Source organism: Chanodichthys erythropterus, chromosome 6 (assembly GCF_024489055.1).
Source record: "Chanodichthys erythropterus isolate Z2021 chromosome 6, ASM2448905v1, whole genome shotgun sequence".
Classification (NCBI taxonomy): Eukaryota; Metazoa; Chordata; class Actinopteri; order Cypriniformes; family Xenocyprididae; genus Chanodichthys; species Chanodichthys erythropterus.
The window spans coordinates 21,657,501-21,863,101 of record NC_090226.1 but is presented as its reverse complement, the minus strand read 5'-3'; the positions used below and the strand labels follow the sequence as shown (position 1 = coordinate 21,863,101).

Sequence of the window (205,601 nt, the reverse complement as noted above, 5' to 3'; positions counted from 1 at the left end):
TATACGTTTGTTTTTTTTGTTGTTGTTTTTTAAAGGGGCCTATTATGCCCCTTTTCACAAGATGTAATATAAGTCTGGTGTCCCCAGAATGTGTCTGGGAAGTTTCAGCTCAAAATACCCCACAGATCAGATTTAATATGAGTGAGCAAAAACAACATTTTTGTGTGTGTCTCTTTAAATGCAAATGAGCTGCTGCTCCTGGCCACTTTCCAAAAGAGAGTGGAGCTTTAACAGCTTGTGCTTTGGTTGCTCAACAACAACAAAGCTGGAGAATCTCACGCAGCCAAAATGTTTCTGAATGGTTAGTGGATAAATTTATGTAGTTGCTGTGGAGTTGATTCAACTCGTTGACTAGCATGTTCCATCATGTTAATCTTTTGTGCAAATCCAGCATTGAATTGACCCTCGTTTGTGAAGCAGTCCGGCATGATGGCATCTTTGTTGCGTATTCTCGGGGACAGGGTTTATGTAAATTTTGGGGTTTGTGATGTCACCAACCCGGGAAGAAGATTATTGTAGTCCCTACCAGCCATTTGTAGTCCTTACAGAGATTTTTGTAAAAGAAAATATCTCGCTTTGCATTGAACTCTGAGTATCGTAAATTTGCAGATGTTGTTTATGCTCTAACAGCAACATTGCACACAGTAACTAAAGTTTAAAAAAAAATTAAATCATAATCAATGTATATTTATTTACACCAAGTGCAAATAGTCTGCCTTGTTGGCAAAGGCTGTTTACACTAACTCCACCCACCAATACCACCAATGGTAGTAAATGTCTAGCAAACACATGTTAAATTTAGGTTCTTCCATAAAGAACCTTTAACATGCATGGAACTTTCCCACTTCATGAAAGGTTCTTTAAGTGAAAAGAGGTTCTTTAGATTATATATATATATATATATATATATATATATATATATATATATATATATATATATATATATATATATATATATACATTATTTTAATTAATTTTAATTAATGAATGATTTTTTAAAGGGAACCCCGGGTATGAAGACTTAAATGGCGTAATATACGTAAATTATGTAAACTCATGAAAGATTTACATTATTTAAAAAATCCATGACATATTTGGACAATGGGGGGCAGCATTTTGTTTAGGTGCACAGTGCATTTTACGTCAATGACGTCAAATAGTTGCACTCTGTGAGTTACTCTTATATAAGAGTAAGACGTTTTTTAAATAACGTAAATCTTTCATGGGTTTTTACATATTTTAGTAAGAGACATCATTTACGATATATTAAGCCATACAAGTCTAAATACCCGGGGTTCCCTTTAAGAACTGTTAACTGAAAAGTTCTTTTGGGGAAAACCCAAATGCCAATATTCAATGGCATTGCTGCAAAAACATTTTTATTTGAACTTCAGTATCACTGTAAAATCATCAACTGGTGACAGAAATAAATTACCAGAATCTAAAGGTTGGATGGTCAGTCACTTTTAGAAGTCTTACCCTTCTGTTTTCTGTCAGAGAATCGTGACAATGCAATAAGGCGGTCAGCTTTTAAATGTCATGGTGCCGTTTCAACATTCCTGAGACGTCCGCGGTTCCACATGAGCGTGAAATGTAACAGGGTATGAAGGAGGGTGCTTTGTACACTCTTCAAGCCAGGTGACTAAAGCAAGGAGAATAACAAATCTTCAAAGCTTATGAGAAGAAAGTGGATTTTCCACAAATTCCAGAGTGTGTAAATTACCCGAACTGTTTTTGGGGATGACAGATGTAGATGATGGTTTTTAAATAACTTGACAGGGAAATACCCTTTTTATCACTTAGAATGCAGTGAGTTTGTTTGCATCACTGGTCGGCCTATCAAAATGACAAATGTCAAGGTCAATTTATCATTCATAATGTACAGTATGAATGATTCAAAAACAGTAAGGGATTTCACTATTATATACCTCTGCAAGAAGAAAACACATTGCTTGTGCTGAGTCGCCTATGCCACATAAACGTTGCTCGCAGCCTATTCATTATCCTCTCAGATTACAGTGAATGTTTCTTTCTCTCTTTCGCTCTCTGTTTGAAAACTCTCATTCACTGTGCATCTGTCAGATTCTTCCATCCTTTATAAACAACCTGTCAGATGGTTAAACCACCTCAGGTATTTAAGAGCCTTGAGAATTTCGCAAGCAATCATGAATATGCTATAACCTACAAGCTGAGTTATTCAGTATCAGCATATGGTTTGCTTCTGAAAATGCCCTGAAATATATTCAGAGAACTAAAAATACATGAATGCCATTACACAATATCAAAACAAATGGGATTATTGGAAACAAAGACAGATATTTAACAAATACGGACAATTTGTGGTTGTCAAATGCAGTGCTTGGTAGTAACTGATTATATGTAATCTGGATTACATAATCAGATTCCAAAAAAATTATGTACTTGTAATAATTTGATTCTTTTACATAGTAGTATAATAGTAATCAGACTACAGTTACTTTTTAATTGATTACATATTACTCTTACAGTGGCAGAAAATTATTCATATTTTATTGATTCTCCCTAATACTTTTTTTTTAAATCTTTTTTAACAAGTTTGTTTTAGCATGTAATCTTTAAGGTAATCTTTTAGGTTAACTTATTTGGCTTGCTGCCCACTTATGAGGGGCTTGATAAAGCAGATCCAGTGAGGGAGATTCAGTCGCTCTGCTTTAACTGTGTGATAAAATTTCTGACATGTCAGAAATTCATCCAACCATCCGATTGCCAATTGGAAAATTAACAACATGCAAAATGTCACACATTTCAATTCACATTTCAAACACTTTATTTAAAGCTGCAGTCCGTAACTTTGTTTGGGTAAAAATGATTCAAAATCAATTTTTGAGCAAGTACATAACCAGCCAGTGTTCAAAACTATCTCCTTACCTTAGTCTGATTTACCACGGTAAGCTTGTAATAATGTTTCCTAATCCGGATGGTACCGGTGGGTTTCCACGGGAAAATCAAGTATGCGGCAGATCATAGACTTTTCTCACAGCAGTTGCAATAAATAAACTTATCATTGTGGTGGTGGATTGTAATCCAGAAAGGTCCAAATGACAATCATCAGTGACAACTGGGGATTCACCCGTAGTCAAAAGCAAAAGATTTCAGACTGTGGAGTGGCTACAAAAATTGAAAGGTAACGCTAATACACATGAAATACAGTCACACAATGCTGATGTTGTTAACCTTAACAATTTGAGAACAAAGTATAACAAAACCATGCCGATGCACAACCCGCGTAAAAATGATAATTCCGCAAATAACTGCAATTGCTAAACAACTGCTTCTAAAAAATGTGTTTTTGCATAACTGTATACACAAACTATCAAATGATTTGCCATATACACGTCAAAAAACACAGAAGTAAAAAAAATATGTAAAACACGTTCTTCTGTCATTTGCATGTTCAGTGTGCAGTGGTGTACAGGAGTTTGTCACACATACATGTATGTGCACAAATAAACTGTACATATAGTATGTATGCACAATTGTTGAACTTTACAGTTATTGAACTGAACTGAATCAACACTGAACTGAGCTGTATAGCCTAATGACACTATTGGCTTGTTAGAGCTGCTTTACAGCAGAATTTGAAGATGTTGATATTGTGAAGCTGCTTTGAAAGCGTCTGTATTGTATAAAGCACTATATAAATAAAGGTGACTTGACATGCATATTCTATATATATACACAGCGAAATCTCCAGAGTTAAATCAACTCTGCTCAGAGTACATATGGTCCCTCTCTAAATAGCGTTAAAATAACACTAAAGCAGAGTTAAAGTTAATGAGATAATTAAGCAATTAATTAAGTAATGATTGCGCATTAGTGATGAACACCTGCTGTTAACAAGCAGAATCACTGAGGAAATAAGAAAAAACACAAGAACGACAAGTGTCTTAAGTCACAGCCTTATTAATTACTTAATTATCTCATTAACTTTAACTCTGTTTCAGTGTTACTTTAACACTATTTAGAGAGGGACCATATGTACTCTGAGCAGAGTTGATTTTGCTGTGTAATTACGAAATCAACAGAAATGCAATGGTGAAAAATGAGTTTTAATTTCTAAGTGATCAAATTACATATATTTACACTATAAACAGAAATCCATGAGGGTAAAAATAATTCCTTTCTTTCTCAAAACACTGAGTTTTTATTTCAAAGTGATCAATTGATATGTGTTTTCAGACATGATCATTGGGTGTAGGTAATTCGGAAATGATTGTGGCATTTAAATGGAAATGTTTCCCACTTGATACTGCAATATTCCACAAAAAAAAAAAAAAAAGACGAATTGTCAATTTCATGAAGACTTTAATGGATTCTTTCACATCATTCAAGAAGAAAAAGTGTGATGCAAAAAAGTTATACTGTGGCTTTGTTTAGATCTCCCTTCATTAGTGTCAGCCTATTGTCTTAAATGTGAGTTTCTCAATATTAACTCCTTGTTTATTCAACATCAGCAATGGTGCAGTTATAGGAATAACAGAAACGTCTGATTATGTGCTGGTTCTAATCACTATTGTACTGGGGTATGTATATTTTTTGCTGATATTTATTAACAACACCACTTTTGCTAGTGATGCTGCTTAAACATGCCACATATTACAATCCCCAGAGTTGTTTACTATAGTCATGTCCAATTTTATAGTAATCCATCTCGAATGTGTCTTTTCATGATCAGAACTCTAATATCTCCTTATGTTGAGGTAATTTCAGAAAAGTCCCTTTGTTTGTGTTGATGCAGTAGCTCATTTATAAGTTCACCGTGCTTGCTCCCTTCGGCCGTTTATTAAAAAGCAACAGTGAGGAACAATATTTCTCGTCCTTTGGGCATTCGCTTCATTTAGTCACCAAAACCTTTTACCCTTAAAACATAAAGCTCCCCCCTCTCACTCTTTTGTTTCCTTCAAATCACCTAAAAATCAGACTTCTGTTCTCAGGGAAACTGGACCAGGGCCAGATGTGCTTGAGGCAGATCTCGGTAATGCAAACTTGTTGCCAAGTCTTTCCTTCCTAATTCTCTGCCTCATTACATGGGAGACTAACAAGACAAAAAAAACACAAGACCAAAAAGGTCTAGACACCTGGACACACGTGACTGCTGTGAGACCCTGCGAAGATAAAGGGTGAACCCAAAATAATGAGCCACGTGGGAAACAAAGTTAGCACAAGACCAGCCTCTGAAATATCAATGCAGTTGTTGCAAAAAGTGAAAATCATTTTTTTATTCAAAGCATTTGTCTTCTTCATTAATACTGGTTTAGCCTTTAGACTCGCTCTTTTCAGGGTAAATCTGAGAAATCTAATCAAAATTTTACAGTGGGATATAATTTTCTTTGCCTCTATTTTAATCTCTCTCTACTTTCATCTTCCTTTTGATATTACTCTATGGCACACTTATTTTTCATTTCTATGATTCATTCTGTTTATCTTTGCAGGAAAGACTTCAGTTCAGAAACAATATTCAAATATATGCAGTCTATCATTTGGTTATGATAACAGGTACAGTATTTCTGTAATTTAATTCAGAATGGCTCATGCAGGAATGCACCATTCCAGCTACTACAAGAATAGAAAAACGTGTCACATGACCCATAAAATATTAATCGTCAGAAATGTTTATCCAAATGTCAATGTGGTCTTCGTGAAATATCATGAAATTGGAACTTCAATCAGCAAGTAGGCTACACTTAAAACATTCCCAGTCAAAAGACATATTCCTCTCACTTTCTGTGCTTTGACATGCATTAAAAAAGATAAATCTGATCAGCAACAAAACCACATTCACTGTCTTCACTGGCCTCTGTAAATGTCAGAGTAAGGATTCAGTCTGTAGAATTCCCGTCACAGTCAGGCCACGCAGTATGAAATTGAACCAAATTGAAGAAGAACAGGTGGATTTGTTACTTTTGTGTGAGCCTTAGAGAATTCTGGATTAACCCCTTTATTATATATTCGCACACCACTGCTTTGCCTATCCAGCTGAATGGCATAGTAAACTTACCATGCGCTGAAATTCCTCCAGTGTACACACTGTGGGAGAACACTACACTCAAGTATTTTAAATATATTTTATTCTATTAATTTATTTGAATATATTCATTAAATATATATAATAAATATATAATTTATTCTTGTGATGGCAAAGCTGAATTTTCAGTCACATGTCCCTTTAGAAATCATTGTTATATGCTGATTTGGCACTCAAGAAACATTTCTCATTATTAGCAATGTTGACAAAAAAGGTTGTGGTGCTTAATATTTTAGTGGTAACTTTTTTTATTAGTATTTTAGGATTTTTTGGATTTGTTGTATATATTCACTGACAGCAAGGAGAGATTGTTGAGGTATGCATTGTATGCATTGAATACCTGAATAAAAGAGACCAGGTTTTTATTTGCTATTTGATGGTATCTGTGAGTTTACGGCTCTTCAAAAGCTTTTAGTTTTAACAACAAGAGTCTCAGATGCATCATGAGACCATTAGCCAAGCCTCATGGGTAATTTTTTCCTCACCGGCTATGCATAATCCACTTTATGTATACCCTTACAAATGCCAAAAAAAGATCAGTCTAATGGGACAGTATGTTGGTGCTCCTCTGGTGCTGACTTTATTTCGTACTCTTAAAGGAAAAAAATCTTGCATGCATCCTAATGAATATTCTCCATAACCGATAAACACTAATGAGTACCTCCACTTATTGGTAAATAAAAGCAAAAGAGGGCCAGTGGCAGGGTCTCTCTTACTAAACACCCTTCATAAGCACCCTTTATCCTCTGCCGTTATTCCATCCAAGTCAGTGCACACACATTAGGAACAGTGAATAGTGGACACACACAACATAAACACACCCCGAGCAGTCGGCAGCCATTTTGATGGAGCACCCAAGGAGCGATTGGGTACTCAAGGCTTGCTCAAGGGCACCTCAGTCATTTCTTGCCAGTATAGAGGGAATGCATGTGACGTCACTGTTGGCTGTTGTGACTGCGGTTATGCCTACCGAGTGGCAAAAAGACTGAGTGGCAGCATTGGTTTTCAGAGTGAATGCCGCGAAAACACACAAAACACATCCAAAATGGGAAAGAGCTTCGTGATTGCCTGTACAAATAGATTTGACAAGAAATCTGAGGTATATTTTTACAGACTGCCAAAAGCTACAGAAAAGAGAAGCAGATAGATCGCTGCAATTCACAGAAATAACTGGACTCTAGGCAGAGAAACATGGATTTGCAGTTATTTTGTGTCAATCAGGCACATCTAAATGTCAGGAAACACGATTCCTGGCTGCATGTCAATATCAATGGATTAGGTTTCTTTTGAAAAGTTGTAAGGGACACTGTCGAGTCCAACCTTTAGTGTAATTGTTTATTTGACATGTTTTCGCAGTTTCCCCTATGAAATCCATTCATGCAACAGGCTCTTTTGCCACTCAGAACGCGTTCTAGCGGGAAAACGATGTCAATGCATACCCTCTATTGAGAATCAAACCCGCAACTTTTGGGTTCCCAGTCTGACACTCTAACCATTAGGCAACAATTAAATCTTTTAAATCTGCTTTGAATCAAATGGTTCAATGTTATGATTCATTTTGGAGCTGGTTGGTTTGGTTCAAGACTTTAAAGGGGCTCTATGCAGGAATGACACCCAGTGTTCAAAATAGGTACTGCAGTCCAAATTCAAAATATTGTTAGGCCCGCCCCCTCGTTCAAAAACACGGTTGCCCGCTACAATAGAGAGCGCAATTCACAGTGAAAGCTTTGGAGACTTACACACTGTAACTTGATGAGTTGATTTATCTGTTTTAATATGCTGTTGTTCATAGAAATTTTTTGATGGATTCAGAGGCTTTTAGGTCAAGTAGAATCTGCGATTCTCTGACCCAGTTTGTTTGTTGGTTTCCATAGTTGCAATATGCAGTGTTTTCCACCAACTGGCAACCTGTGATGTCGAAATACTATTGGATAAACTGGCAGCACATGGTTTCACACAGACCAAAACAAAGACAGACGTTCATGGAATGCAAATTTTCAAAGTAGAATATCTGGCTGTAGCATTGTTTTTCTGAGAAACAAGTAAATATCTGCAAACATATCGTATTTTTTATGCTATTTTATGAGTATTTTTATGCTTTATTAAAGTGAAAATCTTACATAGAGCCCCTTTAAACTTATTTGAAGAAAAAACAGACTGTCCTCGAAAACAAAACACAAAAAAACCTACCCTATTAGGTCGTTTTTCAAGCACCTTATTACAACCTATATTTACATTTTAAAGTCATGCGCCCTCTAGCTGGCGTAAAAATAATGTGTTACGTCTGTCGTCATGAAATGACGTAGGCGACTGTCGTTACCAATCAAAATGCGTGTTTATTTAAATGCAATGGGTATCATTCATGAAACACGAGCAGAACGAATTTTTGTGTAAATCGTGTGTAAAGTGGTTCTGGCGTAAATTTTCGGATTCATTAAAATGTTAAATTTAAATGTATTTTCCAAATGTTAGTTGGTACGAAAGAAATCTACACCTGCTCCCAGTCACGTGTAAAAAGTGCATTTAACATCCGAACATTTTGCTCATTAATAAGGCTGCATTTTAATTCACCTTAATAAGGTACATATTTACACAGCATTTTGAAAAAATAGTAATTACATACGTTTTTTCTTTTTACTTTTATTGTGAGAGCCAGTAATAGCATCTGCAAACGGAGCACTTTAATCAAATAATTAATTGATTTCAATAGGGCTGGGTAAACTAATGGCCCCTTAATTGTTATGGAAATTGTTTCCTATAAAATGACCAAAATCCTTCGTTTGGTGTCATAATATGATGCCCATATATAGTTGTCAGTCGGATTTAACGGGCGGGATTTATGGTAATTGAGAATGAGCGTGCACGCGCGTCCCATTTACGACTGATTGGAATTCATTAACACACACACACACATTTCACTATCACTTCTAACGTTTACGAAGTATTTGTGAATCAGGAGAAGTTTTCGGGAAGGTCTCTTTACGCGCAAATCACTCACATATTTACTCGTAAATTTACGAATGTTTCATGAATGAGACCCACTGTGTGGACTTTTTACACAATTTGTCCTATTTCCATTTACCAAAACAATTTTTTTATTAACGACTACACCGACCTATGTATACGTATTTCATGAATTAAAATTAAAGTGTCCTGTTGTCAATAGGGACACAACTCCTATGGGTCGTATTTCAGGGAAGTGACAAACGACCTATATAGGCGTATTGGTTGGAGAACATGTTGCGAAAAACAGTTGGGAGCATTGCAGAATGGGTAAAGTGGACAGTGCAATGAAAGAACTATTAGTCCCACATTGCTAATTGTATTTGATATATCAACATTCGAGGGTATAATTTTTTTTTTTTTTATCAAGACTGAAAAATGAAAGAATCAATGATGAACTGTATTTATTTACTGCATGAGGACCCAGCCTCTAGCAATTGACATTTTAAAGTAAGCTAACCACAAGGACATCGGATCCATTACCTTTTGGAGTTCTTTGCTCATTTGTTTCCGAGAAAACATGGATATATGGATTCAGAGACTACATGACATTTAATGTTTCAAAGAAAGAGCACAAGACAGAATTCTTCTAAACACATGGCAGTAAATCCGCTAAATCTCTTGACATTAAATAAGCAAAGTTGTAAATAAGTACACAAGCTGGCATTGAAATGAGAGCTCTGCTTGAAAGGGAAACAGCTCTCAGTGGTAAACATAAGCGCTGACTGTTTTCGCCTCACATAGTCTTCAGCCTTCATATGCTGCTGTGACAAATTTCCCAGCAGCCCAGATGGGTCATCTCATTGCAACATTAGCAGTTTAACAGAGACTATTTAAATTATTCACATCCTTCTTGAGAACATGTTGGAATTCGAGGGCTATATTTGCATAGGACATTCAAAAAACATTTGATTTGGTCAGCATGCGGAAACCAGTGGAGACCAAAGAGAATTTAAGTAGGCTATATTCTGCAGCGCTGATGACAAAAAATCCAAATGACAGCTGCATGGAGCGCCACGGCAATCAACACAGATTTGACTGCTATAATGTTTGAGCGATATTGTAATCAAGACTTGTTCCCTTGCATACTGCTCTTTTAATTTCGTATAAGTTCAATAATCACTGGCTGTGATTATTAATGTATAAAGCCAGGATGTTCCAACTGTTTTTGCCTATAAAGTGACTGTCAGTGGGGTCAAAAACAGACCTTTTTCGAAATATCTTCTTTTGTGTTCCACAGAATAAGGTTTTACTTGTTTAGAATGGCTTGCAGGTTATAGTAAATAATATCACAATTTTCATTTTTGGGTGAAATATCCATTTAATAGACTAAATAGCATTGCACTGTTAAGGCACCTTTAAAAGAAATTTGCCTCAGATCACCTTTCAAGACCGACCGTCTGGCGCCAACAACCATGTCACTTAAATCACTTTTTCTTCAATATTCTTGCACAGTTTAAATTTCAGCAGATCACCTTTACCATGTCTACACACCTAACACGAGTTGCAGCCATGTGATATGCTGATTAGATATTAGCATTAACAAGCAATACATTTATGTAATTTCTACCACAGAATGCGGTTAGTTTATCTCATTCGCTTTGGTACATTTCTCGAATCATCCTTAATATTTTCAAACCAGTAAGTTAATTTATCTAAAACAATTTGTACAAACAGCACCACACAATGTACAGTGCGTAATTGAGTATACCCCCTTTGAAAAGTACCATTTTAAACAATATCTCAATGAACAAAAACAATTTCCAAAATGTTGACAAGACTAAGTTTATTATATAACATCTGTTTAACTTTTAACATGAAAGTAAGGTTAATAATATAAATTAGATTACACATTTTTCAGTTTTACTCAAATAAGTGTGATGCAAAAATGAGTACACCCCACAACAAAAACTACTGCATCTTGTACTTTGTATGGCCTCCATGACAGCACCAACTCTTCTAGGCATGGAATAAAGAAGTTGGCGACATTTTGCAACATCTATCTTTTTCCATTCTTCAAGACTGACCTCTTTTAGAGACTGGATGCTGAATAGAGAGTAATGCTCAACTTGTCTCTTCAGAATTCCCCATAGGTGTTCGATTGGGTTCAGATCAGGAAACATACTTGGCCATTGAATAACTTTCACCATGTTCTTCTTCAGAAATCCAACAGTGGCCTTAGATGTGTTTAGGATCTTTGTCATGTTGGAAAAGTACACAACGTACTGTGTACGTATTGTGTCACGGGAAATAGTCACCCCAGTTTGGCTTTCTACTTCTGTAGATAACTTCAGTGAATTTGCATGCCAATTTACTTCAACCCTTCTCATCAGAAGACGCTCCTGTCAAGGTGTTAACATCTGTGGACAACCTGGATGTCTCTGTGAGATGGCTCTGTGATCTTTTTTCAATTTTTGTACCACTTTTGCTACAGTATTCTGACTGATAAGTAATGCTTTGCTGATCTTCACCTTTCTGGTGTAAAGAAATTATTTTCTTTCTCAGTTCTTGTGACATTCTCTTCCATGTGGTGCCATTGCTGACAGCATGAAATGGGAAGGGGTTTTAACACCCTTTTATAGGCAACTGTCTGCTGGACACCTGTGTAATGAATAATTAGACTCACCTGTGGTTGAATTTCCTTGTTAAATTAGACATCTGTAGTCTAAAATTTAGCTTTGCTCCAGAGAATTTCAGTGGGGTGTACTCACTTTTGCATCACCCTAATTTGAGTAAAACTGAAAATTTTGTTCTCCAAGTTATGTTATCAACCTTACTTTCATGTTATAAGCTAAACAGATGTTATATAAAACTTAGTCTTGTCAACATTTTGGAAATTCCCCCATGTCATCCAACGTATTCATGTCTTTCTTCAGTCGAAAAGAAATCAAGGTTTTTTGAGCAAAACATTCTAGGATTTTTCTCCATATAGTGGACTTCAGTGGGCTACAACAGGTGGAAGGTCCAAATCGCAGTTTCAAAGGGCTCTACATGATCCCAGACGAAAAATAAGGGTCTTGCTTTACATTCCCCTTCATTAGTGAAATTCAAGATTCGTGCAATTCATCTATTTAGGACACACTAACAAAAAAGTCTAATAGAAACGTATAGAAAATATACTTGACACATTATGGCGACTGGTTCAACCATTTTGCATTTTGAGGAACATGACATTAGCAATTGATAATGTAGGAAACAGTAGACAACTGTACATAATCAACTGCATGAATGCACCAAAGCATTTGCAACTCCTTCAAAAGAACGAGAAATTGCTTTTATGATGAGCACAAGTGACTAGATTATGTGGAGGTTGAACAAGTATTTTTGAGAATTTCAGTTGTGATCTGAGAAATGTACCAAATCGACTGAGGAAAAACTGCAAAGCAATATATCACTTGATATATTTTGGACATTTTGAGTGGGTCGTGACAGGGTAAAAAAGTGTGTTTTAAGAGTTTATTTTGTAAAAGTCCAGAGGTCCAAAAAACCCCCCACATAGTTAAAGAAACACCCACATACAGCTATGGGACTAGCCGTTTCACGTCTCGCTCTCAAAGTACACCTTTCCCTTTCAGCAAGTGAAACAAAATAAGCTCTTAAGAAGCTGTTCCTCTATGAGCCCTGTCTCGAACAGCTTGCTTACAATGCTTCCCACAGCTGAGGGAAGCTAGAGAATGACTCTGTCAAAGTGAGGGAATGAGTTTCCATACGGTGATTGGAGTGTGTATGTGTGTGTGGGTATGGAACTGTTTCTCCCTCTTGTGAGCAGGAACAGCTGAAGTAGAACAATCTTCAAAGAGGAAGTGCTGAGAGGTAGTTGTAAATGTTATCAGAGCTGCTTCCTCTCTCTCTCCATCTTAAGACGATGATACTCAGATGGGTCTTATCTGCATCACATGGCCTAAATGAGTGAACTAGATTGAAATCAAGCATCTCTGCATTCAACACAGTATGCCAGTGGAATGTTGATGACTCTTTTTTGTTGATTTATTTCTTTTATTTGAGATATTAAAGGCTAGAATATTTCCTCTTTAAAATTCTGTGGATGTTTCCAGAATGTTAAATCCTGTGAGACGTCTGTGAGGGTCACAGCGAGGGCAGCTTTACTCTCCTGTAACAAGGAATGAAAATAAGCCGCTGTGCAGTGGAAAGGTGTTTATAAAGTTTTAGATTGCACTGCAAAGCAGAAAGGAGGCACACGTGCAGGGAGTGAGATCGAAAGCGTCATTTGAACAAGTATATGGTGTGAGGCTGTATGAACATGGCTAATCTGATCTTTCTGGCCAGCTTCAAATTACAAGACAATAACTTTGCTGACAGCTGCTAGATGTACAGCAGGGCACACTGTGCAGATTAACAGAGAATGATCCATGTTTGGTAACAGGTGGGATGACAACAAAGATCACATGTTTTCTGATGATTAAATCTATGGGAAATTGAATTGGCATTTCCATCACTTAATACTGATAAAATTAACAGGATACTAAACTTGCTTTGTTTTGTTCAGCCCTGTTATACTGACATTTTCCCTTTAAAAATAAGAGAAATGTTAACATTATTATATATGTGTGAGATATACATTTTACAAAGCACACCAAAACTGAGCGATACTGCGGTTATTCATCAAATAAGTATATAATTCTCAAATTTACAGTGATGGGGTTGAATTAAAGTAGCACTTAACAGTTAGTAACAACAATTTATTTATATATATATATATATATATATATATATATATATATATATATATATATATATATATATATATACAGCTATGGAAAAAATTAAGAGACCAGTTCAAGTTCAGAAATCAATGTTAAGTGGTCTCTTAATTTTTTCCATAGCTATATATATATATATATATAGCTATATATATAGCTATATATATATATATATAGCTATATATATATATATATATATATATATATATATATATATATATATATATATATATATATATATATATATATATATATATATATATATATATATATATATATATTTATATAGATTATAAACAAACATATATAAACTTAATTTGTCTTTGCTCAACCCTGTTATGCTCTGACATGTTCTCCTTTAATAATAAGAGAAACGTTATTTTGGATATTATATCAAAGCCGAGTGACACTGCAGTTATCAATCAAATTTTAAAAAATATATTTTTTTTCTTCCAAACTTACCACGATGGGGTTGAACTAAAATAGCACTTAAAGGTTAGTAACTAAATAAAAAAAGGAATGAATAAATAAACTATACTGTAGCAATTTATTATCAGAATATTTGAAGAGATCTCCTATATGTCTTTTATTAATATTACATAAAAAAGAGAGAAGAAAAAAATTCCTCCAAGTAGATTATTAAAAATTTATTTATTTATTTATTTATTTTTATAGATCTGTACCTTAAATGATTATTGGAATGGACAGTATTTAGAAGCCTAACAAAGAGGTCATACAGGTGAATGATTTTTTTTTTTACTGATCTTTTTTTAATGAAGTGTACAGGTCAAAATCTTTTATAACATATACAGCAAAAACTTCAAGTTCAGACACTTTTTATAGGCCTACAATAATACAAAAAAAGTAAATGTCATCACGTAAACATACTACAAATATACCTACAGTCCATGAGCTTGTGTTTAGATTGATGTGAAAAAAATCTTGCCCTTAGGACATAAAAATAGGGCAGGAAAGAACAGTTGGCATTTTTCAGTCCATTGCAAAGGGTTACATTTTTTTTAATGTATTTTTCTCTCCCGTTGTTCTTGAACTGACCCGATTATTCTGATGGAGGACCCCTGCAGCTGAAAGCTCTTCTAGTTGGGTTTGGTCAGGAGCTGAGTGGAGAACTCATACAGATCTTTATTGATCTTCTTCAGGGTCCTCACCTCCTCCTCTAGTTCAGACACTCGTACCTTAGTGTTCTCCCCATCACCAAAAACACTCTGACAACACCACAGAGAGAGAGAGAGAGAGACAGAGAGGGGAAAAAAAGAAAAAGAAAAAGTTATCATGACATCTTTTTGACAGACACAGAGTTCCAAAACTTTTTGACCAATGACTTTTCATTTCTTATACATGCCCTTTCCAGTCATTCACGATTACAGGAGAAGAATTTTTATAGATTATTTTTTAGTGACTGTTAGGGTGGACATTCATTTGTATGTGATGCACCAATCTTCAGAATAAATAGATTTAAACAAACATATTTTTGTACAAATAACACTCTCAACAGACAAATTGCTGTTTGAGGGACTGAGGATGCCACTTAAACACTTCAAAATGCTGAGCGTGAACACTCATTGTGCAAAACTTTGTCACATGTGTAGTGTGTTTGGCATCGTAATCATGATCCTCCATACTTGGCTACATTGTTGGATTCCCATACTTGGATTCCCAATTTTTGGTCCATTTCAAGTGCCAACTTTGTAGATCCTTCCAACAACTGCTGCAGACACGCGTCCCCAATACCATTATGTCTCCCCTGCTGTGCTTAATGGTGCCACGCATTAATTTGGTATTAAAACACTTCAATCGTTTCCTACTAACATACCTGAAAATTTTGTTAAATTTTAACTTGTCAGGCAGCAGAACATGACTAACTTTCCGCACTCCAGTCCTTATGTTCTTTGGCACATTTTTTTTTTTTTGCAGTAGATAAAACCTAATAAATGATTTCTTTTCTGGTACAAAACGTCTCAATCCAGCCTCTTAGTTCAAGATGAATTTGGAGGTTGGAGGTCTCAACTACTCAAGCTGTTTTGAGGTGGCCCCACATTCAGGTGATTTTCATCCTCCTGACTAGTCTTCCTTGACCAGCTACAGGCCTTTACATTCTGCAAGGTAGTGGTCTGGTGGTGCTTCGAAATAATTCTGTGGACATTGTGACCATTCACATCTAGCACATGATCAATATCCAAAACCGATTTACCAAATTTAGTAATTTTAACAATATCCTTGGTTGCATAGGACAGCTTCTTCCATCTGGCTATTTTCACAAAATAACATCTCACAATTTGGTATGTTTCATTGCGTCATGACAAATCATACAACACGTACATTAGTTTTACACTCCAGGCACAATATACATAAAAAATATTTTTAAAAAAGTTAGAAGCAGCAAATTTTTCCAAGTCGGACATCACTTTTGGCCACTACTGTATATAATCTAATCTAATTAAATATAAGTAAGCAATAAGGTACGAGAGGTTGTGCTGTAACGTGAATAAGTCACAGCTGAAGGGCGTTGTTAGGCACGGCACGAAGCGGAGTGCCTACAACCCCTTCAGTCGTGACTTATTTACGATACAGCACTAGCTTTGGGTACCTTATTGCTTTTATAAAATGGTTACCACACAATACAAATATTAAAGCCAAAAATATGTATAAATGCAACTTTCATGAAGTAGAATTTCACTAAAGCTTTCCTTCAACCGGAAAAATAATCCCTGACCGTGAACAGCAACAGAAGTTAAATTATTACACCATTAGATGGTGGCAAAGACTGTCTTTATAAGTGTGTCAGTCAAGTAGCGAACACTTTTGCATTGAAAAGATCAAATTGTTGTGAACACGGAACAAGACGCAACTGACAAATGCTTTGACTAGCGCTGTCAGTCATGGAAAAAACCCTTAACTGTTAAAAGGACAAGATATTGCATCAGCCATTAAAACATTTAGCCATTTATTATGAACATAGGACTGACCTGAAGGAAAACGCTAAATCTGAATGCAGGTAATAAACTCACTTACCCAATCTCTTTCTCACAATACTCGTCTACATAATACAGTAAGCTTCAATGAACAATATCAATTGAGAACTAACAGATTACGTTGCTAAGAGTGGTTGTTAAGGGTGTTATGTAGTGATACACAGAACCATTAGGTGAATTGGTCATAGCAGTGTGACCAATCAGAATCAAGAACAGGAACTATAAAATAATAATATAATATAATATAATATAATATAATATAATATAATATAATATAATATAATATAATATAATATAATATAATATAATATAATATAATATAATATTAGTTCTTCAACTGTGAGTGTAACTATAAACTTATTGGTGTTTGTTTTTAATATCTAGGTGAAGAGTCTAATTATTTTCTGTGATTATCGACAAAATGTCACAGATGTCAATTGTGCTTAACTTGAATCAAACCCAGAACATTCTTTTAATCTAAAAGAGCTAAATTGCAAGCATATACAAGCCAGAAGATGAACTGTGTAAATGAGGAGGTGAGGTTTTTTCCATGAAAAAAACCCTGCACCTGGATTTAGGAATTCAAGTTCCATCATAGATTTTCGCTGAGGTAATCAAATCCCGTTTTAGAACATCCCTAATCTAGTGGAGAAAATATTGACATTCTCTTTGTGCTCGATTCCCCCGTGCAGGCAAACGCCGAGTGACAGCGATGCACATTTCCCCAGATTAAGTGGGTGGGGGGAGAGCTGAAGGGTTGGGGGTTAAAAAAAAAAAAAAAAAAAACTCTTGCTCTCCAGTTATATATTTATTTACATACATCTCCTGAATAAACACAGCGGGCTCTGAGCTTGCCGGCAGGATCCAACTCCCTTTAGAGTGAGTGAAACTAATCCACTTAATGGTCCTGCCAAAGCTGGACTCAGTTTAAAAGCGTCAGGAGATCCATGAGGAAGAAGGAACAACCTCTATGGTGACCTGAACGTGTTCATAGACGGATAATGGCAACAAACCCCAAAACACCCCTCAGTCCCTCCAGATGGACGGGACTGCGGGGACCATCTGGACTCACTGTACTTTGACATTTTAAAGAGCCTAAAATAATGTATTTGGACAGAGTTATGAGGTACACAGCCTGTGCTTTGCTTGCAGCTCCCTGTAACTAATTCTCTAAACAACTGATGTTCAATTGGCTGAAAGTATGCCGACACCCTCTTTTAATTAAGGGGGCGCATAAAACCAAGTATACAGCAATTCAGTCTCGCATTTTCAGTAGAATGAGGTACCAAAGACCCCACCTCTACTCTAAAGGCTTCCTTTTTATGAGTGATGAGTTCAATAAAAATAAACTCTTAGGCTTTATGTGTTAATCAGTTCAGCTTCAAGCCCAGTCTAATCGTGTTTTCCTCTGCTGGCTCTCAAATTCCTCTTGACTACACTTTCAACATCCCATGGAAAAAGTCCGAACTCTCGGATAAGAACGGCCCAGTGGAGCTGCTCTATCAGCAGTATAAATCAGTGGAGACTCTGACAGAGGTGTGCAAGTGGCTCATTTCCTGTAGAAGGAAGTGAGTGAGATGCTCTATATAAAAGATTATATTATTGAATCGATCAAGTCTGTAAATCACAGCATGCTGTGGTCAAATATTTTGTATAATTGACTGTTTGATGCAGACAACCCATTCCTAAATCTCTGCAGTTCCTTTGCACATAATTAATTTCAAGTCATTATTCATTCATTCATTCATTCATTTTATATTACATTACATTATATTATTAGGGGTGTAACGATACACTCGTGACGATTCGATACAAATCACAATACGATATGATACTATTGCGATATTTTAAGCCAAAATAAAGAAGAGTTTTTTTTATTATTATTATCTTATTATTATCAGGATCCACAAATATTCCCATTGCATTATTATACATTATATTTAACATTTTATATAGTAGCTTAATGTAGTAAGGAAACTCCATAAACTTAGATTTTTTTTTTCCCTCACGCAGTAGCTACTCGCGTTTTCAATGCAGGAATTTGTTGGATCTTTAGATCTTCCAGCTTGTCAAACACAAGCTGCACACGCACAGACTCTCCCGGTTCTCATGTCCCTCCTCTCCTGCTATTAATGCACTATTCATATAAGAATAAACCATCTAAAATGTTTTGAATAATCATACCGTTTCATTCCGGCAGCATTTATGTGCTTTGGATGATTTTGGATGATCAATCACAGTTCTAATCGCAGAAAAGCGTGACAAAATGACGATTCCCAAACTGTAAATGACTAGTTCATCAAAAAATTGTATTCTTACTCACTCTCATGTGGTTTTCACACATCACACAAGCGCTTGAATGTCCGTGTTTACTTAAAGGGTTAGTTCACCCAAAAATGAAAATTTGATGTTTATCTGCTTACCCCCAGTGCATCCAAGATGTAGGTGACTTTTTTTCTTCAGTCGAACGCAAATTATGATTTTTAACTGCAACCGCTGCCCTCTGTCAGTCAAATAATAGCAGTAGATGGGAACTTCAACTATAACAGTAAATAAAACTTGCTTAGACAAATCAAAATTAAAACCTGCGGCTCGTGACGACACATTAATGTCCTAAGACACGAAATGATCGGTTTGTGCGAGAAACCGAGTGAGGTCAAAAAACGCGTTCTGAAGACGGAAGTGATGTCTCGCCCATATACTTCAATGAGCGCGAGACATCACTTCCGTTGTCAGAGCGCGATCAGACCTCACTAGCCGGAAGCTGAACGGAGTTGGACATAGTGGTGTATTAGAGGTAAAAAATTATATAAATACTGTTGGGTTTCTCGCACAAACCGATCGTTTCGTGTCTTAGGACATTAATGTGTCGTCACGAGCCACAGGGTTTCATTTGGATTTGTCTATGGAAGTTTTTTCGACTCTTATTGTTCAAGTTCCCAATCACTGCTATTATTTGACTGACAGACGGCAGCGGTTGCAGTTAAAAATCATAATTTGCGTTCGACAGAAGAAAAAAAGTCATCTACATCTTGGATGCCCTGGGGGTAAGCAGATAAACATCAAATTTTCATTTTTGGGTGAACTATCCCTTTAAGTTTATGCGCATTGTAAATCTGTTCATAATATAAAGCTATCATCTCTCTTCAGAAGACTTGGATTTTGATTAGACCACTCAATTATTTTTACAATGATATTATGACATTTTTTGGATCTTTTAAGTTTTAGAGAAATAGACTTTAAATAGAGGGACTGAAATCTCTTAGGTTTCATACAGTATCTCACAGTTGTGAGTACACATCTCATGTTTTTGTAAATATTTTACTATATCTTTATATGTGACAACACTGAAGAAACTAATAGCTAATATACAAGCTGATTTTCATGTAATGGGGGTGGGTGAATTATACCTTACAAATACAGTAAGCTGACTCTTGGATAAAACTCTATATCGCGAATCATATCATTTACATCAACGATACATACTGCATTTTATATTGCGATATTTCAATATGATGATGTATCGTTACACCCCTATATATTATATTATTATTATAAAATGATTAGATCCTGTCCTTGATTCTGATAGCTGTGTTTTATTCACTATAAAACACAGCTATGACCGCTTCACCCAACGGTTCTGTGTATCACTACACAACACCTTTAGCAACCACTCTTTGCAACATAAACTGTAAGTTCTCAATTGACCCTTCGCCGGCAGTTTGACTGACAAGCGATCTAACCAATCATAACGCCGAATCTGTCATTTTGTATGACAAAGCAGTCAGGAGTTAGAAGATTAACCTCGGTGGACTTAAAAAATGGTGTGTATTGGCGTCTTTTCGCATTTGAAACAACATTCTTATGTTCATTCATGTTTATTTGATGCTACAAATTAACTAGAGGAAGATGATCAGTTCACGAGCCGCTTAAGTTGAGGCACTAAAGAAATCTGTCACAACACATTAAAGAGCCACAAAACGGTTTTTATTGTTTGAATTTCTTAAAAAAATTACACAATTTGAAAGCTGGTACTTTGTTTAATATCATAAGTAACCTGCTCTGTCTTGTCTGTCGATGTGTTGTCAGTGTCCTCTTTGCTCTGCGATGTATTTTTCACTCTGTGTGGCGTGACAGCGCCATGGCTTGTCGGACAAAGCAACAGTCACTAAAGGGGGTGGGATCTTTGCGAAGGGTCAATTGATATTGTTCATTGAAGCTTACTATATTATGTATAAGAGTATTGTAAGAAAGAGATTGTGTGAGCGAGTTTATTACCTGCATTCAGATTTAACATTTTCATTCAGGATAGTCCTATGTTCATAATAAAAAATCTGTTTAAAGGTGCCATCGAACGTTTTTTTTACAAGATGTAATATCAGTCTAAGGTGTCCCCTGAATGTGTCTGTGAAGTATCAGCTCAAAATACCCCATAGATTTTTTTTAAATATTTTTTTTAACTGCCTATTTTGGGGCATAATTAGAAATGCGCCGATTCTGCTGCCCCTTTAATTGCTCGCGCTCTCCGCCCGTGTGTAATGCCTTTCATAATGTTGGGAACATGGGCTGGCATATGCAAATATTGGGGGCGTACACCCCGACTGTTACGTAACAGTCGGTGTTATGTTGAGATTCGCCTGTTCTTCTGAGGTCTTTTAAACAAATGAGATTTACATAAGAAGGAAGAAGCAATGGAGTTTGAGACTCAATGTATGTCATTTCCATGTACTGAACTCTTGTTATTTAACTATGCCAAGATAAATTCAATTTTCAATTCGATGGCACCTTTAAATGTCCTTTTAACAGTTTAGGGGTTTTCCCGTGACTGACAGTGCTAGTCAAACATTTGTCAGTTGCGTCTTGTTCCGTGTTCACAACAATTCAGTCTTTTCAATGTAAAAGTCTTCGCTATTGACTGACACACTCATAACGACAGTCTTTGGCGCCATCTAATGGCGTAGTAATGTAACTTCTGTTGCTGTTCACGGTCAGGGACTATTTTTTTTCTGGTGGAAGGAAGGATTTTATTGAAAGTTTACTTCATAAAAGTTGCATTGATACATATTATACCATTATATAAAAGCAATAAGGTACGAGAGGCTGTGCTGTATCGTGAATAAGTCATGGCTGAAGCGGAGTATATTATATTATATTATTATTTTTAGGACCGTCAAAAATAACACGTTAATTTCTGCAATTAATATGTTCTGTTTAACACATTAAAAATATTAAAACAACTAATGCAGCAACTGTTTTTTTCCCTTTCTGACTGGCATTACAGTATGATCTGGGTTCTGCTCACCAGCTCGTTACCCCAGCATGTGACCTCAGATTGAACCCATACAGTACATATGAGCCAAGTTTGGTATTTCATTCTGTTCAAGAGTTAAAGTGGTTGCCTTAAAAAAAAAAAAACTTCTATTAAATTAAATTGGTGCTAAATTAAATTAACAAATATAAACTGCTGAACATTCAATTTAAGCAATGTTTTATCAAAATTTGTCAAAAAAAATAGGAAGTTCTGTTAATTACCCAGGTGGGCAAAGTTATTAGGCATCTTAAAATGGCAATTATGGGTTGATTACTCTGCCTGGCCAAGCACTAGTCAACATTACTTGTGACGATTGCTCCGTCTCTGCTCTCTTCATGCTGATCATTAGAAGAATCAAAGCCAACAGGCTACAAACCGTCTCCTCCCTTGAAAGCCTTGGTAAAATTCAGCTCACAGTAATGACTGAATTCCGAAAGCAGCAGTGAGCTTCCTTGCTTACCTTGTCTGTGACGGCACACATCAGAGAGTAGAGCTCATCTGCTTTCTCCAAATATGTCCCCTCTGGCTCCTGAAAGTGTGAAAAGACAAAGCAAAACACTTTAAACATCAACACAATAGTATGTTAAGCTACAAAATGATTGAGTGTGCCAATAAGGTATTTGTGTGTAGGCATTTCCCATGATGCAAGTGTCCTGAAGAGTGTGAGGGGGTCAGTTACAAACAAGGTCTAATCATGGCTGTCTCCTGCAGACTGATCACTACTGACAGTGACTAAGTGGCCGGGGGTTTGTGAAGGGGATGACGTTGTTCCAAGGGTCCAACGAGATTATTAAGGCTGACAATGAAAATCCCAGCAAGGTCAATCTCTTTTTAACAGCTCTTCCCAGATTCTGCCATCTTACTCTGCTGATTTACGGACCATCAGTGCCCGTCTGCGGAAATTTACTATTCCTGCCTCGATGGATACAGTGAGTCTGCTGATTTCACAGGAAGATGAGTAAAGCTGGTGGTGGTGCCCAGGACAGTATTTTGATTCTGCTCACGATTCCCACATACGCTCACAAATTTGAAATATTGTACTCGTAACACTGTTATGGTACATAATTTCCTAATGTGGAGGCTAAGTTAACTTTTTTTATTATTATTGTTTACAATACTGTGCATAAGTACGGAGTCAGTAAGATTTTTTTTAAAGGACATTAATACTTTTATTCAGCAATGATGCATTAAATTGATCAAAACAGAGTAAAGTAAAAATATTACAAAAGATTTCTTTTTCAAATAAATGCTGTTGAAAAATGCAAAAAAATGACATGGTTTTCACAAAAATATTAAGCAGCATGGCTATTTTCAACGTTCATACTGGGTCATTCTGTGTCAACTCAACTAGAGAGGTTCTCGGCTCAAATGTTTGATTTTGTTAATATTTTTTCTGTAGAAAGACAAACATAAATAGTGATGAAAGCCAAAATATTAAATATCACAGATGTATATTTACTGAGCAATCCACTATTATGTAGAGGGGGTCAACATGGCAATTTTCACCTGAGATTTGGAGCCAAATAAGAGGAGTGTAAAAATGACTTTAGAAAAATGGCAGTATCATTTTATTTTTACACAGAGATTGGTAGGTCTATTAGTAAAATCTGTTGACTTTAGCTATCTTTGTTTCATTATATGCCAACAGTGACAGTTCAAAAATGGCAAACAGCTTCTTTTTTTTTTTTGTCTCAATTTTGCATGCCTGTAACTCAAAAAGTATTAAAGATATCTTAATATGCTTTTAGATTCTGGTTCTTAACAAACTTTCTATTTGGTATCTTCATTTTAAAGGCTGTCGATGGTTCAGTCCCAGAGATATGGACATGTTAATGTGGCTCCATGAGTAAATTAGTAAATTGTACACATTCTCAGTGGTCAAAATTCAAATGTGGGTCACTTTGTATACAGCTGATACTTTTTTCTTTTAAAGTGGAATATCTAAAAAACAAATAATGTTAAATCTAGAAATGTATCTCATATTTTTCCATCATCTCAATTGCATAGAACATACCTGTCTGAGTGCCATAAATATTATTTTTCTGAAGTTGTGATGCCTGTAACTCTAAAAGTATTAAAGATATCTTAATATCCTTCTAGATTCTCATTCTTACTTTAAACAAATGTATCTTTAAAACTTCTTGAGTTACAGGCATGCAAACTTGAGGCAAAAAAAAAAAAAAAAAAAAAAACACAAGTAGTGCTTTTTATCATTTTCGAACTGTCACTGTTGGAATATAATGAAACAAAAATGGCTAAAGTCAACAGATTTTACTAATAGACCTACCAATCTCTGTGTAAAAATAAAATAACAATGCTGCCAAAAAAAAGTCATTTTTACACTCCTGTAAATTGGCTCCAAATTTCAGGTGAGATTTAGAGCCAAGGTGAGACAAAATAGTGAATATACATCTATGACATTTAATATTTTGGCTTTCATTACTGTTAATGTTTGTCTTTCTACGGAAAAAATATGAACAAAATCAAAAATTTGAGCAAGGGAAGTTTCTGAAATTTGGTTGATTTGACATGGAATGACCCTACTGTATTTTTCATACTGTATTTTTGATCAAATAAATGTATGAGCATAAGAGACTTTCAAAGACATAAAAAATCTTACACTTTTGAACATTAGTGTAGGAAAAAGCAAAAAGTATCTCTATCACATTAAAATTGTCTTGCCATGCCTTCAACATTTATTTTTGCTATTTAATATGAATTAAAATGCAAATTGAAGAGTGAACTAAACCATTTCAATATTTATTGTGTGGAAATTACTTGGTCGCAAAATTGTAACAATTTCAACCACCAAAAAAAAAAAAAAAAAAAAATTCCCCTAATAAAGTTTTATCAAAAGTAGTTCAGTCCATGGTTAAAACAGTGTCAGTAAAGGTTAATCAAAAGAAATCAAGAAATTTAGATCAAGTTTAATATCACTGCATCATTTTCAACAAAGCTGTAATTTTATTAAACCATGTAAAAGTGTGAAAAATATTATTTATTTGTGTGTATGAGGATAAACTATTTTATTGCAAATATGTTTAAAATGTAATTTCCATTATCACCCTTTCCACCACAGAATGCTACTGAACACAAAACATAATTTGAGATGAGGTGGAAATGTCACCGTGGTGGTACATAGTTAGTGGACAAATTAAATGAACAATATGACAAGTGTTTTTCCTAAACGTCCAGTGGCCAAAAGTGTCCATTAAAGAAACACCAAATCACATAAAAGGAAGTGAATTACAACTGAGTTCAAGAGAAAATAAAAGCCTAAAAATTTGCTATGAAAGCCAAGCAGTCATCCTCTGCAGATCCTCCAACAGCCTTTAGTCCACCACCATGAGCTACCTAATTCAGGTCCAAATAATAGCTTACCAATATTTATGCAAAGTTAAGGGCCATAACCCATCTATTCTTAAACTTCATTCCATTAGCACATAGCGGAGCAGACCTGAGCTGCTCCAGGATGGCAACAGATCTGATGAAACCATACTGCTGACCTCCATCTGAATTTGGTCAGCAAGGATGTTAATAGACACACGGTTCAACTCAGAGTTTCGCAGTGTGCCCCACCAAGCGGGGTCGTTGCTTCACCTTCCAAGGGAATAACAGAAACAATTCCGAAAGAGAAATTAATTTTCTCAGAGCAGCTTTAATTTACACGCCGTGTGGCACGCCAGTCATGCCGAATGTGTGATGTTGGGAGCAGCCTCTGGGTCGCAGTTGGAATGTGTTATTTTGGTTCGTGGTAAAAGTATTAATGCACTTATCAAAACATTTGTTTTAGGATCCCTCTCGCTGTGCAGAGGTGAAAGAAGCATGTTTTCCAGATAGGATATGCTCTCCCAGAGGCTGGAAGATTAGCCGTTCCGTAAACAAGCGAAGGGGGAGGGGGAGGAAGAGGGAAAACAGCAGATATGCAGAAAGAAGGAAAGATAAATGCAAGGTTGGCCCCACAGAGCAGGTGGTGGGCAAATTTAAGATTTTGTATAAGCATTTCATTTATATGTCTATAATTGATTTTGACATGGGAGGAATTACAGTCACGCGCTAACAGCTGTAAACATTCATCATGTTTGAACACTGCTGGTAGTGAGGAGACAGATCCATATGGTAGTAAGGAGATCCATATGTGCAACTTGCATTAAACACCTTTGACCCAATCATAGTAACCACATGCAGCTGTTACACCTTATAGTATATGAGTATCTTTCAAACTAAAACATCTGAACCAATGAAAAAGAACATCCACCTATTTACCCATTTGAGGATGGTATATAGTAGGTCTTGATTACACCGAATTTACATGAAAGATTCAATGTTTTTGTTGACATTTAGTAGATGTATTTAGCTAAAGTGGATCTTCTAAAGAGTGGCTCATTGGGCTAACTTTGAACCCTCTCAAAAAGAAATAAATATTGTAAGGGGACTTGGTTAGATTTATTAGTTGTTGATTGGATGGAGTCAGATCTGAATGCAAGCTTGCAGTTGATTTTATGTATGAAAGGAGAAGGGTTTAAGCGGATTAAATGATTGGAAAAGTCTGGCATAACTATGGCAAGTTTCACCAGAATTTTGAGTTTTTGACAAATTTTAATTTCATGCTAAATTTAAGATAGACGTCTCTGATCTTGACCAAAAATTGATGCACCTCTCCATGGAAATAACATCACAACATTTATTTCCATCAAGAGGTGCATCATTTTTTTTGGTCAAGATCATATATTGGCAACGTAAGAGGTAAAAACTCTCTAAAGTCTACTCCAGCACATCGCAAAGATTTTCAGAGGTTCCAATTCATGCTCCCTCCCAAACATTCATTCACAATTGGAGTCTGATGAATCTTGACATTGTCATCCTGGAATAAGGCCATGATACACCTTACTACATGGTTGTTTAAGAAATGAAGAGCTACACACTCCATCAATTAGGGTTAAAAGAACTGTTCCCAAACATATAACATAAAAACATAATTTACCAATTTAAAAATCAAAGTTTTTTTTTTTTATATACACTAGATGTAGATTTATAGAAGTAGAGCTTTGTGAAATAAGAATGGTTTTTGTTAGCACATCTTTAAGACTTTCATATGTAAATGACCTCTGGTCTTGGCTAAATTTTTGCATTTGACCTTCTGCATTTATCAGGTTAGGCCAAGTTGCTGCATACTGAATAGGAATTTATAAGTAAATGTAAAATCATTGCTCTAAATGAGCTATTCTGGCATTTCATAAATAGTCTCAGAGGGCCTAATCTTATTTTCTATTATATATCCCCATTAAACTGGAACCAATATTTCAGATGTTACCTGTGTGTTGGCTCCCAGCCTCAGACACATGCCTCCGGTGCCCGTGCTGTCACCTTGCTCGGAGGGGTTCAGGTGGCGACTGAACCGTGGCAGTGGGATGGCTGGACGACTGTCAGAAAGGAACATGTTGGCAGGTGCTGGTATGATAGCAGCATTGGTCACAGGACCTGTTGGGGAGACAAGGTGGAAAAATCTCAGTTCTTTCTGAAAATATGTAGCAGTTTAGTAAAGGTTTGTGAATACTGAAATCCTCAAATAAAAACGGTCCATTTTAACAAAAGCACTTTCTCAGTCAGCCCTGAAAACAATGACTATGCAATATTATGTTGTGAAAGAGCTTAACAAATCTCTTTGCAAATACTCTGCATCTCTTACATGTGTTCACACAATCAGAGGTTCTAACAGAAGGCTAAATTGATGATTGATGGCATAAAATATGTACAAACATTCAATGTAATATTATTTTTAATATTGCATATATTTTACAATAATGTTATAATGTTACACAAGATTTCTATTCCAAATAAACATTGTTTTTGCTGACTTATTCAAATCCTCAAAAAATATATCATGGTTTCCATCAAAAAAATTAAACAGCACAACTGTTTTCAATTATAATAAGAATAATAATAGGAAATGTTTCTTGAGCACCAAATCACCTCAGAATTAAGTTCTAAAGGAATAGAAAAAAAAAGTACATTTTTAAATTGTAATTATATTTCACAATATACTGTTTTTACTGTATTTTTGATCAAAGGTGAGCATAAGAGACTTCTTTCCAAAACACAAAAAAAAAAAAATCTTACCAACCCCAAATTCATTATATATATATATAAAATATACGAAATTTCATAAACAGTACAATAAATCAATGTCCAAAACAAAGCTCATTAAAAAAATTGCAACACCTTTAAAAAAAAAGGTAGCTTGATTCAGATTAATAATGGCTCTTGGAACAAAACAGTGAAATAATGTCTTATAATGCCTACCAGATGGAAGTAGTTCAAACATATGATGGCGTATTTGCCAAACAGCGTGATCTATACATAGATATCTTTTGATGCTGGCAATTCAACTATAATTATCTTATATATATAAACCTTTTGAATTTGGGATTCGTAAGAATGTTTTGGAAAGTATGTGTGTGTTTGTTGGGCGACTAGTCAACTATCCGTCTAAATCCAAAAAAATCTCAAAGTTATGAACTTTATGATTTTTCCACTTCAGTTCTCTCCCCTACTGAGTGGAAATGGATTGGAAACTGAGGAGATAAAACCAGCAGATAATCTTTTACAACTACAGCACTCTAAAGCACTACAGAGCTCTTCACCTCCAGCTTACAGTGTTAGACATTTTTATTTGCCCATTACTGTCAGTGTAGAACATGCTAGCAACAAATCACTAAAACTGACCATAACACACTGGCAGGAGAAAGTTTGTTTGTTTTTATTGAGCTGAGACTGTCTACACACTCTCAGGAATAAAACAATGCTCCTGCAGTTCACTTGAGATTAATTAACAAAAACCAGGTCCAACTGAGCTTCCGGCATCTGCTGTCTACAGTCCTCTTTAAAAGCGCTAGACACAAATCATGTGCACAAGTGAGAACTGTGGCAGACTCAACTGAACTACATTGGCTTGTGTACTAAACATCACTTGATTGAAGGATTCAAACAAAAGCTTGGGTAAACCAGATGATCATGTTCTCCAGCATGATTTGAGAATGATATACATAACATTTGGTGCTTCAATGGAAGTAAGAACATCTGAACAAGTAAAGAACAAATGAATTCACATTGCAAATGTCACATATTTAAATACAATAAATATAATTTAAATATATATATTATACACTACTGTTTAAAAGATTGGAGTTATATAAATACACTGGATATAAATCAATTTATTCAGCATGCACACAAACTAAATTGATAAAAAATGACAGTAAAGATAATTCAAATTTTATAAATATGAAAAATGTGAAATTTCTCTAAGCTGTTTTCAACATTGACAATGATAAGAAATATTTAGCACCAAATCAGCATATCAAAATGATTTTCTGAGGGATCATGTGACACTGAAGACTGGAGTAATGATGCTGAAAATCAGCTTGAATAAATTACATTTTGAAAATTTATATACGTAAGCAATAATGTAAGAGATGCTGAGTTGTATCATGAATAAGTCACAGCTGAAGGGCGCTGTTAGACACGACGCGAAGCGGAGTGCCTGCAACCCCTTCAGCCGTAACTTATTCATGATACAGTACTAGCCTCGAGTACCTTATTGCTTTAATAAAACAGTTACCACACAATACAAATATTAAAGCCAAAAATATGTATCAATGCAACTTTCATGAAGTAAACTCACTGAAAGCCTTCCTTCCGCCGGAAAAAATAGTCCCTGACCATGAACAGCAACAGAAGTTACATTAGTACGCCATTAGATGGCGGCAAAGGCTGTCTTTATGAGTGTGTCAGTCAGTAGCGAAGACTTTTCCATTGAAAAGACTGAATTGTTGTGAACACAGAACAAGACGCAACTGACAAATACTTTGACTAGCACCGTCAGTCACGGGAAAACCCCTTAACTGTTAAAAGGACAAGATAATACATCCGACATTTATTATGAACATAGGACTGACATGAAGGAAAATGCTAAATCAGAATGCACTCGCTCACTCAATCTCTTTCTCACAATACTCTTCTACATAATACAGTAAGCTTCAATGAACAATATAAATTGAGAACAGTTTACGTTCCTAAGAGTGGTTGCTAAGGGTGTTGTGTAGTGTGTAGAACAGTTAGGTGAAGCGGTCATAGCCGTGTTTGACCAATCAGAATCAAAGACAGGAACTAACCATTTTATAAATAAAAATAAGTTATTTTAAATCATAATAATATCTCACAATACAATTTTTTTAACTGTGTTTTTGGTCAAGTAAATACATCCTTGGTTAGCATAAGAAAACATATCTTACCAACCCCAATTTGTCTGAATGGCATATATTTTATTATATAGTATTACATATTATGCAGTAATATATATAATGTAAAACATATAACATGTAATAACATTAATTTTGAGTAAAATGAGTTGTTGAACTGAACAATTATATATAATATGAAATAAATAAAATATAAAAAATCAAAAATATAGAAGCAATAAAAAGCATTTTACAGCAAAACCTCTAAACATATTTCCAGAATTTGCAGGTCTGCATTACATTGTGTATCCCAGATTTCCTATAGGGCCTTTTGGAGCCAATATAGGGAAAATAGGATGTGTACAAACATGCTTTATTTAAATGCTGTATTTAAATTGCCAACAGATTTTGGACCAATTTATCAGTCTAAAATTAAGAATCAAAAAACGGATCATGCAACATGTAACATCAGACATGCATCAACAACAGCTCAAACATTTTCATAACAGCCCAGAAAATGCCAGTGATTTTCCACCAAAAACAGATGAAACCCTAGCAAACATAATTAAGGTGAGTATCCACACTTCAAAGACGCTGTGTAGTAACTGTTTTCAACAGCACAATTTTGTCTTGTCACCCTGATATTCCCTAAAGATTAATCATTGCATAATTTCACAGAAAGAGACAGAGTGAGGAGATCTATCACACAGAAGAGTCAGTTGGCAGATTAGATTAGACTCATAAACTGAGTTGGCGTTTTATAGAAAAATTAAAAAATGAGCTCCATCACTCACACGGTCTGAGACATTCCAGACGCTGATGACATCAAAAGTTAAAACTGGCCACATGGGAAGTATCTTGCTAGACTGGAATTGTTTGTTAAGGGGTTTTCATTTCCCCTGGCAAAAGTTGCAGGACTTCATTAGATAAAAATAAGATAATAAAATGATAATAATTAAAGAAATAAAATGCATGAGTGTGTGCCCATGTGGTCTAATTAAAAACTGGGCTCTGCATGCTGTAAGCATGAAAACCGATATGGAGATCAACTTTGGGCTGCGTTTATTTGCCTTCATTTTTGTTTTGAAGCTATTAAAAAGTCACTTGTCTCCACTATTTCCACTCAAGCCTTTCAATTTAGAATTGTTGATTTATTGAGGCCAGTCAAATTAACACAAAGGTTTTTCACAATCGGCACCCTCTGCTTTCACCCTCTGCTTTCTGCAAAAAAAGACGATGATAAATAGGTTTTTTGCAGAGCAATGGCTCAGTGAACCGTGTGTACATTAATCCCCGTTTCTGAACGATGCCAAAACAATTATGATAAAACAGGTAAGCAGTGATGCAGCGGCAGACGCCCGGAGGACGCGCTGGTCTCTCGGCAGTGCGGATTTGGCGGGAGAAACAAGCTGCTCCTCTCCAAATGCAATTAAATTATATGGTTCTTTTCATCAATTCAACCTGGACCAGAATTGTTCAGAGAGAATGCAGAGCCCACATTTTATACAAGCTCTCTTCTAGGCCTACATTACTAACATCTTACTTGTGTAACTAATGTGTCCACTAACTAGGCCCAGATGAAATCTACAGTCTTCTTTCACATTTTCTGCCCTTTTTTGGGGTATTATGTGTAGAATGGATTTACTTAAGCTAGAATGTGTTAAACAGAGTACATGCTACACTGAAATTGTATATTTTACTATATAGAAGTTGTATAAAAATTACAAATTATATATATACACCTTTTGACATCCAGAAAGTTAGTTGAAAACATGGTTAAAATAGACAAACATGGTTAAAAACATGACAACGGTGGTTCAACCTTAATATTATGACGAGATAATAAGTGACGAGAATAGGTTTTGTGCAGAAAAACTAAACAAAAATAATGACTTTATTCAACAATTTGAACCGTTGTAATACGTAGTGAACTGAGTGAAGGCTTCCTTGTTTACGTCCAAATGCCAACTCAGTTTTGGCCGAAGCTGAACACGTGAGCAGCATGACGCATACATGTGATGCTGACACAGGATAAATAATGCCAATAATGAGCCGGCATTCGGACGTAAACAGGGAAGCCTGCATTGAGTTCACTACGTTTAAATTGTTGAATAAAGTCGTTATTTTTGTTTTGTTTTTGAAGTAAAATATCCAAAAGCCACTAGGCCAGTGTTATATATTTAGTTCACTTGAGTACTTACAATATCCCAAATGTTTCCAACTATTTCAAATCGTGAGAAAATTGCATTTTTAACCAAGGCTCCAGGACGTGTGAGGAGTCAATGGAACAACTGTTTGGTTACATTTACAGATAGAAAACTAATTGTTGTTATATAGCTCAACACGTTTAGTCTTATTGTTTAAATCTAATTTTCTTGATTTTTTGCGAGTACCATGCTTTACCATGGCTCAGAGAAAAACACTATTTTGTCAAGAAGTTAACATAGCATAATCAGATGCAGCTTTATACAGAATTTTCTCCATGAAACAATACGTTTTAAAATTAATTGCATGCCATTTATCAACACAAGCCATCGAGCATTTAATGATATTCTAAAATCGATCTAGCTTACTGCAGTGTGTAACAGTGTCTCACAGCAGCCACCGAGTGAACGCATAACATTTTCAACACTCAAATGTATCCAATATGATAAACAGAGCGGTGTTACCTCATACTCATGACCGGAAAAACCGAGGCGGCACCAGCGACTGTGGCATAATAAAAGTTCAGCTGCTCGCTGCGTGTGTTGCGCAATCGCTCCAGTGGCCTCGTTCAGCTCCCACAACACTTGGTCCTGCTCTGCTTCATACTATAGTACTGTTAATAATAATCGCATCCATGAACATGATTTCTTCCCGAGTCCTATCCCGATTATTTCCAATCGGCTGCGAGGTGAAGACCACATATCCACTGTAGTCACGTTGACTATTTTAACCATGTTTTCAACTGCCTTTCTGGAATATCTGAAAAAAATATCTTAATTTGTGTTCTGAAGATGAACGAAAGTTCCACTAGTGTGGAACGTCATGAGAGCAGGTAATTAATGACAGAAATTTCATTTTTGGGTGAACTAACCCTTTAAACTGAATGAAAATCTGTGGGTGCAGATTCCATGTCAGTCTGCTAAGTACATAACAAATGAATGCAATGAATTTCACTAGCTGACAGAAATTCCACAGAAGGTGCACAAAATATGCTGTGAAAAAATGAGTTTGATGTAATAACAGCAGTCATCTCAAATTTAATAATGACAAACATTTAAAATCAAGTAAATTCCCTTTGAAAGACCACTGTGAGAATGTCTGCCATATTTTGAATGCTCTGCAATACAGTGAAGCTCCATGATTATTTGGTTTTTCAGACTTTCAGGAACATACAACAATGTTTTGTTCAGTTGGGATTTGGGAAATGATTGATTCCCTTCAAATTTTAATTATTAATTTGTTTGAGACTTTTATTTATATTTAGTCCGCTTCCTATTTTGCATCTCTTGTGTGTTTGAGTAATCAGAAGAGGGAAATATGATGACCTCCAAAATGCTTTTCTGAGTGACTGTACAACAAATGCAAAAATAAATAAATAAATAAATAAATAAAAATCACTGAATGCTATGACAAATGTAACACATGCAAACACATATTTCATCACACATACACAATCAAAGAAAGATGACAGTATGTGTGTGTTTGGCACATTAGTGCATTGAACAGGAAGGAATACAATCAAATGTGTGTGAGAGATGATCTAAAGGTGAAATGAACGATTTTCAGCTAGAGATTTTGCTGGCAGGTTCAATTAACACTGGATTAATATTTTAAAATAACAATACTAGAGATGAAAAAGATTGTTTGGTGCATCCCACATCTTGTGTCACGCTGAATTATGTTCAATATCACTCTGCTGGATCAAGGCTAAAAGATAACATACACGCAGAAGACATTTCAAACCAAGCAGTGTCCTACACACAGGGTGAGCCTGGCTGATACTTCATTATTTTGTGGTAGAGTATGCGGGAGGCATAACATGAATGTTAATGAAGGTTTTAAGACCTCCTGTGGTAAAATTACGGATGCCTGCGGGTGGATTTACAGCACTTAAACATGGAAACGGTGAGGGAACTCCCAATCATATTTTCCCTTGCCAAAACTCAAATCAACATCAGAATCTATAATAGAATCTAAATATTTGACCGCCGCATATACAATGTGTGGCTGCTGCCATAATTATTAGGCAAGTCGATATTCTGATCATATTTTTTTTTCCAAGCACATTTTACCAATTCCAAACCACATCTAGAGAGATGTCAAAGCAATCACAGCTAAACTGTACTGAGGATGAGTAAATTCTGTCATCATTTGCTCACCCTCATGTTGTTCCAAACCTATGGGTCTGTATACACCTTAATTTGTTTTTAACGATCGGAGAGATACTCAATTTGTTAAAACTTCCATTTACACTTGGCCACACAAATGTGTCTCCACAAAACTAATATAAATCTGATCTCCAATTCCAGCAAATTCAACAGAGATCATGTCAACAAAAGCAACAGATAAGAGCTACATTTTAATTATCATCTAATTTCAAGATCAAAGACTGCAATAGGAAAGAGAGCAGCATCAGCACTGTTAATGAAGATGTTTGCGTGTTAAGCTTCAGGACGCTGACCTTTCAGGTTTTTTTTTTTTTTTTTTGCATCAGTTTGCACGTCAGCTTGATCAAAAGATACTCAGCTACTCATCTGCGGCGGGCTATATCTGTGGCGATGCATCTTGCAAGAGCGCTGTAATATATGGCTACCAGGAGCCGGTACACGCTCTCACTTGTTTATTTATTTTTTACCATTTTGGGAGGAGTAAAATTTACATGTGAATTCAATTAAGTGCTTTGAAGTGGTTTGAGTGATCAGATTTAAATCGGTCTCGAAAGTGCATTGGAGGGCTTTTACACCTGGTATTTTCATGATCTGACAGCTATCTGATCAGAGAAAATGCATCAAGTGACCAGGTGTAAATAGGCCCAATATGACAATTTTTTGAAGAATGTGCAGTACTAGTTGCACTTTTCCGAACAATGAATATGGCGTTTTAAAAAAGGCCTAGGTTTATGGTAATTGATTTTTCTTATTTTAATTGATTATAGTCATTTTTTTCCCCAGAGTGTTCTAAATTAAGTTTATTTACTTTTTAGTTTTAGTTTTATTTATTTGGTATCTTAGAAATACCAATGTTTAATCACTAACAGAAATGTACTGGTATCTAGTGGCTTTTTTTACATTTTAAAATGTAATGTTTATCCAAAACTAAAATTAAAGATTTTAGTTAATAAAGTGTTCTCATTCAATATTCCGCTAATAATAAAAATGCACAAAACACTCCATAAAAGTATCTTATGTGATTAAGATATTTTTAATAATTTGTCCACAAACCACTCAAACTCAGTGACTGATCCAGTTCATTGCTCAATGGAGAAAAAGATTATCAGTGAATATGGTATAAATATATAAATGTAGTATAATGGTATAAATCGTATGGTATAATATAATATGATAACAAAGTCATATGGTATAAATATATGACTCTGTTATTATAATGTATACCAAATTAACTGATAACCTTGCTTCTCCATTTACTGGATCAACCATTGAGTTTGAGTGTTTTGTGGACGAATCCTTCAGAATTTTCAGCTTTACTTTAACAACAACAAGGCAGCAGCACAATGAGAAGCGACCGTAGCAGGGGTCTGAACACGCGAACAGCCTCAGTCCCATTTATGAAGCATTTTGTGAATTATACACACCACTGAAGACATGATGGCAATATCTGTTGATGGCCTTGTAATAATGCATTGCATTATGTTACTAGCCATTCAGCCATGCAGTCTGTTCAGTCTCATCTGCTCGAATACAGCATGAAATGCCTTTTAAGAAAAACACCTGGAAGCAGGTTGGCTGAAGAAAGCGTGGCGAGGCAACTTTGTAAGTAATGCCTCGGTAATGTCTCGGTGAAAGTACCAGACTGGAAGTGACATTTCAAAGAATCTTTCGAAGGTTGTCATTAGCAAAATAAGAGAGAAATATATCACTGCTACAAAAGCATGAATGTTTTTATAACATTTTAAACCCCATCAAATGACGACCAGTGAAAAGTACACAACCTCACAAAAATGCTTACGGACGCTAGATCTGAAGAATCAAGATAAATGTGCCAATTTCTTTTTTCTTTTTCTTTTTTGTTTTGACAAGGGAGTTGAATAATGCATCCAAATCAGGAGGAATCTCAAGCAAAACAAGAATAATTTTTTGTTTGTTTGAGTGTGCTAGAAAGAGAAAAGAGAGGGATGAGAGAAAGAAAAAAAGAAAAATAAGCACATCTACGTAATATACTTCGATCGGTCTAGCACAAAGGTTGTTTTTGTTGTGCTAATAAATGCAATCTGCTAAGCCAAAGATAGTATTTGAAGACCAAATAGCTAATGAATAATCATGAATTCAGAGAGAAAGTAGCCGTTTCAAATAAGTATAAATGCACACAACACAAATTTAGTCAGTTTTTAAATATTTTTTATAGATTATATAATTATTATATAATATAATTTTTATAGATAAATATTTATATCTACTTTAGAATTCACAAAGACATAATGCAAAAAAATCCAAGATGGTGGACAAATACTGATTATAAATATCATCTAATACCAAAACAAAAAAGATATATGGTACATTAGCATCTTTCACACATAGTTTTTAATGGTAAATCAAGTGTGAACAGGACCTTTTATCTCATAACAGTTTTCCAGTTGTAACAGTAGTTACAACAGAAATTGTAACATTACCAGTAAATTACTGTTACCTATCTGTCAGTCACTTGGATCTGGTGTCAATGACTGACACTAGGGGTCATAATTGGGAGCACAAATCACATCTGGGTCTTTGAGAAAAGGCCAATAAAAATTGCAAGATGAATTTGCATATGCTACTCCCCCGAACATACTGGTATAAAAGGAGCCAGTGTGCATCCACTCATTCAGATTTGTTCTTTGGAGCTGAGTGAAGTATCTTCTATACGAGCTCATTCTATTTGCCTCGTTTAAGAAGGATTGCTGGTTTTACAGTGCAGTCTCTCTCCACACCTCACATGGATAAGTGCAGAAAGAGCTTCCCCATAGCAAGCACAGACAGAAAGAATGTTTCAAGCATCTTTTTAAAGACACCATTCCGCTTGTGCGTTTTAGGTATGGTCATATTCTCTCGTCCTCGGACGGCCACAATCTTTGTCTCATATGTTTGGGTCATTCCAATGCTGAGACAGCATTCGTGGGTGGATCATGTTCTCACTGTGAGAACATGACCATGGCAAATTTGTCATCGCAACTCTCTTCTCTAGTAAAAGGAGTTTCTTTAGCTGCTCCTCATCCTGGTCCATCTGTAATGGACAAGGCTGTGGCTGCTAGTCCTCAGGGCGATCTTCCAACCATCATCAGCAGTGGTTATATCACTCAGGTTGATGCATATGAGATCGCTACAGCATTGGCTAAATACTCGAGTCCCAAGATAGGCACAACACAGCGGTATACATTGCATGGCCATCAAGCCGATTTGTCATCACTTATTCGGCCCTTGGACAAACCTTGCACTTCTACAGGCAGGGGTTCCCCTAGAACAAGTGTCCAGGCATGCTGTCACAACAGACGCATCCAAGACTGGCTGGGGTGCTGTGTGCAATAGGCACACTGTGTCGGGCTCCTGGACAGGACCTTGACTGCAGTAGCACATCAACTGTCTTGAGTTGTTGGCAATATTGCTAGCCCTGTGGAGGTTTCGACCATTGATCCTTCCCCGGACTGGTGAACCCTGAATGTATCTTAGTCCAATCCCATTTCTACACCTTACCCCTTCCCTTTTCCCCTACCCCATTGTTTTGTGCATTCACGTGAAGGGCTAGGGGTGTCTCGATTCTCTTTTGGCTGGAGTGGTAGGGGTAAGGGGAAGGGCCAGATTGCCCTTCAAACGAAGATTTTTCAGGACCACACTTCGAACAAAGTGGTATGAGAAATTTCCCTGCATACACCGACTACCGTGCTGCTAGAATGCATGTAGTGATCATGGTAGTGATATTTCCACTCAGGATCAATCACTTGTGTTACCTGGCTGCCAGTTTCTCCGTAGCTTGCTGTTGATATAAGCACTTCATTGCTGTTCATACTGGTTAAATATTACAGGGCACTAATAAAAGCAACTAGGTATGATGACATGTGTAATGGTGTAGTAGTGGTGTCCCATTTCTCAGGGGAATATTTTTACCCCCACACCTTTCCACTCAGTTTCAAGGGGGAAGGGGTAGGCGAAGGGGTATAAAATAGAATTGGTATTGGGTCTTACTCTTCAGCACCCTGCAGCATGGAATTCAACGTCAGGCCCAGTACTTGTGATGCATGCCCCTTCGGGTCAGCCCACATACTAGAGCTAAGTATTCCATATGTAGTGATTCACTGACCGTAATCCCATATGAGGTACCCTCCATGATACGATTTCCCTGACGGAAAACCAGTCTCTTGCACTTGGCAGAGCTCTGTCTCTGCTGCCACTGTGCTTGTAGAAGTTCCTCCCTCTTCAAGCAGGACCTACCACAGAGACTTCTTTCCATGTGTGGTACTTTCTGGTGGGTAAGTCCATGTGATGTATTCTCCACATGTTAGTGGGGTAGTGTCAGACATCGACAGTAGATGGAGGGAAAGAGACGTGATATGCCTCCTGCCACAACACTGAACTGCCCGCTTAAATGGCCAGAACACTGTCTCAAACATGAATGAGTGGATGCACGCCGGCTCCTTTTATACCTCTATGTCCGGGGAGTGGCATATGCAAATTTCATTCGCCAATTTTAAATGGGCCTTTTCTCAAAGTATAAGCTGTGATTGGGGATCCCAAGTATGGCCCCTACTGTCAGTCATCGACACCTCATCTTGTTCCCTCCATCAGTGAATGGAGGTTACAATGGTGCCTGAGACGTTATGATGCTATGTGTAAACAAAGCATTAAATTATTGGTATGAGCATGTACAAGGTCAGAATGTGCTCAAAACCCTGCCTTCTTTTCCATTCATCAGCACTGTGGCTCTGCAGTTCCTATTGTGTGCTATAGTAATTGCAGTACTATATTAACTATTAAAAGCAAAAACACGTTCTGTGTGATCATCACCTTACGCCTGTCAAATTGGACAGATTGTGAAACTAAAGGTCTTCTTATCCAGGGGGATGAAGAAAACAGCATAGATTTTAAAGGTAATTTCTGATGATTGGCATCAAAGAGATCACCGGTATTTTGGTATTTGTGCGTGAATAGTATCCTATTGTTGCAAAGACGGAATGGCATTGCTTGTGTGAACAGCACATTTGTTTATTTACCAGAAAAGTCAATCTGCTTAAAATTTCATTAAATAAATTGGAAGAAATTATATGTTCACAGTAGTTAATGCACTATGAACATTGAAGCGTACCGTCAAACCAAAATGTATTCAGACACCTTGAACATTTCATTTATTAATACAGTTTGTTCATTACAGTTTAAAAAAATGGTAATAAAATATGACAAGATGTCAGAGTTAAACTATGTCAGAAAAAAAATTATCTTAATTATGTCAGATAGCACTTAAGCAAAACATGGTCAGGTCAAAGTGTCTGAATAATTTTTGGGTCCAAATTTTTATCAATTTTACTGCTAGTCCACACATTTTTGGGTATAATATTTTACAGTTTACTCAAAGCTTACAGTTTACACAGTTTATTAAAAGGTTTGTGTTAACATTAGTAAAAGCACTATGAACAAACATGAACAAACAATTAACAACTAGATTTTTCTTTTATCAAATATTAAAGGCACACTATGTAGGTTTTCGCACGCAGAAAGCTATGTAGGTTTTTGAGCGCGGAATCTTGACGTCTTCACCTCACAGCCGGTGGAACAGAATCAGGATGGGACTCGGGAAGAAATCATGTTTATGGATGAGATTAATAATGTTACTGTAGTATGAAGCAGTATTGTGGAAATGCAATGAGGCCGCTGGAGTGATTGCTAATGAGAAACGAGCGTGCCACACGGCTCTAGAGCAGTGGAACTTTTATTATGCCACAGTCACCACTTCTGCTTCTTCAGGTCAAGAGTAAAGGGTAAAGCAGTGCTGTTTTATCATATTGGATACAATTGAGTGTGTTGAAAATAATGTTATAACGTCACTCTAAGCGTTTGCTCGGTGGCTGCTATGAGACACTTATTGCAGTAAGTTAGATTGATTTTAGAATATCATATTAATTAATGCTGGATGGCTTGTGTTGATAAATGACATGCAATTAATTTTAAAACATTGTATGACGAAGAAAATGCTGTATTACTGTTACTAAAAATAAAGCTGCATCTGATTATGCTATGTTAGCGACTTGACAAAATAGTGTTTTTTTCTGAGGCATGGTGAAAACATACAGTAGGAAAATCAAGTAAATGAGATTTAAACAATGACTAAATGTGTTTCCACAAAATAAAACCGGAAATCGAGGGTAACGCAGGTATGATGTCATTGATAGACAACGCACATACACACTCCATGTCCTGGTTAAAATTGTTTATTTCTCTGGATTTATACAGTCTTGGAAACATCTAGGATAATGTACTTACACATTACATTACACCTAACCCAAAATATATAACACTGCTCTAGTGTTTTTTGGATATTTTAGTCCAAAAATCTTATATATTGTGGCTTTAACAAGGATTAATACATGTTGTAAAAAATATACTGTTCATTATTTCATGTTAGATAATGCATCAACTAATGTTAACAACTTACCTTACTACAAAATGTTACCATAAAATCTAACTTAAAATAGTCTATTTTACCCAATATGTGTGTACTATGCATCAGTATCATGTTATCAGCTTAGCACTATGTTAACTCTGCTGAATTAATTTATGTGTTTTGTCTGAGGAGCATAATTTGTTCCAAATCAGTCAATTAATTTCTTTGTCAGTTAGAATGCTACTTTAGAAGGCAGCTCACTAAGTTTTGGAGCAATAAACACTCCCAAATTAAACTTCACTGAGTCATGAAATGTAGTTTATGTGCTGCGTACTTAGGCGAAAGTATTATTCTTTGTTTTGGGCAATCTGGGCTGGCTAATTATCTCCCTCTCAATCATGGCAATTGATTCACGGGATACTGGCTCCACTCCTAGAATTACACTAATGGTGCAGGCTACTCCGACACAAGGTCATAAATCCTATGTGCCGGCTTCCCGGGTCACATAACACGGCGGTTGGGAGTGACAGGGAGAAGCGCAAGGAGGTGGGTAACATGCACGCTCTGCCAGCTCACTGCAGAGTCTCCTGGCACGATAACACCCCAGAGGGACTGAAGGGGAATGGATGTAAAATTTGTGGCCGTAATTCTGCCAAATGTCCAAAAGGTCTTCCTTCCAAAGGCTTTGAGCTTTTTCTTTACTCTTACTTTGGACCCAACCTGATTTAATTGGTACTTTTCAAACTGCATTACTATAGTAGCCCTTTCACGCGACTTCTGTTCAAACTTTTCCAATGGAAAATCTATGTAAAAAATTTCATAAATTGTCAGATGTTCATGTTAGATGTAGGCAAATAGAACCAAAGAAATAGCAAAAAGCCTAGTGATGAACCGTATGAATTTTTACAAAAATATACTGCAGGGCTCGACAATAAGGACTGCCTGATGGTCCGGGGTCAGTGTGAATAACGCTTGCGACAGTTTACGGAATTGTCACAGTTTTTGCATGTGTTTTAAGATTAAGCCTTGCCAATTTAAATATTCAAGCGCAAAAATATGCAAGAGAACTCAATTTGGAGAGAACTCAATTGAGTTCTCTTTCACGTTGTCTTGCGCTTGAACGGACAGATTCACACAATGACTGGTGAGTATCCTAGTAAACATAGTCGATTATCAAGTAATTTTTTTTTCGTCATGACGCATCACCCAGCTAGAGGTCTTCACGGGTCCAAAAATTCATACCCGAACCCGAAGAGACCCATAAATGTGCTACACGGAACCGACCCGGCCTGACTATTATTTTGAAAGTTGGACCCGAACCCGTGCAGAACCGAGAAATGCCATAAATGTACTACCCGGACCCGTCTAAGCTGGACCGAACCCGACCGGACCCGTCTGGACCCGATCGGCACATAGGTCTATTCCACAGCAAATTGCTATTAATAAGTCAATAAACAAGTGCCGAAAATAAAACGTGTTGTCTTACCTAATATTAGTAGGCTATAGCTTTCTCCCTTGTACCTGACTGTGATGCACTTGCCAAGAAAGTTCATCCGTTATTCCTCTCTTGCCAGTTGAAATGCTTAATCCACTCATTATTCCAGCTTTAAAAGTTCACTTGCTGTCACGATGACAAATGCAGATGACAATTGCATTATTTCGTTGTATCTAGAGACTCGAGTCAACTCACATAATAAAATAACTTTGACTGTTTGCCCTTTTGAACTATAATAACGATTGCTTGTTCAGTGACATGGCCGATGACGTTAGCATTACTTATTTGCAGTCATTTCTGTGCTTTCTGAGCCGAGTCTGACCAAAACTTTAGATATAACAAGACGACATAATTTTATTATAAAAACGGGAGAAAGAAAGTGCGCTCGCATGAGACATGCGTGTTAGCTGGAGCAACCTGAAACATAGCTTTGAGCGTCACAGATTCGACATTCGTGTGATAGTTCATATTTTGTTAATGATTTGAAACAGGCTATGTTATTTAAATGCGAATGTGCAAGGCTACAAGCAGTTCTTGAGATTTGAAGTTTGTTTGCATTACTGTTGCACACGATAGGAATAGTAAAACTTGATCACCGTTCGCTTGCATTAACTCCGCCCGGGAACCGAAGTAATAGATTAGGACCCGACCCGGACCCGGCTGACCATTTAAAATATAGTCCCGAACCTGTACGGGTCCCGGGTCGGGTCCCGGGTCCTCGGGTCTTCTTTGTAGACCTCTACACCCAGCATACCCGGTTAACAAAGTCACCACTAGCCACTGATACTTATACATGTCAGGAAACATGAACACAATTTGAGACCATGTCTAATAAAATCTGAAAAGTACATCCCATCTGATAATCTAGTGCCAGTCGGCCAAAGAACAGGAGAAGGGATGGGAATGGAGCTGTTCTGACATCTCCAGTTGGTTTTTAGCTGTCTGAGTGTTCTCTAAACCGTCTTTTCTTTTGGAGTGCTCTTGTCTTTTGGGTCAGATGGGATTAAGAGATTAGATGAGTAGTAGTTAATTGCCAGTGCTGTGTAATTAACACAGGGTCAAAAAACCTGACCTCTTCTGCATGACACGACGACTTTTGAACTAATCAATCGATGCCTGGGAAATAACTCACTAAAACTTAGATTTCGTGTGACATTTCATGTAGACGAAACACTAAATTCACATGGTTTTTAAATTCACATGGTGTTTGTATGTAACTTTCCAGCTTTACAGTTGAGCAAACTAATCAAATGCATTCTCCAAAACTGTCCTCTCTCTCAGAAGACTGCAGTGATTCATAGCATTTTAATCCAGTTTAAACCTACTGTTTTCTTGTCATTTTATTATAGTAAAACTAATTACTTGGACTACTGTTTAAAAATTTGGGGTTGAAGATTTATGTTTTTGAAAGAAGTCTCTTATGTTCACCAAGGAGGCATTTATTTGATCAGAACAGAAATATTGTGGAAATATTACTGCAATTTAAAATAACTGTTTTCTATTTTAATTTATTGTAAATTTATACTGCCAACCTAAATTTGCCATCAGCAGCCATTAGTCCAATCTTCAATCACATGATACTTCAGAAATCATTCTAATATGCTGATTTGCTGCTCAAGTAACATTTCTCCTTAATATTTTTGTGAAAACCATACATTTTTTTCCCCAGGATTCTTTAAGAAATAAAAAGCAGCATTTTTTTTAACAGCAGATAGTGAGTACCCAAGTTGTTCAATGCATAAGAGCACTAAATACTTCAAATTAAGTAATAAGCAAATAGTTTCATGGTTTATACGATTGCCATGTCAAGTTGTTTGACAGATTGCTAGTGCTCTTTAATGAGGTTGAGAGCAATTTATCAGCAAGACACTACATTTTGCTGTAATATTCTCATCTGTAAGTGATAGAAAATCAAAGTAATGTGAGTGTTTCCATAATGCAAAACAGCACAACTTCTTGAAGCCTTCAAATACTTCAAGAAATCAAAACTCCTTGAAGCCAGTAACCTGACAAAAGCTTGGCAAATACAGTAATCATTTGACTTGACATGGTAGCTTGTAAACACAACATTGTTTCATGGAAGACTGAAAAAAACCCTGTGCACTCTTACTCCCAGGAATTACATAAAATCAGCCAATCATGGTCTAGCCAGAGTGTATTCAGCAATCTTTATCAGACAGTCAGTTAATAGACTTTGGGTGCCAAACCAAAACTACCTGTCTCACAATCTAACAACCAGGGCCAATTGAATCTGATGAAGCAATTTTCACAATAGAACGTTCCCCATAACTTATTACAGGGAAAAGCCCCATGGAGCAACCTGAGATAAGTGCCATGCTCAAGAGCACAACAGTGAGCCTCCTTGCAGGTATCGAACCAGCAGCTTTCAATTACCTCCTGCACCTTAACCACTACAACACCCGCCATTCACAAAAGTAAGGTTAAGAATAAAGTCTAAATAAAAAATAAAACATTCCTGCATGTTACAAACTGTATCTTGTCCATTTTGCTCTGGAAAGGATAAAGGATAAAGGAAACTGAACAACTATGCCCTTTAGCCCTATGAACATGAAATGTCTGTAAATGACACTTCAGTTCTAGCAGTTTTGGCTAAGGCGTTTGTTTGGGTCGCTCTCTTTTCATTCTGTTATTTGACAGGCCGCCTGCTGGCTTTAATGAAGACAGATAAAAGGAGGAGTGGGGTATCAGCTGCGTCTGGGGATGAGGCGTGAAACTGGGTTTAATTGCCTCCATGATCAAGAGCCTTGAGGAGAGATTCGTTGCCCCTCGTCCAGCTACTGCGAGTACACAGCACCCACTTTGAGACACATCTCCTTGCGACATGCTTGCACCCTGTCTTGGACGCTAACAGACCCAGGAGATTGGATTTCTGTCACAAACTCAAATAAAGAGTCATTAAATGTAAGACTAAAATACATTAAATTTATGGTCAAAAGCAACAGAATCAGTGTTTCAAATTCCTATGAATTACTAGAAATAAACCAATAAATGGTCTGACCTACATTTTTTACTGATATTAACACGTCTCATTTTTTACTCTGTACTTATTCACTGAATTGTGGCATCTTTTAAATCTATAATACAACTATTTCTTGTAATTGATAACGGTTCTTAAATGTTAAGTTTGCCTATTAATCATGCCATCTAATAGTATGTATTAAATTTGTACACAGTAGAGGCAGACGATACTCGGTTTGTCGAATATTTGTTACTTATATTAACATTTTTCAGCACAATCTGTTATCAGTATTTACACTTACATTTTAGGTTGGTTCTTAAATATTAGGTTACCAATAAATTGTACTAAAACAGGTGGGTCAAAAGTAACAACAATACAAGCTGGATTTTTTGTGTTACTCTTTATTAAATATCCTGTACTATGACCTTGTTATTATGTAATTGGAAATATATTTTGTCCTTCATCTGTGCAAAAAATGTACATTTTTATTATGTATGTCATAATAACAGCTGCGATTTATACACAACGCGTCCACGACCGTTAATGTCCGCTTCGCGACATAACTGATTTGAACCGATTAATTTTAATGAATCATGAAAACAACTGATCTGTGCAACACTGAACCCACGAGACTAGACGTCACTGTCTGAATCGGTGTACAAGTATAACAAATCATTTACTCAGAACAACTCTGAAATGAGAACGGAACGTAAGTGTGCTTACCCCAAGAGTGGTTAGTAAGATTTAGCCTTAATTATCCACAGTATTTTCAGGTTATTTCTATGACAATGGCCCAGTTTCACAGACAGGGCTTAGACCAAGCCAGGATTAGGCCTTAGTTCAATTAAGATATTTAAGTAGCTTTTATAAATGTACACTAGAGAGAAAAAAAAAAAAAACATTACTGGTGTTCATATTGAGACAAAACAATGGCACTGGCATATTTTAAGATATGTTAGTGCAAGTTGTTTTCAGTTAAAACAGCTCAAACATGCATTTTAGTCTAGGACTAGCTTAAGCCTTGTCTGTGAAACCAGGGGAATGTGTAGTAAATTAGGCCTACCTATAAAATAGGTTAGTTTAGACTGGAGTGAGGTGAGGTGAAACCAGAACAAAGCTAGGTGCATTCAATTGTATATGGTAGAATATAAGATTATTAGTTAAGTTAACTTTTTAATGCAACTTTTTAATACTGATTAATACTTATTAGAATTATATATAGCAAAATAATTTTCAGGTCTAACAAAGAAGCATCTTTGGTAGACCATTTTCTCTTACAAAGCTATGAAATCATATTTTTTTCTTACTGACTTTATTGTCAGTATTGGGCTCGCAGATCATGTGGGTAGGGTACTTTTTACTGTTCGTGTGGATGACCATGTCTGACACCCACCAGCGAAGACCATTTTTGACCCAGGAAAAACCCTGATTTTATATATATATATTAGGGGTGTAACGGTACACAAAACTCACTGTTCGGTACGTACCTCGGTTTTGAAGTCACGGTTCGGTACAGTTTTCGGTACAGCAGGTGGAAAGAAAACTAAACATAAAATTGCTTTTTATTATTATTAAACAGAGATTTACTGAACAAATTGTGTTTTTGTCTATATTAAATATAATATATTAAATTAAATTAAAACTAAATGTTTCTTAAGGATAAAAAAAAGGATCTCTGCTAATGCTATAAACTATGTAGGGAGCCCTAACTTGAAAGAAGCCCAAACTATTAGCCTAAATTCAATTGCTTTTTATTTTTAGATAAAATAATCAACACTCAAATAACAAATTGTATGCAAACCTGTAAGCTGCACCTTAGGCAGTTTTTGCATTAACTTCTAAATGTTTTTACTCCAATTCGTTGTTGAAATAATCATTTCTACACAGTGGCTGTTATTTTAACATCAGATTTATTTAAACATACATTAAATAGCCTAATCAGGATATCACTAAAAGATTAAGTAAAATAATGAATATATTGGCTAATACAGTGCATATATTAAGCGAAAGAGTTCATTTCTCTAGTGAACTAACAAGCTGTGAACACTGAATGGCTTTTCTGAGGTAAATGCATCATGACATATTGTTGAATACGGAAGCTTTCATTGATGTCTTTCCACCGTTGAAACACTGAATGAGCGATTACATGTGATATGACCGTTTCAGTAAGTTGTACTGAATCTTGAAACATACCTTCAGATGTTCTTTCATGTTTATTCTGTAACTAGTATTAAGGAGGAAGAGATGAACACATTCACTTGCGCTCCGCGCTCGCGCTGCCGGTTGAACTGAGGCGCCTGTACAGTGATCTGTCACCCCACATCAAAGCACGTCAAAATGGCATTTTCTGTTTAAACTTCATGATTTCGTGGACAGAATTTGAAGGATGACACTTTGTTTCTTATCGAAAGTAACAAAACGCAGAGCTTATTGCGGTTATTGGTGGTGAATATTGGTTGCAATGTAATGCTTCGGTACACAAGTGCACCGTACCGAAAGCCCTGTAACGAAACGGTTCGGTACAAATACGTGTACCGTTACACCCCTAATATATATATATATATATATATATATATATAAATAACGTTCTTAATCTGGTTTAACAGTTCACTTTATCCCAGCGGGACATGCTAGACTGGATTACTACTAGATTGGACAACTACTCAATTAACAGGCCATCATGGCCCAAGGATTTGGGTAGATTTATAACAAAATGTACAAAACCCTTGAACCACCATGAGGTCGTCCATTTCTCAGAAAAAGCATTTTTAACAACACAGAATTCTCAGAATTGGAGAGTCAGTCTGACACATAGAGCATTGGTTATTAGCTAAAACCTTTAAACCTCTCAGAGCTGTTTAATTACAGCAGGTATTTGATCAAAGGCCCTCAAAGTCAACGGGGTAATTTAGCCTGCATCAATCTGAGAATATATGAACAAAATCTGCTGCAACCCCACAGCCTCACTCACTCACTCTCTATTTTTCTCTGAGTTGAGAATACAGATAATGAACTAGAGGCTAAAGGTTATCACAATAATTTGGTGTTAATTTGTTCAATTCAAGAGAACTCAATGGCCTTTAAAATGCTCTAGCTTGCTCAAAGGGATCTGACATATGTGGTCTTTTAGCCCTCATTGAACACCAGGGCCACAATGGCTAGAATGAAAACTAATTCATCAGCTTGATTTTTCTCATTGCAATAACGCTTGTCCTTCGCCACTACATTTGACAAATTACCTTAGAGTTTTCCAGTAGTATCAAGGGAAGAAAATCATAGAGCATGAAGCAATTGTGTCCAAAAACAGCTCAATAACAAAAGTGGAAATTAGAGATGCATTGCTCGACTGGCCATAAATTGGAACCAATTTTTTAGTTTTTTTGGGGAAATCTTTTTCTGGGTCTGCACACAAACTGCAACATGTCATTTGTGTTGAAATATTACAAAGTCTGTAAACAGGTGCTAGCACAGGCCAGAGATGGGACACAGTGAAGACGGATGCAAAGAAGAGAACACAGATGCCAACGGAGCAAATACTGCGCCAGCAAGCTAAATTTTTGCGATACTCAAAATATAGGAAGAATAGTGTAAATATTAAATTGGGGGTTATAAATGCATCTCTGAAGGAAACTGACTGTCTTCAGAAAAGTTTTGATGGCATTTTCTTTTCATCTTAGCTCTGTATAAAGTAGTGTTTATAAGCACAGCGCTGCTTTGTGTACAGCGGTATCCAAAGAAACCGCTGGTGCTCTATGAGCACCACCTACTGTCAGAGAGTGAATTTGCATTTTCATTCAGTCCGTCTGCTGTTTGTTTTGTGCAGGTGTCTTATATAAAATAATTTTATAAATTTAAAGTCAGACCATTCTTTTTTTATTTTAAATCTTAAAATTATACTATCTAATTCAAGTCAAAAATAACTACTACATGCTACATGTGTGTAGCATCTTTGTTGGCTCCTGATTCAAATGTAGTGGTTGCCTCTAATGTCAAATGGCAACAGATATTTTTTGTTTAAGGCCAGTTTGCCTGTTGTAGAGCAAATAAACAACAAATACATTTGTTTAAACAAAAAAAAAAAAAAAAAAAAACTGTTATCAGAATCGGGGGATTTGCTTGTAAAAACAAATGGAATTGGAATCAGCCATAAAAAATCATGACAGGTGCATCACTACTGGAAATAACACAACGTGTTGAGGACTGGTGGACATGCAAAGCAATCTGGCAATGTAAGTTTCTCGGGAGTCAGCCCGAATGAAATTAATGGAAAAATTCTTTCATCCTCCTGCCCGTAACCCAGGACGACCAAAGCTCATCTGTATGTTGAAAGAGTGAAGCAAGCTAATTAGTGATTTCACCTCACGGGAGAAAAATGAGAGAGAATTCAGTAGTCCATCAGAACTGCCAAGGTCTTCACACTGACTCATTCAAAGGCTGAAGGATATTTGGAGTACTGAAGGGTTGTTATTGATACAGTACCAGGAATACAGATTCACACATTTATTCAATTATTAAAGTAAAAAGTAATAAAACAACTGTACTTTTTTTAGCATGTACATTAAATTATAGCATCTGTTTAGCCAGTGCCCAAGTTATGGGGTCTTAAAATATTGAATATAACATGAGCGTGAACAAGTGAAATTATGCAATTATTTGTCCATATTTGTTAATTTATACAAAAATATATTAATAAGGCAATTCACACATACAATGAATACATCTGTTCTATGATGAATATATTGTCATAAATTATGTTTTGGAGGCATAAAGTCAAAATTCAAAAAATCATTGTGTCATGGTGTCTAACTGTCCAGATATCAATGAAAAAAAAAAAAAAAACTTCACAGTAAGACCAGGAATATGCCTTAAAAATTTTTTTAAAGGGATAGTTCACCCGAAAATTCTTTCATTATTTACTCACCCTAAAATTGTTCCAAATCTGTATGAGTTTCTTTCTTCTGCTGAACACAAAAGAATGTTGGTAACCAAACAGTTGATGGGCCCCATTGATTTCCATAGTATGGGGGGAAAAAATACTCAATGGGGCCCATCGACTGTTTTGTTACCCACATTCTTCAAAATATCTTCTTTTGTGTTCAGCAGAAGAAATAAATTAATACAGGTTTGTAACAACTTGAGGATGAGTAAATGATTACAAAATTGTAATTATTGGGTGAACTATCCCTGCAACAGACTCAAATTGAAAAATCATGTTGAATTTAAAATTGCCTAAATGTCCTGCAATTCTTCCATTTTTGTTTCCATAATTGACAGAAAGAAGAGAGAGAAAAATCTAACCCAGGGAACCCAAACAGGAAAATGAGGTTATTTTATGTTCCGTGCAGGGTGAACTACTGTCAAACCAGAGCGGAGCTGACAGAACGTATTCACGGATCAGAACCACAACAGAGCACGCTGTGTCACTATCACTGCAGAATCTCATCATTCCTGCGCTACTGCCAGCCAGTCACGGCCAAAGCACGAGAGATCAGACACCTAAACTGAAGAAGATGCAGGTGTCTAATGGCACGTCAGCTTGGAGTGAGCTAGAAGCAGACTGGTCAAGCTGCCAGGGAGAACGGAAGAGTCAGCAAGCCTGGCTGAACACTGAAGGATGCTGGGATGGTTGAAGGGTGATTGTACATAGCAGCAGATATTACCTGTAGACAAGGAAATCAAGCTGAGAGAAAGAGAGAGAAAGAGAGCTTGTTGCTTACCCTTGTGGTTGATGGACCATATGCACTGCTTGCTCTGAACGTCCCACATCCTGACAGTCTCGTCATTGGAGCCAGACACGAGGAGTGTGCCATCCATGGACACAGACAGACATGTCACCAGATTTCTATCCAGGAGGAAAAAGACTGTTATAGTGAAGACTAGGTGCAGATTCATACAGGTTTTATGTGCTCTACAAATCTGCCTAGAAGCAGGTTCCAATCCAACACAGGCATACACACACAAAATGTACATATAAAACCATTCAATCAAAAGTTTAGTGTCCGTAAGATTTTTTTGAACAGAGACCCTTATGTTCACCGAGGCTGCATTTATTTGATCAAAAACAGATTAAAAACTGTAATATTGTAAAATACTTAAACAGCTTATTCCTCCGGTTTTCAGTGTCACATGATCCTTCAGAAATCATTTTAATATGCTGATTTGGTACTCAATTGTCATCAATTAATATTGGTACTCAACTATTAATAATGGTTATTATTATCAATGTTGAAAACTGAAACTGTTAAAATCTCTGTGGAAACGGTGACATTTTTTTTTTTTTTCAGGAAACTTCAGCAAGTTCAAACAAACAGCATTTATTTGAAATAGAAAACATTATAAATGTCTTTACTGTCACTTTCGATCAATTTAATGCATCCTTGCTGACTAAAAGTATTAATTACTGTTTTTAAACCCCCCCCGCCCCCCCCAAAAATGGTTTTCAACATTGCTAATAAAAAGAAATGTTTCTTGAGCACCAAATTAACATATTAGAATGATTTCTTTAGGATCATGTGATAATTATACAAAACTTATGAACAGTAGTCTATATATCTTCTTATTAAAAAATAAATAAACCCACAAAATATAAATATATAAAAAATAAATTAACATGTGTTTGTTAAAGATACAAAGTACAATGCCAAATGACACCCTTTCTGCCACCAGCAGCTGCCAATTCTGCAATTCTTGCTGTGCGTAACCTGAAAACCGCACAGCAAATGGAGGCTGTGATTATACCTCCTGCCTGCACCATCTTACAGGCAGAGCTTCACACAAAGGACAGAAAGAAGGAATTTAATCCAAAATGAGACGGCTCCAGAGTAGAAGCCAGAAACTTTCACCTTTCTTCCTTTCACTGACTGAACTTTGTGCTACAGCACAAAAAAACAAGACTTTTCCTGAAATAATGACTGAGGACAGACACATGGGCACACCAAAGGACAGAAAACCTCACCCGTGTCCTTTGAACACCTGATTGCCGTCACTGTCCGACTGGAAGGTTTTATCCCGGCTTAAACTCTGCCAAGCAGGACAGAAAGAGAGAAAAAGAGGGGAAGAAATAACATTAATGTTCAATGTGGAGAAAACAATCCATGTGCTAACATGGGTCAATAATAACGACAGCCTGCTGGCTTGGGGTCAGTGATAGAGTTACAGGTCTCGCTTCATTTTAAACTCGTTGATCATGTACATGTTTTCATGCCAACTGGGGTAGCTGAATAGAAAAAAACCTTAATGTTGAGCACTTGCTAAGAATTTATTCCACCAGAGTCAATTAGCTTACATTTCTGGTACATACACAATCACGCTCCATCCTGCAGCCTCCATTAGATAACAGCCCCGACTGTCTCCTGAATGATCTGATCGATTAACTTAATGGCATTAATTAAGGAAGAGGCTGTAGGAGAAGTATGGTGGCCTGGACTAGACCATTGCTGACTCAAATCATTACATCACCTCTTTAAAGACTGGCAATAAGGAGCATCAATAATACATGACAGGAAGAGTTAAAGCCAAGAGGAGATCTCTGGCCGTTCTAGAAGGAAACGCATGTCTTTCATATTCAGTTTTGCACATTAATACAGACAGACATCGCACTGGAACAGAAATAAAATCCATGTGATTAGGAGGAGGAAATAGTTTTGAGAGACTTTGTTATAATTCAAATAATAGAGCTGTTCAATTTGTAGTTCTGAAACCCAGAAGAGAATTGGCAATTTCAAGCCATGAATTCCCTCTGGAATATCTAATGGGTTTTTAGAATAGCAGTTTTTGATTTATGATTAAAAGGAGGTCTGTGGTTAAAATTACTTGAAGAGACTTACACAATGTGTTCAACAAAGTCAATTAAAAAAACACTATACCTTAAACGTTGTACTAAAATATATTTGAGACCACTGTATGCAATGAAACATAAAAAATTAAAAAAAAAAACTACAATGGGGTTAGGGTTTAGGGTTATTTGTTATCAGGAGAATAATATAATGCTTGGTATTTTAATGTGTCATGGTACAACAAGAATATCTATGACAAGAGCTCTTTTCAGTCACTGCATTTTTTCCTCCTGACTATTTTTTTCCCCCCCTTTGTATTCTGCAATAACAGTATTAAAAAAAGACAACATATACTGCACATTTGTGTTCTGCACTCCTGATTTAATTTACGATACATCCCATGAATAAATCACTGGAATGCACAAAGAATCTCTCGTTTTTCTCCCCAAATCCTCACGTCTCTTTCCAGGTTGTGTTTACTGGAATGTTTCTAAAGCAGGTAAATAAAATATTTATTGGCTGTCAAAATGACGGAAATCACTTTGAAATACTCAGTGGACTCAGTGTTCCAGTTGATGAACATTTTTGATTAAGGCAACTTATGTTACATAATACAGACATATCTTACTACAGTGATGTTTAATACATCTGTTAACTTGCTGCATAAAGAATAAAGCTTTTGGTGTTATTCATGGTCTGTTGTAGTAATTTGTTAATGCTTTTGCACGTTTAAATTTCCTTTTAAAAGTAAAAATGTCTTTGTTTAAGGGCGAGTAAAATAATGTCACCTCATTGTACCCAGTTTTTTAAAATGCTTATTATTGCATTCATAAAGCAAAGCATTCGCTGATTGTTCACAGTTTAAAAGAAGTTATTCCCATAATTTGTTTAAAGCGTCACTGGCTATAGGAAAAAAGTTGTTAATTAGTAGGTGAATAATTATTATTATTGACTATATGTAATGTGTAACAACAAAATAAAGTGTTATATGTACGGAAAAAAATAATATAGCTATAATGGACATGAAATAATAAAATGTTCCCATGCCTAATTAATTCATAGTTTTAGTTCAATCGTAGCCATGTTATACTGATTAACTACATTTATGATTTAACTAAAACATAATATCCAGTTCCTTTTATATACACTGCTCGGGCAAAAAAAAGTCACTGTTAGGCAAATACTTAAGAGTCTATGGATGGATCATTATTAGTGATTATTATTTTTCTAGTATGTCATATGTTAGGCAACGGTTCATTTAACCCTAAAAGATGGAGTGTGTAGCTTTTCATTTCTTAAACATGTATTGTAAATTGCAAGAATTGTTGGGAGGGAGCATGAAGAATCATTTTCACACATGAATTGGCACTGACCTTAACCTCAGTGTAAGTTTTTAGGATGTGCTGGAGGAGACTTTACAGAGTGCTCAAGCTCAAGATCTTGACCAAAAAATTATGCACCTCTTGATGGAAATAAATGTTGTGATGTTATTTCCATCAAGAGGTGCATCAATTTTTGCTCAAGATCTTGTATTGACAATGCAAGAGGTGAGCAATCTGTAAAGTCTACACCAGCACATCCCAAAAACCTTCAATGAAATTAAAGTGTGGACACAGAAGTGCCAGTTTCATGTGTGAAAATTCTTCATGCTCTCTTCTTTCACAATTTTAACCCTGGTGAATCTTAACATTGTCATCCTGGAATATGGCCATGATGTGTCTTCATATATGTTTTTAAAAAAAAAAAAAAATGAAAAGCTACACACACCATCTTTAAGGATTATAAGAACCGTTGCCAAACATATAACATGCTAGAAACATAATAATCACTGTAATAATGATCCATTCATATATATATATATATTATATATATTATATATTATATATATATATATATTATATATATTATATATTATATATATATATTTTATTTATTTATTTATTTTGGCCGGGCAGTGTATATGACACTTCTGCTTCAAATTAATTTTATTCAAATTTTTTAATTTGGTGTTCCACAAAAGAAAGAAAGCCATTTGAGTTTGCAACAACATAGGGGTGAGTAAATGATGATAGGATTTTCATTTTGAAATGTTCCTTTAATCTAACGTTGAAGTGGAAAATACATTCTAAAAGCAAGTATAGCCACTACAATCAAGCGTTTTTATACAGCAGGGCTGTTCAGAGCATGAGTTTAAGTTAAACAGATGTTTTTCTGATGCAGCAAGCCTTGACAGGATTAGATTTTAAAAACCTTGAGCAGTAACACTTTCTCTCTCTTTATTTTTCTCTTCGCATCTCTTTATTTTCCCTCTGTGTCTTTCGTCTTCAAGCAGGTAGGGAATTCTACGCTTTCTTGTCAGAAAGCCTTTTTCCATCTAAATATGACAAATTCAAATCTTGTTCAACACTAAAAGACAATCTGAGGAACAAGGGGAAAGAAAACTGAGCTGAGTAAGCACTTTTAACCCTTATAGTGGGGTGAAGAGGTCAATAAAACTGCTGGACTGAGAAGAGAAGGTTAACAGAACTGTATAAGGTCACAACTGCATAATAAATAATCATTTTTGACATGAAATCTAATACACCATAAAACCATAAGGCACATCTTCTAGCACTTTTTGTTTTCCACAAATTTTACTTTGTTAAAGGAAACCATCTAACCCAATCAGAACGAGAAGATTGAGGCTGGTATTTTGGAATGAAGTCAGACTTCCAAGACTCCTAAAACTTTTTATATCCCACCAATTAATCGCACTGTGAAATCAACTTTAAGACAGTAGACCAAAATTATTAAGAATGTAAAAACCAGCGTTAGAAGTCAAAGAGATGAGTCTATCAATAAATAGCCTTTGAAAATCTTGAAAGGTTTTAGAGACATGAAAAAATAAATAAATCAGGAAACCCTGTAGACTTCTAAGGCTGGCTGGGACTCCAGATGCGAGGAACAAAATGAAAAACCGAGAGGCTGAAAAAGCATGTCATTACCAGCTCATTAATGTCTTGATTAAAGTTAAAGAATGATGACGAATGTATCAGATTGGGAATGAATCGCACACAGATTCACCTCAGTTTAAAGATGTTTAGAAACACATGCAGAAACGCATGCTTTCTTTCACACATACATTGGCTTAAGACATGCATATAGAGCAAAAAAAAAAAAACTTAAATACTGCCTCAAGAAGAAACATGTTTATTCATAAACATTCTGCTTCAAGCATTTCCTTTTAGATTTGTGGCTTTTCAATCTGAGCTCAGGAATACTTTATCATATGGCGAGTGCTATAAAATAAATCTTTTCATTAGAGCTGACTAGGAAAGGATGGGATCACATTGCCAAGTGTTGGTTCCTCCAAATGTTTTTTTTCTTCCTTCTACTCTTATCATCTAAGAGAGTTTTTCAACTATTGATTTTCACAAGGTAAAAATCAAAGGATGAACAAAATATTATATTGGTACCATACTGGTTCTTGGCTAGTATTATTTATTTATTTATTTTTATTTGTCAGTATCGGCCAATATGGGATATTAATTGTGCATGCTCATTTCTGTTAAATGTAGTTTACAGCATTCTAAAAAAAATATAAATTTCTCATTTAGTACATTATACTGTTGTGATACCTAAATTCATCATTTAATGAGCATTTAATTCAGCATTTAATTAAATTTTTTTCAAATTTTTCATTTTTTTAGACAAAATAATAGGGCTGCAACGATTAATCACGATTAATCGTTTGCAAAATAAAAGTCTGCGTTTACGTAATATATATGTGTGTGTTCTGTGTATAATAATTATGTATATATAAATACACACACATATAGGTATAAAGTTTAGAAATATATGCATGTATTATAAATATATATATTTATATATATTTTATATTACATATAAACATAAATATTTTATATATAAATATAACATTTTTCTTAAATATATACATGAATGTGTGTGTATTTATATATACATAATTATTATACACAGAACACACACATATATATTACGTAAACGCAGACTTTTATTTTGCAAACGATTAATCGTGATTAATCGTTGCAGCCCTACAAAATAATTTAAATGTGAGCTATTTATCAGCTATTGGCCATAAAAAAGAAAATAATGGCTTACTGATATTGGCCAATACTGGAATTTTAATATTGATAGATCCTCAAAAACAATTAATGAGAAGCCACAGTGTATATATGATGTATATGTGTATATATATAGAGCTGCAGCAAAGGAGAGGAGACTTTATTAGTAAATTTTAAAAATACATTTCTGTATGTTTCTTCACACAAAACTATCATATGACTTCATAAGATTTATAATATAGTGCATATGTACAACTTTTATGGTGCTTTTTGTCACTTTTGATGGTTGACAGCCCCTGGTCACCATTTACTTACATTACATGGAAAACAGCTGCATGAACATTCTGCTAAACTCCATTTATGTTCCACAGAAGAAAGTCATACAGGTTGGAACAACATGATGGTGAGAAAATGACAATTTTTCGAACTATCCCTTTCAAAAACAGTAATTTCTACAAACCACAAAATTCTCAATACCAATGTTCTCTGTAAGCATGTTTTTCTGCTGGTTGAACTCATCCAGGTCCTCATATCCTCTCAAAGCCAAAAGCACCTGCTGGGAATAACCTACTTCCAACAATCCAACAAAAACTACATGGGCTTTAAGTGAAACTGACAATGGCCATGACACCTGCATACGTTTCATCTGAAATTCCCTTTAAAATGAGTCCTCTGGTGTAAAGGTGAAGTGAGGTGAGAATGTGAGGAAATACATTCGTTTCACATCCATTTTTACCTTCCAGCACCAAGTGCTTTCTCTAAGATGCCCTGACCTGGACCGAAACGGACAGCTCAACAGAAAAATAAATAACACTTAAAAATCACTCACTTTAGTTCCCAGCAATGCTGAGGAGACATTTGAAGGATCAGGACAGAGGATCACAAATATCAGCATATAAATGTTTCACACCAGAAATCAAATTGACTAAGTTTACTCTGAGGACTATGTAAAAGAAAAGAAAAGGAGATTTGATGGAAAATGACTCAACACTATTTATATCTAATCGCTGCCAAGCAGGAGTCCAGTTAAAATAACTGTAATCTTCTCCATCTAATGCAGTGAAGATAAGACAGGGTGCATTATTGCTTATGAAACCACAACAGGCTGCTCGTCCATGTGCTATGGGCCAATTAAATGTCTCATAAACAACTTCACAACGGTGTCAAAAACTCTATTACAAAGGTCTTGTTGGACATGAATTCAGAATAAATGCCAAAGATCAAGAAATGCTGGCGTTCAAAGTGCTTACCGTGCTGCAGAGAGACACCTGAAAAATATTGCCGTCACTGCCTCCACAGAAAAGGAAATACTCGCAGGGGTCAAAGGTCACTGACATGATGCCAACGTCAAAGAGGACGGATAGGAGCATCTCCCCAGAGGAAATTTCCCAAACCTATGACATGAGGAGAGAGAAAGACATGAAGTCAATAAAAATAAGGATGTCCAAGATTAAAACTACAGTCTTTTTTGAAACACGAGGCAATTTCGAAGAATTTTTTTAATGTTCCTTTTATCCTTTTAGACTTCTTAAAATACACCTTGATTACGTTAGTGTATAAATCATAGTCTATATATATATATATTTTTTTTTTTTTTTTTTTTTACATTTTATGCTAAAAAGACATTTTATAAATAACAATTTTTAAAATCCTAAATATTGCTTTTTATATGAAGCTTACTATAAAAATGTCACAATTTATGATATGATACTGGTCATTCTTTTCCATTGTGAGGCTTTCAAGCTTCAGAAAGGGTACAAAAGAACCATAAAAGTTTCATATGAAAAGAGGCCTTTATTCAACTCTATCAAGTCACACAACATGAGATGAGGGATATTTCCCTGAAAGCCAATGCTAGGGATACACTTTGCGAACCGTACAGCTCTATCAGTGAGCAACAAACCAACAATCGTGACTGCTTTTCACTGTATCTGGTAACTTCAATCATGTAAACGTCAACACTGTTTTGCTAAAGTTCTACCCACATGTTAACTTGTTAACAACATGTTAACACCACATTGGCCCTGGTTTTACACAACTGGAAAACTGTATACAGGGTTGTAGCATGCCCCCACATTGAGTACTCAAATCACATATCTGTTATGCTAATTAAAGCATAGAGACCATTTTGAAATTTGCCAAACCGGTTCAAAAACAGATCACAGTATGGCCAGAGTATGCTACCTCAATGCCCCAGGACTGCTTTCAGGACACAGAATGAAACATTCAAAAAGGGACTAACCAACAACAGTCACACAAACCTGCAAAGATACACTGGAACAGTCATTGCCTACATTAAGAAGTGCACTAATGATGTGACAGTCACCAAGACCATCAACCGCACGTGCCAACCAGAAGCCATGGCTGACAGCAGAGGTCTGGTGGGATGCTGAGGACCTGAGATTTATTTTGTATTTTTGTATTGAGACCAGGAGATAAAGCATCCCTCAAGAGACAATCTGCCCCATGGCACCAACAAGGCGAAACAGTTGTATGCAAAAAAAAAATGTAAAAAAAATTAATTAATCATTCAGACCATTACTGACTACAAGCCCCTGCCACAGGCCTGTGATGATGAAACATCCCTCCTAAATGCACTCAACCAATTCTATGCACGGTTTGAAATGCAGAATTACATAGTTGCACAGAAAAGACCATCACTTCCTAATGAACAGGTGATCTATTTGTCTTCATTTAATGTAAGGAATACCCTATCTAGGATTAACCCATGCAAAGCTGGGAGTCCTGACAACATACCTGGACATGTACTAAGAGACTGTGCCGAACAGCTGACAGATGTTCTTACAGACATCTTCAACACCTCACTGAGCCAGGCTGTCATCCTCACATGTCTCATCACCACCACCAGTACCACAGAAGTCATCCATGACTACTTTCCCATAACACTGAACCGGATCATGAAGTACTTTGAGAGGTTAGTCATGCATCAAATCAAGTCCAGTCTCCCTAACAAACTCTACCTGCTCCAGGTTACTTACTGTCCAAACCATTCTATGGACAATGTAATATCCTCCTCACTCCACAACAGCTCATCAATAACCTGAACTTGGTGGGCATCCACCCCTCAGCATCACTAAATCCCTGGAGGTGCACACCTTGACCACCTCTGTTGACAACCTAGAACACACACTACATCATTCTCCAAGCAGTGCCTCCACTTGCTCCATAGGCTGAAAGGAGCAAGTCGCCCTCCATCCATCCTCACCACACTCTAAAGGGGAAACCCTTGAGAGACTGTTGACCAGCTGGTATGAAGACTGCAGCGCCACAGTACTCTACAGTGGACAGTGCATATTATAGTGCAAAGATCTTTGGTATACCAATACTCTCTCTCAGTGTATATGCACTGGACACTTTAAAAACCTCAATGCCATCCAGACTCACCTGGAAAACACATATGTTTACATGAACATACATCACATTTGTTTGAAGCACTTATGTCACATCTGCTTGTATTTTTTATAATGTGTTTTTTGTAATGTCTCGATCATATTTTTAAGTTTACTAAGTATGAATGCTAATGTCCCTATGTCCTTTTGCACGGTTTCTGTTTGCACTCAATTTTTCTTTTGTAGAGTCTGCACTACGTGTTGTTAGAAAATAAATGTATATGCTTGTATGTTTAGTTAGATTACCTCTTTTTTATACAGGTTGTGTGTATTTATACATGTAACAGTGTTCCTGTGAGGCACGACATTTAAGAATGTAATTAAAATCTTGATCTTTGTGAGAGTTCATGAGAGAAATTGTGATATCTGATTTGTGAACGAAATATTTTTTTGCATCAGATCTTCCAATGTGATTCAGATGGATAAAAAAAACTTAAATCATTAATTTTTTATTTTTGCATTGATCATTCTAGAAACGAATCATGAGAGAGGCAGACAGAGAAAAGAATAAAGAGACACAGATAAGAGTGAATACAAGACAAAGACTTAACCATCACTCTGTGAATGTCAGGATTGTGCTTCCCTCAGGATGATATAATCCACAAAAGATCTCCATCTCTCCAACATCTACACCTTTCTGTTCCAACTTCCAGCATAAATGGCAACACTTTTGCCAAAAAGTCTGATGGTCTCTTATTGGTTCAGGGGTAATGCAGTGTTATCGTCTCAGAGAAAGTGCTGAAGTGGACATTAGACAGCTCAGAACTGGAAAGCTCAAGTTCTCTGCAGTGAGTTTGCTGAGCCAACAACACAAACTTTTAGTTCAAGTGAAAGGTCTATTCTTGCAGAGCTAGAGAACAACCATTATTCACTAATTTACAGCTACTTTTTAAAGGATCTTCAATCAATGGAAATATAAAATGTAAGTGGAAGTTTTCTACTTAGTGAGCAAAAACATACTGTGTGTAAGCTTGTGCAATAAGAATTTAACAGAGGAGCTCTGACACCCTTTCCTGCACTAGTCCAGCTTGATTGATGTCCCATCATAAAGAAGACAAACTGACCGTAAAATAATTTTGGCTGAAAAGGACCAATGCCCATGACCCTGTCATAAAATGTCAAGAGCGAAAGGAAACTGCCCATTATCGGATAGTCACTTTTACTGACTGAGAAAAGAGATGTGGAACAGTATAAGTATAAATCTATAATTACAATAATTTTAATAATTCTAAAAAAAAAAAAAACTTTTTAAATGTAATATTACAGTTAAAATAATTGTATTATATTAATTATAATTTAATAAATATGATTAAAATTATAGATGTATACTTATTTATAATTATAGAATGTAAAAATAGCTATTTAAATTTAATTTAAATGAATGCTAAGTTTACACAATTAACTGACAATTAAATTAAAAAGATTATATATATTAACATAATAATTCAAATTTTGAAAACTGAATGAGCCCTTATGAGAAACCATAGGCATAAAAGATTACTTCTAAACTTGTAGAGCAAAGGTCATGTAATGTTCAACTAAATTAACTGCCCATAATAAATCAGGTTGTCCAATGTTCTGGTCAAAGGTCATGCGGTGGGCAGTTCCTGCCTGAACTCTGTTCTAGTTTGTCAAACCATGCAGACGTCAGACATTTTTAACCACATCATTAAACACCCAAAAGTGATCGGTCTGCAGTTTGACACAGAGACACCTCTCCATCCCTCTTGTGCTAACAAGCCCAGCTCTTTGTGCGACATGACCTCCCAAAATCCCCTCACGGCAATGACAGACAGAATAATTCATCTAAGATGACTGACAGGCTGTAATCCACTGTAGCTCAAGCTATTGAGCTCAGATGACTAATGAACAACAGTGGGACGGATTAAACATCAAAATGATCAACATGACTGATGGCAATCTGATAGCGACCACTTTGTCTAAAGGGGACAGAACACAAATGGGAGGGAGTGACTGGAACCAACAAATATCATGATTAGAGTTCAGAAATAAAAAAAACTTAAGAAGCAGCATTATGGTACACTCCTGGGCAAAAAAAGGGGCCAAGCCCAAAATGTCTAAACAGTAAGCTTTTTATTGTCTTAAGCAGGGGTTCTCAACAGGCGGCCCACGGGCCGCATCTGGCCCCTCAGCATTAAATTTGTGGCCCGCATCATGCTACATATAAATGTGTTTTTATTATAATTTGCGTCCAAAATTAGCGTGAAAATTACTTTGTTTTTTTAGACGTACACTAGGGTAGGCGTACAGTGCTCGTGACACTGTAATCATCAGCAGAGAACGCGTATAGTGTACACGCGCAGCAAAGTTTTTCTAACCGCAAAGAACAATATAAACTGAAGGCACATAGTTTTTGCACTAATTTAGTTTGTCCACATGGTGTCAGCACTGAAACGGGCTGTTGTTTCAGTCTGAAAAGAAACGGATAAAGCCGAGTTCAGACTGCACGATTTTCAAAGTAGTCGGGTCACTGTTCTTTTCACACTGCATGACTATGTTGGCCAGCATTCAGTCGCTGCTGTGTTCATACTGCACGATGGATCGGCGACAGAAGGTTTCACACTGCATGACTTTACAAAAGGAAGAATCGCCGACAACTCTGTCTGGCACACAAACTACGTTTCACAACCAAACACACGCGAGATGTGACAAGGAAACAACGCAAATCACGCGTGCAAGACCGGAGTTATTATTATTATTATTATTAAAAACGGTACCCCGCAAGAAGCCTGCAATACGAATTGCCTGTGCGCTGATTTGCAGCGAAAACAAGAAAAATAAAAGAAGAATATGGAGGAGGAAATGGTTGGGGAGACTGTAGATTGTGTGTCCTGCAACGAGAGTTAGAGGAAAATACATAACTTTTCAATGTGCTGCTGTTGCGGATGGTCAAGCAAATGTTTGTGCTTTGTTTCGGTTTGATATAATTGTAATGTTTATCTGAAACAAAGCCATGCTTGCTGATATTGTGATCTATAACTCCCCGCTGCTCTGTATCTTTCTCTCTCATTGGCTGTCGGTCATCGCCGATGTAGTTTTCAGTCAGAACACTTTTCACACTGCAGGATTTTGAATCGCCGACAGGTCCAGATATTTAGCATGCCAAATATCTCACGGGTGTCGGCGACTCGTCGGCGATTCTCTCATATCGCGTCTTTGCTCATTCTCACTGCGTGATTGTCACTCGCGTGAACGAACACCGATTTGCCTTTGATTTCGGGCATTTGTCGGCGATTTCTCAAAACCTGTCGGCGAGCCAAAATCGGGGCTAAAATCGTGCAGTCTGAACTCGGCTTAAGACAGAACAAGAGTAACAACAAACACAATAGCCGACCGTGTTGAAGAGCGCTCATTTGAGGGGATTAAAAGATAACAGCAACTCTAATTTTAAACAAGTACAAAGACATTTTATTGTAACTATTTGAGCAAAAAAAAGACTAGACAAGCATGAATCTCTCTAGTGCGCATGTGTCGAGCACTTGTGTTCGTGAACGCCATCAAAGGCTCGAGACTGTGTGCGCGCAAGTAAAAAACAAAGTAACCTTATTTTTCCATGATGAAATGCAGTTGACATTCCTCAAACTTTGCAGTGTGTAAGTTGCCGAGCATCATGAAAAACAAACCTTTTATTCTTAATGTCAATGTATTATAAACAGAAAGCAAGCAGCGCTCCCATTACAGATCTGTCATCACATCATTGAGCTCACGGAGAATATCTTATTTATCATGTTTACAACTTTGGTTATAGTTAGATAATTCATGAGATTGTAATTGAACATAAAAAAAGTTTTTGGATTCTTACCAAATTAAAAGGTAGGTAATAATAATACAAATAATAAAACGTTTATTCACGGAGTATAAATAGGTGCTATAAAAAAAGTGCAATGTTTTCGTCTTACGGACAAACTCTTATCAGCCAGTGAACAACAGCCAGACCTTAAATTTCTTGTGAAAACAATGCAGACATTTCAAATGAATAAGGATTTCTTTTCATCAGTTCTTGTTTTTCTTTATGCATTTGTACATTAAGAATACAGTAAGACAAGCTATTAATCATTTTTTTTAAATGCCACTTATCATGTTAAGTGACACTTTAAAAAGGACACCATACTATTAAGACTTAGCTAGATAATAAACTGCACTTTTAGTAAATAAACAGTAAAACTACAAATATTGTCTTAAGTAGGCCTAAATAAAAGTCTTACGATCCAAGTTATAATTTGTGGCCCTTCGCGTTTCATTTGGTTAAAATGCGGCCCTCTTGGCCTCTGAACTTGAGTACCCCTGTCTTAAAGGATTAGTTCACTTTAAAATTGAAAGCTTTACTCACCCTTAAGCCATTCTAGGTCTATATGCCTTTCTTCTTTCTGATGAACACAATCAGAGTTTTATTAATAAATATCCTGACACATCCAAGCTTTATATTGGCAATGAATGGGACCAATAGAGTATGTAGAGCAGGGTTCCTTAAAAGGCAGCCCATAGGCCGGAGAGAAAAAATTTTTGGCCCGTGCTGAAAGAGTGTTGTCAAGGTAACGTCAGCATAAGAACATCGCTGGTGCGTGGAGCAAAACGACCATTCTCAGATCATTCCTATGAAAGTTGAGCTTCACGCTCGCGCATGAACGTGAAGCTCAACTTGCATAAGACAGAAATGAAAATGTTTGCTCTGCTTTACTCTCCATGCCAGTGGATATGCATCGCTCTGACAATGAAAACACGGCGAGTATGAAGAAAAGAAAAGTGGACACGGAAAACAAACGATTCAAATGTGAATGGACTGAACAATTCCATTTTATTTTCCTGACCACCACAAAACAAAGCCAGTGTGTTTGTTATGCATGCAGATGGAGGTGGTAAGGCCATTTCAATGCATTGCACAGCAGTTTTAACTGCAGTTATCCAGAACATTCTGAGAAACCAAAGGTAACAATTGGTAGCAGCTTACAAGCAATCAGTTGCTCTCATAGCAGACATGGAGACACAGTTTTCTTATTCATTTGGGTAAGAAAAATGTCCATATTGAACTGAATTGTTTGAACTTGAATGCAGACATTTGGAAGGGAGTGGTGAACTGCAAGATGCATTACACTTTCTTCATAAGTTGGCAGATATTTTACTTTATAACTATATATGGATATTTTTCCTTACACAAACGCATCGCTTCACTTCAGAAGGCCTTTATTATATGTATTCGTCCTCATGGTTGGTTTGCAGTGATCGACCTGAAGGACGTGTACTTTCATATCTCGATTCTACCTTGACACAGGCTGGCTCAGTTGCATGCTCAGTTGTGCGAACACAGGGACCTGGCACTTCAGCACCTCAGCCCTCTGGGGCTTCGGGTCAACTGAGAAAAGAACAAACTCTCCCGTGCAGAGGATTTTTTTCCCTTTGAGGAAGGATCTGCTTTCTCAGAGACAAGGCACCCTTTGGTACCTGCCTCCAGACCTCTGGAACCTCTGGAACACGTGGGTGTGGCCTCTGCAGGACGAGGAGGTCTTAGGAGATGTACTTCCACTGGTGGTAGACACCATCACTTCAGCGAGAGTGCCCTCTTCAATGTGCGCCTTTGCTTTGAAGTGGAACCTGTTCGTTGAGTGGTGTTCTTCTCTCCAAGAAGACCCCTGGAGATGCCGGATCAGAGTCATGCTTTCTTTTCTGCAGGAAGGGTCAGAACTAAGGCTGTCTCCCTCCACCCTAAAAGTGTATGTTGCCGCTATTGCCGCACATCACAATGCAGTAGACGGTAAGTCGCTGGGGAAGCATGACTTGATTATCTGGTACCTTAGGGGTGTGAGAAGATTAAATCCTCCTCGCCCTCATCTCGTACCCTCTTGGGATCTCTCTTTGGTCCTCATGGCCTCACAGGCAGAACCATTCAAACATTAACACCTTAGACAAGCTCTTTAACTGCTATTGTGGACAGCAGAAGGGGAAGGCTCAAAACAAAGGCTCTCCCACTGGATAGTGGATGCAATTATTTTGACTTACCAAGCTCAAGGGCAGCCGTGCCCTCTGGGAGTGAGGGCTCACTCTACGAGGAGTGTAGCATCCTCCTGGACGTTGGCTCACGTTGCTTCCTTAGAAGACATCTGTGGAGCTGCAGGCTGGGCGACACCTAACATGTTTGTGAGATTTTACAATCTCCGTGTAGAGCCTGTGTCTTCCAGGCCCAGCACTTGTGAGTATGCCCAAAGTCAACCCCTGTGTTAGGCTAGTTGCAGATGTGTTGTATTCTTCTACGGTAAGGCTTCCCTCACTGCAAACCTGTGTCTTCCCCTGGCAGAGCTGCTCTGCCAACTCTGCCTGGTATAGATTCACCCTAACTAAGCTACCACCGAGACCTTTCCATATGTAGTACTGCCCTAACTGCACAGTCCATGTGTGTAATTTTCACATGATACATGCAGGATGTGGTTTCCGTAACATCCCTTTCGGGAGTACACTTTCCCAGTGTTATCCAGAATGTCTCATTGTATGGAGCAGCAGTGCTAGACACTTCTCTGTCTAAGCCCTTTCCTTCATCTGCCTCAGCAGGTGCAGAGGGATTTGGTGGCTTATGCAGGGCACTGGAAGGCGCTGAATTCGTAACTATGGTGTGCTCACTTCATTTTTCCTTGTGTGACTGATGTATGCGTTTTGCGCATGAGCCGCACACACCTCAAAACTAATCACTCTAATGATGATCTTGCTTAATCGACCATCTGTAAGTTTTATCGATTAAATTATTATATTTAAATGATCGTCAATTAATCGTTAGCACCCCCAGTCTTAACCACAAATTATTGGTCAGAAAATTAGCAAAATATTTGAAAAACGGCTTGCTTCCCTCAATTGAAAAGTTGTTATCTAAAGAGGAATGATCAGATGTTATTTTTCTACAAGACAATGCCCAAATTGCAAAAACAACTAAGAAGTGGTTTGAGAACAAGTCCATCAGGCTGATGGTTTGGCCTGGTCAGAATACAGATTTGAGTCCTATAGTAAATATTTGAAGAGTTTATTTGCAAAAACAGATAACTCCATTTTTATGAATTCTCACAAATCATGTTTTTTTTATTGTGCATTCCAAGTAATAACAATCAAACTGCAGTTGGGCTGTTTTGATTAAGTAATGATAACTCTAAAAAATACATGTAAATTAAAAAATTAAAATTCATTGAAAGTATGTTTTATATATATATTAAAAGTTTGTTTTTTAGCAAAAGCAGATAACTCCAACAGTCGTTTTTTGGCAAAAGCAGATAACTCCACATTTCATGTTTCATAGTTAAACAAAACCCAAGTAATTGCATTTAAAACACTCTCAAACACACATGTGCACACAAACGCACACACACACCCACCCACCCACGCGCACACACACACACACACACACACACAAACAGATCGGCACACACACACACACACACACACACACACACGCTCTCTCTCTCTCTCTCTCTCAATCAAACACACACACACAGATCGGCACACAAGTACACACACACGCACTCATCCACACACGCACGTGCGCGCGCGCGCACACACACACACACACACAAGCAAAAGGACAACCAATTTTTCAGCATGTAAGTCGTGTATGGTGTACAAGGACTTACAGGAGTCGAAATCATAAATCCTCGATCACTTTTAGTGAGCTTTGATAAAACTTCCCTCAGCTAGCGCGTCTTTTTGAAGTGACTAGAAGCCTTGTCACCTGACCTGAATACTGCGTGCTGATTCGCTAAAACGGACTTATCGGTTTCTGTCTGTACACAAACAAGGGCGCTTGTCGGCTTCTGCTGTAAAACGTGAACTTGCATGCCTGAAAGTGGGCAAAACCGGCTCTTCTGACAAAATGGATTTAGGGTACAGAACGTGCTATATATGGAGAATAATGCACAGCACTTAGTTCATTTTTTTTTAAAAAATGGCGTTTATCGGTTTTTGCAAATGAACTCTTCAAGTCAAACGAACTGGGAGACATTTCTCAACTACTTATAAATGCTTGAAGCCATCAACATTGAGTGGAACAACACTGACTCTTCTTCCTTTAAAAAGCTGTCTGCAAGTTTACACACACAGCATAAACATTTTAAGAAAACAAAGGGGAATGCTCTTCCAAGTTACTTAATCAATAGTATTTGTGCAATTCTTGCTAATTTCCTGACCATTGATTTGTGGTTAAAATGGTTAAGACAAATAAAAGACCATAAATATGTAGCATTTTCTGGCTTGGCCAAATTATTATTTTATTTATTTATGTATTTTTTTTTGTGTATATATTTTGTCATTGATAAGTGACATCTGTGCATCTCCACTCTTGAAAAGCACCACTTTCCACTGAATTGGGTTCAATTAAAAAGTGCCCATACTTGAAGGTACTCCCATAAAGAAACAAAAAGCCCACTTACTAGTTGAAACATTAAAAGAAATTTCCTTTAAATTCTGTCATGACTGCATTTTCAGTGCTATTTCCTAAACTTTTCATATAGTTTATTCATTTCACATACCTTTAGGTAGCATTTATTTCTATATAAAATGCAATATACTGCACTGACTCACTCAATCCACTATCCATTATAATGAAGATGAAGTCCATTCAAGGCCAGCAGATCTGTAGCTTGAAGAGCTGACTGAAATCAGTTTCTGACCTCATATAAACCTATATAAAATTCATAAACGGCGAAGGAAGCCAAGGCAGGATTCAGACATTTGACTTGAAAGCAAAACGATTTTGACATTGAACCTGATCAACAAACTTCACCCCATCTCTTTCTTACAGCAGACCGAAATGTAGGCTAGTGATTTCTGGTTGTTGTACAAACAAGAACTGCAGAAAGAGACACAGAAATTATAGTTGTTATAGCTTTGAAAAATCCACTAGTTAATTTTCTAATAGCACCATTTTCTAATTTTGTTTTCAATTTAAATTTAAGTAAAAATACTTTTAATTTTACCTTTGTCTTGAAAAAGAGCATTCGGCCAACTACTTTCAGTTTTTATTTTATAAATAATTATTTTATATTAACCATAAAAACATTTGATGGACATATAGGCATATGTATATAGTGTAAGCAGTTTCATACAGCATCTAAGCAATGACAATAATGAAAGCCAAGTTGGTGCAAGACCACTTCAAGTGCAAATGAAACTATCCCAAAATCAAATGAAGGACTACTGGATTTGAACACTTTCCAGGGAGATTTTGGCTGCATTTCAATCTAATTTAAAAGGGATCTTCAGAGCTCTTTGGTTCAGTTAACAGAAAGGTTTTCATGTCATCCAGTTAAGTGCTGGATGGGGAAGCATACAGACAGGATTATGTGCAGATATGATAAAGTTAAAGTTTGGAGTCCTCTCAGCACCCTGCAGACTTGTGTTGTATTTGCAATGTTCATCAACTCTCAGAGGCCTGGTGTGGACTCACCCAGATCATCTCACACACTCATACACTGATTCAACACTGAACTGATTTCAGCTGAATGGACAGACTCCTTGGTCAGACTCCTTGTGCATACAGAAATCTTGCTAGATTATTACAATTGAAGGCAAAAGTAATGTTTGGAAATGTAAACTGACACTTCCTACTGACACACTACAGCAAAATATATAACTGGCTTAATTTTTTATGTGTGTGTGTGTGTGTGTGTGTGTGTGTGTGTGTGTGTGTGTGTGTGTGTGTGTGTGTGTGTGTGTGTGTGTGTGTGTGTGTGTGTGTGTGTGTGTGTGTGTGTGTGTGTGTGTGTGTGTGTGTGTGTGTGTGTGTGTGTGTGTGTGTGTGTGTGTGTGTGAAAACACTAACATGCCTAAGACTTTTGCACAGTACTGTATATTATATATATAATGTTATGGTAACAATTTAAGGCTTAAATTGTTGCCATAATCTATTGTCATCTCTTTAAATTAGTGCTAGGGATTAAGTCTTCTTAAAAACAATAAAATATGCAATATTGGTTGATATGATTTTTAAAAACTCCAAATGTTTGGAATATTCTTTGCATCAAAACTAAAATTAGAGGAAAACATCTTAATAATCAGATAAAAAGGATCTGTTTTTTATATATTAATATATATTATTTAATTTTGGACCTTGAACCTGTGACCACATAGCAGATGAATTCTTTCAAGTTGTTGGGTAAGTGCTGACAGTTCACAATTAGACTAATGAACTACATTACTTGGCAGAAGAAATGTTTATTGTGATTTATTATTTAGATGTTGGGGGTATTACACTCATTTCTGGATGTGCACACATCCAGCTGTCTAAAATAAGACAGCGGCTGGCGAATATGCATCAATGTCAAAATACCGTCGAATGAACCCCCTGCTGTCTGCCACAAGTGATTGGAGGCATGTGGCAGCAGAGCCGTCTGTGAGTCAATAAGGATAAGCCTTAAACCATCATTCAAACAGCCGAGAGCAGAATGTGTCACAGCCTCGGCCCAATTAAACAGTGTGAGCCACATGCCCACGGACACCACAAACAAATTTTTAAAATCGCTGACTCCATAGGTATGGGGGTTGATTGATTTTGATATAGATAGGTCCTGAGACCCTGACAGGAGCCACAGCGTTCAAATGGCTTTCAACAGCGTGAGACGAGGCTGATTATACGGGAGCCATGAGCATCTTTTGTCAGGACATTCATTCCTACAACCATCTCGAGGCGTTCGTGGAAAGTTCCACATTCTGCAGCCATGATGGCGTGGCAGTCACGGTCCAGAGAAAGAGAGGGGTGAGTCACCCTGAAGTAAACTCCACTTTATTACCACAGCCACCCACACCTCGTTCTCCCATATCTCCTCACTAGAGCTCTGCAATGACAGCAACCGGTCCTGCAAAAGCCCCATGGGGGATTGTAGGTAATGAGAGAGTGCACTCAGTGTAACACTGAACCCCGGTGTACCACGGTGCCACGGGCACACCTCCAGCTTAAACAAAGACTAAGCAGCCAGTCGTTCATGACAGATCCTCAAAGCATGTAGTCTGTAGATCAGTCATGCCTGTGGGTTCTTTATAATGGGCTTGATTATTGGCGTAATCCTGTCAAAGCAATGTCAATGACAACCAAAATCGTACCGGAATATCATTAGATGTGAAAAATAGACCAGCTTTGAGAGCTGAAGTGTTACTCAGGCTTAAAGCATGAAAGATCAAATAACTCCTCCACTTCTTCACAGTTTATCAATATAAAGGACTGGAAATTATTCATCGCTGAGGTTCAATGATCACACAGGAAACACTCAAAGCGAGTCCACAGGGCGATCTCTGGCTGACCTTGGAGGGATGCTGTTGTTGCTACATCCTTTGATATTTTGAGGCTTGAGGTATGGAGTTTCTCATCTTTGAGTTTTATCTAAAAGTGCAGTTTATATTCTGGATTTAATCACTTTCTGTGAGGGTTCCATAATCCATGTATGATTATTTTATAAGTTAGAGCGATTAATTGGTTGATTGAGTACATACTGTGCATATTAAATAAAATAAATATTTAAATATCTACATTTATTTTATATTATATTTACTGCCCTCCAAAAATTCAACGCCCTAGAAAAGTGGGGTTTTGGACAATATTGACATGAATCCTTTTTAATTTGTGATAATTTTGCACTGATAAGGGACAACACAAACTACGTTTTTATTACATAAACAGTTTATACATAGAAAAAATTACATTTTTTGATTAATCATCCACCATTAGCAGCTATCTGACCTAAACTGGGTTCTAATATAGGTTCATTGCACTCTAAACTTAATTGGCAATCAATTGGTGACACTATTAAGGTGTGCTGACCCAAAAATCTTTTACAAACCTGGGCCAAGTTTAAACCATTAACCAGGCATCACAGCTGGCAAAGGGGCAGGTCTGACTTTGACTTGTATACATTGCCATTATTATGTAATCAAAATCAATTTCTTTCAAGATTCTTTGGTGAATAGTAAGTTCAAAGGAACAGCATTTTTTTTTTTTAAATATAATCTTTTGTAACATTATAAATGTCTTTACTGTCACTTTTGATCAATTTAATGCATCCTTGCTGAATAAAAGTATTAATTTCTTTCATTTCTTAAAAAAAAAAATACAAATAAAAATTCTTACTGACACCAAACTTGTGAACGGTAGTGTATAATGTTACAAAAGCTTTGTATTTCAGATAAATGCTGTTCTTTTGAACTTTCTATTCATCAAGGAACCCTGAAAAAATGTACACAACTGTTTTCAACATTGTTTCTTGAGTAGCAAATCGGCATATTAGAATGATTTCTGAAGGATGTGACACTGAAGACTGGAGTAATGATGCTGAAAATTCAGCTTTGCATCACAGGAATAAATTACTTTGTAAAATACAGTGCCCTCCACAATTATTGACACCCTTAGTAATTATGAGCAAAAGCAGCTGTGAAAATAAATCTGCATTGTTCATCCTTTTGATCTTTCATTAAAAAAATTCACAAAATTATAACCTTTCATTTAAGGAAAATAATTGAAAGTGGGGGGAAACTTACATTATGAAATGTTTTTCTCCAAAACACGTTGGCGACAATTATTGGCACCCTTTTATTCAAAACTTTTTGCAACCTCCTTTTGCCAAGATAACAGCTCTGAGTCTTCAACTATAATGCCTGATGAGTTTGGACAACACCTGACAAGAGATCAGAGACCATTCCTTCATGCAGAATCTCTCCAGATCCTTCAGATTCCAGCTCCATGCTGGTGCTGCTTCTCTTCAGTTCACTCCACTCATTTTCTTTAGGGTTCAGGTCAGAGTACTGAGATGGCCATGGCAGAAGCTTCATTTTGTGCTCAGTGACACATTTTTGTGTTGGTATTGATGTTTCTTTTGGATCATTGTCCTGATGGAAGATCCAACCACAGCCCATTATTGGATTTCTAGCAGAAGTGGTCAGGTTTTGATTGTTTATCTGTTGGTATTTGATAGAATCCATGATACCATGTATCTGAACAAGATGTCCAGGACCTCCAGAAGAAAAATAGGCCCACAACATTAAAGATCCAGCAGTATATTTAACCGTGGGCATGGGGTACTTTTTATCCATGTGTGCACCAAACCCATCTGGTGGGTTTGCTGACAAAAAGCTCTTTTTTTAGTTTCATCTGACCATAGAAGCCGGTCCCGTTTGAAGTTCCAGTGTTGTCTGACAACTGAATATGCTGGAGATTGTATCTGGATGAGAGCAGAGGATTTTTCTTGAAACCCTCCCGAACACCTTGTGGGTATGTAGTTGTTGTTGGATCATTTATTTTAGGCTTTCTGAGACTCAAGACTCAACTAATCTCTGCAATTCTCCAGCTGTGATCCTTGAAGAGTCTTTGTCCACTCAAACGTTCCTCCTCACTTCACATTAGGATGATTTAGACACATGTCCTCTTCCAGGCAGATTTGTAACATGTTTAGTTGATTGGAACTTCTTAATTATTGCCCTGATAGTGGAAATGGGGATTTTCAATGTTTTAGGTATTTTCTTACAGCCACTTTCTATTTTTTGAAGCCCAACAATCTTTTGCTGCACATCAGAACTATATTCTTTGGTTTTACTCACTGTGATGAATGATTACAGGAATTTGGCATTTGTGTTTCCTCATTTTTATATTCCTGTGGAACAGGAAGTCATGCCTGGACAATTTCATGCTCCTAGTCACCCTGGTGTGCTAAAAAAAATGTAAATATGAATGGGAATGTACTTCCGAGATATTTTACTCATATGAATTTCTAGGGGTGCCAGTAATTGTGGCCAACATGTATTGGAGAAAAACATTTATTTCATAATGCGAGTTTCCCCCCACTTTCAACTGTTTTCCTTCAATGAAAGGTTAGAATTTTCTGAATTTTTTGAATGAAAGATCAAAAGGATAAACAATACAGATTTATTTTCACATCCACCTTTGCTCATATTTACTAAGGGTGCCAATAATTGTGGAGGGCACTGTATATTCAAATAGAAAACAGTTATTTTAAATTGTAATAATATTTCACAATATTAGTGTTTTTACTGTTATACATATATATGTATATTTATATTTATAAGGGGTGTCGCAATATACCGGTATTGACGATGAGTGAACAGTGATATTCAAAGCATGAAATATCGATATCGTGTTAATTTAGGGTGTGACGATTATACCGGTATTGGCGATAACCACGATATTTAAAATGAATAGGACGCTTATGATATCATGACATGTAAATACTCCAGCAACAGTACCTGGTTGAGCTCTCAGGTGGCAGTATTGCACCTTAACGCTGACGTCTCTCAAACAAGACGACGACGCAGTGTGCAGCTATTCTGAGCAGGAGAGTGAGAGGCTCTGTTCACACACCCGAAAAAAGTAAATAAGCTTGACAGTATGGGAGTTTTTCAGCTCCTTAGACAGCCCAATCCACAGGATTGGCCTAGCTACAGTCAGTGCGAAGGGTGGCAACACCACCAACCTTTTTACCCACCTCCGTGTCCATCACCCTGCAGATTACTCCATTTTACAGAGTAAGTTGCGATTATTTTACTATTTATGGAATGGGAAATGTTATATTAACCTGTTAACAGCGATTTTCTGTGTTCACATATTTAAATAAAGGGTGATTATTTTAAGTACCGAATTTTCTTTATTCGTCTTACTCACGGGCCGTAAATTTCATCTGACAGAAGGGGGGGACAATAAACATAACATTTCTTAAGAGCAATTTTTGAAGGGGACACAAATAATACAGCCAAAATTTTACTTATAAAGAATATATGTAATTTTACACAGAAGAAAACCAACTATTATTAGTGTAGCATGGAGCAATTATGCTCATTGTTTCTCTTTGGTTCAATGAAAAAAACTGACTAAATTGGCCAAAATATTATTCTTCAATTTTTTTTTTTGAAGTTGTTTACAAACAAGTCACCAAAATACGATGAATACAACCCAACACACAACAGTAAATCTATTAGCCATATTACAGTTCACATATTCTTATCACAAGGTTAACTGTTGTTGGTGGGGGTGACTTAGTATCCAACAAGCTATGGTAAATAAGATACCAAACAAGCTATGTAACATTATAATCGCTAAAATAGTGGACTCACAGAAAAAAATCATCAGTTATCATCTTTTTTATTGTTGTTATTACTCAGCACCGTCAGCATTAAAGAGAAAATAATCACTTCATCCGATGTTTTTGAATAAAATAGCCTTGACAGCCGACTTACTGGAACTCATCTCAACATCTGTCTGTAGAACTATTCTCTCCCGCCGGTGCCGCCGGACTTCTACAGAATCTACCATAGACCTTGGGAATCTACACACGTGCACGTTGGACCAAACCACTATGAGGCATCGAAGGGGTGACTCAAAATGTTTCTAAACTTAAAACGCCTGTTTGCGTTTGTACTGCTTTACTACTTATATAATTATTTTACGTTTAAATAATTTACTTACAATACTTAGCATAGTTTTTAATTATATTTTTTGGGGGGCGACAGCACTCAGATGGGGGGTCCTGACCCCCCTGTCCCCCCCGCGATTTACGCCCCTGCTTACTCGTGATGTAGATATGCATGCAGTTATTTGCCCTCAAAATTCAAGATATATTCAAGATATATATATATATATATATATATATATATATATATATAATCTTGAATATCTATTATTACTCCTCATTGAGAGGTCAATCTATCACTCTTTTCCATGTTTGTAGAGTTAGTTTGTGGAGTAAATATATAGGCTGGTGTTGTCACAATACTGGAATTTCTAACTTCGATATAATAAAAAACAATGTATATACTGTCATATAGATATTTTTTATTTATTATTAGTCAATTTCTTCTGAAGAGATCACTTTATATGATAAAGCTTTTAAGCTTTTCTCATAAATAAACGATCAGTTACCATTACATCACTCGCTGTCAGAGAGGAGAGCAAGCATGCGCAGCTGGTATCGGTGTATCGATACTGAAGAAAGGAGTATTGGTATCGTTTCAGATATTTCAGTATCGATACATTTCGAAATATCAATATTTTTGACAACACTAGGCTGTGTACACAGCTTTTTAAAAATGGCGGGTCCTGATGTTTCCCATCAGCATACACCTACGTCACTGGTAGCTTCTTTTATGCTGGGTTAGACCCATAGACTGTAAAAAAAAGATGGACGATGCAACGCCGCTTCCTTCCATTGTAACGAACTGAAGCCAAAATGGGCCAACGAATGGGCGGCAACACGTTACGCAATACGTCAAAAAAAAAAAGTTTGGAGCCTGGGCATGTGCAGAAGGAATCGTCAATGGAGCCCGGAGGCGGAGTCGCGGTATCAAACTTCCGCCCAGACAACTGAAAGAAATCGAAAATTAATAGTTAGTTATACATCTTCAATCTCCCTTCGAAGCTCTGACAGTCCTCAGACAAGCTGTCAATCAACTGTGAATCACGACGACACGCCCCATTTTTATAGCATCAAATTGCTAGCTAAAATCTAAATTATCACAAAAATGAACAATTGAATATATATCAGCGTGATAACAACTACTTTAAATGACCAAAACCCTCTTTCAGAAAGTTTTATTTGAAGCAGAATTTATTTTTTAAGTTTTCACTGAAGTCTCATTCGACTGCATTGAGCGGGCGGGGTTTATAACCTGTACTGCAGCCAGTCACCAGGGGGCGATCAACAAGCCCGCAGATTCACTTTTCAGGACGTTTGAGACACACTCGGTTAGACCTTTTACATACTGAAGTAGTCGTGATTCGCCTCTCACAACGTAACATGCTCAAAATACGCAAAATAATGTAAGTGGATATTTTTCCTTGCAATCGCGCCTTTGAACGATTACGAAATTGTGGCATCCTTAATCGTAATCGCGATTAGAAATTCGATTAACTGTGCAGCCCTAGTTAATTCCCTATGTCTCCTTTCCCCGCTGGTTCCGTCCAACCCTGAACTGCCAGTCTCCCTGCTGGTTCCGTGCAGCCCTGTGTCTCCTATGTTCCCTCCCAAGTGTATGGACCCGATTCAAAGCTTCAGGCCACCAGCGCCACCTAGGCCAGAGGATCTCCTGGCTCCGCCTCCAGCCTTTGAACACAACACTCCACGTGGCCTGTCGACACGTTGCCTCCGCTATGGCTCCTCCGGAAACCCTCAGCCTCAAAACTCCACCCGGGCTCCCTCATCCCACAGGCTCCGACTTGGTCAGTCGTCATCCAGCTGGCACCTTCGGTTTCACATGGCTCCTCCTTCCTCCCGTCTCCTCCTCCATCCTCTGTTGCACCGCCTCTGTCCCAGTCATCAGGTTTCCGGACTCCACCTCGGATGCTCGTCGTCCCAGCTCCATCTCGGTCTCCAGATCAAGCAGTGTCGGTTGGGCTCTCCCAGCTCCACCTGGATTCTCCATTGTCAGTGGCGTCTCCATCGGCCATCCCCAGGGTGGCACCTCTCAACTCTCCACTCTCCACTATGGCATCTCCCGTTCTTGACTCCACCCTGGGGCCTCATCATGGTTGGTCTCTGGACCAACATCTGGCTCCTCCTGCTCCAGGTTTCCCCTTGGCTTCTCCCACCCTCCACTCCCCCTTGGACTATTTTTGTCATTGTTGTGGACTTTTGTTTTTGTTCCTCCGCCCTTCGCCCTCCTCCAGAGCCGCCCCCCTCAAATATAGCAGAACATATAATCATGACATAGAGGCGTGGGTGCGATTACTGGCGTGTTAACTCTAGCACATCTTACAGGCTAAATGAACCGAAACTCAGCAGCTACTTGCCTCAGAGACATGACAAATATATCTATAGAAAGCCTGAAATATCTACTTTAATGAAATAATTCAAAATGAAAAGAAATAGGCTACTCCGATTATGTAGCCTAATCTGAATGAAATGTGCATTCTCTCTCTAGACCACTATGAGGAGATAATGAGAGTCAATGTCAACTTCATCTTTGCAGCTGATACTGATTCAGAAAACATTACTTTATTAATAAACAATTAAAATGTCTCCTTGCTGTTTTAGTCACATTCATAAGACCAATATCGATCTGTAAATCCCATTCTATCTTTTGGCTATATGCTGTTTTCAGTTAATGAATAAACAGTAGGCTACATAGTGTGCCTCCCATCCAATAAATCACAATAGGCTTAAAGATTTGTGTTGCTTTTGATATGGAACAAAGTCCAAATTCTGTCCATTTCATTAAGAAATTAAAGCAATAAATACCGTTTTGGTGCTCTTTAATGTGGCGTGGTAGATCGTTAGCTTCTGGGCACTTGCCTGTGCGTTAGTTTAATTTTTGTTCTGGATCCAGTGCTCTGCTGCTACATTGGAGCTCACTCGCCACCAACTGGTCAGAATTATGGTTACAATTTATAATAGATCACCCTCAGTGTAATCTGTCAATGTGATGGACAGCCTTCAGATTTTTCTGTCATTGATAAAAATTCTGTCAATGACGGATCATTTCAGTTAACGCGACCTCTGATACACACACACACACACACACACACACACACACACACACACACACACACACACACACACACACACAGGGGTTGAACAATGAAACTGAAACCTGGTTTTAGACCACAATAATTTATTGGTATGGTGTAGACCCTCCTTTTGTGGCCAATACAGTATCACTTTGTCTTGGGAATGACAGATACAAGTCCTGCACAGTGGCTAGAGGGATTTTGTGCCATTCCTCTTCCAGAACAGTGGTCAGGTCACTACATGATGCTGGTGGAGGAAAAGGTTTTCTGACTTGCTCCTTCAAAATACCTAAAAAATATTAGATCTTGTTCACTGTGCAGGCCAGGAGAGATGTTCAACTTCACTTTCAAGTTCATCAAATCTTTCTGTCACATGTCTTGCTGTGTGTATTGGTGCATTATCATGCTGAAACATGGCACCTCCTTCAGGGTACAATGTTTGAACCATTAGGTGCACATGGTCTTCCAGAATGGTTCAGTAGTCCTTGGCAGTGATGTGCCCATCAAGCACAGTAGGGAATGCCATGATATTGCAGCCAAAACCATCACTGATCCACTCCTGTGCTTCACTCTGGGTAGCAACAGTTGGGGTGTTAAGCCTCTTTGTGGTTTCTCCACACCGTAACTCCCGTAGATAAGAGAAAGAGAGTGAAAATGGACTTATCAGAGAACAATACATGTTTCACATTGTCCACAGCCCGACCATGAATATTGACTCTGTGGAGCACCCGACAAACAGTTTTGGTGGAGAATCGAAGTTTCGAGTTTATGTTTTTTGGATACAACCCGGGTTAGTACCCGGACATCTTTTAGACAGCTTCCTCTTACATTAACAGTTACCCCTGTTGGATGTGGTTTGTGCTATGTGGTGGTATGCCGACATTACCCTGATACCATAGCTCTCGATACACCACAAAGACATGGGAAAATTATGTTGGTTAGAGGTTCTGAATTTCGGTTTCGATTACTTTTCGATGAATCGTCCAGCCCTAATATACACACAATATGAGAATGTCCCTGTGTCAACCTAGACACTATGGCAAAATGAATAACCATTGACTGTAGCCCAGTGATTAAGTTTAATGAAATGGAACAAATATATTTTAAAAAGTTGTTGTAATGTCTGTTTACTCATCATTATTTACTCATCTGCCTCAATTATGTAATATCTTGAATTGACTTAATTTGTATATTTATCAGTCGACCAAAGGATAAGTTTAAACTTGTGGGAACGATCAGATGCATCTAATATTGTATGAATCTCTGATGTCAACAGTTTTGTTCATAGAGCAGGTGGAATAGTATGATCTTGTCCATACTGTCCATCACACTGGGCTCCAGCCCTCCCTCAGGGACATCATTCTCTCTCTACCATTGATAGTCTTCTCAGTCAAATCAACCATGTCGCCTGAAGCCATCCAGGAGAAACAGCCCTGAGCAGTGAACAGCAGAACAGGGACTGCTACTTGCTGCTTATGCAGTTTGCTTCTTGGCCAGACACTTACTGACCCTATGTCATATTCATTAGCAGGAAAATCAAATTTCAGCAAAATTTCGAACTTGAGGAAGGTGAAGCATGCATTATTGTGCGTTTAAAACAAAATTACACCTTTTAAGTGTTTCAGCTGGAAGACAGGATGCTTGTAAATGCTAACAAGGTCTATAAAAAGTGTGCATCAACAGAGAACAAGAACAAATGGGATGCAAACTTCCCCTGAATGACAATCCAAGGTCTCATCACAGCAAACATTCATTTAAGACCATCTTCCCGCAAAAAACAAGGAAGAAAAGACAGGATATCATCAAGCCAAGTACCCCATTCATGACCCGATTTCTTGATGTCATTATGACAGTTTAGCAAGTTAAATAAGCTACAAACTGGATTACAAGTGAGACCGCTTTAGGTGCGTATGACAGAAAAATATGAATTCATAAATATTTATGCTTTTCAAGTGATTTTTCAAAATCTGAATAGAACCGACTAAGACATCAGCATATTAAATTAGTCTTCTACACAAGATATAATGGGCTTTCCATACAAAAACAATGTTGGGAGATGGCATTAGAAAAACAAAGAAGAGTGAGTGGCACACGCACACTATAAGGATGTGGAGATGCATTTTAAAAAGTGGTCTGACATTTACAGTAAATGTTATTTGTAACAACAAATAGACACAGACAGATGTATCTGTCACAACTATGTTAAGATACACAGTGTTGCATTTATTTTATTTATTGATTGATCTATGAATGATTTATACAGTACCAAAAAACAAAAAAACAATGAATTAAATTTAGGAAAACTTTGCTACGCAATTAAATTAAGGCTTTCCCGGCAAGAAAAAATCATTTGTTTCAACAGCCCGCACCATCAATCACTGTTTCTTTGACAAAGTCCCTAATTTAACACAGGAAAAGGAAATATCTGTACATTATTTTTCTTATTTGGTCATTTTGTGTCAAAACAACCAAATTTCAGAAACTTTCAGTTTTCAAACTTTGAAAATGGGTAAAATTCAACCATTTGTAAATGGAGCTACATTGAGATCCCCATATCTCTGGTTTAGAACCACAATCAAATCTTGTGGTTTTAGAACCACAATTAAAAAGGATACTGAGAAATCCCTAAGAGTCAGGCATGCGAACGTTGTCCCATTTTTGAACTGTCACTATTGGCATATAATGCAACAAGGATTGCTAAAGTCATCAGATTTTACTAAAAACCATAACAATATCTGTGCAAAAATAAAATAATGATGCTGTCATCATTGTAAAGCCATCCCACAACCCCAGACACCCAATACTTCATTTATGTATTTCTTTCACCAAAAAAATAAAACTTCTGGTTGAGTTGACACACAATACTCTTAATATATTACAATATATTATGTTCTGTTATATTTTATTTTAACAGGTTTTACAAAAAAAAATGTAAAAAAAAAAAAATGAGAGTGATAAAATATGCATTCTTACAACTAATCTAAAACAAAATATAAACATCATGAAGAGTTTTGACTTTGAACATGCAGTGCTCGCATTTATTTAAATCATTGCTTTTGATATTTAAGGCTGCATTTATATATTTCCCCAAATTTAAGACCTCTCAAATGAAAACTAAGACTTGTGACATGCCATTTAAGCAGGGGTGTAAAATATTTGAGTTTAAGTAATTTTACTTGATTAATATACTTACATATTATTTTGAACCATTACTCGAGGTCAATTTAATCTGAATACTTGTACTTCTACTTAATTACATTTCCAGAATTTTATTTTGACCTGTAAAGTACTTTACATTTTTGAAGTGGTGTTTTAAGCTTTTTTTAACATCAAAATTAATTGGTCAGTAGTATGTCCACTACATTGTGAATGACAACAAATTCAGCAAGTTTTGATATTTAAAAAGTCATATTTTGATGGCCACTATTGAATGTTTATTATGTGTTATAAATCAAAAAAAAATTAGCATTTATAAAATGTTACATTTTACTTTGCACTGAGAAAACGCTTAAGTGCTTCAACAAGAAACTCCTCTCTCATTTTTATGCTAGGTTACTTCTATTTTTTAAATACTTAATTACAATATAAAGCTGTACTTTTTTACATGTACTTATATTTAATTTAATTTAATTGAGTAAAATTTTAAAAACTCAGTATCCATAATTTCACTTAAGTATAATTTTCAAGTACTTTTTATACGTCTGCATTTAAGATATTTAAGACATTATGTGATCTTAAATTTTATAAAACTGAATTTAGGACACCAGGGTCCATGTTATAGGATTACAATTATTATAATATAAGCATTAATTTCAGATATCACGATGTATGCAATTTACATCCTTTAGGGCTTGTTCACACAGAACACATCTTTGCGTCTAAAAACGCAGCACTCAGGAATGTTTTTTAAAAAGGCACAGCACAGAATGCAAGGGTCGCAAGATGCGCTTTTGAGACGTGATGCAATAATGGCAATAATGAACAAATGAAACAGTTGCCACGCCAACTCGCTACTGTAAACAGAAGCTAGCAACGCTTGCCCCGCCTCCAAGTTCATCTGATTGTTCCACTGTTTTGGTACTGACATTAAAGAGCGGCGCTGCGTGTAAAAGTTTAAATTCTTTTAACTTGACACGGGATCTTAAAAACACAGCGCTCATGCGCGAAGCACTGCAAAAGACGCAAGACGTGAGCATAACGTTCATGCACGTCCATCTAGTGCGTGTTTACATAGAAAAACAATGGAAAAGTAGCGCATTGGAATAGAAAAACGCATTCTGTGTGAACAGCCCGAGCGAACAAAACTCACCTTAATGGTTTGGTCCAGGGATGCGGTGGCAACGCGGGCTTGTGGTCCCATCAGGCCACAGTGTATGTCAGTGATGGGGAGGGAGTGGCGGGAAAGAATGTGACGAGGTTCTGGTGTGCGGGACGAATCCAGCTGAACAACACTGAAACATAATACACAATCTTTCATTAACTCGCCATTATGAAGTCTTTATTATAAATGACACGCTCAGGACAACAATAATTAATTGTGAGTGTCATCAATCCTATCACAAATTATGTGTGTGAGGAGTTAATTAAAAATTGATAAATGTGAAATATTAAAATATGATATACTGGGTGTAAGTGTACTAATAAGATTGATATTCAAACACATCAATGACCTCACAATCTTGTGGTGTGACCTTGCAAGTACTTGTTTATAACAACTCTCTACAATGCAAGTAAATCACTCACATATGTAACTAAATTTCACGCTAGGCGACAAAAATGTTTAATTAACCAATGGCTAGTAAATTGTACGATTTCACTCGCCTGTGATTGAGTAAGAGGCAGAAAATACGTTTAGAGCACATGTAATTTCATTGCCTACTGAGCTTTGCAGTCATTTGGCTGAGAGCACCCTCTGTCGCTTTAGAGATAGGCTTACACATGCCATGTAACGAGAACTGACACGCTAGATCTAAATACAGGGCTCAACAATAAGGACAATAAGAGTTGATGGAACTGCCACTGTCCAGACCAGGCCAGTGCTGCATCTACATGAAAGTTTATCATTTGCATGTGTTTTTAAGCCTTACCAATTTAAACATTCAAGTGCTTAATTTAACTTTAAAGGGGCTCTCTGTAGGAATGACACCCAGTGTTCAAAATAGGTACTGCAGTCCAATTTCAAAATATTGTTTGGCCCGCCCCCTCGTTCAAAGACGCGGGTTGCCAGCTTTTACAGCATATGTTTGCCAGCAACAATAGGGAGCGCAATTGACAATGAAAGCTGAGGAGACTTGCACACTGTAAGCTGATGAGTTGATTTATCTGTTTTGATATGCTGTTGTTCATAAAGATACTTAGATGGATTCAGAGGCTTTTTAGTAGAGATGCACTGATTGCAATTTTCTTGGCCGATTACGATTTCCGATTTTTTGTTAGTGTGATCGGCCGATACATATTTTTTGCAGATTCCGATCTTTCTAAGAACTATAAATGACAACATATACAGACAAAAATCTACTTTTCTTCAATGCAGAGTTTTATTTTCATTAAAAAAAGTAAAAGTCAGTAATAAAATATAAACCGTTCAAATAAATGCAATAGAATAAAGAGAGCTATGAAACTAAGTTTTTTGGGTTAACTGGGTTTTTATTCAGGTAAGAAATACTAGAGAAATTAAAGTAATCAAATGTAAAATAACACATTGTGTTATTTTGCATTGGTTACCTAAATTTCTGTAGTCTTTATTGCAAATAATTCTTACCATTAAAGTTATAAAACGTATTCAGTCAAGAGCAGAAAGTGATTTTGTTTCTTTTGTTCTTTGATTAGCAGCAGGAATATTGGACTGCTGTCCCTTTAAGAGTTTATGAACGGTGTTCAACGGACCCAATACTGTTACACACGACATGGGTTCACTTTCTTAGCTATTTAACGATTCAAAACTGACTATGTTTATCTGTATACTCACCAAGATTGCCTGTGCCGCTGGTTTTGACATACTTTTGTATGTATTTGACAGTTTAAGCGCAGGCAGGTGCTTATTTTGGTACTTGTGACTGTTTGATTTCTGTCTCTGTTTGAGACTGAGCGTTCGTTCCACTCATATAGATCAGTAGTGCGCACGCTTTCGGTGTGAGCGTGAGACCTGCGGGAATGACTAAAATCAATGCGCAATACAAACACAAACACTACTTAACCGAGACAAGGGAGAGAGAAGAGGCGCCCGCGCGGGTGTGTCACTTCACCGTGACAGAGAAGAGAGCAGGAACGCGCAGCTGACATTATTGCCTGATTCTCTGACCCAGTTTGTTTGCCGGTCTCCATGGCTGCAATACGCTGTGTTTTCCGCCAACTGGCAACCTGTGATGTCGAAATACTATTGGATAAACTGCAGCACGAGGTTTCGTACAGACCAAAACAAAAACAGACATTCCGACACGGAACGCACATTTTCAAAGTAGAATATCTGGCTGTAGCATTGTTTTTCTGAGAAACAAATAGGTGAACTTAGCATGTTTCCTAAATATCTGCAAACATATAAGGGTATTTTTATGCTTTATTAAAGTAAAAATCTTACATAGAGCCCCTTTAACTTAATTTGGTACTCGCCCAGAAAGCCATGTCTGACTGCACACGAATACTGAATTGAGTTCTCATTCAAGTCGAAAGTTTGAGTGGACAAATTCACAGAAAATTGTCTCAAAATGTGTATCCTAGTAAACAAGAGGAGAAAGACAACGCATGTGTGTGAACGGTATCAGTATATTGGATCCATGCATTATGTCACAGCAGCCTAATATATTTCTGCTGTCCGTTTTTAATGTTAATCAAACAACAAAAGTTGTCACAAAAAATCACTCACTTCTCTTGACTGAACAACTTTTGTATCTTTAAAGGTGCCCTCAAATGAAAAATTAAATTTATCTTGGCATAGTCAAATAATAAGAGTTCAGTACATGGAAATAACATACAGTTAGTCTCAAACTCCATTGTTTCCTCCTTCTTATATAAATCTCATTTGTTTAAAAGACCTCCGAAGAACAGGCAAATCTCAACATAACACCGACTGTTACGTAACAGTCGGGATGTACGCCCCAATATTTGCATATGCCAGCCCATGTTCCCAACATTATGAAAGGCATTAGACAAGGGCAGCCAGTAAAGTCTGGATCTGCACAGGTGAATCATCAGACTAGGTAAGCAAGCAAGAACAATAGCAAAAGATGGCAGATGAAGCGATAATAACTGACATGATCCATGATATCATGATATTTTTAGTGATATTTGTAAATTGTCTTTCTAAATGTTTCGTTAGCATGTTGCTAATGTACTGTTAAATGTGGTTAAAGTTAAAATCGTTTCTTACTCTATTCACGGAGACAAGAGCCGTCACTATTTCCATTATTAAACACTTGCAGTCTGTATAATTCATAAACACAACTTCATTCTTTATAAATCTCTCCAACAGTGTAGCATTAGACGTTAGCCATGGAACACAGCCTCAAATTCATTCAGAATCAGATGTAAACAATATAACAGTATACAATACTCACATAATCCTACGCATGCATGCTGCATGCATGACAAACACTTTGTAAAGATCCATTTGATGGTTATATTAGCTGTGTAAACTTTGTTTATGCACTGTTCAAGGCAAGTGCAAGCTCTGTGGGCGTGGAGCACGAGAATTAAAGGGGCAGAAGCCCTGAATCGGCTCATTTATAATGATGCCCCAAAATAGGCAGTTAAAAAAATTAATTAAAAAAAAATTGAGCTGAAACTTCACAGACATATTCAGGGGACACCTTAGACTTATAATACATCTTATTAAAAAAAGTTCTAGGGCACCTTTAATAAGGATTCATCTATATTTAATTTACACAGTGAAGACTATGCAGTATTTTACATTTGATTACTTTATTTAATTTATGTACCTAATCTTTATCTAATTACTGTTAGATCTACCTGAAAAACATGAAATGCACATTTCATTTGTATCTTTGTTCTATTGTGATTATTTTTGCGACTGCATGTAGTTTGATTATTTGTTCTTATTTAATCACAGACTGTTTACTTGTCTTTAATAATGTTTGAAAGTTATATTTTATATTTTAATGATACATATATACATATATATACATATATATACATATATATACATATATATATATATATATATATATATACATATATACATACATAAATACATACATACATACATACATACATACACACATATATTATATATATTATATATACACATATATACATATATTTTATTTATATATATATATATATATATATATATATATATAGAGAGACACACACACACACACACACACACACACCCACATATATATATATATATATATATACATACATTATACATTATATTATATTATATATTATATTATATTATATTATATTATATTATATACAAGAACAATGGAGAAAAAAAGGGTGTATATATATATATATATATATATATATATATATATATATATATATATATATATATATATATATATATATATATATATATACCCTTTTTTTTCTCCATTGTTCTTGCATTCCATGTAAAAAGTCGTAAAATGGCGACTAGAGCTTCAGTCTGTCCGTAGAGGATTGTTATAAAAAGATTCACATGGGGAAATTAAAAAACTGGGGAAATTAATTAGCATATATAAATAACATTTTAAGATTTATAGATTTCATGTTTTAATTAAAAATACAATACAATTTATATATATAAAAAAAAAAAACAGTCAGCAATGTTAATTAAAGGGGTGGTTGATCAGCTATTTTCGAAGGCTTGATTGTGTTTATGGGGTGCGCTGTAATGTGTTCATGCTTTGTTTTAAAAAAAATTAATTATTTTTTCTTATATTTTAACTTTATTCTATACCGCTGTTTTCCTTCTTCTTAAAACGCTCTGTTGAGTTCCTGGTTCTATGAAGCCCCTCCTCTCAGATTGGTTAGCTGGCCCAGTGTGTTGCGATTCGCTAACCGCCTAGTGCACGTTGTCCGGAAACTTCACACCCCTTACCATTACAGGTAGTTGCTTGTGCTCCAGTGTATTGTAAACAATGGTGTCAATATTGCCTTATCAATATAAGCCCGAATCAGAACCTATGCAAGCACGGCTCTTACAGAAGGTCTCAAAATGGTCTGTTTTTTGTTTGTAGTTGTCTCATGCTTTTTAGATACGCTGTTATTTGTAAATACTACTGCTCTTTATGTTAGCTTTTTGATATAGGGTTTTATACCCTATATTAAAGCTTTAGTATTAATAATAAAGCTGTAGTAGAGCATAATACATGATTGCGTTGTAGCACTTTTGTATAATAATCATTTGAATAAGTTTTTGTCTATTAACAAATTGTGTACTCACGCACTATTTTTATAAAAATAAATAAACAAACTGAATTACTGGATATTAAATCAGAAGACCACAGAAACAAAGCTTCATACATGAAAAAAAAAAAAAAATCCATGCATTTCATATAATCATTCTAACAAATGATTACAGACTGCGGATCTACAGTGATCCCTACTGACTATATAGCACTGTTAGTTTTGCCTTTATAGAACGAGTGTAGCCATATATCTGTCACCAGAACTATGAGCCCATTACAAAGACTAATCATGGCTTTACTACAGTAAAGAACCATGTTTAATGTGCATGTAGTCAAATGAACGTGGGTAAACACTACATAAAATCTCTAATCAAAAAATAGTTTACAATGATCAAATAAACGACAACAAACACCAACATTCGAAGTTAGCTGGTGGGATTAAAAGAAGTCTGTAGGTATTTGTAGGATAAGTTTGAATTAGCAATTAGGTAACTGGCTAGTGGAGCCAAACATTGCTTGTTTATGTCCTTACAACATAAAAATAACTATAGAAAATATTAATGGAAAACACATCAAAGTTTAAACAAACTTACAGGTTGTGGTAACATGGTAACAACGCTCTACTATATCAAGTCTTCCTCTTCTGTATAGCAGCCCAACATGGCCTCGCCCCCTTTGTTGTGTGCTCTCGGGGGCAGGGTTTATGTAAATTTTAGGGTTAGTGAAGCCACTAACCCAGAAAGAAGCTTGTTGCTGTCCCTACCAGTCGTTTGTTGTAGTCCTTAAACTGCAAATTCTTTAGAAGAAAATATCTCCCTTTGCATTTAACTTTGAGTATAGTAACTTTGCAGATGTTGTTTATGCTCTAACAGCAACATTATACACTAACTAAAGTAAGTAAAATGAGTCCAACATCAGCATAATCCAATAAGCCGATCACGAGTTATTGCTCACGCAATTACGACACATAAAGCCCCACAGGCGCACAGATGCTAACTAAAACTAAAATGTAGCTATCACTTGGCATTTCCACTTATAACTTCATGAAACATGCATAGATTGTAGGAAATGGCACATCATTACTTGCAGTGCACTCTCCGATTGAAATAATTCCAAGATCAACAAAATCCAATAAGCCGATCATGAGTTACTCCACGTGAAAGAACGATTTTAAAAATGCCCATCAGGGGGCACCAATGGATAAACAAAAAGGCTATATTGGTTCCAAATGCAGTTACTTTTGATTTCTTTATGGGATCACCACAAGATCAAGATACAGCGCACATATAGATGAACATCACCAAAAAAAGAATTGTCCTCCTACCTTATTTCCTCTCTGAGTTATTGCATGTCAAATATGAAATATATGTAAAATGTCCCTTGAGCAAACTTTTTTGTCTTTATCAGCAGTTTCTCAGCATGAGAATGTCCAAATTTAATTTATTTAAAAATGTAAAAAATTCTCTTTCAAACGATACCAACCTTTTGACTCCTTGCTAGAGATTTGAAGTTATTAGTCATTATTTGTGTTCATGTCACTCAACAATTTTTTTTTTTAAAATGTCTAACTTTGTTCAAAATGCTGTAACTTTTGAATTCTTCATGCAAATCACCATAAAATTTGATCCAGACACAGTTCACATATAGAGGAACATAACCAAAAACGAATGAACACACTACCTTATTTCCTTCATGAGATATTCCATTTTAAATTAGAAAGATATGTATATTTTTTCTATTTTCTGCTTTTTGCTGTTTATTTGCAGTTTCTCAGCATGAGATTGTCCAAATTTATTTATTTATTTTAATTTAAAAAGTTTCCTTTCAAACGATACCAGCCTTTTGACTCTACTATAGTTTTGGAGTTACGAGTCTTTACTTTTTTGTGTGTCACTCAGAAAAAAAAACCTTTGTAAATACCCTCAGGATTTAAGGGGTTAATTAATAATCTGCCCATGTAATCATAACTTTGCGTAAAAAAAGAAAAAGAAAGTTGTTGCTGTTTTTACTGCCTCTAGTGTTCACTAAAATCAGTAATGAAAAAAACAACACCACCACAGGCTCATTGGAGAAGCGTAGCTTTACCTACTCAAAATATGTACATATAAGTCACTGCAGTTTACAGCTGATTTTATTATATTAAAAACATCTAACCTCATTAAATCTAAATGGATCCAAATTTAAATCTTTTTATTAAAGGGGACCTATTATGCAAAATTCACTTTTACATTGTGTTTGAACATAAATGTGTCTTGGCAGTGTGACATCACAAATGCTAGGCCTTAGCATAGACCCCGCCCTGAGTGAGCTGTACACAGTCCGCCAAGTTTATCTCCTCACCAGAGCACTTAACAGCAGCATTCAAGTAAGAAATTCATTCTTATTAAAGCTGTGAAGTTATTCAGTCAAGAGCAGTGAGTGATTTTGTGTTTTTATTTTGTTAAAAATGTAATCATATGTAATCATGTAATCATAACTTTGCGTAAAAAAAGAAAAAGAAAGTTGTTGCTGTTTTTACTGCCTCTAGTGTTCATTTCAGCTGTAAACTGCAGTGACTTATATGTACATATTTTGAGTAGGTAAAGCTACGCTTCTCCAATGAGCCTGTGGTGGTGTTGTTTTTTTCATTACTGATTTTAGCTTCTATCGGTCAAATGATTAGCTTAAAGAAAAAGATGACTGATTGAATAAGAGAAATGGAGAGAAGAGAATGAGTTCCAGATGGAAACACAAGAACAGATAAAGTGATATGAGACAGAATTGAACCCCATTCTGTCAGCACCACTGCATGACGCAGCACCGCTGGGTAAACTCAGGGGCCGACCTGTCTTGAACAACATCTGTGATACTCATCTGAGTTTTTATGTGCGAAAGTGTGTGGACAACTGTACACGAGATGGAGCGGAATGCGGAAAATGAAGTATCCCAGGCCCTTAAAGCAATGTTTCTCAACCGGGTTCCAAGGAGGTCACAGCATGACCTAAAATGATTTTATTATATTAAAAACATCTAACCTCATTAAATCTAAATGGATCCAAATTTAAATCTTTTTATTAAAGGCGACCTATTATGCAAAATTCACTTTTACATGGTGTTTGAACATAAATGTGTCTTGGCAGTGTGACATCACAAATGCTAGGCCCCGCCCATGACTGCTGACAGACTCTGCCCTTAGCATAGACCCCGCCCTGAGTGAGCTGTACACAGTCCGCCAAGTTTATCTCCTCACCAAAGCACTTAACAGCAGAATTCAAGTAAGAAATTAATTCTTATTAAAGCTGTGAAGTTATTCAGTCAAGAGCAGTGAGTGATTTTGTGTTTTTATTTTGTTGTTTGATTCATATTAAAAGCTTATATAGCAGTGGGTATTGTATATTATTGGTTTCACTTTAATACACATATCTAATATACACATGCGATTTATTTACTTGCTGTTTGCATTCACAGACATAACCAATTGTGTTTATGTGAACTTTGTGTGTATTTGACAGTTTAAAGCAATAAGATGTGAAAGAGAACTGTATTCTTGTCTCTGTGAATACAGTAAGAAAGGATGGTAACTTTAACCACATTTAACAGTATTAGCAACATGCTAACGAAACATTTATCATGTCAGTTATTAATCACTCCATCTGCCATTTTTTGCTATTGTTCTTGCTTGCTTACCTGGTCTGATGATTCAGCTGTGCACAGATCCAGATGTTAATACTGCCTGCCCTTGTGTAATGGCTTGAACATGGGCTGGCATATGCAAATATTGGGGTCATAGATATTAATGATCCAGACTGTTCCATAACAGTCGGTGTTATTTTGAGATTCGCCTGTTCTTCTGAGGTCTTTTAAACAAATGAGATTTACACAACAAGGAGGAAACAATGGTGTTTGAGACTAACTGTATGTCATTTCCATGTACTGAACTCTTGTTATTTAACTATGCCAAGGTAAATTCAATTTTTGATTCTAGGGCACCTTTAATACTCACAGGACGTGCTAAAAGCCAGCTTTCTGTGCATGCACTTCAGATGTGTGCACTCAGAAACCATATGTCAAAAGTTTAGACTGATATGGCTTTAAAACACATTGAGATTTCCTTCCACTCAAAAATGGCCATTTACAACATGGTATAATAAATGATCTGTGGGGTATTTTGAGCTGAAACCTCAGACACATTCTGGGGACACCTGAGACTTATATTACATCTTGTAAAAAGGGGCATAATAGCCCTAGGGAAAAAAATCTATATATAAATCATAATGGCCACTGTGACTTAAAGCTGCAGTCCACAACTTTTTTGGTTAAAAATGATCCAAAATCAACTTTCAAAACTCAAAACTATCTAATTATCTTGTCTCGATTCACAACGGTAAGCTTGTAATAATGTTTTATAATAAGAGTGACGTGGCGGATTTCCGCGGGAAATTTGAGCATGCAGCAGTTCCTCTGTGCGTCATTACATCACATCCGTAAACAAAGGAAGGAGTTCAGGCTAATTGGTTTTATCACGTGAGGACGCTGCCGGTAGCGGCACATTTATAGCCTGTTCTCACAGCAGCTGATATAATTAAACTTATCATTTTTATGGCGGATTGTAATCCAGAAAGATTCAAATGACAATCATCAATGACAGCTGGAGATTCACTCCTAGTCAAAAAGCAAAAGACTTTGGACTGTGGAGTGGCTACAGACATTGAAATCTATAGGTAACACTAAAGCACACTAAATACACAGTCACACAATGCTGATGTTGTTAACAATAACAATTTGAGAACAATATAACAGTAATAATAATTTGCACGGTTTGGCATGATCCAAGCTAAACGATCGTTAGATTTAATCATCATTGGAATCGCAATTTATTGTAGGCCTAATGCTTTTTAACTCAGTTGGTCAGAACAAAAGTGGCAGACATGTTACTTGTTCAGATGATATTTTCCAGTGAAAATCTTATATTGGTCATACTTTCAAGACTTAGAATCTGTGATTCTGAAGTTCGGTATCCACACCGGTGCGGTGACTGACAGCAAACATTAGATTCATCCGCGCTGACGAACAGATCACGTACAGATATCTGTTCCGCATATGATTGCAATCGCATGTTTCAAACTGAGATGGCGACAAAGAGGAAAAATTGCGGACAGCAGCTTTAAGCAAGCAATACAGCACTAGCCTCGAGTACCTTATTGCTTTTATAAAATGGCTACCAAACAATAAAAATATTAAAGCCAAAAATATGTATCAATGCAACTTTCATGAAGTAAAATTTCAATAAAAGCCTTCCTTCCGCCGAAAAAAAATAGTCCCTGACTGTAAACAGCAACTGAAGTTACATTATTATGCCATTAGATGGCAGCAAAGACTTTTTATGAGTGTGTCAGTCAGTAGCAAACACTTTTCCACTGAAAAGACTGAATTGTTGTGAACATGGAACAAGACACAACTGACAAATGCTTTGACTAGTGCTGTCAGTCACAGGAAAACCCCTTAACTGTTAAAAGGACAAGATAATACATTGGACATTTATTCATTTTTTATTATGAACATAGGACTGACCTGAAAGAAAATGCTAAATCTGAATGCAGGTAATAAAATCGCTCACTCTATCTCTTTCTTGCAATACTTTTCAACATAATACAGTAAGCTTCAATGAACAATATCAATTGAGAACATACAATTTACGTTCCTAAGAGTGGTTGCTAAGGGTGTTGTGTAGAGATACACAGAACTGTTGGGTGAAGCGGTCATAGCCTTGTTTTATCGGGAATAAAACACAGCTATTGACTAATCAAAATCAAGGACATGAACTAACCGTTTTATAAAGGATAATATGTCACAATGAAGGACGATATGCCACCATGAAGGCCATTATATCATCATAATGGACATTATGACACCATAAAGAACCTTGTGAGATGGTACAGTAATGATCAGTTTTTATAATGCATTTTTATATTTGTTAGAAATACATGCATTTTAATTTTTTTAGGGCTGTCAATTGATTAATTAATTACATACTCTGTGATTAATTAATCTAAATTAATCGCATACATAATTTTTGCTGTGAAAGTATTAAATATTTCAGTTCAAATGAATCAATGCAGGGTTTTTCCTGGGTCAAAAATGGTCTTTGGTGGTGACAGACATGATCATCCACACGAACAGTAAAAAGTGCCCTACGTGATCTGCAAGCCCGATACTGACAATAAAGTCACTCTCAATGTAATTCTTTCTTGCCCTCTTTGCAAAAAAAAAAAAAAAAAAAAAAGTGATTTTATAGCTTTGTAAGAGAAGATGCTTTTTTGCTAAACCTGAAAAGTATTAAAAAGTAGCATTTAGAAGTTATATTAACTAATAATATAATTTTCTACCATATACGATTGAATGCACCTAGCTAACAACAACTTGCTTTGTTCTGGTTTCACCTCACTCCAGTCTAAACTAACCGATTTTATAGGTAGGCCTAATTTACTACACACTGACATTTAAATAACCTGAAAATACTGTGGATTATTAAGGCTAATTTTACTAACCAATCTTGCTAAATGGATTAAGCACACTTATGTTCTCATTTCAGAGTTGTTCAAGTAAATGATTCATTATAGACCGTGTGGACCGATCAGTTGTTGTCATGATTCATTAAAATGAATTTGTTCAAATGAGTCATTAGGTCGCGAATTGGACATTAGCTGACGTTGACGCGTTGTGTGCGAATCACGACTGTTATCAGGACATCGCAAAAGATTTGTCAACACAGAAAACACTTCACCACTGGATAGGATTTTCTTTTTGTTTACTGAAAGTGTGGTTTATGTCAGCTGCATGTGCAGGGCGCCTGTCAGAGAACATGAGGTGATGTTCTTTTGAGCACTATTCACACCCAGCGGTTATTCAGGAAAAACACTCTCCGAATGCGCCTCGTGAAACATGGATTCGGTCTTACGAACTTTTAGCATTGTGTCAGTTGATTTAGATTATTATGTGTGAGGTAGACAGAGTGCAAAGACGGTGCTTACTTTGAAGACACTCACTTTGAACCTGGAGAGCTCACGCGCACGAGAACGGCTCCAGGTTCAAAGGTCAATACGGAATGGATTAATCTGCGTTATTTTTTTAACACGTTTTTTCTCAGATTATTTTCGATTAATTAATTCATTAATTAATCGAAATTAACACGTTATTTTGACAGCTCTATTTTTTTTTCTTCAAAAATTTGCAACAAGCTAGAAATTGTATCTATAATGTAACTATATTTTTATTATAAAGTAAGAGTTCATAAAGACTCAAACTTGAATCCCTTTGCTAAATGATCTCACTGAATCAGTTCAGTTACTGAATCAACTTTCTAAACTGAACGTTTTCTATAAAAAAATATGTATACTGTGATATTTTGTGTAGAAGATATAGTTATCATTAACTTTTTTTAAGAAAATCATGATATAATTACATAGCCTATATGCTCTGTACACTGCGTTCCAAATTATTATGCAATTGACATATCAGTAAGATTTCAGTACAATAAACATTCAGATTTTAGTTTTTCTAAGAAAATGTTTGTTTGTTTATTTATCCATGTCTTTTTAAATAACTGGTATCAATCTCAGACAAAATAATTTGCCAGATCTATGGAAACCCTACTTAGAGGTTGTTCCACATTATTAAGCAAGTCACAGTTCTCATGCAATATGGGGAGGAAGAAAGATCTTTCTGAAGATGAAAAGGTTGAAATGGTCCAATGTTGTGCAAAAGGCATGAAAACAACTAATATTGTATGAAACCGAATGGAGATCAAATTATCTTAAGATTTGTGAGTGATTTAGACTACAGCAGAACTCGGTCAGATAAAGGCTCCATGCAGGCTGGCTGTTGTGCATAAAGATGCATTTTAGACACCACTAACCAAACCTCACAATGAGAAACATTTACAGTGGGTGTAGAAATACATTTTCAAACAGTTTTGCTGCTGTGGTGTTTTTTTGCTGCATGGGATAGTGCATAATGCATTGTACAATAGTGCATTATACTATGCACTATCCTCCTTTTTATACCATAGCTGAAAATGGCCAGTTATGAACTCCACATATCTTGCAAAAGTCATTTTAATACCCTCCATCTCACTTCCCAGTATTCCAGCCCAAATCATCACCCACCAGCTCCTTGCTGACGTCGCAGTCTTTTTGGAACGTGGTGGCCATTCACCAACCATGCAGAAATCCATCCGTTTAGACCATCCATTGTAGTACGGCATTAGTCAATGAATAAAGCTATTTAAAAATGAGTCTTCATTTATTTCTACACCCACTGTAAATGTTTCTCTTTGTGAGGTTTGGTTAGTGGTGTCTAAAATGCATCTTTACGCACAACTGCCAGCCTGCATGGTGAGGTTCTCAAGACTCAAGACACCAGCAGCTTCAAATACCTGTTTGCTGCTCAACACTGGCTTTTTTATAGCTGCCTTTAAAAATACAATTAATTTTTTTGACAGGAACTTTCCTCAATAAGTCTTTATATGACCGAGTTCTGCTGTGCTCTAAATCACTCACAAATCTTATGATAATTCGATAATCTCCAATCAGTTTCACACAATATTAGTTGTTTTCATGCCTTTTGCACAACATTGCACCATTTCATGCTTTTCATCTTCAGAAAGATCTTTCTTCCTCCCCATATTGCATGAGAACTGTGACTTGCTTAATAATGTGGAACAACCTCTAAGTAGGGTTTCCATAGATCTGGCAAATTATTTTGTCTGAGACTGATACCAGTTATCTAAAAAGACATGGATAAATAAACAAACAAACATTTTCTTAGAAAAACTAAAATCTGAATGTTTATTGTACAGAAATTTTACTGATTTGTCTCTTGCATAATAATTTGGAACGCAGTGTATAGCATATATTGTACATGGGCAAAATAAGCAAAAACATGATAATGAAAACAAAGATGTAAGATGCTATGTGACTTTGGGTCGACATAACTTGTAAAAACTGAAAAAACAGGAAGAAGGTTTGAAAACTCCAATCACTTTAAGCTCTCTCACATCTGTCGGTGAGCCCGTGTGCCCCATCACACTTTAGATTCCCCTCGTTCTTCACAGCGCTTCATTCTTCATGCTGCGCTGCACTTGCCGTTGTTCAATCAGCAGCAAGGTCACAGACAACACAAACGGCACGATTCAACTTACAGCAGAAACCTGAGTGCAGAACAGGGGCGACGTTTACGGGCAAACACAATTAAGCTGGTGACAACACAGTCTTAAGGAATCAATAAGAGCCTTGACCAGTGTTGCTAAGAAAAAACATGAATGCCTCCAGCAAACAACAAAACGTGATCCAAATGAAGTCATGTAGATCCAAAGATGCATGCGCCAGCTGAACAACTGCCATTGAGTGGGAGAAGCGCTTTCCAGGTAAAAGGGTCAATGATACTTAAAGGTGGAGTAAGCTATTTTCAAAAACGCTGTTGGACATTGTTTATGTTGATTTCAAATTTCAACAAACACCTCGTTAGAACACAGTCTAAGACTTGCCCAGTCTTAAGCCGGGCATACATAGCTAAACCATTCTAAGAATGTGCTCAACACATAGCGATTTCCTGCGACTGAAGCAGATTTAACTCCCTCAGGTCGGCGGTCACGCCAGCGAGACCACCGCGTTTTTTTTCTAACCAGTGTGAAAGACACTCAAAATACTCTGTCAATGTTGCACATACAATTAAGAGCTATACACCATTTTAATCTGTGGAATATCTTCTTTTATTTGTGTACACTCAGAGTAAAACCAAAATGTTGTGCTTTTTGCAAAATAAAGAAACCCTGAAGTGTGATCTCTCGTCTCCCTCTGAACGAAGTGCAATCTGATAGCTCTCAGGAAATGAACTGTAACTTAGTGAATACTAATCACAAAAAAATGAGACTTCTGTCTAAAAAAACCTTGAAATGTCAGGTTTTAAATCGTTTAAGTCAAATTGAAAACAAATATTCTGTGCTTATTTAATCTGTATAAAAAGAGAGCCATGTCAGAAGTCCGTGATTCAGCTCATTATCCGCTAATGCGGCCACGCCCGCGGAGCCAGCGCTATTCAGAGGCAAATACTGAGGCAATGCATGCATACATCGTCTCAATCGTGTATTTATTGTCTTGAAAAGTGTTTATCTGGATGTTAAAGCCATGGTTAGCGACCTCTAGAAGATATGCAGTTAGTTCCTGGTTCCTGTTCTTCTTTAGATGAATTTGTTGACTAAAGGTGCACAGAGCACCCTCCGGCTGCAAGTATGAATTGAAAACACAGTATCCAGTGCTCATAGTAATGACAATAAATATTGAATAAATATTACTCCTCTGTATAGAAAATTGACAAACATATGAGAATCCATCAGTATTTCTCCAAATGTGCATGCTTTTAAGCTAAAAGGCTATATGAAATGCCATAGAGGTAACATGACTGTTCAGACACTTTGCATCACAGAAATGCATTATATTTTAAAGAATATAATAGAATACCATTATTTTAAATTGTAATAATATTTCACAGCATTGCTGTTTTTTCTGTATGTTTGATTTACACCATTGATGAGCTTGAGACATGATCCACAGAGGGTTTTTTCACAGCCTAACTGACTGAAAGAGCTCATTATTTATGCAGGTCATTAGAGCTCTTTATGCGATTCTTTTGTCTTCTCAGGTGAGAATCACTCATTATTCATGATGATTCACGCCTCCACGCATACGGTGTTTCTTGACCAAAGATGTTTTAGAAACTTTAAATCTCTCTATTGTTTTATATGAACAAGCAGGCAGCATAATTTTTACGTAATTTTTAAGAAAAAAACTCTAGTCTACAACCTCCAATAACCAGAAGTCTTGTGAAAACAGATTCAATATATATATATATATATTTTGGCTTTATTTCAGTGACTTAAGTTTTTTTGTTTTTTCAATAACCACGCATAAACGTTATTCCTTCAAAAATACAAACATGTACATACATGTTCCTCACATATTATTGTAGCCTAGTTTGTGCTGAATACAGTGTAATGACACTTTTTCCATTATTATGTTTATGAACAACTGAAAAAAGCAAAAAAAATGTCAGGGCATGTCAAACCTTCTCCAGGGCCCCAAAAATCCTCAGACCCCTGAGGGTTAAATACTTACAAATGGAATCTGAACGCTGACTGTAATCACAGCAACTGGCTCTGACTGGACGCAATTGAGCGTAATCAGTCATAAGTATCAATTTACATTTATAATCAGCCTTACAATCATTAAGTGTGTGCGCGGCCTTAGACTCATAACCCTTCATTCCAGTGATATTCCTTTTGTATTGTGTCTCAGTCTATCTTCAAATCGCCCTCTTGCTCATTCTGTCTTCTCGACCATCATACGACCCTAATGCTGATTGGCTACACGTTTGTTGTTGTGTCAGTCCAACTAACTTTCAAACAGCGTTTTTGGAATATCGCTTACCCCACCTTTAAGAGTGTGATTGTCCACAAATAAAGAAAAAGAAAACACGTGTCCCAGGTTCTTTTAAGTGTCCTATTCATATTTGTTCATATTCGTATTCATAATTTGATAAAGATTTATTGCATTTTCAATGTTTTAAATGTAATGTCATGTGGTGTAACCAAGTTAAAAAGTAATAACACCACATCTTAATCATTATTTTTTAAAGATTCAAAATTATCATTACATTTTTTGCATAGTCCAGTATTAATTTTAGTATTATTATATTTATTACCATTTTGGATAAGCTTTTATTTTTATATTTTCAGTTTTCAGTCTAATTTTAGTTTGTTTTTTTGTTATATGCTTTTGTCATTTTTATTAGTCATTTGGGGTTTTTTTGTATTTCTGTCTCATTTTTCAATGAGTGCTAGACATCACTGGCATTGTCAGAGCGCGATCAGATCTCACTAAGCGAATGCTGAACGCAGTTTGGGTGAACTATCCCTTTAAGGTTGAACCACTGTAGTCACAAACTATTTTAAATATGTAGTTAGTAGATTTTTAGGAGTTTAAACCCCTTTAAAATGGATTCAAAAGTGAATTTTGATTGAAAACATGCTCATCATAGAAATTGTATATTCAGGTCAATGTGTGTATGGATTGCATATTTACTGCATGTTGGAAAAAATAAGTATTTAGTCATTGTTCAAAAACATTAAGCATTTGTGGGCACTAAAATTCCATCTAGATAGGCAGCTCACTAGATGAAACAAAGCGCGGTGAACTCACACGTCTGTATGTGATTTTTTAAAGTCGAGAACTCTCAGCAGCATGTGAGGGTCAGGGAATGTTGATTATTGTGATGGCTGAGAGGTTATTCTGTCGAGCGATACAGAATAATAGATGCACGTCATCTCCTTTCAAAACTTGGAGACAGACGCTGAATTATTCATCCTGGTTTGATGGCTGTGCAGGTCTCTCCTGCCTTCTTTCATATATTGCAGCCCGTGGGCCTGGTTTACCTTAGCTAATGCCATCAAACAAACATGTTGGCTCTGGACTTCCATTTAGGATTCCTATGTCTCTCACTGAGAGAAATTGCTGGTCTTCTCCTTCAACCTTCAGTTCAAAACCAGCTGTTACGCCAGTAAAAAAAAACAGCAGAAAGCCTAAAGATGCAAGTCTTCAAAAATATCACAAGCTTGGGAATCCCTCGTAATTGATAATGCTCAGAGAGCTTTGAAGTGAATGTCTTTGCTTATCAATCTCACCTCTACGGCTTCAAAAGTATGGGGGTTTTTTTCAGATCGATAACAATAACAGCACAGCATAATAGAGACGGACAGATCCGCTGAACATAAACAGCTTGGAAGATGAACTGCCACAACATATCTGGCAGAAGTGAAAATAAACACCTGAGGTTATGGGACGGAGAGTTGCAGGTTTTGTCTGTTTGAAAGTCATTTTTCACATGTTTTGTATCATAATTACTCTGGTTGAGATGTTCTTAAAGCCATTTTGAAACAAAGTGGAGATGTATGGTTGTTTATCTAGATTTCTATCACCATCTGCACCTGTTGTAATACATTGAAAACACTCACGGTGCCATCTACTGGCCATAAAGTGGAAGTAACCCTGAGATACTGAGGATATATCCGGGTAAAGAAAAACTGAACATGTAAAGGTTATATTTCAAAAATATTTGTGTTTTGGTAAGACGAATTGGTAACGCTTTACAAAAAGGTTCATTTGTTCATTTTGCTCATTTTTGTTAACATTAGTTAATAAAAATACAGCAGTTCATTGTTTGTTCATGTTAGTTCACAGTGCATTAACTAATGTTAACAAATACAACTCATGATTTTGATAATGTACTAGTAAATGCTGATATTAACATTAACAAAGATTAATAAATGCTGAATAAGTGCAGTTCATTATTAGTTCATGTTAACTAATGAACCTTATTGTTAAGTGTTACCAACAAATTTGTTGTACTGTCTTTAAGTCAAGTTATTAATATTTATGAAATAGAAATGTAAATCATTAATATAATATATATATATATTTATTTATTTATTTATTTATTTTTTTTTTTTAAATCATTGTCTGGACAGGAATGTGTCTGATTTTCATTACTGTATTAAAGTCAATATTGTAAACAATAGTAAAACATACAACCATTATAACAACCAGTTTTCAACTTCACTAATTCATTTTAATTGCTCCTGCAGTATGACCATTTTTTTAAGTAAAAATATCAATTATCTAAAAGAATATGAGGTCATGAAAACTGCATGCATAATTACAAAATAATTAGTTTTTTATTTTCTAAATATTAAAGATGGAATAAAGCATGTCACACTGCAGGACAGAATTCATTTAAAAAGTGAAATTTAAAGTATGACTAGAAGCCATTAAAATAAACCAGCAGGGTAAAAACAGCTTAGCTGAAATCATTCATCTTCTCATTCATCTCACTAATTATCTGATTAACAGTAGTGAATGGGAAGACATGGCTCATGTACTAACAGTGGTATTCCATTAAATTTTACAGACTAACCTGACCCGACTTACTAACTGAATTACATTCAAATCACACACATATATGTTTTATAGGGACACTCCATAAACTTTTTTTAACTGTATATTTTACTATATACTGTATATTTTACTGTATACAATCTGCATTCTATCCCCTAACCCTAAAACTTTCTGCATTTTTAAATTTTACAAAAACATTGTGATTTATAAGCTGTGTGAAGAAAATAATGTGAACACCCATTATCATAGTGTTTAATATAATTTGTAAAGGCTACAGATTAAAAAAAAAAAAATTGCAATTATCTTTTATGTATCACTTCATTGTCAATTTATAAGTTAACTTTGTTTTTCCATTTATTGACTGACAGCTCTCCTGTCCAATGTTGAAAGAAATCAGTAGTAGGTGCAGTTGTGCGTGCTGTGTAAACATGATGGTTATTCTAAAATAGCTCTGGACTAATTGTGAGCATATATTTACTCATTTACTACTTTTCCTGCATCCTATTCTGTATTCCAGAATGGCAGCACAGCTGAAAGGTTTGCTTGTTTGAACTACGCCCTCTACTGTACAGATGTGAATTTACAGTTCCTTCAGCCTGAGGCTTATTAATTTAACTTTTGCCAAGAAAGGGCCTCTACATTTGCCAAAAATATAACTTTTTTTGTTTATTTTATTTTTTTTTTATTTATTTATTTATTTTTAAAAGAGGACAATGCACATTAATTAACACAAGAAACAAGTCTCTTATGTAAATGTGCCAGATTTAGCCATTCTGGCTAATTTTCATCTGCAGTCCCTGGCAGGTTGATGGTAAACACACACACAAAAGCAAAAAAATACATACAAGACCAAAAAACAAACAAAGAACCACTATTTATGAATACATATTTGATTATCCAATAACCACCCTTTTATCCTTTTAGAGAAAGAAGAAAGATATGTAATATTTCTTAGTTCTATGGGTATAGTATTCCAAGTATGTACTGCTCTATAAGAAAATACTGACTGCCCAAAAGCACTTCTTCTATGAGGTATTTGTTATTTCTTTTGTTATTTTTGTTGTAATAGAACTTTTGTTTTGTTCTTTTGTTGATCCCAGATGAGAAAAAATAATGCAAAAGTAACATAACACATTACTTTACATTGTTATTATATTGAATTGAATTGTAATGGTCAGACGAAGTCAGAGCATTGAGACATCCAGACGAAGCCAGAGTATTGAGTAGTAACACTGATTAATAGCTTTGAGACATACACAACTAAGATTATTCAATAAACTCTTTTCATTATCATCACTTCGTCTCCTGCTTCTGTTCTTCCCTGGCTTTCTCACTCAACTCTCAGGCTGAGAGAAGACATATCTTCTGACAAAGATTCAGTGTCTGGGGCTGAATATGATATTACTGATATTATTGGTCTGCTGGAAACAGAGCAACTTTTCTCTATTAACAGAAATGATGAGACACGCTGCATGTGTAACTACCCTGCATGTGTAACTGAAAAACTGAGGAAACCTCTGTAGATTTGGTGTCACTTACTGAGGTCAAGACTTCACTCATACCCACAATTTATGTTGTAAATTCTAAAATAATGTAGAATTAGTGAAGCTTTTAACGCACCTGGAGAGATTCCATATGAGAGCCAGATTGTCTTTCCCTCCTGACACAAAATGACTGCTGTCATCAGTGAAACGGATGCAGCTCAGGTCCTGATAGTGTCGACTCAAAATAGCCAGCAAATATCCTGTTGACACCTATTAGAAAGTATTAAATGGTAAAGTTGATTATAAAATATGAGTCCGGTCCCAGCTTAATATGCAGAGACAACGGTAAGTCAGTTGTCATAAGAGTTAATGACAAAAAAGTGTGTCAACAATGAAGACTAGGAAAAATCTAGTTTAAAAGACCATGTTTAAAATGTACTCTGTCTCTTTGCAAAAAAATTATGCCATTTTTAACAGAAATTTTAATTTAATCACCTTTATTACACATGTCATGTGGCTTAACCAACCATCAAGTAAAAAGTCCATATTTTCCTTAGGCCTTAAATATATGTGCATGCACACAAGAGGTTTTTAAATATATTTTCAAGGTAAATGTTTTTTGTTTTTTCACAAATATTGTTATAAAAAATTATAAATATTATTACGTTTTGGGGAGTCGCACCATATGACACTTTACAACCTAAACTTGAAATATTTCTGTCTTGAAATATTTGATATTTTAAAAGACCAAGTGACCTTGACACATAATCACAGTTATTCTTTCTTTTATTATGATATCAGGACAGTTGCACCACCCTGACTGATTTGTTCATTCATGCCCCCAAAAATATTTTGTGAATTTTAAGCAATAAACATGAATTTTCAATGCATTTTTTAATAAAATCATGTAAAATGGTGTTATATTCTTTGATAACCAAAACAAATCTCCTTACCTCCCACAGGTATATAGCTTCAGCAATGCCGGCCAGTACATAGAGACCATTAGGAGATGCACAGAGACACGTAACTATCCCAGGACACACAATCTTCTGCTGGAGCTGGTCCTGAAAGGTAATGATGTGCAGAATCAAAGTTATTCAGAGCAGAAAAGCTTTGTTTGGGGCATTTAGAACAGCTGTTGCAATATGTTCAATAAGAAATTAACAAGCAATGACTATTAGGCTTGCAAAATTCTGGAAATTTTCAAAGCTAGAAACTTTCCATGGGAATTAACAGTAATAAATGGTAATTAATGGGAATATATGTGAATTAACAGGAATTAATGGGAATAAACAGGGAATTTGCAAAATTGCAGGTTAGCCTATAACAGGGTACTTAAAGGTGCCATCGAACGTTTTTTTACAAGATGTAATATAAGTCTAAGGTGTCCCCTTGAATGTGTCTGTGAAGTTTCATCTCAAAATAGCCCACAGATTTTTTTTTATTATTTTGTTTAACTGCCTATTTTATGCAACGATTCATGCTGCGGCCCCTTTAAATTGCATGCTCCCTTCCCCCTCTGAGCTGTCGACTATAATACAGTGCATTTACAAAGTTCACACAGGTAATATAAGCCTCAAATGGATCTTTACAAGATGTTCGTCATGCATGCTGCACACATACATCGATACCTGTGAGTATAGTATTTATTTGGATGTTTACATTTGATTCTGAATGAGTTTGATAGTAGCTAGGCTGCAGCTAACAGGCTAAAGCTAACATTACACACTGTTGGAGAGATTTATAAAGAATGAAGATGTGCTTATGAATTATACAGACTGCAAGTGTTTAAAAATGAAAGTAGCGACAGCTCTTGTCTCTGTGAATACAGTAAGAAACGATGGTAACTTTAACCACATTTAACAGTACATTAGCAACATGAAAACCAAACATTTAGAAAGACAATTTACAAATATCACTAAAAATATCAAGTAATCATGGATCATGTCAGTTATTATTGCTCCATCTACCATTTTTCACTGTTGTCCTTGCTTGCTTACCTAGTCTGATGATTCTGCTGTGCACATCCAGACGTCCTGCCCTTGTCTAATGCTTTGAACATGGGCTGGCATATGCAAATATTGGGGGCGTACACCCCGACTGTTACGTAACAGTTGGTGTTATGTTGAGATTCGCCTGTTCTTCTGAGGTCTTTTAAACAAATGAGATTTATATAAGAAGGAGGAAACAATGGAGTTTGAGACTCGCTGTATGTCATTTCCATGTACTGAACTCTTGTTATTTAACTATGCCGAGGAAAATTCAATTTTTAATTCTAGGGCACCTTTAAATGTAGTTAAAAAAACATCTTGCAGCATAATTTTGGTTAAAACAACCAGATTTAATGCAATTTCAGTTGAATTTTTACCCTGACATTCACATAGCACACTACTTACTGCAGGGCTTTTGAGGCCACACCCCCTGCATGCACTGTGCATTCCCCCAGTCCATAACATGCACATTTGATCAAAAATACAGAAAAAAAAATAGGGATGCAACTAACGATTATTTCAATAATCGATTAATCTGTCGATTATTTTTACGATTAATCGATTAATCGGGGGGGCATTCGTTTCCAACCTTTTATTAAAAAACAGAACTGACAGTGCAAATTCACAGTGCAAAAAATCCTCAGAACGTGCAAAAACAGGTTGCTCTTTTAACATCCCTGAGCTGTTGAAGTAATAAAAAACAAAAAACAAATGAACTAATACAAAAAAACATACACATGTATGCTTTACATCTGCCAAATATATAGTTTTTTTTTTTAAAATAAAGTGCACAAAAAGATGTATATTTTTGTTTAAAGGGACCTGAGCTGTCAGAACAATACATCTTTTTTTTTAATAAAGAAAAATCAGAAAACTTAACAGGATTTTTTTGAACGGTAGAACTTCTTCTCTACACTACACTACACTCACTCACTCACTCTCTCCCAAATATATTTGTCAACAATAACCGAAATGGGACAAAGCACAGAATAAATACAGATCAGTGTTAATTTTGACAGCAAATTTTTATTTAGTTTTAGTCATAGTCTTTTAACTAAAATGCCATTCAGTTTTAATCTTGTTTTAGTCATTTGAATTGTTTTAGTAGTTGACTAAATATCACAAGATTTTAGTTGGCTAAATCTAACGGGTTTAGTTAAATTGTAATGCATTAAGAATTTCTCTAAAATTTCCAAACCCATTATATACTCCTGCAGAAAACATCTACTGTATTAACCTATTAATATGAATAATATTAAAATTTGAACATGCAATACAGACATAGATTTAACTGCTGTGACATAAAAAAAAATATTATCTTATAATTAAATAAAACCACTCCTCCTAAAGAAGGACACAATATCTTCTTTTCATTGAATGATATATGCATTCTTTATAACAACTTGCATACAACATTCCTTATGGATTAAATATAATATATAATAAATCCTTATTAAAGCTAAAGAGCAGTGAGTGATTTTCTCTGTCTTTTGTTGTTTGATTAATATGAACCCTTTTGAGCGTGAGTTTAAAATATTCTAATAACTGTCCCCCCAGAGTGAGTTTTAAGGCGACCATTATTTTAGAACGTTTGCCTTTAATGTTTCCATAGCGACGCGTCTTGCGTGTCAAGAGCGCTGAACGTAGCCACAATAACACTGAATGACAGATGGATCGATATTATTTTGTTTTTCCTTGTTTATTAAAAATATTCACAAACTTGCTTACTCTTCGATGGTCTTTCCTCTACCTCCGCTCTGCTGTTTATTTATTTATTTTTGCTCCGCTCTGCTTCGCGCTAAACCGCGCTTTTTTTTATACTCAAACATCTCCGCGTCTTATTGAGAGGCGTAATAGTCGTGCGACACAACAAATCGATAATGAAATTCTTTGACAACTCTTTTAATAATCGAATTTTATCGATTTTATCGATTCGTTGTTGCAGCACTAAAAAAAATACTCAGAAAATGCATGTTGGTTTATCAAAACGGTCAATGTTTTTGATGATTTTCTTAATTCAAATTTTTCCTATCCATATTATTAATTTATGATTTGTTCCTTAATGTTATCTTTAAATTCATGTATTCAGATATTTCATATATTAACCTCCATCAGATATTATTTATTACTATTTATTCATTATTGTTACTCGTTATCTTTTATTCTGTTTGATTGATATTCATATGTAGTATTCTCCAGGATGTGTTGTACTCACGTCTTTATAATTTTACATTTTCACTTAATAAATTTGTTATTCCTTTTTTTAAATTTTGGTTTCTGACATAATCATTAGCTTAATGTCTGCCTGAACTTCACTGCATCACATGTATGATAATTATACAAAAAATAAAATAAAACGTTTTTTGTTTTTTAAATACATAAATACATAAATGCCAGACCTGACAACCATGTATCACACTCGACTCGAGTCACCGCTGTCACGGCTTGACATGTCAGCTGTCCATTAATACATAAAGCTCTTTTTAAAATTACACTGAAGACTTGTTATGGACAATTCTGCTTTCATTACTTATTTGTTGAGTATAATACCAGTGTTCAATGTTTATTTTCAGTAACATGCTGCAGCTCTACCCACCTTTCTCTGGATCTCCCACACGTTTATGAAGTTCTTGCAGAGTTGAGCTCCTAATATGTATTCTCCGTTCAAGACTGTTAAAGACCTGGAGGAGGTGTTACCCCCACGATAGGACAAGAACTCTGCCCCGGAATGAGGGTCGAAAACAGCACAGTTAAACAGCTGTCCCGCTGAATCTGTGGACAGAACTATCTCTGCGGGCGCCGACATGTTGGATAGACAAAGCGCGATTATTTTGGAAGGCGACGAGGGGCGGGTTTGTGAAACGTCATTTCCGATAAAGTAAGAGACTCCTGGGTATTGCTGTTTTATCAAAGTTCTAAAAGTCGTGAGCTTTATTTAGTCTTTTGGTCGTGAGTGAAAGGGGATTTTTGCTGTTGTCAGACTCAAGTGTAAAGTTTTCACGTATTTAGAGTTTGTGAAACGTTTTTGAAAAGGATTTGTGTGTTAAGGAAAATGAAGTTTGCTACAAATGAAATGAGAATGTAAAAATGGAATCAGCTTCAGGAGTCAGATGATTAGCCTACTCTAAAGCACCACTTTACTAAAAGCCACCCACTTCGAATTAATAATGATCTTGTTTCATAGTATCTCCATATTGCATGATCACATTGTTTTTTGTTTGTTTTGTTTTGCAATCTTTTGAACAATGAACATACAAGGCCAATAACATATCAATTAGCTACATCAAATCAAATGATAAACAAATAGGCCCATAATAAATTATAAAAGAAGAGGAAGCAGTAAGCAATTTATGTTTAAACAAGTACAAAATACGTCTATAAACAAGTACAAAGAGTTATATATTATTCAAAAAATAGATTTTAGGCTTCATCAAAATATAATTTACATTTTTTTTTCACTTTGTTATTCCTTGTTTCTTTTAGCATGTACAAGTAGTCACTTATTTCTATTTTAAAATGAGTACAATTTTAGTTCACTCTTGTCCCATTTTTTTCACTCTCATTTACATTTGTGGATAATGAATTTTCCATATATAATGAGTAAATTCACAATATACCAAATTTTGAAGTTGCCAGTATTATCATAAAAAAAAGACATTCTTTTCTTTGTGTTGTAATTCATTGTTAGTACTATTTTAATAACAACAAAAAAGCAAGATCACACTAAATAGTTGTGTGTAAATACAATCATAAAATAAATGGACAATACTCTCATTTCCCTCTTTATAGAAAACACATTTCAAGTCATATCTTTTCAAAACTTTGCAATTGCCTGTTATACAAGATAAACGACAAGACAATCTTAAATGATACCTCACTAATTTTATTAGGGATACAAAATTTCTTGAGATTTTAAAGGTTTCTTTTCAACTGACATCTTGAAATTGTGATCTCCAAAATCCAATAGCTAAAGGAACAGTGGAAATTTGAGATTATTATTTCATTTTTTATCTTTTTAATTTATACCTTCCAGTTTAGGACTAAGATCTAAGTTCGGTTTTTCATCTATATAATTTCCTAGCAATTTCATAAGTTCTGAGGGAATGGCATTGATTACCATCATATACTCCTTGACAGGTATATAAAATAAAAATGTTCCTAAAAATTGTGAATAAGTAAGTAAGGCCCAGTCCACACGTACACTGGTATTTTTATATTAAACAGAGTTTTTCCTCCATTTTAAAAATTGAAAACACAAAAACATGCTATAAAGCGCTGTCAAGAGCATTGTCAAACCAACAGGTGGCGATATAACCCTAACCATGAAGCCATGTTGGCCAATCAGAAGTCTGGAAAAAAAGGTTATTACCAGTTCCAACGTCACAAACCAAAATCTCTGGTTTCACCATCTACACAACAACACTGTAAATGGAGTTTCTAAAAATCTTCACCCTGGTAGGAGTTTTACTACATATAAAGAAAACATATTTTGTTAAATGCACTATTTTAAACTTTTCTTGGGTTAAATTCAATTTTTGCTTGCATTCATTAAATAATTCTTTGATCCCCTGCTGATTTTGTTAGTTTGTTCAAAAAGAAATGAGAGGTCTATAATTTTTATGGTAGGTTTATTTTAAAGGTGCAATATGTAAGATTATTGTAGTAAAATATCAAAAAACCACTAGGCCAGTGTTATATATTTTGTTCACTTGAGTACTTACAATAAAGTTTCCAACTATTTGTAAATCATGAGAAAATTGCAATTTTAACCAAGGCTCTGGGACGTGTGAGGAATTGCCTGTATTTAATATGATATTCTAAAATTTATCTAGCTTACTGCAGTGTGCAACAGTGTCCCGCAGCAGCCACCAACAGAGTGAACGCACAGAGTAACGTTATAACATCATTTTCAACAAAGTCAAATGTATCTAATATGATAAATAGAGCTGTGTTACCTCATACTCATGACTGGAAAAGCGGAAGCAGCGCCGCTGCGGCATAATAAAAGTTTGAGGCTTGTGTTGCGCAATTGCTCCAGCGGCCTCGTTCAGCTCCCACAACACTTAGTCCTGCTCTGCTTCATACAGTAACGTTAATAATCTCATCCATGAACATGATTTCTTCCTGAGTCCTATCCCGATTGTTTCCGGCTGTGATGTGAAGACCACATGACCCAAGATTCCGCACTCAAACTTGCTGTCATCAAGCTATGCCTTTGTTTTGAACAGGCCTCTAGCGACCTCTAGTGGATAGAAATTTTACATATTGCACCTTTAATGGATAGAGACAGAATATCAACCAAAAAATCCAGAAAAAAACCCTCACATTATATAAAGGTTATAAATTGATTTGCATTTCAGTGAGTGATATAAGTATTTGATCCTTAAGCAAAACATGTCTTAATACTTGGTTGAGAAACCCTTGTTGGCAAGCACAGAGGTAAGACGTTTCTTGTAGTTGGTCACCAGATTTGCACACATCTCAGGAGGGATTTTGGCCCACTCAGTGTTCTGGCTGAGGGGAGGAGGTTCTCGTCCAAGATTTTATGGTACATGGCCCCATCCATCAGCCCCCTCAATGCGGTGAAGTTGCCCTGTACACTGTAAAAAATTACCGTGATTTTAACAGTAAAAGACTGTAAAAATGCTGCGGTGAAAAACTGTTTGGTTTACAGAAAGTTTCCGTACTATATATGGTGAATAACTGTAATAGATCTAACGGTACATTTAATGTAATTTTATGGTAAAATACCGTTAAATTCACAGTTTTTGAAAGTGAAAAATAACAATTCATTGTAAAATTTACAGTGAAAAAACGTAAATTGACATTCCCACAATTACCTGCGTGACACTTCACATTTGATATATTTTTGTTGAAATAACTCTGTTTCTTGTTAGTTTTTCTCATTTTTTTCTAATCAGTTATGTACATTAGGATTTTATGTTACATCTAATGTTGTTAAATTAATGTTTATTGCATTTTTTAAATTTCATGCATGTTACCATGATGGTGTTTAGTGTGTGTGTGAATGACCCTGTGTGCTCCTTCTATATATTAGTATTGTCCTCCTCTGCTTGTGGAAAAGCTGCTTGTGATGAACTTTGATTCATCATGTGACTCTTATCACCACTGTGTTTGGTGACTGTCAGTGTATTATAAAGGTACAAAACAGATATTAGAACTTCATTAGGTTGGTAAATTAACATTATATCAGTTAATGAAATATATTATTTTACTGTAAATTTTACTGGGATTTTTTTTACAGTGTACTGAAATCCAATGTTAAATATACATATTTAAAATGTAAAAATTCACATGTAACTCCGTAAGTATGTTTACGGTTTGATGTCATTTTTACAGTATTGTTCTGGTAACCACAGCTGCCGATATTTTTCTGTAGAAACAATGGGATTTTTTTTACAGTGTACTCTTAGCAGAGAAACCGCCCCAAAGCATAATGTTTCCACCTCGATGCTTGACCATAGGGATGGTGTTCTTGGGGTCCTAGTCAGCATTTCTCCCCCTCCAAACACGGCGAGTTGAGTTGATGCCAAAGAGCTCAATTTTGGTTTCATCTGAACACAACACTTTCTCCCAAGCCTTCTCTGAATCATTTGGATGTTCATTGGCAGACTTCAGACAGACCTGTACATGCCTTTTTGAGCAGGGGGACCTTGCTGGCACTTGCAGGATTTCAATCCATTGCGCCATATTGTGTTACCAATGCTTTTCTTGGTGACTGTGGTCCCAACTTCCTTGAGCAACTTCCGTGTAAGCTGCTGAATTCTTGCTGGTTGGTAGGGGATCAAATACTTATTTCAATTGATCATATGCTAATCAATCTATAAACTTTATATAATGTGTTTTTTCTGGATTTTTTGGTTGATATTCTGTATGACTATTACTGAACAATATTAGGATGCAAGTTACCATTACCATTTTTAAATTTCACAATTTAAAAAATCTAGTGTTTGATGATGTCTAAATATTTATTCAAATGTAAAACCTAAAAATAAGTAAGCAATTATGACCAGCAATACTCTTTTGAGCAACTAGACTAGTAGATACATGTTATATATATATATATATATATATATATATATATATATATATATATATATATATATATATATATATATATATATATATATATATATATATTAAAGAGCCATTCAGGCACCTAGTGTGTAAACCCTGGCATTACAAATGAAAATTATTATTCTCCAGCCACAAAAATAACTCAAATTTTCCTCTTTGCACTGAAATTTAAAACCCTTTTCTTAAATTTAACCTTTAACTAATTGTAATATAAATAATAAAAAAATATTAAAAATATATTTTAAAGCTGCAGTTCGTAACTTTTTTTTGGTTAAAAATGATCCAAAATCAATTTTTGAGCAAGTACATAACCAGCAAGTGTTCAAAACGATCTCATTATCTTAGCTCGATTCACAATGGTAAGCTTGTAATAATGTTTTATAATAAGAGCGACATGGTGGATTTCCGTGGGAAATTAAAATTATTATTCTCCAGCCACAAAATAAATATGCAGCAGTTCGTCTGTGCGTCAATACGTCACGACCATAAACAGAAAGGAAGGAGTCCAGGCTAGTCGGTTTTTCATGTCAGGATGCTGCTGGTAGCAGATCATTTATAGCCTTTTCTCACAGCAGTATGCCAAAATATAGCAGGAAATACATGTATAGTGAAGTTGCTGTCTTCCATTTAAATGTATTGACAGTGCTGGTTTGTATAATGAACCACATGACGTAACCTTATTGCAGCAATGCCGGCGAGATCAAAGCATATCGCAACTCTCTTTTTCAGTGGCCCTGGCTTTAACTGAGTCACTACAGTGATCTGTTATGCCACATTAAGTGCACCAAAACAGTGTTTATTGTTTGAATTTCTTATTAAAACTTACAAAAATATCAAAAGCAGGGTTGACAATTTGGTGTGAGATTTAGCCTGCTTGGGCAGAGTGAGAGCGTGACAAGCCTGAAATGGCAAATGTGTACGAGTTGGCAGCCCTGCTGCAGGAAGTGGTATAGGACTGTGCTAGCTTTGTGAGTGTTGATGAAAGCTATTGCATCTATTCTTTGATCATCCTACTCAATATGATCCGGATGTAGTGTTTGATAAAATTTTGATTAATCTATTTTTTTGTTTGTTTTGTTTTATTTAAAAATAGAGGTTCTTTGTCTGTTCTTTATCTTAATGTATTGCATGTTTAGATATTCATTCAACAAAAATGTTGGCAGGGAAAGAGTAATAATGTAGTCGATTTGCAAATATATCATTATTGACTAAAGTTATAGGACTCCAATTCTCTACATTAAGTAAATCTTTACCCGGCTTAGGAATCAGTGTAATCAATTCCTGTAACGTAGTTGACAACATTCTTTTTTGGAAATATTTTCCAATATTTCTTAGAAGATTCACATTTGAAAGAAGGCAAAACAGCAGGCAAACAAACCTGCTTTTTCTCATGAAGTGAAACAAGCTTCCCCTGCTGCTCTCGTGTTGTGGCTTGTGGTGATGCAGTAGTCAGCATCTCATTCTGCCCCAGAAAAATTAAGCCCTCATGTTATCTAGTCTAGATGACTTCAAACACAATGACTGTTAATGTGAGCTCTGGCTACAATGTTAATCTTGAACTGCCGGTGTATTGGCAACAGCTGGACTGTAACTAGGCAGGAGACATAAACCTATAAAATGCATTTCACCCTATATGTATGTTTACAAGTTCCCTGCTTCCTGCAAAGTCCCCACTTCAAGGGCTCTGCCCTTCAGAGTGAGTAGGGCATAGAGATGCTCACTTGGAATTTGCCCTGTAACTGACTGTCATAACACTTTGAATGCTGGCCACTGACATCACTGCCATTATATGATAGGCTGAGGTGTCTTACATGATCCAAATTAGCTGTTACGCTTTCTTTTCCAATGGTAAGAGCTGCAGATGCTCTCATCTCCCTATAATAAGACAATCTCTAGAGTGGAAAACAGTATGATCTAGAAAATGGGACATTTAAATAAAATTATCTCTAGAAGTTATTTCTTATTGTGCATAAACGCATGTCCTAATATTGCTGAGTTAGATGCTGGAACGTGCAGAGGCAGAGGGCAGAGCCAAGGGCTTCTCACAGCCATGACGAGATGACTCCCAGAGGCATCGATGATGGGATGGCAGGATTAGCTGGGGACTGGGGCAAACACTGGAGCAGAGGACAGTCCAAAACACAAAACAGAGTCCAAGGTGTGTTGGAGAGGTAGTGGATGAGGGAGGTTGGGAGGGAACACAGGGTTGGACAGGACCAGTGGGGAGATGGACAGTTCAGGGCTTGATGATATTAACTGTGAGCTGCGAATCACAGGACACCATCAGGAAAAACAAAACAAACTCACAAAAAAAAAAAAACTGATGACAAAATCATGCTGCAACTGTTTTGGTTGGGTCTTGTTATGTAATGGTGGTTGATCAAACACATGACAAGGAAGAGTACAGTACAAGAAGTCGTTACCAGAGCGATACACACAGAATCCAGAGCAGAACACACACCAACACATCACTTTCCACAAACAAGACCCAACAAACAACTGAACACAAACAGGAACTTAAATACACTGATGAATTAACTCAAATTACAAACAGTTGTGATGAATGTGATTAGTGTCCATGGTGACTGATTGTGGCAGGAAACTAGAAGGAACACGTGACAAATGAAAACAAACAAACTGAAAATCCATGTGGCATGTGAATGTGACACATTCATCCAATGTTGAGCACTATGTTCTTGGGTCATATTATCATTTGCATACCGTATGCTAACTCGTGTCCCTGGTTTTAATTACAGGGATGGAGAAGTTTGCACGTCATTATTACTTTCTTCACACCATGAGAAAGAAACCTCATAAAAATGTTGAAAGGTACGTTCAGACTAAGCATGCGGTGACAAAGTTCAGATATTGATAAGATGATTACTTTTTAAAGTTATGACCAATAAATGGCTAATATTAAAATTGCGCACTTTGTCTAAATAAGTTCATAATAAAACACTTTTTTTACAAAGGTGAAAAAGGTACTAAAAAGGTATAATATACTTTATTTCTACCTTTAAGGTATACTAATATGAACCATTTAGGGGTAAGCAAGGTACAAAGATTTACCTTTTCACTTTTGTACCTTAAGGTACTTCCCCAGTGAGAAACACCAAACCTTTTTTCTGACAGTGTAAGAGGGAAAAATTATATTTCAATGCTTTTGTGTTCACTTGCAAAAGTTTTGAAAACCTCTGCTTTCCCTTCCAAAACTTTTGTGTTCTTTGTAAGCGATTGCAAAGTTTCTCAGTGGAATGCACAAGTTTTATGAGCAAATGCAGAGATTCTTGTGGAAACGCAAACATTTTGGGAGCAATCGCAAAACATTTGTGAGAGAATGCAAATGCATTGACATAGAATTTTTCTTTTCATCTAATATTTTTTTCCATCACCCCATCAGGGGCTCCATAAATACCCAATATGGTACAGAAATGTCATGCATCCCTTGTTTAGTCTAGTTAGGTTATTGAAACACAAATACAACAATATAAGATATAATCCAGAATGATCTCTAATTTTCACAATGGAATGTTTGCATTTGTTTCAGCGCCGATTAAAGGTCCAGGGAATGTGATTATTACTGAATTGACACATGAATCAGCTGTGGTGAGATGGACTTCCATTCCTGTGAAGGAGCAGCAAGGATTTCTACTACATTATCTCATATGGCTTTCAGGACAGGGAAAAGTCCAAAGTTTGTAGTTTTACTGATCATCTATTTGCTATGAAACCTTTGTCACAACTGTTTTTTTTTTTTTTTTTTTTTTTTTTTTATAATAACCAACAAAATAATCCATTATCAATTATATTACTGTTCGTCTTGCTTCAGCACTCCATGAAGTCAAAGCAAATGAAACCAGCTTCAGGATCAAGAACTTCCACCTAGGGGCTTTATACATCATTTCTATAGCCGGAAAAACAATAGCTTGTAAAGGGCTGAACTCAGCAGTGAACAATCAAAAGAGATGGTAAAACAGTCATTTTAAATTAGAAATGTTTATACAGAACAGAAACCTTTATCTGCTTTTTTGTGAAGTAATTGCAATGAGGTGTGAGGTATACCTGCCAACAGCAAATGTGTTCTGCCCATTCATTCTGGATTACCACATGTGTGGTTGCCCTCATGAGTACTCTAATCTGCTCTGTAGCTGTCAGGAGCTGAGATTATCACAGATGAACTGACTGAAGACAAGGATTTGTAATCGTTATATTGTACACAACCTGTAGCTTGACTGAGCTAGCAAAACCAAGTTCATGGTTTTGGGAACACTATTAAAAAAAGAAAAGAAAAAGAAGATCTGTCTTTATTTTCTTTTTTCAATCACATTGGATCTTTAATTTTTTTTTTATCAAATTGAACTTGAATCACACATTGAGACTATTCCTGTAATTTTCACTTGATTATCAAATATTACAACTTTATTCTCAAAATATTACAACGTTATTTTTATGGGTCACATAATGGTGGTGAGGAACTCTCAAGACAAGGTAAAATACAGGTAGACATTGACTTCCAAATAACAGGAGAAACTCAGGAAAAGACACTACATACAAACAAGAACCGACAGACTGAGGGAGAACACAGGGAATATATACAAGTCAAACAAAGGGGCAAACGAGAACACACCTGAACTGAGGAGACTAATCAAATGAGTAACTATGACAACAAACTAAAGGCGGGAAAACTAAACAAAGGAGGACATGTGACAAATCGAACAAAGTGCAAAAATATTACAACTTTAATGATCAGAGGTATCCTGTCAAATGTGTTTGTCTGCATGTACACTGTTAAAAATAAATGTAATTTTACAGGTAATGGTCTGTATTTTTGACATAATTTTCTTGTTTAGTCATTATACAATAAAAATAACTGTTGTTTTACTGTAATTTAATTTTCTACTGTTAACTTTACATATAATTGCTTGTATTTTGGTATTACATCAAATTTCTGTTTTTAAAAGTTCTGTATTTTTACATAGTAATGTGTAATTTTACATAAAATGTTGATTAATAATTTACAGATTTACAATGGTAAAAGACTGTAAAAATGCTACGGTTAAAAAAATAAAATAATAATAAAAAAGAAGTTAATTTAACAAAGTTTCTGTATACCAAGGCCAAAACCATGTCTTGAACATTGAGGGGACTAATGTTTTTTTTGTTGTTGTTTCTTTTTGTTTGTTTTGTTTTGTTTTGTTTTATAAAGCATAAAGAAACAGAACAGTGAAGTAAATTTTAGGTCTAATTCTAGTTGGGAAATAATCATTTTGGAATTATTTGCAAATAATATTTGCATTAATTGTGATTAAATATGTTGTTAGTCCCGAGATTATTCATGTTAGTGAATAAATTCCTAATAGTGGTCTAGTGGTATAAGTTTTGTTAACTGTGTCAAAGGTTCCAGGATCTAATTCGCCCTCGTATAGGTTTTAATATAATATATTCATCAATGACTGTATATCGAGAGCAGGGACACGTTCGGTGCATTTTGTTTTGTGATTTCACTAAAAAGAATACACTGTAAAAAATAATAATAATAATAATAAAATATTCCATAGTTTTTACAAAATAATTTTGGCAGCTGTGGTTGCCAAAATATTGTTTTTTAAAATACAGAAAAACTGTAAACACAATTAAAGAACAAACTGTAAATTTTACAGTATAAAACTGTAATTTACAAACAAGAAAATTTGAATGTAAACCAGTAAATTCAACAATGCACACTACTACTAAAATCTGTTTTGTACCTTTAACATATACTGACAACCACCATAATAATGCAGGTGGTAAAAGAGAAAGCCACATGAAGAAATAGCTTTTCCACGAGCTGAAGTATGTACTAATATAAAAAAGGTGCTCAGAGTCATTCACGCAAACACAAAACATCAACATGGTAACCCACAACACTTGGCCATGTTACTAGCCATGTTACTAGCATCTGTAAAACCGCATTCTTCCATCTTAAAAATATATCTAAACTACGACATATGCTCTCAATGAAAGATGCAGAACAGTTAGTTCATGCGTTCATGACTTCAAGGCTACAGCTACAGCTCGTACAAAATGCAGCAGCTAGAGTTCTTACTAGAACTAGGAAGTATGACCATATTAGCCCAGTTCTGTCATCACTGCATTGGCTGTTAAACATCGTATAGATTTTAAAATCTTGCTAATTACTTACAAAGCACTAAATGGTTTAGCTCCCCAGTACCTGAGCGAGCTCTTAATGCATTATAGTCCTTCACGTTTATTGCGATCTCAGAATTCAGGCCAGCTGATAATACCTAGAATATCAAAATCAACCGCAGGCGGTAGATCCTTCTCCTATTTGGCACTTAAACTCTGGAACAATCTTCCTAGCATTGTTCGGGAAGCAGACACACTCTGTCAGTTTAAATCTAGACTAAAAACACATCTCTTTAACCTGGCATACACATAACACATTATCAATTTATATTTTTAAATCCATTAAAGGATTATTAGGCTGCATAAATTAGGTCAGCCGGAACCGGGAACACTATAACACCAGATGTATTCGTTACATCAGAAAAAGAATGGCATCTACGCTAATATTAGTCTTTCTGTTTATCCCAAGGTTTACCGTAGTCAACCGGATCCGGGCCGTATCCAGCTGAGACCAAGGACCGGCTCCTTGACACGACCACAACGCAGCCCTGAAGTATCAGCAGAGATTGAGTCAACTAGATCATCCATTGTGCCTCATCGACACGACAGCCAGTAGCACAGTTCCTCAACAAATCTTCCATACCAGCGTAATGAATACGATCCTCAACTGGATGGAACTGAAATAAATACTTTGATTGTTGCAATCCTATCATACTTATGATAGCAACCTGAATCGTAACAAAGCACTGTTCGCCAGAGGAGAATTGGCCCCCGACTAAGCCTGGTTTCTCCCAAGGTTTTTTTTTCTCTATTTTAACACCTATTTGCCACTTGTTTGCCACCTGATGTCACCTGATGGATTTTGGGTTCCTTGCCGCTGTCGCCTTTGGCTTGCTTGGGGACACTTGACATTTGATATTCAATAGTATTCTTGACATTTATTCAACAGTGCTTCTGATCTGCCTGCATTGACACTATTCTTTAAGAGCTGCTGTGCAGCCAAAATTTATGTACCAGTTATCAATGTAAAGCTGCTTTGACACAATCTACATTGTAAAAAGCGCTATATAAATAAAGGTGACTTGCACAATGCAATAAACATTCATTAAACAACAGAAGATGTAACATAAAACTGATAACAAAAACTATTAAGAAACATGATTATTTAAACAAAATACTTTCAAATGTGGAGTGTCACACAGGGAATTGTGGGAATCTTTTTTACTTATAAAATTTACAACATTTTACTGTGAAAATTACATAAAATGTCTGGTAAGAGCTTTTACAGTTTTTCCCAGTATATAATACAGTAACTTACTGATAACCTATTTACATTTTTTCCCATAGCGTTTTTACAATATTTTATCATTACAATCACATTCATTTTTTACAGTGTAGAGTCACCACAACGGCATTAAGCAATAGATCGATGCGCTCGTCTATGAAGACTGTGCTTAAGCCAAAAGAAAATGTAAACCCCAACGACTTTGATTTGATTGACCATCTCAAATGTAATTGACCACTAAAAATGTAACTTTTAAGCCTTTTTGTCATCCTAACAGAGTGCTGCATAATGAAGTACAGCAGAGCAGCTCAAGAATATGTTAGATTTAATGTTTTTGGAAAAAGAACAAGTCATTGTTTAATTTAAAGTGAAAAAAATTTAATTGTCATTCCCAGAATTCCCTGCGTTATACTTCACATTTGATGTATTTTTGATGCATTTCGTTCCGTAAGTAGAATAGGGTATTCCAGCTGTTGTGAGAAAAGGCTATAAATGATCCACCACATGCAGCATCCTCACATGCCATACAAGCTGGGAATTCTTCTTCATGTAAACAGACACAGTGTTGCCAATTGCTTTCAGCTGAAAGTAGCTAAAATCGAGTCCAGTGATCTATATGAATTAAACATAGATCAGTAGGCGAGTCACGGAATCTAGATAAGTTTGGTCCAAGAAGTTGCTAGATTTGTCACTACCCTTACGAAAAAAAGTTTATTCAAGTGTGCAATTAGTATACTTCTTTTAAACTAAAAATAAGAAAGTATACTTTCAGTCTACTCTTTATATACTTCTCAGAAATATACTTTATGTACTTCTGAGATATATACTCAAAATTGCACTAAAGTATACTTGACAAAAGTCTAAGTATATTTGGCCTATACGTGGACTTGTTTATGGACTCGATCTACTTTAAATAATAAAAAAAATAAAATAAACTTACTTATATTTAAGTGTTGATAAAAAGGATTCATGAAGCTACAATAAAATGTTTTTAAAATGGAAAGAGTTAAAGTACAGTTCAAGGTATTTCAAGTATAAAAAATAATACCTAAATAGGAACATAGAAGTATGCTTAAAGTGCAAAAATAATATATAAAAAGTAAACTATAAGTGTGATGTCATGTTCACTTAAAGAAAACTTAAAAGTATACTTGCACTAAACTAGCAGTTTACTGAGAGTATATTTCAAAGTGTACTTTCGTATACTAAAAATGTAGATACTACTAGTATAGTAAACTACTAGTATACTAGTATAAGTTCACTTATAGTACAGATGCAGTACAAATGAGAAACGTAGCTGTGAACTAGTTAAAGTTTACTACTGTTACACTTATAGTACACTTAAACGTATACTTCAATTGGGCCAATTTAGTCCCAAGCGGTATTAAAATAGTACACTTACAAGTTTACTATAGTACATTGATATTATACTTACTACATAAAGTATACTTAAAAAATATACTTGAACATTACTTTAGTATACTTGATCAAATGAACTTGAAGTATACTAGTTTTTCGTAAGGGTAGGCTTTTGAAAAAGTCTCAAAAGGGATGGGGAAGTCGTTAAATCTAGAGACAAAATTGCTAAATTGGCAGACATGACACAAAGACGCAAAGACAAACGGCTGCATGCTTGAATTTCCCGCAGAATCTGATTTTAATAAAATATTATAACAAGCTTGCCGTTTTGAATCGCGCTAAGGTAAGGAGATAGTTATCAGGTTATCAGGCTTGAGCGCTGTCTTTTCACAGACGAGCATTTCAATCTATCGCTTAACACTGTTGCGGAGACTCTCTATTCATAACAGTGAAATCACAAAACAAAATGCACACAGACGTGTGACCTGCTCTTGATATACTATCACTGATGTACATCTTTGAATTTAATGAGAAAAAATACACTTAGAACCTAGAACCTATTAGAACCTTTGACACACTTAACAAAAGATTTACCACCAGATCTAGGGCACACGATCATTAAAGCAGATTTTTTTAGCCTATTTATTCACTGACGAGAAGAATCTCGGGACAAACAATATATTGTATTATTGCAGATTTCATTTTTAAGCATGAAACTATAATGTTCAACATGTCAATAAATAAAATTCAAAGTAGACTACTATTGCAACTGAACATTAATTATAGTATCTGATAGAGCATTGCAAAAAAAAATAAAAATAAATAAATAACGACTTATTTAGTGATGGCCGATTTCAAAACACTGCTTCAGGAAGTATCGGAGCATAATGAATCAGTGTTTCGAATCATGATTCAGATCGCGTGTCAAACTGCCAACGGCTGAAATCACGTGACTTTGCCGCTCCGAACAGCAGATTCGATACACTGATTCATTTGTGCTCACTAAATGGCGCTCCAAAAATATTCTCGTCGCTTTATAATATTAATATTGAATCACTGTACTCACATGTTTTTAGTACCTTTATGGATCTTGAGAGAGGAAGTGTCATTGCTCCCTATAGGAGGCCTCACGGAGCCATTGGATTTCAACTAAAATATCTTAATTTGTGTTCCGAAGAATAACAAAGGTCTTACGGGTGTGGAACGGCATGAGGGTAAGTAATAAATGACAGAATTTTCATTTTTGGGTGAACTAACCCTTTAAGTTTGGAGGCAGACTATTTTTTTGTTGTTGATTGATTGTTTGTTTGAAAGTTATGTCTGTGTGTGTGTGTGTGTGTGTGTGTGTGTATTTTTTTTCCCTCCCTCTCTAATCAGTATGTTCTAGAAGCTCTTTCGTCAGATTTTTATTAAACAAGTCGACATAGTGATGATTGAAAGGTTACTCACATTAAAGGCTGTCTTTTATCAAGTCACAATTAAAGAGTCAACATTGTAATTTTATTCAAAAATAGCTTTCAAAAAGTCATGAATTTTTCATTAAAAAAAACAGACAGTGGTAAAACAGTGTGATCAATTTCCAAATAGCTCTTTGGCATATTAGCCTGGTTACTTTAAACAAAAATAAATACAATTCTGAAACATCTAGACCGTAAAATCCATATATTTTTTGTAATAAAAAAAAAAAGAAAGAAAAAAGTTACCACCAATGAAGTACAGCATACATTTGTTGAATAAGGTGAATAAATTGTCCATGTGGTCAACCAATAATTTTTACGTGCCACCAAACATTTTTGCAACACAAATACCTTCATTGACTACTTATCATGAACTTTGCATCGTCACTTCGCATTCCAAATGTAGATTTAATTGTGCTTCAAGTCCAGGGTTACAAGTGCACCTGAGCAGTGTCCTCAGAACAGTGTTGCACCAAAACATGTACCCAAGTAATCCATCATCCAGCCTTCCTCTCGTCTCTGAGAATAAACCAGAGTCTCATTAACGCACAGGATACTGATTCCTTATCAAAACAGACAAAACAGAGACTGTAATCAAGTTAAATATTCTGAATATGACTAATTTAAACTTACATGGTACCAAAAGCAGACTGATACAAACGATCATGGCCAGTGTAACACGACTTGTGGTGATTCCTTGGACTCCGCTGTCATTGGGTTCAATATATATGGGTTCATGTCCATGGTGCTCTTTGCACTTGTTGCTGTGATCAAATGACAAAAAACATTTCAGCAACAAAATGTGGTAGTTTAATCTCATCAGCAACAATAAATGTGCTGTAATGCAAGATTTTTCCAGGGTATTTTCACACTGCATGCTTCATATTCCGAGTTAGACATTTAGCAAATGCTTTATTATTAAATGCTTTATAAAACAAGAACTCTTCCAAGAGTGATGAAATGAAGTTAAAAGCAGTGGAAGAGATGCTGTATGACTTACAGTTGCTTCTCTAAATATTGCTTTTTGGTCTCGCAGGCCTGTGTCTGTTTCTCTGCGGCAGTTTGGAGCTGTTCGGAAGCGAGGCGATGAGCCTCACAAGATGCCAACTCCTGGACCTTCAGGGTCAAATTGTGCTCCAGGGCTTCAATATGGTCTGAAATGATAACGAAAAACTCTCTTCAGACATTAGGCTGCAACTCATAATGTTTTGTACTCAATTCTTTTATGTAATGCCATAGTATGTAGCTCCTCACAATGTTAGCACTCCTCTTCAAACACTCCTCAAACAATATTCCAAACATTCTTTGAAAAAAAAAATCCATTGTCTTATAAGGCAAGGTCTAGACACAGTGTAACTTATCAGTTTGTTTCTTAAAAGGGGCCTTGACGATGTCAGAGCACTATTTTGAGTCGTAGCTGCTAGCTGGCTGGCGTTGTTCGCTTGCTGCTTTGTCTCAAATTTGACACTGGTGTTAAATTATGGCCTTGGTGTGAAACGTTTTTTTAGACATCACACCTATCCTGTTTTGTGAAAAGTTTTTCCAAAGCCAACTAACTTCCAGGTAACCACTTTATCAAGCGTGTAAAAGGGTTGAGCAAAATGATTTTAATCAGTGCAGTCTCTCTCGCTTTTGTGTTCCCTGTTATTTTCATATCTCATGCATTCAGGAGTTGTTTCCTGCAGTTGTTTAGAGGGCCAGGAAATCCTTTGCAAATTAAACAATATTCTGGACTTGAAATTCGTAATATAAATTTTGATAAACAGAACTGTTCCCTGCTGAGAAAAACAACCGTAGATGGTTTTCTGGTCAAATATGTAATGGTCCACTGTGGTTTGAGTTGATCGTTGCTTCTAAGTCGGTTTATGATGTTCTTAACTAGTTTAAGATGGTCTCCTAGCCTGGTCTAGTTGTAGACAGTTCCCACCCTGGTCAAGCTGGTCTAGATGTTGTCCGAGTCAGGTCAAGCAGGTTTAGCTGGTTTAACTGGGTGGCCAGCTGGTCTCCCATTCTGACCAGCTGAAAACCACCCAACATATCAGTCTGGGAAACATGTTAAGGCCAGCAAACTAGTTTAGTCTGGATTAAGCTGGGTTTTTAGAGGGGTTATACCAAAATAATGATAGAAGGAGCAGCAAAATCATTGAAATGTTATTATCCTGACACAGTTGTAGAATACATGTACACTACACTACCATTCAAATGTTTGGGGCCAGTAATTTTTTTGTTTGTTTGTTTGAGATAAATTAATATTTTTTTATTCAGCAAGGGTGCATTTAATTGATCAATTGTGACATTATAGACTTTAATGTTTTCATTTAAAAAAAAAACTATTTTAAATAAATTCTGTTCTTTTAAACATTCTATTCGTCAAAAAAATTCTGAAAAAAATGCATCGGTTTTCAGCACAACTGTTTTCATTATAATTTCATTGGTAATAATAAGAAATGTTTCTTGAGCACCAAATTAGCATATTAGAATGATTTAGACAGCAGTAATGGCTGCTGAAAATCAGCTTTTCCACCACAGTAATGAATTACATTTTAAAATATATTAAAATAGAGTGAACATACTTTAAAATAAAGTTATAGTTACATATATATATATATATATATATATATATATATATATATATATATATATATATATATATATATATATATATATAAAACAATATTTCAAAATATTACTTTTTAATCAAATATAATTGATATATTGTTGATCAAATATAAGAGACTTCTATCATAAACATCTTTAAAAAATATTACTGACCCCAAACCTTTGAACAGCAGTGTAATTTTTACTTATATTGAACTTGACAAAGTTTTCTGTGAACATAATACTTAAATGCACATTTGAAGTATATATAAAAACCAATCTAACCATAGAAGAGTTTTATAGGAATGGTACTGCTAGTTTGCTCTCTTCATGTTATTATAACTGCCACTGTAGATAATTCCATCTCACAAACAAGACCTGCCTATTAGTTGTCTCTTCCGAGTTTCTATGGTTACATGGGAAAATGCTTCTAAGAATATCGTCTGAGGGAGAGAGCGCTCCTTTCATGGCTTTTCTGATGAGAGGAAAAACTCTGACGTGAATTTTCCTACCTTTCTGCAGGCTGACTTCTGTAGTGAGGTTTCCCTCGATGAGTTTGTATTCCTCAATCTTGCTCTCCAACATTGTGATGTTTTCAGTCAGAATGGCCTGTGGAGAAACAGAAGGTTAATTAAACATTATTAAACATAATTAAACACAAGTTCATAACCAGGGTGAGGTTCGGCTGTGGATGTTCGCACTAAGACATTAAGGTGTGGCTGTCAGATCTCACGGGCGTGTGAGCGAACACCACCACCTCCAGAGGTCAAAAAAGGCATTTGACATAAACTTGGCCACAAAAAAATCAAGACAGAACCTCTTTTAATACAATCTAACGCCCTTAAATAAAAGAACAATATTTTGGCAGGAACATCATAACCCCCGAGACAATGTGAACATTATCAGGATTTTTTTTCCAGGAAGAGCTGTGACTGTTATCCTGCCCCCTCATTGGACAAGAGCTGCATTTAATGTTCCAGATCATTTGATTTGGGAGATATTTGCATAACTGTTCTGATTTAACTCAACCTGACCTGTTCACAACTTCCCGTTGAGGGCTCATTATGTAAAACAAAGTCAGTGTCATGTCTGAGTTTCATAAAATGTTCAAAAATGAATATTTTTTTTTTTCAGAGTAAAACACATCTGAGTCATTATAACTCCACAATCTGTTATCTTACTGAGGTTGAGATTAGAAGAAACCAAACAAAACAAGAAGATGAACTCACATTTTCTTGCCGGCTGTCATTCAAAGACAAATTCAGAATCTGTATTTTCTCCATGTTCTGGTCGATTTCCTTCTGTAGGGTAGTCTGGTTCCTCCATCCCTGACGCACCAGATCCTCGAGGGCTCTTTGGTTTTTGGTCCACTCGACTTTTGCCACATCATGCCTCTCCGTTAGGGCTTGCATTTCCTTGCGACACTGACTGGCTCCTTTCATATCAGGCGAAGTGGCCCATACCACAATAATAATAAGCGAGATGATCGACCACAGGGCCAGGCAGGCGATCACAATGTTACGAGTAGTCTGAGAAGATTTGGAGTTTGCCATCCTGACACGGTCGCTTTCAAGTTGGAGATGTCCGAAAAGAGTGGGATGGTGGGTGTGAGTCCAGCGAGAGACTCTCTTCTAAGTGAAATGAAACTTTTAAAGCCTGGGTTTCCCCTCCAAGCTCAGCTCAGGAAAGGGGAGTGGCTCTGCTCCTGATGTTGGGACCTGCCGTCCAGTTCCTCAGCACTGCAAACACACAGCTTACTGCAACGTGACATCAGGCTATCCTCTCCGTTACGGGGCAAACCAAAAGTCACCTCCCTCCTGTTTTTAGTGAAAGAGTGTGTTTCAGTTTCCATTCCTCTGTACTGGGGAGTGTTTTGGCAGGTTTCCTGGCTCTCGGCAGTGCGGTACCTCTGCTAGGTCTTTTTTTTTTTTTAAACATTTTTAAGAGACTCGGTGCAGGAGCAACTCAGTGTTTCCTGAACTTTTGCCAAGCATGGAGTGTCCATTGCCCTTTTAGTCACACAAACACATACAGCAGCTTTTCGGAGTTAGAACTGACCTTATGAAATCATGTATTTTTCTCTATATAGATAATATCTGTTGCTCACTTCCTCTTTATGAAGATATAGATACTGGTTTATAGATATTGAATCTTCATAGACTGCACATAAAAGCTCAAGAGGCATGCTCATTAAACAGCAGCAGTTCTGAGCAGTGCGTGCTGGTTTGAGTTAGAACAGACCTTCGAAATTCTGCTGCTCAATGTTTCCTTCGAGTGATGAGTCATCTGTTGGGGGGTGATTACATTATGCTGAAGTGTTGCGGCTGTTTCCATGGGCCATGTCCCCCCTTTGTATTGAATTCCTGTGTTTGAATTGTGAACTTTTGCAAGATTCTGGTGCATTTTGAAATAGATTTTGTCAGACTTGGGAAGATTAATAGCATCTGGTGGTTTTGCACAGTTCTAGTGGTAGAAGATTATTTATTGTGTTATGTCATCCATCCATCCATCCATTTTCCAAAATGCTTGTTCTATGGAGGGTCGTGGTTATTTCTGATTCAATTTAATATAAATGAAAAAAGTAAACATTTTATAATTGACTAAAAATAAAGTATTAACCGTAATGCCTACTGTATCATATTTAAAGCTGCAGTCCGTAACTATTTTTAGTTAAAAATGATCTGAAATCAATTTGAGCAAGTACATAACAGCCGGTGTTCAAAACTATCTCCTTAACTTGGCCTGATTCACAATGGTAAGCTTAATAATGTTTTCTAATTCAAGTGGTGTTTCTGCAAGAAAATTTGAGCATGCCGCCGTTCGTCTTTGCATCATTACATCACGTCTGTTTACATAAAGGAGTCCCAGCTAGTAGGCTATATCACATGCAAGGATGCTGCAGGTGACGAATCATTTATAGCCTTTTCTCACAGCAGCTGCAATAATTAAACTAATCATTTTGATGGCAGATTGTATCGTTAGAGATTAGATTGTACATTGATATCTACAGGTAACGCTAATACACACTAAATACACATAGTCACGCAATGCTGATGTTGTTAACATTAACAATTTGAAAACAAAGTATAACAAAAATAATAATTTGCACGGTTTGATGTGATATGAGCTAAGCGATTGTTAGAATTAATCATTGGTACATGATTTAAAGTGGCAGATTTGTTATTTACTTGCTTAGATGACATTTTATGGTGAAAATTCTTATTTTGGTCATACAAGTGGTATAGAGCACTGAGCTCCAAAACACCCAGAAACAAGAACAGGTCCTTCCCTGAAGCCATACATGTCTATAAGCGACAGTTAACGGCCACTATTCTCTTTTAACGTTTACTGTGAAATGTTCTGTTGAAAAAGTACATAATGCAAATATGGTGATTAAATCTAACGATCGCTTGGCTTGGATCACTTCAAATTGTGCAAATTATTATTATTGTTATATTTTCTCAAATTGTTAATGTTAACAACATCAGCATTGTGTGACTATGTGTAGGCTATTTAGTGTGTATAGCGTTACCTATAGATCTAATCTCTAACATTAATTTGTCATACCATACAATCCGCCATCAAAATAATAAGATTATTTATTGCAGCTGCTGTGAGAAAAGGCTATAAATGATCCTCCTCATATGCGATGTACAAACCTGTTTCCAAAAAAGTTGGGACACACTACAAATTGTGAACAAAAACAGAATGCAATGATGTGGAAGTTTCAAATTTCAATATTTTATTCAGAATACAACATAGATGACATATCAAATGTTTAAACTGAGAAAATGTATAATTTTAAGGGAAAAATCTCAAAACAAAATCTCAAAAAAGTTGGGACAAGGCCATGTTTACCACTGTGTGGCATCCCCTCTTCTTTTTATAACAGTCTGCAAATGTCTGGGGACTGAGGAGACAAGTTAGGAATGTTGTCCCATTCTTGTCTAATACAGGCTTCTATTTGCTCAACTGTCTTAGGTCTTCTTTGTCGCATCCTCTTTATGATGCGCCAAATGTTTTCTATGGGTGAAAGATCTGGACTTCAGTCTGGCCATTTCAGTACCCGGATCCTTCTTCTACGCAGCCATGATGTTGTAATTGATGCAGTATGTGGTCTGTCATTGTCATGTTGGAAAATGCAAGGTCTTCCCTGAAAGAGACGACGTATGGATATGTGCATATGTTGTTCTAGAACTTGGATATACCTTTCAGCATTGATGGTGCCTTTCCAGATGTGTAAGCTGCCCATGCCACATGCACTCCTGCAACTCCATACCATCAGAGATGCAGGCTTCTGAACTGAGCGCTGATAACAAATTGGGCTGTCCTTGTCCTCTTTAGTCCGGATGACATGGTGTCCCAGTTTTCCAAAAAGACCTTCAAATTTTGATTCATCTGACCACAGAACAGTTTTCCACTTTGCCACAGTCCATTTTAAATGAGCCTTGGCCCAGAGAAAACACCTGCGCTTCTGGATCATGTTTAGATATGGCTTGTTTTTTGACCTATAGAGTTTTACCTGGCAACGGCGAATGGCACGGTGGATTGTGTTCACCTACAATGTTTTCTGGAAGTATTCCGGAGCCCATGTTGTGATTTCCTTTACAGTAGCATTCCTGTATGTGATGCAGTGCCGTCTAAAGGCCTGAAGATCACGGGCATCCAGTATGGTTTTCCGGCCTTGACCCTTACGCACAGAGATTGTTCCAGATTCTCTGAATCTTTGGATGATATTATGCACTGTAGATGATGATAAATAACAAACTCTTTGCAATTTTTCTCTGAGAAACTCCTTTCTGATATTGCTCCACTATGTTTGCCGCAGCATTGGGGGAATTGGTGATCCTCTGCCCATCTTGACTTCTGAGAGACACTGACACTCTGAGAGGCTCTTTTTATACGCAATCATGTTGCCAATTGACCTAATGAGTTGCAAATTGGTCCTCCAGCTGTTCCTTATATGTACATTTAACTTTTCCGGCCTCTTATTACTACCTGTCCCAACTTTTTTGGAATTTGTAGCTCTCATGAAATCCAAAATGAGCCAATATTTGGCATGACATTTCAAAATGTATCACTTTCAACATTTGATATGTTATCTATATTCTATTGTGAATAAAATATAAGTTTATGAGATTTGTTAATTATTGCATTCCTTTTTTATTCACAATTTGTACAGTGTCCCAACTTTTTTAGAATCAGGTTTGTATTATACTAGCTGGGACTCGTTCTTTATGTATACAGACGTGACTCAATGACATGCTCGAATTTCTCACGGAAACGCACCAGTACCACCCGAATTATAAAACATTATTACAAGCTTACTGTTGTAAATCGGGCTAAGGTAAGGAGATAGTTTTGAACACTGGGTGGTTATGTATTTTTAACCAAAAAAAAGTTAGGGACAGCAGCTTTAAGTAACTAGGAAAGTAATGCATTACATTTAAATTTACAACAAAATATCTGACTTAATTTTTCAATCAATTGACAATTAATAATTAACAACTATACTTTGTTTTCCAATTTCCTATTTACTCACACCTCTTCTGTCCCTACGTTAAGTGAATTTAGAGGTATGTGCTGTGTGAACATGGTTATTTTAGTTCAAGATTAAATTTAAGCATGCATTTACTCATTTCATTTCAATTCCATATTCCTCAAAATTAATAAAAACAGTAAAATGCAAACTCAGAATATTACACAAACCTTCAATAATTAAATATCCTTCATGTATTTAATCATTATTAAACAATGTCTTTGCTGCTGAACTATGATCCAATGATCACTTTAGATAAACATTACATTTTGCTGAAGTAAGAGCATTGAACTTCCCCTGAACTTCCCCTTCCCCCTTGCTTATTCATTGCACTAATGACAAAGTTCGGAGCCCCGCACATAACATGCAGGAAAAAAAGTTATTTGTGCACACGATTTACTAATTCGTTCCCTCGATTTATAAGTCGTGTGCATGATTTGGCAAATCGAGGGAACGAATAAGTAAATCGTGCGCACCATTTAGCCTACTATTTTTTTTTTTGTTATTAAAAACAAAAAAGCAAGCCCAGGTGAGAAAAAGTAATGTAACATAACTCATTACTTTAGCTACATAAAAAGTAACTAGGTTATGTAATCAGTTACTTTTTAGAGAGTAATGCAATATTGTAACGCATTATTTTTAAAATTAACTTTTCCCAACACTGATTATGTACATGATTAAAACATTTGATGAAACGAAATATTCCAAGGCACTTAAATGGTTAAACTAAAAAGCCTTTAATACGCTGGGCTAATACATTAAAACATTAAATAGTTTGATGAACTAGTTCTGGCTGAAGCCTTCTTCAGGAAGCACATCCATTGTTCACTCAAGCATTCTTTAACTATTAGCAAATAGTGAGTCATCAAAAGAACTGGTTAACCTGGGGGAGTAGTAACGGTACAAATCAGAATTTGAAATTGAGCCTTGAGTATTCAATGTCTTAATTTCATATTTTTAAAAATTACTTATGTTAATGGTGATTTACTTACTTCTATTTTCCGGAAATTAACAGATTGTAATACCATTCAGAGCTAATGGTTTTCATCCACCTTGGTTAGGTTGGTTAATGTTCCTTATGGGCAGTTTCAAAGAATTAAATTCAAAAATGTATTTGTGATTTAGAAAGGGACTATGAAATTCAGTTGCAGGATATGATTAATAGATTTTGACTGAGGAGGTAGTCTATAATCTTGAAATCGAAATTTTTAACAATCTCTGTAATAATTTTGTGATAGCACTGTAAAAACAAAAACATTAACTGATGTGTTTTCTGGAAAAGTGTATCCAGTTGAGTCTTTTATTAATTCTTATGTAATTTTAAGGTTGGAATGTGAATGTGGGCATTTTTATATACAGTCAAACAAAATTGAGATTAAGAGTGGCTGAAAATAAATATATTCTCCCAATATATATTTGTTCTAAAGACTTGTTGTATCCTATGCCAAGGCATTATAATGAGGTGGTGAAAAAAGAAATATGAAGTCCGCACACTGAAAATAACTGCTCCATTAAATTATTTATTCAATGCAAATTTTCGACCAACAGGGGCACGTTCAAGCTCAAACCGGGGCGCAATGTTTTGCTGCGGTTTCCGGGTTGAACGACTTGTTTCCTGGAAACGGTGCAGCCCAGGGGTGTATCGGTCTTTGTCAGACACGTGATTTTGTTGTGTGTGACGTCACCGCGGCGCCATATTTGTGGTATCCCTGCTGACTGTGAGAATGAAAGAGATTACACGAGTTGAGATAACAAGCAAATAACTCGCAAATATGAAGAAGCACAAGAACAAAGTTAAAATTTCATATCGCGATAAACTCACCAAAGATGCCAGGGACCGTTATTTGGAGAATTTTTCATCCATTCATAACATAGATCTGTACGAGCTGACTGCAGTAAGTTGGAGTGCTGCTGACCCCGCATTGCTACCTAAATCATCATACTTAAATATTGTTAACTGTCTTGTTTATGGCATAAACGCATAGTGAACAATTTAAAAACTATAAATCCCTCGAAGATCACAGATATTTCACTAATGGGTGCAGGATTTATTTATGTTCTGAAGGAAGGACTGCGATAACACAGTATAGTAACGATAATGATGTCGTGTTAACTATATAACAAGTGCATGATTAAGGATGGTTTAGTACTATCAGGAAGAATTTTGAACTAATACTACCCTTTTTTTCATGCATTTTTTTCTTTATTGCATTAAGTACATAAACCAATGTATAACACAATAAACATTGTTCCAATAAACAAGGCATCATCAGAGATGTATGTAGAATTTAATAGTGTATTTTATTACAGTACATTCTGATATAGTATACCTTTTAGACCTACCTCTGTGTTGTCTGGGTCAATGACATTATGAGTCTTTTTTTTTTCTTTTTCTTTTTTTTGTCCAAAGGCCTTAATAATAATAAAAACAAAGATATGTCATGCAAGTTAAATATCTGATTTACAGATTGTGTATATTATTAATTATCCTGTTAATACTATAAGTGCATATAACATAAATCTACAAATCACCCTGAAAAATTTAATTATACATGCTTTATTGTTCATGCAAGACTGGATAAAGCATCAGCACATTTTTACACTACAATTCTACAAAAGATTCAAACATGCGCTGATTGGATGGTTTCTCTGTGAAAATCTCAAAACAGTCAGTAATCTCTGCTACTCTGTATTTAAACAAAGGAGACATATTTCTGTGCAAATCATCTCTGTATGCCCATACAGCTGAAAGCTTCAGGTTTGCATAGATATGACACAGTTTCATTGAATGTTCTGTATACCGTCTCAGGGGAAACATTAGAAGTGTTGTGCAGGCAGATCAAATCTGAGGTATATTAAGGTTCACAGAAGCATTTGAAATTTGTATTTGTTGCGTCTGGAATCAGAGGCACAAAAAAAAAAAAAAAAAAAATTGTAACGCCATAAAGGTTCCCAGGTTTGGCAGACCCGTATAGTACATTAACATCATCTCCAAAACAAACATCAGACATCCTGTACATATCAAGTCGGTTTACTTCTGCACATGCAGATCACCATCTCCTCCAGCCTCCTGCATCTTCTCAGTGTGAAGATGATCACTTTCTCCAGCCTGATGGACCATAGTGTCAGCTGACTGACTTGGGTAAAGTTGGTTTTATATTCGCACATCCGTATTCAATAGCCTTGTTAATCACACTACATTGGACATTCAGTGGACATTCACAAGTAAATATGCCATTAAACAATACTTGCCTATTTTGATCGACTGTGAAAAATGTTATAAGTTGACAATCGTTGGTCGTCAATATCATGTCGCTGCTTAAAATTCGCAAACATTAATTTATTGCATATTTATTGGAAAGTCTGAATTTATCAGAAGTCTGAATGTGCAAATATAAAACCAACTTTACCCAAGTAGCTGACTGGATTGTTTTTCCTTAGTGTCTGTGTGTGCATCTCAATCAGCTCTGAGCTCTTGAATCAGTATATTGTGTATACAAATTTTGTGACTGAGACCGTCCTGATCAGTGCCCTAACTAATGAACTAGGGAGCTGATTGAGACACAGCCTGTGTTTAATGCTGATGTGGCCTTAATGTAGGGAGGGATGGTGTCCAGTTGGGGTCAGTCTCCATAATCTTTAAGCAGGCTGATCTGCAATGAAATGAAAAGGTCCACAGACCACAGCTGTAAAAAGTAGTCAGAAAATTAGAATCAGTATATAGATACAGAGCAAAAATGTCGTACCTTAAGTATAAAAATGCTGTAGCAAAATTAAGAAAAATAAAATGTAGACATATTCAAGTAAAGGGATTCAGTTTAAATTGACTTGTTTCATAGCACATACAATCCAAAACAATGCGTTGCTATAACGTTTTCTACTTTAGAAAACAGAAACCTCTAACTTACCTTTGTGAAATGTAGAAAGCAAACATACTTGAATGGAGATATCTTGACGAAAGTGATGTTTTGCGTCTCATGCAACCCGTGCGATCCGGCGCCTCTGTTATTGCCTCTAACGTTACATACTCTCCGGACAGCCTTTTTTCAAGTAGGAAACCGACTAAATCTAATCTCGTAGTAAAGTTTTTGACATTTTCTATCGTGGGACATATTATTGCAGCTTTTCACACAACAAAAGTGTGCCATTTTTACAATGAAAAGTAGCCAAAGAAGAAACAACTCTGCACTGATACAGAGATTGTTTGGATACCTCAGAAATGGCGACGACACCCATAATGCACTTCGGTTTTCACGAGTGTGACGTCACCTGACAAAGACCGATTCCAGAAAGCAGGGTTAACTTACTGTCACATATACCCTGAACTCTCGGTTGATTAACCCAAACCTTGCTTACTCGAGGTATGCTGGTTCCAAAAATGTGTCCGGGAGTAAGTTCAGCCAAACCAGAGTATGTTCCCGGTTAACACACAAGACATTCTCAACAGAGCGACGAATCGATGATTCACCATGGAAACAGACGCTAAGAAAAAGCGCGCCATTCTACTTCATTCTTCTTCTTTTGTTTAATGGCGATTTACATAACCTACTTGGTGCACATCACCACCTACTGGGTGGTTATGCAATCATTTTTAATCTTAATTTTGTAAGTTTGATGCTAATTATTTAATAAGATATCACATATATAATATGCATTTTATTATAGAAATTGTAGCATAGAAAATGTCCTGTTATAAAGGATAAAAAGCAGATCCATGTGTGAGATGATATAATATGATATATTATACAATATATGATATTGTATATTATAACATTGTGTATATAACTGTAACTATATAACAAATTTAGATACATTAATATAACCATATTGATAATATAATACGCATCTGAATTCCTCTTAAGCTAACTAAGCCTTGAACATAACCTGCTCCGGAGCAGGTTATGTTCAGAGAACAAGTTGCTATACTGCTCTGACTCTTCTTGGCACGGAGTGTACAAGTTTATGACAATTTGTCACATCTGTCCTGTTTAACTCCTGGATGATGAGCTCCTTAAATGCCCTGATCTTTGGGGAGTGTTGCTCAACTCTACTGAATCCCCAACAGGTGCTCAAGAGTGTTAAGACTGAGTGCAATACATGTCCACACAAGGTTTTTCACCTTGGGAGAATGCATATCCTCACTGTCATGTTGAAATGAGGAAAGGGTAATATTTTCTGTTTCAAGTTTGTGTATTAAATTACACAGTGGTGTGGAAATTCATGACAGCATTGATAAAGCAAAACTCCCTCACACCTTCAGCTCTCATACACAGTGTTGGGGAAGCTACTCTGAAACTGTAGTTTGACAAGCTACAAGCTACTCATAAATTAAAGTAGTTAAACTACTGTCAAGCTACCCTTTTGAAAAAGTAGTTAGCTACACTACAAGTTACTATCAAAAAGTAGCTACACTGTAAAAAAAAATCCCTGTAAAATTTACGGTAAAAAAACGGCAGCTGTGGTTGCCAGAACATTACCGTAAAAAACACAATAGCAATGTAAAAAAAAAAATCTGTTAAATTTAAGGTAAAATAACGTATTTCATTAACTGATATAATGTTAATTTACCAACCTAATGAAGTACTAATATCTGTTTTGTACCTTTATAATACACTGACAGTCACCAAACACAGTGGTGATAAGAGTCACATGATGAATCAAAGTTCATCACAAGCAGCTTTTCCACAAGCTGAGGAGGACAATACTAACATATAGAAGGTGCACACAGTGTCATTCACACACACACTAAACACCATCATGGTAACATGCATGAAATTTAAAAAATGCAATAAACATTAATTGTACATTTATTGTAAACCCTAATGTACGTAACTGATTAGAAAAAAATGAGAAAAACTAAGAAGAAAGAGTTATTTCAACGAAAATATATCAAATGTGAAGTGTCACGCAGGGAATTGTGGGAATGTTAATTTATGTTTTTTCACTGTAAATTTTACGATGAATTGTTATTTTTCACTTCCAAAAACTACAAATTTAACGGTATTTAACAGTTATTCACCGTATATGGTACGGAAACATTCTGTAAACCAATTGACAGTTTTTCACCGCAGCATTTTTACAGTCTTTTACTGTTAAAATCACGGTCATTTTTTACAGTGTAGCTACATTGAAACTACTTTGATTTTTTTTTTTTTTTTTTTTTTAAATGACATAGCTTATTACAAATAACTGGATAACTGTTCATGAAGAATGTTTAAGCAAGATGTTTGGGGTTTAAAACAAACCAGTGCACTACAATTATGATTTCAAAGCGTACTGTTTTATTTTATAAACTATATCAAAGATACAATACTCAAATGTAGCCTATATCTTACACTGACTCTCTTTGCATGCTTTATACATTCAGAATTTTAATATAAATTATGTTTTTCATGCTATGAGAAGACCGTCCACCAATTGCACTCTGCAGTTTCAGAAGTGATTTCTACATATAAATGCAGGATTCATGCTCAAAATTGCTACCATAACCACAACACGGGACAAAAATATGCAATAATAAGAATAAGAATAAGAAATGTAAATGCAGACTAGAAAAATATTAGAATTTTTGTATCAATATTTTTGAAATTCTATTCCAATTATTTGTAAAATTACTTAATCTTAAATGTCTCACTATACATTGCTATTCTTATTATGGTGGAGCCGTTGTTTACAAATTACATCTGCACTTTACTATAACACCCTCACTGATTTCAGAAGCACCCTCAATGATTTGATTCTGGAACCGGACCTGCACTTAAACCAAACCGGAACATAAATTGGATACACAGAAAAATACAGGTTAAACTCACAGCACATGCAGTTATAAAGCTTTGAGACGCAAATCATGTGCTTCTCGCGTGAACATTATTATATCCGAGCAACTGTTTTTATTAGATCAGCCTTTGCCGTGTGATAAGCGCACTAAGCTATAACACGATTTTGTTTTCTGTTCAGTTGATGGATGCTTTGTCCTTTACATAATCATCAGACGATCTCTTCTCGATGAACTGCTGATGAACTGATAAAGCCACAAGATGCACTATATAACAATAGATGGCGGTAATGCACGATTTTAATTCGTGATCGGAAGACGCTGAAGACGAACTCGTCAGAATGCAAAATGGAATGTAGCTTGTAGCTTTTAGTCGTGCTACACCGCTACTTGCTGGAAAATGTAGTTAACTACTGGAAAAGCTACACTGTTTTAAAAGTAACTGAACTACATACAAGCTACTGAAAAATGTAGTTAAACTAGAAGTGCCGCTACATGTAGTTAAGTACTCCCCAACACTGCTCATATATCCCTATATAAGAGCTTTACTACCACTGAACTTTACTGTGGGAACCAGGCACTTCTCACTGAACTCCTCCTCTAGCAACACCATAACATTTTGGATGTTGTTAGATCCAAAATGACTGGTCTCATGAGACCAGAGTATTGATTACCAGAATCTATATTTTATAAATATGGGCTTTGAAAATGGCTAACTGACTTTATTGTGCTTTGGCTGCAGAAGGAAGTTCCAGTGAGAGCAACAACCATGCATGTCATTTCTGCAGGCTGCATCTTACTCTGTGAGATAAACAGTCACTGTTTTCATAGCTTTTGCTGGCTCTGAAACACTCACTTGGTATTTCTCCCACTCTTTGTCTAGGAAAGAAATCCCTTCTCACTAAATGAAAGCTTAAAAATGAAGACTTGATTATTTCAGGGGCCTTGTCGCAAGTCCATTGTTTTTGAATTTCTGTTACCTTTGCTATATTTTCACACTTAAAACAATGATTTGGTAATCCTCTTGTACCACTGTCCTCTTTTGTGCTAAGAAATAAGTCTCCTGGCAGTTCTCTCCCAAGTGGTTCCATTGTTGTCAGGATTAAGTCAGAGAATGATTTAGTGGGCTATATAACACTTTTATTTGTCAAGAAATTACTTCTCTTTAAATGTTTTGGTTCAACATACTTACCTGATGATCAAACATTGCCTTAAACTTACTCCAGAAAATTTTTATTTAGTTTTATTTAGTAACTTTTAGGAGGGTGTACTCATTTTTGCATTTTATCACCTTGATTAGAAAATCTTATTTTCCTGAAGAATTTTGACATGCTTCTTTGGTAAGTGATTAAGCAGACTTGCTCACATGAGCTATATTATGTGTCACCTGTTTCTTGAGTCAGTTTCATTAAGCTGAATACCTGTTGTCTATAAAGAGTTGATTGTATTCCACATGAATATTGTGCCTGATGAAGACCTGTTGGTCGAAATGCTGCATTGAATTAATAATTTATTGGAGCAGTTATTTTCAGTGTTTGGACTTCATATTTTTTTCATCACTGTTTTTTTGTTGTCCTGCACCTGAGCCCAATTTAGGTTTTTGAGATGTGCACATCTTGATATTTTTGATTATAATGAGGTGGGTCATGGTAGAGAGTCCCTTAAAGTGATTGGAATTTAATCTGTTCCATGTACCATAAGAGAAAATAGTTTGAAATGTCTTCTACAATGTAAGAAGTTACCTGGAGTGAATGAGGAAACAGATTTTTGTAATTTTTGTAATAATTGTCATTATTATCAGTATTGCATATGTGTGTTTGTATGTATATATGTATGTGTACGAGAGTCCACATCAGTGTTGCCCTGGAAACTCATGAGGAGCACCTGCTCACAAGTCATCACAGGCTGATCGGCCACATCACAGGCTGATCAACCTGCCTGCATATAAGCAGCGTGCTCACAGATGAAGACGGAGAAGACTCTCCATGAGACAGCAGACTAAAGTTCTCTCTCTATTCTGTTCCAGAAAGCAGTGTGTGACCGATCAGCATCGCCACAAGCACCGCAAGGATTCACCTGCACCCGGACACGACTGTTGGAACTACTGCAAGCAAGAGCACTGCCACTACTCACATATACACTTGTCTTTCAATAAAATCCACCCTCCGGGGCCTTAAACTGAGCTCTCCTTGTCACGTGATCCTTCCACCCAGCACTATATATATATATAGTTCAGGCAGTGATGTTGGCGAGAAGACCTGCTAATTCATCCCAAAGGTGTTCTATCAGGTTGAGGTCAAGTTCGTTCACACCAAACTCGCTCATCCATGTCTTTATGGACCTTGCTTTGTGCACTGGTGTGCAGTCATGTTGGAACAGGAAGGGGCCATTCCCAAACTGTTCCCACAAAGTTGGGAGCATGAAGTTTTCCAAAATGTCTTGGTATGCTGAAGCATTAAGAGTTCCTTTCACTGGAACTAAGGGCCAAGCCCAACCCCTGAACAACAACCCCACACCATAATCCCCCCTCCACCGAACTTTACACTTGGCACAAGAATTAAGGAAAGTAACGTTCTCCTGGAAAGTGCCAAACCCAGACTCATCCATTGCAATGCCAGACAGAGAAGCGTAATTCGTCACTCCAGAGAACACGTTTCCACTTCTCTAGAGTCCAGTGGCAGCTTGCTTTACACCAATGCATCTGACGCTTTGCATTGCACTTGTAGAAGCATTCTGCATTCCTAGTTGCTTGATTTTATACACATGTGGCCATAGAAGTGATTGGAAATTCAATGATTTGGAGGGGTGTCCCAATACCTTTGGCAATACAGTGTGTGTGTGTGTGTGTGTGTGTGTGTGTGATGTAATATATATATATATATATATACAGTACAGTCCAAAAGTTTGGAACCACTAAGATTTTTAATGTTTTTAAAAGAAGTTTCGTCTGCTAATAATTTATTCCTGTGATGGCAAAGCTGAATTTTCAGCATCTTTACTCCAGTCTTCAGTGTCACATGATCCTTCAGAAATCATTCTAATATGCTGATCTGCTGCTCAAGAAAAATTTAATGTGCACAATTGTACAAAATATTTGTGTACAATATTTATTTTTTCAGGATTATTTGATGAATAGAAAGTTCAAAAGAACAGTGTTTATCTGAAATCTAATCTTTTGTAACATTATAAATGTCTTTACTGCCACTTTTGATTGATTTAATGCATCCTTGCTGAATAAAAGTATTCATTTCTTTAATATCTTTTCAAAAAAATAAAAATAAAAATTCTTACTGACCCCAAACTTTTGAACGGTAGTGTATAATGCTACAGAAGCTTTGTATTTCAGATAAATGCTGTTCTTTTGAACTTTCTATTCATCAAGGAATCCTGAAAAAAAGTACACAACTGTTTTCAACATTGAAAATAATCATAAATGTTTATTGAGCAGCAAATCAGCATATTAGAATGATTTCTGAAGGATCATGTGACACTGAAGACTGGAGTAATGATGCTGAAAATTCAGCTTTGCATCACAGGAATAAATTACTTTGTCAAATATATTTAAATAGTACACAGTTATTTTAAATTGTAATAATATTTCACAATATTACTGTTTTTTACTGTATTTTTAATTAAATAAATGTAGCCTTGGTGAGCAGACGAAACTTCTTTTAAAAACATTAAAAATCTTAGTGGTTCCAAACTTTTGGACTGTACTGTATATATGTATATATATATATATATATATATATATATATATATATATATATATATATATATATATATATATATATATATATATATTGTCACGGGGCGAAGAATCACACAACAAATAATTGATGCAAAACCCCCGGAGGGTGGGTTTTTATTGTGACAAAACAGTGCAGAACCGTAATGAAGAGGTGCAGGTGCACGGTGCTTCCGTCTCGTGTGGGTCCCGTGTAGCGTGTGGCAGTGTCAATAGTGCAGTGCTTCCGAGCCGTCACCAGCTGCTGTCTGGATAAGAGAGAGAGAGAGAGACGTTAGCACTTTTGATTGATTTAATGCATCCTTGCATTAAATCAATCCGGCGGAGCGGAGAGGTGCCGGCTGCTGCTGTTCCCAGGCTTCACGGGCCACGTCGAGCAGGCCTCGTGGCTGTCGTCCGAACAACAGTTCAGAAGGAGTGAACCCTGTAGAGGCTTGGGGAACTTCTCGGATTCCGAAGAGGACGTAGGGAAGCATCAAGTCCCAGTCGCGCCTGTCTTCAGCGGCTACACGTTTCAACATCTGTTTCAGTGTTTGGTTGAACCGTTCCACGAGGCCGTCCGTTTGTGGATGGTAGACGGTGGTCCGGAGCTGTTTTACCCAGAGCAACCGGCAGAGGTCAGCCATCAGCCGGGACATGAACGGGGTCCCTTGGTCCGTCAGTATCTCTGCTGGGATGCCGACACGGGAGTAGAGCAGGAAGAGCTCGTGGGCGATGTTCTTTGCCGTGGCCTTCCGGAGGGGGACTGCCTCTGGATACCGGGTGGCGTAATCGACGATCACCAGGATGTGTTCATGTCCCCGAGCAGACTTAGGCAACGGCCCCACCAGGTCCATCCCAATGCGCTCGAAAGGTACCCCAATGATGGGAAGTGGAATGAGTGGGCAGGGGGGAGGCGCTCGTGGTGCGATAAGATAAGATAAGAGAGAGAGAGAGAGAGAGAGACGTTAGCGCTTCGCTGCATGGAGTGTAAAGCTCAACCTGGTGTTTCACTGTGTGGCGTTTTATGGGGTGCGTTGATCTCCTGCAGCTGTGACGGTCCGGCCCGTGCTGAGTGCTGACAGGTGATCCTTGTTTGTTTCCAGGGCAACGCTGATGAGAGTTCGGGAGAATTGTCACACTCCCCCCCCCCCAAGCGTTGCACTCTTCCTGGAACGAAAGTTAGCAGTATACATTGCGGAACATAGGGGTGGGTGGGGAGTGCGCCCTGACAGACCTGCATAAGCTGACCACAGCCTGGAGAGTCCGTCGGCGTTGGCGTTCCCGGCCCGATGTTCCACCGAGAAGTGGAAGTCCTGGAGCGCTAGGAACCACCGCGTTACTCTGGCGTTGGCGTCTTTGGCGCGGGCCATCCACTGGAGTGGGGCATGGTCGGTCATCAGCGTGAAGCGGCGTCCCAGCAGGTAGTAGCGGAGCTCCAGGACTGCCCATTTAATAGCCAGGGCTTCCTTCTCTACTGCCGCATACTTAGTTTTGGCCGGGGTCAGCTTACGGCTGATGTAGGTGATGGGGTGTTCCTCACCCTCCTGGACTTGGGAGAGGACCGCCCCTAGCCCGGTGTCTGAGGCATCTGTCTGTAACAGGAAGGGGCAGTTGAAATCGGGCGCCTTTAGGACCGGCTCAGTAGTTAGGGCCGTCTTGATCTCCTGGAAGGTCTTTTCCAGCGTGTTGTCCCATTTTACCTTCTCTGGCTGCCCCTTCCGGGTCAGGTCTGTCAGGGGAGATGCTAAGGAAGAGAAGTTAGGGATAAAACAGCGATAATACCCCGCCAACCCCAAAAAAGCTCGTACCTGAGTCTTAGTCTCCGGGCGGGGAGCTGTCCTGATGGCGTCCACTTTCCTTTTCTGGGGCTGAATTAGTCCTCTACCCACCCAGAAACCCAAGTACTGAGCCTCGGCGAGGGCAAGATGACATTTCCGGGGGTTGGCGGTCAGTCCAGCCCGCCGGAGGTCCAGGAGCACCCTCCGTAGCCGCTCCAGTTGGTCGTGCCAGGTCTCGGAGTGGATAACGACATCATCGAGGTAAGCCGCTGCATATCCCTGGTGCGGACGCAGGATGATGTCCATCATTCGTTGGAACGTCGCCGGTGCCCCGTGCAGGCCGAAGGGGAGGGTCCGGTATTGCCAGTGCCCACTGGGCGTAGAGAAGGCGTTTTTTTCCTTGGCGGACTCGGTCAGTGGAACTTGCCAGTGGCCTTTTGTGAGGTCGAGAGTTGTGATATACCGGGCCCTCCCCAGCCGTTCCAGTGGTTTGTCGACATGGGGCATTGGGTATCCGTCGAACTCCGAGACCTCGTTGAGACGGAGGAAGTCGTTACAGAAACGGAGGGTGCCATCCGGCTTTGGTACCATGACGATGGGGCTGGACCAGGCGCTGCGTGATGGTTCAATCACCCCTATCTTCAGCATCTCACTTATCTCATTTTCGATGGCCTGTCTCCGAGCCTCTGGGACCCGATAGGGCCTCTGCCTCACGATGACTCCGGGCGACGTGCGAATGTCATGTTGGATGACGTTGGTCTGCCCAGGGCGCGAGGAGAACACATCGGAGAACTGACGGACCAGATGGTTCAGCTCCGTCTTCTGGGCGGCGGCCAGATGATCTCCGATGTCCATGACCAGGGGATCAATGGAGGCTAGCGCGGTGAGCTGTTCCGGGGTCCCCACCCACCTCTTCAGTAGGTTGTCGTGGTACAGTTGCTCTTCGCGCCGCTTCCCCGGTTGCCTTAGCCGGTAATTTACGGGTCCCACCCGCTCCACAACGGTGAATGGGCCCTGCCAGGTTGCGAGGAACTTGCACGCGGACGTGGGAACCAGCACCATGACTCGATCCCCTGGTTGGAACTCTCGTGGCTGCGCCGCCCGGTTGTATAGATGCTGTTGGGACTGTTGCGCCTTCATGAGGTGTTCCCGGACCAATGGCATGACCCTCTCGATCCGCTCACGCATTTCCCTCACGTGTTCGACGGCGGAGCGGAGAGGTGCCGGCTGCTGCTGTTCCCAGGCTTCACGGGCCACGTCGAGCAGGCCTCGTGGCTGTCGTCCGAACAACAGTTCAGAAGGAGTGAACTAGAGGCTTGGGGAACTTCTCGGATTCCGAAGAGGACGTAGGGAAGCATCAAGTCCCAGTCGCGCCTGTCTTCAGCGGCTACACGTTTCAACATCTGTTTCAGTGTTTGGTTGAACCGTTCCACGAGGCCGTTTGTGGATGGTAGACGGTGGTCCGGAGCTGTTTTACCCAGAGCAACCGGCAGAGGTCAGCCATCAGCCGGGACATGAACGGGGTCCCTTGGTCCGTCAGTATCTCTGCTGGGATGCCGACACGGGAGTAGAGCAGGAAGAGCTCGTGGGCGATGTTCTTTGCCGTGGCCTTCCGGAGGGGGACTGCCTCTGGATACCGGGTGGCGTAATCGACGATCACCAGGATGTGTTCATGTCCCCAAGCAGACTTAGGCAACGGCCCCACCAGGTCCATCCCAATGCGCTCGAAAGGTACCCCAATGATGGGAAGTGGAATGAGTGGGCAGGGGGGAGGCGCTCGTGGTGCGGTTCGCTGGCAGGTCGGACAGGCTTGGCAGAACCGTTTCACATCTCCATCCAGACCTGGCCAATGGAAACGGTCCCGGATGCGTTGGATGGTGTTGGCACTCCCCAGGTGGCCGGCCATTGGATGGCTGTGAGCTAGCTCTATGACCATCTCGACTTTGGGCTTTGGCACCACTAGAAGCTCCTTTAACCTCCCCCCGACGCTGGGCGACACAGTACAGCAGGCCGTTTTTCACAATGAAGTGCGGGAGAGGATGGGGTGCTGGCTGATGCGTTTGGCCCTCTAATGTTCGAACCTGAGACCAGCAGTTTTTCAGCCTGTCATCTTCGCGCTGGGCCTTTGCGAATGAGCCCCCTCCCTGGACCTGTTGAAACACATCAAAGAACATGTTAGAAGCTTGAGAAGGGGACTCACCATCTCTCCCGCTGTCCGTCGTCAACAGCGTGGTCTGGGGTGTTTTTTTCCAACGACGGCGCTCGCGGCGGCGGCTCCCGGCCTGGCTGGGTGGCTGAGTAGATGCACGCAGAAGTTCCTCGAAGCCCGGCCAGTCTCGTCCGAGAAGCACCGGGAGGGGTAGATCCTTCACAATGCCCACTTTCACGGGCCACACTCCGGGGCTGGCGGAAATCGTCACTCGGCGGGCCGGGACGTGACGGGTATCACCATGTACGCAGGTAATGGGAAGTTGGGCCTTGGAATTCAGATTTCACCAGACTGACCGAGCTTCCGGAGTCGAGGATGGCCTGGACAGCACGACCATTAATTTTTATATCCACTCGTGGGGCATCGGGGGGTACCTCTTGATGTACACTGCACCCAGCCAACCAGGCGCGGGTAGGCGGGACTGGTTCTTCTGTGGGCATCGGTTCATCGCCTAGGCCGGGAGCCGCTGGCCTGTGTACTGTGCGCGGGGTACCTTCCGGCGTGCGTCGCTCCTGGACCACCCTCTGAGGGAAAAGCGGCGCTCGCTCCCCGGGCTCACGGTGCATGGCCGTCTCCGCCAGTTCGATGGCCTCAACAAGCTCAGCGATGGTGGTTGGATTCGTCATTCCCACCGCCCGCCGGGAGGGCGGCGGTAGAGCCCTTAACATTCGGTCCACAGTGACACGCTCCGCTACCTGACTCGCCGTGGGTGAGCCCTCGAGCAGCCAGTACCGGGCAAGCCTTAACAATTCTGCGGCCTGGACGCGAGCTGGGCGGCGGGGCTTGAACTCCCATTCATGAAATAACTGGGCCGCAGATACGGCGGACAGCCCGAGGCGGCCAAGGATTTCTTTTTTTAACACATCATAATCCTCCGCGTCTTCTGTAGACAGAGAAAAATAAGCTTGTTGTGCCTCACCAGTCAACAAAGGTCCCAGAAGTTGTGCCCACTCGCGTTTTCGCCAATTTTCCCAAGCCGCCGTGGTCTCAAACATCTGCAGAAATAACTCTACATCGTCATGGTTGGTTAATTTCGGGAGCAACTGCGTGGCGCGGACGCGGGGGTCAGGCAGCAGAACATGCTGAGCGGGGCTTAGGCGGAGAGCGGCAAGTTCCTCTTCAAATTTCGCCTGGCGGGCTGCCAAGTGTTCGGTGAGTTGTTGTTGTCGTACGCTCACTTCTGTCAGGCCCTTAAGCAGGTCTTCCTTACCGGGGAGGAGTGCCGCCTTTTTTCCGGGGTTCGCCGACTGTGTGAGAAAACAGAGAAAAACAAAAAAAAAAAATCTTGAGAAACGTTGAATTTGTGTGTGATTCTTCACTGCAATGCCCGCATTCTCCACCAGTGTCACGGGGCGAAGAATCACACAACAAATAATTGATGCAAAACCCCCGGAGGGTGGGTTTTTATTGTGACAAAACAGTGCAGAACCGTAATGAAGAGGTGCAGGTGCACGGTGCTTCCGTCTCGTGTGGGTCCCGTGTAGCGTGTGGCAGTGTCAATAGTGCAGTGCTTCCGGGCCGTCACCAGCTGATGTCTGGATAAGAGAGAGAGAGAGAGACGTTAGCGCTTCACTGCATGGAGTGTAAAGCTCAACCTGGTGTTTCACTGTGTGGCGTTTTATGGGGTGCGTTGATCTCCTGCAGCTGTGACGGTCCGGCCCGTGCTGAGTGCTGACAGGTGATCCTTGTTTGTTTCCAGGGCGACGCTGATGAGAGCTCGGGAGACTTGTCACAATATATATATATATATATATATATATATATATATATATATATATATATATATATATAAAATTACAATATATAAACACATGTGTGTTGTTGTTGTTGTTGTTTTAGTATTAGAAGATACAATGTTGTCTTTCGTCTAGTAGGAGTGGCACTCCCCCAGGTTAACCAACTGTTTTGATGATGCAATTGCTATAGCATGACAGCCAGTGGCACAGGTCCTCAACAAACCTGTCTCCAAACCAGCATGATGAACCCAATCTCTAACCAGATGGAACTGGATTAAATATGGGTCCGGTCCCAATCTCGCATCTGACCTGTAATGCTGCATGAGTCATAATAGTAAAAAGCGCTAAAGAAATAAAGGAGACTTGACTTGGGGAAAAAAAAAAAAACCCTAACAAAGATCTCATTGATTTACGTCATACTTTTTGGCCATTTAAATATCTGCAAATGCACCACATTGTATATTTTTGCTAAGTTTGGGCCTCTATATATTTTTTTGTAATGTATTAAATATGATACAGAAAAACACATTTAGGTTTTGTCTAAAGGTTTAATCAACTGTTCCATTTCAAAAAGTTCTATTTATATTTCATATGTCAGGCTTTACACAGGGTTAATATCTATCGAATGCTTGCAGTCCCTAACACCCAACATGCTTTCCACATTACTCTTGTTCTTTGTTTGCCCTGAAAATTTGCATGTGTACATTGACAATGTCAAGATCTACCCTACATGCAGTAAACCCAGCCAGCAATAACAAAGCACTCTGACAAGCATTTTGCACCAGTGCTCTGACTCATTCACTAACCTAATGAATTTGAACTCCAGAAGAGCTCTAGATTCCATTTGTGACTATTCTGGGCAGAAAATATCAGGTTCAGATTCCAGATTGAGAAACCAAGAGTGATTTTTATGTACACACATTTTTATTTAATGTTCTGTTAATGATTATTAACTGCACAACTGAGAAGATGAGAAACAACAAGTGCTTCATTCACAGTAAGACAGAGAAGGCAGAATTCATAAATATTTAAGTGAACTGCAATAAAGCTAAAATAAGCTGGATCTAAAATGTTGTGAATGATCCAGGTTTAATTACATTTGATCTAAATGATGACTGATGATGATTGATATGTTGACGGCAACAAGGTCGTGCTTGTTTACATTTGAAAGAGACACACACCTTTGTGTTTGTGTGTGTGTGTGTGTGTGTGTGTGTGTGTGTGTGTGTGTGTGTGTGTGTGTGTGTGTGTGTGTGTGTGTGTTTAAGGTAAGCCATATGTTATGGGGACAAAATGTCCCCACAAATACGGCAATATCCGAAATCCTTGTCAATGTAGGGACATTTTTGTTCCCCATGAGGAAAACAGCTTATAAATCATACTAAATTATGCATAATTTTTACTAAATTATGTAGAGAGTTTTCTGTGATGGGTAGGTTTAGGGGATATAATATACAGTTTGTACGGTATAGCAATCATTGTCTCTGGTATGTGTCCATAAAACATGGGAAGCCAACAAACATGGACAGACACTTGTAGAAATCCAAACAAAAAATTTAATAAGAAAATCAGATTGTACAATTTAAGATAATCATTGTCAGTTTTAGGCCAGGGTGTCCAGAGGTATGGTTATCAGTTTCATTCAAGAATTTTCATTTTGGTGCATCACAAGACAACTTGAAGTCAGGTATCCATAATGTTAAATTATTTCATAATTACAAAACATTGTGCTGTTTTGTTTAAGGTGAAATACAACTTGACAGAAATGTAACTCACATTCGTCGCAGAATTCTCTGTTAAACCACAGGTCAGATCAAATGATGTTTTATTAACAAATTTTGGGAGGAGCAGGAGCAGATAATTAACTTAATCAGCACAAGTGAAAGCATTCAGCTAATCAATTCAACCAACATCAAGAGATATATATGTATATATACTGCAGACTTACCTCTGTTCGTTGACAGTTTATCAACATCCCTCCACCACCCCACCTCCTCACTTATAGTCCTATCTATTATTACCAAATAGGGGGGAGTACTCTGGGTTCAGCCCAAAATTTTGAGCTCAGAGCCCTCCCCCACAAACAGCATGCCAAATACCCATAACTTTATTTAATTATATAGATATGTGAACTTGTGAAACAGTGTCGATGTGGAAACTGTTTGATCTGATATCTGTGGTTTAACATAGCATTCTGCGATGAATAACATTGCGATAAAATATTGTGATTTCACAGTGATGTTATTAAATCTGTGGTGAATTCAAGAGCTTTCTTCCCAGCGCTGTGCAATCTGGAAACCATGAGAGACATTGTGCCACTAACAAATAACTTGTGGCAGAAATGGTCAAATTTGTTTTAAGTGCTTTTAAGTCTCAATCATTTGTGCTGGTTTGTGCTGTAAAGGTTTTGTTTGTGCTGCTTTGGTTTTTAAAATAATTTTTTTTTTAGGTCATTCTGAGGTCACTCAGCCCCCCACATGCTCCAAATTCACCCAAAATTGTCTTGTTCATTTGTGCTTTGTTTGTGCTGGTGAAATTTTCTTGCTTTTTCGTGCATGCTCACTCAATGTCCTTGTCATGCTATCAGCTGTCCGGATCAGCAGAACCTTCATCCTTAGCCTATAATCTTGCTGCTTGTCTTTTCAAACATGATTGTCTATCTGTCTTAGTTCATGCTGTACGCACTGCTCCACCTTTATAGTTTTCACAGCTTTCATATTAGAAAATTATGTGAAGAATCAGAAATGATAGGCTATTTTAAAGGAACACTCCACTTTTTTTGAAAATAGGCTCATTTTCCAACTCCCCTAGAGTTAAACAGTTGAGTTTTACCGTTTTCGAATCCATTCAGCCGATCTCCGGGTCTGGCGGTACCACTTTTAGCATAGCTTAGCATAGTTCATTGAATCTGATTAGACCGTTAGCATCGTGCTTAAAAATGACCAAAAAAAGTGGAGTGTTCCTTTAAGTCTTCAAGTAAAAGGTTAAAGAAATGTTTACTCTTAGCCTACTAACTTTACACTTGTGTATATAAAATATTTAGCCTCATAATATGTAAAACCAAGAATAGCAGTTTCATATTTCAAAGAAATATGGAATCACAAAAAATACTCCACACAGCACACAGCATACAGAGCCGATCCTCCCTATACGTAAGGTACGCAAGTTGCGTAGGGCCCCCGAACCACTTGCTCATCAGTATATAAAATAAATATGATGACAATTTACCATAACGTGAATATTTCTTTATAACATGCAAATATATGTGTGGCGTCTACTAAACATTGGCGGAGTCATGTGGAAATATTTTAATAATGATGTATATTTATTCAATTAAATATATTTATCCAATTCGGACATCAAGCAGTGTGGGAGAAATGCCTAATAACAGGCATTTTGACATGGCTATGGCTGCAAAACGAAACGTCTGGAACAGATTAAAAGTGCCAAGAAGGAAGAAATTTCTTATTTAGTCTTGACAAAGCAATAAATTCATAAGCAAGTCGTTAAGCAATAACTCCAGTCCAGGGGTCTCATTTATAAAGCGTGCGTACGCACAAAACGGGGCTGGAAGCGTGCGTACGCCAGTTCCCGCGCAAAGGTTGTGATCTATAAAAATAAACTTGACGGGAGAATGTGCACACCTTTAAGCAAACTTTGAGCCGTGCGTACGCACATTCTGGAGACAAAGGCTTGATTTCGGTAGGCGTCCGAAATCGCCTACTCGCTGAGTAGGTAAGTACTTACTTTTCGAGCCTAAAAGAGTAGGTACTAATCTCGTTGAGTATGAATGTGATCCGGATATAATCCGCCATGTTGACGTTATCATGTGACCTACGACGTTATCACAAGCGCAACAACTTTACAACAGGTTTAATTCATATCTGTAAATATCTTGAATTTTTTTTAACCCTACTAATCTGACCCACAGTTTTATCCTTAAAGATAGGCTATATATATATATATATATATATATATATATATATATGATGAAAACCCAAAATCGCGATCTCTTGAATATGTTGTTAATTTCTTTATTTTATATGCATACAATTTTATCCACAAGCAAAAGTGGCTTAAATCTCCTGTTTTCCTTTTTCTCATTGAATTTAACTGTCGTTTCATCCCTTAGGCTTATAAAATTATATGTATATATATATATATATATATATATATATTGAAGCCTTATGTTGAATTATTCTGATATTTAACCTTGTCATTGTGCTTTTTTCTGTGTATATAATCTATTTTTTTTTTTTTTGTCATTATGATTGCTCATTGTTAGTTCTGCAATAATAATATAATAAAAAAGATATGAGTGACAGGTGCACTAACACCTCACAGCACCAGCAACTTGACAACGATACCTTGTATGGTTTTCATCAGCATTTGCAATATCTGCACAAAGGAGATGTCGGACAGCTGCTTGAAGATCTCACCTTTGGAGAAGACCGATGTATTACTACTAAAGATTACCCCAGAATGAACAGAATTGCTAGACCACACTTACACTTAATAATAAATGCTGACCAATACTTAATCATATTAATTTTTTACAGAAAATAATGTATTATTAAAACAAGCAAATTGTAATGTTTTGTCATATGACATAGCTATGCATGAATAAACACTAGACAAATACAACCAAGGTGAACACATCTCAATTTACAGTCAAGCAATGAATTAATGCATGAATAAAATAAATATATTTTATTTACGGACAATAGGAAACATAAATTAGTTATAGAATGAATAAAAGTAATCATCACAATAAATAAATAAATACATATACAAGTCAACAACACATGAATCAAAGCTTTATTCAAACTTGTTCTTACAAATCGCATATTTCAGCATATCTGCCATCTCACACAGCTGTGCCAATTCTGCACCTTCACCTGTCTTTGCCATCTATAATGTCCCTCACTGCTGCTCCTCTCAATGGGGACATCTTTGATCCAGAGGATGAGGAAGATGATGATGGACCCCTGAACCCCACAACCTTGAAGCAGGAGTGGGAGAAGATGTGTGGGACAATCTGACTGCTGCTGTGTCTGCTCCAAACATTCATTTGCTCTCCATGAACAAGACTACATGTAAAACATTTAAACTGATTGAAACGTTTAATAATTCATGTCAGAATTCTGTTTCCTGACATATTTCATTCAATATTTTTACAATTACGTGCTATTTTTTTGTTTCAGCTTTATTATTTTAGTGGTGTAGTGGGCTAAATCTCCGGGTTCAATCTCCGCAGCTGTCACCATCCTTAATCAAGACACTTTACTCCAGGTTACTCCATGGGGATCATCCCTGTAATAAGAGCACTGTATGACACTTTTGATAAAAGCATCTGCCAAAAGAAAACATGTAAATAAATGTAAATGTGATTTTTGTAAATCCTTTTTTGTTAGTGTCTTGGGCACAAACACTCAAAAAAGCTGATTATTTCTTAAAGTTTACTTTTTCAAGGTACTACCATAATATAAATGCATACATACAGTTTCTATTTGGGGGCTTAAAGGGTTAGTTCACCCAAACATATAAATTCAGTCATTATTCAGGTTTCTTTCCCCCACAAATGCTGCCATCACCTTGCCTTGCAGGCAAACATACCAACATCAAGAATCAGAAGTGCTGTAGTAACTCTGTTTGAAATTGCAGTAATTAAAATAAACTACAAGTTAATATTTAAATAGATTTGTATTAATTTCTGTAGTGTACTCACTCAAAGCCATTGACGCCATCATTCCTTCATCAGCCTCTCTCCACTGGATAAACACACGTGTGATCATCTGTCCCTGTAACATCCAGACAAGATTCATGTTTCCTCTGAGATTTATGTGCTACATTTACATGTTTATGATGTGTTAACTCACTTCTTATCCAACTGTATATAATTTACCAACAGTACTAACGGACAAATAAAATAGATAACTTAGATCTAGTTACTTGTACATTTGTTTATTTACATTCATTCCTGTACATTTACTTCCATTCATGTAAAGTGTTGGGAACAGACAGTGAATTCTACATAATAGCACACATCACTCAAGATGTATATTTCATATTGTGATGTACTCATTACCTGCAATAGGCTACTTATTGAATATTTTCCTGTCAGATGTTAAATAAACATTTAGTAATCAACTTTATGATGTATATGGTTTGGAATTAATGTAAATCCACTTTGGAGACGAACGTGTGTTTATTGAAGCTCCCCTCTTAGCTGTATACACAATAAAACGTGTTTTTACTGCAAAATCACAACTATACTACACTGACTAGCGTCTTTACACCTCTACAGTAGTTCAACAAATGCGATTTTAACACAAGTAGCCAAGTTTTTGGTTTTTAATACTCACATTTGAAAACATCCATGCCGCTTTTCTCCTCCGTGTTCGAGTGTGACGTATCCTCTCCCGTGGCCTCCTGGGATAGAAGAGTGTCCATCGGATGAACACTTCAGAATCTGGGCGGGAGGAGTAGGCCATCCGGGAACTTCTCGACTACTCATTTATGATTAATGAGGATTTCGGACATACTGATCCTTTCACGTACTGTTTTCCCCCTACTATATAGTAGATAAGTAGGCATATTCGGACGCACTTTAAGTAGACGCACGTCCGAATCTCGCGAGAATTAGACATCACCCAGGTAGTTCTCGCCTACTCTTTTATGAATACTTCGGATTCGGACATACTTTTTCGCTCGCCTACTGCTTTTCCCCTACTATATAGTAGAGAAGTATGCGGTTTCGGATGCAGTCCTCGTGATATGAATTGAGATAATAGATGTGCTACTTTCGATCACTTTTCCAGTGACACGCTGTTTTATGACAGCGAGGAGCGCTGGGAGCACAATAATTCCTCTTTAAACTAAACTGCAGATGTTATGACAAAATATTTTTTCGAGAATGACGATCAGTGATGAACACTTAACTTAGATATTATGGAAGACACTGCTGGATTCGGTGGTCAAACGGTCCGTTGTCCAGTTTGAATAGGTCAAATGATAATAGCTTACTGTACAGCCACAGCTGCAGGAGGTGTTGATGTCGTGTGAAGGATCTTCAAACAATTACTATTTGAAGGATATATTTTGAGGAAAACGGTAAGATTTGCATGTTTTCTTTTTAAAATACTTTGTCAGTGACGCGCCGAATCAGACAATTGTATATTACACTGCAATAAATAAGTAGTCCGATCTGTTTCCACTAAAAATAGCCTTTAAATTTCCTGAAAGATATGTTCACCTCATCAGCAAAACTGCATAAATTTGATTTGAATTGTTTAAAACTATTAAAATACTATCTGGCCAGTGGAAATGAATGAACTCTATCCTAAAACCTTTATCTGAAGTATTTTATACAATTTTGTTTTTATGGATATTTTGATATATTTATTCTAAAACATGAAGAGGATATTGGATGATCTTTATCTGTGTGGCACAAATGGCATTTATAGTCCATATCTATCTAATATTTTCCAATGTCTTGTACCTTTGACGGTGTTAACCATGGTGTCACGTGGTTGGGAACGTGTATGGAAATGATATGCAGATGAGGTTATGCATAGTAAAACTACGCGTCGTAAGCTCCATATATGGTGATTTCGGGGAGGACACAGGGTGGAGATGCACGTACGCACAATCTTCCGCTGACTGGGATTTATAAAGGGATTTGTGCGCCGGTTCTGGCGTACGCATGGTTTTATAAATCAGATTTTTTTTTTGTGCGTACGCAAAATCTAGCTTTTGCGCGTACGTACACTTTTAGTAGGGATCCTACGCACAGTTTTATAAATGAGACCCCTGGTCTCCACAGAAATGCCCCATGATGAAATGTAGCTAACTTTCAGTTTGTGTTGGTATACACATCAATAATCAAAACGTTCGTATGCGTGGTTTATAAGAAATAAACATTCATGTTCAGTATTACACGCGGTCAGGTAAAAACAATGACTCAGGTAAAAACAATGCCCATTAATCTAAAATTAGCTCATACAGAGGATTATTGATGTATTTTCGTATGTTTACAAGCCTTATTCACTCTAAAAATGCTGGGTTGTTGATTTGGGTCAAAATGGACAAGCCCAACCATTGGGTATTTAATTAAAGGTGCCCTAGAACCAGTTTTTACAAGATGTAATATAAGTCCTAGGTGTCCCCTGAATGTGTCTGTGACGTTTCAGCTCAAAATACCCCATAGATTTTTTTTTTTTTATTAATTTTTTTAACTGCCTATTTTGGGGCATCATATGCACCGTTTCAGGCTGTGGCCCCTTTAAATCACGCACTCTAGTCCCAGATAGTAGGCTATATGTGAGGATGCTACTGGTAGCGGATCATTTATAGCCTTTTCTCACAGCAGCTGGAATAATTAAACTGATCATTTTGATGGCGGATTGTAATCCGGAGTGGCTACAGAAATCAAAATCTACAAGGTAACGCTAATACACAGTAAATACACATAGTCACGCAATGCTGATGTTGTTAACATTAACAATTTGAGAAAAAAGTATAACAATAAAAATCACCAATGGTGATTAATAATTTAAAAACCATTGACAGCGCTATTTATGCTTTTTTTCTCAGCTGATCAGAACAAAAGTGGCAGATTTTTTACTTACTCCTTCAGATGACATTTTCCGGTGATAATTCTTATTTTGGTCATACTTCAGACATAGAATCTGTGGTACAGTATCCACACCGGTGTGATGACATTAGACAAAAAACATTAGATTTATCCGTGCTGAGGAGTCATGCCAATCCACAACCCACGTAAAGATGATAATTCCGCAAACAACTGCAATTCCAGGTTTCAAACAGAGTTGGCGACAAAGAGGCAAAACTTACAGACTGCAGCTTTAAATATTGCCCAATTTGAATGTTATTTTTAAAGGAACACTCTACTTTTATATCGTAATATCATTGTGCCTGCTGCACCCATGGTACAGCAGCAAAGTTCCTTGATTATTACGCCAGAATTAGAGTATAGTTCCTATTGCCTGGAAAATCCAGCTTCACCACTGTACCAGCAGATGAGTCTGGTCGACCATTGAATCAATTTGATTTCTAGGGCGGAGCAAATCCGAGCAAACAGGAAGCGGAGTAAACAAATCAGAGAAGGGCGGATATGACGTTAGCAAAGCGACAAGAGAGTCAACAGCGAAAAGTAAATAATTAATGTGTGTTTGGTCATTTAAAACTGAATTCACGGCTGAATAGAACAAACTCTCAGGTCTCCCGTGTGCAATCTTTGTTGATATTGAAAGGACTTTCGCTGAACTAGAGTGACGCTGTTTGCGTCACTGAAATAAACTAATCTGATTGCACGGTACTGACCAGGGCTGCGTTTCCCAAAAGCATCGTAAGCCTAAGTTGATCGTAAAAACGATCGTACGAGTGATCTTAATATTAAGGTCTGTTTCCCAAAAGCATCGTAACTTAAGTTGCACTTGAAAATGATCGTAGATCTACGAGTGCTCTGGAGTAATCGTTAAGCCCTAAGTGCATCATAAGAAGACAGAGTTATGAGGTCACCTACAGGACAACCGGCAGATTACACCTTTATTCAAGTGCAATGTGTACAACATAACTAAGGTTTTGACTGTATTCCTCTTAAATCCTCTTTGTTGTTTAATATGAAAAGAAAACGGAAGAAAATAAAAAAATAAAAATACACATGATGTCATAAATAGTGCTGATAAAACATGTCTGCAATAAAAAAAATTGTCTGTACACCTGTAGAAATTGGCTAGATGAAGTACATAATTTGTACTACTGTCACCCTATACCCTTTATATAGGCTTTATATAGGCCTACCACCTATGGCCTAAAGCTCTATGAAATACTATAGGAGTTCTTCCAAGTGTTTCTGAAGTGACTGACTTTACTATAACTATAACTATAAACTAAATTTTAAAACATAAACAAGTTTAGATATTAACTTCAAAAACACTGAATCACAGTTTGATTGATTTCACACACAAACACACACACATACACACACATACACACACATATATATATATATATATATATATATATATATATATATATATACACATATATATATATATAAACTATAATTAATTTAAGTTAAATATAGACACTATGGTTAATTTATGTAAGTGAGAATGACAAAATAAAGTAAACTGTGACATATTATGCCCAAAAATTCTTCATACAGTGGACTACCAGTAAAATTGATACAAATTTGGAACCAAAATTATTCAGACACTTTGACCTGACCATGTTTTGCTAAAGTGTTATTTGAGATCTTGTCATATTTTACTACCATTAAAAAAAAAATATATAGTGAATAATTTGTAATAATGAATGAAATGTTCAAGGTGTCTGAATAAATTGTGGTTTGACTGTGTGTGTATATATATGAAGACTTCAGATGCAAAAGCCTCTAAGTGCCATCTGAAATTTTCTTATAAAATGAACAGTTTTATCAAGCTTGTAGGCCTATGTTTATGTTCAGTTATTTCACATTAATGGAAAAGAAAATGACCTATTAATTGCCATTAAAGTGAAATTACTGAACCTAAACATACAAGCTTGATAAAAATGCTAATTTTAGAAGAACATTTCAGACGGCACTTATAGGCTTTTGCATCTGAAGTCTTCATATATATATATATATATATATATATATATATATATATATATATATATATATAGCTTAAAGAAATCGTCTGACAATTACATCTTTGTTTAGCTCTACCTCCTCCAGAAGAACATTAATTTAATCTTTTTGAAAGGTACCTTTATTTATTTATTTTAAACCACATCAGGTGACGATTATTAGGTTAAACGTTAAAGGATACGATTTTATAAGGTAATATTCAGCACTTGAGAAACGGACAGCGACTCTTAAGTAGCACGTAGAGCGCGTTCTCGCGCGTTCATGTTAAGGGCATTTTTGGGAAACGCACGTGGAATTGCAGCGAGCGTTCGTAACCTCGCACTTAGAAAGCGCTCTTAAGAGCTAAGATACATCGTTATTGGGAAACCCAGCCCAGACTGATATACATCTTGTAGAAGATATATATCATTCTGGACTTGCCAGGCAATAGTTCCTAGCCATATCAGCCTAGAAAATCACAACTTTTCATTTTCCGTCGATCTTAGTACACGATGTAACTACAGAAGAGTCAAGTTTTAAATAGGAAAAATATTGAAACTCTTTGGTCATTTTTGAGCGAGATGCTAACGGTCTAATCAGATTCAATGATCTATGCTAAGCTATGCTAAAAGTGGTACCGCCAGACCCGGAGATCAGCTGAATGGATTTGAAAATGGTAAAAATCAACTGTTTAAATCTAAAGAGGTTGGAAAATGAGCCTATTTTCAAAAAAAGTGGAATGTCCAAAACATTTGTAACACAGTTCATGAACGGGAAGGAGGGGGAACCGGCAAACGTTCAAACAAAGTTTTTATTCCAAAATAAACAAATACAAAACGAAAGTAATGCCAGCAGACGTCCGCGAGGGTCTGCCGGCCACACAAACATAATAAAACATAAAATAAAGTCCACGCCTGGTCCTCTCTCGTCCTTGACTGACGTCGTTCCTCCTTTTATGCTCCCGGAGCTCCTCCGTGAGAGACTCGAGGCCGGCGCGCCTCGCAGGTGATGCTCATTAACACTCGCGTCACCGGCCTCGCACCGTTCCCTCGCGGCTCTCGCCCTCCCTGCTCGTCACAACATTATTTGTTCATCCTTCATAGTTTATCCCTATTTGTAAAACTAAACGTTTCACGATGAGGGAAAGCAAACACTTATTTAGAAATAGAAAAGACAATATATTACCACTGTAGTAGGTTCTGCAGATGAGCACTTATTGGCTTATTAGCCATTTACACACCCTAGTATATATTTTTAATATTTATTAAATAAAATAATAAAATAAAAGTTAACATCATCTGCATCTCAACTCAAGCTCAGTGCTTTTCTGTCAGCCCTCACAGCGCTGCCAAATCAGGGGCTGGTGCCACCTTAGATCTAGAGCACCTGTGGTGCTGCCCTCAAATGTTAGTCTGGAGCCCTGAAATGGTTCTCAAAGTCAGAAAAGTAATAACTATGTTAAAAGAGTGTTGTCTATTGTATATTTTCACTGCAAAACAACAAGAAATGCTGTAAATATTGCCACAAATTCATTTTAGGCCGCAAAAATCAGAAAAACATCCCGCGAAATCCTGGAAGGACTGACAGACATTCAAAAGCAAATGTTGAAATCACAAGTTTAGTCGCATTATAAAAACCATGACAATATTTTTTTTCATATTTATGTTATTAAATATTGTTTATTTTATACCAAAATATAGTTGATTGGATGCACAGCCTTTAAAGTCTAAAAGTAGAAGATACAGTCCTGCATAAGAAGTGTTTATCATCACTTTTAAAACTTAATAAGCCTATTTATTTCCCCTTCAAACTATGCATGATTGTACTGCCTTATTTTTAATTGCATGTATAATTTTGGGGTCGTGACCCTCAGTTTAGAACCACTGCATTGGATGAAGTTTTATGGCTCTGTTTTAAGTTTAATTTGTACACAGAGATTCACATCTAACGCAAATAAATCATATGCAGATATTGACGTGCGCTGAAACCTCCCTTCAGCGGGTTCATCTCTCCTGAGAGACTTGTGACTTTAAGGACTGAACTCATCATCCTACAGGAAGTGGAATCATAGTCATACAGACAGCCGAATTTCAACAGCACTCAGCTAAGTTTACTTATATAGATAATAAAACAATGGATCTTCAAACAAGCTGCAACATAAAGCTGTTTTCACTTCTGTGTCTTGCACTGCACTGTAAGTGTTTCAAAATCATATCTTCTCCTATATATATTTAGTTTGTTATGTGATGTTTAAATAAACTTAAAACATATTGCTTATTTATGTTTATGTTTTTTGTTCATTATAATGTTAATGAGTTATAACTATCAATATTGAGATCATTCATGATCACTTCATTTACACTTTGACTAAACATTTCACTGTGCATGTAATTTCAGGCTTTTTCTGGAAGACTTCATTGAACGTCTCTGTGCTGCAGGGTCAAAATGTCACACTGAGCTGCCCACTGATGCCCAACAGCAGCAAGGGGGTTTTGAGCTGGTACAAACAGGCTCCCGGGCAGGGGCCACAGTTGATCCTCTCCTACAATGTGACTGACACTTCAGAGGTGCGCTATGGCACGGGACTGGACCAGAGCAGATATGCCATCTTAACCAGGGAAGGGTTAAAGCTCCGTCATCTCTTACAAATCTTCACAACTTTGCGAAATGACACTGGCACTTATTATTGTGGGTTTTCAGACAAAAACCTGACGAAATTTAATGCAAAAGCTTGAATGCTGTATTAGATATGTTTCACAGACCATTTGTGAAACTAAAATGTATGTTTGAGCTGTTTTAACTGAAAGCAAATTGCACTGGCATTTCTTAAAATATATCCAAGATGCAGACAAGTAATGTTTTTAAGGAATATTTTTAAAAGGTGGCCTTATCATGGCTTCACTAAGCCCTGTCTGTAAAACCGGCCCATTATGTTTTAGATATTTTACATATCTTAAAGGCATATCTGTGCAAATGAACTTTACAGTATTTTTGGGAAAATAAACATGCATTTTTTACACTATATCAGGCATTCTATTTTTCATCTTGAAAGCTGTCTTTTTAATGTTCAAATATTTCTGGCTTGCATTGCAAAACCTGCAAACTTTGTTCTAATTGGATTAGTTGGTTCCCAGGAGATGTGTGCAGAAGTGCTGCTGTGTTGTGATAGAATGTGCATCTGTCTCTGCCAGTAAACCAACGGCTCTTTCCTGTTTTTGTGTCCCTTTTAACTGAATAACAGTCAAATATGTTTTTAACACACAGCTACTCTATGCTGTATATCCACAATATTCTTGGATCAGGTTTATCATGCAAAAATGTTAATAAAACACAATAGCAAGTGTGTACTATGTTTTTGCACTTCAAAAAAGAAAAGGTCCACCGATCCTCACACATGTGGCATGATCGATGAAATATAAATGATTCAGTGTGATTTTCAAAAGTTTAAGATATGATTGCATAAAATAAAACAGCATAAAATCAAATACAGCCTACCCGTAATGGCAATTATCGTTAACTAAAATAATATTCCAGCGAGTTGTTAAAGGATTAGTTCACTTCTGAATGAAAATTTACTGATAATTTACTCACCCCCAAGTCATCCCAGATGTTCATGTCTTTCTTTCTTCAGTCAAAAAGAAAGGTTTTTGAGGAAAACATTCCAGGATTTTTCTCCATATAAGTTAGTGGACTTCAGTGGTGCTCACAGGTTGAAGGTCCAAAATGCAGTTTCAAAGGGCTCTACACGATCCCAGTGATTCGAGCAAAACGATAGGTCATTATCTAAAAAAAAATAAAAATGTATATACTTTTTAAGCACAAATGCTCATCTTGCACTGCTATGCGATCCGCACGCATGACGTAATCCTCGTCTGGGATTGTGTAGAGCCCCTTGAAGCTGCATTGAAACTGCAATTTGGACCTTCCACCTGGTGAACCCCACTGAAGTCCAATATATACTATAAAAATCCTGGAATGTTTTCCTCGAAAAAAATCTCTTTTCGACTGAAGAAAGAAAGAAATGAACATCTTGGATGACATGGGGATGAGTAAATTATCAGGAAATTTTCATTCAGAAGTGAACTAATCCCTTAAGGCAAGAACATAACTAAATACCATATAAAAATAAAATGCAATAATATGAATAATTCAAATAATTCCCTGAAACTCAATTAATTTATCCTCTGAAGGATTGAGCAGTGTAATGGTTGATTGTTTTTAAATGGACCATCTGCACGAGGCATTTGAGCACATGGGACGTTCTTCCCTTAACCGTCAACCTCTGTGTCAACCTTATAAGAGCCAACACTGAAACAAATCAAGCTTCACTAGCTCTGGAGGGAAATTACATTGCAGCAGCACACAACAAATATGATATATAAAGAAACAAATGAAACAGAACAGAAATGAATTTGAATGTTAAGGCACCGGGTGTGATTATCATTATTATCAAACTTTTTCTGTTACGGTGAGATTTTAAAGACAAAATCAATTAAATCATTCAGTGTCTTGATCGTAGAGGCTCATAGCAGCTTTTCTATTACAGCATTGCCTCAGGCGAGAAGGACGGAATGAACCAGATGTTTAGCAGAGGACTTCGACTTGTTGTGGAGGGTAAGAGGTGCTTTCAGCTATTACATATCCTAGAAAGTAAGTTCACGCAGAATGAGTTTTTGTTTTGAAAAACGTGAGATGTGGGCAGTGGAAAGGGAAAAAAAGTAAGGTTGACCGAAACTTTTTTCTTCAGGAAAACCAATGTAATATATTTTAGTTCAATAATATTTTTTAATTATTATTAAGAATTTTGTGGGAATTTGAGAGATACTATGCAATATTTATAAAATTATTATTAGCTATTTTCCCCATTTGAGTAATACTTACTCAAAAAATAACTGATTAAAATTTTAATCAATTTTTCTTTTTATTTATTAAAGCAGTATTCCTTGTTTAAACCGAGACAAGAAATTTAAAATCCAAATTTTGAAGGTAGATTAGTGCTATTTAGTGCCATCTGGTGGGAGTAAAACTTATGTAATACCATAGTGTAACTACTAGGTTTGGATTTATACTTAGACATTCTCAAAGACTACTTTTTGTCAAGGTTTAGATTTTTTTTTAGATTATTTTATTTATGTGTGTGTGTGTAAGTGAGTGTTTGAATGTGTGTGTCTGTTTTGTGCTCGTGTAACCTCTTGCTTGCTGTTCTTTTTTTACTGCATTGTGGCATGTATTTCACACATTTGCAATAACTTACTCTGGTACTCTATATTAGTTCATATATACAGTTGCAAGGAACAGTATATATATATACTGTTTCTGGGGGGGGGGCTTTAAAGGATTAGTTCACTTTCAAAAAAAATGTTCCTGATAATTTACTCACCCACATGTCATCCAAGATATTCATGACTTTCTTCAGTTGAAAAGAAATTAAGGTTTTTGATGAAAACATTCCAGGATTATTCTCCTTATAGTGGACTTCAATGGCCTCCAAACGGTTGAAGGTCACACAAATGATCGCCTTGCACGTGCTTCCGCTTTCTGAATTCTTCAAAAAGTTTACGCTGTATGTCCTACAAACGCGCCGCCAGTTCCGTTTTTTTCCATAAGTAGAATAGGGAAGCCATAGGACATACAGCGTAAGCTTTTTGAAGAATACGGAAAGCAGAAGCACGTGCAAGGTGATCATTTGTGTTTATGAAGCATATACAGTCGTATTTTTTTAGAAAATGACCAATCGTTTCGCTAGATAAGACAGTTATTCCTCGTCTGGTATCGTTTAAAGCTCAATGAAGCTGAACTGAAACTATCATTTTGACCTTCATCCTTTTGGAGGCCATTGAAGTCCACTATAAGGAGAATAATCCTGGAATGTTTTCATCAAAAACCTTAATTTCTTTTCGACTGAAGAAAGAAAGACATGAACATCTTGGATGACATGGGGGTGAGTAAATTATCAGTAAAATTTGATTTGAAAGTGGACTAATGCTTTTAACATATCTAAATAATGTCCATGACTTTTTTTTACACATAGCTAATACAACAAAAGTCACCAAGTGTCATCCCATTCCAATAAAGCAAAATAATTAAATATTTCAAAAAACGTAACATTTTTGGTTATTTCTGACCAAAGAAGCTCAAAGAGTTAAAGGTTGAACTTATTTTAACTTGAGCACTGCGTTTTTAGACCTCCGTTTCATGAGCGAGACGATTGAAAAGGTGCAAGACGCAGGCACAGCGGACAAACGCATCCCTCCAGTGTGTGTTTATATAGAAAAATAATGGAAAAGTAGCCCTGTGGAATAGAAAAACTCGTTCTTTGTGAACGGCCGCTTAGGAAGTCTAAAAATGTAGTTTAGCTCCTGGTTGCTCATTTCTTAATAATCATCATGTTATTGGCATGTTTTTTAGTTCCACATGTCCATGCTGAACGCCCGGTGACTCCGCAGGTGCATGTTCTAATTCCTGTTGGAGTTCAGAAGCAGAGCTCAGAGAGAGTGACACTTGCGTGTGTTATCACTGGGTTACAGTCTAAAACGGTGAGGATCACATGGAAGGTGAATGGAGCAACAGGTCTCAAAACATATGGCAGCTCTCCACAAGTGCACAGAGAGCCTGGAGGTACATTCTCTGCTGTGGGACTGTACTCGGTTCTTGCTCATAAATTCGTGAGTCGTGAGAATATGTACAGGTGTGAGGTGACATACAAAGGACCATTTTACTATGATAAGGTAGAGTCGTCTCTCTGCATTCCTCCTGAGAGACTGTAATTGTGTCCTGTGTTAGAGGCTGTAAATAGCATGAGATCCATCTGCATATTTCACTGAAACATCAAAAGGCAATCATTTTTTCTAATAAAATTGTTGCAGTATTTTCATTGCATTTTGCTGCCAAATTCTCAGTATAGCTGATGCATTAGGATGTTTTACTTTTTAAAATGATGATTCTCTTTAATTGAATCATCATAAATTAAATGCAGTAAAACAAAATACTACAATGATTATATAAACATATAATGGTTCCAAAATAGTCTTTGTTTTCTTTAAACAAATTATTATTATTATTATTATTATTTCATTTAAATTGCCATGTAAACTGTATATACTTTTTGTTGTTTGTTTTGTTTTCTTTGGATAGCTATAGACATATTTTTCTGCTTTTATAATGCAAACAAAATATGGTTTATGGTTTATATTGGTGGTGTTGTTGTTTCCTTTAAATTGCCCTGAAAACTGATGTATATACTGTTTTGTATTGTTTTGTGTTTTGCTTTGCTTTGCACCTTTTCTTTGGTTAGCTAGGCACATTTTTCTGCTTTTATAATGCAAACAAAATATGGTTTATTATAAAATAAAAAAATATTTTTTTAAGCAAATTATTATTATTATATTAGTGTTGTTGTTGTTGTTGTTGTTTCCTTTAAATTGCCATTAAAATTGATGTATATACTATTTTGTTTTGTTTTGTTTTGCCCCTTTTCGTTGGTTAGCTACACACATTTTTCTGCTTTTATAATGCAACCAAAATATGGTTTATGGTTTATATTAGTGTTGTTTTGTTGTTTCCTTTAAATTGCCATGAAAACTGATGTATATACTGTTTTGTTTTGTTTTGCTTTACTTTGCTTTGCACCTTTTCTTTGGTTCTGCTTCATTTTTCTGCTCTTATAATGCAAACAAAATATGGTTTATTATAAAATAAAAATTCATTTTCTTTAAGCAAATTATTATTATTATTATTATTATATTACTGTTGTTGTTGTTTCCTTTAAATTGCCATTAAAACGGATGTATACACTGTTTTGTTTTGTTTTTGTTTTGATTTGTTTTGTTTGTTAGCTACACACATTTTTGTTTTCTGATGCAAACAAAACATGACTGTATATTATAAAAAATAATTTTTCTTTAAGCAAATTATTATTATATTGTTTCCTTTAAATTGCCATGAAATATATATATAGATATATATATATATATATATATATATATATATATATATATATATATATATATATATATACTTTTTTGTTTTTGTTTAGTTTTGCACATCTTTGGTTAGCTAGACACGTTTTTCTGCTTTTATGTGATGATACACACAAAATAAAAAGTTTTTATTATAGAGTACCCATTCAACAATTTGCAGACATTAATGTAACTGCGACTGAAGAATCACAAGGGGGCGCTAAAGGTTTAATGTAAGAGCTGTTTACTGAAACCCTCAATAAAAGGTCATGAGAAGGGCAGTACAGACAGACACAGATACCTAACTTTCAGAAACAGTTGGCATGACACTTGTTCTAACTGGAATATTAATACAATAAACAGGCTTAATCAGTTTCTCTTTTGACTCCAATGGCAAAAATGTTTCTAATGTGAGCTGGATAACATAAACATTTTTTGAAATTTATTCTTTTGAATGGTTTTGTAATCAATTGTCCAATTACATTTGTTTAAAATGCAAAACAACAAATGTCAGTATCCTTTTGTTGAAAATCTGAGTCATGAGTCTAGCCTTTGTTGATAATATATATGGATGATTAAGCTGGAAAATTAAACTATAGCGCAATATGTAACAAAAAAAAAAAAAAAAAAACACATTGTCCCAGCATCAATTATATTTTGAGACATAAAAGAATGCATCAATGTCCTAGGGGAATATCTAATAGATATGTAGCATAATGGGGTTGAGGAATCCCACAGGAATTAAGGCCAAACTTCTCATACCCAATGGAGGTTGATGGGGGGGGAGTCAGGCGACAGTTCTTAGTATGCAGCTATAGACAGTTCTGCTGACTACACTGAAGTGTGACACGGTCATGGCACACTTTAGACGGGCTTGTGCGCACATGGAGACTTGTGTACCGGCACTCAATGTGAATCATAAAGAATATAGACTACTGAAAGTTGCAAACTTTTCTTGACGTTTTTAACTTTGAGCATGTGAATAAAAGTGAATTAATCTCAACCCAAATTTTTGACATTGACATCAGTTACGTGCTGCTGTGTGCATGTTTGTTCTTTTTACAGGTCACATGGGGAAATCCTTACTGTACAAACTGTACAAACTAGGACAGGGTTTGAATATTTGCATGACTACAGGAACAGTAGCTTCTGGTACTTGTTTACAGCCTAACTGACTAATCTACAGACCATCAGTGGCCTTTCAGAAATGTTGCCTGAGCAGTGGAGAATCAGAAGTGTGTAGCAGAGGTCCTGTTAAACAGGTTCATTTCTCTGAGGAACTGGCCTCAACATGCCTCACAGGTGAAGCCTCGTTAACCTACAGATTAAATCTGACTTATACACCAAATCATTCCTTATTTCAACATCACCATGTCAAACAGAAACATGTATCACTGGAATGACAAAAACATAAGTTTTTAACTCTCCATCTGGTGTATTGTTTGTTGTTGTTGTTTTGTTTTGTTTTTTTGTATTAAAGGGTTAGCTCACCCAAAAATGAAAATTATGTCATTAATTACTCACACTCATGTCGTTCCACACCCGTAAGACCTTCGTTCATCTTTGGAACAGAAATTAAGGTATTTTTTAATAAATTCTGATGGCTCAGTGAGGCCTGCAACACTTTCAATGCACAGAAAGCTACTAAAGATGTATTTAAAACATGTGACTACAGTGGTTCAACCCCAATGTTATGAAGCAACGAGAATACTTTTTATGCACCCAAAAAAAAAAAAAAAACAACTTTATTTAACAATATCTAGTGATGGGTGATTTCAAAACACTGCTTCATGAAGCTTCAAAGCTTTACGAATTTTTTGTTTCGAATCAGTGGTTCAGAGTGCGTATCAAACTACCAAAGTCACGTGATTTTAGTAAACGAGGCTTCGTTACATCATAAGTGTTTCGAAATTTCAATGGTTCACCACTAGGGGCGTCACTATGGCAGTTTGATACATGCTCCGAACCACTGATTCGAAACAAAAGATGTGTTTAAGGGGGGTATCACACACAGTTTCACACACATGTTAATCTATAGAATACCTATAGAGTAGTGCATCCCTCAAATCTGCAAAAAGTCTTTCGTTTTATCATATTTGTAAAAGATACATAGGTACCGAGTATTATACTATAATGAATATAGCGTATGAATGATGAATAATGAATTTATTAATTCACTACGTTCGTGTTGTTTACATATTACAATCAGGCGCCTTTTGCCAACAAAACATATATTTGAAGCAGTTTTACCAAAGTCCCTTTAAAACAAGTCATTTCACTCGGCGGCCATCTTTGAAACGCCTCTCGGGCATCCTGGGCATCATGCAGCTCCTATCTCTTTGAATGGGGAAACATCAGAATCTCCAAAACTGTTCGTCAACCTTACCATTAAATTTGATATTTGAAATCACCAATTAAAATTTAACAACAACCGACTCATAAATTTAGCTTCTAAACGCTCGAATCATGACAAAAAAAAACTATTTTTTCCAGGCTGGCTCAAGCTAATGCGCATGCGCAGACCTAAATGCTCGAATCTGTTTCGACTGTTTCTATAGAAACCGGTGATTCTAACGGCCGCTGAAGTGACGCGATGACTTTACCAGTCGGCGATTGGCTCTTGGCTTTAGAAGGCGGGACTTATTCCGCCATATTGCGCGTTACACTTTCTCACTTCAGAACAATACGAGTGACACGTCTTGTGTTATTCTATAGTCTTTGGTTTTACTCACCACTGCGGTTCCAACTCATGACTGGGATCATTACCGCTGTGACCGCTCCATTTTTCAGTTTCAAACTATCTGTAAATCCAGCGTAGAACTGGGCCTTGTTTATGAAACCATGAACGCCGATCCTGAGGGCTCGAGCAGCGACGGAAAAACACGTGATATTCTCGATTCATTTTAACCAATAAAAAGGGGATTGAAACTATTAGTTACTATGGTTATTTTAATAACAAATATCGAGAGCGCATCAATGTAATGCATGATAACAAAACTCTCATCTCCACTTAATGATAGGTTCTTTGGGAAGCAAGGTTATCTTTCCCTCACAACCAAAAACACACTGCTTTTGTGACATTGTTAATTTCGTGTAGTCCTGTGAAGGAATTCCACCCGCGTTTACATCACTCAGACCGATGCTCGAAAAAAAAAAAACGAAAGTTGTGACGATTTGGAAGATAATTTTTTGGAACATAAATACTCTGTCAAACGTCCAACGGAACTTTGGCTATGTTTAGCATGAAAATCCAACTCTTTAACAGTGTAAATAAGTCAGAATACATAATAGCATTATAGCATAATAGCAAATAGCATTATCCCATACCCCCCCCCCCCCCCCCCCAAGCTTCGAAGCTTCATGAAGCAGAAGGTGTGTCCCATTTCGCGTTATTCTATGACATTTTTAAGTATAAATAGTGCAAGTAGTGCATTCACATTGAAAATTCCAAAAAGAAAAAGTACACTTTAAATACGTGCACTAAATGGTGCACTAAATTAACGGAAAAAGCGAAGTGTGGAATGTTGGACACTTCATGCACTCAACTGTCGCAACTTTAATTAGGGAGGGTTAAAATAACCTTAAACAATTCACACACTACATGGACGAGTACATAGTGCATAAGTACATAGTGTATAAGTGTATAGTGTAGGCTATAGTGTGTTGTTTGGGACGCAACTAGTGTTTTGAATTCAGACATCACCAGATATTGTTCAATAAAGTCATTATGTGTTTTTTTGGCACACTGTAGTCACATGAACTGTTTTAAATATGTCTTTAGTAAATTTTCTTGCTGGCAATGCAGGCCTCACTGAGCCATTGGATTTTATGAAAAATTTATTCATTTGTGTTCCGGAGATTAACGAAGGTCTTACGGGTGTGGAACGACATGAGGGTGAATAATTAATGACAGAATTTTCTTTTTTTTTCACTTTAATATATGTCATATTACAAATAATATAAAAAATATGCATATTAAGAATATATATATATATATATATATATATATATATATATATATATATATATATATAAAACTTGATTTCAAAACTGATATAAGTTTTCTTCAAAAAAAAAAGAAAGAAAAAGGCAAAGCTACAACAGATCAAATCAGTCCTCTTCATGAGCTTATCTCAGCACACAGACAAGTTAGAATCTGACAGCATGAGTGTGCTGAAACAGAGACAAACTGATGGACTCTGGGAAGTGTCAGCCTGCCCACACTCACTCACTTCCCCTCGCTCTCTCTCTCTCTCTCTCTAGCCCTTAAGAGAGAATGGTGAGTAATGCTGGCAGATTTCCAGGCCGCTATTTACATGTCTGCACTGTGGAAGAGAAACCGGTCTGAACCAGTGCATACCGACTCGCAGGGCCTTTCCAGAAGACTGTTCACTCCCTCTCTCTGTCATTGATTCAAATGTAGGACCTCATGAACTTCCCTCAAGCACTCTGGTGACATTCCGTCTCCTGGAAGGGTCTATGGAACAGATTACTGGGAAGTGTAAGAGGACCCCCATTTAATCCCAGCTGACCGAGGGGTTGCAGAGTCCAGGTGTCTTTTCACGTTGTGTAATGTAACGTGTCATGGGGCTGTCACAGCATGGGCATGTCTCACAAACATTTCTGAGATTGCATGACTCAGAATTTGCAGTCATGAAAGGAAGAAATATTCTAGACTGTCACTTTTGATATTTTAGTGTCACCAGCTATATATGCTGCTTACATGAGACAGGGAGAGAATACACTTGTGCTGTCCAAGACACCAGTGATGTCCGAATTGAGATTAAATCACTCTTTTGAATCAGTTCCTTTCAATGATTTGGTCAAATTGATTTGCTTTAATGAAGCTATTGAAACAAGTGCTGTATTTTTTGGAAGTATTAAACTTGGTCTGACCGTTTCTTCTTATGAACATGAAAAAATGTTGAATATGTATATTTTTCATAAAATAAAATAAATTATAAAAAATAATACAATAATAAGCAAAACTATACAGAGTGTATATAAAAAGTAAAAATAAAAATGTTTTAAATTTTTCATTGAAATTGTTTTAATTACAAATGTCTGACATAAAACAATACAAATATTCCTTCTAATAAAACTCTCCAATCCCAAAATCTATATACAATGGACTGTAATAACTTGAGTTTAGATTAAAGGGTTAGTTCTCCCAAAAATAAAAAATAATGTCATTTATTACTCACCCTCATGTCGTTCCACATCCGTAAGACCTTTATTCATCTTTGGAACACAAATTAAGATATTTTTGATGAAATCTGATGGCTCAGTGAGGTCAGCAACATCACCAAACTTTTCAAGATCCAGAAAGGTACTCAAAAAATATTTAAACAGTTCATGCGAGTACAACGACAAGAATACTTTTTGTGTGGCAAAAAAACGAAATAAGAACTTTTCAACAATATCTAGTGATGGCTGATTTAAACACTTTTAAAGCTTTCGTTCATCTTCGGAACACAAAATTAAGATATTTTTGATGAAATACGATGGTTCAGTGAGGCCTCTATTGCCAGCAATGTCACCAGACCTCTCAAGATGAACGAAAGTCTTATGGGTGTAGAACGACATGAGGCTGAGTAATAAATGACATACTTTTTATTTTTCGGTATTTTTGACTTTTTATGGCCGTTCATTTACTCAACAACAGCGTTTTGGGGGCATAACCATTCCATATGAAAAGAAAATATACTGTATTTCCCTATATATGAATGACCAATATATTAAATGATTTAATGGTATATTTGAAAATATACATAATAATATATTGTGTTAATATATTACAATATATTGAATAATACATAAAGAATTTTTATGAATATTACATGTAATGCTATTTTTGTCTTAATTTCTAAATATTTTATATGTATCAATACATACCGTACATGGTCAATGAATATATTGCAGTATATTGAAAAATACTGTTTAAGCACTAGTTTCCCATATATGTATTATGTAATTTTTCACATTATATTTTGCTGTATATCCCTGTATATTTTTGTTCCGTAAGGGATTATCGTCTCTGTGTAAACTAGAAAAACTCGAATTTCTGAAAACGGTGACATCATGCGCATTGATGTTTTGAGTTCAAGAGAATTAAATACAATACTACCTTTTATTCATGCCCTTCATGACAGAACGATGTAAAACTGGTGGGACCACAAACAATGTTTCAGACTATCTGCATAACAATGTAAAACATAGTCATAAGAAGTAGTATTTAACTAAATTATTTCACTACAAAAAATACCACATAAAATGCAGTATAAAACTACTTGGTGATTCAGTTAATATGATTCAGACTTCACCTACAGACTACAGCTCCCCACTGTAAATCAGCTTGGCCATATGAATCTACCTAATAGTCAAATAAAGGTTTAACAAGCATATTTGTGTTTAATGCTTACTAGTATTAAATCAGACATCCTTTACATGTATTACATTTTCATGAGCAGCCCTTTAATAACCCTCATTTGAGCAAATGAAGGTGCTCTATACAGATTGCCTGTTATCTAAAGTTGTGTTGGGAAAGTGGTCAGAACCTCTGATCTCCTTCAATAAGTCATCATAAACACATCCATGTGCAGAGGTCATTTTTTCAGCCCAGTGCTCTTCGAGGTGCCATTCATCTGTGCTTCTTGTATGTCAAATTAATTTATAGCCTTTGGCCATTTGGCCGAGCTGCATTTTTATCAGGTTTAAAAGAATCAAAGACGTCCAAAAGGTAAGGAAAAAATGTGGTTTTGGTTCATTAAAAAAGAAAAAAAGAAAACACTTCCAAATGCATGGCAGAGTTTGACCAACTGTTTTTCCATTACATGATTTTGACTGCAATCATGTTGCATTTTTGGACATTTTGTTTTCCTTTCTTGCCACAAAACAAAACAACAAAACAAAACAATAACTGGAATTTGTTAGGACTTTGACCCAATCAACACCCTGCATTTTCACTAGAGACAATTTTTAGAAATAAGAATAATTTAAATGTTAGCAGAAATGTTAACCCACACTCAAGTTTTTAGGATAAACACCCTGTGTTCCCCTGAACAGCTGCACATTGCTTCCTGCTGGGATTCTCTTTCACAAGCTCCTGTTTCCCCCAGCTGACACAATGCACATACAAAGAGCTGCTGCAGGCACAGCCAGAATGCAGGCAGGGTCACAGGACAGACACGTCTGGAATATTGCCCTCGCTAACTGAAGAAAGATGCCCGTGTCCTGCTTACTGTGCCAGCTAGACGTTTCTGGAATACTGTGGCACTATGTGCACTAGTTTTCCCATTTGCGGGGATTTGTTGTTCTGTGATGCCATAAAGAAAATTATTGCAAACAAAAACTATCCTTTACAAATATGTACCATATGACAATAAAACTGTGGTAACTTGGTTTTAGCAGTTATTATGATCAAAACAAAATGACAGAAAGATTCTTAAATCTTCTTCTTACGGTGTTTAAAGATCCCGTATTAATTTATTATATTTTACTGCGGATCCGGAAAGAAGACGTGGATGTTGCTCAAGGAGTGTCCCCGACATGCACGATGCATGCATCTTCTGTCTGGGCCAAGCCCATACAGAGGCCACGCTGGATGGGTCTGACTGTCCCTTCTGTGAGCAGATGACAGATGACAAAGCCCTCTGTGCCAGGATTTCCGTGATCCTAAGCTGCGCACCGGATGCCCCCTTGCCTTCACCCCCTGTCACCGCTGAGCCACAGAGGGAAAGGCAGAGGCAGCCACATGAAGCAGGCCCTTCTGATGAAAGCGTGTCGACTCAGCTCCAGCATGCTCATTGTTCGAGAGGGCGTCCATGTCTTTTACCGAGTCCAGCTTGCCCGCAAACTGGTCTCTTTTGGTGCAGCAGTGAATAATGGTGCCGAAGATGATAACGTCATGTCGAGTGCAGCCTCCGAGTCTAGAAACTGGTCCACCTGCCTGGAGTCCGAGGCTTCTCACAGTAAAGTGTGTGAGCCTCCGGCTCCAGTAGTTAAGGAGCTGCTGAGGATCCTGACAGAGGTCGTTCAGGATCTGGGCCTCGACTGGTCACCCCTTGAGCAACCAGCCAGAAATAGAATGGACATGTGGTTTCTGCAGTCGGGTCGCCATGCTGCCACCCCCCAGAGACCCGCTCTATTCTTCCCTGAGGTCCATGCTGAGATCTCGCAGTCTTCCCCGAGACCAAGCCAAGGTATTGCGTTTGCCATCCTCTGTCGACGGAGCCGACCACTTGGGGTACACTAAGCCGCCGCCCAGCAAGGAGGCCATCGCGGCCCATCTATGTCTGACTGCACATGGGCAGAAATCATTGCAATCACTTCCATCTAAGCCGTGTTGCACCACTGCTCACATAGCTGAAAAAGCATACATGGTGGCCGTGCAGGCAGCCTCTGCAATCATAACTATTGCAGTTCTCCTGGTCTTTCAGGCCAAAATGCTGCAGACGCGTGATCAACAGGGCCCGGATTCTGCTGCCTTCAAGAATGCACCCCTGGCATGCACCCCTATCGGAACTGCTGTCCAGAGGCAGCAGGGAGTGGAGATTGCATCTGCAAATTATTTATCTGATCTGGAGTCTGTTTGGAATGGCAGAGGTTGACTTGATTGCCTCAGAGGAGCTCCCCTAGATGGGGATGCTCTTATGAGTCAATGGCCCAGGAAGCGCAAGTATGAGTTTTCTCCAGTAAAGATCATGCAGCTGGTGCTGCAGAAGATCAGGGAGGAACAGGAGACTGTGCTTCTGGTTGCACCAAACTGGTCTAACCAACCATGCTAGAGGAGCTCCTAATGGCTCTTCCGTATGGTCAGACTACTGTATGGTCAGACTACAGCCCAGAAGGTGTATGTGCCTAAAGTGCTTACGACATTGCTTAGAGCACAGGTTATAATGCTGCAAGTGTTTGCTCCACTGGACTCTCAGTCAATACTGCATCCCCTATGCCCAGTCCAAGCTTTACGTGCTTATCTGGACAGGTCCAGTCACTTTAGGCTGTCTGAGCAGCTGTTTGTTTGTTTCGGAGGCCGCACTAAGGGGCTGTCGGTTTCAGAACAGCGGCTGTCCCATTGGATTGTAGAAACGATTGCATTGGCATATGCTTCTAAGTATGAGACCTCTGTCCTTTTGGAGTTCACGCTCACTCCACAAGGAGTGTGGCTTCTTCATGGGCTAGGGCTAGAGGAATGTCGATATTTGTCTGGCGGCAGGTTGGTCTTTACAAAACACTTTTGCTAGATTTTACAACCTTAAGGGTTCCATCTTTTGCACCGCTAGTTCTGTCTGTGCATTGAGATGGCAGCCATTTCGGATCAGTTGATTGTCTGCACCTGGCCATACCCCCTTTGTGTGCTTTCATATCCTGAATATGCTGACTAAGTCAGCGTCAGAGCATTATATTCCTTAGTTCCTAGTTCCATATCTTTTCCTCTAGGTGCTATAGTGGATGATATAGTGGTCAACGGGGCATGGCTATATCAAGTCTGGCTCATGTACTCTTCTCACTATGTTAGCCCACAACACATTGGGATTGTACATGATCCCCATTGCGTAGCTACGCAATGTCTTGTTCCCTCCTCTCAGGGAACATCTTTTATTACTCTAGTAACCTTGGTTCCCTGAGAGGAGGGAACAAGACATTGTGCACGCTGTTGTGTTGCTACTCCCAGAGTCTTGTATGCCTGTTCAAACATTCGAAATATTCAGTGAGTTCAATATTCAAGAGTCAATGTCAGTGAGTTATATAGTGGGGGGCTCCGCCCATAACTTGTGTACTTGAGGGCCATTGGCCAGTTTTCCCAGCATAATGCAATCAGCGCAATTCAGTATTTGAGGAAGGAGGAGGATAACCCCATAGGGTAGCTACGTAATGTCTCGTTCCCTCCTCTCAATCATCATGCCCACGAACCGTTTTCTGAATGTTTGATGCATATCACACACAAAATTGGAAACATTAACACTTATCTGATTGGTTGAATTCTACAGGATTTCCGGGAGACGTGTTTGTTGCGTTCTTTAAAACAAATTCTGCCTGGAAACAAAGATGCCGTGATGCCAAACCCCCTTATGGAAGAAGCCAGCATTGTGTTTACAACTGTGACAATGAGTGCTTATCAGGATCAACTAAACGCTATTATTTTCAAAAGCATGTGAAGTATGTAAATTTCACAACAAAGACAAAGAGTCACAAGAGTGTGTGCTCCTATTTCAGTATTGTTAAGTTAGTGTATATTTTCAGCAAACAGTTTGTTTCATACATTCAGTTTAACAGCATTAAAGAGGGTTTGTTATGAACTGTGTATATGCACTTTAAACACATTATGCTCTTCATCCATGCAATAAATGCATGAATGAGCGTGGCTTTATAGCATATTTAATTCAACAGCTTAGATAAAGTTAATTGTATGACCTATTTTAGAGATGGGCAAAATCATGATTTAAAATCAGTCAGAGTTAGAAACGCATCTTCATATTTACTGGTAAAGCTTCATATTATGGGAAGACTACTTTCTTTGACCCCCCCACCATCTTGTTATGATGTCCTTCAGAGGGATCAAGCCTTCTTTAGGGGTTTCAGCAACTCCCACCCCTGCCTTTTTTTTCTTTTTTCTTTTTTTTTTTTGCCAGTAAATTCTCATGTCATCATTCAGGTGTATGCTATTTTTGGCTTTTCCATGTAAATCTTTGACAGAGTAAATTAAGTATAATTGCAGTACTCTGTCGGTACTGGCTGTTTAAAAATACTCTAAGGGCATATTATGAAATCCAGAGTCTGACGTGACTTTCAAAATGCGAAGGAAAGACTCAGGGGTCCAAATTGAGGACAATATGGACCAGGCCAAGTTGCCCCCCATCAAGACTGTTACACGAAAGGACAAACAAGGTTTGAGCTGAGCCACCCTCGCCATCTCTGCCATGAGCCCCTCACCCTGGAGCAAAGCCAAGCAAATGCGGAGCAAACCAGAGTAAGCCAGTACGACAGAGATCCCTATAACCTCCCATCCCTCCCAGACACCTACTACTCGAACCCCTCTGACCATTCCAGACACCCTAATACACTCATGGACACATGCTTGTTTTTTTTCAGTCTCATTCTCTCTCTTTTTCTCGTATGTTATTTCTAGTTCTGAACATAAATATTACATGCTTTTCTTGCTGTTTCCTGTGCTTACAAAGTTACAAGTTACACATAATTTAAGCTACTCTTTAAAAATTAAACAAAAAGCAGCTAACTACACTGACACTATTTAAGGGGATAATATCTTTTAAATATATTAACCACAATATATTTATTAATGCAAAGCTCCATATATAACACTGAATATATTATATCCAAATTGCTCCCCATACACACAGTATACTCACATAAAGCGTTGCAAATCTCAACTGCCTGATTTTTGATTTTGACGTAAAATGTAACTTATCATTCAGCTTTTTATATAAAGATGGATATATAAGTATGTCCAACTTTATCTGCACACATACATAATACGTGTGTAAAGCAATATATACTATGTAGATTATCTCAGCTGCTTGATTGCATGTATCATCACAAATTGTAAACTATATCACCCAACTCTAATCTGCTAAATGCACCTATAAGGTATGAAGATATTACATTACATTAAACATTAACATCATGATTTTCAATAAAGCTGCTTTGAAACAATGTGTATTGTAACAGTCCTATAAATAAATTTAACTTGATTTGAATATATAAACCACATTAGATTTCATACATGCAAATTTACTCTAAATTCAACAACAACAAACATGACATTTCTACATCTGACATAAGAACAGTGAACAGTAGTATTTAACTACAAAAGGTGATATAAAATACATTGCATAGACTCAAACGAGTCAATGAACCATTCTTTTTTATAATATTGTCACAGTGGGTTGTAAAAAGAAGCACACAATGAAGAAATAGGAACAAAACATTTTAGTTTTTAATGATTAGTTAATCCAAAAGGGAACACGCAGAAGATAGCAGGAGAATAATGTTACCACATTGATGCCGATTTAAACAATACCAGACAAAGAAACTGGGGAAACAATAAAGCATGGAGATAATGAGTAGAACAGAAACTGGTGTATAAGAACTAATTAACATCCAGGGAAACTAACAAGGGAACACAGGAAAACAGGAAACAATAAAACAGAGTGAAAATGAAACTAAAACAGGATATAACAGAGCATAACTGTTACAAAAACAACATCTAAAAAAATAGCAATGTTGCATTTTGTCATACTACACAGCTACTTGTTAGTCTTGCAAACTAGAAAAGCTATGCTATATATATAGAGGTCAAGCTCCTTTCATGGTAGCCTTCTGAAAATTGTAGTTAAGTTATTAGCATCGCTGTCTTGTAGTTAGTTATTCCCAAACACTGTTTGTCTAGTTGAAGTTAATAACCTGTATTAATGCCAGATTGTTCAGATAGCTCAGCATACAAATATAGTCATGCTTTCCTTGCACTTTGCTGGTTCCCAGAAATGGCCTGCCTGGAAAATAAGAAAATATGAAAATTAACTGTTTGCAATCTTCAGTTCTTGTCTCACACATGTGCCTCTTTCTCGTAGGCTGGAACTCTGATGTCACACCTGCTTTCAATCAGGTTCCGTGCTAGAGTAACTAGGATGTTTTCCTGGAAAAGAATAGCAACTGAACAACACTTCAGGGTAAAGACACATTTAAAATGCTTTTTTGCATTGTTTTGAACTCGCTTTGGTAATTCTAAACACATTTTACATCACTGTAATGGACTGTCATTGACAGACAAGGCGGATATTAGCTGCAATTCGGGAATACACTTTGACTTTGGGCACCTTGTTGACTTAAAAATCCAGAACAAACAAGTTTTTTTGGTTTGTTTGTTTATTTGTTTTTCAAGCTTCTATTCTGGTAAGTGACTTTACCCCCACCCCTGCTTACACCACGGAGAGCCACTGCCAGGGCTCCGAAAATAGTGTCATCTACAGACATTAATGATGGCCAGATGCACTGCCCTCGGTGTAGCTTTGTTCCTGTCTCACCTTTAACCCAGTCAGAAGTTTGGTAGTTCGTACTGAACCATCAACATTGTTGGGGGTATCACAAGTAACATGAGTTACGTAATCAGATTACTTTTTTCAAGTAACTAGTAAAACAGATTACTTTTAAATTTGCAACAAAATATCTGAGTTACTTTTTCAAATATCACAAGTTACTTTCTTTTCCCATTTATTGACAGCAATCAGGAGTAAGTGCAGAGGCGTTGTATTCGCTGTGTAAAAATGATGTTATTCTAGACTAAATGTGAGTAGGCATTTACTCATTTTACTTGTACAAAGTAAGTGCTGAACTTTCTTCTCCTGCATCTTATTCTCCTGCGATCCAGAATGTCAGCACAGCTGAAAGGTTTGTTTGAGCTGCGCCCACTACTGGCAAGATGTGAATTTGCACTTCCTTCAGACTGAGGCATACTCATTTTACTATTGGCATGAAAATAAAACTTTTTGGTTATTAAAAAACAAACAAGCCCAGGCCATACGAGAATAACACAAAAGTAATATAGTGCATTAATTTCCATAAAAATAACTAAGTAACACAAATAGTTACTTTTTAGGGAGTAACACAATATTGTAATACATAACTTTTAAAAGTAACTTTGCCCAACAAACAGCAAAATTCCAACAGCTGTTGGATTTTGTTGGATCAATGTGTTAACCTTGTTGCTGTTTGCTCAGGTACTGTGAACCAGCCTTTGGGACAAACATAATACTTATGTTCCAATGTCATTCTTCACTTTTTAATATGGTTAGTCAGGGTACACCATATTTAATTTGATGTGAATGAAAATGGGGCTTTGAGGGACAGAAGTACAGTGTGTTCAATAGGCTGTTCTTTGTACTTATCACATTATAGGTTGCAGAAACAAACTGTTCAGAAGTCATTTGTTTTCAATTTAAGTTTATTTGATGCAACATACTGTAAGTGACAATGACTAATGGAAAGGTTAAGCAGAGTTCAAATTTATGCAAATGCCCTGCAACACTATACAGCAAGTCATCCATGTGATCCACCACCTTATACAGATATTTTCTGTTTCAGCTGCTGTGCAAGGAAAAGTTGTTTTGCCTTTATCCAGTCATTAAAGTATGAAGCACAGATGAAGGAATGATATGAAATGTGGGTTTGGACTATACTGTTAAACACAAGCGTTTATTTTTTTTACTGGAAAACAATACAAAGTGTAGATATTAATTGTATATATATATATATATATATACTTGCATGAAACACTTGATTTTATTTTTTGCTTGGATGACGACATGTAATTTTAGGTCAGGGTATTAGGGATTATATTTGATTTAAGTTTAGGCATTCGGATACAGAGGAAAACTTGATTTTCTCCAGCAGTGTCCTTGAAAGCTCGAAGACATGTCTACTTTTTTAATAGAAGTACAAACAATGACTTCTTTATGCATTACATTGTGGAACGGATGTGGAGGCAAATCAATGTAACGCTAGGGCACCAGTTTATGTTTTTTTCTTCCTAGTAATCAGATATCATCTGAGAGGAGTGACCCTTGTGTCCAGCAGTCCTGGAATTCTGCTGTTGATGATGAAATATTCTTATTGTGATCTGAATAAATCATGCATGCTATTTCACACCAAATAATGTTTGTGTGTAGTCATGCAAAAGCTTCATTCTTTCTCTCTTCCCCAAAGAGATTTATACATTGTGTTCTGTGTAAACAATCCAGTGCAGTTCACTGTTCTCAACAGAGTGTCTCTGTTTCCTCCTCAGTAAGAGCTTCAGGGGACTTGACCAATCATTTACAAACAGGAAAAGCAGACTGATAGTGAACAGCCACCCCCCCAACCCCACTCCCCCACACTCGTGCATTTTTTGGTTTGTTTGTTTCTCAAAGTCCTCAAAGACTGAAGCAAACAAAAAGAATACAGACAGATACATTTTGTTATACATAAAGCATTCCCTCCCTCCTAATTATATGACTTGACTTATTACTCTTGCAAATATTTACTGTGAGAAAGCAACAGAATGCATCTATTCATTCAAAGTTAAACCTGAAATGTTCAACCATTTCTGTTCCACCAGCATCATTGAACAGAATGGCAAAAATAATGATCATTTCCTAACATCTTTTCCAAATTCTCCTCCATGCATTGGCCAAACAAACTAATAGCCCCGCCCTAAATGCACACTATTGGTTGAGCCACTGTTGCCATGTCAGGCTGGTCGGAATTCTCAGACAAAGAGCAGTGTGTGGACTTTTCTCTGCACACTTCAAAAAGTGAACATATCTATTTTTAAATATTCATTTTGTCTTTATTAATTTTCCAGTTGAAATACCTAAAAATCATTGGTAAATTTACTTGACATGTAACACTGCAAGAGGAATAGTTTACCCAAAAATGAAAATTCTGGCATCATTTACTTATCCTCATGTCATTCTGACTTTCTTTCTTCTGCAAAACATAAAAGAAGATATTTTGAGAAATGTCTCACCCTGCGTTCGAATATGTCAAATTCTCTGATGAGATTCTGAAGTGTGCATCTGATGAACACTTTACTATCCCATCAGGCTGTGGGAATTGCTGTTGTGAATTGCAGTGAAGTGATGCAAATGAGGCTGGTTCAGTAGGTCATGTGACAGTGACAACATGGCAGATGTCGTACGCCTGAATTTCATTCAGACTACCCATATTTATACTATATAGAACATAACTTTTTAATGGTTACAAAGTTAGTTTTAAACCAAATGTAGTACCTACTAGACAGTATATGTGATTTAGAATGCAGTTTTTGAATTGAAGTCAATGGCCACCAAGTGTTTGGTTACCAACACTTTTCAAAATTCTTTTCCTTTGTTTTCACAGAATACATATTCAGCCTTTTTCATTTTATTTATTTTTTTGACTTGTTTCAAGTATAAATGAGTTAAAAACTAGTAACACTCGTTATTAAGATGCAATCTGTAAAAACATGCCTTAATATTTTATCTTGTTTCAATCTTGTTTTAGTCTTTTTGCAGTCAAAATGGGATTAGAAAATATTTTAGTAGCTTAATCTGTGAAAAGGGAACAAAGGATCTAGATTTAAAATGTAATTTGTCCAAATGGAAAAAGTAGAAAAATGAAAAAAATGAAAAAAAAAAAAAAAAAAAACATTATTAAGAAAGTAATGTGGTGAATCAGTAAATCATGTATGAATGTTGTTCTTTCATAACAATGCAATTTGTATTTGCAGAAATCACTTATGTTTTGTGGGGAAAAAACAACAAAGCAAAACAAAAACATGATCATAAGTCATGTTCCACTGAGACAATGTGGTGTACCTGTCACCAGAAGCAGCCTGTCACCCACATTGCTTTTTAAATGTTCGTGGTTTAGTTTAAAGGGCCAGTGATGTCACTGATGTTCAGTTTGAGTTTTTTTAGCTAGAGAAGGGAAACTCTTGCCTTTGTCTGATTGGCTAAGTACTGTTTTGTTCTCTGCAGACACATGCCCGGAGACAGGAGAGCCAATCAGAGCAGAGCGAGGTAGAGGCTGCTTCACCATATGTTGAACCAAGCTGGTTTCCTGAACAACCACACAGCCCTACTCCGGATGTCTCATGTCACACAGAACTCTCTGTGCACTAGGCCAGCTGTGCCCTTTCCTGCCCTCTTGGCTTCTCCCCTTGTTTTGTGTTAAAGGTGACCCATAATTCCCATGAGTTTGGCCCTGCTTGTGTTATTCTTCCATAACTTGTCAGCTGTGAGAATACACTTACCCACAGCAGAATGACCTCACGAGCCTCTACTACTGTTAGTCAGCCAAATGTTAAGTCACTGCACACCAGCACACAAACAAACAACAGCATGGCTGAAACATTTTTGGTAGCGGAAAGTCCATCTGAGATTATGCTCTACTGTAATTTTGACCCTCTGTTCCCCGCTCCTGGTCCTGATGTTTGTGAAGTATGGCACAATAGGGCTTTTGTACCTCTCAGATTCTTGGCTTTCTTTTGTTTGGCACTGGGTTCATATGCTTTTTTCTGGCACCAGTGACCTCTCTCCACCTGCTTCTCATTCTAAACCAGCCTGTCAGGTCGATCTGGTTATTAATCCATACAATTCAGCATCACTGCCCAACTCTGAAATTCGTTGCTTGTTGTCTCTTCTCTCCTATGCAGGTGGCTGAAGAAATTTTACTGAGTTCAGAAGTTGGTCAGTTGTAGTGAACCAGAACTAAGATAAAAATGGATAGTTCATCATCATTTACTCACCCTCTTGTCGTTCCAAACCTCTATGACTTTATTTCCCACAAGGAAGAACATACAGTGAAAGCCAAAAACAACACTGGAAAGAAAGTCACACATATGAGAGTGAGTAAATGATGACAGAACTACCCTTTTAATGTTGAGTAACTTATGCTTCAGACAAATCTGGATAGCATTTTTTCTCTGCCAATGAAAAGGTGGTGTTTCATCAAGCAATGCACAGACGAAATCAGTATATATGAATGGAGTATAGTGAAAACAATTTCCCTTTCTCCACTCCATTCGATGTTTTGCATGTCCCCTGAGAGAGAAATCCAACTCCAGGATGCTGACAAGAGACGTACCAACTTTCAAAAGAATCACACAACTCTAGGCCATTCTGTACCACAAACACCACAAACACAAGCAAAGTGATAAAAACAGTGAAAACATGTTGTAGAAGCATCTTCTAAAGCCCAAAGTTTACTTTAGTTTCATACGTGTACAACCAAATAGCCTTTTAAAGTATACCCCATTTGACAGTGTGCTCGACCACAGGGGCTCAACAGACTCTCATTAAAAAGTTTCATCCATATCCAGTGTCTGCGCTATTTATGTCCAGAAGTGATAAAGGAGTGATAAACGAGCAATAAAAATGTCCTTTTTTAGAATAGATTTGCGTGTATCTCTGAACCTCCTTATATAAGCGCATGTCAAAGCAAGCATATATTTTTTCAAAGTTTCCAGTAGTTTGTTGTTGTTCATTTCTTTTGTCCATTTCTCTGGAACAGGCCAGTGTAGCCAGCTTGTGAAGAGAAAATAATTATTGTAAAAAAAGAAAAAAAGAAAAAGATGTCTTCTGAACTGAAACAATAGGTGTGTGTGAAAAATACTATGTTACACTTTTTAAACTAGAAACCATTACCTTTCAACTGTCATACGGGGGTTCATAAGAGCTCATATTACTCACTCCTTTAGAGTAGGCTACCTGTTTGGGATGATGTGTTTTTGTAGGCAAAACCCGGAAAGGAGTTAGCATTTTAGGACTTCCGGTTCCATCGCCCGGAAGACAATGGGTTTCCCACATGGAAAGAACCTATATGTGGATATATGCGCATATATGAAACCTATATGCTGCATATATGCACATATGTGCTGCATATATGCACATATATGATAATATATATGCTGCATATATACGCATATATGCGTATATATACTGCATATATGCTGCATATATGCGTATACATGCCACATATAGGCTAAATTGAGGTGCATATATGTGCATATACAGGAAATATGGGTCTCCTGTATTGCTCCTTCATATCCACATATAAGCCCTATACATACAAGATATGTCTTCTATATAGCTAATGGCAGGATCTGGTCATTTTGTAGCTCATATCTCATTTTTGACTGTCATACATGATGCCTAGCTCATATTTTCTATTATCAAGGCAAAAACTAAGAATTAATGAAAAAAAATTATGCAAGAACTTATGTATGTGCGAACACGTGAAATTGGTATCACATGTAATTGGCATTTTATGGAATTTAACTATGGCAATATATTAACATGATATATTAACTATGATATCTACACGTTTTCCAGAAACATTTACAAGGTCAATTCTTTCTTGTATGAAGATAGAGGAAAAGAAGGAAATGTATAACAAAATATATGTAACATATATGTATATATATATATATATATATATATATATATATATATATATATATATATATATATATATATATATATATACATATATATATGTGTGTATATGTATATATGTGTACATATATATGTGTACATATATGTGTACATATATATATGTGCATATATATATGTGCATATATGTACATATAATATAGGAAAACGGCCAATTTTATATATGTCACATATATTAAAAACCTATATCAAAACCTATATTGAAACATATATGTTTATATAGGTTTTTTCCATGTGGGTTTTTGAATGGGTTTTTGTTAAATCGCCTGAAATAAGGTCTGTGGTTAACAAAGCCTCAAAATATTTTCACGTTTTGATCTATGACATAAAACACACCAGTTCTAACACGCAGTTACAACGGCAGTTGCTAACAAATTGCTAAAAGGGACTACTTCCTTTTGCGGGTACTTTAGACATCATCATGACAAACAGGACATTTGGACAGCATTTCTCATGAAAAAGTGGATAAGTATTCATACACAGCGCAGATCATAATCAGCGAGCATGTTTTTAAATAGAGTTGTTTTCTAAATAAAGTTTGAGGAAGCTTGGTGGTGATGACGTTGATCCGCGACCATGGTGTGCTGTAGTCCGTTTATAGCCTACTGTTAGCTTTTTATATTTATTTAGGCTTCAAACTGTATAAATGTGTTAACTTGTAAAGATTATCTTGATAGACAAAATGTGTAAGTGTCATAAACCTTTGTTAAACACAGAGCATATTTTCCAAAAGTCTATGGGAAAAATGCATAGGCTTTTGATCTAGGGAACCCGTGCGCCGCTAACTTCCGGGTTGGCCTACAAAAACACATCATCCCTGAGGTACTCTATAGGTGCGTCCCAATTCGCGTACTTATGCACTATTCTATGACGTTTTTAAGTGTAAATAGTGCGAGTAGTGCGTTCACACAAAGTTCCAAAAAGAAAAAGTGCACTTTAAATATCCGGATGATGCACTAAAACACTTCATGCACTCGACTTTAAAGGTGCTACAGAGGATCTTTTTGTCGACTGAGAAACCAAAGACTGTTAGTGAATTTTTGAAATGAGCGCATGCGAAAGAACAACCCCCCTCCTTCACAGCTCATTTCGAGGGAACGCCTCCCAAAACTCGTGCACGAGTATTGGAAAACGAGTGTTTGTTTACCACCGGCATTCACTGTGTCGTGTTAGTGGATTCATTATGTCGGACTCACCGCAGGTAACTCATAATCTGCAGTTGTTACTCCTGACAAAAACATTGCATGCAGCATCTGTGGAGTGTGGAAAGTTACTGGAGCGCGAACATCTCTCACAGGGAACGTCATGGTAGTCACTGACAAGCCAGAGAGCCAATCGTTTACACGATCATCGCGTAAACGATTGGCTGATGTTTTTAAGGCCCTACTTCGTGCACAGATGATGTATATTAATATTATTCCTTTCAGTGCACCTAATAAATAGTCTTTTATAAGTTAGTAAAGACAGTTTCAAGTAATATTGCAAACATGTATAAAACAAAACATCCTCTGTAGCACCTTTAATTACAGCTTTAATTACATAGTGAAGTGGAAGGGAGGCTCGGAAACCGTTGTTAAATGACAAAATAACATAATACAATTCACGCACTACATGGATGAGTGCATAGTGTACAAGTACATAGTGTATAAGTACATAGTGCATCATTTGGGATGCAACTTTTTACTTATAAATGGGAGAAACTGCAACGTGCAATATGGCGGAATATGTCCCGCCCTTCTAAGTAAAAGAGCCAATCGCTGATTGTTAAAGTCATTGCGTCACTGCAGCTGCCGTTAGAAGCTCCGGTTCCCATAGAAACCTGAGACTCGCACTTATGACTGCACATGCGCATTAGCTTGTCTAGCCTGGAAAATATGTTTTTAAATGCTATTTGAGCATAAGAAACAACATTTATGGGACAAGTCATGTCAGATTTTTTTGTTTATTTGAAATATGTTATTTAATTGTAAGTTCGCCAAGCAGTTTTGATTATTTATGTTATTTTATTCTTTTAAGCTTTAAACTTTGGCAGTCCTGTAAACTTGTATAATATAGACTTGCAGTGATGGATTTGCAGTGATATAAAACAAATCTTCATTTATGTTTATCTGAAGGAAGTCATATACATTTGGGAAAAAGTGAGGGTGAGTAAATGATGAGAGAGTTTTCATTTTTGAGTGGAGTATCCCTTTAAATCTACACTCTTATTATTGCACATGTCTGTCTTTGTTTAGTCTACAATGGTTGACTGAAAGCTTTTGAGTAGTTATGACATCATTAAAAACACACTTATCTAAAAGATCTGGAAAACAAAATCATATTTCTGTCATGTAAAGTGCTACATGAGCCACAGAACAGGACCAAGCATGTGGACCAATCAGCTGATGCCAAAAAACAAACAAACACTGCAGCACATTCAAAGTGCAGTAGATGCAGATTATTTAATTCCTGCTGGTGTAAATACCAAAATACGACAAATGTGTGCCGTTTAATTGCAGGAAACAATATATCAAGAGTGAACTGAGTGAAGGGATTACAAGGAAACTCAAGAGATCATGAGCTGTGTCACCAAATGATGTAACAGTTGTGTAATTCAGGTTCATTTTCATTAGCTAAATTGGGAAAACCCCATAAACTGCACAACAATCCATGTGAAAAGGTTTGCGTGAGAACTAAGGAAATCACATGATCCTTGTTTGTCGACTTCTAGGAGAAGGATTGAGCATATGAGATGTAAAAAAATAGTTTCATGTAAAATTACATTTGTATTTATTCAGTATATGAACTTCTCAGTGCATTTACCTTTAGATCTGCCTTCACAGCTTCTGATTTCATGTGCATAGGCGAAACGTATAGGCCTTGTTTTTTTGTAAGATGAGACCCTCTTACAAGGTAAGGAGATCATCAAAACATTTGTTCAGCTCAAAAACATCATGATTTCCTTCACAGGTGACAAAGATAAATATCTCAGGGGGAAAATATGAGATTGAGACTTGATTTTTGAATATCACGTCAGGATGGCAGCAGGAAATCCGCACCAAGGGTGTGCTGCTTGGCAAGGTCTTCAGAATCACATCCTTACTCTATTTCTCAGTTATGTTTGTCGCAGATGTTTCTTGTGAAATTCTATAGGAGAAATTAAAACAGACATGATGTGCAGTAAGGGTATAAGAACTATCAAAAATGGGTTTTTATATTTTTTGTTAATATTTTAAATATTTTGTTATCCAACCAACCAGACAGTTTGATTAGGCTACTAATAACATGTGTTCAACTGGAGTTGTATTCATAAACATATTCTCAGTCTGTAGAGGGTTATTTGACACTTCACTCAGAGCAGGACCTGAGAGAAATCACGTAGGAAAAGATGTTCTTTATTATTATGTGACCGTCCTGTTTGGCTGCCCTGCCCACGCTTTGTGTAACATTAGTTTGTTCAGGGCCGGCCGAAAGTGGAGAAGGTGTAGTCTTGTTTTGGTTAGCAGCTTTCAGCAGCCAAAATTTCTCTGATAGTTAAAGATGCAGGCATGCTAGTCTGACCTACATAGACGGCCAAAGAGTGGTCTGTAAATTCTCATTGTACAGCCAGGACAGGGGTGATAACTTGATAACAAAGCACTTTGAAAAAAAGTGCAGTGTTTTCCATGCTTAAAACTACAAGCAGCAGTTTTAGGGGGAAAAGCAGGCTAACCATTTCAAAATTTATTTTTGCTACTTACTTTTCAAATCCTGTATATTCAATATATGGAGACCTGCAAGAAAACAAAACAAACAAACAAACAAAAAAATCAACAAGTTACTGTTGTTGTAAATTAAAACAAGGGAACAAATTATTAAATATGGCCACAAATTTTTACATTTTATGTATACATATTTTAGCTACTATTTACCCTTGTCTCAAACCAACACTTTTAATTTTTTAAGGGGTCATATGGCACTTACTTTACAAAATATAAAATAAGTCTCTGATGTCCCCAGAGTGTGTATGTGTAAGTTTTAGCTCAAAATACCCCATTGATCATTTTTATAGTATGTTAAATTTGTCACTTTTTGAGGGTGAGCAAAAACACTCTGTTTGTGTGTGTCCCTTTAAATGCAAATGAGCTGCTTCTCCCAAGATGAGGGCGGAGTTTCAAGAGCTAGTGTTAGCGCTCTGATTACCTCACTGACTGTTCAGTCTTTTATGTTCAAATCGGAGGAGGACAATGATGGAGAGACTGAAGAAGAAATAACAACATGTAGAATGCAAGAGGACGTTTCTGAATGGTTAGTTGATGAATTTATGTAGCTGATGTGGAGTTAACTATCTTAAAGTCATCATGAAATCAAAATTGACCCTATTTACTTTGTTAGTGCATATGTGGTGAGCAATTAATCCATGCAAGTTAATACACGGATTGTCGTGGCAATCTTTAATCAAAATCTGAAAAGTTACTTCCGGTCTGGAATGGCGTTCCTTCTCTGATGAAGTCAGTTTGACGGCTTAGGTTGAAAATGCTTAAACCACTCCCCTCCAACCGTTACTCTGCTAAGAGTGAGAGATGGAGAGGAGGAGCGCTAAAGTTCTCCCCTTTGTTGCGTGTTCCTGAGGACAGGGTTTATGTAAATTTTAGGGTTAGTGATGTCACTAATCAGGGAAGAAGCTTGTTGTAGTCCCTACCAGCTGTTTGCTGTAGTCCTTAAAAAGTGATTTTTTTAAAAGAAAATATCTCCCTTTGCTTTGAACTTTGAGCGTCATAACTTCGCAGATGTTGTTTATGCTCTAACATTACACACAAACTAAAGTTAAAAAAGTGAAACCATAATCAACCACCCCTTTAAAGGAGCTCTATGTAAGAATGGCAGCTAGTGGTTGAAATGGGTACTGCAGTCCAAATTCGAAATATTGTTTGCCCCGCCCCCTAGATGCTCTCGCGGGTGGCCAGTTTGAAGACACGCAACAGGAGCGAGCTCAATTGACATTGGAAGGCGAGGAGACTTACACACTGTAAGATAATTAGTTGATTTATTGATTTATGATGAGTTGATATCACATTTAAATATGCTTCCGTTCATAGAGGTTTTTAGATATATGCTGAGGCTTTTTAGGTCGGGGAGAATATCTGTGATCTCTGACCCAGTTTGTTCGATGGCTTCCATGGCTGCAATTTGCTGCATGTGTTTTCGGCCAACTGGCAATCCGGGGTGGTGAAATACTGTTGGGTAAATTGGCAACGTGCGGTCTTGCACAGAGCAAAACAAAAACACAAATTCCAACATGGAACGCAAATTTTAAAGTAAAATAACCGACTGTAGCAATATGTGAACTCAGCATGGTTAATAAATATCTGCAAACATATTATGGTATTTTTATGCTTTAGTACAGTCAAAAACTTATACAGCACTTTTAAGTAGAAAAATCTAATATATTTAATTGGTTTAATTATTACATTTTTAACGCTATGATCTAAACAAAAAGTGAATTAGGTCTAAACCATTTCCTTTTTTATATACTAGATATCCATTTTTACTAAAATTATAACTTTCTGTCAGATGTGAAAAGTAATGTAAACAAAAAAGTGAAATTTAAACAGAAATTTTTATTTATATTGTCATTTCAAATAAAAATTGTAATTTTGTGAAAATGTACAAAAATATGAAAATATTAAATTTTTGAAATAAGCCATAGAAAGACGAATGAGTTGGCCCTTTGGTTCCACAAATGTCGTCATACAGCAAAATTGGCTAAAAAATGACAAAAAAATGTTAGAATTCTTCTGTGACGTATGTATATACATTGTTAGACACTGTTTGAAGAAAAACTGTAAGACAATATGCAGTATTGCAGACGCAAAGCTCAACAGGACATTCCAAAATCCCAAAGTCTGTCATTAGCTTTGAAGAACAGGCATAGTGAACATGTCATCCTGATTTCCTAATCCCTTCAATATCAGGTTCAGTGGTGTTTTACGCATCCTGCTGTAGTAATTTCGTCATTCACTGCTGCCAGTACTGAACAGCAAGTACTTTAAAACAAATACACAACAAATATTGTAATAAGTGAAACCCGAATCAGTGTGCTGCAAATAAACTAAGCGTCAGCAAAAGTTGACAGTGGTACGGGAGTTATTTAATGGCTGAAAGGTCATCGAGTTTGCTGTCACTTCCAGAATATACACTGACCTACATACTCTTTCTCTCTCCCTGTTTCCTTCTTTCTGTCCTTCGATCTTTTAATCCTGACCGTCATACCTTCAAAGCCAGCCACAAACATAATTTTCTTCCCGTTTTTCTTCCCTCCTTCCTTCCTTATCAGATCTGTGGTCTTGTCAACACTTTAAATCTTATTGACAGTCACCATTTGAGTGTTTACGTCTGGTTATTCCCCTCAGTGCCGGTTGTTTACTTGTACATAAAGTATGACGTCAGATAAGCAAGGATCTCTCCTGAGAGATCTATGAAAAGATAATCACATTATTCCCAAACCTCCCTGTTTATACAGCAGCCCTCTTATCATGCTCCTGCCTAGTGGGAGTGTGTCTTGTGGTTTAGTATGCATCGCATTCTACCAATTATGACCCAAATTGTTCTCTTTTCTCACAGTGTCATTGTTTTGAGTGGGGGTTTGTGGATAATGATGACTGTTTGGAAAGTTTAAAAAGGGGAAGAGCTGACCAGAAAGTCTTACTGATGTCAGTATATGCACATGACTCAGTCAGTTCTTCACAGTTCAGCATTTTGGAAACAAAATGTGCAGACGAAAGTTTAGAAGAAGCTTCCAATTTTAACCGAAGGTGTTTAGAGTGCACTGTTAAACTAGGCATAGGTTCTCAGCACTCTTTCAGGATTACCATGTGTGGGAAATGGCAACTCCTCCTAATGGCCAAAGCTGGAACAGCATATGGCATACAACTTGTTGCTCTTAAAGGGGTAGTTCACCCAAAAATACGAACTTTTTCATCATCTTCATGTCGTTCCAAACCTGTATGACTTTCTTTCTGTGGAACATGATTGATTTTTGACGAGCTGTTTTTGTCCATACAATGAAAGTCAATGCGGTCCAAAACCACTTGAGGAAGAGTAAGTGGCAGAATTTGCATTTTTGAGTGAACTAAGAAGAGCTAAGAAGAGTCATTGGTCACAGTTACACCCTGAAGACACATTTCTCTAAAAAAAACACAAAAAAAACATGAGAGATGTGCTTTGTGCAAGTGCTTTGATCAATTACTCAACATAATGTGATTTCAAACCCATGGAACTCCATGAACCCTTTTCACATTTCCGGGTTCTCCAAAGCAGAAGTCATGATAATTGGATAAACCCTACACTTTCAGGAAAAAAGGGTACAAAAGCTGTCACTGGGGCAACACCTTTTCAAAATGAACACTTCTGTTCCTTTTAGGTACTCTTTAGGTACCTATATATACCTTTAAGGTACCAATATGCACCCTTTCGGTACAAAAGTGCACCTTTTGAAAAGGTATTGCCCCACTGACAGCTTTTGTACCTTTTTTTCTGAAAGTGTATTGTGGTGAACAGAAAGTATATATTTTTATATATACAAATATATAAATATATTTTTGCGCTCCCATGCAGTCGAATAGCGAAAACAATAAATAAATACTGAGACATTGATTACGGTGGTCAGAAAAGAGAAAGATGTCAAATTTGTTATATTAGAAACAGAACTAGTTTTCTGAAATTTAATGCCAGGGTAATATAACACAAAGTATAGAGTTATAAATTTACATTCGATTTTTCAATGTTTTTTTTTTTTTTTTAAGGAAAATATAAAAATGTTGATACATTTTCAGTTAATAACCATGGAAATGCATCATCTCAGTCTGTGAAATGAGTCCATATGCTTTCATTGTATGGAAAAGAGCAGCTTGGATGTTCTGCTCAATATAGTCACTGTGATTTTGCCAAGTATGAAATATTTTGTTGATCCTGGAATAACATTCCCACCTGAAAATCTAACTGTAACTCCTAAATCTAACCCTACCAATAACCTATCCCTAAAATCAGAGAGAAATGATATAACAATAACGCTGATGTAGAAGCACCTAAGCCTGGTTGTAAGCCTAAACTTGTCACAAACTGCAAACTTGTCCCTGAAATCTGATTGGTTGATTGGAATGTTGTTCCAGGACCAACAAAGATGTTGATCCAGGAACACGTCTTACTTGGCAAAACGACGATGAACCGATCCCTTTAGTGGTTGTCAAACTTAGAGTACAATGGAATACTAAGTATAATGAATTACTGAAGGGAAATGGCAGTTGTTTTTTATAAGACTGTGGTTCTGCATAAGTTTGACCGCCACTATTGAGAGCAAAAGAGAGGGAGAAACAATCTTGGAGAACATCTTGTTCCTCTAGTATTGCAATTGTGCAATTGCAGTACAAAATCTGCAAACACATTTTGTTTATGCTTTTTCAATTCACCAAGGAAAGATATGTACGAAACTTTCTTTTGACCCGAGGTAAATACATTCCTTCTCAGCCCCTCCATACATTCCTCACAATATTTACCATAGCTTCACAGCTCTGTCTGAGACCTGGACACAAGCCAAGAGCGGAGGTGGAACACAACGCCACGTGCAGCGCAGCCTGATGGGGGAAGTAACATGCATGTGCTTTTGACGCATTTAACAATTGTCACCCATATCTACAGTGTTTGCTCACGTGCATGCAGGAATATATCAACAACACTTAATTCCTGGCCTTTGCCCCTTTTTTTGATTCATAATTGTGCCAAGATCCAAGTGCAGAATATTAAATGCAAATAGTTCAAGCATAAGTTTTGCTTTTTTATGTTTTTTTTATCCTTTGCACTGATAATGATAACACAAGTGTTTTGGTTTGGGGCTGAACGCCTCCTAGTACCACATCAGTGGGAAAAATCTGACTTAATCTATTTGGCTATTTGATTCCGCATAATTTTCGGGAAACGGACAAAGCTCAGTGCTGTCCAAAGAGAACAAAGCGAACAGGCAGCTGGAAATGCAATAAACAACTCAGCCTTCAGATGCTCTCAGAACCTCCAAATGTGTAATAGTGCAAACCAAAACAAGTGCGTTTTAAGTCATAAATGGGCATAAACAAGGTCAAGAAATGTGTTGTTTTTCGTCTGCGCGAATGTCTGGATATTTTTGGAGATTCCTTGACTGTAATAGTAGCCTCTTGATCTGCCCCTTAAGTTTGGTTTCCATGAAGTCCACGGGCTTCACAGCAAACTGATCCGCCCGTGTGAAGTCAACAAGGGTCTCACACCCAGATGCACAGCCTTGAACGTCATGTCTCCATGTAAGGAAGCCTCTCTAAGGACAGATAGACGCAAATATCACTGCTGATTTGTTTGTGCAGTTTAATGTACTGACTTGATGTTTTCTTTTGCCTGTAGAAATATTTAGACCATAAAATGAATGTGCCAAAAACATATTTAAGACATAATTAAATTGCAAATATGAATGCTTAAAAGTTTTATCATCTTTAGCAAAGCTTTCAGGCAGAAAATACTGTTACTTCTTGAGTGTCGCTACACTTGTTTAACTGGAGTTTTATTTTATACCAAACATACTGTTTACAGATTCACCTGTAGAAAACTATTTTAGGAAGCAGATTCTCTGTTTGCTTTAAAACTTGTTTAACTTCTAAACCTCTAATCCGTGCTTCTAATCTTGATTTGGGAATTTTTGTTTTGTTTTCTGTAAATGTCAAAAACACACATTAGTATCTTACAGGATAAAGTCAACATAAAATTTGACCTACAATTTATTTAGAATGCATTTTGAGTTTCATTTAGCTGCTTTTTGTTTTTCTGTGTAAACTTGTGCTAGACGGACACACTGTATTTGACCATTGTGCTGTGATTCACAATGTTTTTCGAACACCATTTTAAGTAAAAAGCAGTTCAACTTTTAAAACTGTCTAGAGCTGAATTCTTTTTTTATTCCATCAAGCGACTTCTCTTGTTTTTAAAGTACACATGAAATCAAAATTGACCTTATTTATTTTGTTAGCTCAAATTGCTAGTTTTGTGGTGAACAATTCATCCATGCAAGTCAATCCACACAAAAACAATTGTTTGGCTTCATAATATTTAATTAAAATCTGAAAATGCTCCTCCCCTCTGCACCGGCGCCCCTTCTCTGATAACGTCAGTTTGACGGCTTGGGTTGAAATCGCGTAAACCACTCCTCTGCAACCGCTAGTCTGCTATGAGCGAGATATGGAGAGGAGGAGCGCTAAAGTAAAACTATGCCCTCTGTTCAATATTCTGTTTCACTTGGAAATACGTCACAACACTGGAGAAAAGTCGTTTGCAACTTCCGGTTCACGTGGACTTCAGAGAGTTAGTTCACACCAAAATGAAAATTCTGTCATCATTTACTCACCCTCATGTCATTCCAAACCCATTTTGTTTATCTTTAGAACATAAATGAAATTTTTTTAATGAAATCTGAGAGATTTCTGTCCCTCCATTGACGGTCTACGCAACTACCACTTTGATACTTCAAAAAGTTCATAAAGACATCGTAAAACTAATCCATATGAATTGAGTGGTGTAGTCCATATTTTCTGAAGAGATTGATCGCTTTATAATAATGAAAAGATTTAATTCAGGCATATATTCACATATAAACATTCATCAATGCACACATAAATGATGGTAAACAGAAGCTCAAGCATGTTTGCTTGACATGTGAGAACCAATGAGGTTTGTTCTCACGGGTCACGTGACAAGTTGTGCTTCTGTTAATGTTCGCTGATGAATGTTTATATGCGAATAAAGGCATAAATTCAATCTTTTCGTCAAAAGAAGTGATTGTGTCTCTTCAGAAAATTTGGACAAAACTGTTTGATCCATATGGATTAGTTTTACGATCTTTTTATGAACTTTTTGAAGCGTCAAAGTTGTGGGTATGTAGATGTCAATGGAGAGATAGAAATCTCTCATATTGCATTTAAAAGAGCTTCATTTGTGTTAAGAAGATAAACGAAAGTCTCATGAGTTTGGAATGACACGAGGTTGAGTAAATGATGACAATTTTCGGGTGAACTAACCCTTTAAATTCAAGAACGCGTCCTATGAGAACTTTACACCCGCGCCTCGTCTTACTGTGTACGATTTATCAGCACATGATATTCCAAATGTTTTCACAATCTTTATCAAAATCTAATAATAACTTAACTCTCAATCTAATAAATTCCCAATAAAATCAGGTCCGACCTACATTTTCGTCATTGAATATCTCATTTGACCCAGTTTCTTGTTTTGTGAAGAAAAGAAGACGTTAAACCAACAGATGAATCAGCAGTGCTGGGGCTGAAACTTTACACAAACACACACAGGTATACATTACACACAACATTATCTACTGTAAAATAAGGCATTTAGCTCCACAGTCTCATTTGCTTTTGTTAGCCATGAGCTCAAAGGTCTTTAAATTGTTATAAAGTGGGAAAAAAAGATCCTTTGTGAGGCACCTCTGTTTTATTGTGCAGGGCAGGTTCTTTATGATAAGTGATTTTACTGTGAGTCACTTACAAAAACACCATGTGTTATGCTTACAGGATCAGGTGACCCTGATACAGTGCCGTGTTCAAGTATTAAAAACTTTTCATGTCTTCCAAAACAAAGGTGTATTAATAGCAAAAGAATGCAGTTCTACGATGCTGTGTGTTTATAGATTCAATGAACTTGAATCATGATACAAAATACATTATTAACCTCGTTCTCATAAGATTTTTATTTTTATGAGGTTCAATTTTGAATAAGTAATTATGGGATTGTGAAAGAATGGAAGCATTTCAGAAAACAACACAGGAGGAAAAAGGACACTCTGTGCCTCAGGCTCTACTTATGTTATATATAGTAGAAGCACAACCCTCATGAAAACTGCTGTAGTCCTCTTGGACGGAAAACAAAGTTTTCATGTCAAATAATTATATATGAGCGATGAACTCTGAATGCACCTTACAAGTAATGCATTTTGAACTAAAACTTTTGTTGTTCTGAAATAAGCTGAAGCAAATATATTGCTTAAACTGTACCTACCCTTGGTGTAATATTAAAAATGATAATATTATAAATAATGAAACATTCCATTATAATTATTTCCAGATTCATATGAAATAAAACACCATATTCATATGTTTTTCTTTTTTTTATTTACTTAAAAGTGGTTAACAAAAAATATACTTGACACAAATTTCAATAACAACAAAATCTATAAAATACATTCATTTGAAATGAGTGCCATAAACAATCACGGTCTTTAAACCTGAAGTTACACTTTTTCATCATTTGGAAATGAAGCAAGTCTGTGGTATTTTTGGAATGTTTGTAAGGACACTTCAGGGAGTCGTAACACCAGGAAAGCTTAACGTGACATAATCCCTGTAGTCGTTCATCGTTATTTCTAAAAAATAAAAAAAGGCACCTTGGATACACATGGCTCTGTCTTTTTCCCCCATTATTTGTAAAGCTCACTGTCAGGGGCTGTTCTAGCCCTGCATTTCGTTACCTCAAGCCACTGGCAAAAATGACGAAGAAAAATGTTTTTGCACAAAGAAAAAAGTTATCCTTGGTTATACAGACACATTCAGCAAGACATTAAGACATTCCAGGTCACAGACTTGACCTTTGTCAAGCCAGATGAAACTTACACCAACATCAAGTTGGAACGGAGATGTTCTTACCCACTCCGTGGGGGGGTGGGGGGAGGGAAGAATGCAATTTACTACTTTCAGGATTGACATTTGAAATTTCCCCCTCATTATTTCTTTAAAGCTTTAAGTTTTCCCTTTTGCATAGAATTACCCGTGCACACATGAACATTAAACCAATCTCTTTGGCTTATATCAACACCAAACGTGCCGTACGTGATGATACAGTTGTGAGAGAGGACGGCATCACATATGCCTGCTAACATCTACGGTGGCAGACTGCAGCCGGTTAAGAGGGACTCACCCCTCATTCACAGCAAAGTAAGGCACTATGGGTAGTATCTCTGAATGGCTTCCCACCCATAATTCTCTAGTGATCATGCCCAAAATTCCCTGATTCTACATACAGGTGCGACAGGCTACGAATCATTCTAGGCACAGAACAGAGTCTGGTCGCTCTTTGAGACACAAACATGGGCAGAACCTTTGTTCGCCCCGGTACTGAATGTCCTCTTTGTTTGTTGAAAGCGCTCTGCCTCGCCTAGTCCAGACATCTCCTCCTCTCTCGGCCCCACTGCAGGAAGCACAGATGCGAACGGCTCATACGAGGAACAAGTACCAGTCTCAGTCAGAGAGGCGTCCAGGAGAATCAAATCTCGGCTTTTGTTTCAAACATCAAGTGATGCTCAGCTGGCAGAGAGTTCAACAGGTCATGCAACGAGGACGCATGTTGGCGAAGGGCTGAGGGTTTGGGTCCACCTATGATGAGAAAAACAAAAACAGAACATTTGGAATATGATGCTTTTTGAAAAATATACTAGATTCATATACCAGCAGGGAAAGAAAACATTTCTTATAGGCAGGACAAAATGCTTCCTGTATCTTGTTTGTCGATGTCGAAGGCTGCACATCCAATCAAACGTAGTATTTTGGCCCTGTTTACACCTGGTATTAAGATGCATTTTGGTCTATCCGTTCACAAGTAGATAAGGAAGACATTCCCGCATCCGATTAGCGAGCTACCCATAATGTTTATGCATTAGGTCAGTAGGCGGAGAGTAGGAGGTCTTTTGTGGCCGTTCAAACATTCAACCACATGAGTAGTTACACTACGAAATCAATCCGGACGAATGCATTTGTGATCAAAAGTGGACAAGCTCAAAACATTTTAGACCCCGTTTACATTTGTATTTAGCGTCGTCCACTTGTGATCCAATCGACCAAAACACATCTTAATACCAGGTGTGAACAGGCCCTTTGATGCAAACGAATTTGTTACTTTGCAGTCACTAGCCATATTAGGAAGACGCCAATTTTGTGCCATTGCGTGTAGTAAAATATTGATATATTTTAACATTTGATTTTAACAGAACACAGTTTCTGCCTCAAACTTAAATAAGAGAGAATGTTAAATAAAGTCAAATTGTGAGCTAAAGTTGTTTTATTAATACCAATTGTGGTATTAAAATCACAATAAAGTCAAAATTGGGAGATTTAAAGCTGCAAATACAGTATATAATTTCCAATTATGGAAAAGTCACAAGTTGTGAGGGGGGTGAAAAAAAAAAAACCTAAAAAAAAAAAAAAAAAGTTTTGTTTGTTTTTTTACTCTGAGGTGGAAACAGGCTTTTATTTTTTATTTTGGGTCCCTTCTGAAGTAAAATCTGTGTTCTGAAGCAAAACCAATTGAGAACTGCTGTCTTACATATATATTGTCTCGAATGTAACCATCTGCTCACCTCGCTGTACACTGGAGGTGGGCGTAATCTGAACTCCTGCACGTAGGCCATGAGGGAGCGCTGCAGTACGCCGCTGAGGTCTTCTTCAGGTTGGACTGATGTGGAATTCTGGACCGCTTCCTCTTCTGTGACAACAGAGCTGTATTCTGGAGGAGCTGTGGTTAAAAAAACAAGACTCGAGGTGAGTGACAGATATTTCAGTGCATGACATCGCTTTCAGGCTGATGAAAGAGAATGAAACCTAGGGCTGGGCGTTTACTTACGTTCAGGTTGCTCAGGGATGGCCATGCGAAACCACTCCATGTTCACGCTGTACTGGCTGCTGATGCTAGATGTACGACTGCCGAACGGATGCAGAGGGATTGTGCCCATCACCAGCGGAAGTTCCAGGGAAAGCTTGGACGTCCCAGGAACGTCAACACACACCTACGAACAAAATAAGCAATGTTTAGTAAAACCATTTAAAAGTTCGGTCAAAAGTTCAGTAGCTTGAAGGTCCAACAAACTCACCCTGAGCATATATTCTACTTTGATGATGCGACACTGCAGAATGGAGGGGCCTACAGGAGGGATTTTGATGGCTCGGCCGTGCCAGGTCTCCCTGCGGTGTGGGCCGACTATGTCCCCACACAATGTGGCCACCACGGCTCGTTTTTGCTTCATGGTGCCTCTGGCAATGAAGGTCTGCGTCTGGGTGATGAAAGCTTTTGGCACCACGGAGCGAGAAGTAGAGTTATCGAATTCAGCGAAGACTGGAATCACTTCACCTGGAGAGTAATAACCACATGTTAAGAGTTTCTGCGGGGAGAACTTGAGTACGTCTTATATGTGATGGTGGGTTCCTGTCCTCACCTGGTGTGTAGCCCTTGCGGTCAATCTTTGCAGTGATTGACACCTGCCCACAGTTGCGGTACCAGATGCGAGCCATCTTCTCTTTGGTTCCAGCTTGAGGTGCCTGAAGTAAAATGCCACCGTCACATTTTGGTGCACATGCCACCAAAATTATGAAGAGTAAACGACAAAGCAACAGATAATCTGAGCGCTTACGAGTAAACTAGGTGTGTTGATGTCAATGGGCTCGATAACTGTGAACTCTTTCTTGATCTTCTTGACGGTGGCCCATGGGCGATGCAGCTTAACCTTCACCCAGTATCGGATGCTGCCGTGCTTCCCTTCAAAGGATGTCACTAGAGTTCTGACAGACAAAACACTTACATTAAAGCTCATTTCCTGGTGAAACTATCCAAATAAAGCTCTCTGATAACATTTATATATATGACTAAAAAGCAGCAAACACTTACTCCTCTGGCAGCTGGAAACTGAAAGGGTATTCGTGTCTCCCGGCAGGCAGTACTGTCAGTTCTCCATTATCTGGAGGGGAATAAAGGTAAAGAAACATAATTAAACCACCAAAAACACAATACCAAGGGTATCTTTGTCATTCACAAAAACATTAACCTTCAATTTTGTTAGTTAAAAAAGGCACAAGGTAGAACTTTGTCTAAAATATTTCTCTACTTCAACACCTTCTTGAATAATACCTAAATGAGTTTATTCAGCAGCCATAAATACTGCTCACCATAACAATTAGTTTACACATTAACCAAACAGCTATCGAAACATGTGTAGCAATTCACTCAAACTAAATGCACACCACACACAATAAAATGTATTATATAAGTTATATAGACACATAGTATGTTATGAGTGAAGAACAGACACATCTAAGTCGTTATCAATCTTGCCATCCGCCGTTCACAAGAATGAATGATACCAGATTAGTGAACGACTGTCGAAGTCGAATCGATTAATCCCATTGAAAAACTGTTCTGAATGATTCGTTATCGAGTTCTGCTCTTTTTAATCAATTGTCTAATGATTAACATCAACTAAAGGTAAGACTATAAAAGGAGTAGGCTGTTTTTATGATAGCTTCATTCATCTTTCACTTTCATTACACTGAAAAGAGTGGCCAAAGTGTTTTTTAAATCACGTCCCACGTGAGAAATTGTCATGCGGTTTTAGAACGACACAAGGTGAGTAACAACAAAATGTAATCATTTATTTTGGGCTGAACTCCTTTAAGAGTCTACTCAGCTTGACTAACAGAGGAAAATGGTTTAAATTGGGATGTTTGGACGCTTTTGCACTCGCAAAAACATCTCGTCTCTGATGCCCAACACTGTCTAATAAGGCAGCCCACTAGCTTTAGATTGTCTCTGGCTGTGAATGACTGACTGACCTGCCTGCAGCAGCACTTCTCTCCGGTTCAGGTACTCCACTTCATCGCTGTAGTTCTGCGTGTACGCGGTGCTGGACCCAGCGCTGCGAGACTCGGTCCAGTGAACTTTAGCGAAACCTTCTGCATGTAACTTCAGCGACTCGACTTTACTCTCCGCCGAGAGCTCGAGCACAACCTTCCCTGAGACAACATCTCCACTGCTGAACACCGGAGGACTATCCATCTCCGGAGAATCAAACACGATGTCGAACTTTTTCAACTTGTCGAAAATCATCTTTGGTCTTGCAAAAGTTTTCCAAGTGCAGCCCTTAAAATACGTCGCCTTCAGATGTGTAAAGTCAAACAAAGAGCGAGAGGGTGCATTCAAGTGCGAGGAAGCTGCTCTTCCTTCAGTTCCAAAACAAAACTGAAGCTGTGCATGTTCCCTGGTCGGCCTTTAACTCTTGTGGGCGGTCTTACTGATTTTATTATGTAAGGCCTATGGCAGGAATCGCTGCCTGCTCATAAACATCTTAACTGGGTGTGGATAGAGAGCTCGGATGATTGATGCTTACAGGTTCTTAGACAAAAACAAGCTGACTGAGCATGCCCAAACCAGAGGAACCTCCCCGTGAACAAGTTCAGAAAAACAAAAACTGGTTCATTCTTCGCTGTTGTGCTACTTTCTTGTCAATCATTTTTATGAAAGATATGCATATGTGAACTTCCTTTGCAAAATATGATGAAACAACTAAGGATTTAAAAGCAAACCATTTTAGCTCCAGCTCGAGAAATTAGTGACACTGCAAAAAGAATATGAATTGCAAACTAAGTGTTTGCCAAAAGGTGGTCGAACAAAAGTGCTAACAACACTTTTCGACAGTTAAAGAGCAAAACAACTTGTTTCTTTGTTACCAGCGGAAAAAAGTTCACGTGTCGCCCTCTTGTGGCGGATTCGCGGCACTAGTTTTAGGGACTCGTAAAGTTGTCAGTGTGGTTCGTTCTCCCCCTAGTTGTGTTAAATTGAAATTACAACGTGAGGACTGTCACGTCTGTGCTGCCAAGAAACAAGCTGTTTATTTAGATAACGATAAGCAACCCAGGCAATACAATTTCTTAAACTGACACTGCGATATGTAATCACGTACCAAAACTATGTCTCAATATCCACAAGTATGGAAAAAGCATGCGCCGTTTGGATGCCTGCATCACTGCTCTCACAAAAGTGTTGAAAGAGATTGATAGATAATACCACTAAAATGTACACAAGAGGGGAAAAAACTACTATTTTATATAATATTTAAACATAAATACAGAGAAACTGTTGACAATATATTTTTGAACTGACACAAGAACCAACTTAAGTCTGCAGATGATACAAAATAGATAAATATCGACCAATTAATTTACCCTCAAATATAAGCAGACATAAACCAGTGCCTGACATGCATATTAATAATCATATTCCCTACAGGGCTCTTTATTGTCAGTTGTGATATCTGACAAAATATTGGCTGTGATGGCTGATCTATCTATCCACCGCTTCATTTCTCTTTATCACTGAAAAGAAAAATTTGAGTGCAGTCTGTTTATATTCTGATAACCTTTGGTAACTTGGACATTTCAGCTGGTTAAACTCAGAAATGCAAGTTCAACTTATGTGAGTTAACTCAACTAAACATAAGTTAACACAACTTGAAGATGACTATATGTGAGTAGAAGCAAAGACAATGCATTACTATAAGTTTAAATTTTAACTTAAAGTACACATGAAATCAAAATTGACCTTATTTATTTTGTTAGCTCAAATTGCTAGTTTTGTGGTGAACAATTCATCCGTGCAAGTCAATCCACACAAAAAATTGTTTGGCTTCGTAATATTTAATCAAAATTTGAAAATGCTCCTCCCCTCTGCAACGGTGCCCCTTCTCTAATGACATCAGTTTGACGGCTTGGGTTGAAATCGCTTAAATTACTACTTAAATTACTACTATGAGCGAGAGATGGAGAGGAGGAGCGCTAAAGTAAAACTCTGCCCTCTATTCAATATTCTGTTTCACTTTGAAATACATCACAACACTGAAGAAAAGTCGTTTGCAACTTCTGGTTCACGCGGACTTTAAAGTAATGCATTGTCTTGACTATTTTTGAGTTGAGACAAAGGTTATCTTCAAGTTGAGTTAACTCACATTTTTAAGGCAGCAGGTGAAATTTCATTTCTAAGTTTAACCAGCTGAAAAAGGTTTTACAGTACTAAGTTTTATATTAAAAAAATGAAATTAATAAAATATTTCTTAAAATAACTTGGGTACATTTAATTGCGAAGCTTGTTTTTTGTGTAAAAATAAATGTAGCCTAAAATAATGTCACAAATTATATAATAATGTAAAACAATATTTAAATCATTACAGATAGTTGTCGAAATTATACTGTTTACTGTAATTGTATAATTTGAATTGTTAGATGCAATCAAGAGGAAATCAAGGTCATAACATCTTTAACTATCATGTTATATCAAGTTTTTAAAGTATTAGAGAAGTAAAACATGACCTGATTACCTGTAAATCAGTACTTCCTTCCTATTAACATCAACCCATAAGTGGCCTTTATTGTGATTTCATTTTAATGACAAAGCTGTGCTTTTATCCCCTTTCTGGCAAGCATTTGGCTTGTGAAGTGCAGTTGGTCGTTTGTGTATTCCACCTAAACAGTTAAATAATTAACCACATCACACATTTGCTCAGCATTATCACTCCTGTGCCAGCTGTTAAAGGTCAGGAAGAAGAAGCCGGGTCCAGAGTAATCAACAAAACTCCAGCATGGCTGCACGCGCACTTAAGAGCTTTAAAGCCTTAAAGGGACAGTTCACCATTTTGTCAGTACTCGTCCTCCTGCTATTCCAAACCTGTATGGCTCTATTTCATTATAATTTTCATGTATTCACAATAAATTGTGACCTTAAAATGTGAAGCCTAAAAAATGGCATAAACATCATCATAAAACACCAGCAGCAGCAAACACAAAACGTTCCTCTAACATTCACATATGCTTCCCATATGGTTATTTTTAACCAAATAAGAACCTTCTGGGGAACATACTGGGAATATAGGTGGAATTTTCTCCGAACCAACAGGGAATGTTCTATTTATGTAAAGAAAACGTTCCTGGCTAACCAACATAAAACGTTATTATGTCTGTTTTTTCGAAACCAAAAATTGTTATCTTTGTATGACTCACGACAACGTGCCTTTTGGAGCCATATGATATGAAAGTGATGATTGTGTTTCGTACGTAGTTATTCATTGATGAAACTGATATCTGACTCAACTCATTGAGGATTCCCTCAAATAATGTAAGTAGTTACGACTTTTTTCGTGGACAAAAGATTCGTTCGAGTCGAATCTGTTCACAGAATCGGTTGATTCAGTTTACAAAACTTATTTTTCGTTCACAATTTAGACTGACTCTGGTTCTCCTGTTCCATGGGGTTACAGCAATAAATAAATAAATAAAACTTATTTTTACGAACTAAAATAATGTTTCAGATGAT

The 205,601-nt window shown here is 36.9% G+C and overlaps 4 protein-coding genes and 2 long non-coding RNA genes across 7 annotated transcripts in view; all 6 read right to left on the bottom strand.

The window, feature by feature from the left end:
- Window positions 1–14,483: 14,483 nt before the first annotated feature.
- Window positions 14,484–108,972, bottom strand: wdr18 (WD repeat domain 18). Its single transcript, XM_067387390.1, has 10 exons — window positions 108,762–108,972; window positions 105,128–105,238; window positions 104,311–104,444; window positions 83,659–83,800; window positions 58,703–58,846; window positions 52,551–52,615; window positions 51,313–51,437; window positions 27,407–27,573; window positions 22,553–22,621; window positions 14,484–15,014 (listed from the first exon to the last, which is right to left on the bottom strand). The coding sequence occupies exons 1-10, from the start codon at window positions 108,969–108,971 to the stop codon at window positions 14,886–14,888; spliced, it is 1,296 nt and encodes a 431-aa protein (XP_067243491.1). The 5' UTR covers window position 108,972; the 3' UTR covers window positions 14,484–14,885.
- Window positions 108,973–123,519: 14,547 nt separating this feature from the next.
- On the bottom strand, window positions 123,520–127,833 carry si:ch211-1a19.3 (uncharacterized). The gene is made up of 5 exons (XM_067388461.1): window positions 127,318–127,833; window positions 126,601–126,697; window positions 124,491–124,644; window positions 124,124–124,254; window positions 123,520–124,009 (listed from the first exon to the last, which is right to left on the bottom strand). Coding segments are annotated over exons 1-5 (708 nt in total). The 5' UTR covers window positions 127,642–127,833; the 3' UTR covers window positions 123,520–124,007.
- A 14,431-nt stretch (window positions 127,834–142,264) lies between these two features.
- On the bottom strand, window positions 142,265–151,670 carry LOC137021266 (uncharacterized). Its single transcript, XM_067387546.1, has 4 exons — window positions 151,603–151,670; window positions 147,549–147,654; window positions 146,111–147,366; window positions 142,265–142,398 (listed from the first exon to the last, which is right to left on the bottom strand). The coding sequence occupies exons 1-3, from the start codon at window positions 151,668–151,670 to the stop codon at window positions 146,356–146,358; spliced, it is 1,185 nt and encodes a 394-aa protein (XP_067243647.1). The 3' UTR covers window positions 142,265–142,398; window positions 146,111–146,355.
- A 1,083-nt stretch (window positions 151,671–152,753) lies between these two features.
- On the bottom strand, window positions 152,754–154,338 carry LOC137021153 (uncharacterized). Its single transcript, XR_010895286.1, has 3 exons — window positions 154,221–154,338; window positions 153,584–153,656; window positions 152,754–153,168 (listed from the first exon to the last, which is right to left on the bottom strand). It is a non-coding gene; the product is annotated as an uncharacterized lncRNA (long non-coding RNA).
- Window positions 154,339–186,948: 32,610 nt separating this feature from the next.
- Window positions 186,949–195,827, bottom strand: LOC137021672 (uncharacterized). Its single transcript, XR_010895346.1, has 3 exons — window positions 191,601–195,827; window positions 189,158–189,190; window positions 186,949–188,564 (listed from the first exon to the last, which is right to left on the bottom strand). It is a non-coding gene; the product is annotated as an uncharacterized lncRNA (long non-coding RNA).
- A 1,077-nt stretch (window positions 195,828–196,904) lies between these two features.
- arrdc2 (arrestin domain containing 2) overlaps window positions 196,905–205,601 on the bottom strand; it is a 9,384-nt gene continuing 687 nt past the window's right edge. The window contains exons 1-8 of one of the 2 annotated variants that reach the window (XM_067388459.1): window positions 202,073–205,601; window positions 201,132–201,201; window positions 200,878–201,025; window positions 200,683–200,785; window positions 200,341–200,597; window positions 200,094–200,256; window positions 199,831–199,985; window positions 196,909–198,850 (exon numbers count right to left, since the gene is read on the bottom strand). The exon at window positions 202,073–205,601 is cut by the window's right edge and continues 129 nt beyond it. In XM_067388459.1, the coding sequence (XP_067244560.1) occupies window positions 198,794–198,850; window positions 199,831–199,985; window positions 200,094–200,256; window positions 200,341–200,597; window positions 200,683–200,785; window positions 200,878–201,025; window positions 201,132–201,201; window positions 202,073–202,346 (1,227 nt within the window). In that variant the 5' untranslated portion in view covers window positions 202,347–205,601 and the 3' untranslated portion in view covers window positions 196,909–198,793. Of the gene's footprint in view, window positions 198,851–199,830; window positions 199,986–200,093; window positions 200,257–200,340; window positions 200,598–200,682; window positions 200,786–200,877; window positions 201,026–201,131; window positions 201,202–202,072 lie in introns of both variants that reach the window. The other variant, XM_067388460.1, reaches the window with a different exon arrangement.

What these genes read in the sequence shown, in the direction of transcription:
- wdr18 (XM_067387390.1), bottom strand. Translation starts at nt 108,971, where the DNA reads ATGTCGGCGCCCGCAGAGATAGTTCTGTCCACAGATTCAGCGGGACAG. An exon ending in CTCATATGGAATCTCTCCAG is followed by an intron (nt 83,801 to 104,310) that starts GTGCGTTAAAAG and finishes ATTATGTTTCAG; the next exon opens with TGTTGTTCAGCTGGATTCGT. An exon ending in AGGTGTCTCTCTGCAGCACG is followed by an intron (nt 52,616 to 58,702) that starts GTAAGCACTTTG and finishes CCTGCTTGGCAG; the next exon opens with AGTTTAAGCCGGGATAAAAC.
- si:ch211-1a19.3 (XM_067388461.1), bottom strand. Translation starts at nt 127,641, where the DNA reads ATGGCAAACTCCAAATCTTCTCAGACTACTCGTAACATTGTGATCGCC. An exon ending in ATGACAGCCGGCAAGAAAAT is followed by an intron (nt 126,698 to 127,317) that starts GTGAGTTCATCT and finishes GTTTCTCCACAG; the next exon opens with GCCATTCTGACTGAAAACAT. An exon ending in AGAAGTCAGCCTGCAGAAAG is followed by an intron (nt 124,645 to 126,600) that starts GTAGGAAAATTC and finishes TTATCATTTCAG; the next exon opens with ACCATATTGAAGCCCTGGAG.
- LOC137021266 (XM_067387546.1), bottom strand. Translation starts at nt 151,670, where the DNA reads ATGGCGGATTATATCCGGATCACATTCATACTCAACGAGATTAGTACC. An exon ending in TACTCTTTTAGGCTCGAAAA is followed by an intron (nt 147,655 to 151,602) that starts GTAAGTACTTAC and finishes TCTCTTATCCAG; the next exon opens with ACATCAGCTGGTGACGGCCC. An exon ending in ACCTGCACCTCTTCATTACG is followed by an intron (nt 147,367 to 147,548) that starts GTTCTGCACTGT and finishes TTTCTCACACAG; the next exon opens with TCGGCGAACCCCGGAAAAAA.